The sequence below is a fragment of the Rissa tridactyla genome, chromosome 1 (assembly GCF_028500815.1).
Source record: "Rissa tridactyla isolate bRisTri1 chromosome 1, bRisTri1.patW.cur.20221130, whole genome shotgun sequence".
Classification (NCBI taxonomy): Eukaryota; Metazoa; Chordata; class Aves; order Charadriiformes; family Laridae; genus Rissa; species Rissa tridactyla.
Genome location: NC_071466.1, coordinates 45,567,690 through 45,856,047, shown reverse-complemented (window position 1 = coordinate 45,856,047; position 288,358 = coordinate 45,567,690). Strand labels below are relative to the sequence as shown.

General features: G+C 35.9%; 1 protein-coding gene across 2 annotated transcripts; it reads left to right on the top strand.

Annotated features, from left to right (window-relative positions):
• Positions 1–49,517: 49,517 nt before the first annotated feature.
• On the top strand, positions 49,518–286,278 carry KLHL1 (kelch like family member 1). Of its 2 annotated transcripts, XM_054215750.1 has the most exons (11): positions 49,518–50,032; positions 112,599–112,775; positions 128,478–128,614; positions 142,369–142,565; positions 187,382–187,594; positions 211,896–212,082; positions 240,016–240,240; positions 263,488–263,650; positions 279,471–279,683; positions 284,224–284,395; positions 286,219–286,278. In XM_054215750.1, exons 1-11 carry the CDS (start codon positions 49,518–49,520, stop codon positions 286,276–286,278), a joined length of 2,259 nt encoding a protein of 752 aa, XP_054071725.1. The 2 variants fall into 2 exon arrangements, with proteins under 2 accessions (XP_054071725.1, XP_054071734.1); XM_054215759.1 differs by lacking the exon at positions 112,599–112,775.
• The last annotated feature ends 2,080 nt before the right edge of the window (positions 286,279–288,358 follow it).

Below are 288,358 nucleotides of genomic sequence, written 5' to 3'. Positions count from 1 at the left end.
TTTACCATTTTAAAAACTTGCCTTTCAGTGGGGAAATTCTGGCTATACTTAAACTTGTTAGGAATTCATTGTGAGGGTTACTTCTTCAGCAATATATTTTAAAAATTATTGACAAAAGATAGTAGAGAAATCTAAGAATAGTAAAAGTCCCTAACAAATTAATAGAAACTGGCTTGGCTTTTTTTTTAGTAAGACAATCTGCAGCTGCATTGCATATTACCATAGAATATTTTTTTTTTTTTTAAATAAAGTGTACACCTCTGATTGTACAATAGACCATTCACTGTGAGATAGAATGTTTATGTTCTAAGTAAAAAATAGTTAAGTCTTGCTTTCCCGCAACCATCTAGTGCTAAGAGAAAAAGAGGAACAAATAACAGTAAGTCTGAGTCAGGATTGTGATTTTTCTGTGTATTTGGAAAGCACATTAAATCTACATAACTAAAAATGTTTACTAAGATTTTCATTTTAAAGCTACAGCATCATGTTGCCTATCTATTCAGCCTAAATGCTGCAACTGAAAGCTGCAATCTGAGGTATTTAAGGCTGTGTTATTTAAAAAAAAAATTGTCATAAGAATATAAAAATAAGTAAACTTGTATACCATTGATTCTAATGTCCAAATTTGTTCTGATTTGTACAACGGTGTATACACATAAACACACACATATATACATACATGCATATATACATTTTATTCCTGTAACCAAACCATGTTACACAATTTAATTTGGTTTAAACTGTAGAAATATTAGGATAAGTAATATTTTCAATTACAATTCATAGAACCATCACTACCACTTATCTAGTACAGAAAATCATGTTAGTAACAATGTTTTTGTTTTTTTAGAAGCAATATTGTTTCAAACAAACTTTAATACTTTCTTCTCCTTAAACTGCTAAGAACTACCCTTATGTTGTGGAAGATGAATGAAAAAGTTGCAACTGCATGAACTGTTTCTTTCATTTGTTTGTAGGTATTTGGTTTGGTTTGGTTTGGTTTGGTTTGATTTTTTTGTTTGTTTTGTTGGGGATTTATTGATTGATTGTTTGTTTGTTTTGAACACGACATATATTCTTGATTTATAATATTAAATAAGCCTATCAGATGTTTGGAAAGTATGTAAAATTTAAAACAGTTCTCATAGAAATTAGTGGCTACCATGCAACACAGAACAACTATCTGGAAACACATTTTTAATGTCAGATTTTCAAAAATAAACTATTTCACAGCAAGACATGTCTCAACCTTGGAATACAGGTACAAATTGCTTAGTTGGGCATTTTCGTTTCCACAGCTCTAAGGATGTTTTGATTTGGAGGAAACCCTGTAAAGGGGAACCATGTTTCAGAATCTTTGGTTTAAGTAGAACAGTATCATCTAGATCACTAGAGTATAACTCACTGAAATGAAATTTCTCACCTTTTTCAGATGTCATTAAGTAATCGTTGAATCCCTTTGTTTCTAGATACTTGGGACTAAACATTTATTTACAGTAGAATTCTTTACATTGCTTTGGAAATGTGGCAATTTTTTTTGCAAATTGTATTTTGTAAATACTTTGGCTTTTTTAAAAGATTAATGGAAACAAATATCTATAGCAATCATTGTCAGAACATTACGAATGAATGCATCAGGAAAAAAAAGTAGACAGTGGATGAACTGATGCACTTATTTTTTCAAGAACTAGATTCTACTATGTGTGTGGGAGCTGCCCTTTCAGCAAGATGGTGGAAATAAATGTATTAGCACGTTGTTGTCAAAAGTCTGGATGAGAAACTCTGCCTTGATAAAGTGTGTTCTGGGATGCTGGAAATAATTTAAAATGGTCTTTGATCAGTGGATGGAGAAACAGTCTGAGCATAGTGGGAATACTGACTATTTTATCTTATGGTTTTGCCTTCGATACACAATAATAGAAATTATTTCTAATTATCTACAAATGATTAGAGCAGGCAATTGAATCATTTCTGGAAATCTGTGCCAGTGTTAACAAAAGCTTATGCAATTATTAACAACAAAAAAAATCCCCACGTTTATAAAAAAAATAAAAAAATTAAATTATAGATTGTAAAGGCAATTAAAAATTCAAATGGAAAGTTAATAGGTGGCTAGACATGCATCCACAGGGTACCTGCCTCTAAATAAATCCTCTAACACTAAATACCATTAATTCTTTATATCGTATTTCTCATCTGATTCTTTGGCTAGACTTCACCTTGACAAAACTTTTTTCTGCTACGATTCAACTCAAGGACTGAAATAATTATGCCAAGATGACTAGTAGGCACTGGAGCATAGACAGCCCTTCAGCCTCTGTGGATATATACTATCAAATAAAATCATCAGCTCTCTAAACTTCATTGACTGTAGTGAACAGAACTCTTAACTATAATCCACTTCACATGTAGATACCTATGTTAAAGACACATGGCAAGATGAATCTGACCTCCTGTTCTTTGCAGATGTTTGTATTTCTATTGACTATTTAGGAAACCTGGATGGCTTTCAGATGTTTAAAGTTAGGCGAGATGAAGCCCATTCTCAACATTTAGAAAAGCTTACCTATAAACCATAAAGCTTAAAATGCAGCACTTCTGGAAAATTTGCCAAAGCAATGACTACAGCATTTACTGAGGTGGCAAGATACCCTCACACAAATATTCTTCAAGATACAAGAGATTCTTCTCAAGATATTCTTCACATAGGAAGAATTGAAGGCACATCTTTTGTCTCTTCAATGCATAACAAAACAAAATATATTACATTTTGGAATTTCTCACTCCTTCCTGTTACAATTATTTAACTTTGCATGGTTTAATTAAACACACTTCAGAACAGAAAAAAATGGTGTGGAGGTGGAGAACTCAGACAGCAGATCAGAAGGAGATACTTAGAAAGGAGTAGAAAGATACTCAGAAAGAATCAGAAAGGAGATACTCAGAGCGTGAGTAGGAGGACAGGGAGAGAATTAAAGAGGAAGGAATCTTGACAGAAGCAGTGACAATGAGAGACATCCTCTGAGTTTCCGACTGGAATTATGTATTATTTAATCAATGACAACATTGTAAGAGCTTGCACATTTGATGTCTCACCACAGAAACACAATAGCCATTGTGAATGCTCATAATTGTCAAGGCAACATTGCAAATAAAATGAAATATACAGAATAAAAGAACAGAGTAATAAAACCTTCTAAATAATTGAAATTAATGTAGTGAATTATTCAAATAACCATTTTTATACTATAAAGCAGCAGCTATAGACAATCTGGTAAACTGCATATACGTATCACTCAGAAAATGATTTGTAGAAAAATACAGACTTTAATTGTGATCAAAAGTTTCTGAATGGCATAAAGATAGTATAAAAATGCAAATCAGAACATATATTTGGATAGAATACCAGGATCTAGGGATCAAGAAAGCTGTCAAGACTGAAAACACTGCTGAATCCTCGCAAGTTAAGCCCATACTAGTATATTAAATGCAATTCAAGACTTTTGTCTGTCACTGAGGGCAACTCTGTGGAACAACCTGCATTCGTACTGCTAAACTGTTAAACTCCCGTATGCTCCAGAACATCATGAATTAATCCACAGTGTTTTTTGAGGGTCATCGGTAGTCAGTGTTAATTCCCAGGCTGTCACAAGAAATGCTTTAGGAAACTGTTACTGGCACAAGCCAAAAGCTTTTTGGGGACTGTTCTAGTGGTCTGACAGAATACACAACACAGTGTCCAGGAGCACTTCCAGAAATTGTTTTATTTACTAATATAGACATAACCAGAGGCTACACTACTGATATTGTTTATTGTTCCATTTACTTTTTAACTATTTACTTCAACCTTAGGTAACTACATAATTTACGCTACATAGTATTGCCTAACTCTCCAACTGGGCATTTCTGAGTCCTGTACCCTTGAATATTAAATATGCATCTTGCATTCATTAATAACTTTCATCTTGGCGTGCTACTTCTCTGTACATTGGGGTATACTAATTGGAGACCACTGCCTATCTGTTACACCAGCCCATAATCCCAGAATTACTTGTGAGGTGTGAAGACTAGGGTATGGTTCAAGAAGCCTACATCAGTAATGCCTACTAGTCCACTACATGATTTCCATTTTATGTTGCCTAGCAACGTTTCTCTGGCATCAATCCCAGCACACAGAATGGCAAAAGGCTCTACAAAGGGAAAACAGATAATCAAGAGAAGGGCGAGTTATCTGAAAAAAATCTGCATACAAAGGGATCCATTTATTACACTTATTTTCATTAATTTTTGCATGCATGTTCATTTGTGCACTGATTATTAGTAAAAGAGCAAAGATGTCATTGTGGTATATGTACCTTATAATGTCACAATAGAGCTGATTTGAAAAATAAATTAAAAATAAAGAAAAGGACTTGTGTCATGACCGCTTCAGACCGAAGGATCTAAATGTAAAAATCCATCCACTCTTCCCTTAAACTTTCTGAATTACTATCTAGTTATTACTGCATGCTTTTCAGAAAGAAGATTTCTGGGAATTAATAATAAGCCCATTTTAAATGCCGTCCAGCTTTTTCACATTGGTACAAGCACCCTAAATTAAAAGTTGTGAAGTTCTGGAAACATCAGCCGCTGGAACTATTCTACAGCATAGACTCAGGTATATACCATAGTCTTGATATTTAAGACATTTTAACTTGTTTCAGTTTGAATAGTTACATCAAAGACTGATTTTTGTGGAAAATCTTGCGTATTTTTCTGCAACCGTATGTATCTGGATTTAGATCCTGCATTGTGCCCTAGAATATTTTCAAAATTATCTCTTTATGGTGATGTCTACTTACGTCTGGAGTCTAGCAACAACACCAAAAGAAATACCATACTCAAGACAGCATATGATTATCAGATGTTTCCAAATAAAGATCAAATGTCATACCTCTGTTTGACGGCCTTTTGATAAAGGCCATGTGTAGTTCCCTTATGCATTCAGCGACAGCCTTAATGCTTTTAAGTACTCTTTGCACAGGCATGGGAATGGATCATCTGAATGAACAGTTCTAAGGAACAGAGAGCTTCTATTGGCTTCAGACACTTCCCTCTCACTACATGACTTCTATGGATCTCCATCTCAGATGTCCATTCAGTGCCCTCATCAACAGTGTGAGGGCCAGTGTCCATATGCCCCTATAGCAAGAAACTAAACATGTAAATCATCAACCGCACCACACTGCAGGCAGAAACTACTATTTATTGGCTGAACATATACGATATCTGCATGATCTACCTGCTTTGGTTTTGGCTGTCACAAATAGAAACCATTGTGTCCAAGTATGCCAGCTTTTGCAAGCTTGGTGCTTCAGTAAGACTTGAAGCTGTGACTCTTCTTTCAGAACTGTCTTACAGAGGTTACATCTTTTTGTCCATGAAAACTGACCCTTCTATTTTCTAGATAGTTCAACATCTGGGGTAACGGAAATAGGTCATGCTAGCAGAGAATGGAAAATAAACCTCCAAGGTTTGGGGTTTTTTTGCAAACAGAATAATGACAGATTTGAAGAAGGAGTAAGGCTGAGTAGAAATATGGAGGGAAAGAGTGGGAGGAGGGTGTTGTAGTGTGATGCCCTGCAGCACTTTTCCTTCACGTTGCTGTACTGTCATCTTGATAAAGCTGAGTCACCTGAATCACTCCAGTTGAAGGCTGTCTATCCATAATCTCTTCCATTGTGTAAATAGGGGAATAGGATGTCTGCCTTTAGGCAGATATCTCATGATTAAATGCAGTTTGGAAGAAGCACTAGCTTAAATTTAGATCTCTATTTTTAGGCATCTGAATCACATCCCAACAGAAAGAATTCTGGAAGTACAGTGAGTGGTCATTGTGAGCCAAAGGATCACCCTGCAGACCCTCTCAAATTTCCTACAAATAATATGAGAATAATTTATCAGATCACAAAAATATACTATGGTTGATCTGCTATTGAACCTCCAAGGAAAAGAATCATGGGAAAAAAACAATGGAGAAAATAATCATTAGCACTTTAACAATTAGGAACTGATGGAGGAACTACCTAGATATTGCATGTAAGAAATGTTAGAAGGCAATGTCAATTAATGCATTACAGATACTGCACAGCTGTCACATCTCTTATTATCACATTTTCATTTGCTGCATTTGGATGGAGTCTGGAACACTGACATTTAAAACTAATCTATTGGGAGAGGTGCTTCCAAGACTGAAATTAAAATTGTGTGCATATCTTTCAGGAGTACAGTTGGGAAGCAAGATATTTTCTAGCGTCTAAATATGTGATTAAACAAAGGCTCCTTAATTAAACTATACTCATTAACTCATACCTATAATAAATGTCCAACTTTAATTATTTATATAATTGAATTCATGTTGCTGAATATTGCACTTCAAATGATTTCTTTTTGAAGCAAAACTATTTTTGTGCATATTGCCATTGCAAATGTAGTGATGTGGTGATAACGGATTGCAGGGCTGAGTTTGTTTTAAGACGGACCACTACAAGTTATATTAGTACATTATATAAAGTTTTATATTAATGGGAATGACCAAAAATTCCCTGCAACAGGCAACCATGGGATTTATTTGAGGGGTACTGTTCTCATAAAAAAGTCATTTCAGCTTTTGGTCAGTGCAAGCCTTGTCTTTACAGACCTGGAAACTTCTAGGCAGGTAGGTGTTTCTCCTGTCTTATTTTTCAGTATAGCCAGTCTTGTTTTCGGCTTCAGTGAGGAGGTATATTCATTACGATACATTAACAGATACATTATGATATGATAACATTATTTATGTCAGGGTCATTTATGCAGTCATTTATGTCAGGGAACAGCAAAAAGAGGGCTGCTCCCTGAGACAAGATGAGCTGGGAGCTGAGGGTGACCCCAGCACGGGCCCTGGACAATACACTCATCAACAGGGTGCAGTCCCACAGCCCCTGAACTAGGCAAGCAAAGCAGGGGTGGTGGTAGGGTGGGTGCATTGCTGGAGGATGCAGGTGAGGCTGTTAGGGCAGTTAATGCACACTGCTACACTCGTGACCCTGACAACATAGGAACACAGGCCAGCTGGATTATAAGATTTTATCAGAGGAACAGTTTGGGGCGTTTTAGCTGAAAACCCTGTTACAAGCACCCATCATAGTCTAAACAGTGATGGACCATCCTGTCTGAGATGTTTGATTCCCCTTGTGAGTGTTACTCTATGCAAAGACCCCAATAACGTCTTTTTTTCTTTCTTTTTTCTTTTTTCTCTTTTCTTTTTTCTTTTTTCTTTTTTCTTTTTTCTTTTTTCTATTTTTCTTTTTCTTTTTTTTCTTTTTTTTCCTATTTTTCTTTTTATCTTTCTTTTTCTTCTTTCTTTCTCTGTTTTTTTGTTTTCTTTTTCACAAATGCTCGATCTATGACTGTGGAACACTTAATCGCTGTTGAAAAAGGTGTTCTCTGATAAAGTGCATTATTGGAGACAGCAGTGGTTATTAAGGAAAACCCACTGGAGAAAGCCTGATATGCAATCAGTAAGATGCTAACTAGCTGTAGGTATAAAGAAGGAACCTGTCTTTTGTTTAAGATATGTATAGTTTTTCAGATCTGCTTCTAGGCAAAACAAAAATCTTTTCTGAGTAGCTTAAGGTATTTTTGTTCTTTCTTTTGGTTAGGTTTATTTGTTATAAAGTCATATTTATTTCCTTATGTTTGTATTTGCTGATTGTTTTTTATACCTGATAGGTAATATTCAATGATTTTTTCCTTATTTTTGCCATCCTTTCTGAAAATTAGGGATTCTTTATTTCTGCTAGGATTTTAGCCTTCTATTTTATTTTTTACTGGACAGATTTTTTCCATCTTAAGATAAAAAAATTAAATATTTTTTATTCTAAATTCTGTGAAGCATTAAGTTAACAAATAAAAGATCCTATGAATGTGTTACACACACACAAAAAAAAAGTTATTTCACCTTCTGAAACATAAATTGCTGGTATTATAATTAATGATATTCCTAATTCATATTCTGAAATAAGTATACTGTGATGAGCTTGCTACAGTCAATATTTTAGGGCAAGATTTCAATAATGTCTAAATTATGTAAGGTTACTGGTATGCTGTATTACTAAGCCTGTTATAAAGTTGTGCAAATAGAGCCCATATGGAAGTAGAAAACTGCATAATAATCACGTAGCACACCCAGATTTCCTTCCAAACTTATTCACTAAAGTTGCATGCAGGTACCAAAGACTAGAATGTATATTGCCTTCCAAGTCTACTGATTTTTTCTTTTTTTTTTTAAATCCATAGAGTAAGAATAGAGTTGAACTTGTCAAATAATACATTTGACTACCACAAACTCTGTCTTTGTCATGATGTAAACCTATCTTCTTTTCTCCTTTGTCAGTATGGTACCGTATATCCATAACAGATTTCATACTTACATCTCTATTATTAGCAATCTTGCCTCACCATTCAGATATAAATACAAGCAAAACACAAAGCCAAACTGTATCCTGTCTGGTTTGGGGGTTTTTTTGATTTTTTTTTTTTTGTGGTTTAGGTTTTTTGAGGTGTTTGGGTTTTGGTTTGTGGTTTGTTTTGTTTGGGTTTGGCTTTTTTCTATCAGTGAAACAAAATACCGAGCTCTTATCAGGAACAAATTGTTATCAGCAGCTAGCTTTAGGTCTGTACTTCAATACAGTGTTTCCCCATGAAGGAAAAGGAAACTATCCAAACGTAATCCAAAAGTAATTAAAAAACAGATAACCCATGAGAAAGTATTGATATCAAAGTAGCTCATGTCCCAAGAGAGAGCGTGCTGTACCACAACCAGAGTGCAGGACTGGGAAGAATCTCTTCCCTCCTCAGCCCCTCTTCCTGCAGACGCTGGAAGCTCCTGACTCCCAGCAGCCCATCTCTTCACACTGAAGCAAGTCCCTATATGGCCTATATAAAACAGGCCATTTTTTCATGTTTTGTCTCACTAATTCTGCTATTAAAAGAAAGTTAAAACTTAGATGTTAACTTTATTCATAGTCACTTTTTGCCCATTTGTTCTTGCACCAACATTTATCCTTTAGCTTTAATCACTCTTATTTTTATCCTCTACTTTTTACTACCATCTTTTCAAGCTTCATTTTATCTGGCGTAACAGTGCTAGATCTTTTAGCTGCTATCCCTAACGTAAGTTTTATGGTCTCCTAATCTTTTTTCTCTGAATGTCTTATGAATTTATCTCTTCTTACATGGAATAACAGAGTTACCAGTATTATTCTAGACTATGACTCATAAACTGGGAGGTGCAAGGGACAAGCGGCCTTGCAGAGGGATCTAGGTAGATTAGCACATGGGGCAGTCATGAATGGGATGAAATTTAACAAAAATAAATGCCAGAATCTGTACCTAAGGTGGCACAAGTATAAATTAGGTGAGGAATGGCTGGAGAGCAGCCCTGCAGAAAGGGATCTGGGGGTTCTGGCTGACAGCAGGCTCAACAGGAGTCAGCAGTGTGTCCTGGCAGCCAAGAGGGCAAATCGCATCCTGAGGTGCATCAAACACAGCATAACCAGCCAGTCAAAAGAGGTGATTATCCTGTTGTATTCAGCATTGGTGCAGCCTCACCTTGAGTACTGTGTGCAGTTCTGGGCCCCAAAATTTAAAAAGGATGTGAAGGTACTCAAATGCATCCAGAGGAGGGCAACAAAGCTGGTGAAAGGGCTGGAAGGAATGTCCTATGAGAAGTGGCTAAGGACTTTGGCTTTGTCTAGTTTGTAGAAAAGGAGGCTGAGAAGCAACCTCATTGATCTCTACAGCTTCCTGAGGAGGGGAAGTGCAGACAGAGGTTCCGATCTCTTCTCCCTGGGATCCAATGATAGGATGTGTGGCAACGGTCCAAAGCTGTATCAGGGGAGGTTTAGACTGGACATTAAGAAGCATTGCTTTACAGAGAGGGTGGTCAAACACTGGAACAGGCTTCCTAGAGAGCTGGTTGATGCCCCAAGCCCATCAGTGTTTAAGATGCATTTGGAAAATGCCCTTAATAATATGCTTTAACTTCTGGTCATCCCTGAATTGGTCAGGCAGTTGAACTAGATGATCATTGTAGGTCCCTTCCAACTGAAAATATTCTATTCTATTCTATTCTATTCTATTCTATTCTATTCTATTCTATTCTATTCTATTCTATTCTATTCCATTCCATTCCATTCCATTCCATTCCATTCCCTTCCAATACTTTGTATAATAATTCTAATACCTTCCTATCACTACTAGGAATATATTTCATGGCAATTTTTAGACTTTCCCTTCACTTTTTCCATTTTGCATTAATTTTTTAGCGTACAGTCATGGTCACTGAAGTAATTTTCTACTGAAAAGTTTTTAGTTAATCTAGTAGAAACTCATTCTACAAGTCCCTATGCAACATGACCCTACTAAATTTTGTCCCATTTGTATTACTTTATCCTGGAAGATCATCTCATTATTCCCTTATGATATTCAGGTCTGGCTGTGTATTAATGATGTCTCCCAACTCTGTGTCACGAGAAAATTTACTTAGACTATTCCTATTTTTAGATTAGAATTAGTCATAAAAATATTAAATAAGCTTGTTCTCAAGACTGAATCTTAAGAAAATCCAACAGGAGTTTCTTTTAGATGCCTTTCACTCCTTGTGTTTTATTGTCTCTTTTTTCTAATCAAGTTCTTTATCTACCTTATAACTTGTAATTAGCCTCAGTTCAAGTAATATTTTTTTTTTAAGTTTCAATAGAAGTTTAAGTAGACTAGATCCAAAAAAAAAGTATGTTTATATTTTGAGGTTAGCTTGACATGATCAACTTTATTAACTGGTACCAAAACTGCTGCAAATGTGCAGCATATGTTCTCGTTTTCCATATCAAATATGCAATGTGTGAGTGCCTACATCCAAGAATAATCCTCCCAGAGGACTGAATTGTCCATCGTTCCTAGAATTACAAAGCATGCTGAGAAGTCACTCAGAGGCCACAAAGAAGAGGCAGCCAAGCTCTTCACAGTGATATGTGGACAAGGGACCATGGATATTTGTTGAAAGTTCACATTCTTTTTCACTTTTCAGCAGTAAAGCATTAGATTGTCTAGGAACTTTTTTTCACCATAAGGACAGTCAGTCAGAGATACAAGATGCCCTAAGAGGTTGTGCAGTCTCCATTCTTTGAGATTTTCAAGAACATGAATGGATAAATCCACGAGTAACTTCATAGACTCTGCTTGGAACAGGAGGCTGGATTAGAGATCTCCTGAAGACGCTTCCCATCTGAACCACTATAGGATACTATGATCCTATGACCTTTACTGGATTATTTTTTTTAATGTTATTTAAAAAATAAAGTGAAGAATAGGAAACTGATTATGGAGCTATACACAGAAAAAAATGAAAATTACTTCTAGAAGTGGGAATTTCTTGGAGTACTTCAAGTAAAGAATCTTTTGTGGTAGAGGCTGAAACAAATAAGATATGTCTGTTTTAAACATATAAAACAAAAAAGGGAAAGTATATAGATTTATGTAGTTTCCATGTGTGGCACGGAATAGTATCAGGAGAATACGGATGTCCAGCAGGTGCTGATAAAAAAATAGGAGAAGGTAGTGGGCTAGATAACAAAAAAATGAAAGCGTTAATATTAATGAGGTAAACGTGCATATAGGCAATGCAACTAAGAGAAATACTGCATCTACTTCAGCCAGGAAATTGGATGTGGTCAGTAAGAAGCATCTAGTGTTGTAAATTCCCTTTTCCATTAGGGGATCAGAAACTGATCACAACCAGTATTTATGAGAACTCCCTTTATTAATTAAGCTGGTGCAATTAACAGAATGAAGCTGTTATTCACAGCAGATAACTATTTGCACAGTGTACTCAATCATTCTCTCACAAAGTTCCGTCTCCCTTTCTCTCATGCACACGCATGCTCCTAGTTGCTCAGTTCAGCTCAGAGCAACAGCTGGGAGGCCAACGCCAGCTCAGGAGTGGAGAGTCATACTGATGCTCCAGTGGCTTCCAGGTAGGTTTTCAGAAAGCCCCTCAAGGATTTCCTTGTTTCTTCTGATGTATATAAGCATAATTCTGTCATCTTTGCCTGTATAGAGCAGCCACTGCCCTCTTGGATGTGGTCTGAGTTATCCAGCCCTTTGTTGATACCAGTATGTGCTGGTGGCCTTGAAAAGGCATGGCTGATTCATGGTGTCCTGAGTTTTCCAGTTCTCGCAGATTCCATAGGCCTGCTACTCTTGGGAGACTTTCACATGATACCCCTCATCACGTACGTCTTCTCCATTGAATCAGCTGTTTTCTGGTATCTATGTACCCATAGGTACTTATACAACGCTTTGACAAAAATAAAAAAGGAGGAGCTTTTATGAAAATGTAAGTCTTAGATGTGTTAGTTTGCTAAAGCAAATAGCCTGGGCTACTTGAATAAAACAGGCACACAGGTAGAGGATCTGAAATTTAATATTGTTTTACACCAGAAGAACTGTAGAAATAGAGAGTTCAGAAAAGACAGAAGCACTGACTGATATCTTTCGATGTTAATAATGTGATAAACAATAGAGAAATAATAACATTTAGTAATATAGAACAAAAAGTCTAATGTTATTAGAAAGAGCATCTATCCTTAATTTTTCCTTAATCTATTGTTAACACGCTCTCTCTCTCACAGTGTTAGGTCTGTTACACAGCATTTCTAAGAAGCGTATGGCTTGCATTCATCAGTTTCAGTGCTCTGTCTGAAAATATAGAACGATGATGCTTAGCCTCTTCCTCCATTACTTTTAAAATGATTACTTACAGAGCATGAGTTGAAAATTCACATCTGAAATAATCTCTGTTCTTACAAATGCAAACTTGGGAGACTCTGCAGGGTAGATTCTGTGTAATCCTTCCTAATGGATTTGATAAATACAAGATTGAGCAGAAAACCCCTTAAAGAAATAACCCTGCTAGGATAAGCAGACTTCAATGTGTTTAATGTACACAGTATCTTGATTGGTGCTTTGACATCCACCCCACTTCCTTTCCTTATGGGGCAAAGCAGCAGTCCATGATAGAGTGCGGGATATGGAATAGCCAAGAGCTGGCAAATAAATTCTGTTTGGCAAGCAGACTTCTTTAGCGCACGACTAATAAACAAGACACATCCTTATGCAGTGTTGTTCAGTCCTCGGGCCTGTGTTAAAAAATTGTTTAGGAAAGGTCAAGATATTAAAGTCTGAAAAATGTCTGGGTGGACATCCATTTGCTACTCCTCATAATTTTTCTATCTAATTTCCAAAAGCATTTTACGAGTGTTGGTAAACCCATACCCCTAACATTTGCTAAAATGCATCTAAAATGTTATGAATGATCTATAACAGGACTTTTCATGGAAATAACTGAGACTTAACGAGGTTTTTCAATTTTATTTTTGTAAATCTTTATAAACCTTTCACCAAATATTTATATAAGCTCAAAAGGAATATGAGTTCTCTTAAACAAAATATTTTTGGTGAAATCTAAGTTGGTAAATGCTTTCTGCTGTCTTCGAACAAAACTGGCAAAGGGATTTACATTACTTCAAATTTTATAGCATAGAACCAAAGGAGTGGTTCTTCCATAGTATATGATGAACTGATTTCATTATTATTCAGAAAAAATGTAGCTATCATGTTTTCATATATAACTAAATTTTTTAAAAAAAATTCTATTTAAGAATAATTTTTTTCCAATAATATTAGGTAAGGTACGTTGGTTTTAGCTCCTATTCTGTTACCACTGAAGTCAAGCAAAGGTTCTGTAAAAATTATGTAACACAAAGGGGCCCATAAAATCAAGTATTTCAGATACACAGGAACACTAATAAACTAAAGAAGACATGTAATTTTTCCTTTTTCATGGGTTACGCTGGCATGCCTTTAGCTACAGACTAATGTCAAAAGAAATATAAATCAATTCCCCTGTAATGCCTCATATTAAAATACTGCAGTTGAATGGGATATGTTATTATTTTGCTTTTTGTTATCCTAAGAGTAATTGTGAACGCATTTTCAAGATGTATTTTGTTCAATATGCATCTTGGAGAGAAATAAATTTGTGACTTGTTATGGTTTATCAGTTCTGTTTTGTTCTGTTTTTACCTCAAACCAGGACAACTTTGTTTTACCAGACATTCAAGACAGAATGTTCTTTGGTTTCTAAAGCTAAACGGACAGAATTGCATGCTGAAAATAGGTTTGCTCCAGAAAATATTTTTTTTTAAATAATGACAGAATTATTGAATCTGTTTTTTGTTGTTGTTTTTGTATTTATTTTGGGGTTTAAATCTGTTGTCTGTGATAGTGCCTGTGAAACACAAAGGTATTGATAACTAGATACTATCTGTCAATAAAGAGCAATAATGCCAACAGAGTGATATAATCAAATTTCTGGAATGTCACAGTTTTAAATTGCATTGGCAGATACAAAACACTTTAATCACAGACACATATGCAATTTCAGAAACTCCATGACCTTTCTGTCTCATGGGGTAGACAGTGCAGTCCAGGAGGAAGGTCGGATGGGTCAGCACAGCAGTCACAGCTGTGTGGTATCAGGGGGCTGGGCTGTTGGTTCCCCTGCGTGTCACTTCAGTGCCTTCTTCTGCAGTGCCATTGGTCCTGCCTCTGGTCTTCTCCCATGTGCCCCTGGAGTCTCTCTTCTGTCTCCTCTATCTTTCTGCTTGTCTCCAACAGCACCTTGCACAGTATCTACACGTCTCCCCAAGTGCCTATCCCCACATATCCCTCCAAGAGTCTATCCCCATGTGTGTCCCCAGGTGACTCTCCTCAACATGTTTCCCCAAGTACCTCTCCTCATGGGTCTCCCAAAGTGCCTTTCCTTGATGTGTGTCCTGTGCCACACAATACCCCTACTTCCTAAATTAATGTGAGACAGATCAGCTGAGACTCCATGTCTGGCTGCAGTTTGGGTGGGATGTTTACAGCAATGTCAGAGCCAATCGGGCCCCCAGAGCCTCCTCCACCAATGGCACCCTGCAGCTCCCAGCTACCCAAACCTGTCACTTAGGTCTGATACATGGACATTTAGCATCAGATCTTCCTTTCTTTTCTCATTCCCTCCTCACTTTTTCAGAGTTCACTCTCATACTTCAAGGCTTTCTTAATGGACAATCTTTTCATTGTTTCTACTATATGTGAAATATATACTTTTTCCTTCCAGAAGGCAGGTTTACTGTTTTTATTGACTTGTAAAGCAGTTACTTTCTGATCCGAAAGGGAAGGGTTGGTTTTTTGTTGTTTTTTCTTTTTCCAAACACATAACTTGACTTAAAAGCACGTAGTTTTCACTTTCTGAGGAGTATAAAGAAGTGCTTTAGAGTAAAATATCAGCAGACAGAGCTAAAGCCAGGACTGGAGTTTGTGTATTGTTACGGTTTCTAGTTTCATTAACTATTTTGCAAATACTTGAGTGTGATATCTTGGGGTTTTTTCAGCGTTAAGATTGACCTGGACATATGCGGTGCTAAATTGCATTTTTTAATTTTTTAAGCGTATCAGACAGTTTTTACATATATATAGTTCATGTGTAAGATTTATTAAAAAAAAAAAATAAGGGGAAAGATCTCGTTAGAATTTGATTGGAGTATGATGTAATTACTAGATAGACTTTTGGTATAACATGTCTATCAATGTAAATAACCATCATATTTATGTATTTCTTGTTTATAATTTTATGAAAAACAAACTAAAAGAAAATGAAAATAAAACAAGCAGGGTAGTATGTGCATTTCTCAAAAGTGTCCTTTCTTGCTCCTGATGGTTGTTTTTGTTCTGTTTCTATCATGGCATCTGTTTTTCTTTTCTTTCTTTTTATGTTCAGCTTATAGAAACTGTAAATGGCTGACAGGTTCTTTTTACATGTATTTAAGTTCCAGTTGGGACTTTCTCCATGAATTAGCTCAAGGCCACGATAGCAAATAAACCCATGAAATATAAAGTGTTTTCTTAACATCGGAGGCCGCCTTCTACACAGCTTATGCATAAAGCCAGTTAAATGGTCAACAAATATTCTATACCTGTCCCAAAGTTTAAGAAACACTGTATGGAGATGTCTGAGTCCATCTGTTAAAGAAAAACTGAATTGTTCTGTTTGAAGTAGTTTAGCAATGCTCGTCCCTCTGTTTCCTGTCTTTCTGACTCAGCCAAGTTTCCTACAGAGGCTTAAGACACATAAGCACGTAGACTTTCCTTCACCTTTGTGTAAAATTCTTATTTATATCATGAGAATTTAAGCTGTGGATTGAAGATGTTAACTTTACATATCCAGAATCTCATCAATCTTAAAGAAAAGAGATTTGACAAATCCTCCCTACAGAATGACTGTGACATTCTACTTCTGAGGTTTTACTCTAAGTGAAAAAGTCAGGAAGACATCTAATTTTTAATTAGTTCTCCTCATTTGGGAGATCATCTGATTTTACTGGCAGAATTAGCAAGTGAAATCACTTAGGAGCTGCCATGTAAATGTCCTCTACCCCTAGGGCCTCAGTATATTTAATGAGTACAGTGTTAACCTGGAAACATTATCATTGATTTTAAATGAGAGCAACTGTGAAATTTGGAGGAAATCATTAAATTGAAATAATTATTTTGATTCCTTTCTTGATCACTGATAATGGAAATTAGACACGTAAATCTCTTTTATGCATAAAAGAGGACAATTTCTGTACCTTTCCCCCATTTTACTAGTTATAATAAATAATTTAAATTCATTCCAGACATATTTTATAGTGTTTTCTGACAAACAAGGTGAACAACTTGCAGGATGTATCAAAGAACAAACAAGGTTGCAAGTCTTTTCCTCCTTTATTTTTATTTTATAACTTCTTTTGTTAACTTATACATAGTATGACATTTTACTGAAACAATTTAGAAAAATATTCTGAGATTGTGTGGTAAACTTTCAAGTACCATTTTTTTGGTACTATGATACTATGGTACATCAACCATATTTCTGTGGCCAATTTGTGACATTCAATTTGATTACTAATAAAGACCATTTATGGGCTCATTGACAGGGCTCATTGACAGGGCTTTAAACTAGATATGAGGGGGGAAGGGGACATAACTGGGCCTGTCAGGACTAAACCCAAGGGAAGCATGTCAGGGCTTGAAGGATGGTGGACTAGTGAGGACTCTTGCTCTGCCATTTCATTTGAGAGAAGGGGTAGATGTTTAGAAATCATGGAAGCACCTGAGAAGGGTCTGGTAGGAAATGGGGCCCACACTCAGAAAAAGGTGTTGGAATCTAGCTCATCTGAAGTGCATCTATACCAATGCACGCAGTACAAGCAACAAACAGGGGGAGCTTGAAGCCATGATGCACCAGGAAAACTATGACATAGTGGCTATCACAGAAACGTGGTGGGATGCCTCACACGACTGGAGTGCCACAATCGATGGTTACAAGCTCTTCAGGAGGGACAGACAGGAGAGGAGAGGTGGTGGAGTGGCCCTGTATATTAGAGAATGCTATGAGAGCTCGGAAATCAAGTATAGTGATGATGGGGTGGAGAGTGCTTGGATTAGGTTAAGGGCCAATAAAGCTGATATCGCTGTGGGAGTCTGCTATAGACCTCCCAACCAAAGCAGTGAGGCAGACGAAGCTTTCTATAAGCAGCTGGGGGAAATCTCACAGTCACTTGCCATTGTTCTTGTGGGGGACTTTAACCTCCCGGATATCTGCTGGGAATACAACACAGCAGAGAGGGAACAATCCAGGAGGTTCCTGGAATGTGTGGAGGATAAATTCCTCACACAGCTGGTAAGTTAGCCGACCAGGGAAGGTGCCCTGCTGGACCTGCTTCTTGTGAACAGGGAAGAACTTGTAGGGGAAGTAAAGGTTGGTGGCTGTCTAGGGCACAGTGATCATGAGGTGATTGAGTTTTTGATTCTTGGAGAAACAAGGAGAGGGGTTAGTAAAACTGCCACCTTAGAGTTCCAGAGGGCAAACTTTGACCTATTCGGAAGACTGCTGGACAAAATCCCTTGGGAGGCTGCCCTGAAGGATATAGGAGCCCAGGAAAGCTGGACATACTTCAACAGAGAAGTCTTAAAGGCACAGGAGGAGGCTGTCCCTGTGTGCCAAAAAACAAGTAGGCGGGGAAGGAGACCAGCCTGGCTAAATAGGGACCTTCGGCTGGACCTCAAGAACAAAAGGAGAGTCTATGACCTCTGGAAGAGGGGACAGGTCTCTCATGAAGACTATAAGGATATAGCGAAGCTATGCAGGGAGAAAATTAGGAGATTCAAAGCACAGCTAGAACTCAACCTAGCTACAGCCGTTAAGGATAAGAAAAAATGTTTCTATAAATTCATTAACAACAAAAGGAGGATTAGGGAAAATCTCCCTCCCTTACTGGATGCAGAGGGAAACAAACATAGTCACAAAGGATGAGGAAAAGGCTGAGGTGCTCAATGCCTACTTTGCCTCAGTCTTTAGCAGTGGAACTAGCTGTTCCCTGGGCACCCAGCCTCATGAGCTAGGAGACAGGGAGGGGAAGCTGAATGAGGTCATCACAATTAAAGAGGAAGTGATCTACGACCTGCTACGCCGCTTGGATGCGCACAAGTCTATGGGACCAGATGGGTTACATCCAAGAATGCTGAAAGAGTTGGCAGACGTGCTCGCCAAGCCACTTTCCATTATCTACCTGAAGTCATGGCTAACTGGGGAGGTCCCAATGGACTGGAGAGTAGCAAATGTAGCACCCATCTACAAGAAAGGCAGAAAGGAGGCTCCGGGAAACTAAAGGCCTGTCAGTCTGACCTCGGTAGCAGGGAAAATCATGGAGCAGATCATCTTGAGTGCCATTACAAGTCATATAATGGACAAGCAGGGGATCAGGCCTAGTCAGCATGGGTTTATGAAAGGCAAGTCCTGCCTGACAAACCTGATCTCCTTCTATGACAAGATGACACGATTATTCGACAAGGGAAAGGCTGTGGGCATTGTCTACCTAGACTTCTGAAAAGCATTTGACACTGTCCCCCATAGAATTCTCATGGAAAAACTGGCTGCTCATGGCCTGGATGACACCAAACTAAGTGTGAGTGTTGATCTGCATGAGGATAGGGAGGCTCTACAGAGAGACTTGGATAGATTGGACTGATGGGCCAACGCTAACGGTATGAGCTTCAACAAGGCCAAGTGCCAGGTCCTGCACTTGGGCCACAACAACCCCATGCATCGCTACAGGCTTGGGGAAGTGTGGCTGGAGAGCTGCCTGGCAGAAAAGGACCTGGGGGTTCTAATTGACAAGTGGCTGAATATGAACCAGCAGTGTGCCCAGGTGGCCAAGAAAGACAATGGCATCCTGGCTTGTGTTAGAAATAGTGTGACCTGCAGAAGGAGGGAGGTGATTGTCCCCCTGTACTCAGCACTGGTGAGGCCACACCTTGAGTATTGTGTCCAGTTCTGGGCACCTCAATACGAGAGAGATATCGAGGTGCTGGAGCGAGTGCAGAGGAGGGCAATGAAGCTGGTGAAGGGCCTGCAGAATAAATCTTATAAGGAGCGACTGAAGGAGCTGGGACTGTTTAGTTTGAGGAAGAGCAGGCTGAGGGGAGACCTCATCGCTCTCTACAACTACTCGAAAGGCCATTGTAGAGAGGTTGGTGCTGGTCTCTTCTCAGAGGTAACTAGCGATAGAACAAGAGGGAATGGGTTCAAGCGGCAACAGGGTAGGTTTAGGCTGGACATTAGGAAAAAATTCTTCACAGAAAGAGTGGTCAGCCACTGGAATAGGCTGCCCAGGGAGGTGGTGGAGTCACCATCCCTGAACGTGTTTAAGAGTCGTTTAGAAGTGGTGTTGGGGGATATGGTGTAGGGGAGAACTTTGTAGAGAGGGGTCGATGGTTGGACTCGATGATCCCAAGGGTCTTTTCCAACATAAATGATTCTATGATTCTGTTGTATCAGTATGGAAACTCATTTACTGCAAAATTTACAATGCCTGTCTAAATTGTGAATGACTGCTCCCTGGAGCCGTACAGACAGCTATCAAAGATCAGCCCTGCAAAAGTTCTTGAATAGGCCTATAGAACTGTTGCTCTTATCACACATCCTTTTACTACTGGAAAACAAACAATGTCTAGAATTAAGCAGAGATTTGAGTACCTATGCCTCTCAGTTCCTGTTACTGCTAATACAAAAGTCTCATGTTAAAAAAAAAAAGCACTTCCAGTTAAATATTAGGACTGAAATCTAGTTAGTAGTCAGTAGTACTACTGACTACTAACTAGTAGTCAGTTATCAGCAGTAAAAATCAGCAGTAATAAAATTAAATTTTTATGTGTGAGTATATATATATATGCACATATACATGCATATGGTTTCAAACATAATAAGTTTTAGCAAGTACGCCTGACAGAATAATAAAAAATACATTCAGGCATAATATAAAAGTATAGCTTTCCAAATTGTCTTCCATATTTTCCTGCAAAGAAAAAGATGATATCTGACATCTTAAAATAATTACATGTTCTTAAATTTTAAACACAAATTCCTGGAAAAACACTAGCAAAAAAGAGGTCTTGATTTCACAAATCCATTCATAATCAATGGGGACTGCACCTTTTAAAATCAGAAGTGGTGTACAAATCTATCTCAATAATGGAGAAGACTAGTTCAAAATGTAATTTAAAGCAGTCTGAAAGGGTAAATAACATCATAGAAAAAAATTAAATATTATATTTATTGAAATAAAGAAAAATATAAGAAACACATCAAAACTTCAGGAAACTGTGCAGTCTTCAGAAGGACAGAAAACTAGATAATTTTCACCAAGAAGAAGCTCATCCATTTTTGACTACCTCAGAGATATATTCCTTTCTTAGTCACTAGTGATTTTTAGAAGTAATGTATAGGAGTAACAAAGTTAAAAAATTATAATAAAATGGAAAAAAACCCACACCCAAACCCATTCATTTTTACTTAACATAAAGATACACTAAAAAATTCAGATTCAGTTAGAAACTGCATCACTTTCTTAGACAGCTTCACTGGATATAGTCTTACCAAATTCAGGGAACTGTGCCAATTTGCATTGCAATAGATTTGGCCTTCCCTTATTAATACATTATTAACACTATTAATATTAATAAAGCAAAACACTTGAGGCTATTCTATCACGAGAACTTTTTATTATTATTTTCAGTAATAACTGCATCTGCTCTCGATGATCAAAATCAACACTTGTCATTATATAAAACATTATATCTAAAAATGTAAATTTGCTTCTAAGAACTGTCAAGTAGGATATGAGAATTCATTAAGAGTTGAAAGACTTCTGTTAAACAAAAGCAGAGTACTTAAAAAATGCTTAGAAATCAGCCTAACTAAATGGAGCCTGGAAAAATATATTAGTCAAACAGAAAGAGATCCAATTCTACAGTGCTCTTGATCATGTAGTTATTTGCAGCTGCAGAATACGGGTGTAAATCATTACCATTTTGATATTTCTAAGAAAGTAAATGTGTATGTATACTCAAGAACAAAATCATTGTAATCTGTGAATTTTGACTTCTGAGACTTCCTATAATTTATTTCTATTGTTGGAAAAAGGAGTATAAAAGCAGCTCCGTTATCGAATTGCCAGATAATTTTGATTTGCAAAGAAGGCCCAAAACTGTGCAATATTTGGATGGCCCACAGTAAATGTGTACTTTCTGCATATTTCTCTGTCAACATAGTCCCTTTTGCTGCTACTTTCATATTCTTCTTTATGGTTCTGTTAGATATGGAGCTTAAAGAAAGAAACCATTCTGGCAACTGCTTTGCCAGTAAATTTCTGTGAATTATATCTTGGTGAATAATATCTTGGAAAAGATATAAAGAACTGATACTTGTTATATATACCACCCAAGAATATTCATTCCAGTACTGACAGCCACAATCTGCCTGATTTATAAGCCAGTCAATATGGTTTTGTACAGAGATGAGTGATGATTAAAAGTCAAGATTTTCCTTTTAACACTCTTCATTTCGAACTTTTCTTGTCTTTATTTTCTGTTATTATTTTTCACAATAACTTATATGTCCTTAGAAAAGAACAAATAATAAAGTATTACCCTAGTAGAAGGAGACATTCAGCTATGAAAGAAAAAAAAATAATCTCCAAGTAGTAGGAACTCGTCAAGATATAATTAAAGAAATATCTTGAACTGAAGCTGTTTCAAACGCTTGAAACATGTGGTACAGTTTGTCACTGTATGCCCCGCACCTTGCTGCTCACTTGTTCCTTTGATTTTTTGGTTACTGATTTTCATTCATTTACATCAAGTTCCAGCAGAAGTATGCTTTATGAACCATGGCTGTGTTGAAGGACACAAATTGCTATAAGAAGGCATACTGAACTCACATGTAGTGAATCTTGCTTTTTGACCATGTACAAACCTTATGTTTCACAAATACTGTGAATAAATCATTTAAACTCACTATGTGCCTCTCTAGCTCTGAATTTCCCTAGAACTACCTTGGTGTGAGCTCCTGGGGAATCTATTGGTAGATCAGTATATAAGGTCCCACAGACCTTATAAAAAAGTATGGTTATTTCCAAGCTATTGGCAAGACTTGTGACTTTTTTAATTTTAAAGAACAACTGCTGGGAGACAAACTGGTGTCTTGTTTCTATTTTACGTGATTTCCTTACAGTCAGAGGACTGGTCCAAGCTGTCAAAGACCTTTATTTAATCCACATCTTACACCAACAGGGTGAAATAAACATTCTGGACTTCCCAGGAAAAAGCCTTAGACATTACACTAACAGATACTGTGTTGGAGCAGATAAATTCTCTTGGTTCCTCCTTTTAAAGCGGTGCTGTTATGCAATAAGAAAAAACAATTTTTAATGTGTCAGAGGAGATATCACAAGTGTAAAAATAACTCCTATATCCTCTGAAAGCTGGATTATATGAATTTGGCACCTTCAGAATAGGAGGGAAAAATTAATCCTAAATTTTCAGTTTCTCTCAGCTTTTCAACTATTGCGCTATTATTGAAGACTAATTAACTAATATTCTATTGATGATATTTTTTGGATGGAGTGATTATTATTGCCATTTATGAGGGGAAAATATGCTGATAAAGTTTGTTCGTTGTGTCTTGAGATTTCTGTAGGCCATTCAGAAGATGTTGGCAGAGTCACTGGATTCAGTATGCAGCATCAAGGATCAAGATCTTGGTCATGCAAACAGATCAAAATAAAACTCCCTACATGCATGCACATAAACAAAGAACAGTGATACTAGTGATTTTTAAAGTCAAAAGGGTTGGGCTTTATATATTTATTTTGTCATTACTTGCCAAATACAAATTTTGGGCTTCGGCAAAGCCAAATTTCCCAAACCTAAATTAGGATTCCAAAGGTGTCTTTTGGGTCTTGCCTGTAATCACATTTCAGGGGTAGCATTTGCTTTAGGTTCGGTCTATCAATTTCTCTTGCAGCTATTATTATTTTGAAAAGGCCTTTGCAAAACGTCAGTACTTTCCAGCCTGGACACATGGGCCTGTGTATCAGCTTGGAATAGTCAAATCTCTATGCCAGCAAAATATCTGAGTGCTCACTGTAGCTAATTCCCACAGTAGATTTTGAGAAACATGATTAAATTGTGTTCAGTGTCACAAAATGTGAATGGGTGAGAACAGAACAAGAGTCTTACTTCTGCCATTGTAATGCATAGAAAATATATCTACTTAATTAAAATGATCTAACTATAATCTGATGCAGACATTCGTTTATCAAGGATTAATTATAATACACAAATGCTGTTCATAGTTACAAGTACACTATTACCCACAACACAGTTTAAAATCCAATGAACATATGGCATTTGCAGAACCAGCAGTGTCATAAAAAAACCCAAGCAGTTGTCATATTTTATTAATTTTATGATAAACTATCACTGCATTGTAATTATATGAGCAAGACAGTCAGCCAACATCATTATCTGAGCTCCTGTTTTCTTTGAATCCCTTGTAACTTAGAAGTCCTATTATTTATGAATACTACATTGTTTTACTGAATGTGAATTATTGAAGGGATAGAGGGTTGAGTTATTCTCCAGTATTATTCCAATATAGCAATGATTTATGCTAGGTATTAATTTTGTCATGTTTCATGTTGTACCTATTTATATATAGTTCTTGGCAAGAGTAACTATCCCAATACTCCTTAGGTAATGAGCTATTAAGTTCAACAAGTGAACTTACAGTGCCCTTAGAAATAAAGCATTCACTTTTACCTCTCATTCATGTCAGAGGTTAATAATTTCACAAGTTAATAACTTCCATCTAACACAGGTAATCAATATATTCTGTTTCATAAGATGGAATGAATAAAAAAATTATTTTAGTAACAGATACCAGTAGACTCCAAAATCAGAGAAAAAAAAATACTTTTGGTAACTGAGAAACAAGTAACTTTGTAATTAAATTACCACAAACAAAGAACTAAAAACTTGCACATTTTAAATAGATAGCTGTAATTATTTTCATTACATAAATAAAGCCATGAGATATAACCCAACAGCCAGTGCTATATCTTAAATGAACTTCATGTTGCAGTACTGACCACTATTTCGAAAAAATAATGATTAAAATAATAATATCTCATTCCTATATTACCAATTTCTTCTAAGCAAGAGTAAAAATTCAAGAACCTTAAATCTGTCAGGTTCATGTACACACCTTGACAGTGCTCATCTTGCATCAAGGTGCACCAGATAAATGACATTTTGCCTCAGAATGCCTTTGTTGTTACTATTTAGACATAACTTAAGAAATTATCTGTCTATTCTGATTTTAAAAGTCAGCAATAGAATCATAGAATCACAGAATTGCCTAGGTTGGAATGGATCTTTCAGATTATTGATCCCAACCATTAACCTAACACTGACAAAACCACCACTAAACCATGTCTCCAAGCACCACGTCTACCCATCTTTTAAATACCTCCAACATGATGATTCCACCACTTCCTTGGGCAGCCTGTTCCAATGCTTGATAACCCTTTAGTTGCAGAACGTTTTCCTAATACCCAATCTAAACCTTCCCTGGAGCAATTTCAGGCTATTTCCTCTTCTCCTAATAGGTCAAGTAGACACCACAAATACTTCACTCATTAAAAAAAAAAAAAAAAAAAAAAAATTACATTAAACAGAAAACTTATAATACTTGCAAGAACAATTTACTAGTAGTTCCTGGGAGAAGCGGAGGACAAACAAGAGAAAAACAATAGGTGAAATAAAGAACATATTACATCGAAGTGGAAGCCAAGCAGAATTTTTAGCATAGACAATAGTCCTATATGTTCTTCTTGTTCTCTGTTAATATATCAGTATAGGCCAGATGATCAGAGGGCTGGAGCACCTCTCCTATAAGGACAGGCTGAGAGAGTTGGGGTTGTTCAGCCTGGAAAAGAGAAGGCTCCAGGGACACATTATAGCAGCCTTCCAGTACTTAACAGGGGGCCTACAGGAAAGATGGGGAGGACCTTTTAGCAGGGCTTGTTGTGATAGGACAAGGGGTAATGGTTTTAAACTAAAAGAGGGCAGATTTAGACTAGATATAAGGATGAATTTTTACGATGAGCGTGGTGAAACACTGGAAGAGGTTGCCCAGAGAGGCAACCCTGAAAACATTCAAGGTCAGGTCGGACAGAGCTGAGCAACCTGATCCGTTGAAGATGTCCCTGCTTATTGCAGGGGGTTTGGACAAGATGACCTGTAAAGGTCCCTTCCAACCCAAACTATTCTATGAAAACTAAACTTAAAAATTAAGTACTGCAATAATATGGTGCAGTGCCTAAATTCCTTTCCGTATCTAATCCCATATTAATTTCAGACACTGTTTCTTTCTATCTATTAATGGAGTATGTTAATCATACTAGAAACACGTTTATTATAGCAATACTTTGTGAATAGTATTTTTTATTGTCTCAAAAAGAGCTATTTATAAACAAATTATATCTGAAGTAATTATGTCAAACAACAAATTTTGAAACTGCAATAGAAGAGATTTTGTTTTTAACATAATCATGTCATGAAATTGGCTTGATGTATTTTAAAGCCTTATTTTCTTCTGTAAAAGCAAGCAAACAAACACAAAATGAAACAAACAATCAAGCAAAAATAATTCCTAATCTACCCAAGTAGTCTAGCCAAAGAGAGAAGAGAAGAGAGACACAACACATATGACTTATCCAGGTGAGTGCATCCGGATTTGAATGGAAAAGGGATTTGAGTTCTTTGAGAACTCAGGAGGCAGTCCTGAGTTCTTCTTTGGACTATACAACTCTGGATAAATTATCTTTGATGGTCTCAATGAGAAACATTTCTATGATAGAAAAATATATTAATTATAATATATGTTGTATTATTAATTTAAAATTTGTATACAGGAAGAGTAAATCTTCAGGCAGCTCAAACAAGGATTTAAAAAAAAAATAGAATTGGCTACATTTTTATGATTCTAGGTCATCTTATTAAATGCCAGGCTAACATATTGCAAATGATTATCCTGTGTTTTTAATTAAAAAGAAATCCTGAAAAACACTTCTTAAACCTTCTGGCTAGAAATTTTTGCAGGTTAAACTATACTCTTTAAATTAAATTAAAATAGCAGGAAGGAACAGCATTCTATAAATCTTCTTCAGTGAACTCACAACCAGCTCTAACAGAAGACATGCATTTTGTGAAAAGGTTCCTTCTCTCTCTCGTCTGTTCTTTTCTTCTAGTTTCTTCCATTGCTTTGCCAGCGTACCATTACTAAAAGTCCATGAAGATCAAAAAGAATCTTTAGAATAACAGAAGGAACAATAGCATTGCGAAATGCTAAATCAAGTGCCAGTTTGTTTTTTTGTTTTTGTTTTTAATTTTACTTCTTAACCGTTCTCCATCTCATTGTTTATATTACCATTTCTGTAGCATCACTGGCTTTCAAACTTACAGGGCTTTTACTTCTCAGTTTCACTTGGCCAAAATTAGTCTGTACAAGGTGCTCTACAGGGCACACTAACAAGTTAGATTTCTATCCACCCAGCTAGATTTCTGTCAAGGAGGAATGATATGACATGGCAGTCTAAGGACATTAGGCTTTGCTTCAACAATTTATGCTGGACATGAACTTCATTGAATTTTAAAGTAAGGTTATCTGACTTGTTTGTCTAGGTATTCTTGCTAGCACCTATATAAATCTAAACATGCAGATTAGTTACATTACAGGTAAAGAAGTACTGCCAAGGGAACTTAGTGACTGCGGTGCCATTCAATTTTCAAGTGCATAAAGGGCTCCGACATTACATTTCTATCTGTCCATAGACTACACTCAGCTCAGCTATGAGAGCTAGCACATTTAAGAATTTATGTTGTATAAACCCACCAACAGAATACACAGGCAAATCATTGACTTCTACAGGATTCGAATACACTATAGCAAGAATAACCTAAAACAGTACATAAAAAATTCCTAACAAATAGGCAATAGCTAATGAAATATGTCAAATATCAAGACAATAGTCGTTATTAAAAGACAGGCATCTTTAGGTATCTTATGCAGCTGTCACTTGGGAAGGGCACAGGGACTGTGTCTATTTGTCATATCTGTCATATCTCTTTGAATGTCAAGGCAACTGGATGGTGCCTGATCTTACCATTGGCTATAATGTAAACCACAGTTTTTAGCTTTCAAAATCATATGTAATATGTAAGTGCATGCAAATTTTAGTGTGTGCAGCCTGGAGTTAATTCCTACCTTGTGTGACAGTATACCTACTTTATCCCATGTTCTTAGCAAATTCATTCTTCCGGCCACAGAACTATCCTTAAAAATCTGTCTTAATACCTAGACTACATTTGAAAAGGGACATGAAGACAGTACGCAGGAACCAGAGAACATAGTCTGTGCATTTGCTCTATACATGAGCAGCAAGCCCAAAGACTTTTAACTGTGAGGCACATTCACAGGAGGATCAAGTTCTGGACAATATGTGTACAGAAAAACAGATCCACTGATGTGCTACTTCCACACTTTTAAGACATACAAATATGTTTTGGAGTTTAGTGAACAAATCTATAGTAATTAAATTATCAAGCATGTTTCAGCTATGTTTTCTTTCAGAAATAAATTATAAAATGTAATACGAAGCTAAAATAGAGATACTAATGTATCTCTATTCTCAAAGTTCTCAAAGTATAGCAATTTGTGGTAATTTTCTGTATAGTTAAAATGGAGAGCACAGAAGGAATAATCAATACCTCTGGAACCGTAATTGACTTCGAGTGCACTTTTTAATTAATTTTTTAAATCACAGTTTGCTCTTAATAACATTTTAACATAATGAAATCTTTTATTCTGCTTGTGTTCACAAATGTACACTTATTTTTTATTTAGCTAAAATCTTTCATTCTCCTACTTAATGGCAAATCTTCAGACAGAAAATGCAAATATAATGGACTGCAAAATTGTCAGCCACAGCTTTGTAATTAACTTTTTTTTCTTACTCAAACTTTATAAGGATCATTTAAATGAAATGTAAAAGTCTACAACATCTGAAAACAGGAGTTAATTTTTTCTAATAAGAGAGATTTTAAAGTTCCTAAAGAAACAACCAACAACAACCAAGTAAAGCATGACAGATTATAATGATGATGAGCTAGGTATGACAACAACATAGAAGTAAACTTTTTACTTAGGACTAGAGCATTTTAGAAAAGGAATCACAGCATCACAGCATTGTAGGGGTTGGAAGGGACCTTCAGAGATCATCTAGTCCAACCCTTCTGCCAGAGCAGGGTCACCTAGAGCAGGTTGGACAGGAACGCATCCAGGCAGGTTTTGAATATCTTCAGAGAAGGAGACTCCACAACCCCTCTGGGCAGCCTGTTCCAGTGCTCTATCAGCCTCAAAATAACGAATTTTTCCTCATGTTGAGATGGAATTTCCTGTGTTCCAGTTTTTTCCCATTGCCCCTTGTCATGTCACCGGGCACCACTGAAATGAGTTTGGCCCCATCCTCTAGACACCCACCCTTTAGATATTCAGAAGCAAAACCACAAGGTTATTACAGATTTTTGACATCTCTCAAAATGCCAAATACTATTAGCATTGTTACTGGAAAATTTAGCTGACTACAGCTATGTTAGGAAGAGGGGCACAAAAGTGATGGGCACTTGTCACTATTTCTGCTATAATCAACCTTTTAGTATTGGTATTTTGGTCCTCCTAGTTACCTATGTTAAAAGTGCAATAAAAAGTCTGTACTTAAAAGGCGTCCTTAGGCATGAAGATTGGCTTTAAATAGCTGTGAAGTTACGTAAAAGGTGGAATCTTGTTAGGGCTGCAAGACCATGACCAGGCTGCTGGCTGGACCCTGCCCCGAGATTACGTTAACTGAGCAGGACGTGACATGACATGGGAAACTGCTAGATGTAATAGATAACAGTGTGAGAAGCTGACATAAATTAGAGAGAGCACCATGAGGCACGGCAGGGGTGCACAGGTGCTTAATGCAGAGCTATCTGAGAAATGACTGAACTTCACAGGTAATTGGAGGGAATACTGGGGACCTTCATGATGGTAGTATCTTGCAGGCCAGCAGTGCCAAGGTAATGACATCAGCAATACCCTACAAGGCTGAGGTTCCCTAAGTGATGGTAACAGAAATATCTGATTTGGATAAAGATGTAGCAAAACTGGGACCAATAGGGAAAAGCCAATTGAGGACGGCTGGGAGGAGATTGGGGGCATAGAAAGGGAGGCAGAAAGATAAAGGAAGACAAGTAATAAGGTATGCTAATATTGAAATTCCTGCTGTCTGGGTGTATCTGCTGGGCAGCCCCGCACTTGATCGCTGTAGCCTAAATCTGGACAGTAGACAAAGCCTGTTGCTCTGAGCATTAACAGAGGAGTGAACCCTGCAGGCAGGACAGACTGGGCAGGGTTGTCTCCCTGGCTAACAGGAGCACACTGGGACAGGAAAATAAATAGTATCTCCAGGTCAGGTCTTGTTCCTGACAGCATCCACATCTGCCCATCACTTCTAACAAGTATAATATTTTGACACAAACCTTGCCATGCAATTCATGCAACTGAGATTCCAGTTTTTTAGCCGATGATGCAATTCTGAATAAGAAAAAGGCACTCGCTGGAAAAGTAGTATCAATGTTTATTGATCCTGAGAGGTCAAAGCAAGACTTTTCTTAAATTATTTTTTAAAAATCACTATGATTCATGGTTTAGTATTTCTCCAAGCACAATTAACAATTTGTACATCTAATAGTACCAGAATGCTTCTTTCTTTGACTTCCAAGCAGATGGAGATGTGAAACAGGCAAAAGGATATCAACAAAGACTATGCATGCACATGGGATAGATTAAACTACTAGAAAAATTTTGCCTGATATCTGAGACAATTCATTTCCAGTACTTGAGGAAGAATACCATCTTGAATTTATTGTGCTTAAATGGCACTTAGTCACTTTAACATTTGGTAATGCATGCATACACATGTACAACATTGCTGGACTGCAACTCTCTTAAATGATATCAGCAAAAAGGCTATAATACATAAATACATAAAATATACTGTAGTAAGAAGACAGAAAATTCTGTTCAAAAGTATTCATTAAGTTTCTTATTCTGTTTTTTTTTTTCATGGTGTCTTTATGATCTACATGGAGAACTTTCAATATTCAATGCCTATGTTGAAAAAAATACAGAATAAACTGCAAAAAATGCAATTTATTGAGCTGAGAATCAAATGCTTCACCTGTTGTAGAATCTATTGCTTCAAGACTAAATATTTATTACCTTCATCTTTATTATCAAGCAAACTTCAACAAGCCTAAAAATATTCTGCATACCTTATTCTCCCTCCTCCTCTAAATCATCTACTTTCTGTACAAAATGCTTGGGTCATATGTTTTTACTAATCGAAAACATTTTCACCTCATTTACCTTTGAATCCTACATCTAGCTCCAAAGAAGACATTAAATTTTAGGGAGCAACATATGATGAATGCAAAGAAGGAAGAACATAAATTTTCAGGAGGAAGCAATAGAAGTCCACCCCATTAATGATAATTTCTTTTCTTGATTAGAAACAATTAAACATGGATTGAAGAAAATGAAAGTTCCCCCCACCTTCTCTTCTATAGATTTACCCTCCATTTTTAATATTATGAAATTCCATCAAGAATTTGGTCCTGCAGCACTTTAGTATATTCAATAAAGAAATAAAATTTATCAAAATATAGAACACAGAATATTTCAAATTTCATACAGTACAGGACAACAGAGGAAAAAAATCTACTGCATGATCAAATTATAGGATAATATAAAATTATTTTAAGAGATGAAGAAGGAAGGGGTAATATGTAGGCAGATTTAAAAAAAAAAAATTGGTTAAGACATACAAAGTCCCCCCCAACAAAAAGAAATAAATAATTGTATAATCTGATATATTTTTAGTATAATGAATATCAGTTTTAAATGTATAGGAAAGCATTCAGCTATCCGTTACTGGCTTCTTTTTCCTCATGAACATGAATCACATTCTTTGAAATAGTCATATTTCAGCAACTCTGACATTGAAACATCATTTTCAAAGGTATCTTTGAAATGGTCCCTTGTCTTTTCAAGGTGCCATGAAAGTTGCAGCCTCAATGGCACTTTACTGTCCACTGCTGAATGCGTGAATGGTGGCAGTGACTTAGGAACTCCTAAGTATACAATGCTTCCCAAATTAACTCATTGCCTTGCACAAGTGCCTTGTTCAACACTCTTGCTTACATTTGTTCAAAGAAAAGAAAAAAAAAAAAGAAAAAAAAATTGAATTATGTGCGAAAATCCAGAAATCAACTAGAAAAAGACCTAGACTTACATGTAAATAATGACTTTTTATGTTTTTCAGCATATTTCATCAAATTGAGTTCTGCATTTGTGTTCTTATCAACAGAAATGTTCCAGATACTTTATGACCAGTTACAAAAAAAAAAGGGGGGGATAAAAGAAAGGTCATACAATAAACTCCACTGTAATTTGGTCAAAACCTCATGAGGGGGCTTTCAGCTCTGAAAGTGTCTTTAATGAAGACACCTAACTGATGTCTGTTTTGATCTCGACTCCTGTAGGTGGCACTTTCAGAGAAATCCTTTTCTTCTTAGTTGTGATTTTATATTTCTATTGTCTTCAGGTTTTCTGCCCATCAGTAGGTGGGAGTCCTTATTTTCAACCATGTGATACACTATAAATGTAACTAAGATCCTAATTTAACCTTAAAAATCAAATGTTCAACCTGGATACCTAACATAGATGTTGCGGCACTAAGGCTTATAAATTTTTTTTCTGGGTCTCCACTACCTGGCTTTTCAGTCGTTTGAAATGGAAAATGTAAAGTAAATACAACATATTATTACTTTCCATGCCACCTATGTGAATAAAAATGCATTCTATATTGGGGTGTTTTCCAATAAATGTTTACTGCCAAATGTTAATGAATACTAATTTACATTTAATCAGGACGGTTTTCACATAAATTCCAATTAATGAGAATACATTTTTCTATTGCCAAGAGATAAGTGGTGTTCAACAAAGTTTAAAGTATATCTGAAATTCAAATGTGATTTTGATGCACATTTTACTAAATAGATATTAAAAGGTATATGAGCTAGTTTATTCAACAGTGACATACAGCCTACTTAACAAAGAGGTCTAATTTATGATTAAATGTCAGGTGCTTTGTGAGCCAGAGCACCTGTAGTTCTTAAGTTCTCTGGCAGTCTCTTGAGAAAATCAGCGGGCAGCTATCTTTAAAAGTACTAAGATAAATATTCACAAATCAAAAAACTATATTTGACATTGAAGAAGTTTCTTTTTTTTTTTTTTTGGAAAATGTGTTATTTCTCCCTAAAAATTAGAAATTATACAAATGTTAAGAAATCAAGCTTTCAAAAATTTGTGAAGACACGTTTAATACTGATCTTGAAATCCATGTTTTATTACACTTGAGCGTGTTATCTCTAAATGTTCTAATTATTTTCATTGACAATTATTACAAATTTTAATACAATAAAACCGATACTTCATATGCAAATGTACACCACAAAAATTACAGTACACTAGTGTCACCCTTGACCAATGGGTTCAGCTATTTGTGATCTAAGGCTTAGTTTTCTGCAGCACAGCTGTGTGACTTTGGCAGAGTTTTGCTGACAAAATTATTTTAAGTGTGAGAAAGTAAGTGGTCTAAGGCCATGGAAGATTCAAAAAAAAGAGGGTATAAGGGAAAGGAAGAAGTGTAGGTGTTGAGACAATGATAATCAGCAGTTTGGAGACTCAGTATGAAAAATGCTGACATGAAAAGGTATAAAATCCTGAAAAAAAATCAGCAACAGCAAGGATCAGCCTCTTCGAAGAAGGCTCTTCCCCACCTGCGTATTGGGTAAGGATTACTTCTGTGGTATTTTTGCGATATAAGGTCAATATGAGGGTGTTGCTGGATGCTCCCTTTGTCAAATGATTTCAGTCCTTTGTGTCCCAGTTTTTCCATCTGTAAAGTAGTTGTACAGATTCTGATTGCTTTCATTAAGTGTTTTGATATATGTCAATGTCATTAAGAGCTACGTATAATTAGTACTCTATTAGTATAACATTCATGAATAGACATCTTTTTATAAAAAAAAGAAATAATGTAACATTTTACCCACCTCATATTTCACGACATGTCCCACGACTGATTTACCAAGACACGCTCCCCCCACCCCATCTTGGTCCTGTTCTACAAATCAAAACCAAGCTCCTGGATTAATCTGATTACTCAGCATTTAAGCCGTATTTAATATATTTTAAAATAAGTATTGCCTTTCGTAGGTTACAAAGAAAAGACTGACAGGTACACCTCAGTAGGATGAAAAAAAAAGAAGTCAAATCCTATTATTTTCTTCCTGTCAAGGCATTAAAGCCAATGTTATGAGTATAGACTTACCTTTTGAATTTAGATGCTTGGAATGCGAAGTCTAATACTTCACTGAGAGGATGGTTGGTCACAGGAACAGACTCCCTAGGGACACGGTCGTGGCATCATGCCTGTCAGAGTTCAAGGTGCATCTGGACAACACTCTCAGTCATATGGTTTAGTTTGAAGTAGTCCTGCAAGAAGCAGGGATTTGGACTTCATGATCCTTATGTGTCCCTTTGAACTTGAGATATTCTATGATCCTATGCTTCTATGACTATTAACAGCCCAGCCAGGTGAGACTCATCAGGGATCCGTATTAAGGATGACAAGCATATTAATGCTTTGCACATGGTAGCTTATTGGTTGCAGCTATCTACCACATATATTAGCCAACAAATAACTGCTTTCCACTCCTAAGCTGTCCATATCCTACTGTCTCTTGCTTTCTGACAGAAGCAGCCCAAATGAAGTGACCCGGAAAGAGGGTTACCCCTGGAACAGTAAGGCTAACCTAGCCTTCACAATCATTATCCTAAGGAAATTTGAACTACTGGAAATCTACAACTTGAAATCTACAAACAAGGATTAAAACTAGTTAAGGTTTTCTACTTTTAAAATTTATTAACATAACTAATATTTCAAGAACTGCAGTTTAAGATAATTTCCATTATAGAAAATAGCTTGTTTGAGGCATTACTATGATGTGACTTAGAATTTAAAAGAGCTTTAAGTTCTTGAATATAGGCTATTGTCATGGTGATTTTAAATTGGAACAATTTTGAGTATGCTTCTATTTTGTTTTGGGCCTACAGTTTCTTCAAATGTATCCTAAATAATATGAAAATTAAATTGTACTAGTATAATTGATTTTCTTTGAACTATGGTTTTATACCTCATTAAACAACATTTCATAAATGTATTTGCTACTACACTATGAAGAAAAGACAAAACAAATTTGTTTTAATACCACTCAGTAACACTTTTTGAAAGAATACCATGTATCTTGCTGCAGTTTTTATACTTGTGAAGGTCAAAAATGTTTTGGTTTTTTTTTATTCTTTAGATTGCTTGGAACGTCAACAGTATACTTGATGTCAGCCATAATACTGTTAAAACAGGGATATCTGAATGTTGTTACTTTTCTTTCACTTTCCCTTTCTACATTCATGTATGTCAGCATTACATATTGACATTCATATATTTGCAAAAATACATACTAATAGCATAGGCAAAGTCTGCACAGTAACCCCCTTAACATTTTCCACTTCTGCACATAAATTCATATACTCAACTGGTTTAAAAGGAGAGTGTCTCACCGAATAGATAAAATAGCAATTTCTTTGCCAGTAAAATTTATCCTTTTTCGTCTGTGTGCTATTCATAAAATTGTGATTGTAGAACATATTTTTCTTTGAAGGCAAAGCAGTAGTAAAAATAATGTTGAGAAAAAGACAAGAGCACCCTGACTTCCAGGACAAAGAAATGAGACATGAGCTACCACAATATAACTTCAAATGCCTATTCTCCAAATGTATACTTTTGTTCATATTTTGTGCACTGTAAACTTAAACTCAGAATATTACCTAAAATAATACATCTCTTGAACACCATCAGAGACTCATGTTTAGCATTAAACCTAAATGAATGATGAACCAATATGAACAAAATAATTGAGTTGTTTTCATATTTAGCAAAACAGTAGAGGAATGTAAATTTAAAAATGGCATTTCCAGAAAAGTTTTGACCACAGTTAAGAATTTCAGCTCTAAGAAAACAATATCATTATTCTTTTGAAAATTATTGTGTTGATCTGAAATGATTGCAAAAAAAAAAAAAACCAAAGAAAAAAACAAAGAAAGAAAACTCTGAAATACACAAACAAAACATGATTGCTTTTATTAAAGACGGCAGTAGTGGTTAAGTAAAGACATTTATCTGTCCATTTTCAGACTTCTAAGATCAAGTACAATGGATTAGAACTACATTCTGTTTCTTCTCCACAATTACCTTCTATGTACAGCTGAACAAAAGCATTAACTTTCAATTAAATGAAATTTAAAAAAAAATAAAAATCATAAAATTGAAACTTTGGATACAATTAATTTTCTTTAACTCTGACATACATTGTAGATGTTTAAATAACAGCTCCTCACCTTAGTCTAGTATTGCAGTTAACAGTGATAACTTCCAGAGATCACTTCATATCACCCTTGACAGATGTTTGAGACAGCTACTATGAACCACCCTTTGGAGATGTTGTCTTCTTCCCACTGATTATGAAGAAAACTCATAGTGACCAGTTCAGACACAATCAGAAAATATTGTAACCTGGGTTGCGTAGCTGAACAACAGTATCGAAAAAGCACCTTAGGGAAAAGTCAAAGGGCTCAATTATACTCGAGGATGAAAAAGAACAAGGGAAAGGTTTTTACTCTTGATTTTCTACAATGCTTAACTGATAATTTACTACTGGCTCTTTTTTGCACATCTGTCGTAAGTTATTTTCAAGACTTACCAGTCATTAAAATGCCGAAGTGTAAGCAGTCTTTTTCCATTTGACTACTGGGCTAATATTCATTCCCTTGCTTCAGTAAATTAACAGCAGCCAGGACAGCCAAGGCACAGGAATGGAAAACATCCTGTCAGTTTATCGGAAGCAAAAGGATAGGCAAGAAAGAGTTGAGTCATTACTTAAGGAGCACCAAACAGTATTGATGCTGGGAAGGATGAAGCTTTTACATTTACAGTTTTCATTAAGGAGGTTATGCATGAATGGACATCACACCAACACAGGTTAAGGAAAAAAAGTTACTTATCTAAGTCAGATGAAATTTCATCAGGTTGATGAAATTTTCTGCAGAGTACTTAGAAAAATGGCCAAGGGAATCTCATGTTAGCATTAGCTTTGAGAACAGAAAGAGAATAAATGATCTTCCAGAAGATTAGAAAAGGGCAAACATAATTATTTTTTTTTAAAGGAGGAAAAAGGCCACAGTTACCTAGCTCCAGTCGATGAAAAATATGTTAGCACAAAGATACGGAAAATCAAAAGTGTTTATTGTCAGCCAATAAATCATACTGTAACAAACAAATTCCCTTCAACACGATATTTCATCTCATTAGTATGTTAAAAATAATAGGTATTTCAAATAGTGCCTGGTACTATTTTCTTAAATGACCTAGAAAATTACAGTGAAGAAAAATCTGCTGCAAGGTAAGTGTATAAATGGCTGGAAAACTGTACGCAGATGTTATTCATTGCTCACAGTAGAACAAGAAAAAATGTTGAGTGCGTTTACATATGCATTTGTCTTTACTTCAGTGCTGTTTAATACATTTATCATTTTATAATAGAAAACAAAGTACACCATTCAATTTGCAGATCACTTCAGACTGGACTAGGCTTTGGAGACCACATTAAAATTCAAATGATCTTGAGAAAAACCCCAAACAGAATGTTTGCTGACAGTAATGCACTTTTAGCTTAAAAGAATATGAAAGATTGTTGTTAGCTTCCCTTAAAAACTACAGCCTGATCGTCCACGTGAATGTTTGGGGCAAATAAGAAAATCACCCAAAAGGTTACCAGAATGATTCTATCAATTAGGATTTTCTTCAGTCCTTTACTTTAGATCATCAGAAATAATAAGTTTTCTTTTTTGTACATTTTTTCTTACTAAAGTTCAAGCATATCTAAAGATATTACTTCAAGCTGCTCATACAACTCCTATTGGAAAGGTAATACATGTTCTGGCCACCACAGAGGCCTAAATACTCATCATCTTTGTTAATTATGCCTCCTTATTAGTTATATGTTGTAGCAATCCAACTGCCAAACTCAAGTTATACCAAAATAAAGAAAATTATGTCAGTCCTTATTTCATATACTTACAGCTATGAACAACATATCACAGCTCAACTTTGCATCTATATTTACTTTTTTGAAGAATCATAGAATAGTTAGAGTTGGAAGCAACCGTAAAGATTATCTTGTTCCAACCCCCCTGCCATGGGCAGGGACACCTTCCACTAGACCAGGTTGCCCAAAGCCCCATCCAGTCTGGTCTTGAACACTTCCAGGGACACAGCATCCATAACTTCTCTGGGCAACCTCTTCCAGTGTTTCACCACCTTGATAATAAAAAATTTCTTCCAAATATCCAATCTAAAGCTACCCTCTTTCAGTTTAAAGTCAATACTCCTTATCCTATCGCTATACTCCTTCATAAAAAGTCCCTCCCCATCTCTCCTGTAGGCCCCCTTGAAGTACTGGAAGGCTGATATAAGGTCTCACGGGAGCCTTCTCCTATCTAGGCTGAGCAACACCAACTCTTGCAGCTAGTCGTCATAGAAGAGGTGTTCCATCCCTCTGATCATTTTTGTGGTCCTCCTGTGGACTCACTCCAACAGGTCCATGTCCTTCTTATGTTGAGAGCCCCAGAGTTAGACGCAGTACTCCAGGTGGGGTCTCACAAAAGCGGCATAGAGGGCCAGAAACACCTCCCTTGACCTGCTAGCCATGCTTCTCTTCATGCAGTCCAGGATATGGTTGGCCCTCGGGGCTCTGAGTGTATATTGCCAGCTTATGTTGAGCTTCTCATCCATGAACACCTCCAAGTCCTTCTGCTTTGGGCTGCTCTCAATCCATTCTCCACCCAGCCTATATTTGTACTTGGGATTGCCCCAACCCACATGCAGGACATTGCACTTGGCCTTGTTGAACTTCATGAGGTTTGCACAGGCCCACTTCTTAATCCTGTCAAGGTCCCTCTGGATGGTATCCCATTTCTCTAGCACGTCAACTGCTCCACACATCTTGGTGTCGTCAGCAAACTTGCTGAGACTGCACTCAATCCCACTGTCCACGTCACTGACAAAGATGTTAAACAGCAGCAGTCCCAATACTGACCCCTGAGGAATACCACTTGTCACTGATTGCTGCTTGGACATCGAGGTGTTGACCACAACTCTTTGAGTGCAATCACCCAGCCAATTCCTTATCCACCGAGTGGTCCATCTGTCAAATGCATGTCTTTCCAATTTAGAGATCAGGATGTTGTGCAGGACAGTGTCAAATGCTCTGCACAAGTCCAGGTGGATGATGTCAGTTTCTCTTCCCTTATCCACCAACACTGTAACCCTGTCATAGAAGGCCACCAGATTTGTCAGGGATGATTTGCTTTTAGTGAAACCATGTTGTCTGTCACCAATCACCTCCTTATTTTCCATGTGCCTTAGCCTGTAGTTCCCTGGGTCTTCCTTTTTTCCCTTTTTTAAAAAAGGAATGTTATGTTTTCCCTTTTTCAGTCGGTGGGAACCTTAACGGACTGCCATAGCTTCTCAAAAATGATGGATAGTGGCTCGGCAACTTCATCCACCAGTTTGCTCAGGACCCATGGATGTACCTCATCATGGACTTGTGCACCTTCAAGTTCCTTAGATGGTCTCATACTTGATCTTCACCTACAGTGGACGGTTCTTCATTCTCACAGACCCTTCCTTTGCCTTCTGCAACTTGAGCAGTGTGGCTCGAGCACTTGCCAGTGAAGACCAAGGTAAAAGAGTTGTTCAGTACCTCAGCCTTCTCCATATACTCGGTGACCAGATCTCCCGTCTCCTTCTGGAGAGGGCGCATATTTTCCCTAGTCTTCCTTTTATCTACTGATGGAACTGTAGAAGCCTTCCTTATTGCCCTTGATGTCCCTGGCCAGATTTAATCCTATCTGGGCTTTAACCCGATCCCTGGCTGCTTGGACAATTTGTCTGTATTCCTCCCAGGCTACCTATCCTTGCTTTCACCCTCTGTGGGCTACATTATATGTAACTGCATAATTACATTTTATATTATATAAAATTGTAATTGTACATTATGTGGTTTTATATATGTAAAATTACATACTACATTACCTAACATGATGTAATATTTTACATTATATTCAACATTATGTAACTGCTAAAAAGTACTGGAATAAATTAGAAGAAAAGTGGATTTTCTACCATGAGTGTTTTTTTAAAAACGGAAAAATATCTGTGAGAAATAGTTATAGTTCACTCAGCTTTGAGGAGAAAAGATTAAAATTTTTTTCAGGTTCATCTCTATTCTCTAATTCTACAGTGTAATTTATGTCTACACTTTTCTTGAAAAAGTGACTATGTCGAAACATGAAATTAGAACATACTTGTCATGTCAGAAGTTACAGTCTCGTAACATTGAAATCTCTGACTTTCTGACAGTATGAAAAACTGTTTCCAATGGATTAAAAGTACACTGCAGTTCATTAGTTAAAATCAGAGAAAACACAGTAGGAAAACAATTCTGCATACAAGAACAACTAGCAATATGTGAAATGTCAACTGTATAATAATACACAACATGAAAAAACCGAAAAGTATCCTATCTGCTTTTGTATTATGTCATTAAAAAGAGGAAATTTCAACCAGCCTGTGATCTTAAATTGTAATGTTAACACTTATCACTATAAGTGTCATGGCATTTGGATGGAAAACTGTCCTCTCAAATTGTTAAAGCAATTACAATAATCTCATCTGAATCACAAAACGTTTTTCAAGGAAAAAAAAAAAACAAACAAACAACCCATTATATTCTCTGGGCCACGCAGTTCAACTGAAAGTGTGAATAAGCAGATTAAAAAAAAAATAATTCTCAAATATCTATTTTTTTAAATTTGGTCAGACACTGGATGTAAACAAATGAAAGATTATATGTACACATAATGATAAACAAAGCCCCATCTCTCCTTTTCAAAAGGAAAGACAATAGAAGCATACAATAGCTTATTTTATTGCCCTATACTAAGTGCTGAAGGGTTCTTTTAAAGAAATAGCACATTTCTGCAAAAAATACTGTAACTTCTTGCTGAAGTTTAGAATTCATTGTTTGATTGTGGTACAAGACACAAAACAATAATATGCTCAGTAAATACAGATTTCAGTGTCACTAATAGTTACTTAAAAATTAAAATGGCATTCAGAGATCCCCACCAGCATTACGACATGTATATTTCCTTGTTAGGTTTCCCAGAAAGGAAGACTGTTGTATTTAACCATGAATTCAGAAGCTGCCCAAATATCCACCATTTCTTGAGAATAACTGAAGGAATGTCTACGTCTCTGCAATGTAAAATTTTCAACTAATCTTACTAACATGATGATAAGGCACTCAGTACAAGCAACATGTACAACCAGAAAGTTTAATTTTTGTGGTAAAAGAATGTAACTTCCTAAACTGGAAGTATACAATTTTTTAGTCTAGGAATCCGTCTACTGAGACCAGAAAATATGGGAAGTATAAGGCAGTAGAATTTTGATGTTAAAAAAACAACTCAAGCGACAGAATACAACTCTGTGAGGACAAGGGTCCTGACACACCTGAAAACAGGGAAATGCTTGTAAGTGCATGCATTCGTGAGAAATTAAAGCAGTACGGACAGGAAGCTACACCCAAAGGACAATGAGATTGTGAGCTGGAGAAAAAGTGAGGAGACATCGTGATCATCACATGTTGCTCATTTTAATACTCAGTCTCAGTAACAGGCATTTAAAGAGCAACATGATTTACTGCTTAAGCAATTCTGCGTGAATAAGACATAGAGAAATTTCTAGATTATTTGGTTTTACCTTGATGCAGCTTTATTACAGAACTTTTGCTTATATTTTTCAATAGCAAAGAAAAAAACACAAGTTAGTTTTTAACATTAATAAAAGTTAATTGCTGTTCTATACTTCAAAATATTTTACTTTAATTGTAGGCTGCAGGAGGAAAATATTCATTTGGAAATGCATACAAGAATAACACTGTTAGATGGCAGCATTTTGTTCTTCACTTTATTTCTGAAATAGTGAAACTTCAATATAAAATTATAAGATTATTACACTTGTTACTACAAAAGTTAATCTGAGCAATTACACGCTATTCATCTATGTATATCTCAAAATAAAACTGTCTATATATAATGTAGTACAGTTGATATTTTCTACTTTCTACTTACCTATTTTTCTACTCTGATTACAAAGATTGTAGTTTAGAAGATAAATAATATTATCAGACAAAATTTTCAAAAAGAATCCAATATCCCATTACTTAGATAAAGCATTTTGATTATTTTAAGTGAAATTCGATAGGGATAGTAAGCTTTCCTATAAAATAAAGCAATAAATAAAATTATAAATCAGATTTATGAAAAAAACCCCACAAACTTTCCTTTTAAAACAACCTATCCACAGAGGAATGTTACAAAATACCTCATATCGGTTGTGAGTGAATACTAAAAACATGCTTATTGTTCACCTTAACTAGCCAAGTTCTTTCCTTCATACTCAGTGACACACCTGTATTCACATTACTACATCCCAGTGTCTTCTGATATTGGTTAACATTGCTACTTATTCGGATGCTGGAGAAAGACACACCAGCTTTGAAAGAAAGTTACTGAGAAGATAACTTCTCCAAAGATGTGACATTACAAATCTGCCGTTACCCGAACTGATCTGTGTTCTTAAGAGTAGTCTAAAAGCCTTTTGTTTTCTGTCAAATACTAAAAGGTTTTCAAGGGTCAAAACCCCCTGAAATATATTTTTTTTTTAACTTCAAAAGAACCTGTAAGCTGAAATAGAAGTATCGTAAGGTCATGCCTAGAACAGTAAACACAATTGCCCAGTGCCTGTTCTCTGCTCCGTTCAGGCTCTGGGACTCAGGCCAACTGGCATGGCACAATTTACCTCCATATGGCTAAATGCTCTCATCCTCTAAAACACTGGCTATATCCAAATATCCAAAGTGCCTATTGAGTATTTTTCATGACTTATGCTAACTCCTGAACTACTTTGCCAGATACTAGTTTGTACAACCCAAAACCATTTTAATGACTGTGGTAACACCTTATCAGTACTGACCATCTTATGCCAGTTCCATTGTCTCTGTTTAATTTAATTAAGTCTAATTAAATTTATTAGTATATGTGCAGTGGTAAAATCCTAGATTTTTTTTTATATAGCCTGTTCTGCAAACTATGGGTGTCTCCATTGCTGTGATTTGCTAATATATAATATTTGACAGAAGTTTTTACTTCAGATTGCAAAATAAACGTTAAATAAAAGATCACCAGGAAACTGCATATTTTTTGAACAGAACATGAAAGCAAACCTGTTCTAAGAAGGTTCTGAGTCACAGAAAAAATGACAGCAACTATTATTGAATCTCGCTAAGAAAAAATATCCCATTTTCTTTGCATCACCAGAATTTCCACAGAGAGGAGAGACTGATATCATTCATAGAAGCACTGCTAAAAGTGTTAGATTTAAATCAAAACAAAACGACATAATGGTTTTAATAAGAAATTCTATCACCTAAACCAGATAGGAACAGCTTCCATGTGAATCAGCAAATGGGACAGATGAGCAGCTCCCAAATGGTACGGTCTAAGGTTATCATGTGGAGTAGGGCACAGGAGCACACAGGTGTGTGCTCTGCCAAACCTGTATGCGATGGAATTCAGCTGTCTCTCTTGACCGTAATTTGGGAAAGAAGGCATGACGTGTTTTTCAAATAAGGGTAGTCCATAGCCAGCTTGGAAACTGCAGGTAAAACCCATGTATTTCTCAAGAGAAGTGACAACCATTGCAAACAGAGAAACTGTGGGAACTGATTTTGGAATTGAAGAATCTTAATATTTAATTTGCCTACTTTTCTACATTTTGTAATTATTTCTCTGATTTCATAATTTTATGTTCTCTAGCCTTAGTTTACTTGTGAATCTTCATTCATGACAAATCATGTAGCATTTACTCTTCTTAAGTGAAATTCTCTGACCATTTAAAAACTGCTTTAGGGTGTGTTTATACAACTGCTTGTGATCATAATGAAGTGGTTTAAGAAGTGACTGTCCCTCAAGCTAACATAAGATAACTGACTGTGCTCTTCTAGGCTCCTGCAATGCAGAATAAAACGTATCTGTTCAAATCACCACTGGGGGCAATTCATATATCATTATCCAGCATTACTAAGGAGGCAGTAAAGAACAACTATGGAGAAGTAATTTTTGTTACCCCCTGAAATAAATGTAGCTTGTCATGTCTCCACGCTTACAGAAATCTATCCTGTGCTGTGCTAACTCACTGTTAATTTTGAGAAATAACATCATTTGACCTAATCAGAGGGCAAACTCACCCTCAAAATTCAACCTCAGTTGAAAACTCACTACAAAAAAACCATACACAAGAGCTGACAAGTGTATCAGTTCTGGTTTACTGTTTGTCTAGTTTTGTTATTCCTTTCTTGCATTAGAAAACAATCATAGTTAATAGCACAGACATATTTATAGTCTTTTAAATATGTCAACAAATACTATTATGGGAGGAAAATCAGCTCAACAACTTGAAACTCCCTGACTCACAGCAATGCCTCAGCATTATATGTGTACATTACATACAAAATAACAGTTTACTTTCCCACTACTACCATCTTTTCCCACCATTTCACAGTTTACTTATCTAAACTGATCCAGAATATATCTACATTTCATAAAGCTTGTTCAAAGGCTTTGTACACAACAAAAGTTTAAAGAATAAGTCTAATACATTATTTCTTTTTTTATCACTTAGCACACTGCCACTTTCTTCAGCAAATTTTGATCTCTCAGTGGATGTCCAGTTCCATCAATTTCTTTCGCTGTCTTGAGTATTCTACAGATCTGTTTCACAGTGTCTTTTTAACACCCTCGGATTCTTGCTTCTGAATGTATAATTAACCACCTACAAAATCAGCATCTTTATAGCTGAAGTACATGTTCATTCATTCATGTGAGAATTCCCACATTCAAGTGAGAATTGCTTTAAAGCCATTCATTCTAGTAACATCCACATTCAAAGCACAGTAATGCCTCTTGGGGTTTTTTTCTGATTCTTTTCATCAAGATTTAGTGTCTTCTGGATTAAAAATACCTGATAGGTTAAAATTCAATAATAAAATTACCCCTTATCCTTTTAATTTGTTGAGAATTATATCCCTTCTCTGATTAATAACTATCGTTCCAGAGTAACACATACACTCATCACCTTCAGACTCACTTGCTATATGTCTTTCACCTACGTAAATGTAATGTGGAGACTCACATATGTTAGGACTATTCATAACCCTAAGGGTACTGTTAGCAAATTACCTTGCATGATGCTTCTTCTGTTGCTTGTTTCAGCAATCAATAACCGCAACTACAACTTAACTTTATTCCTGATCCACCAGTTCTCCCCGGGGTACAGAGTACAAGCTGTAAACAGCTTAATGTAAAACATTCGAAACCCCAAAATAAGTAACATGAAAGCTTTGCAATGGGAAAAAGGAAAAAAGAGGGTTAATAAAATTTGACCAGTTTGGATGCCTCCTTCAAGGTCTTTCTCTTTGGAAGCGCTTTTTTCTACATGGAGGATTTATTAAAAGAATATATATCCCTAGGCCATTTTTCCTATAAAACATGAGCATAAGACTTCCTTAGGGACATGACTATGTGAATTTAATTCATTTGAAGAATATCAGAAAGCCAAAAAACACGGTGAGAAAAGTGTCAGGAATCTGACTCATAGCAGGGACATTAAGATTAACCACTTTCATCTGTTTGCCTAACTAACAGATAAAGAAAAAAGAGTCATGAGCACTTTCAAGCAAGGTCTGTACATTTATTCAAGATTTGTGGGGTTATGAATAATCTGGAGAACTACAACAGGTGAGGAAGCTCAGAAACGTCCTGTTAATACGCAAAAATACAATGCCATACACTATGTTCCACTGTGCAACCAACAGACACGTGACAGATTACCCATGTTTATTATTATCTTGGCTACACTTCATGGGATGTGTAAGGTAAGGATGGAAAGCCGCTAGGCATCAAAATGTTTCCCTTCAACAACTTAGAGACACATGCGTTTACACAATTCTGTTCACATGTTTATGCCTAATTACAAAACAGAAAGTTGGTTTTGTTTTACCTCAAACCAGGACAACCCCATATAAGTAGATAAAGACATATTTGACTAGTAAACTAATTATTTTATTGTAATTCCTATAAGCAAGGTCCCCAGAACTCCAGTAGAGGACCATTTTTTCTTCTCCTGGATGGAGAAGCAAGTCTAGACAACCTATAGAGTTAAGCTTTTTATGTACCAGAAGTTTCAACTGAAATTCAAGACATTTTGTGTTCATCTTGTCATGCGATAATCTAGAATATGTTCTTTCCCTCTCTGGCACATGTCAAAAGTGTTCGCAGGGGAACATGAAGATAAGAAACTATGAAAACATAAGTAAATCAAACTGTTTCATTCTTTTACTTCACACTAGAGAAACCAATTTATTCATTAACTATATGTAGTAGTGACAATGGCTACTTCTCCAGTGTAGCTTTTTTGGGGGTAATTCTTGTTTACATTGACAAAATAATTGTGAAAGTCATATGAGCTACGACAGTTTTCTAGATTTCATTATATGATAGAGAAGTGTTCACACATCTTCATGAAAAATCAGGTTTACATACCAAATTAACGCATCTCCTACTTGCAAAAAATGTTTATGTAGTAAAATATGAAAGAATCAAGTAATGTTAAAAAGCATATCAAATCCTATACACAATATATTGAAGAGTTGATATTTTAATTATAAAAAAAAAAAAACCAAGACTATTTATTTCAGTTATTGGCATGACTGAAATAAAAGAAAGTATAAATAACAAATAACCTAAAATATTTTTTACTTTTTTTCCTTATAATTGCTTGCTAGTTTGTACTGGAAATGTGATAAAAAACTTAATCACTTTCTTGGGTGATGTTGTAATATATTCATTGAGTGACCTCCAAAGTATATTTAGAAAAAGAATTTTGTTGGAATATATTTATCTATGTAACAGAAGTCAAGCTAGAAAATCTAACCTATCAACTGTTCACATCAAATGATCAAATAAAATATTAATGCAGATTTTGAAACATCTAAGATTTATAATACGGTAATGAAATTATGTAATTCTCCTCAAATCAGAGTATCTCCGAATTTTCCTAATCAGTTAAGAGGTATTAAATACAGAGCAGATAGCATCTGTCTATCTATGTATGCATTGACTAAAGCCATTTTATATGTACATATCCACATCTTTTAGGGCTTGCAACTAGATATTAGGTAAGCAGGATTCACTATAGATGGCTTCACATATATTGTCAGTAGACATGCATTTTTAAAGTCTCTGAAATGATGAAAGTTTCATCTGTCCTGTTCTAGATGAAGATTTTCAGACTTTTCTTCCCGCTGCTCGCCGAAGCAGCACATAGTCACTCAGATCAGCTCCTGGATAAAAACGAACTGTCTCTTACGTTTGCTTTAGAATGGTTTTTGTCTTTTTTTATCACTGAATACTGAGAGGAAAATTGAGGCACTAGAGAGTTTGCAGTCCAGCTGTTGTGGCATAAATCAATATTTAAAATTCACAGTGGCAATTCTTCTTCCCTTGAAAGTAGGACTTTGTGCCCTGAATTTCTTGTTCTGTTAAATCCAGAACTTTATCAACATTAAAACACAAAATCTAATATCGGTTTGTACCCAGAAGCACTACTTCAGTGACAAACTAAATAAAACAGCAATATACTTCAGTGATAAAGCAAATAAAACAGTAATAAAATTGTTAATTAATGTTTGACTTCTGTGCTTCTCTGGAGGAATTTTCAAGCTATAGGGTTTTACGAATGAGGAGTTAAAAAATTCCAGCTTGAGGGAAAGAATTTCTTCAACTTTACTTCTTGAATTCACAAAGAAAGAGTTAGTATAACAAACTTTTGATAGCTCACGAGTGCATGGGTGAAGCTGGTGAATGCGGAGTACCTGGAGGAAAATACAATATTTTTCATCATTCTCCTAGGGATAAATCTTCTTCTAAAATACTACTTTCTAAGGTACAGGTGGATTACAGGCATTCTGTATATCATCTTATTGCCGCCAATTTTTCATGCATGGGGATTTAAGAGCTGGCAGGTGATGATATGCAGTGTAGTTTTGGCCCTGTATCCTTCTCCTACATTACTCCATGAAGCTTTTAATTCTGTAATTATGTCCCAGATGCACGGTGTACTTTGTGACACCCTTCCCAAGTGGGCAGATGTTCCTAAGCAGATCACTACGTTGTGAAGCAACCTCCCTTGGGTTTAGCACTGTCAGCCTGCATTAAGAGCAGATATAAAAGGTAAGAAGCAGATGTGTAGTGCTATTTCTGTTTGACACATGGTCCCTCTAGCTAATGTTTTCTACCGGTATGGCAACACTGAGCCAACAGACTAATGAATGGAGCCTGCAGAATAAACCGTTAACCTGTAACCTCATCCAGTCTGCATGCAGTCTATTAAGTTTGTACTCCTATGATTCACGCTCCTGTGTTTACTGCAGCAGCTGCATTTGTTGTTTTGCCTTATTTTGCTCCCAGTATTGCATAGTGGCCTCAGAAAATACCAAGGTGAGGAGACCTGCACGGGTGAGAGGGGAGGAGGAGGCTATGAGGGACAGTTAGTGACCTGCCGACTTACTTGCATGAGGAAGACTGAAGCATCTCTTTTTTCCCTCTGTCTCTTCCCACTGACGGCCCCAGAGCACATCTGCGTCACATGCAGGGGAGGGGGCGGCTTAGTGAGAGGCACTGAGATAGATAGAAAATTGTACAGTGAGGACCTTGACAGCCTCACGGGCGTGATTTTTTATTTATTTTTTTTTTCCCTCCTACGTACAGTGTATAAAAAGGAGCCCCGGTTTCTCTCCGTGCCAGCTCTCAGGCTTTGCCATCCCAGATAACTGCAGGCATGGGACTCCCCTGAGAAATGAGATGGGAAGGCGGGAGGTGGAGATAGGCTTCCAGGTGACTTTTACCTCTCTGGCTGCGCACGGTCACGGAGCTCTGAGACACTGAGGAAGGGCCACCTGTCTCGCAGTGCGGCTGCTGCCGCCGCCGGTCCTCTCCGGGCTGTAGCTCCGCTCGCTCCCCCGTTAATCAGATTAGCGCCTCTTCGCAGCCTCCCTCAACCCGCTCTTCCCTCGCAAGTGCCTGTCTCCCCTGAGAGGTGTCTCTCATTTCTGCCTCTCTCTCCTCCCCTTTCCCGCTGATCACCGTGCAATTCTCGTCAGCTCCGGGCATCTCTCCCTCTCTCTCTTTCTCCTTTCCCTTTTGCTGGGGGTGCCTCTACCTCCTCTCGGCTCTGTGCATCACTCCATCCATCCTCCCTCTCTCTCTCTCTCTCTCTCTGCACTGGTGTGTGCGCGCATCTCTCCTGGCGGCTACCACCCCTCGCCCTGCAGGCGCAGCGCTGCCCGGAGGAGCCGCCGCCGCCGCCGCTGCCGGGAGCGGGGCCGCCCCGCACTGCCACCGCCGCCGCCGCCGCCCGGCCCTGCCTGGCCGCCGTGAGTCCCGCCTCAGCCCGCGCTCGTCCCCCGCCCGCCGCGGCACCATGTCCGGCTCCGGCAGGAAAGACTTCGACGTGAAGCACATCCTGCGCCTCCGCTGGAAACTGTTCAGCCACCCCTCGCCGGCGGGCGGCCCGGCGGGGGGCGGCTGCTTGCCGCCCGACAGCAGCTTCGAGCACTGGGGCCCCAGCCAGAGCCGCCTGCTGAAGAGCCAGGAGAGAGGCAACAGCGTCTTCTGGAAGAAATCCGCCTCCTCCGCCTCCTCCTCGGCCGCCACCACCGCCAGCCCGCCCAACGGGACGCTGCTGCCCGCCGGCGGCCGGCCGGCCGGGGGACACGGGCTGGGGCACGGGCACGGGCCGGGGCCGCCGCCGCCCCGCACCGTCTTCTACGTGGAGTCCCTGGAGGAGGAGGAGGAGGAGGAGGCGGAGGCGGTGCCCGGCGGGATGGAGGTGGCCCGGGAGCCCGAGAAGCCCCTGGCTGCGCCGGAGCGGGAGGAGGCGCCGGGGGGCTGCGCGGATGGAGGCAACCGGGCAACAGGTGACGGAGACGGGCACAGGTAGGGGAAGCGCGGCGGCCCTGGCGCAACCTGCGCGGCGTCTGCGGGTCGGGGGGGGCCCGCCGGCGGGGGGTCATTGCCCCCCGGCTCGTGGGGGCGGGCTGCCGGCCGCGGGGGGTGCGAGGGACGGACGTGGGGGGCGCAGATGGGCAAGTGTGCGGGCGTTGTTGCGGGAGGGCGGTGGGGCCTGGGGGCGGGAGGGCTCCTCAGTTGGAAATGGCAGGGGTTGGGGGCGGAGGGGCGCGGGGTGGGCGGCGGGGGGGCTGCCCCGAGGGTCCCGGGAGGGACCGGCCGACCTCAGGGTTCGGGGTACCGCGGGCAGGGGATGCTGCCCCTGTCCTGCCCCTGCCTTGCCGCTGCCCCTGACCCTCGCCTGACCCTGCCCCTGTCCTGCTCCTGCTCCTGCCCCTCTCCTGTCCTGCCCCTGTCCTGCTCTGTCCCTGTCCTTGTCCCTGTCCCTGTCCCTGTCCCTGACCGCGGGGGTGGCCCGGGCACACACGCCTCTCAAAGCCGGCGCTCCGCGCTGGGCATCGTCGCCACCCAACTTTCTCCGAAGTTCATTAAAATGCTAGCGGGAGGTGACGTTGTTCTGAGTGCTGGGATGCCAGGTGAAAGCTCAAAAGTTAAAAGTCTAAAAAAAAAAAAAAAAAGTCTGCTTCCCTGGATCTCGGTGACTAAATCGTGTCACAGCCTACCTCAGAAAAATAAGAATTTGTTTTATGAGTCACGACCTGAGTGACACCTGAGAAAGTGTAAGAACCAGAAAGACACATCCAGGTGCTTGTGTTTCGTGTGAAACTTCTGTTGATGTTGAATTACTTTTCTTTCTCAATCCTTGCCCCTTCCCCCCCTCCCCTCCCAGCCCAAGCAGAAATTAAAATCATTAGAAGGAAATGTAGCTAACATAGAGCTTTCAGAAATTCTATGGTACAGATAATCCTCACGATAAAACACTCCATTGGTTTAACTCTGCTAGCCCCCACCTCCCCATGGTTAAAATAATTTCATTTTCCTTTCCCTTGTAATTTATTACTTTTTCTATGGAAAGAAATGTATAGTTCTGTTTCTAAACGGAAAAAAATAATTTTTGGTCTTCATATTGAAAGTAAAGCATATGGTGTTAAATATTTTATTAGATAAAGAGACAGCACAGTGCAATTGTTTGGATTGATATGGCTGTAGATAAGCATACATGTGCATTTAACTTTTGCGTATGTTAATCTTTTTCATAGACCTAAAGCATATATTCTCTACTTGAAACTCTTCATTGTTTTGTCAGCTAGCATAGTTCATTTCATAGGAGCTACATCGTTTAAACACATGTGGATTAGCTGTTGAATGACTTAAGGTACATTTTTAAAGCAAAAGTGATGCTGAAGTTTTCATGAACATTGGAAGTTTTTCTGAACAACAGAGAGATGCTTACTGTAGGATTCAATACAAAATGTTACTGAAATACACTATAAAGACAGGTAAAATAGAACAAAATAATCTCTTCAAGGTTTCTGAACTAAATAAAAGAGGTTAAAAACTGGTACAAAAATAATCTCATTCTATAGATTTTGTATTAGGTGTGTCACTGACCTGAGAATCGTCAGAGATCTGCATACTGACAGAAGCTTACTGAATTTTAATGGCACTATTTGGTTTGTCCATAAGAATTGATTTGCTAGAATGAACTTCCACATCACATATGTACTCTGCAATAATATAGATCTGATTTATTCTTCTTGCTCTTGGGTTTTTATAATCCATTTATTCTATGTTGTTCATTGATTGCTACTGAAACAACACATCTAGTCATCAGTAGCTCCTAGTCTTGTTGAAGGAATATGCTAGAATTTGTTCAGATATAGAAGAACTAAGGCGGGGAGATACCATTTTATTATTAATGATAATGCTACTTTTTGAGACATGGAATGTTTAAGATTTTTAAGATTTAAGACTCTAAAACTGAGTCTGACACTTTCCTTTCTCCTTTTCCATCTAAGAAACTTTCATCTGCCTGTAAGAATTTTGAATGCTATGGCAAGAGGTGGTCAAGTGATGCAAAAAAAGGCAATGCAGTGCTTGAAAGCTCTGTGATCCAACAATCTTCTTATGCCAAGTCTCACTGCTTCTGTAGAAATTAGTATTTTCGTAAACGGTGCCAACTTCTTTACTTCACCATAGGATATGTAAACTACCATTCAGTCCTGAATGATAGATACTAACAAATACATAAACAGACAAATATGTGGAACTTCCATTAAGCCTTTAGGTGTAGACCTGGATGTTTGCTATAGTGAGTGTAAAGTTCTTAACTTCTGTCTCTCATTAGTATTTTCTCCTCTACATATTTAGCAACTGCTTTAATACTTTAGGACTGTTTGGAAAACAATATTTTTGTTTTGTGAAAACGGTGGGAGTTCAACATTTGGGTGTTCAGATATAGATCATATCCACAGTATTTCAAATGTTGTGAACAGGAGGTCTCTGGGCAGTATTAGCTAGGAACCCAGTGGTAGGATGTAATGTGAGGAGCAGGTAGACAAGGCGGCTTTGGGTTTGTGCTTGGAATTAATAAATTTCTTGTTATTTCTACTATTAATATGTATGTACAAGTGAAAATTACACTTTTTTCCCCTGTGGCTTCTACTTGGGATCCTTGTATCCCTAAAAGAGTTTGTTCGTTTGTTTGTTTGTTAGTTTTTCTGGTTGCTCCCCTTTGTTTGATACATGAATTCTTTACTAGAATCCTTTTTCAGCCCATCTCATGTGCGGAATTCCTGATTTTGGCTATTTGTGGATTTGTAGTTACTCTGTTTTCACATCTAAGTTAAACGCTTAACTGAATGATGTTGAATTCTCAATTTTACTTTTAGTATTCTGTTAGATATCATGGAATTTATTTAATGAGAGAGCATGGTTGGGTAATAACAAGTACATTCTACTTTATTAATTTGTTTTTCTATGCTTCTAAAGAACATCCTGTCATGTTAATTGTACAGGTACTTATTTGCATAATTAAGGTTATGTGGATAGTCCCATTGTCATTAAGAAGACTGAAGAGTTAGACTTCATGCATGATATAAAGTACTGACATAATTGTTCTACATTCCAATTTGTATTTGTAAAAACAAAAAAAAAAGTTTTACAGTCAATAATTACTGTTAAAACACTATTTGATTGCTTGAAAACTTGCATATCAAATTATTTTAGATCTTGCATGACAAATATGGCAATAGATGCAGTAGATATTTAAACATAGGTTCTATTTGGATCTTAGTTTTGTAGGAAAAAGCTGTTAGAAAAAAAATATAATGGATTTACAATTAAGATTTATAAATCAACCACAAAACGCCCACAAAGATTTTCTATATAGCTATCAGCTCCTATGAGTTTATAATGGAGTTTTTGCATGATCATGATAACTTTTTTCACATGGCATATTAATCAACCCTCAACATGGATGGTATTCACTTACTAAGCAGAAAGTCAGTATTTTCTTTCCTCCTTCCTGAGCGAATGGTAGCATGCTTTGCTTGCTTTACAGTGCCCAAATCCTATGAAGATGTAATTACTCATGAGCCCTCAGCTCTGTTCACCGCTACACTCAGTACGTGCCTCACAAACTATTCATGGGCTTATCTTTACAACAGCACTATTTTGCAGTGGAAGCGTAAAACAGAGAGAGAGAGATAAAAGTGAAGAGAGTTGAATTGCTGGTTTCAGAGCACATAGCATTTTTCTTCTACTACTGTCTGTGTTCTCAGTTGCACCCATAAATGATGAGCCCTTCTGTAAACCAGACCCAGACTCCTCTGGCTGTGTGCAAGAGGAATGAAGAACACAGGATTCAATTAACATTTTGCTTGAGAGACAGCTCCAAGAAGGATATGCTAGATATGCCTAACCCACATAAAGCAAGCCCTGACAGTGCAGAAGTCTTTCATAAAACATAGAAGTAGTTGAAAATACAGCTTCTGAAAGAAGATGGCAAGTCCTCACACAATTAGGTACTGTATAATAGTGTACTATAAAGCAAGAAGGGAAAGGACTGAGTACTGTGCCCTCCTCCCACAGTAGAGTTTCACACTCATATCTTGTTTCACTAGAAAAAGTCATGAGGAAAGAGCATTTTCTGCTGCTTCTGTCAAATTTGTCACTGGGATGTAAAAACATCAGTACTAAGGGCAATCCAAAAGGTTAAAAAGTGAGAGCATAACTTTGTAATTCAAACATTAACTGAGCAATTTAATTTACAACTCTCTGTGCTCAGAACTACTTATATAAATTAAATCATTATTTAATAAGAAACAATAATAATGATCATACCAGAATCAGGAACATAAAAATGTGTATTTTTAAACTGTAGAAGGAAAACTGTTGGATAAGCATTTCTTTTGTATTTTTCTCTTCTGATCCCACAAATTTGCAATTTGATGGTTGGACTTTGCCTGCCTTAGCCTACCGGTAGCCTAGCTGTGTCTTAGTCTACCCTGTGAGCTCTCACACCTTTAAGTATTTTCTTAGCTGAACGTGACTATGGCCTTTCTAAGGTGCTACCCTCTTGGTGCTATTTAGATATCAAAATATGAACTGTGGATACTACTGTGATAGCCAGATCCTAAAATTACATGCTATGGACCTCAAATTTATAGCTGTTTATGTTTTCCATTGACTTGGCTATCTCATATAGACCGCTCTGTTAGGAATGTAATTTAATGCTAGGAGTGGAATATAGATCACACAACTCTGCATTTCTAGGTTATAGAATCAGAAGAGAATAATTCATTTGTCTTTACCATGAGCCAGCTTTTCAACTCAATTACGAAACTTCTTAAAATGGTTATATAACTTTTGTGCTTTTATATTTGTACTTTTGACTTTCATAACAAAAGAGGCAGGGTTTATACAATACACGGAGCACAGACCTTTCTTCTCCAAAGTTCTGATTCATTCTCAGAGGACGTATGTTCTATGCATGTGATGCAAAAGAGTCTGGTGATAAAAGTAGTGCATGATCGTATAGCTAAAAACTGTAGATGGAATTAAAGTTATAAGGAAAATCTAGTTCTAGAATTTCCTAACTCTGAAGTCTTTGGCTTTGGTACTTCTAGAACAGCATTTCTGATGTGAGTTGTTTAGCAGTCTTGAAGGAAGACTGTTTAGCAGTCTTAATGAAGGAAGCAGAAGGCCACACAAGTCACTTCATGTGCTGTCATTTCATCTGTCTACTGCTTGGATGCAGGACAGAAACTTGAGGGTTCCCTGTCTATCCTACTATGTCTGTCCCTACTGTCTATCCTATGTCTTCTGCATTTGCCATCCTACTGGCAAGCACAGACTCATACACTTTTCTTCTTGGTGCTCCCAAACTTACTTTCTTTTGTTCCACCCTCTTTAAGCTCTTTTTGTCTTAATTATATGTTCTCCTTCTGGGTTTTATTCTATCTTTTTCCCTCCTTTCCATAGTCTCAAACTATTCCTGACTGCCTTATTCAAATTCTAGGTTCCTTATGCAGACAGTGTTACTTGATTTTACTGGCTTCTCTTAATGATCTGCCTCCTTGGTTTACTCACCAGATTACTTACTCTAATGCAGAACTGTCCATTCTTTTCTGTATATTGTCCTAGATACTTTCAAGAATCAAGTGCAATTGTCCCCTAGTTCCTTAACAACTTGTCAGACCTCTCATTTTTCTGTTTCTCTGCCCCTATTTCCTAATATTTGGATTTCAGTATCCTTTGCACCTTCCTCCAGCTCCTATGTCAGTTTTAATGGAATCCTAAGAGAATTCCCATTCCTATATTTTCTCCCCAGCTCCCAGTTTTACTGTGTTTCTTTGACCTCTTCCCTCAAGTGCTGCCAAGTTGATGGTACCATTTGCTATGTTTAATGGGTCAGTAAGACACTTAAGTTTGAGTAATACGTTCTGCCAGTGGTGGGGATTTATGTTATCTCTTTCTTAGATGCACATTTTAGGATAAGAGGAATTGTCTTCCAGACATTCCTATTTCTCTTCGTTGAGTCTAACAGTAATCTAAAGTGGCTAGTTCAGATTTAAGTGTTCAATTTAAATGTTTAATGTTCAATTAAATTTGAGAAAATGAACATCATTTGAAGTCTACATTGCCAATTCAAACTGTTCTAAAAGGATAGAATTAATTAAATCTTGGTAGATTTTCGTAGCATTGGTAAAGCGCGTATCTCTCATCCCAATAAATGTAAGGGTGCTGCTCTGAAACATGGGCCCACTAAACCCACTAGAAAGCAAGACTTGACAATTATTTTTGTTGTTGTAATCCATGTACTTTAAACATTGGCTAAAACAACATTTTTTTCCTCCTGACTTATTTTCAGAAATGCTTGCACTGTTTTGCCGAAATATTTCCAAAAGATTCAACGCGAAGAAAAAATTTGGCAAGGAAAATATCAGCTGCACAGAGAGTGGCTAAATCAGTAAAATACCTCTGCAACTATGGTTGTCTTAAGGGTAACATCAAACAACCTTAGAAAAGGGAAATGCTGTTCAGCCTTTCCATAGTAAAAGTGAAAGCAGGTACAGAGAAGAACAGCTCTCTCTGGAAAATCTAATTAATGCTGAATCTTTATAGGTAAGCCTCCAGAAATACTGTTGGCTTGAATATCTGTCGTCTTTTTTCTTTTTTTTTTTTTTTTTGTCCTGATAAAAACGGTTTTGTAATAATAGTACTATGGACATATATAGGTGCACCCAAACATCTAAATCTGTATTACCTGCATTTCTGTATATAAACATCATAGTACATACATACATAAAAAATTGCATATATGTGTATATATTTTATGTATTTATGCGTGTACACATAATTTTAATGTTTAGATTCCTAGACAGTTGTCAATAAGTAAATCATTATTGATTCCTCTACGCTATTTTTGTGAGCAGTGAAGTTCACTTAAATAGTATACATGGAAAAAAAAAAACAGAGCATATTATTGGAATCTGTGCTATATTCATAAGGATGGTGCTGCTACCTATAGGTTAATATATTCTTAACACGTGATCATTGGTTTCTAACAGCTACTTCTTATCCTTGTGACACACTTTTTTGTACCCTGTTGCAAGCAGCTTAAGAGATTGCTCTTTCCTTTTATACCGCACACTTGCATTTTTTAGGTGAAAACTGCTCCTTAAGTATTACATTATGACGTTTTGGCAGAATTTCCTAGTATACAAATTTCCTGGTGTTGTTTGAACAATTTTTAGAATATAGGATTGATGACGTAAAATAAACTGTTTGCACTAGGGAAATTGTTAGATGTGTGCCATTAAAAGTTTCAGAAAGGAAATCTGTCCTGTAAAAAGTTAAGAACTGCTGCAACTTACACAGAAAGATAAGTAACGGTCTAGTTATCCCTAATGATACTGAAAAAAAAAAACCAAACAACCCAAATCCCCACACATAAACTATGAAACACATAAAATAGATCTGGTTGAAAATAGAAGAGATTTTATCTTTTGGCCTTTGGCATTGTTTCAGCATTTGCCATTATCTCAAAAAGAGTTTGAAAGATGGAATTGTCTTTCTCAAAAAATTAAAAATTATTTCTTGAATCTAACCCAATAATCTTTATCACACTGAACTGATTGAGTTTAAGGCACTTACTTTGTTATTGTCTAGTAAGTGGCGGGGCTCACTGTGTGGAATGCATGGCCTGCCATTCATTCATTTTTAAACTACATCAGTCGGATTTTCTGTTTTACTGTGTCTTTTAGACATTAAAATGTTTGATCTTTTATAACACTTGAATTTGCCTGTCATCTGTTTTTATCCTTCCTCCCACTCTAACCATATGGAAAAAGCAACATTGTTTTGACCTTACGGTATCTTTTTGCTGCTGTTGTAGTATTGCTTTGTGCAACACTCAAAGAGGAACGCAGAAACAAATAAAATAAAAAAAAATATAAAAAGTCCTTTCATCTGAGCAGGTATAGTTGCACACATATCCTCTTTGCTGAATGTAGTCCTAGGATTGAGTCCTATTTGGGCCCCTGATTCTTTCTAGTGATTCTTCCACTGTGTAAGTGATTCATATCTATAAATAGGGTGTAGAAATATTTAAAGAGAGAAAATACAGGATGCATACCTAATGTGTAGTTTTGTTGTGCTGTGTGGTTTTGTTGAAACTGTCTCCTCCTGGAATATCTTATAGTTCAGCAAAGAAGAAGTTCTTTCAGTGCATGTAAGTTGTCTTATGTTTCTTGGGCAAGTGTCGTAAGTACGGAGAAAACATGCAAAAAGAGTAGTGCATCTGTATTTGCATGAATGTGTGGCACTTCAGATACTCAACTTTCTGTTCTTAGGTAGACTTCTGGCTGCCTGTAAGTTCTTTCTGTGGTTTAGACAGGTTAAGCGTGTCACTGATTCAGGCCTTCAGGCTGACCTGGTTCACCACTTTTTCTCAAATTCATTGTTATTTCTCTACGTATAAATTGGAATCTGGAATAGTATTAGTATACATCCATTCGTTATTAATCTCCGTATACACTGTTATATTTTTATGCGTGCAATTGAACTATGATCATTTGTGAAGATCTGAAAGACTATTTTTATAAAATCACAGAATTTTGTAGCACTTAATACTAAAGTATTCATCATAGTAAATGTACGCCTTCTGTGTGTAATGTGTGGTGACTCTTTTTATGCAAGTGGAATTTTTTTTTGTCAGTTGTTTCGTCTTAATTTTTATTATTAATTTATCCACAATGATAACCTGCTTTTTATATCAACTATCTGAAGTTCAGAACAAAAATGCCCCCAAATAAATAAAAAAAGCCAACCCTAAAGTGGCATTAATAACAACTTCAAAATATATAAGATTCAAATCAAGGAAGGAGAGAGGAGAAAGAAGGGGAGAGAGAAGAAAAGAATATGAAATAAATGATTAGTAATATTTCCATTTAGTGGGAACGATTTTTTAAAATCTTTTTAGTCATCTATTGACAGACAAAAAGACTTCAAATTACTGCCATATTTCAGAAGATTTTTTTAATAGAAAAAGCTTCAATAAATAATTGTTTGTTAATCATCAGTGCCAACATATTTGATTATAATTAATCCTCCTAAACTGAGTTTTGCATATCTTGACTCTTGTTATTTTAATTTAAAAGATTAATGACTTTTGCTTGAAAATATAATAGCTTTGAGAGGATTGAAATTTAGATGAAAGTGAATGCTTCTGTACACTGTTCATCTGGGGTGGAAATGTATTTTATAAAAACTGCTGTAAAAAGGATGGAAGAGGAAAGCCTTGTTCACATGCAAAATTAGAAACAATAGTTGTATCAGGTGGGATTCTTCATATGTTTCTTTTGGGCCCAGTACTTCCATTGTAGTCACTAGTGACTAAATAATGAAATAAAGCATATGCTTCTTAAAAATAAAGATTAAAAGAGTCTTAGAGGATTCATTAGTATGTTACAGGAGAGAATAAGAATGCAAAATAATCTTGAAAAAAACAGAGACATCCTCTGAAAAAATGAATATGGAATATTTCAACTTGCCATCCTGTCACAAGAATAATCAACAGAGATACACAGTGGGATCAAATGTCTAGATAGCATTTCTGCAGAAGTTTTGCCATTAGTAAACAGCAAGTAAAATATGAGTCAACAATACCATGCTGCTTCTAAAATATAGTCATAGGGATATATAAACAGATACAACTTAATAATTCCTCTTCTCTGATCAGTTTTGGCAGACCCTCAGCTCTACTATATTGTCCAGGACAGTCAAGAAATGTATGGATTGTTTGGAGAAATTCCAGGTAAAAATCATTAGAATTTTAGGAAACATGTTGTACCACAAAAAAATACCATAGGAAAGAACATATTAGGGTTTTTTTAAGAGTTGATAACAATATTTATCTACTCTTTCTATGAAAGGAGTGTTGGAAAAGACTTAAAGGATTTAAATCATACATGAGATGATCAGCAAGAAGCTGTTTCTACAGATACTGACACACAGGAACAGATTTCCTGGGAGTGGTGTGGACTGTTTGAAATCTGGGATTAGAAGAATAGGTTAGACAAATGTCATGCCATGACATGTTTAAGCATGACAGCCCTTTTGCCTTGAAGAAGGAATCGCATTAAATAATCTCTCACAAACTATCAGTCGGTGTCTTTCTATGAGAAGGTTGGCTACAGATGCTCACAAAGAGTTTAAAAAAAACTCTACCCTTTCATATGGGGATTAAAAGTTTTTTGTTATCATCCCGTTTTTACAACATTATTTGAGTAAATCATTATAATTTAAGTAAATTCTCTGTTTACATTTGATGGCTTCCTCATTTGATTTGCTCTTCCCCTGGAGATTTGGTGTGCCAAATCTCATAACTGTGCATAATCAATATCAGTCCCCATCATGTTAGGCATTTAACATACACACATACTCATATCTTAAAGATCTTAGAGTTTAAAGGAATTATACTAATTTGAAGTAAATGCCAGTACAATTATCTCTTTTTTTTTAAGACAGAACACTGAAGCAGAAATAACTGAATTAAACTGGGAAAAATAAACTGAATCTATCCATTTTGAGTCTAGGTCCTTAAAGGCAAAACTCTACATCTTCCTCAAATAAATGTTGTAGTTAAATAAATTAATCCACAGTACTCATAAAATTGAAGTTAAAGTTTGTATTGGGTTTACGTGGCAAGGTTTTGATAGCAGGGGGGCTACAGGGGTGGCTGCTGTGAGAAGCTGCTAGAAGCTTCCCCTATGTCCAATAGAGACAATTCCAGTCGTCTCCAAGATGGACTCACTGCTGGCCAAGGCCAATTCCATCAGTATTGGTGGTAGCACCTCTGGGATAACATATTTAAGAGGGAAAAAAAAACCTGCATGGCAGCAGCCAGGATAGAGGGGTGAGAGAAACGGCTATGTAGAAACCAAGGTCAGTGAAGAAGGAGGGAGAGGAGGTGCTCCTGGCTCCAGAGCAGAGATTCCCCTGCAGCCCATGGTGAAGACCATGGTGATGCAGACTGTGCCCCTGCAGACTGTGCCTCTGCAGCCCATGCAGGTTAACACTAGAGCAGATATCTACCCGCAGCCCATGGAGGACTCCACACCACAGCAGGTGGATGCCGAAAGGAAGCTGTGACCCCATGGAGAGCTCATGCTGGAGCAGGCTCCTGGTAGGACCTGTGGACCTATGGAGAGAGGAGCCCACGCTGGAGGAGGTTTGCTGGGAGGACTTGAGACCACATGGGGGACCCACAGCGGAACAGTCTGTTCCTGAAGGACTGCACCCTGTTGAAGGGACCCATGCTGGATCAGTTTATGAAGAACTGCACCCCATGGAAGGATGGACATTGGAGAAGTTGACGGAGAACTGTCTCTTGTGGGAGGGACCCCACAATGGAGCAAGGGAAGAATGTGAGGACTCTTCCTCCTGAGGAGGAAGGAGCGGCAGAGACAATTTGTGATGAACTGACCACAACCCCCCATTCCTCATCCCACTGTGCTGCTTGGGGAAAGAGAAAGAGAAAATTGGGAGTGAAGTTTAGCCCCAGAGTAAGGGAGGGCGGGGGGGAAGGCTTTTTAAGATTTAGTTTTTATTTCTCATTAGCCTACTCTAATTGGATTGGTAATAAATTAACTTATTTTATCCAAGTTGAGTCTGTTTTGACCATGATGGTAATTGCTATCCCTGCCCTTGTCTCAACCCATGATCCTTTTTTCATATTTCTTCTCCCTCTGTCCAGCTGAGGAGGGAGACTGATAGCGCAGGTTTGGTGGGCACCTGGTGTCCAGCTAGGGTCAACTGACCACAAAGTGTATAATCAAAACTTGTGTGTTTAATTCCTCAAACACTAAAATTTTAATTATGTGAAATTTAGTGTGTTCCTTTTTGTGCACCATCTTCATTGATATCCCCCCAATGAGCCCATACAGTGTCATATTTCTCATTATGTCATCTTAAAAAGATTGTGGAAAATATCATTAAGTTTTTTTGCTTTTAGAACTAAATAGTGAATTATATAGAAAATAAAGACTTAAAAGTAGTTTTGTATAGTTTCCTAATGGCACTAAGTATTCTCTAGTACCATCTCTCTTACCACCATCTAAGTTTTTCGGTTGATTTCTCTTCAGGTGACACTATTTTCATGCCAGGCTTCAAGCATTTCTAAAGCTCGGAGGTGAAATAAGATCTTTTTATGTGCTAGGCTCTTAATCCTCTTATAATAAGAGTGTACAAGGCATTAAGAGTGTAACTTACAGAATCAAACATGGTTGTCTAATCAAGGAGACTGCTGTCTGAAGTGTTCTGTTTCCTGATTCCCTGATTCCCTGAATGGGAATTACGTAGCAAAAAAAAAAAGCAGAGAGTAATTAAGAAAGGAAGGAATTTGCCTTGTCTTATGAACCCTGTTCTAAGAGGCTTCCTTCTGAAGGAGAAATCCTTTGGAAGTTTTCTTTCCAAATTTCAGTGGTTAAGAACTGATACAAATGTTTCTTAAATCTTTTGTCTGGTATTGAAATTATTTCCCTTGTGCATGACAGAAGAATATTTTGAAAAGATCAGTGAAAAATTCAAGATATAGACAACTAAAAAATAGTAGGATGAATTAATCTCAGGAACGAATCTTGGAAAGAATTTTCTTTTGGTGTTTGTTTTTTTTTTTCCTGCAGACTAATTGTGATATTACACCACACCAGAGGCGTATCTAGGCATATGTTATTTTGCAAGGTGAAGTCAAATAACTTCACTCTTCAGGTGCTTGTTTTTCTCTCTTGCCTGCTTGTGTAGTCTAAACAGAGCCGCCCATGATCACTGCACTGTAAGAAAAGCTCAAATATACTTCAGGATTTTTAGTTTGTTTTGCTTTTTATGTTAGCATATGAAAACAGCAGTTGAAAAAAAACCCACCCAACAGATGGCTTGTGCATTCTGTTACAAGCAGATGATAGGTGCTCTGATTAGTGTTATGCAGATAAGATTGTCTGCTAAAAGTTTTGAAGAAAGTATGATTGTGGCCTAAATTAAGCAGAAAAATGTCAATATGTCTTCTTTATTTTATGTTAAAAGGTGAAGAAGCGACTTATTTCCACATATACATGTTTGTATGTTTCTTTGTCTATAAATATAGATAGACAAGATGGGAAACCAGGAACAATACTAATTTCAGAAGTATTACTGCCTCTCTATTCAAATATCATGTTTTGCTTATAAGTCCCAAACTTTGCTGTCAGGGCCACAACACTGTAATAAAACCAATATCTCGGCACGTTTGAGCATATTGAAATGCTGAGTAGATGGGTCCCTGTTCCCTCACTAATTTATATTTCTTTTTGGTTTTTATATTTCTTCATTACTTATTCAGTTTTTTCCTTTAAAAAAAATGCAGATAATCATATTGCCTTTTTGTCTTTTCATAAAAACACTACATTAGAGGAGACTCTCGTGGATTTCAGAAAAGTACGTGTCCCTTTTGCATGCAGGTGAAACTTAATTTATCTAAGATTCCTTACCATTATGTAACAGGCAATCTTTCTATCAGAGAATGTATACCAGCATCCTTTCAGAGTAAGCACCAGTTGTGATGACTCCTTTTCCGCTTTTGTAGATGTTTTTTCTCTTCAGAAGCAGAACACTGACTAAAAATGTAAGTTAAAAAATGAACCAAACAGACACAAACCTCGTGTCATGTACAGTTGACAAGTTTCAGAATATCAAAACTCAGTCTAAAGCTGATCTAATGTAAAGATAATTGATCTCTCAAAACCAGGTATTCCTAATGACCATTTCTGTAATTTATATTATGCGCCTTGTCTTTGCTGTGCGTATTTTCAGAAAATCTTACAACGTTATGTGCATTTTTGTGACTTTTTCTGGAGCTTATTCCCCTGTAACATTAGTGTTCTTTTTTAAACTTCTGGGCAGAGTTAAGTCTGGAAAATTTCCACGCTGCACTGTGGAAGTTTCAGAACATTATTAGGAATTGGAAACATGAATGTAATTGGAAAACCAAAACACAACATACCAGAAATCTGAAGCAAGAGCTTCAGAAATAAAACTTTGACAGCTTCCAGTAACTGTATTCTTGACAACTGATTTAAATATTTGGAAGTTTTTTTTATTGGGGCCAACCACGTTATTAAGTTTAAAAGCATATCTCCTGTCAAAATTTAAAACTTACTGTTCATGTTGTAATAAATGATAACAGAAGATAAAAAACTTAAAAAATTATTTTGGTTTTTTTTTCAGTCCCTGATTTGCTTTATCTTTCAAATTCCTTCTCGCGCTAATTTGTATAAAAATGTCTGATTTTTAAGCTTGCTTTTTAAATAAGTCCGTCTTATAGAGAGTTCCTTCAGGCTTGTTTGAAAATTAATGGAGACCAAATTGTGTTATAAAATAACCCCTGTGTGTCCAACGTGATCATTCTATTCTAATTCAGTTCACTGTGGAAGGGTCAGTCAAAAAAGATTTGATGCTGCTTTTCTGTACACAAAAGCAGAGATAAACATGAATTTTCCGTGAAAACATTTTTGTAAGAAAATATTGTCTTATAAAAAAATAGTGGGAAGGAGTGATTCCACTGCATGATATATTGATTTAAAATAAATAATTAAGAAAATTTTCGTAAGTACTGAAGCATCCTGTATGGCATAGGAACAAAAAAGGCTACAGTCTCACTTTAAAAAATATTTTTGCTTCAAAGGTCATAATTAGATAGTTAAAAAGCCTGAGGAGTGTTTCAAGAACTGATACTAAATTATTCCAATGAATGTGTTGAATTGCTGTCTTTTGAATTCTGGTTCATGAAATCATCAAGGTTCTGACTGCATTGTCAGAACATTGGAAAATTCTTAATCTCAAAATCCCATCAAGGGTTACAAGTTTAACAGAAGATGGAAAATATATTTTGTTATTAATTCTGAGATCACAGATCCTATTTTGGGGAATTTTGCCACCACATCAATGTTTTTAAAATGTGTGGGGCTTTTGTTGCTGTAAGTTCTCTCTGTGTATAGTTATCTCACTTCAGTAATCTTTTATTTTTTAGTCTCTTGTGTTTAAACATTCTTGTTATATCACTGAAAACAGCCAAGGATTTAAGTAACAATAATCAGCCTTAGAAGGATAAACTTTACAGTATTCCTTGCCTTTTTAACAAATATACTCAATTAGTCTTATATTAAAGTTTATAGTTTACTATCAACATAATTTATATTTCAACCTTATTTTCCATTACTGCTAAGTACTCAGTAAGATGTAGTGTCAAAGGGGAATGAGCATGTGGTACGTCAGAAGTACCATTTTTGTTAAAAGCTTAATAGGGGCAAAAAGGCAGTATTGTTCTTCTGCTAAGCTTTGATGTCACATGCTGTGTATTGTCCCTGCTGTATGACCTTTCAAAATGGCATTTCGTTTTAAATCCCTACATTGCATTAGAAATTAATTTTTGGAAATAAAAGAACAATTCTTAGGTGTTATAATTAGAAAAATCAGAAGAAATGGCATGAAAGCAAGAGGAAGAGTACTACATTTTTAGTAACCCTCTTCAGACTACCATAATTTATCTTAGTATTATTTTTGTGTATTGGATTATCAGGTCCAAAACAACTGAACAACTTTGCCAAATTTTGTTTGCTAAAACTGCAGGCAGTCAGCATTGATTAAGCTATTTTAGCCTTGTTTTTACAGTGATGTATTAGTTTACTAATAGGAGCTTGTCTAATTTAATTTTACTCATTTAAAAGGAAGACATCTAGTCCAGTAGTCATCTAGCCAACCTAACGGACTCAACAGTTCAATGTAACTTAACTAAACAAAGATGTGGCATATGCTGCACAAAGTGAGTCCTCTATCTGCGTGATGAAAGTACATGCATTAGTTAAACAAGTGAAAGCAGAAATTCATTATACAGTCCAAAGATAGCTTCAGATGGTTATGCAAGTGCCAAATGACGATATTCAGCTATTTGGATGAACCTTGGTTGCTAAAACTCAAACAGTACTGCTCTTAACCTGATGTAGATGCACCACAGAATTAATGGTGGCAAATAAGGTTATGAAATAAAAGTATATGAGCATAATATTTTAACTGCTGAACATATTTGTGTGCATGTTTTAAGTTTGATTTCCCTTCAGATCAGATTTTATACCATCTCAATATAATTTTGTGTTGTACCTCTTGCATCCCAATGTTTTCTAATTATCACATCAGAAAAAAACCGATGTATTAGGATAAGTACCCAAAATAATTATGTTCCTACAAGTTTTTTAAAACACTATCATTTGAACATCACAGCCTACATACCACCACCAAAGTACTTTGTGAAAGGATAGGGTATATCTCTGAAGAGATTACAGAAAATCTTTTTCTAATTCAACCCAAAGAACAAATATGCATAAGAAATCAAGCTTCACTAGTTCTGATGCTCATAGAATTATTTTTTTTATTTAATTAATCAGTGTGATCTTTCCTGTATGTAGAAGAGTTTTAACTTTAAATTAAAACATTAACAGCCAAGTCGTGGATAAAAACCAACCTCCCACTGGTGATTGTTAGGACTCTAATCTTTTAATTGTAATTAACTGTAAACCACTGTAATGATTTTTAACTGAAAAAATAGATCTGAGGAAGTATAAAACAAAACAACTGAAAACAATGTTATAAGGAGAATATGAACTGCTACTGTTGTCATGGCACTTTAATTTATTTTACTTTATAACTACATCAATTTAGTAGCATTTGCAGGAAGAGTTATTGTATGTTATCTGAGAAACAGTAATATCTTAAGATAGGTCAACTTGTTCTCCTGGTACCGTCTGCCCATATCCTAAGACTGAACATTTTAAATGTTAAGAGTTTCACTTTATTCAATAAAATAGAAGAATGAAAGATGTGAGTTGTCTTGTATTATCCAATATTCTTGATTTACATCTAGGTTGTCTGGAAGGAGTTGGGCTTGGAAGGGATGGGTGATTCGCTTTGCTCCAAAACTTGTTGTGAAGGTCTCCACATTATTAGTCTAGACTGAAACGAGGATTGTCTACAGATGTTTATTATTTCATTGCTTAGAAGGTTCTCAGGTCTGAAGCAGAATATTCATTTTGGTAAGAGAAACTGAAACTTTAGTAGTGTGGTAGAAAGACGTATATTACAATAGAAGCAAGATCACAATTCTTGAGTGAGAAGATAATCATTGAGGTAGAGTATCTCAATTCATTTTAGCCATTTACATTTAGATTTGTTACTTTGGTGTGTTTTTCTATGTTCTATAGCGAATGGAGAGAAATATGTACTTCAAGCCATGGTTCAGCTGACATATATCAGATGTCCAGAGTAATATGGAGTGGATCATGCTTCAGAATGCTTAGATTTCTGTAGTGTCCATCCTATGTTTCCATAAAGGTTCTCTAGGTATAGAATAATGTGGAGTAGACTAGGGTAAGGCAGAATCTGCATTTTACCCTTCTAATGTGCTTTCATTGCTGGGAAGGCAGCCCAAGCCTCATCATCTTAACCTAAAATGATAGAATTAATTAAAAGAGAATAAACATGATTTAACAGTAGAAGTAAAGATTAATTTTTAACTGCTGTTTTTCATATCATAGAATCATAGAATGTGTTGCATTGTAAGGGACCTTTAAAGGCCATGTAGTCCAACCCCCCTGAAATAAGCAGGGACATCTTTAACTAGATCACGTTGCTCAGAACCTCATCAAGCCTGGCCTTGAATGTCTCCAGGGATGGGGCCTCCACCACCTCTCTGGGCAACCTGTTCCAGTGTTTTCACCACCCTCATTGTAAAGAACTTCTTCCTAATGTCTAATCTAAACCTAACCTGCTCTAGTTTAAAAACATTGCCCCTCATCCTATCACTACGTGCCCCTGCAAACAGCCCCTCCCCAGCTTTCTTATGGGCCCCCTTCAGATACTGGAAGGCTGCAATAAGGTCTCCCCAGAGCCTTCTCTTCTCCAGGCTGAAGGTGTAGTTACTTGAAATTACAAGTACTACTACAAAAAAGACATCAGACTAGAAATGTAACTCCATTTGCAGAAAGCTCTAAGCAAAAGATGATAGAGAACAAGAATTCCCCAATACAGATATACAGATCTTTATCAGATCTCTATTAACTACAAAAAATTGCCATACAGAATGAAAATTCCTGAAGGTAAATACAATTTTTAAAGCTGGTCTTCCAATTTAAAGTGATATTTGCAATCCAATGCACATATTTATTTACCTCTGGAAAGGTTTAATTTTTAACATGACTGAAACATCTGCATTCAATTAAATTATTTTTAAATGTGTGTAAGAGCTGCATCTAAGAATTTCATATAGAGCCACTGTTTGGAGATACTGGATGAACATTTCTGAATTCAAACAGAATGCATTCAAATGGAGGTCCAGTCTTACAGAGTCCCATAGCTATTGACAATTCTGCTGCTAATTTTGACTATAATATGTTTGACCTCTAGTGACCAGAAGTGCTTGATCAAATTTTGGGATTGGTCCAGACCAACTAATTGAAAGGTTTGAAAGAAAGTTTGTAATAATTTCATTTCATTGGAACTCAAATGTTATTTTCATTTTATTTCTGTAAGCATTTACCAAAAATAAATTTACCATGAGGAAAAAAAAAAGAAAAAAATCAGAAAAGCATCTCTGTAAACCAGCAATGTGATAAAATGTGCATTTCTTTACTTTTCAGTAGATATACTTACTCTCTTTTGAACAGAACTTATCACAAGCTCAATCCTTGTCTTAGTATTTTATAACCCTAAACCTTATAAAACTTTAACTCTGTTATAAAAGCTTAATACATCAGCAGAAGATAGTTGCTGAATAAGAATGTTTTGAAAGGAGTTCTTTAGCACAAAGAAAAAAGCACCGAAGTCATTTGTGAATATTTCATGTTACAAGAACCAGCTGCAGTGTCAACCTTCAGGTTATTTTTGACAAAAAAGACCATCAAAAGGTTAGTTATAACCTTTAGAGAAGGTTACTTTAGTAATACCAAGCATAGAGCATATGAAATGTTTGCAAGGCTTTGTGTTTTTAATATGCATGTTTCTGATGTCAATTAAAAATATCGTCACTCAGGGATAAGTACATTTTGAAATCAGCATTGGTAAAATGCTTTGCCTTACATAAAGTATTATAAAGGAAAATGAATAAGGGGGAAATTATTGAAATATATTTCAAATTGAAGTCTTTGCAAACTCCGTTTTATTGTGGGAATTAAATAGTATCAGTTGAATGAGTTTTCAGTTAATTCCATTAATTCCAACTGACTATACTATTTTGCTTGGCTGTAGTGGTCCCACTAAAATTAAAAACCAAAACCACAAATGACAACAATAACAAAAAACCTAAGAGAGTCCACCTAAAGAATCACCCCTGAGACCAACAGTATTTGGTCACAGTTGGATGGGGTAAATCCAGTTACCCCAAGTTCTGCCAGCTGCAAGTAGGCTGCTTAAAGCTATGCTTGGTTGCCCTATATTAATAAAATCTTGCCTAACTGCTATGATTGATGGCTGTCCAATGTTTTTGTGTCCAACCCTCAACTCAGAAATAGCTTCAAGGACTGAAATGAGGGACATGTTGTTTGAATCCGTCATGTCTTTGCTTCCTCTCTGTCACCCAGTCGCTCTGTAGTTTACAGCAGGTCACCTTACCATTTAAATACAGGTCACCTTACCATTGACTACGCAAGTCATGGCAAGCATTAATGTGAAGGAAAATTGTACTCAGAACAAAGGAAACAACTTCCAAAATGATCTTTCCTTCTTTCTTCCTTTCTCTTGCCCTTTTTCTCCTTTTTTTTTCTCATTACACAGTATTGAGCTATATTGCTGTTGTTCCCTCATGAAAATACTTTATAAACTGCAAACATAATAAAATCACTAGTCATGACAAATGACCCAAGTCGTTCTTTCCTATTAAGTCTGCGTAATGGCTGCAGTATGTACTGTGCTGTACTGAAGAATAAAAGAGTATAGCCTCTGCACGAACTATACTACCAGTTTTTCCCACAAGTAATTCAGGCAGCCACAAATTGTCTTCCTCTTTAAGAGCACTCATAATGTCTCTACTGTGATTTTTCTGTGGAAGGAAAAGTTGCCCAGATTGCTGGAACCCTGCACAGCTTCTGTGTACTAGTTCTTATTTTATAAAGGTCTGGTTCTAATTTCATTGCATACAAATTTTTGTGGGGACTTTCAGAAGATTTGATTCAATAAAATGATATAAAATTGACTCTTCATTTTACGTCTGGAAGGAGTGGACTTGAAAGAAATTACCAATTAATGACTTACTGAAGGAATACACAATGCAGGAAAGCCAGAACGAGGCATAAGATGCTCGCCAAGGCATCTGCTCCCATCATGTTAAATCTATGGCATGTGATTCCAGAGATGACTATAAGAAATCTTTCTTTTAAGTACAATCAGTGTGGTGATATGTTATGCCTTATAGAGTACACAGACACATACACAAAAAGATTAATTTTCCATTCTCATAGAATAAAGATACTAAAAAACTCTCAGAAAGAAGCTGTGCCTGTATTTTAAGTTTTTAAGAGAAGAATGATCTTTATTAAGAAAGTAAAATGTGAATGCTAAAACAAATAAGATTAAAATTAAATCACATCACCTTTTTTGAGAAATTAAAGACAAAAACCTAATGCCAGATCAAAGATCCCAGTGTCTGACTTAGTAAGTGGCCGCTAACATATATTAACATAAGGTAGAGTATCAAATGCTTTACTGTATTTCTTAAGAAAAATAAAATTATCCACAATGAATCCAGAGCTTTCTTCCAAGTGGTAATAGCCAATTTAGAGCCTATTGTTTTTCATGTGTGGGAATTCATTTCCAGTCTCTTTGAATCTGCAATAATCAACTGAATTTAATCTACTTTTGTTAACACTCAAATGTATTACTCAGTCATTCAGAAATGTGAGATCTTTCTTATAACTCTAAGATCAGGTTAGATTTTATTATCCTTAATAATTTGAATAAAAGATTTGACATTCTCACTTTTCTTGGGTAAATAATTAACAACAAACCCAGCAACACAGATTATTCAGGGATGCCTCTGTAGAGGTCTCTTCATTATGAAAAATGACCATTCATTCCAATCCTTTTTCTGTCTTTTAGCTATTTATTAATTAATTAAAGATGTTCCTCTATCTTTAAAACAGGATAGGTTCTTTCAGAGACTTTGACGGGAGAATTTAACAAAATTTTAACTGGAAAACAGAACACATATTGCTTATATTATATTCACATACTTGAAGATTCCTTCACGTGACTCAACTGAAACCTGTAAAGGCAGCATTTCTTCCATGGAAGCCACTTTGAGACTTCCAAATCTATCTTATGTTTTCATGTGTGTATGAAGGATGTTCCTTATTTTATTTTTATACCAATTTCCCTGTAATAGAATCCAGACAATGGCCAGAGCTATTTTTAAAGTTGGTGTCAAAACAATAGCTTCTGTCCATTTTTCTAATATCAAATCTGTTTTAAGTAATAGTTTATACTACAGAACTAGCAGTTCAGCAGTTTTCTATGTATTTTTTTTTTTAATTTTATAAATCTGTTCCAGAACTTTTTCTTCTAGCAATCTCATTTTGTGACTACTTGACAGATTTCGTTTCCAGTGAAAAGAAGACATCTGGTCAGAGAACCTATATGTGTTCATCTGTGGCTGAACTCTGTTGTAAATAGAAAATGATATAGGATACATAAAAACAAAACAAAACAAAACTGGGTGAAGCATAGGATTTTTCATATTTTTAAAACCTTGATAAATGCATATTTTTGTGCAGTTTCTTTTCAGATACAATTCATTCTTTCAGTGTATAGTATTACAATATTTCTGCTATCAATTTCTTGTTCTTTGCTAGAATTATTGTCTTTATTTCAAATGAGTCTCAAAAAAAATGTAACAGGCATGCAAGCACATAAACTGAAAGGTTGTTCAGTTCTTACCTTCGTTCTATCAAGCTTTTTTAAAAGCATCAAAAAATACCAGTCCATAATAAGGAAAAAAAAAGAGAACGGGAAGGACAATTTTTAAAAATTATTATTTTTCTATCATAATCAGTATACAAAGCAAAGTGAGAGATGATAAAAATAAAAATTTGACTTCTAGTAAGTAAATCCAAATATTCTTTTTTTTTGTAGAAACACATAATTATAAAATTAACTATATTTAATTTCATTTATCAAATGTTTAGTAATGACTCTTAAAAGCTCAGCAAATAGCCTTCTGCCTTCATTAGTACAAGGAGATACTGTGACATCTCACATATAGATCATTTGATGCTTAGTGAAGCTCGTTTGAGCTAATGAAGTTTTACCATTTATTTACAAAAGGAAAGGATTAGCTTCCTCATGATTTTACATTACTCATACATAATAAAGCATCTTTTGGAAAGGAAGAGCAGAAGGGAAGAAAACAGGAGTAATTTAAATGCCATTTAAATGTTCTCAGCATTTGGTTGTTCTCCGCATGAAAGGTCTCCTGAAGTATACTGTCTCCTAAGATACATGCCAAAGTTCAGGAGACAGTCCAAGCCCGGGACATGCAATCAGAACATATGTGTGCCTGTTACTGACTAGGTTGGGTGTCTAAATTCTCTGGGATTTGGGATTTTTGTTTGGTTGGTTGGTTTTGTTTGGTTTTTATTTATTTAACTTCTAAGTTACTTAGCAGAAAGAAATCTGCTTTAATGTCAAAATTCTGATAGATACTACTACTTAACAATGTTGTCTGAGTCTTCTAGAAGCTTCTAATTTTTCTTACCAATGCAGGAAAATAGTATGAGAAAGAGATTCTCCCTTTGGAAGACAGCGGTTCAACTACTTTGATTATTAATATTTCAATGTCTATGTATAATACGGTAAATGATAAACAATTGCAGAATTATAAGAACTTGTAATATGATGGTAAGTTAAGCTGCTAATCAATTCTGTGACCAAGATTTTGCTGTGTTAATTTTGACCAAATTGAACTTTAAAAACAATCTTAAATAAAAAGCAAGTCTCTACATTTTAATTTAATTTCTTATTTTTGGAAAGTTTGAAGGAATCTCTGAATTATTTGTGAAAACTTGCCTTTATTATTTATAGGAGTTTTTTAATACTATTTCTGCTGACTAAGGGATAGTAAAGGTCTTCAAAAATGTAATAAACCAGATTAAAAGCGTAATTAGGCAATTATATAATCACACCTCATTTCCTGCTCACTTTTAAATGCATCTACTAGGAAAAATTCAGACTAATTTACAGCAGACAACTTATATGAAGCATGTATTCAGGCAAAGGCAATCTCATTAATATAAATATTTTTTCTAGGTTACTTATATACGTATATGTATATATGTACGTCCATATGTGTATATATGATCAGATCATGCCTTTTCACTCTATGTGTGGAAACTCTGGATGGGAAATAGGTTTGGATGCTGCTACAGTAAACGTTCACTTCTGTCCACTAGTGATCCTTCCTCCAGTGAAGGGGAATAGAGGCCTGCAAGGCTGATGAAGAGGAGACTGAATAGCCCTGTCTGGTCCTGTGGAGAATACCTGAAAGTTCAAATACATCCCGTAACCCATAACTTGAAAAAAATAATCAATTATAGTCAAAACTATTTTTGAAAACTATGCAATGCAATGATACTGTAAATTCTTTCTATATTTGATAAAAAGACTTGTAAAGCTTTGAATTAAAAATTCATCTCTACAAAGCCTTACTTCAAAATGGAGCATATGCGATGTTATTTCAAAATGGATGTCATGTTTTAAAATATTTGTGTTTTAAAAGAGTGAGATATATACGTAAAATATTGGAAAATGTTATTTTTCTTTTTTTGTTCTGCAGTACTTGATATCAACATCTTTTACTGTACATATGAAAATACATTTATGACATTTTGAATATTTATAGTTTAAATTAAATAATAAGTTAGAATGTTTGGAAATAACATGTCTGGAATAACATGTCGTGTTTGACTTTCAGAAAGATAGTATTTTATGAATTTTTGCCAGCCAAGCAGTGCTATTAAAAATACCGTTTTGATTTCAATCTGATAAACATTATGTTACCTCTACAATAGTTCTGGTTTTTATTATTTTACTTTTATTTTTATTTTATTTTTTTAAATTTTAATTATGTTATTTCTACTATATTAATTTGAGAAATCTACTGCAATTTTAAAGAATACGATGGGAGAATGGAGACGTGCAGGTGTACCCAGGAGAGCAGTGACCATAGATCTGTGGGAAACTGATGTAAATCTCCAGTTCAAAGATATATTTATTCCTACCCAAATACTCAGTGATTTCTCAGCCTGCCCAATGTTTCTTAGTTTAAAAGCATATGAATTGTTAGTAACAATGTGAACAATAACTCGGATAAGTCTGCACCACACTGTTCTGCAGTGCATGAACAAACATACTTTGGATCGCTGAAGTGAAGATAACCCGATTTTGTTTCTTAACTTCAAATTTTAAAAAAAAAAAAGAAAGTAATTTTTATAATTGTGTGTAGTCTGTAGATGTTCTTGTGTTTTGGACAGACTCAGATGATGTTAATTCCAATACGTAAAACCTGCTTTTCTTCTCTTTCCCAAAGAATATTTGCTTGGTATTAATATTAACTACATATACTTTTCAAATCCATCACTGAAAATAAATCAGAAAACAGAAAAGTGCTGTGTTTGCCCTCTTCCAAAGTCTGAGGCTTCATTCAGGAAGTGTCTTCCTGAAAACTTAATGTTTAAGTGCCACCAACTTAAATGAGAATGTATTTGCTTTCTTTTATAAGAGCCTTCATTAATAATATCTTAATTTCAGTTGCTCTTCACCATTACACAAGGAAAAACCAACACCTATCTGTTATTCTTTCTAAATGAGATTCTTACAAAGCAGCAGTAATGCTTTTATTTTTGCCACAAAAATAGCAAGTAAATTTTTACTTGGAACTTCTGACCGCTGAACCAAACAGAATTGAAAAAGCCAGTCCTCTTCCTTCATGAAAGCTCTACAGAACAGTAGTGTTAAAAAGTGAACAAATTATCAATTGCTGAACTTTTTCAATAGGTACTAAAGTTCAGTGTGCTCTGTAAACAAAACCAAAATAAGGCTTTACCAGAGAGAGCTCATGAGTCTGCAACTTGAAGCCGTTATCCTAAAAAGGTCTAGAAGCTGTTAAAAGTTACCAGTAGTTTTCAGTGTTGTCAGTAACTAAGATAAAATATGTAAGTTTGGGGGCCAAAAGCAGCATTGGCATTCCTCATTCTGCTAAATAGGGAGGTGAGGGCAAAGGATGTTTCTCTCCTATGTGCCTCCCCTCTTAGCCTTGGCTAGCACACCTAGCTTTAGACATCTAGTTGAGGCATAAAGATGAGGAACATGAGAACTTGCCGTAATGGTATTAGGAAAAGAAAAGTATTTCCAGGTAATCTAGCTCATATTAGGTCTATTACATGCCACTAATCCAGTGTAACGAGTTGAGCCTTTCCTCATTAGCACCTTCGCCATTCTGACTCCTTCAAAGGCAGGCAAGAGAAAAATGCGGTACTGTTGTTAAAGGTACGCAGTCAGCCTTCATGTATGGAGATACGGGACATCACTCCCAGCACTCACTCCCAGCAGACATTTACAAGTCTGTTCCACTCGAAGCCATTATTCTCAGGTCACTATTAGGCCATGAGATGGGGCACCATGTGGAATCCTACTGAAAGGAAGCATATGGGTTCAATGCTGCAAAGCTGTCATCCATTATGACGTTCATTCTTAGCATAAGACTAGAATAAAATGAGTCGATGTGCCTAATGTTAAAGGAAAAGGTAAATAAAAGCAAACTGATGTCCTTACACATGAGCGCGTGCAAAGCATTCCGAAGAATGACACTCCAAAAAAAGCTCTCTTTGGAGATGTACTGAAACGTTGCATGGTTCATTCTTATATAAACATGGTCTGACAAACAATTAAGTATTTTTAAACCAGAAAACAGGTTTATGTAGACTTAAATATTACTGAGTTAATACATATTAACCAAGTAAAAATAAATTGTGTCATATTGGAAATCCTTGAATAAAGGTAGTCCATCCATTTCTTAAAATTTGCCATTCATGGATTGAGGCAAATGGACTCTACCTTCCTTCCTACTATTTTTTTTGCCTTAAGGATTGATACCTTCTTACAATAAAATTTGTAACTAAGCTCCTTATACTTGAGCATTAAGAAAGAATTGCACGGTGTGGTACTTAGCCAGCTAAATGTCAACATGATTTGGTAGGCAGGCATTGATACATCTAAGTCTCTTCAAACATCTATACCAGGAGGCTTTAAAAATAACATCACTGATATTTCATTCAGCAGAATAAAATACATAAACTTTCATTGCTGTTCTTTTTTTTTTTAATGAGAGAATCAGCTTTGTGATTCTGATACGGGGGTTACCCTTGAAAAATATTCATTTATTTATCACTCCCACGAACTGAGGCATGGGAAATCATAATATTGCCATTTGCTTGTTATGTGAGACAGCTGATGGTTTGTGTGCCACCGTCTACCAACTATATGCAAATAACTGTTGAGGATGACAGTTGTACTGCTCCCACTTAGCAGCTTTGGTGGGACCCTTTCAGCTCCAGCAGAGAAGACATCACATGTCTTAAAGAACATTCCTGAGATGTGGGCCGTTAAGAGAATGTTTATCCATTGATTACCCTGCATGTGGCTACTATAAACCCTATACTCAACAGTTTCCTTACTTGAAAGGATGAAATGTGGAATACCTTTTTGCAGGCTTTACACAAATCCAAAGTTCTGAGCTTGTATTTCATTATTTATAATCCCTATTGCATAGCTGGATGCAAGTATTGACCCACTTCAATGCTGTTCTTGTTTGTTAATTTTATTAAATATATAATAAAGGGTAAGCTGTAGCAACTTAACTGTTAAATTCAAGGAATAAAAAACCAAAACAAAATAAAACCCCCCAAAATATCTATTTTGCATTTAATGGTCAAAAGAATACCTACTCCCATTGTTTCTTTATGTATTTTTAAATATTTCTACAGGCTTTCCAGAAGCAGACTTTAAACTGGGATTCATTTTCCCTGCCTTCAGTGCCTATAATGTAGATAATTTGAATGTGGTCTAGCAATTGAAGCACATGTTGTTGTCAGAAGAAAAAACAGTTAAGGCATCCAGAGCGCCAGTCATCTCATTGCTAAAGTACGTTCCTGTAAATGTCCAGATTAACAGTTTTCTAGGCTCCAGTAATAACTTAGTTCAGTTCCCCAGTATCATTTGACATGCCCTAAGATGTCTAAGATATGTCCATGGGCTTGATAGATACCACATTGGATCCAGAGGATACCATGCTTTATGTGTTGCCATCTGAAGACCAGAAAAGATACACGAGAGCATCTTAAAATGCTTCAAGTTGCCTGTATGTGGGCAGCTGAAATGATACCTTATAGCATAAAGAATGCCATAAAGTGACATCTTTATGTTCAAGGTATAAAGGCTTTTGTCAGTGAGGGCTAATTTTAAATGTACAGATGTATCTTGTGTTTACTTAGTGAACAGAGAGTTCATAAGTGTACTGTAGAAAAGATAATTTTATAATCTTGAGTGTAACGTTACATGTTTTAATAATTTCTCTATTTTAAAATAGCGTGATAATAGAGTGACATAATTGCCCATGATACAAAATCCTCATTCATTAGTTAATACATACATACAGCAGACTGTTGCTAATAAAAAAAAAATAAACATATCAAAGAGAAGATGGACTGTACTGTAATTTGGTTTTGACTATTGTAGTTTTTTGGGGGAAAAAAAATAAAAAAGTTATGGAGCATGTTATATTCTGATTCATGCCCACATAGTACAACTATAGTAATGAAAATCCATGCTAACTACCAGAATTAGGTACAATGAGTCAGTAGAGAAAGACAAGTTGTTATTTGTGATGCTGAGAAGAAAAAAAAATATTCCTGAAAGTATTTAATATTCAAATTTCACGCATAATTCTATTTCCTATGTTTTTACCTGTATTCTGAAGTCTTTTATGAAGTTTTGTGGCCAGAGAGCAGACATTAATTAATTTTTGCTATGTATTTCTTTAAATATTCTAAGTTCCTAATCATAAATTGGTTGCTCCAACCTGAATGAAAGAATTTTCTTTCAATATTTGAGGAAGAATATATTGTACATTATTCATGCTTTATATTTACACTTAAGATGCCTTAAGATTGAAAATATAAGAAACACAATTTCGGTGGGATCCTTTCACTTTCAAGACACAGTGGACTACAAAGGTTTATTTAATGGGGCATTCATTGAATTTGTTGCTTGAAAGGACTGCTGTCCCTTTCAAGGTGTTTGAAAGCAGTGAAGAAGTGATGGATTTATAACAATTAAATTCAGAAGGGACCATTACATTGACTGAAATCACATACTTAGCTGTCACTTGACTTAAGAGCACATACACTGAGGTACCTCTATACTGAATAAATAAACACCAATCTTAAAAGATTGGGATCAGAGATAAAACCTATCATCAATAGGTGAGGAATAATCATGTCTAATCAATCTCTTAGTTAGACTGACTGTCCCAATTAATTAAAATCTAGGAAAGATTTTGGTACTTAAGCACACTTATAAATGAACTAATGACATATGGTAGAGGTATAATCAGCCTCTGGTGAGTGCTCAACTGCTTAAAAATCTCTCATATAATAGTTATTAAAGGCTTGTTGTTAAGCTGGAAGGACCTTTAATACAGTTATGTCCTGAAGCCAGTTTCATTCACTATTTTAATTGCTTGAATAATATAATAAAATTCATATGCATACAATCTGCAGGTGAAACACAAAAGTCTTCCAAAAATGTTTGCAAACTTAGATCTGAGCTCACATTGACCTTGGACCATTTGGGAGGAAAAAGAAAAAAAAATAATTGAAATCTAGATGTTAAAACACAAGGCTCAGGCACACAAGCAAATTACCCATGGGTATACTGCTTTAATGGGGGATATACACATATGTGTATATCCCACAGCAAACACAAGGTAATTTGAATTAACTTATTCATCTTGAAACAAAGCATAAACTATTTTGGATTTGTAGCATCTGTGGATAAGAACAGAAATTTTGACCAGCTGATGTGTACTGCCTTTTGGGAACATTTTTGCTAGACACAAAGTTAAACACTGCAAAAGATTACCATAGATATCTGTGAATCTCATTCACGGAAAAGTTTTGAGTTTTGAGAATTAGGCAGACATCTTTCAGTAATTGTCTAGGTGCGCTTAATTCTAACTAGGCAGATGGTTAAATAATTTTTCAAGATTTATTCCATTTTAATATTTACATCCTTCTCTGGTTAGTTCTTCCAGTTCTCTTGAATTTCCTTTGTGAAATTCCAGAGGAAAAGGAAACACAAAAAGGCCTAGAAAACTGGAGTCTCTCCCTTATTATTCAGAAATTTTTCTTTGTGGCTCCAAGCAGGTCATCACCTAAAGCTGTAGCTCAACAGGTCCTCTTGGGCTTTTCCCCTGGGAACAATCTCCGTTTCTGGAATAACTGGTGTAGACTGGCTTTACAGAATCACAGAATCTTGAGGTTGGAGGGGACCTCTGGAGGTCATCTGGTCCAATCCCCCTGATCAAGCACAGGCACCTAGAGCAGGCTGCCCAGGACCGCGTCCGGATGGCTTTTGAATATCTCCAAGGATGAAGACTCCACAACCTCCTGGGCAACCTGTGCCAGTGCTTAGACATCCTCACATTAGCAAATGTGTTTCTTGATGTTAGGAGGAACGTCGCGTGTTTCAGTTTGTGGCCCCTGCTTTCCGGTTCTGACACTGGGCACGGCTGTCACCTTTACAGCCTCCCTTCAGGTATATCATCAGCACAGGCTTGCCCTTGCTGACAATGGCTAGCTCCTTCTGCAACAAAACAGCTAAATTCACACTGTAGAAATAATTTATCAGTGTTACTCAGTGACCCACAGGTATCTTCAGAGATAATTCTAAATACATCCTAGTCATTACACATGTTTTGATATACAGCACATGTATAACACCAAGATATTTCTCATCATGGGCTTTATTGTAAATTATTTTTAGCAGTTTTGTGTTTTTTTTTTTAGTTTTTCATCCTCAGGGTTATGTTTGAAACCCTTAGCACGCAGCTGTGCTGTCAAGTTCCTGTCAATTGTCAAGCCAGATTTTTTGCAGCCATAAATTGAGCTTGGTTTAAGACAGAACTATATTATAGCACTTTGACAATAAGCTCAGGTTAAAAATTGAATGTATAGCATTTTCTATGTGCTTTCTATGTGCATTTTCTAAGTGCTTAACTCTGTAATTTTGTATGCCTTTAGTATGGAATGCAATCTGATCAGGCAAAAATATTTCCTTTTGGTTTCTCCTCATGGAAACCTAAAGCCCCCCAGAATAATCCAGTCCTCCAGTTCAGTTTTCAGTTAGAAATCACTTGAACATTACTAAAGTCCATGGGTGGAAAAAAAAATAAAATTTAGAAAGTTGTCTCAGTCTCACACTTGCAATAGTTGTGGTAACTTCTGAGTTTTGCTATTGTTTTGTCATTTTGGCTCTCTCAAAAGAGTAGCAGGTCACCAAGCTGTACACTGCTCAGGAAGTTGTGACAGCATATGTTTCTGTATTTTCTCCCTTGCATCATTTTTGGTAACTAGCATCTGAATAATCAAGGAACAGGTTGAATGTGGAGGTGGCAGCAGGAATTAGAACAGCTCTTTGTTAATATTCAGTTCTGTTTTCAGTAAGATGGCACTGAAGGGTTGTAGTCAGCTTTTCTGGCTCAAGATGCTTTTCAGCTTTGTTAACATTTGTATCTTGTGTATTCACATCTTTCAAACACTAATAGGAGGTAATATTCAAGCAATCCTTTAATAAGTATAATTTCTCCCTTCTAAGTTACAATTAGATACTGTTGTAGCTAGACTGACTATACCTTTCAGTTATTAGCATGGGGATTTGGGGAAATAAGAAGCATAAAGAAAAAAAGCTAGTATATCTTCATAAAATCTTACATGAGCAATGGCAAATAGAAGAATTATGTACAGTACAATTTAGTTCCTCATTCCCTGTATCAGAATCATATATCTTCCCACCACGGTTAATATACTGAGCATATTTTACGTCCCTTGCTTGTCCAAATGCATCTGAAGGATTAGCACTTAGCACCAGAACCCCTCTGACTCACCCCTGAGGAATGCTCCCTCCCACCCCTATGTAGTGTACAGTCACAGGGTGCACCAGGAATGGGAGTGTCACCCCTGTTACCCCTGTTCTGAATTTGTCAGACTATTTAGTGTGCAGTTAAACTAATCTTCTGTGTGCTTATAAATGACGTCTGTGTACAAATACTGTCTTGATACCAATGTTATTTGAAAGATACCAAGTCCTCTGCTCCCCCCAGCAAGCTGATGCCAAATCTCCTAAGCAACCTGCTATGACTCGTTTATTCTACCCGCGCCTTCCATTAGCCTTCACGACCCGCTGTCCAAGGACATTGTGAGCGGTGTACTTCTAAAGCGGTACCTCCTGGTGCACAGCTAATGTGCTTGTATGTCTCCATAGTAATCCCAGGTCAATTTAGAATTGTTCTGTTTACTGATAGTGTCATTACACAAAGAAATGGTCTGCAGCAATAGCACGTGTGAGAAAACAAGGAAATGGGACTGGCAAAACAAATTCGTATCTTACTAGCTTGTTTTTTGAGATTGCAATAGCAGCCTCCCTCTGCTCCATGTCTTTTCTCATCTCCACATTCCAACTAGCATTACATGCTAGTTTGGTTAGTTGGTGCTGGCAACATTTCACAAGAACTGACCACAGGTGCCAAACTCACAGCTATCATTATTTTTATTAGCCACCTTCCATTATGAAAACTCAGCATCTGTCTTGCAGGCTCACCTTGCTCCCTGCCTGACTGTCTGCTTCTCAGGATTGCAAGCTGCTACTCAGTTGTCCTCTTCAGTAACACTGGGTTATATGCAGTTGCCATTAAATGCATGAAATACTCAACTTACTGAGTAGGACCCAGACACTGGAACCATCTGGAATGGAAAAAAGTGGCAGAAAAATATTTAGTATTGCTATTGTCAGGCTAAGATATTTCCACATAGAAGCTCAAAAACAAAAAAATGCATTCTCCCTCAAGACTTTTACAGTCCTCAGATCATCCTTAAAATTGTACCATCCCCCCCAATGTAATGTGCAGTTCAGCACAAATGGATGTGAATGTATGTACATATGTACACACATGATACAGAGATAGCCTTGCAGTGTAACTGTAACTAGCTACAAACCATCTTTTGCTTTCTACATCTGGAGGAAGTCTGTATTTCTATGGATTATTTTTAAAGAAGGGGGAAAAAACCCTGGAATTAGATTTTTCCTTTAGGAGTTCAGAGCACTCTATGTAACTAAGCTGTTTACCATAAAGTGAAATACTTCTACGGCAATTTTGAAAGTAAATTTATTCTTCTGCTCATCTGCTCTCTCATTCTATAAAGTGAGGGATGATGCAACATATTTATCAAGAGGATACCGAATTTTTGTAGTTAGCTTTTCTTATTTATTGACATTTTCCAGCTTTATTAACATCAGAGGGGTGGTTTTATTTGAACCCACATCTCTCAAATCTTTGCAAGAAGCAACCCTTCATAAACATATAGGTTTCTCCTTTTTTAAGGTGCAGCTAGATAGCTAAGTAAACAATCAACCTCTCTGGATCAGCTGTTTCTCAGTTCACCGTATTTTCTCAGGAATTAGTATGACTCCTGCCATAACTGTAGTTAATGAACCAGTACTTCAGAGTTCTCCTATTTTGGCCACTGCTAAGTTGGCCACTGCAACTAAAGCTTAACCTACGCCAAATCTATCAGAAGAAAAAAAAGTCTATATAGATGTATGTAGCCAGCAATGAACTTTACAGCAGCTTAAATTTTTTTTCTGAAAAAATCAATGGCAGTTGAGCAAACCTGTATTTTTGCTGTTGCTGCTGTTGTTCGATCTATGTTGAATGTTGGTCACCAGTTAAAAATACAGATCCCAACCAGAAATTTAGTTTCTTGTAGCATAAATGCAGTTCTGTTTTAAAATAGGTTATCATTTTATAACTAGATCATATTAGCAACTGTAGATAGTCATAAGTAATTTATGGTACTGCTTGTCCTCATCTAACTCATTACTTGCAAAGTCTTTCATCCCTCTCCCTAACCACAAATACAAAAAACTCTCCCAAAAGGAGCTCCTCATATCTAATTCCTTCCCAACCCCCACCACTGAAATTTTCCTATGGAAAGGTAATAAGTACAAGCTCACAGGATGTGATGAGAACAAACACTGGAGAACAAGCTCCAGCTTTGCGTTGCCATTTCATCCAGAGTAGTTACTTTCTCATCATCAGGACATAATTGTTGAATGAAGTTCCCTGTGAAATAACAACAGAGAACAGGAGAGAATAGAATGAGAAGAAGAAAATAAAAAAATAACCTTTACACAACATTTTTATAGAACTATCTTTCAATTCAAATAGAAAATAACCAGTGGATTATCTTAAAATTCTCACCTTACTTAACTTCATGAATGGGTGGATCTTATTGTGAAGGTATATCTCATATTTTTGGGACAAGGGAGATCAGGGACTGCTCCCTGTAGGAAGGTGGACAGGAGCCAAGGGTGACCACAGCACAGACAGTGTCCCCAGTGATGGGGTACAACCCTACAGTATCTGAGCACATCAGGCAGAGCCCAGGGCTTGTAACCGGGACTATTGACATTCCCAACACGGCAAGCAAAGAGCCAGGGCCAGGGTTCTTCCATGGGATCAGGAGCAAAAGGAGATGAGGCCACAGACAGGACTGGAGACAATATGGATAGCAGTGGAGTTTTCCTTTTAAACCAATAAAATTTCCTCTTTAACTATTTTAAAATATGGACTATATTCCTGCATTCCTGCAAAATCAGCAGTATCTTAGGAAATGCTAATCAAGCCTATTTGACCACCAGTCTCCATAGACATTAGACGGAAGAATGCTGCTTTCCCAGTTTTCATTCCCTCATGGAAATGGTCTTGAAAGGTGCTTGTGCGTCCATCAATTTAGCCAGAGTCAGAGACACTGTAAAACTGCAGTCGGGAACTGTAGATGTATAAAGGAGATTAAAGATATCCATGAAAAATTCTGAGCAATATTAAGAAAAAAAGGAGACATTCTTCTAAAAATTAGGAAGAAATTTAGTTTGCTAACAGTAGAACTTGGTATTGCATACTGCAAACACAACAATCTTATGCCTCATACGATATGGTGCACTTCTAAGTTTTTTTAACAGAAATGTTTTCTGATGTCTTTAATTTGTGATGGTGTTAATCATGAACTATTAAAAGTAAATATTTAGAAAGAAGATATGTTAGCAATATACACATTTATTAGAAGTGCTAGCTGCATGAGAAGTTCCTTGAACAAATCTTAGAGTTAGTCTAACAAAAAGATCAGAATGTTGGGGAAGATCCAGGGGTCTAAGGAAAAGTTTGTTTCTTCTAATATTTAAAAAGGATGCTACAGACTAAATAGCCTCACATTAATCCTAAGAAAATAATAGAAAAGTTGATATGGTAAGCACTATAAATGAATTAATGCAAAACAAAAGACCGTCATGGAAGATAAATCTTATCAAATCAATTAATTATCTTTGTTAAAAGCAAGATATGGGTACAATTTAGAACACACTAATACATATTGACACCTGTTAAGGTTTTTTATTAGTCTTTCATAAGATTATAATTAAAAAGAAAATATTTTTTACCAGATAAATGAAGCATGAGTTACATTATTTCATGAATTTTAGCTGCTCTAGACTTTATGCTGTCAACATGCATAAATATATAATTGATCTTAAAGAAAATATACAAATAATTTCTTGATGTGATCTGCAAATGGTTTGGAAATTATGGAATCTTGCGTAATAATTACCCACTGGTGCAGTTACGTCGGCATCACTGCCAGTAACAGGATAATGCAAAGAGACAAAACAAAAAACAGAGAGAGGAAAATTCGTACTTATCTCTGATTCTTGTTATTCATTTACTGGGACACCATGATTCTAATGAGAAGCATGGGTCTGAAGCCACTGTACTTTACAGGGCTTTACTTCTGTGACTGTAGAAAAACATTTAGGTAGGCTTATTTATTCCTAATTGGCTTTAATTAGCTTTGTGAAACACAAGATTTAGGTGAAAAGAAAGGACAGTTCTGACAGTGAAACATTGTATTAATACACAGGAGATTTAAGTCCACTTTTTGGCTTTACCTTAGGCTTTCAGCATAATTTCTTGGGCAACTCTCTTAATCTCAAAGCTTCCACATGATCTGTAATATAAAGATATTCTCATTTTCTTTGTATTATGTTTCAAGGAAGGTATTATTCTAACAGTAAGTGATACTTGGGTCTTTGAGAATAGTTTTTGGTGTACCAATTACAGCAAAAAAGGCCATTTTACATCTTTGTAAACTCTTTACATTTTGGTAAGCTCTACTATTACTAAAAAAAAATGTGAAAAATTACTAGGAAAGGATAGTTGTGTCAGTATCAGACGGAAACTGATAGATCCTTCTTTTCATATCAGAGGATTACTTTAAGATACAGCTATGAATACTGATGTGTAAAGGCAGTTAGGCATTCTTGTTTCTTCTGCAGCTGATCTGTTAAAATTTATTTTAAAGAGAGAGAGCATCCGTAGGATGATGACATCATGGTTTCTGTGAAGTACTGGTGAAAGTGTTAATTATTCTGCCAAAGGACTTAATACTGAGGAAGTTTATTAAGTCATTATGCATCCAAAACCAATTTCTCACCATGAAGTTATCAGTTTAAATTGCATTTGGTCATCTTTACTTAATGTGTAATTAATCTTTATAATTTATAAATAGATTACCAAAAAATAGTAATTTTCAAATGTCACAGAGAATGAAGGTCTGGTATCAGTGGAACTGAGGACGGTGATTAAACATAACTGGTTGATACTCCATCATAATTTTTAAGTGCTGTATGCTGACCTGCTTTTTGTCTGTGTATTGTATAAATTTGTCTAATTAACATTTGCCCCAAAGAAAAACAAGCAAGGAAAGGAAAAACTAGTGTAACATAGACTGCATCCTTGCTTATACTGGAGGAACAAGACAGAGAAATTCAAGACCCACCAAAAGGCATTAGAAGGATATTGGGGAGAGGAGGGGATACTATCAAGGAGGAATAAAGTCATCTGCTTGGATTGAGAGAGAGATATACTTGCAAGTGTTTATAAATAATTTTCTTCATCTAAATTACTGTTTCCTTTGTTCAAGTTTTTTGGTTTGTCTGTTTAAAAAAAGCCCTAGGTTTTGTTTGGGTGTTTGTTTTATTGTTTTGGTTTACAAAACTATTTTTTTTCTTGAAAAAAACACATTGCAGTCAGTGGGGAACACTGCTCAAACCACCTCCTCCAAAGAGCAGTGTTTAGCTCAATCTGGTTTGTTGAACAAGAGCACTTCATAAAGGCATGAAGTCAGATGCTCTGAGGGTGCACCTGAAGAGGTCATGAAGATCTCTTCCATTAAGCCATGTCATTCAACTTTTATGCCAAAACATCATTGTCTATTTTGTTTTTTCTAGAGTATCCGCTAACATATTAAAGCACACCTTTGAATTATTTGCATTCTACCAAGGAATCTTATGATTTTGAAACAGTTAATTCTACAGTTGTAAGCAAGTAACATAAGGTAGTTTAAAGAAAAGAAAAGGGGAAAAAAAAAAAGAAAGAGACGTATGTGTAATGTGGCAGCTGTGCTGAAAAGTAAATACTAAAGCCATATCTCCTGAAGGGCAGATAGCTTTGAAGAAAAGTAATGGGAAAAAAAAAATTGTCTTTGGTTAAAGGGATTAAAATACATTTAAATACATGCAGTGCATTAAACAATAAATGTGTCTTTCCAACATTTGTAAGAGGAGTTGGATTAATTGTTTCTGTCAAAGATATGTTTGCTATTGACAAGATGGTATGGAACAGCTTAAAGAGCTTTCAGAGATTAATTGTGAATACAAGCTTGAATCCTTTAGAACATACAGCTCATCAATATACATAAAATGAATGCCCAAAACAAACATCTGTTAAAAACACATAAAAAGCTTTGGGAAAATTAACCCAGTCAACTGATGGCTAAGGCTTTATTTCTACACAGCTTAAAACTAGTGCATGGGGGGAAAAGAAAAAAGGCACACTGTTTCATGTCCTTGGTCTTGAAATGAAGCATCCAAAAAATATTTTATTGCCATTATTTTTTATTTTCTGCTGTCAATGAGCTTGACATTATATACTTTAAAATCTCAAGACAAAATGTAAAGGTAGAGTTGGAGAAAATGCACTGTAGTGATAGTTTAATTTAAAAACCTTCAACAATAGGATTAGGAAAGAGAATTTATGTTGACTCAAGACCGTCTTTTGAGTGATTATGGTTTGGAAGTGTATAGTTAGGAAACGTGGGGTGAAATACACTGAAATAAGCTTTGTGTCCTTTGACCATTTATAAAGGAGAATTATGAATGGACAGCAGTATAAGATTGTTCCACAGAACAGGTGCTGTGGTATTTTTATTCAGAGAGATACAATATCACATATGCATAATACTAAGTTTTTAGTTTAAGACTGTATCAAGCCATTAACAGAAATTCTTCCTTCTACCTGATCTTCTCTAAAGCCGACACTGACACATTTCAGTTACGTGGTAAGGCATAGTCAGTGATATGTAGAGAGGGCTTCTGTCTCAGAATGTGTGTAATCAAATGAATAAAATGCATTTCTGGGTCGAACATCTATAGGTACAGAACCCAAGGTTCTGTGTTCAGGACCCAAATGTCCTGTTGTCTGAAATGATTCCTCTTACCTTGAGCCATTAAGGACTGTTACTCTTCTTAAAGGCAAGTAAGTAGATGAATAACTCCAGAATGGTATGTCTCTCATCATCTCTGCTTTATATTTGTGCTAATCTGCAGCTGTGAGGGAGGCTTCTCCAGTCATACAGTATAAGGAAATTCAGTCTCATTCCTTTCACTGGTATTCCCTGCTGACTTGGTTAGACGTTCCAGCCTCCAATAATTTAGCTGTTATGAAATAAAAAATATTTTTTGTCTTTTACCACTCCAGCTATTGGAAAATTAGGTGCACTGTATTAATTTCATTTCTGGCATTAATAGGCATTCTATTAGGCATCTAGTAATATCTATGATTGTACTGAACTCTAACTTAGGCTCATATCCCTTGGATTCTGATCCCTGAGGCAGATTTTACCTGGCATTATTTTTTTCCCAACTATAGCTCTGTTCACCCAATCGAGGATGAACTGATAAAGTTATCTGCTGTCTTGGTTCTTAAAATCTGCTAGATCTGTAGTTTTACAGGTCAATCGGCCTGCCTTCTTGTGCACATTTGCACAATTTAAATAAGACGTAAGTCGCTGCTGAGATGGTATTTCCAGGAGTAAAGAGAAAGGGTAAATTTACGTTTGTTTTGGCGGTTGCCAGGGCATGGCAACAAACAGCTGTTAAGATCATTAGGGGTCATTTCGTATACCATGTTTCATCTGTGAATTACTATCCATTTGGACAGCATAATAGAGCTTGATGAGAAGGCTGTATTGGCTATTTTTCTGTGTATTTTAGGTTTAAAGGGTTTAAAGCTCTAAACTAGAGAGTATTCTAATTTGGGGCTAGGAATTTATCAATGTGAACTGGAATTGAATTAAGGTGCAAACCTAATCTTAAAATACAACATAAATGTACTTTTCTGTTGTATTTGGTTCCAACAGCACAATAGCTGGTATAAGTACTACACCATGATTAATGTGTGTATATATTCAAAACATTGTTAAGACCATAAGCACCTTTTCATGGTAGGCAGGTTTGGGTTTTTTTTAATTGAAAAACACAGGGATTTTGTTTTAATAGGTTTTATTTTTTCCTTAAAAACAATATATTGTATTTCCAAGCATACTTTTTATTATAGAAGCAACAAGCAATTGAATGCACATCCATTTTGTCTGAGAGTAGAAATGTTGTGTGTATAATTGTTTTTTCATGCCAAAACCTTTAAATAGATTAAGTAACTCTACCATCCTTTAAAAATGAAGTCAAATCCTTTCCCAAGGATACAAAATGAATAATTTTTAAAAGTAGAAGGTACTTCACATTTACAAAACTGTATATACCCCACAAGTTATCCTGCTGGATTTGCAACTCTGACACATTGGAATTTTGTTTGTGTGTTGGTCTTGCAGTTATGCAAAAACCTATTCTGAGTATGCCCTTTTTAAGTTATTCCATGAATCTATGTGTAAAATATACCTGTGCTAATGAGTAAGGACTGACAGTGAAAAGTACATATTAAATTGTAAAGGAAAACCTTGCTAGAAGGATTAATGTTATGGGCTCTGAGAAGATGGCAGTCCTTCCTTCTCCCTTGCTAATAACGAGCATTCTCTTTTTCCCTTGCCTTCTTGGAGAGGCTCCCTGGGTGAAGAATGACAGTGTGCCTGTAAAGTATGAAAATGCAAGTATCAGGCTATTTCTATTTAGGACAGAGTAAATAAGCTAATGTAAGTCTCTTAATATGATTTAAATGCTTTGATTTTTTTAAATGTTATTTTCCATACATTGTTTGTATTATTGTTCTTTAAACTAGCTCCTCGGCTTAAGGTACTTATGCTGTTAAAACTTTGCTTGTAGGCATTGAAGGTGGTTTGTCTGTAACTTAGAATAATCTGCCAGTATGTTTGAACACATGGACTTTCAAGAATACACAACATGACAGTTCAGACAAATTCTTTTTCTTTCACTAAAACACCCTCAAAGACCTTTCAAAATACAATCCATCCTGCTGTCAAAAAACTAAACTCTATTGCTTCTCACCTCGAGCCATGCTGAAACATGTAGGACTCAATGTTTTAACTATTACAAGGCACTGCAAGACAAGACAAATATATTGTTCCAAATACAATTAACTCATGTAAAAGTTTAATACTATAATTATTAAATTTGTTCGTCAAAATTATGGTAAGAAAAAGAGGGTGTCATTAAAAGAAATACCACTCATCTTATGTAAATCTTTTTTTTCAAAAGCATCACATGCTAATAAGTTAATTGCTTCTGGGATCTTTCATTTAACATGTTATTTGAAAATCACATTAATATATGAAGTCCAATTCAGTAGATGCCTTCTTAATTTCTGTGTGACCTGTGATGAATTTGGGATTTAGTACAGAGTAATAGGGTCTCACTAAGTTTGTGCTGTAAACAGCACAGACCAAGACACAAGCTCGAGCAGCCTTCTATCACCTACGCCATTTAGTTGCTAACAAATTTCATGATGTAGGTTTGTCCCAGTGTCTGGGCACGATTTCAGAAATGGCACACCCCAGGGATGGTTCCTGATAATGAAAATCACCGTGCTTAGGGGCGGGGAGATTTTAGCACAGTGGGTATCAGATATGCCAAGGATGGGTTCTGATACTGCTAAGCACCAGTATAGGTTAGGGACGGACATGCTGGGAAGCAGCTCTGAGGAGAAGGACCTGGGGGTCCTAGTAGACAGCAAATTATCCATGAGCCAGCAGTGTGCCCTTGTCGCCAAGAAGGCCAATGGCATCCTGGGCTGCATAGGAAAGACTGTGGCCAGTAGGTCGAGGGAGGTCATTCTCCCCCTCTACTCTGCACTGGTGAGGCCACAACTGGAGTACTGTGTCCAGTTTTGGGCTCCCGAGTTCAAGAGGGACAGGGAACTACTGGAGAGAGTCCAGCGACGGGCAACCAAGATGATTATGGGACTGGAGCACCTCCCTTATGAGGAAAGGCTGAAAGAGCTGGGACTCTTTAGCCTGGAGAAGAGAAGGTTGAGGGGGGACCTGATTAATGTTTACAAGTATCTAAACGGTGGGTTTAAGGAGGACGGAGCCAGGCTCTTTTCAATGGTTCCCAGTGACAGGACAAGGGGCAATGGGCACAAGCTAGAACATAGGAAGTTCCGTTCAAATGCACAAAAAAACTTCTTTACGGTGAGGGTGACAGAGCACTGGAACAGGCTGCCCAGGGAGGTTGTGGAGTCCCCTTCTCTGGAGATTTTCAAGACCCACCTGGATGCAGCCCTGAGGGATGTGCTTTAGGCAATCCTGCTCTAGCAGGGGAGTTGGACTAGATGATCTCTAGAGGTCCCTTCCAACTCTGAAGATTCCGTGGTTCCGTTATATATGTCGTTTACTAGTACTGATGAAGCTGTTGTAATTTATTACATTTGGTTACCTAAATTAGATTTTTTACAGAAAAGAGGGCATTGTGTTAAACTCCAAACACCAACTGGTTCATTCTGTCATTTATTACTTCATCTTTTATTGGCCAGGTAGTGGATTTTTGGAAATACCGCTTCATATGTTGATGACGCAGTTTCTCCATTACTAAAATGCAGTTAATAATGACAGCATCCTTTTAAGAGCAGTGATGCTAAATGTGCAAAATATATCTGGATAATATTTGAATTTAATGGAAATATTAGATTGGTAAGAGTAAATTAGTAAGAAGGGTCATATAAAGTCATGATGTGCTACACTAGTGTTAACCTTTTCATCTGTTTCAGTTTCAAGTGTAAGAAAATTAAACCAGTCAATTGCTTGCATATTTATGTCCTTTCTAAATGAAATTATATGCATTTTTTTTTTCATTTTTTTCACTAATAGGTGAGCAAAAATCTCTGGTTGAGAAGAGCTTGACATAAAAACCAATCTCAATAATGCTACTGTGAGTTCATTAGCTGAACTTGGCTGAACTGATGTACCATGGATTCCTGGTATCTTCTGAGGATTAATGTCCTAACCATGCAATCCTTGAGATCCATAATAGCATCTTGAACTGTACCACAAAATCAATATGCAGATGATGCAGTTCACAATGCAGTTGGGTCACAATGTACTGTGCATCCATGGAAAGTTTTGCTTTCCTTTTAAAGCATTGTTAAGAATAACTTTTCATGGCTGTCCAGTCCAGATGAGGTCACAAATCCATGTTCTAATCTGAAAGCTATGGTTATGGTTATTGTGTAAAATGCATGTGACATAGGTGAATTTAGCCATGAATCACTTGAAACTTCACAGATGATCACTGGTCTTATTGAATTCCTCCTGCATGTGTAACTCAGCAGTACTACTAGCACTATTAAGAGCGCTTGATAAAAATTTGCTTTCATTCCTTCTTTTTAATTACACTGATCTTATGATTGCACTGACCTTATGGTTAAAAAAATATGATTTCCCCTTCCGTCAAATAAAAATATGCCCATTTACTTTCTATTTTTGTGTTCTGTGTGGTAGGAATTTTCTTCTTTCAGTTTAAAATTTAAAACATATTGTAATATTAGAACCAAAGTATTTTCAGGTATTGCAGTTGTATCCTAAATGTAACAACACAGCATTAGAATTGAGAAGCACTTAATTGAAAGCATGTAATTATCAAGGTAAACTTGTGGCGTGTGATTTGTAACATAAGAAGATGGAGTAGTTGCACTTTTGAGTTCATTCTTTTTTTTAAACTTAATCTGCTTTTCAGCAACATTGCGGTAGGTTTACCACAATTAAAATTTCTATCATGTATAAGGGTGAGTTCTTGCTAAATAAGTTAGTGGATTGAATATTGTCTGAAATGCTTGTGAAATTATGCACTATATTGGTTTTTCTTAGTTTCTATTATTTCAACTGTTTTCTAAATCATCAGAAAAGGTATTCTCAGGGAAACAAGTGAACAAATACCCGCCCCCCGCAACAAATACCCTTTTAGTCCTTTTTATTGTAAATAGAATGATACCGTGCATGCAAGTTTTTTAGTTATGCACTTATACATAGACATACACATATATGACATAATAATAAATTTACATTAAATTAAACACATAATGGTAAAGATATCACTAACTGTTTAAGGAAGGTCACCATAATATTTTAAAAGTAAGGAAAGTGCCGATGAAATGTTGTGGTTTAACCCCAGCTGGCAATTAAGCACCACAGAGCTGCTTGCTTACTCCCCTCTGGTGGGATGGAGGAGAAAATCGGAAGGGTAAAAGTGAGAAAACTTGTGGGTTGAGATAAAGACAATTTATTAAGTAAAGCAGAAGCTGCATACACAAGCAATGCAAAAAAAAGGAATTCATTCACTACTTCCCATCGGCAGGCAGGTGTTCAGCCATCTCCAGGGAAGCAGGGCTCCATCACGTATAATGGTTACTGGGGAAGACAAAATGCCATAACTGCAAACAACCTCCCTTCCTTCTTCTTCCCCCAGCTTTATATACTGTGCATGCCATCATACGGTACGGAATATCCCTTTGGTCAGTTGGGGTCAGCTGTCCCAGCCGGGTGCCCCCTGCCTTGGTGGCAGGCCAGTATGAGAAGCCAAAAAGTCCTTGACTGCTTAGCAACAAGTAAAATATTAGTGTGTTATCAACATTATTCTCATCCGAAATTGAAAACACAGCACTGTACCAGCTGCTAGTAAGAAAATTAACTCTATCCCAGCTGAAACCAGGACACTTTTTAAGAAAATTACATTTGATGCAGAGAGAGTATATAACGGCAAGCATAGCCATTGTAAGTCAGGCTTTTTTAGAGTTTTGGTGTTCTGATGGTGTTTTTGGGATGAGATTCTTTCAGACAAGCACAGCTAGAATAAGCTTGAATAAGCACAAGTGACTGGCCTAGGTATTTTGTTTGTTGTTTTTTTTTTTTCCCCAGCATAACATGTACCTTTGAAATAACCTGTGTTGATTTGTTGTCCATTGTTGTGTTTTAAATAAGAAAGGTCTTTCCCGAGGAATGAGTCGTGTTTTGCAGTCAGTTGCAATTACATGTTATGATTGGGAGATTTCATGTCATTGTAGGATAAATGAATCCCTCTTTTTGACAGTGAGAAAAAAGATTATGTCAAGCACAATGGAAAAGATTCAATAAAATATGATTTCTTGGAAATCTGTGGCCTATCAATAGCATAACGCATACTTGACAGATGTCAAAATACAACAGCCAAGAAACAGAAATTAGCATGCATGCACATTTTAACATTTTTTTATGTTAATTATTAGCGTGCATGCACAATTTAGCATATTAACATTTTAAATTTAATACTCCATCATAGCAAAACTTGGCAGAAATCAAAATCATCATCAGGTGTAGTTCATTAAGAAGAGTCAGCTCATACATAACTATACTTAATTTTGTGGTATATATTAAGTAACAATTGCAATTATCCAGCAAAAATTTACTAATGCTTTATTTTGGTCACACACAGTCTACAGGGAAGATATACAGGTTCATTGCCATGTTTACTCATAGCTCTTGTTTTAGTTTCTGGCTACTAAAGTGTAAAGATAATTAATATTATGATTGTCAAAGTAATTTGGAAATAGAGATATTCTACTCCACTGTAACGCAAATCAAAAAGTACAGGTGTGCTGCCTTAATCTTTCATTAGCGAGAAGTTAAAGATCTTCATCAACTAAGAAACATCTCCATCTCGTCTGGAATTTACTGATGTGGGGTAAAGATTATTGAATTTTCACTGAAAGAGCCAGTGTTTTATTGAGAAGCCATGAAAGAAATGCATAATCAAGTAATTATTGTTAACATGGCTTCTTGTTAAAAAAAAATATTGCATGGTGTAAAGGTGCAGACAATTTATCTTCACTTTGGAATAAGAAGATTGGAGGAAACCTTTGTGTCTGTTTTGCAGCATTCCTAATGAAACCTGAGGCATGCTCATACCTATTGATTTATCTGCTAAGTTTGTGTATGTTAAGTTGCTCAGGTATAGGAAAAAAGCTGACAATAAAACTCTCTTAGCCTACAGATACCTTTATGCAAGAGACTAAGCTATAACATTGCCTAATTGTCACAAGTGTCGGAGCATGAGTAGGATAGTTTGACTTATTTCAGTTGTAAAGCCTTTTTATGCAAGTTGGATTTTTAAGTGACAACTAAATGAAATTAATTCCACAATTAAGGTCTCTGTGACTGCACATTGTGTAAACTACTCATCTCAGGCAGCAATTTCACCAGTGAAAAAATGTCACAGCTATATCATTCATAGAGGCAGATTAGTAATTATGGCATTAATGCCTTCTCTTTCTCTTATAGCTGCCAAAAATATGGAAACATTCAATCATGACTGGAGATGTAATCTCAACCAAATAAAGATATATGACAGCAGATAATGCTTGTGATAGCTAATGAATATTAGCTGTTGAATTAAATAAATAATGAACCTACCAAGGCAGTGCACAGGACTAAAAAGGCATCTATACCACTTATAGAGCTATTTAAACTATTTCAGACTGGAGCAGTTAAATATAGTTTGGGTTGTGGGTTTTTTCTTTTCGTTTCTCCCGCTTTTTACAAATTTTTTAAAACTAATGGCAAGATTTCCTTTTACATATAATTTTTTTTCTTCCTCTCCTCCCCCACCCACCAACTCCTCCCAACTTCTAATATGGAAGAGTACTCTGGTGGCAAAAATTGTGCCACACACCAACAAACACTGAAGAGCTAAATCCACCATTTCGTATTTGCTGAAATCAGATTGCCCTAGAGCAATACAAATTTAAGTCCAGAAGTGAATAGACCCAATGACTTTACAGATTAAGAGATTTCTCAATGATAGCCTAGGCTGACACACTCATTTGGGCCCTGTATGAATCATGGTGAGTCCAGGCATGAAATTATGACTGGTTTTGTTGCTCAGACATTGTAATAAATGCAGTTTTATAAAAGTTATGTCTGTGGCTCGACTAGACTTACAGTGATTGAAGAAAAATCTTACTTGAGCCTCAGTATTGCTGTTCTATTGATTACCATGCTTGGTTTGTTGAAAAAGCAATTTTTATGTAATTCTGTGTATCTTGTATATTTAGAACAACTGTTTTTCATCACCACTTCGACGATTGTGAAGGTGTACTAGAAAACACAGGTGAAGCCAGTATATATGCATAATTTCTAGTGGGAGGTGTCCCTGCCCATGGCAGGGGGGTTGGAACTAGATGATCTTTAAGGTCCCTTCCAACCCGAACAGTTCTATGATCCTATGATAACTTCCATGTAAACTAATGGAGTATGAATCTAAAAGACTATAGTACCTAATTGTTTTAATTCTTCCTGATTTTTGGCTGTTTAAGCCCAGAAGGAAGTTGGGAGTAGCTTCCTCAAGAAAGTCATAGAAGACATGGTCTTTGCAGTAGGCAAGGTTTTCTCTACCTTCGGGTTCACGTGGAGTAACAGTGCCACTATATTCCTAGAACTTCGCTTATCTAAGTAACATTACTTTCATCTAAATAGGCTTTAAAATGTCATTTTCCATTAAATTCAGGTAACTTCTACATTATTTTTTAGTTTATAAGATAATTTAAGTTGCCTCTATACATTTTATTTTTTTTTTTTAATGCACTCAGAAGTTTGCGGCTGTATTTGCATTTTATCCAAAGAATGGCAAAAAATTGTTGAAAATCTTTGTTTTTTTTCTAATCTGGTGGTGCAGTTGTAGGCAGTGTTACAGATATTTTTAAAGAAGCTTTATTAGAAGTACATATTGCTATTCTCTATATTAATTTTCACCTTTCCAATGAATATTAGATAGATCAAGAAAGACTAAGTTAGAATATTCAAATGTAATATATTTTAATATCTGGTATTGTGATGAGAGTAACATTCCTGACTAACAATTGTCTAAGATATTATTGCACTTTTTCAGATCTTTTTCTTTTAATAAGTTGTATAACCAGAGAAGTAATTAAAGATATATTCTACAATCAGTGGTAATTTTTAAGTATGTTTCCACATGTGTTGATTTTGATGGATATCACATTAATTATGTTGAATGAATAACCCTTGATAAAACTATGTAATTGATTCCTGAATTATCTGAAGAGGTTGAGAAATTATTCGGAATTTGGCTTTAGTAATCGTATCTTGATGCTATTTGATAGCTTTATAAAGGTCGCAGGGGTTCTTGGAGATGTAATCTTTTCAATCCATTTTTTAATAACTGATATGAACTTTAAATTTTTGTCTTTTCAAATATAGCTGAACTAGAATTTTGGTTTTATCCCAAAGTTAAAGAAATATATGAGTAGGAAAAGAAATCTGCCAAATCACAGGTCTTAACTACTATTTGAATAATAATATAATTCACAGCTACACTATTCTGTATAGACTGAGATTGATTCAGATAATCAGGGAATGGAAGGCTCAGCAAATTAGTCTGTATGCACTGAAATTAGCTTGGCATTTGAAGGCACACACTCAGAAAGCAAAAGCAAGCACATTTAATAACAAAAAAATCAAGTAGACTTTATGGTTGAGTAGGCAGGCACTTTTTGAGATGCAAACAGTGACAGTATAGATTAGCCTGGTTTATAACAAGCCTGGATAAAATAAATCTTATTCTAGCCATTACTTCTTAATTTTGAAGTGGTATGGGCTTCACTGAAACTAGTTGTAAGTACATGCTTAAAATTCTATAGACCTGAAAAACTGAAGGATTACACATTTTATTACAGAAATAGGGATTTTTAAAACTTTTTAAAAGTTCATGAATATTCCATATGGAGTAAAAGTAAAAGATAGCCAGGAAATCATTGCTGGCATTCTTTAAAGATGGCCTGAGACAGTAAGGCAATTTGTGCAATTTCTTTTATGTCCTCACTCATCAAAGATATGCAAAAGATGTAGATGATAGTTTTTATTTCTATATGTATGACCTGCAGTTTGTTTCGCTTGTCTTCTGTCTAAATAAAAAGTGGGAAAGAAAACAATGAGAACAGCCTCAAAGAAATTGATGTGATATGATAGCCTAAGAAAAACATCAGAAACATAAGCAGGAATCTTAGTGTTGTCAAAAAATACCACTGAAGACCCCTCTTCACATACACCAGCGTTGCATTAAATTGAATATAGATATAAACATAGTTCAGAAGTATAGAAATTCCTTTTTTCATCTCTGGTGCTCAGTTGCCAAAGGAGACTTTGATGCTGCAATGTGAAGTACCAGAATGCCTAAATATTGGGTATCTACAATTAAAAAAATAGCTGTGTTCCTTAAATGTTTAATGAAAAAGGCGAAGTACCACAAAGTGAGAGTTCTCATAAACTGGTCAATGTAGGGCAGGTGAGGAAAAGAAATGCTTTTCTTTAAATCTTGCATTTCTCCACATGTACTCCTGTAAGTACCTTCATGTGTGTGGCAGTCACAGGCAAGAGTGTTTCACCCCTATATCTCTTTAAAGAAGTTAAACATTCATGTCTGTTGTAATACCTTTGCATATGCCCTGTGCAAAATGCCTGATTACAAGGGTCTGGCTTCTCTGTGCTTTTTGCAGTTGCCTCTGTGGTCAGAGCACTCATGCTCTGGACTTGACTCCTCCTCTGCCTGTGGAGGGGAAAGTCTTTGGGGTCTACAGACTCATCTGTAGAGGAGAAAGAGAGTGAAAGTGTCTCAGCTACTTCATCTTTCAAGAGCAATTAAGCCAAAGGAAGAGGGGTACAAAGAATTAACTTGCCTTTAATGGAACAAAAATCTGAATTCTGGGTTTTGCTTTTAAATTTGTGTCACGCTTTGGATAAAATATGTAAAAAAAAATCTTTAAATCACAAACAGTAATGTGGAAAAAAAAATCATGTTTTTTCTGTTCTGTAAGATAAGCACAAATTATGTCACAGGTTCTTTAGCTTTCTCTGCTTGATTTCAGCTTCTATAGATAGTAATTTCACAAATACTGTGGTATTAATATACACAGTATATTATATAATAACAGTATTAATGGCTATGTTTTTGTGCTACCATGCATGTGTATGAAAAATTTATTAGACCTCTTTCATATTGAAGACACTATGAAGAACATAGCTTGGGTACATGAAGGGTTAATGAGTGGTAGCTGTTATGGAATACGTAGTCCCTAACTGCTTGCCAGGATTGTAGTGATCCTGTAGTGTAAAAGCTGAATCTGTCAAATTCATCTTAGACAGGATTCACGAAATTGCCAATCTTAATTGCTGTTTTCGAGATCAGCAAAAAATGTATTGACACTTCAAAACAGTGTGGCAAAACGGCCTATGATTTATTCCTTTATTTGAGACGTGTCTTTCCCACTGGTTTACAGATGCAGGCAGGCATGTCAGGACCATGATGTTCGTGAGCATCACCGAAAGATATGTGACACTCAACAGGTCTGTTACAAGCAGCAGGAAAACATTGTATTCTGCTTGATACTGAATACCGTGCAAGCTTCCTGAAAGCTTGTCTTGCAACAGGGCATGGGTTGAAGCCTCATGCATACAGCTTACTGAATGGGGGGTGAGGGTGCCTGCATGTGTGTTGTGATCTCCCACCTCACCAAGTGCAGTATTTAATTGAACTGGTATTTTAAACTGGGATTTTTAAAGATTCAGCTTGCCGTGGTCTTTGGCATGATTTCCATTGCAGTCACTCCACAGCATTCTACCTATGCTGTGGAATATCAGCGCATAATACAGTAACAAAGTGAAATTTTATTGAAAAGTATGCTAAATACAATAGCAGTAGACTTGCTTGTCCTTTTTTGTATGCCACTACCATCATTCACATATATGATTTCTGTTTGCATAAAGTGACTATATCATAAATTAAATGCTGGAAGAAAATGTCTCAATAAAAGAGAGATCTGCATCCTTGTATATATTTGTGCACACCGTCCGAATGAGTAACTGTGTCAGCTAATTTACTTAGTTTATCCGTACACATATGGCCATTTCTCATGACAAGATAGCTAACACATGACACCCGCATCTTGCAGGCATAATGCAAGCCATCCATTCAGAAAATACAGCACTGTTGTAAGCACTGCAAGCACAGTTCTGGAGCCCCTACTACAAGAGAGGCGTGGACGTGCTGGAACGTGTCCAGAGAAGGGCCATGAGGATGATCATAGGGCTGGAGCACCTCTCTTATGAGGACGGACTGAGAGAGCTGGGGTTGTTCAGTCTGGAGAAAAGAAGGCTCCGAGGAGACCTTATAGTGGCCTACCAGTATCTTAAGGGGGCCGACAAGAAAGCTGGTGAGGGACTTTTTAGGATGTCGGGTAATGGTAGGACTGGAGGGAATGGATTAAAACTTGAGATGGGTCGATTCAGACGGGACGTTAGGAGGAAGTTCTTCGCCATGAGGGTGGTGAGACACTGGAACAGGTTGCCCAGAGAGGTGTTGGAAGCCCCATCACTGGAAGTTTTTAAGGCCAGGCTGGATGGGGCTCTGAGCAACCTGATCTAGTGGGAGGTGTCCCTGCCCATGGCAGGGGGGTTGGAACTAGATGATCTTTGAAGTCCCTTCCAACCCTGACAATTCTATGATTCTATGGTTCTAAGAAAGGAAATGAAAGCTGTAAAGGGATTGGCTGGGGCTGGGGTGGAGAGCCTGTCTCCTGTCACATAGCACGGAGTGCGTCCTGCACCTCTTCTCTTTTTTTCTCTATTTTTTCTTTTTTTTTTCTTTTTTTTTTTCCTTTTTTTTCTCCTCCTTCTCTTTTTTAGCCATCCCACTAGTAAATCCAGCACTACTCTTATAATCTGAAGTTGCATTATTCCTGCAGTAGTTATGGGACTAACATAGAAGAGGGCTGCTATGTTAGTGGCACTGGCATTGGTTTTATGAAGTTTATGAAGTGGCAGTTGTTGGAGAATTACACACCACTGATAGCAGCAACGAGCGGATTTACAGGCAGAGACGCCTGAAAGATATGGGAGTTTCCCCTCCATTACATTAGAGGAGTCTTCTGTCTGTTGTTTGCTTCAGCAGTTTCTGAATGTACAGTCTTCAGTGCCTGTATTTGTAAAATTCTCATTTTGTATGGAAGTATGTACATAAATGATGGGCAGTGATAAAATCACAAGTTATTTTATGTACATTACTTCTGAATTAAAATGCAAGCTGATGTCAGCTCCTTGTTTTACTTAAGTCCAAAACCATCTTCTTTATTTGCTCTGCCTAAGTTAAAGTGAGTTCAAAATTCTACTCATTTATGTTTTTATCATGTATCTATAGGGATTCTGTATAGGGAAGTAAACTATTTAATATTTATTATGTTAATGATAAAAATCAGAAAAGCAAGTCAATACAATACAGTTGCATTTATCATAATATTTTTTATGATGTGAAATAATAGAACTATCAGTGAATGTTATTTTGTATGGCCAGTTAACAATATTTTGTTAAGGTCCTATTATCAAAGACAGTTAATGTCTTTTAATTTCTAGCCTTTCACCTTGGTATTTTTTTGTATTCTCTCTCTTCACTTACTTGACTTAAAGTCACAGAGTGAAAGTCTGTTATCTATGACTAAGTAAATCTGAATAATAAAATAATAAAAAAGTTGCAATGAATAAAGATTATGTTTTAAGAATTATTCTGAAATGCTCAGCATAATTTCTCATTTATTAAATGAACCAAAGTTAGCTCATCCACATTAATTTTAATACTGCTGGTTTTTCTCTGCAAAAGTTTTTACCACCCACCAAAATATCAATTCCTAAAAAAAAATAACCTTTCAATTGTAACTTAACCTCACCAGAAGCTTTTTTTTTTTTTGTGAGAAACACAGCTGGTACCTGGCATATGACCTGTGTCTGTAGACCTGGAAGGATAGTGTCTCCAGCTGCTCACGTTTTTTTTCCCTTCTACAAAGGGTACTAAGACAGACTGTGCATAAAAATATCCGTTCACACTTATCTTCAGGCTCAAACTCAGTCCATTTTTTTATAGCTGAGTTATAAAGTGCCAACACGTTTGGCATTTGCCATCTGGTGAAAGGTGGTATTGGGGAATTATTGTCATGATATAGGCAAACCATTTTGGTATATTGTGTTTGACTACTTAAGTAATTCAAAAAGGCTCAGTACATATCATCATCTGGAATAAGCCATCATAACAACTGAACATCAAGGAGACTGTGAAAGTCTGTGCTTCGTGAGAACGCGGAGTCTGTGTCTTTGCTAGTGCTGCTCAGCTGATAGTGTGTGGTGGTACACAATATGGTGTCATAAATTTCTTGAACTATCAAGAAAGGAAAGGGAATCACCTCTCTCTCATTTCCAGTATGGCATCTGCTTTTTGGTTTTCTTCCTGCCCCTATCTGCTTATTGCTGCTTCTCAGACAGAGGAATGAGTAGTTGCCATGAGCGCTTCGCATGTACAAGAAGGCAGGAAAATACATCTCCAACCTGTCACATTTAACTACTCAGGCCAGTAGCATTAGCCTCCTTTACAACAGTCTTTACCCTTTGTCTCAGACTTCTCAGCTAATAACTCCCACTACAAATGCCACAGCAGACACAAAGTCCTTTCTCCTGCAGCTTAAACCTTGCTGGTGGCTTTGTCTGCCATGAACAGCTACTTCATGAACTTTGGTTATTTGCCTACACTTATTAATGCATAGGATCAAAGAATGTGGAGAATCTATTTTAAAGGAATTAATGTAAATTATTTATGAAAAAAAAGAATAAAAATAAACTACAGAAAATTACATGTACGACACAAACAATGCAGAAAGGATATAATTCTGGTTTTACATTTTAGAAATGGGAGGGCCAGCTTTTACAGGGAAGTAGAGGTTAGGTTAAAACAGCAGTTTCGAACTTCTGACTCATAATAATCTTTTTCATTCAACTTTTGGTTGTTAGAAATGTGGAATCATATCTTCTAGAAAATATTTAACCAACGTATTAAAAAAGTTTTATGATGAAAATCTGTCTTCATAATGGAGACAGTGTTTCCCTATTGCATTACCGATTGGGTAATTAAAGTATGAATGTACTGTGAATCCATTACAAATGCTTGATGCCTGTGATGAACGCAGGATGCTTTCCTGTTTAATGTATTTATCTGACATAAGAGGCTTAGAAGACCATAAATCAAATTTATTCTATTTTGAATAACAGGAAGTAAGTAGTCTCACTAATATAAGGGATTTAATTTGTGCAGTGGCACTTATTTACTATTCCTATGTGGAGTCAAAATCTTCATTAGCTGAAAATGCATGGTGAATGAGTGCAATGATTTTGGTGGGGCTGGGGAAGGAAAGACAGCCTGTCTGAAGAAGTAGTAACCGTACTCCTGGTCTGAGGCTAAGCTGGTTCCTTGCAGTAGGAATTTTGTCTGCTTCTCCAATAGTAAAAGGAAAGAGGGAAGGAAAGCAGAGCAGCTGGGTTGTGGTTTAATGAACTAGGGTCCCTTGAGTCTTGAGCTAGAAACAGAGAAGAACTACTGACAATGACTTAAGGAAAGCTGGTTGTGCTTCTCAGTTGTTCTCCACTGGCATATGTATTTAAAAATTGAGGTCTCCTGTGACATCTTTCCTCGTTTCTGTTTTCAAGAAGAACGGCTTGCCTCCCTTCAGGAGCCTGATTCATTTTGTAGATTTATATGCACCTAGCATCTGCTTGCGGGGCTTTATACTCGTCTGTTTCCTCTATCCTCCAAGACACAAAAAAAAAAATTCAGATAGCAAGATCTGCATATGACAAAAAGCTCTGTTAGCAACATGAATGTGGAAAATACACTAGTAAGTTTCTGAGTCATTAAAATATGACTATGTGTAGTTAGGAGAAATGTATGTTCATTTAAGTTAATCATTGGCTTTCCAAGAAGAGCTGGAACAAACTGCTCCCTCTATGTGGGCATGCAAAGCTGAAAAAGCAGTGGATGAACAATTAGCTGTGGGTGGGAGAGAGCGGTCCAGCAGATAGTCGGCATCGTTTCTCTGTTGTTGCATAGCAAGACTGTTTAGAGGCAGAATAGGTCAAAGATATGGAAAAAAAGTGTAATTTGTCAAGGAAGTATGAAGGCTGTTAACTCATGACAATAGTTTGTAGCAGTACAATTAGTAGTATAGCTGTCAGGTGCCTGGTGTGACTGGGATGATGAACGTTAAAAAGTCAGATCTTCAAAAGTTTGCTCTGGATTTGAGAAAATGGTGGGAACTTGAAATAAGGTTTATAAAAGGGTCATCTGTATGTTGAATGAGTTTCAGAAAGGATAATGAGACTGATTTGAGATATGAAAGAGTTTTCCAGTGTATTATATTGCAAGAAATTCTCAGCTACATTTCAAAGACATCTTAAAAATCAATGTACAAATTTGGAAAATAAATGCATGCTTTTTTTTTTTTTTTTTTACCCTATGAAAATTAATAAAGTAGATTTAAAAAAAAAAGAAAAAGGTACTGTCTTGCTATAATTGATGGAGGGTATGCAAAACACAGATCCTGTGAGGCACCTCAGCTATCAGGAGAAAGGAAAAAAGTTTTATTTTCTGGTATCTATTATTTGTTAGTCATGATTTGGAGATTTTGGATTTGCTAGGGAAAATAGAAACAGTACAAAATGTTTTACTGTTGTATGGTGCAGGGTGCATGGTCTCTTTCTGCCTTTTGCCATTGCAAAGGCTCTCAGCCACCAGACCTTTCTTTCTTTCTTTACTCTTCCCCTGTTCCAGTCAGGCCTTTTGCAATGGACCAAGGAATCAGACTTTCCAGTCTGCACTTACCTGAGTGATTTGACATTTTTTACATATATTACCTGATAAATTTCCATTGTAATGGAACCACTGTTTCCTTTCAATAGTTTTATTACTATGTTGTCTCTTCTTGTGGTTTTGGTTTATTTTTTTTTCTGAATGGCATCTCATTTGAAGCAAAATCATTAACCTTCTAACTGACATCACATATATACATGGACATTATTGAAAGTGAATATCAAGGTCACTTACAAATACTTGTAATTAATACTTACAATAAATAAAAAATTATAATTACAATTGTTAAGATAAACATACAGTTATTCTTTCCAGTCAGAGAGGATTTGAAGAAAGATAACTTTTAAAATACCATTTGTTTGTTAAAATCTGAAAGAATATATGAACCAGTCATCTCCTTATACGAATAAAATCAGGTGTCTCAAGAGATGTTAAAATGAGATCTGACATTCTTAAATTAAAAAAGAAACACACCAAAAAACTTTAAGAGCAATGTGAATAAATTAACATATGCGAGAAGCGAAGTCAGTTTTGCAAACTTGCTATTTAATGAAAGCATGCTTGTTTGGGAATTTTGCATAACTCGAGCAAAACCAGTTGTAACATGTTGGTTTTTTTTACTCAAAGGGGTATACAAAATGGGTATTTTGTCAGTAATGGCACCATCTCTGTCTGGACTACCTTTCATTTTATACCTCTCAGAATAGCTACTTGGGAAAGTAATCGCACCCAGTAGTAGCACGGCTCTGGCGTTTTTCATTGGGGAACATCGATATCAGAATACTTTAATGTGTTACATCTTCACAAAAATGTAATATATAAAGTTTTTCATACATGGATAAAACTGAAAACAAAGCTTTTCTTAAGAGAGAAATATTTATGTACACCTTTTCAGACAGTTTATAGGTATAATGTAAAACAATGATATCAAAATGAAACTTCCTAACCTTGTCAAACAAGAGCATTACAATGTTGCAATTTTCTGTCTATGGGGGAAAAAAAAAACACTATCCCATAACCCCTCCCACTTTTTTCTTAATTTTTTAAAAAAAGTTTACATATATTTACTTTTTCTGCAAATAATATTTTATGTATTTTATGCTATTTTATAATTTTTTTCCAAAGTTTAATGACAGTCTATTCATATCTGTGGATCCTCAAACTCAAACTTTATTTGGAAATTCCATTTTTTGACTATCAGTCAAGACTGCATTAGACTGCTGAGTCCATTTGGTTGTTCATCTGTGGAAGAGCATCTAAATTTCTGTGAGCTCTAAGTATTGGAGAGAGAAGCTGGAAGTAAAATTGCCAGAAGGTAGAGAACAGTATTGGTAGGCAGCTACTGGAAGTACTACTGATGGGTAAGCAAAAACGTAGGTAGCTTTTAAGAATGGACATAAATGTCTGTGGATAAAGAAGAGAAGAAATAGGAAAAGTCTGAAGTAATTGTTTAGAAGACTGTAGAGGATAAAAGGTGAGAAAGTGAGAAGAGATAAAGGATCAATTTAACACAATACTTAAACAAACAAACTCCCTAACAGTTTAAGTGGTTCCAAGGGCATAGAGCATAGGACAAACTCATGTCATTAATAACAATACATTCTGGAAAAATGGGGGAGGACTGAAGGGAAGATAGAGCATTTGTCAATAATTTAACTGAATTCAGTAAATAGTTTCTTGCTAAATCATGAGATTTTTCACTAACTGTTCATTAATTTAATTAGTTTTCTTTAACTTTTTATTTAAAAAAAAAGGCAAAAATAATAAATTTTTAAAATAGCTAAAACCCAAGTATTTCAGGAGCCTACAGAATCCTTACATATGTTGATTTCTCGCCACTGCCATTAAAGAGGTCTATGCTTGTAGCTTAGGTTAGATAATTAACTGGTGAAGGGCTATAGATAAGAAAAAATCCAACTGAGAGTATTTTGAACTGAAGCAAAACAAGAGTCTTGCTTTGTATGTTTTATTAGTAACCTGGAAAAATCACGGTTTGAGCAAACCCTTCTGCCATCTTCTGCTTTTTTTTCTGTCAGCTAATAAACAAGGAAAATATTTCTTCTCTATAGAAGCAGTTTAATATAGCACAGTGGTCCCTTCTTATTGTTCTTCTGTTTCTGAAGGGCTGCTCTATTTGTCTGAGGTCACGCGATAAACTGGTAGCTAATATTTTGTTTATTGAGGCTGGTAATATTCTTAAGGTGCACAGACACACAGAACAACAATGGAATCATGCCTATTTTCGCTAGGCACACAGAGGTCCTATTGACAGAATTTTGCCTTATAGTGTCCAAAGAATAAATTACATTACAAGTAGTTTGATCCCCAAATTACCTTTGGGAGGATATACCATTGTAAATTATACAGATTTATCTGTATAATTATGCAAATTATGCAGATTTATCTATAGAACAAGAACAACATGTTTATAATATGCACTGGACTCCATTTAAAAAGATTTGTTTTTTTACATAGAAAATGAATCTCTGAGACAGCAATAATATATCTCCAAGCTGCACTGATGTGACTAAAAATTCCTATTTGATATTCAGATTATTTTTTTGTCTGGCACTTCTACCTAACTTTGTCTTTATAAAACAAATTTATAACAACCCGCTGAAACTCTGGGGAGAGCCTTCAGTTGCAGATATAATTGCTGGTAGTGGTGTGAAAAGCATACCTTTTGATCACAAGTAGAACTGCCGCCCTGCTGTTCCTGTAAGAAAATGGTTTAAAGTCTCTATAAAACTCTCTCGCATTTTTGTGAGTGATCACTAATGAGAGCCATGACTTTTGACAGTCCATCTTTATAAGTGTAGTTGTGCAGGTTATTGATTTCTAAGCGTTCAATGAGCAACTTTTAGAGAACGAATTGTGTTAAGACTTTTTTCAGTCTTACATATGGAATATTTCTTATATGCTTTTGCAAGCTATAAATAGAAAAAAATAGTTTTTTCACTGAAAAGCTGGACATACTTTGTTTCTTGATTATATACTTCAGCTATGTACCCAGTAATATACACTGTTACATTGACATTGTTTTGGATAAGTTTGCATGATCAATCCTGCATAAGTGAAGAGTGAAAAAAAGTTAAATCCAGCAGGATTTTCTATTCCAGCAACAATGAAGTTACATGACATTTTCTGATTAAAAAGCTCTTTATTTTAGGGCAGGGCTTCAGTAGAAGGTATGAGAAATATATTCCTATTGAGTATGTAAAATACCTCAGTACTCTATAAAATACTCTGCTGCTGTTTTCTGTACCTCTATGACTATAATTTCCAGAATGGAAACCGTTTCTAAATCTAAGCTTCTCTTTATTCTGAGAAATGCACTACAGTTTCAAGTCACATGAATTCTCTCACCTCTATTTCAGAGTACCTTTTTTCTTTTCCTTTTGAAATTTTTTCAGGGTATGGTTTTAAGTACTGACGTTTGCTATTGCTGTTTTCAAACCTTTCCAGCTCAGGAGTGGCAGTTTTACTAATTACTTTCCCGTTTCCTGAGAAGAAGGACACAGGTAGCTAAAACTGTATGTGAGGTCCCTTTTTTCCTAGCATTTTCTCTTTAACTGCCGACAGCATTACTGTAAACTAAGAGTTTTCATTTCTCTATTCTTTATGCTGTAGCTCATTTCTGTGTAAAGTCAGTGAGCAAAAATCATGTCTGTTCATAAGAATGAGCAAGTGTACAAGGTACAGGGGATGGCCTACCCTACCTGTAGTTGTAGGGTACTAACTAGTCTGTCCACAATGTCTTCTGAGGATTAATCTGTGTTTGTCTTGACACACAAACCCAATACATAGTTGAATAAATCTAATCTTGAATAAAAAGGCCAAAATTGTCCCTAGGAGACCTTTGGCTGGAGTGCCTTTTCCTTCTTACTTACAGTGGGCTACCATAAGGACTTATTTAAAGGCTTGTTAAATTGAGGGGAGAGTCTGTACCCAACTTCACGGGGTTTTTACTGCTGTTTTACCTGTTTTTTCAAAGAAGTTAGGAGCAGGTAAAAGGTGATAAGAGAGTAGCACCCTTGTTCAAATCAAAGTGCTTTTTCTAGGAAAAGAGGAGCACTGTGGAGTCAGATATTGTATATCCTCAGAGTTAAGCTTTTATTTCTATTTAGACTGTTTTAAGATCCGTAAGGTCTCAAAGGCCTAATTTTCTCATCAACACTTTTGGACTCTTCTTAAAGCATTTCTCTTTTGAGGACAGCATGGTATTCTTAACACTGAAAACTGAAAGTTGCTTGGGTGGATTTTTTCCTTTTTCTTTGTTTGGTTCGGTTTGTTTGGTTTTTTTGTTTTGTTTTGTGTTTTGTTTTTTTTTTCCCCGTATGCAAAATGCATCCTGGTTTGCCATTTCATAGAGAAATATTTGAGATTTTTGGTTTTTTGCAATATTGATAATTTTTGTGAGCCTTCTAGTTTTCTTATCTACCTTCAGTATCATTATAATAATCTTGTGAGAGGCTTGATTTCCCTATTTCTGTACTATTAACTGCACCGTTTAAAGATAAAGAGTGTTCTAGACTAAACAACACCTGAATGTTTGAAATTCCCACACTATTATCAGGTTTTGCACTTGCTGACTGAGAAAGATTATGGAAAAAGCCTATCTGGAGTCTGTCCTGTTCACTGATTACAGGGTTTTGAGGTACAGAAGTGCTAAAAAGGATTTTGAAAGGTTCAGGGAATCTTCAGGTGAATTTGTACTGGAGTTCCTGCAGAATTCACCCGACAGGCATCTCACTGCAATATGTGGTTCAGGTTGCCTGCACCTAAGCAAAAACAATATATGCAAGCAGAAAGTGTTATTTTCACTTTGCTAATTTGTCATAAGTACCTATACATGCCTTTCATGAGCTGGTAGAAAATAGCTGGTATTTGCTGGCTGAAGCTCTTTTAACTAATTTCTATTTTAACAAGCTGCTGACTGAATTTAAAGCATCGATTATGCAGACAAGGCATTTGTAATCAAACTGAGGTAACTCCTGAATAGGATAAGTAGCAGACTTTTTATCTGGGCTTTTTTTAGAAAATAAATAAAAGATTAGCTTATTGTCTTCTACTAAGCTTTTTACTTGCCAGTTTTCAGGATAATAGTTTATCCTGGGCCTTCAGGGCTTGTGTTTGAGTAGTGATTTAATGACTTGCTAAGTGACAGATAATGCTGATGATTTGAAGGTAGAAAGCATTGATAAAAAGGGTAAGCAGCAAAGAGGGCAAAATTTGTGGCAAACACTGTCTAGTCATTCAAGAAAAAGATAGACTAAGCTCATTTCAGCCCAATCTAACTTTATAAATTCATAAATTCATGAATTTAAACTCATAAATTCATAAATTCAGTCAAGGTATTTCTTTTTTTCTGACCGGAAAAGTGCAGCATGTTTTCAATAGTTAAGAAGAGGCAGGACTAGTACCATATCTGTTCAAATGTAAACTGATTTAGACCTAAGTTCTGAATTAACAAACAATATGAATCCATTCAGAATTGTTGTTGTTGTCACTTCTGAATTCCCCTGAGAAGGGAAGAAATGTGCCGGTTTAACCCTAGCAACCTCGTTTATTAGGCACTGATTTATTTCTTGTGAATTACTTGTCATTCTAATTCTTCAGCAATAAAACTGAAGAAGTCTGTGTAGGGCTACAATCAAACTGAGGGGGGGAAAAAAAAAGAAATAAAAAAGCTGAAATATCTATCCACTATCCATACCAATGAGCTTAGCTCCATCATTACAATTTTATGTGAAAGTATTTGTTGATCATCCAAAGACAGGAAAATAGACTTGGATTTCTGATCGACATGGTTGGCAGTCCAGGTTGGATCAGAACACACAAACAGATTATGTCACTCACAGAATTAATATGTTTGTTTTATCCTTTATGAGGAGTTTGCAAGAGGTAGCTAGCATAAACTACTCAACTGTATAACAAGATTGAATATAACAGAATTAAGGAAATTTGCCTTTCTAAATCACCAATTCATAACTGTTTCTGTTGAGAAATTATGGTTAATAAAATTTTGCTAGCTCAATTTCCTGTAGACAGGCTCACACATATTGTAACCTTACCAGCATACAAACAGCAATATTGATTAATTTAAACCAGTTGATGATTTCTCGGGATCCAATTTAATGCTGCACAAGTGATGTTACTGTGGGTAATAATTTTAAAAGGTTACTCATTCTAGTAAGTTACTACCTGAATATAGCACAGAACAGATGGCAGAGTGCAATACAAAGGTAACTGAGTTGGTTCTCTGTAAAATTATCTGCAGGCCACCTTCAATTATGCAAGCTTCCAGCTACTTTAAAGGAATGGCTGAATCCTAGCAACTACTGTGACAGAAAGATGGACCAGCTTCTCCTCCTTTCCCCTGTGGACCTTGTAAAATGACTGTAGGAGAGTGTGTGGAACACTTTTGGACAAAAACTAATTCAAAAGTAAATCACTAGAATATGTTAGAAGGAAATACTATTTTTCTGAAGCATATTATAGTCTACCAAGAGTCAGTAAAAATACTAAAGTATTTTTCTTTTTTTTTTTAAGATAACTGTCTTTCATTTTAATAACTGATTTTTTTTATTAGTGTCTTTATGTGCTTTTCAATTTTTTCCAGCACCAGGAGTGCAGACTATGTTATCTTAATTAATATCGTTCTTAGAATATAGTACCTACCAAGTTCAAACCTCATATAATGAAACCGTTGCATTATTACTGTGAATTATCAAATTACTTATGTGTTCCTTAATATTTATCTTTCAACAGAACATGCATAAAATGAGATTGGTTTGAATTAATTGATAATATCGTTTGATACTCTGGACTAAATTATATTCTCTGATGCTCTTCTATTGATTATGTAAGCTGTTTTGTATAGATCTAGTTGAAGTAAAAACAATATCAGCTTCATCTATGAAATCCTTTGTTTTCAGCACCACAAGATATATAAGATCTTATAGCTTTCATTTGAAACAATCTCATTACATATTTGTAACAGAAGAGGGTATCATCTGTGTTGTGAATTATTTGGAACCACTAACATTAGTTTCCTCGAGGGCTAATACATTTTCTTTTTTTCAGTAAAGGTCTGAACCAGTAATACTGAACAGAGTAAATCTGAAATAGGAATATATGGCTATATATATTGAAAATATATTTGCATTTTTCTCCTGTTTCTTTTTTTTTTTTTTACCCCTGATATTTTGATTACAGACATCATTATGTTTGTAGGGTAAATTCACTTTGTATTCATGAGCCTTTTGGCTCCTGAAGAGTAGGTATGCAATTTATCATTGTGGAAATATTCCCAATTCATTACAAATCAAGTCAATTAGAGTTTTATTTTCCTTTCACAGGTGGTGTAAAATGAATGGGAATTTAAAGAAGTGAATTAGAATAGGCACTCTTAGAATCAGTGGAAAGATGGGATTGCTTTTTCCATTATTTCTTTATTTTGTGTGTTCATATTACTATTTAAGAAAAGTAGTTTGTTTAATTCTGTAAAATACTTTTGCTCTAAAATGCTAAAATTAAAGAGTGTAATCATAGTTTAATAAAGAAGACATAGCTATACTATTAACCTTAACATGAATATACTGAATTTCTATTTTTTGTTCATATTTATATTTTTGATAACTTTATCAAAGAAGAAAGGAATGGATTACTTTCGCATCTGCGCTAAAGAAAATAATTTCCATGTTAAAAGATTTACAACTTTAGTTGTCCCTCCCAGTGCAGTAAGATTTTTCCATCTTGTACTTCTAGTGATGAGAACTGGGAAGGATGCAGGGATTACTTATATCAGGTTCTAGAAGCCTGTGATGAAGTCTAGACAACTGGTCACATCTTATCAACGCAGAGTTTCTCTTGTGGTTTACAGACTGTCGGGAGCCAGCCTGCCACCCCATTGTGACATGGATTCCTGCAGCTCCGAGGAATTCTACCAGGCTGTTCACCATGCAGAGCAAACCTTCAGAAAGATGGAAAGCTACCTGAAGCAACAGCAGCTCTGTGACGTTATCCTGATTGCTGGGAATCGCAAGATACCTGCACATAGGTAGGACATAAGCATAAGATATTGAAACTACAAAAGTAAATGGTTTTGGGTATGCTTATTTCTTAGAAGAGTAATTTCTGTGGCCCCTTATGCCTGCTTCCCTCTTGCTTTAAACATCACGAATGTGAGTAGCTGCAGAAGGTGATATTAGAAGGTTGAGCCCTCGAAGGTAGGGCTTTTTTAAACAGATTTCAAAAGTTCAAGTAGCACTCAACCAGCAAGCTTTTCATCGTGAGGGTGCCAGACATTCCTCCCTGCTGTGATGCTGTTCATATGTGAGGAGAATGGAAATTTCTGAAGTGAGATGTAGTACAGCTACACTGGACACAGCGTCATTTTTGGCTTAAATTCATGATATTCTGATGTCTGTCATACAGATTCTCTCAGACTCTTATAGTGGAATAATGAACACTGACTTCTCATGAACTGTTTCTTTGAATGAACTGAAAAATATCTTACTTACTTTTAAAAGTTATAATGGCATTATAATTTTTACATTTCTATAAGATTATCTGGTATTAAAGCAGCCAGTATATATGAAACTATGCTTGGTTTTGGATTGTAATTAGAGCTTAAAATAGTTATTATTCATTGAGATTTTGGTTTTAGCTATAGCATTTTATTTAGGGTATGCAAATAAAAATCCAGTCCTAGGTTTTAGATTACAATACAGGGAATACTTTTGAGCTTCCATGTTAGCAAGTTCCTTTGCACTTGAACTCTATATAAGGCTGCAAACTAAGGGTGACCTATTCCCTGCTTGTGCCCTGGTTTCTCTTCTGAGGTACTAAATCCAGAACAGGACTATGGCTCCCCAGCAGGAAAACCAAAAAACAGGCAATGTATTTCTGAATTCACAAATTAACTTTCTGGTGTAGAGGAATACTATAAGGTCATCTTGGCAACTTGGACCTTACCAAGTTCCTTCTGCCCTAAGTGAAGACGGACACAGAGACTATTTTGTCTTTTTAGACTATTTTTGTCTAACTTTTTTTTCTACTCTCCTGTCTTCTAAGAGCTGCCATCTTTAGTGTTGCTCCCTTGTCTTGATATACTCGGGTTCCCACATGCCAGCGAAGTCCCCAGCAATTTTTACTCACTGACTTGGCAACTGACACAACTTCTGTGTTCCAGGCTTTTTGCTACTATTTGCCACTGATGTATTCTGCATCTGACATTATATACATCCCTCGTAGTTGTGGTCTGATGCCATTTTTATCTAAATCACCAAGATCTTTCCTGTATGGGTATGTCCTTCTGTCCATCTGCATTTACAGTGTTCCAGAGCTGCAAGATTTGCCTTAAGGTGCCTTCCATCAAAAAGAAAACTGGAGGGATAATAACCTAAGGCCTTCTAACTTGTGTCCAATTTTACATCCCTATACATTACTGAAATCAAATAAAAAGAATTTTTCAGAAATAATGAGAATTTTGTTGTTCTTTCTTGACAGTTAATTGGCCTAGTTTTGCTTTTCCCATTTTTCAACATAGATGAGGTTAAAAAAAAAAAAAAGCAAAGTCTTAATCTACATTCTTAAACTGACAGAAAAAAATATGTATTAGATACATAGAAATATTCCACAACTGGAATCATTGCCCTGTTTAATATGGATCATATAAAATATACCACTACATTTTTTTACCAGTATATTTTTTGCCTATTTTGAATATTTTGGCAAACTGCATAGTTTACCAAAATAGAGAGGGAGACAGAGGAAACTGTAAGGTTTTTTATTAGTTTAGTTCATTTTCCCCACTATTTTTAAGACAACTGTTCATATTTGTATGCCCACCTTCAGTAGTAAATTTAATTTCACATTTGTCATTTCAATTCTACAGCATATCTAAATCCTTCTAGAGCTGCAAAAATACCTTAATAAGAAGATTGATCATGAAATAATAGCCAAAATCTTATTTAAATTTTTTAGTAAAACTTCAGACAACTTTACATTTGGTTTTCTACTTCCCTGTTGTCTGAAGTCAAAGACCAGATCTCAAAGACCTGGCAAAAAGAACTGTTATTATGAAGAATTGAAAAGCGTAAGTTCTGAATAAACTAGAATTTTGTCTAATAAGATAAAATGAAGGGTGCTCTGAATGTTATGGGTTTTGTTTTTGTTTTTGCTCGGTGTTGTTTCAGACAGTTGTGGCTGGACAAGCACAGAAAAAAAGTCTGTTTACTTTTAGTGTGGCTGTTACAATCCTAGAGTATGATTTGATTTGGAAGAAACCCAGACCTTGCTCAAAGCAGGGTCAAGTCCAAGGTTAGATTAGGCCATTGAGGGTCATACCCAGTTAGTTTTTAAATATCATCACTTGTTGAGGTTCCTCTCTTGGCAGCCTGTTTTTGATTACCCTCACTTTCTTTAGTAATCCAGAGCGTGGCTTCTAGGAAAATTTGCTCCATGATCTTCTTGGTGAGGCAAGCCAGTCTATAGTTACCCACATCTTCCTTCTGGAGGATGGACATGGAAATTGTCTTTTCCAGTCTTCAGAAACCTCCTTCAAATTATCATGATCTGGTAAAGATAAAAAAGAGTAACTTTTCAGTGATATTGTTGAGCTCCATCAGTCATTGCTGCTTGAGCATATCCTCTCTGTCCCATGGACTCCTGTAAGTCCAATTCATTTCACTGAACCCTAAGTATGTCTTCCTCTAGAAGGGAGATCATAAAACGTAATCACTGAGCTGTAGTTCCCCACTTGGACGAACCATGCCAATCTCTCAATCTTATTATAGCTGCTTTTCACTGTTTGGGTAACTCAAACAGCTTTAAAGTTGTAATGTGCTTAAGATTTTTGTTGGCTTCTAAGCATCGTGTTTGTGTAATCTAATCTTTCAATCTAATCAATTTTCAAATGAAGGAAGAGCAAAAGAAGTAGAAACCAACCATGTGTTGTAATGATGAACAAGCAACCAAAAAGGGTACTGAAAAAGTAGGAAGACCTCTGTAGCAGGCATTTCAGAGCGTTAAAGTAACTGACATTTAAATAAATTTGAAAAATTAAGTAAACCTCTTTTTTTTTGTTACATTGCTGTAACATGTATAGATAACAATCAAATGCAAAAATGTAAAATACCTTAAAGAGAGAAAAATCCTAAAATAATAATTTCCCTTCAGTTAAGCTGCTGTACTATTAACAGTCCACCCTAATTTTAAAATATTATGAACATGGACTTTGTAGTTTCTCTGCTCTGGAGGTCATGCTGTATATATGTTTCTGATTTTCTGTACCTCTCATGTAGAATATAACCTTTTTAAGACAAGAAACATATTGTAACTTTAAAGTGTCTAGGATAGAAGGAACTCAGGCGTTGCTGTTACAAAACAAATGAATAAAACCAACACTGTAATTGACACTTCTTCCATCCAGGTTACAATCAACCAAATGCAGTTGCGTCTAGAAACGTAACTAGACTGCAGCTAGTAAATGTCATCTGAAACACAAAAACACTGGGAAGTAAATGTTATTCAGAATCATAACGACATGATCAAAGCACCAATTATTTCCCAGGTAAAAGAAAATTCTTAATCAAGCAAGAATCCCATGGGTCAACATGAAATTATAAATACATATTTGCCACAAATAATTTGGTTGAGTGACAGCAACTCACTTGAATTGCACTGTTTTTAAATACTATACATGAAATACTGTATTCTACAGCTACTGAATAAACATCAAAAATGCTGCAAAGAAAACATCCAAAGTCAATGCAAATGATAGATAGACCTTTACTGCACTGGAGAGTTCATTAAAACTTCCAGCCAAGACTGTGTAGAAGTTATAGGCAGCTCTAAACTGAGACTAAGGTTTAAACCATAAGTTAGATTTTGACTAGGAATAGTGCACAAAGCAATACAGGACCTCAATGCAGAAGGAAAAAAAAAAAAAAGAAAAGTGATATAAGCATAGGATTTACCCATGCGTATTCCATTAAGACAAAACACTCCCATAAAACAAAGACTGAATTACAATAAAACAGAAAATTCAATAAAACCAGAAAATGGAAAAAAATATAGGAGGAGAATTGCATCCTCAACTTGCAATTATGACTTTCATTGCATTTGGTGAGAACCCAAGATAGTGAATGAAAAGAAACCAAGAAATCTACTTCTGTTGTTGTTTTAATATTGTCAAATATGGTTGAGTTTATAATGAGAAATATGAGTTCTTTATTTTCTGATTTCACTTAATATCAAAGAAATATAGGCATTTGTGTTCTTTCCTGTACTGAAGGTAAGGGTCAGGGGAGACTTTTAGCGTGGTGGAAAAAAGGTAGCACAGAATGAGTAGAAATTTACCACATATATAAAACAAAAAAGTGCTTTAGCATGGCTACTCAAATCTTTCTACAAGTGTTTGTATGAAAAGCAAAAAGCTTTCTTTCAACACAAAATTTAAATTTTTCATTGTAAATACTGAAATAAACTCAACTGAAACGTTTTTTGGATGATGAACTCTGAAGTAGGACAGCTTTTATTCGTTATCATCCTAATAAATTTAATAAACTTTTTTCAACAAACTGTAATTTATGTTCTCTCTTTTGGTTCTCTAAGGAGCTGGGCCATGTTTTTCAATGGATTTTGGTTGGTATTTTAAAGACGTGAAATTTGACATAAAGAAATAGTATTAATAAAATGAACAAATTGAATGTAGAAAGTTAAACTGAAAGGAGAGATGAAAGGATAAAGAACCAGGCAGAGAAGGAAAGGCAGTTTCAAGGTAGGGGGTGAAAGAAGCAGACTGCACAATATACGGTCCTATGACTCAGCTTGTTTTCTTGCACTGATGACAGATGCTCATGGAAAGCACACGGTATAATGAGTACAGCTGCACTATGTTCACTCCCGGATATCTGTAAATACGGTTTGAGGAACTTCCCGAGTCAAACATTGCATCAAAATTGTGGACCTACTGTCCATGAGTTTAAAAACAAATTATTCAAGTAATATGATTGGAGCAGAACAACAACAACAACAACAATAGAAAGTCCTGCTCTCAGAGAGAAAACAGCAAGGCAATTTAGATAAGCTTTCAATATGAACCTCGATTGATAATTTTTTTTTTTTTTAAGAAGAAGGAATAGTGGATAAAGAATATTTCCTAATACTGACAATGGAATTAGTATTTTCAAATTAATTTCTGTAATCTCCGCAAGAAATTATTCTGATTTTATCTGGACCTTTTTCAGACGTAAAAGATCTTAAGTTCACACAATTGAGTATGTACCAGCTAAAGATTTAGCATGTGCAGAAATGGGCCTTGAGTTTTGAAGACAATTTCTGAGAATTTGAAGTTTATTATCCAGTTGAGTTTTAGTTTTTATATGGCCATGTATCAAATGTCATTGTGATCAATGGAAATCTATAGCTTAAGTTACCTAAACACTCTTGTCTGATTGCGGTGTGTTGACCTTGGCTGGTTGCCAGGTGTCCACCAAGCCACTCTGTCAATACTCCTCTTCCTCAGCAGGACAGGGAGAGAAAATAAGATGGAAAAGTTCATGGGTCAAGATAAGGACAGGGAAATTACTCACCAATTACTGTCACAGGCAAAACAGATGCACCTTGGGGGAAATTAATTTATTACGAGTTAATAACAGAGTAGGATGGTGAGAAATAAAAACAAAACTAAAACCATCTTCCCCCCAGCCTCAGCTTCACTCGTGACTCTTCCGCCTCCTCCCCATGAGTGACGCAGGGGGACTGGGAATGAGGCTTGCAGTCAGTTCATCACGCGTTGTCTCTGCTGCTCCTTCCTCCTCACACTCTTTCCCTGCTCCAGTGTAGGGTTCCACCCATGGGAGACAGTCCTCCATGAAATCCTCCAATGTGGGTCTTCCCCAAGGCTGCAGTTCTGAAGTACAGGCCTGTCCTCGGTACCAGGAAAGATCATGGAGAGGATCATCTTGAGTGAACTCTCACGGCAAGTGCAGGGCGGCCAAGGGATCAGGGCCAGCCAGCATGGGTTTAGGAAAGGGAGGTCCTGCTTAACCAACCTGATCTCTTTCTATGACCATGTGACCCAACTTCTGGATGCGGGGAAGGCTGTGGACATTGTCTGTCTGGACTTTGGTAAGGGCTTTGACACCGTCCCCCACACCATTCTCCTGGAGAAGCTGGCGAATCATGGCATAGACAAGTGTACTCTTCTCTGGGTTAAAAACTGGCTGGATGGCCGTGCCCAGAGAGTTGTGATCAATGGGGTGAAATCCTCTTGGCGGCCGGTCACCAGTGGTGTCCCTCAGGGCTCAGTTTAGGGGACACTTTTGTTTAATATCTTTATCAATGATCTGGATGAGGGGATTGAGTGCACCCTCAGTAAGTTTGCAGACGACACCAAACTAGGTGGGAGTGTTGATCTGCTTGAGGGTAGGAAGGCTCTACAGAGGGACCTGGACAGGCTGGATCGATGGGCCAAGGCCAACTGTATGAGGTTTAATAAGGCCAAGTGCCGGGTCCTGCATTTCGGTCACAACAACCCCAAGCAACGCTACAGGCTTGGGGAAGAGTGGCTGGAAAGCTGCCCAGCAGAAAAGGACCTGGGGGTGCTGGTGGGTGGCCAGCTTAACATGAGCCAGCAGTGTGCCCAGGTGGCCAAGAAGGCCAACAGCATTCTGGCTTGTATCAGGAATAGCGTGGCCAGCAGGAGCAGGGAAGTGATGGTGCCTCTGTACTCGGCACTGGTGAGGCCTCACCTTGAGTGCTGTGTTCAGTTCTGGGCCCCTCTGTACAAGAGGGACATTGAAGTGCTGGTGCGTGTCCAGAGGAGAGCTACCAGGCTGGTGAGGGGTCTGGAGACCAGGTCATATGAGGAGAGGCTGAGGGAGCTGGGCGTGTTTAATTTGGAGAAGAGGAGGCTGAGGGGAGACCTCATTGCCCTCTACAACTACCTGAAAGGATGTTGGAGAGAGGTGGGTGTTGGCCTCTTCTCCCAAGTGAATAATGACAGGACCAGAGGAAATGGTCTGAAGTTGTGGCAGGGGAGGTTTAGATTAGATATTAGGAGGAATTACTTTACTGAAAGAGTGGTGAGGCACTGGAACAGCCTGCCCAGGGAGGTTGTTGAGTCACCATCCCTAGAGGTATTTAAGAAACGTCTAGATTTGGCACTTCAGGGCATGCTCTAGTGGCAGAGATTTTAGGTTGTTTGTTTGTGGGGTTTTTCTTTTTTTGGTGTGTGTATGGTTGGACTCGATGATCTCAAAGGTCCTTTCCAAGCATGAAGATTCTATGATTCTATGATTCTATGATTCAAGAACTGCTCCAGTCCTTTCCATGGGGTGCAGTCCTTCAGGAAAGGACCACTCCAGTGCGGATGTCCCATAAGGCCACAGGTCCTTCCAGAAGACCTGCTCCAGCATAGGCTCTCCACAGGCTGCAGCTTTCTTCAAGGAACATCCATCTGCTCCAGCGTGGTACTCCAAAGGCCGCAGGGGAGCAACCTGCTTCAGCATGGTCCTCTCCAGGGGCTGCAGGTGAATGTCTGCTCTGGTACCTGGAGCACCTCCTCCATCTTCTCACACCTTGGTGTCTGCAGGGCTCTTTCTCTCACATTTTTTTATTCTTCTCTCACAGCTGCTGTTGCGCAGCATTTTTTTACTCTTTATTAAACATATTATCACAGAGCTGCTGCCAGTGTTGCTGAGTAGCTCATCTTTGGCAAGCCGCGGGTCCCTTTTGAAGCCAGCTAAAGCTGGCTCTGTCCAACATGGGGACAGCTTCTGGTGTCTTCTCACAGAAGCCACTCCTGCAGCCCTCCTACTACCAAAACCTTGCCATGTACACCTAATACAATGTTCTAGCTGTTTAAAGGTAAATTTAAAAGGGATGTGCTGAAAAAGAACTGCAGAGATGTTTTCAAGGGCTAAATGGGATTGTTTATTACTAAGATGTGAAGTTATTGAACCAAAGTGCTAATGCTATTGCTTTATGGAGTGGAAATAGATGCAGTAACTGAAATGGACTTTGAAGGGTTGGAGAAACAAGGATGAGATGTTTTAGGAAGAAAGTAAAAAGCAACATTCAGCCACCTAGTCTCTCCTGAGATGCCTTGAGTTATGTTGCCTGACTTTCACCATGTGATCCAGAAGGGTTTCAAGGCTTTCATAGGTCTGTGCCAGGTCTATCCTGAATGACTCAGTCTATGATATCTGAAATTGGCACTTGACACCTGTGTTTAGGGGACTGAGTCCCATTTCAAATTGAATGGTTAGGCTAGATCACATAGAATATAAAAATAAAACAAATAAACAAAACCAGGTAGATGACAGAATCACAAAGGAGGCCATACAAGAATAACCTGGGTCATCAAGGCCTGACAGCCTGCCATCAAAAAAGTCTGAGATCAATGGAAGAATGAGTATTGAAGATAAATTAATAATGATGCTCTATTGTATCATTCTGTAAAAAGGAGTAGAATAAAAGAAAAGGATGACAAATAGACCTTAAAAAAAATCTAAATATTAAGCAGTCACTTATTCTGATGACTTCACAAATCTATCTCTACACTTTCATCAAACCTAATCTCCATGTTTCTGTCATTTGTCCCAATAGTTCAAAGGAGCAAAAATTGAACTTTTCCTTCTCCTGCAAGCTTCTTTCCCCTTTTCCTTTTGAAATTACAATGAATAAATAAAATCATTAAGCTCACAAACAGAGGATCACAGTTGAATGTGTTATATTTCTACATTCAAATATGTGGACTGTGTCTGAAGATGTGTTTTTTCTTCTGGAGAAAAATACTGAGCTCAGCTTTGTATTTGCATCATAATGGATCTTCACCAGCTCTTATCTTCACCATTGTGACAATTTGCCTCTCCTGCCCATTCCCAAATGTTGAGAAGCTGCTTGGATTCATATTTCTGTCATTTCTGTCTTTTCTCTCTCTCTTTTTTTTTTTTTTCCCTCCCCTCATCTTTCCACTGGTTCCAAGCAGCATAGAGTTCAAAATACTGGCTGCAATAGCAGATATCTTCAAAACTGACACAAGGACAAAAATTGACACGTTATCAAGTCTGGCAGCTGTGATATGTGCATTACTTGTGGTCTCTGGAAAAAACTAATGCTATGGTAGACATTGTGTGTTTGCTGGAAATTATGATGTCAGATTTGTGTAACATTCCTAAAAACATTGTGGCAATTTAAGAAATGTAATGAGATGTAAAACTGTTTCAGTTTGTAGTATAGAAGAGATAAAGAGCCACTTACTTATTTACACTTAAGTGTCTGGGAGACAGTGAAAGAATTAAAAGAAGATTAAAAGAAGAGAATGTAAATTCAAAAGGCATGGTCCTGAGGGCAAAAAGGGAACATCACTTAATGTAGATTGCTGGTATCATTCTTGTAGCTGTGTGTTGCATAAGAGATCAAAATGGAAGAAAACTATGTTTGAGTAAAGACAGAAAGGAAACTTTCTTGTTTCAGGCTTAACTGATTCTCTTCAAAATTCCATCTGCCTGTCTGTTGGTTTGGGGAGGATTTTTGGTTTCTTGTTCAGGGATTTTTTACTATTATTATTCTGTAGTTGTTCTGGATGAAATTGCCTTTACAGATTAGTTAGTTATAGGTTAGTTTATAAATATTACTTAGATGGTCAGGAAACAAAAAAGCTTATCATGTAGTTCTGTTCCATTTTTCTCCAAAATGAGATAAGCACACAGGACAGACTGTCAATATTAACAGTTACAATAGGAGGTATGAGACAATTCTCATTAATTTAACTGTTATATCCTCACTGACCACTCCTTTACCCAATAAATATGAATTTCTGACATGTTAATGAACTAATCCGATGCTGCTGAATTATTAGCAAGCTGATTGCTCTATGATAATTGTTCTGAATGGATGCTGAATCCCAAATTAACTCTCAGATTATCTCCTGTTTCTTAACTACACAGAAACAGTTTTCATTTACAAAAACTGTGGAAAATATATGCAGTGTTTAGAATTTTGCCAGGTGACTTTTGGCAGATTTTTATTTCCATTTTTCTCTGTAAAATATCTTTTTTTTTTCAATTTGACATATACAAATGTCAAAGTGTGCATATGTATGCATTCATAAATAGGAATTTAAAAAAAAATCTGCAATTTTAAGATCTGAATTCTAAAAGAAATAAAAATTCATTTTCGATGAACAGTGGAATCATTCACACAAAGCGTGTTTTTGAGAAGTCAGTTGAATGCATGTTAATATTAAAACTTAGTTGGTTTTGTGAACTGTTCAGATGACTGATACATAAACTGAGCTTTTTGTCACTACTAATTGGGATCTGTTAGCCACTTAGAGCCTACAGATATATAGTTTCATCAACTAAAGTCGTTCTGGAAAGTTAGAAGTGACAGTTCATCAGTTTTTCTTTCTAATTGTTCAACCTTCAACACTCTCAAGGCTTGCAATGAGCTAGCATATATTAGATATACCATGTTTTCTTTCTTGCCCTAAAATAGCACATATTTCCTTTGCCTGTTGACTGAAAATGTAAAAGATTTCTACTTTGAAGGAACAAGTAATGACAATGTAGAAAATCCAAGTAGCTGACGGTTTGTTGGCAAGCAAGTCTGAGATAAGAAAAACTCAGATTCAAGAAGGAAAGGAGTTGTTCATGAGCAAACCAGAGACAATGGGCAGAATAGACAATGATTAGCTGTACATGCTCTTCACAGGCAAAAAAAAAGAGTAGCAAATGCTTTATGCATTACCAATATTCTTTACCAAAAGTAGCATTTGAGTTTCACATCTTGAAACATAGCCACCATAAACTCTTTCACACTCACTAGTGAATTGTTTCTCAGGGTTTTTCCAAACCGGAGGTAGTACCTCCCTACTACGGAATATATTGTACAATGAACAATGAGTACCATTTTGGTTTTGAGAGGAGGATAAGCAAAATGTGAACTGTGGAGAGACTGCAAAAAGGAACACGGACACTGTTTTAACCTAATGGTTATTGTGTTGTCACTTTGGAAATACTTGAAAATGCCTCTTATCATCAAGTTAGTCAACAGAATGAAAACTGGCTGTTCTAATCCACAAGAGAAGGAGAGAAAACAGTCTCTGAACAATGTCTGTTGGTACAAATTAAAGGACACATTTGCAATATATAAATGGTCGATGGAATTTTTTTGTTTTCTTCCTAGAGACAAGATACACAACATGAATAGAGGATCTTGCTAGAATTTTATGGACGAGAATAATTTATAATATATGTCATGGCTTTCTTTACATACTTATAAAGTATGTAAAGATGGAGGCACTCAGAAGATGGAGGCAGTTATACCAGTAACAAGCCAAAATTAACCTTTCAGTGTCCTGAGTGCAAAGGAAGAAAGGTAGATGGCAAAGAATTCCAGATTTGAAATGCTGACTAGGTGACAAGTGGAGGTAGAAGGTACATATAGTGGCAAATTCTTTGATAGAGAATAGATATTACACTTTAATGTTGATCTTAAGTAGAATGACATAGAGTCTAAAGAACAAAATTAAGAGATTTAGAAAAATAAAATGAAAATGTTGTAAAACAAATAAATTACCATTGATAAAACATAAAATGGAGGTTGTGACAAGCAAAATTCCTCAAGTTACCGATACCAAACACTCTTTGCTCACTTTTGCATGGTCCATTAGGGAGTGAAGAGCAAGAAGATTTGTGTTTGTGCTGTATTGCTGAAGCTGAGTTGAAAATAACACCATTTTATATTTCATGTGTATTAAAGCCAATTGTAGTAGCGTGCATGGGAAAGATTGAGGGAAAAAAAAGGGAAAGACAAGGCATATCTAATTCTGAATTATGGACAACATGGAAGTAGGTAGTCCCGATTAGCTACAGATCAGAATTTTGAGATAGGAGATGCCAGTTTAAAGTTTCCAGGCAATATTTGGTCTCAAAAAAATGGTATTGGCATCTGGACATAATTTTTTCTAAGGATATTTGGTACTAAGCAGGAAATAGTCTGTGTGCTAGATTAAATTTATTTTAGCTATATTTTTTCCAAGGCTCTTTTAGTCTTTTTTGTATTTGGTGAGTCGGTGAGGGAGAGTGCCAGAGTCATCAGGAAAGGTAATCACTATCCAGTGTAATCCAAAACAGTTGATCTGTTCCACAGTTTGCTCCTTTGTTGTGCTTTACTCAGAAAACGTGGCAGTTGTGATTGTACTGCCAAAATGGTCCTGGAGGTGACAGCCAGCATTTGCTTCCTTTTTTTCCTGATTTTTTTTTCAAGTGCATGCATGAATATACCTTAGTATATGTTCTGCAAGCCTTAAAACTTAGGAAATCATGAAGCCTTCTCTCTATATATAGTAAATGTTTGCCTGCTGTAAGACGATCTGTAGAGCACCACTATCAGTATAGACACCCAGTGTCAGCTGGTGTCCTCTACAGAGCAGCAAATCACACTTAAAAGCAATTAATGTTCAGCACCTATATGAACTAGCTTAATATGTGTGGAAAAAAGTTGTGTCATGCCTACGAGTTTTCAGTCCAAGTAACATCTGAGATTCTATTCCAGTTGGCAGTAAAATATCGTTAGAGCATGCTTAAAGAATATAAGTGATCAAGGTTTGTTTCTTCTGTTTGTTTGCTTCTTTTAATCAATAAATGCACCAACCCAGTTGAGGGAATTCTGCATCAAAGATGTATGTGAAAACAGTTGTTAAAATTGCAAGGAAATATTCGATAGTAAAAGAAAATAAAATCTCATGTCACGGGACAAAAAGCCTCAACAGGAATCAGTTATATTCTGTATTACAAAAAAAACCCAAACCAAAACAAAACCCAGAAATATATCAGGGTGAATTTAGTTGTAGTAAAGGTAGAGAAGTCCCTTAATATGGAGAAAATCTTTCTGGGTCCACAAACTCATTTTTAGCCATGAGTTACCTGTTATGATTCTCAAAGATGAAAGAGTTTGTTATGTATTCTCACTGCCAGATCACTAGTTGAAAAAAGGGGACATCCTGAGACATCTGACCTTTCTTGATGAGTAGATCAACATGCCTTTAAACCAAGATTTAGAGAGCAGTTTGGAGCCTTCTGAGCTACAAAAAGCAGCAGATCATTACAAATTAATTGATCCCTTTGATTTCAGACTTTTCATTTTCTATCTCAACGCTGGAACACAATTAAGATTTACAAAACATGTCACCTTTCAGAATCAAGTATAATTAGCAAGTTCCTTTCACTTCAGTTCAACCTGTGAAGTACTTTCCAAGAAAAAGTTTGTGTCTTGAAATCAGTTAACTTTTTGGTTGTATTCAGTTAATGAAATAGCTGATTTATATTAACTATTGATTAACATAAGGGACTTTTTTAAAAAAAGAATCCTCTTTTCTTATCACTGTGTTGAAAAACTTGTCTTGCTTGTTTAGGTAAGCTGCTGCTTCACAGAACCTTTTTGCTCATTTAAGCCCTCTTCTTTATCAGGTGGTGCAAATGAGGTGCAAACCTGTAAAATGGTCACTACCATTTTAGTACCCATACTACTGAGGACATGACGTCTGTATTATATATTTTTCAGGGGTTTTCACTTTGGACTGGATCTCGCCTGGTCCTTAGACTGAATGCTCATTTGCAGCTGGAATCCATTAGATAGCTTCTTTCAATTTCTTTACGCCAGATAAATCCATGAGACAAACTGTGGAAAACCACAGATTTTTGTAGAAGTTTGTGAGAGTTGTAATGATTCTGTTATTTATTTTCTGTTCTCACTCTGTTTTCTTATCTTTGAGTTGAGAATACATATACAAGAAGTTTCTGTAATAAATAATGTCTGTACATAAATCATATAAATTTTAAGTTTTAAAAAAGTATACTGTTTAAAAATATTTCAACTGATCGTCAACTGGTGTATTAAAATTTCTGTTCATTATTTTTGCCATTGGTTTTGATGTAGCAAAGTGGTTTGGCTTTGCTTTTCGCAAGTGATTAAGTTGAAGACTGATAGTTGAATATAAATGGTGGTTAAGAAATCTGAAGGAACAGCTGATGCCAAATGCTGTCAAATGGAAATCTCAATCACAGCCCTAAATGACAGCCCTGCTAGTTGTGAGAGATTGTAACTCATAGAAAATCATCAATTTATCATGTTCGTTGTTTTTTGCTATGATTTATTTTTTTTAAAATCAAACATCAAATAACAGTGAATCAAGTCACTTGTAAATGAGCGGTGAGAAAAAATATTTGAAGAAAGGTTGTAAGATTTTTAGTTATCCAGAATTGTATAGTTGACTTGACTATCTTGGCTGACTAAATACACACTTGTGATACTCAATTGAGATAATAAATAAACAAACATAGAAGTAAATGTTCCTCAGTGGTTAAAAAATAAATAAACAATTAGTCAATTAGGAGTCTCTGGAGGTAGCAACAAAGTATATTTCTAATTCAATCTTTTTGTAGCCATCTATTGTTTGTATTAATGATATGAATACAAATGTGAGCTGTTTGTGAATTAGGATCTTTACTTCTAAAGTTCATGACTGCTAGAGTTGAACACACCACCAGAAGTGATTAAGCTATTGCACCTAATTAGTCGTTGATTATCATTTTAGCCAGCGTAAAGTTCATATATATGTTCTCAAGGTGCTCTACTTGCACGTAAAATATAGTAGCTTAAAGCACTGTAAAATTATGAAGCCAATTCAAACTGTCATATTTTATTTTGTTATTGGAGTGAGCTAAGAGAGCAAAAGCAATCAATTACCACACTAGTTGATAAGCAGGGACTTGTTATTCTTCAGTATTATTTTTTTTTTCTTGGATAAAATAGTTAACTATATACAAATGGTGAAATATTTTCTCTTGGTTTCCAAGTCCTCCAGTTGTGATTCTTATGTCTTTTATCAATGTGCTTATGTATTATGTTTTCAAATTAAGCCAGAAATGTGACCATCTTTTTATGGAAGCATGTGGTACACTATTTATAGCTGTACCACATTTTTAGCTCAAGAACGTCTGTGAATATTCAGTCCTAACAAAATCGTAATATCACTGTAGATGATATTTAGAAGAATGCCTTAGCTTAGGGCGCCAGTAATGACAATCATACCTGGTACTTGCTGTGCTTTTGATTTAGCTAAATCAGATCCCCAAACAAGCCATGCACATTTTGTAAGAATTTTGAATTTATATTCCTTTGGAAATGTTTCTTAACAGAAACATGAATTACACAATGATTTTTTTATTATTTTTTTTTTAGTGAATAGCATGTTAAGCTACTAACAGTTTTACTGGAGGCTGAAGGATTGTGTAAAGTTACATGCTGTTAGCAAATTCTATAAAAAATAGGTCTTTTAAGAACAACGAAGAGTACCTCTGGAGTATGAAATGTGTTTCACTAATAAGTTATCTTTGATACTGAGAGTTTGTCTTGTTAACGAGTGGGACATCTGCATGATTGGAAAACTTATCAGAAAGACTGAGTGCTAATTTCTGTGTCTGTTTTATAGTCATATGCTAATGTGCCACTTTGTTCATATCACAGGGAACAAAACAAAATTAGAATTAAATGTCATGCTGTATTTTGCTACCTACATGCATTAATAATATATTGCTCCTGTTATTTTATAATTACTATGCTAATATGTTTTTTAAGAAGTTTGGTTTGTTGTGTATTTGTTTGTTTGGTTGGTTTTTTTAATATATGAAATTTCTAATACAGACAGCAATGTAAATTACACCAATTTCTAACTTTTTTGCAGACTTGTCCTCAGTTCTGTCTCTGACTACTTTGCTGCCATGTTTACAAGTGATGTCTGTGAAGCCAAGCAAGAAGAGATCAAAATGGAAGGCATAGATCCCAATGCACTCTGGGATCTTGTTCAGTTTGCATATACAGGTATTCTACTGCATACATTATACTTCCTGTAGAGAAAGATGTTGATAGTTTTATTTGCTACATGCCAATGAATTATATTTATTTTCTAAAGATTTTTTCTTTTTAATTTCAATTAATTGAAACACTTACTTATTCACCATTTCTAGGGATGAATTCAGATTGATATCTATTATCTCCAAACTGTTAAATGTGTCAGGCTTGATAAGTACAAGAGGACAGTCCAGAAAAATACATATTTTTCTCAGTTTTCAAATACTTAAAAAGACTGCCTCATATGCACATGATTCAGATTACATGAGGTCATGGAAGGAAAAGCTGTATTTTTTTTTTAATAGCCCCATATATTTGTCCTAGTACAATTTCATTTTAAATAATTACATAAATCTTTTAAAATTTTAACGAATAAAACATTTGAAAAATGTTTTCTTATGAGCTGGATGTTGTCACTTTCATTTCCTGTTATAGGCTGGTACTTTATTGTGTAATGTAAATTTATGAATAACTCATAACTCAGAGTTATTAAGTCAGAACTTCCTTCTGAATAGTTATTATATTTTAATGCATAATAGATTTGGATTTTATCCTCCTTAAACAAGCTGTTATGCACAATGTATCTCAAGTACATTAATATGAAAGAATGCTAAGGTTACAAAATAAAGTAATTAAAAGAGAGGAAATGCCAATAATATGAATTGTAGTCTGAATTTGTCTCCCCTTGCCTATGAATCATGTAAATATAAAATTTATGCTGTTTTCTATTTCTGATGCCTAAAATACATCCTCATATTGTTTAAATTAAAATATTTTATTATGATATTTCTATTGAATATTTGATTTTAGCTTCAATTTTAAATGGATTTCCCATACCCTGCAGTTTTAATCCGCTCTAAATAAAAATGTATTAATTTAATCATAAGTTGCCTTCTGCTTTGATATATTTAATTAGGATATGTGCTGTTTATTTTATGACATAATAACTTTACCATCTTAATAAGAAACAGAAACTGCATATAATCATAACTTAAGTTAAAAACGCTCTTTTTGAGAATCATGTTTGAGAAACTCATGTTTTAGGAGTATCAGACTATATAATACTCTACATGTTCAAAGGATTGTGCCTACTGCCTTCAGTTGTTTCGCCATTCAGGACTGTGTATCATCCAGAGGGCTTCGAGCTAGGGATCCATGAAATTAAGGACATGTTAGTAGTTTTTATCAAGGATAAGAAGGAAATGATTTGATTACTAGGTATGAGTGTAAAATGAATGGCACAGGAATACCGGGGTCTTTTCTAACCTAAATGATTCTATGATTCTATGAAAAACTATTGATTTCTAAATGATTCTATGATTCTATGAAAATCTATTGATTTCTAAATGATTCTATGATAACATTAAATCGTTCTGTAAGAGGAAGAGGAGGTAAGAAGAAAGTAAGGGACAGCATTCCCCCGGGAAAAAAAACTATGGAAATACTGAAGTACTGCATGTTCTTTTGCCTCAGTTTTCACTCAAAGAATACATGCAAGCACACAGCACAGTTAATACTGCCAAAAAAGAAGATAGCATGTAAATGTACATTAAGAAAAGAAAGGGATAACAGAAGGAAGCAAAAAATACTTAAATATTTTAAATATGAATTAAGCTATCTCAGAACTTTATTGGTTATCTCTGAAAACTTTGGAGACTGAAGTAATAAAAAACTAGAAAAAGCAAACTCCTTCCACTTTCTGCAAAAGATTAAGATTTTCAGCTACTTTACTCTCCTTGATTTGTCTATGCCATGTGATGTACTTTATTGTATGAGGTAGAAAACTTCGAGGTTTCTTCTTGTGGTTAGGTAATTAAGAACCAGCCTTCACAAATGGATGAAAAGAGAACTCCAGTAGTAGTATAATTCCAGTGTTTTCTAATTTGCCTCATGTGAATTTGCATTTGTAACGTTCTTTCATTTAAACTGTCACATAATGCCCAAACTACCTTAAAAATCGCAATATTATGTGCCATCATAAAGTTACCTTGAAGAATTAGAAACTTAAGGTAATAACAAAGGTCCCTAATTTCTTTCACTTGTAGTGGCAATACACGATTGTCATTTTAGATCTAAGATTCAAGAAAAATGAGTTCATTTTGTTTGCTAAAAGAGAACACGTATCGGATGCCATGGACCATTTTGGTTTTCATTACTCTGTCTTGCATTTCTGTTCCATCACGTTCTTTGTCCTGACTTATTCTGATTGTGGTGGGTTGACCAGGTTACCAGGTGCCTACCAAGCCTCTCTATCACTCCCCCTCCTCGGCTGGACACAGGAGAACAATACAACGAAAAGCTTGTGGCTTGAGATAAGGACAGAGAGAGATCACTCACCAATTACCATCACAGGCAACACAGACGCAACTTGGGGAAATTAGTTTTATTTATTATGAATCAGAGTAGGATAATGAGAAATAAACCCAAATCTTAAAAACACCTTCCCCCTACCCATCCCTTTTTCCTGAGCTTAACTTCACTCCTGAATTCTCTACCTCTTCCCCCCAGGTAGCACAGGGTGATGGGGAACAGGGGTTGTGGTCAGTTCATCACATGTTTTCTTTGCCACTCCTTCCTCTGCAGGGGGAAGACTCCTCACACTCTTCCCCTGCTCCATGGGGGAGAGTGGGGTCCCTCCCATGGGATACAGTTCTCCATGAACTTCTTCAATGTGAGTCCTTCCCACGGGATACAGTTCTTCACAAACTGCTTCAGCGTGGGTCCCCTCCACAACAAGCAGTCCTTCAGAATCAGATTGCTCCAGCATGGGTCCCCCATGGGGTCACAAGTCCTGCCTGCAAACCTCCTCTAGTGTGGGCTCCTTTCTCCATGGAGCCACAGGTCCTGCCAAGAGCCTGCTCTAGTGTGGGCTTCCCGCAGGGTCACAGCCTACTTAGGGCATCCACCTGCTCTGGCATGGGATTCTCCATGGATTTCAGGTGGATGTCTGCTCCACCATTAACGTCTGTGGACTGCAGGGGGACAGCATACCTCATCATGGTCTTCACCATGGCCTGCAGGGAATCTCCGCTGTGGCACCTGGAACACATCCTTCCCCTTCTTCACTGACTTTGGTGTCTGAAGTGTTGTTTCTCTCACCTATTCTCACTCCTCTCTCCTGTCTGCAATTGCTGTTGCACATGTTTTGGGTTTTTTTTCCCCATTCTTAAATATGTTATCCCAGAGGCGCTACCACCATCACTGACTGGCTTGGCCTTTGCCAGCCATTGGTCCATCTTGGAGCTGGCTGGCATTGGCTCTGTTGGACACAGGAGAAGCTTCTAGCAACTTCTCCCAGAAGCCACCCTTGTAGTCCCCCCACTACCAAAACCTTGCCATGCAAACCCAATTCACGGATTTATCCTGTTTTATTCTCAGCTTGTGTCCCTTTCTCCTGAAATTCCCGTTAGATTATTTCTTTCTCAATTCCTTTTCTGTGCACCATATGTCCTATAAAACTCCAAAATTTCCTAGCTACCATTATGCTAGTAAATTAAACAGTACTAGGGAACACTTGCAGGCATTGGAACACAGTTATCTGTATTGATCCTGGAAGTTTTAGCCAAATCCAGCTATCAGTCTCTCTAACAAACCTTGGGTATAGCATGGATATGTAGGTTTGTCATCAATGTGGCCATCCTTTCACAGAGGGCAAAAGTGCTATGGATAATTCAGTGATAACTCACAGGTGATCAGAGAATTCCTAGAACATGGTTCCATACTTACTCAGTTTATTGAAATTGAACACAGTCAAAAAAACCTTTCTTTTTCTTCTTTTAAAATAGGAAATACTTTTGGACCTTTTTCTTCTTAAAGAAAATAGTACTCTCTTAAATAAAGGAGTCACAGTTCTTAATTATGTTTAGAAAGGCTTTATACAATGGTAAAGTGTCCACTCTGTGTCTCCTAAATAGGTAGATGACAGAGTCATGACACACTGTGACGCTGGACTGTGTTTAGTCATGTATAAGCAAATAGAGTTCTAAATAATTGGCAAGGTAGAATTACACGGCGACCAGCAGAGCATCAAGTCCTGTACAGCCTTGATAAAAGCTGCTCCTAAGTGGGGGCAGCTGTCTGTCTAAGAGTAGTAACAGGAAGAGAAAAAATTAGACTGCCAAAAATACTGATTTAAAGATAGTAAAAGGTGTTTAAAGTTTCTGTGAAGATTCAGCATGACTAATTATAAGGATTATAAATGAATGACTTAATTTTGTAAATAAATTAATAAGGTAGTGGCTGGATACTGTTTTATCTGAAATAAGCACAAAACTTTCTAATTACATAAACTAAATTACAATGTAATTGCAAATTGTATAATTCGAATTATATATATATATATGATGTAGATTTATTAGTAAAACGCTGCATCAACATTATGTGCTTCTTTTAGTTTGCATATATTCACAAGGGTAAACCACAAAGGTTTTCCCACTCTTTTTTTGGAATCGGGCTATCTAATTAGTACGTGTTTCCAGCAGTGATCAGATTAGGTTGGTGCTTTCATACTGTTAATGCAACTGAAAAAGCAAAAAATATTTGACCGGTAAAAAATACGCAACTTCAATAAAAAGTACAGGTTTAATCTGTCCACTCTTTGCTGCCTTTCATTGGTTTATTCAAATAAACAAAGTATGTTTCATCTGTGATATAACAGAGCTGTAACTTGAGAGGAAACAAAGCTTCCTCTTCCGCATGTCTGTTAAATGTTTCGTGCGGGCCAGCTGAGGAACTCTGAAGCCAAAACCTAGGTGCAATGGCTATGAGGAAAGTATGTGTCATTTTTCAAGCAGCAAGACGATTAATAGCAGAAAATCTAAGGTTGAGATCCTAGCGCCCTGGGACACATGGATATGTATTCTTTGATCTTTTTAGAGTTCGAGGTAAGGAGAAATACAGAAGAATGTTTCTTTACCTCATTTTCTTAGGTAATGCTTCTTTCTTGATCTTAAAACTTGAGTTTTTATTATTTGCAATTATTCTTAAATGTTTTAGATAGGACTGGAACTAGACATTGAGCTTCTGGTATTTTGCAGCCATTGATGACTCTGGGAGCCTTCCTTTGAAGTTACAACAGAGCTGTGAAGTTACTATAGATTTCCTCATGCTGCATCGGGCTATCTAATTAGTACGCGTTCCCAACAGTGATCAGAAGAATAGGTTGGTGCTTTCATACTGTTAATGAAACTGAAAAAGCAAAAATCATCTAACTAATAGAAAACAAAAATTCCTCCAACTTATTTATGCACATCTGAAAAAAAAAAAAAATAGAGCGTGGATCATACATGGAAGAGGTTCAAGCCCCACTGTATAGCTTTTAATTATATTTCATTTGGAAGATTCTTTAATTAAAGTACTGTCAAGTGTCTTCTCTGTCAGTGTTATATCTAATAACACACACGTGGCAGACAGCAGGGATGTAGCAAGAAAGAAAACGCGTTTAAGCACAAGGACCCTTAGGTTCCTTCAGAACAAAAGCTTTATTAGTTAAATATGCCAGGGAGGATTGTTTTTTGTGTTTGTCTTTGGGATTTTTTTGGAGGGGGTTGGGTGGGGTTTTTTTGTTTGTTTGTGGTTTTGGTGTTTTGTTTTGTTTTGTTTTTTTTTCCCTTTCTAAAACTCACTTGTCTATATGAATAAACAAGGAGAATGATTCTTAGCCAATTTATAGTGTTCGTACTGTCCAGGGGTTATCGCAGCCCCAGCATCATTCTTTAACATGCAGTTTGAATGTGACTGCCATGGTTTGGAGGGTGACAGAGTTTAGTGTATAACTGAGGCTGTTTCATTCCAGTTAACCTTAGTGCAAGAGGGAATTCCCAGACAAGCTTAACTTAATCGATAGAATGTAAGGCTGTATGTATATTGCTAAAAGCATCTGCAGAGATAAACAGTCCCTGGATCTTCAGTGATTGTAACCTATTTACAGTGTTTCAGGCTATTCCTACTGATGCCTAAACAGCATCAGTAATCAGAGAGGCTGCTGTAGCATGGGCTACCTGTTTAATGTGCTTCTTTCTGTAGTTCCTGCAGTGGAGACGCGTGCCCATATCCACTCTGCTGAGCGCAGCTGCCTAGCTGTGTACCCACAGTTCCAAAAGAAAGCACAGAATTCAGGAAAATTACAATGGCAGTTTGTGAAAGAGGTCCTCACCTTTCATGCATTTCTCTGCTGCTGTCCCTGCATTGTAAAACGTAGCTTCATTCGCTGTCTATTCTGTGCCGGTCACACAGTGACTGTGCTGAAATGTACTCACAGAACCGGGTGCGACTGTAGTATTCACTTCTCCCAGCAGTGGAATCCAGCCCAGAGCAAAGCACATTTCATTAGGCTGTAAGGTGGACTCATAAGCAAAAATCTTTTGTTGGCAGTTGATGCCTCCATCTCTGTAACCTTTTGTTCTTTAAGCGTGGGTTTGAACTGCTCTGTGCTACCATAGCACAAGCTGCCAAATCATCACCTGAGAAGCTGAGAAGCTTATTCTGGCAGAGGTGAGTGTTCCTGCTTCTGAGCTAGCTTCAGACATTTGGAGAATAAATTACTGCTTCTTCAAACCTGAAAGCTGAGCTTCTTTGTCCTTGGAACATTCTTTCTTTTTTTTTTTTTTCTTTTATCCCCCCCCCCCTCCTCCTCCAAGACGTCAGGGCTTGATTGTGTTCAGTGTAATAGAAAGGCTATATCTTGCTGATAGATAGATACTGAGAGTGTGTAGTGCGTGGTTTTGGTTGTAGCAAAAGGACCTGTGTGAGGCAGGTCGTTTGGGATAGTTCTGTAAGCCTGGGCAGCGCGCTGGAAGCCAAAGGTGGTGTACTCCCCTTCATACCATTCATAGAAAGCGACCATTGGAATAAAATCTCCCTAAAATGTACCTAATATTTGGTACAAATCTTTTGGAATAAGATTTCCCCCTCCTCCTCACTATGAAGTTTGCTTTTGTTTACAAAAGTAAATTCCAGAGTGGTTTTCAATGTGTGCAGCATGATGAGCGGGACCTACAGTCTGGAAACACACCTAAGTATTGAAGTCCATTGAATTAAGGGAAACTAAGGCCTTATATCTGAAATGAGCTTTTGGGACTAATTCTTGTTGGTTTACGCTCTATTTAGTGTATGAGTGGAAGATTTGTGCTGTTGGAAATTTAGTTAGTAAACCTTGTTTATATTTGTGTATTTTTGATGTAACCTTTATTTTGGGATTTTTTCCTTTGTTTGTTTTAACCTGTGAGTTTGTATTCCACTATTTATATATAAAACTAAGCTTAAAATTTCCAAATATAATGACTGTATAATGAGTTATTGGTGATATAATTATTAGTAGAGTGATCACTATTCAAGTACAAACTAGTAATCTTTAGCAAATAATCCCGATAATGAAATTCATATTTTAACAATTTTTCTATACCCAATGGAAAAACATATCTTCAGGCATGTTTCAGAGCACTAACATATCTTACTTTGCAGTTTATAAAAAGGTTTTATGAAGATTAGACTCGCAGCTAGAAGTTTTTATTGTTTTTACTCCTGTTCTTTGTATGTATATCTTACAGGTGACTAAATTCAAGTATCTAAGGTGGGCTAAGGCGTATGAATGTCAGTTGCTTCATAAGGAGAAAGTAGCATCTTAATGTCTCTCTCTAAAAAGCTGATATTTGTAAATCATCAGGCAAATTTTCTTTAAAAACATGACATTTCAGTTATACTACAGAAGCGTTTTGGGGTTTTTTTTTCAGACCAGGAAACTAAAAGGTACCCCATCGTGGCACATTTTGGCTAGTATACTTTTCTGATCTTTAGCCAGACATTTGCAAGAAGGTTCCTGCTTGGGGGGAATTTTAATTTGTTAATAGGATTTCCTTATTGCTCTGCAGTGTTGTATATTCTGCACCATTGAAATACAGTGAGCTTTGGCAGTACTCACGAATGACCATGTGATTAGGCCAGTTTAGTCCACTTGCTCAACAAAGATGTAGCAATATTAGGTGTAAATAATTGTACAGTTTTTTAAAAGCGTGAAGCTATTTAATTTACAAGGATTCTCATATTACTGTGATGGAGGCAGTTTCATTTTTGGCAAACTACATATTTTTATGACTGCAGAGTCATTTATGAAATGATTTATTATATATAATAATACTTACATATAAATTTAGTATAAAAATTGTTATTTGGAATTACAAATTTGACATCACGTTTGGTAATGAAAAACTAGCACCATAACTGACAATGTAATAGAGTATCTAATCGTAGTCAAAAGTTACATATCTGAATCAAGTGAATGTTTTCCTGATTTGAACTTTAAATGTGGGGGTTTTTTTGAGATTATTTCATAGAAATGTAAAAGTAAGTACTTTAAAAAAATCATTTTAAGTCCCCTGGGTGAAGAGGAGTTAAAATAAGTTGTCCTTTTCAAGAGATGAATTTTATCCACAGGGATTAAGAAGAGATGTTGTATGAACAGAAAATAGATCTGTTCCAGTCAGATGACTTGGTTTACTTCAGAGTTGAGGACAGGACAGGAAAAATTTGTTTGGAAAATTATTCAGGATAAATTTCTGTTAGGAAAATTTGTTCAGGACAGGAAAAATTTTCTGTAAGGCGTTTTTTTTTTCCACTGGGGAAAAAATAATTTTCCTAGTTAAGTCATATGTTTAACTTGTCTTTTATTTTTGGTGGTTGATACCAAAATGGCTGCCAAAATCTCAGGTCATTCATCAGCACCCTCAAGTAACTACATCTTTGGGTCATACATAATTTTGGGGTTAGTTTGTATTTGGTTTAGGTTTTGGCTGCTAGTATGTAAGATGAATAGTCTGATAACAGGGAATGGGCAGATCCTAAGTTTTTTCCCCAATTTAAATAGCACTGTTTGTGTAGGAAGCTACTACCTTTTGGGGTAGTATTTATTTGTTTATTTTAATATCTACAGAAAAAAAATGAGCTGCCTTTCTGAATTTTCACTGATGCTAAATGCCAAACTGTAAGGAAATAAAAGCAATCAGCCATAGAATGCCTCTCTTCCTCACTTGCACCTGATGACCATGGTCTGCAGCAAATAATTAATAGACAATAAAGAAGATTTTGATCAGGAGAAACCTCTGAAGAGTGAATATACCATCTGACATGTTTTCTTCTCTGAAAACAACTTCACCTTTGTGAAAAGTGTGGGAGATGATACAACGTAGAATTTATCTTTTAAGGCATGGGTCAAAATCAAAACCTTAACGTTCACTTCAGAAATCAGCTGGAGACTAAAAGGTGTTCTGCTACACGGAAAATACTTTCATTGCTTTCTTCATTGGATGCTATTCATGGATGGACATAAGAGGTGATGACTACACATTATGTCGTTACTGTGAGTTGACAGTAACGGAGAGAATGATCATCAGAATTGGACCTAAAGAGTGTTTAAAGCGTGTAAAGCATTTCCACACACTTCATCACCTGATACTTGATGATTCTGATGATTCCAGTACCGTATGTTTGGGAGCAGATGAACTGAGTTCATATCAGCAAATACAAATATCAACAGTGTCTCAGTAAGTCAAATGAAGGTGTTCCTTCTATAGTTAAAAGCAAGAAACAGCCACTCTTAGGGAGTGATTCATCTCATTCTAAAGTAGATGACTAAAATGGGGCAGATGAAAACTGCTCTAACACCTCATATTTCTCTCCATTGACTGTAAAAGGAGATATCAGATGATTAGCCCAGATGGCTACCTGGCGGATACCTAAGTTTTGGTAAGATTACTGATAAACTAAGCCAAAAAAATCTGTTGCTGTGGTATAAAGCATAACACCTTTCTTTTAAGCTTCTTCTAGTCTTCAGTGGAATTTGATGCTCTTTCAAAAGAGCAATTTCTTCTTGTAATTTCTTCTTGCTATTCATCTACTATACAAATCTGAATAAATATTGTCTTGATACCATTTACTGCCTTTATTTTAAAAAATGGAGACTTGATAGAGAAGCTACATTCCTACAACCAATTAGCCTATGAAAAATAATTCCATTCAGAAACTCTTCAAAACTGCTGCACAACTGATCAAGACACATGAAATAGAAAGGTTAGAAAGATAAATACCTGATTAAAAGGAATTAGTTCTAGCCTGTGTTTCTAATTTCTTGACACTTCCTATAACTTTACTGGTGCACCCTTACAGCTCTCTTAAGAATGTAGAAGAGTCTTGCTATGAATAGATAAATGCGTAACTACAAGAGAGAAAATATTTACTGTGCACATGAGGTAAAATGATATTACCATGTGTTATGGATCTGGGTTAAAACTTGTTGCTTATGCACAGAGCAAGTGAGCAGTACCTACTGAGTGGTCCCACCATATTTGTATTGACACCTTTTGGTCAATAGCTGTGGGAGGCTGATTCCTGTGACACACACTAACCTAATTAACATCATGCAAAGATGCAGCGATTCCCTATACACAAAATTGGTTGTAACAGTGTAACCTAATGAGTAGAAGTAAAATAAAAGCAAAAGATAAGATAAAAAAAAAAAATAATCCCAAAAGTGTCCCTTAACTTGAAAATAGATTTAGCAAAAGAATAAAGATATCTGGGATTTATTTATATTATCTCTGCTTCACATTTTGTAATGAGGCAATAAAATCTATGTGTTCATTATAAAGATGCATCCTAAGGACAGGCATTTTAATTTCTGCATAAGCAAAGCACATAAAATTTGTCACACATAGAATTATAATTTAGAATAACAATTAGAATCCATTAAAGTTCTTTTGATTGTTTTTTCTCATATATTTTTTTCATCCTAATTCATGTAACACAGAATGAGATTTTAAGCTTTAGTTAATTTGTTTTGCTCAGACTGAAGTACTTGTGCAAGCTCCTTATTGCATAAAAATGTGAGGGGGAGGTGAATTGAAGAAGCAGTAATATTAATGCCCTCTTGAATATCCTATTAAACGTTTTAAAATGGATGCTTGGATTTTCTAATTGTCAGTATGAAACTGTCTGAAGAGTTGACATTGTATATACTGAGCCTCTTAACAGTTTTTTTTTCAAACTCTGTCTATGATAAACACTTGATGTCTCAGAGGAATTTGCATAAAACTGTCATAGCACCCTTCTGAAAAAATGAATATAGCCCTTGTGACTAAATTTTTGAAGGGGTCTTGATGTTTAAAAATGAAGTTACGTAAGACTTGGAAACCTTTTAGATGGATTAGATACTTACATCCCATTGAAACTAATGCTTTGTAAAAACAGGATCCTGGAGAGTCCTATCTTACTTCTTATTGTAATGTTGCATTAAAAAAAAAACCCACAAAAAACTAAAAAGGCAAGATAAGACAGTACTGAAAGAAAGATGCACAATAAACTCCTCTTTAACTCAGGCTGAATGTAGTTTTTGATTTCTCATTTTAGGTATATTGAGTAATAAATTGGTGTTTCTGAATTTAGTTAAAAATAAGTCAGGCTGTAATATATTCATATCTCCAGATATTCCAGAAGCCATTGTATGCTTACTCCCTTGATTAATATGTACGCCAGAAACTGGTACGCATTCTTCCATAAAAATATGAAGGATCTCCTTCTAAATGGTCACGGTGATTACATAAAGAAATATATGATTTATGAAACAGATAATAATTTTTATTGACTTAAACTTACTTTAATCCTACTAGTTCCCAACTAGCACCCTACTAGTACTAGTTTTCCTTCAAGTTAACAGAAAATATCTTCAATTTGGAAATAGATTGATGTGGCTTCAACTGTTTCCTTTGGGTTCTTCTCCTAAGGCCACATTTAGTGCTAAAAAGCCAAACTGGGACACTTTTCTTTGTAAAGGGTGATGATTCTTTCAGTCCTTATGTCATTCTGCAAATGTTATCTGGATCAGCTTTGTAGGGCCAGAGACCACTTTGGGCTCATAAAATAGCATACAAGCATATAAATAGCATATAAGAAAGGAGTTTAAAAAATCTGTTTTTCTACTTTTGTTTCCACCAGCACGTTTCTCGGTCCACCTACTTTTCACAGCTGTTCTGCACATTTTTATTTTAATTCCTTCTGGTACTGGGATGATCAGTTTTAAGCTGAAAACAAGTATCTTTTGATATCTTCCACATGACACAGTGGAACTATATTTTAGATAACGAATAGTGTGTTGAGCCAGTCGTTACCTGCAAGCATGGAGCAAATATGCGAGAGTCATTGATAAATATATGGGTCAGCCAAGAATCAGCTGCTGAGTGTGCCTTCTGACCACATTGCATAAACGCATGCTGGACAGAAATGATGAGAAAAAGTCAGATAACATAAAGATAAACTCATGTGACATTAATAGAAGCTTAAAAATAAGCAGAGGAAAACCACTGAAATTACGCTATGTACTTGATCTGATGCTCTGACCTTTTCAAAAGGATGTGTTATAACTAAATCTAGTAAACTATAACTTCTCAGTTTCCATCTTATATTAAAAGCTCCGGATATAGTGAAAGAAGGAGAAAAGGTCAGATCTTCAGGGTTATGGTTATTGTATTTTGGGTTTGGTATTGCAATATAAAGCAGCTTTTCTTTTCAATTTTATTCTGTTGTGAAAGCTGAGGATTTCAGAACTCCTCAGTGCCATGTGATAGAACTATTAAGATTTGTAGATTTCTCTTTATGTGACAACAAATACAAAAAATCGTGTGGGGAAAAGAGTGAGTTTATCTAACTGTTGAACTATATTACTTTGAACAGAAAGATCAATATACACTTAATCCTCTTATAGTTTGAAATGAAGTGTTAGTTTCTTGCCGTTTATACTACTTTTGGACATTTTAATTTCCTGTTTTTTCCAGTTCTCCAAGACATCCTTGTGATCTCTAATTTATAGTTCCATAAGTTAACTATGTAACAGATTTCTAAGAGATACTAGTGTAAAAAAATTAATTTAAAAATGATGGTTGGGTAGGTGCATGATGACAAGAATGACACTTATTCCTCACTAAAATAAATTATTTTTTAAGTTTATTTTATTCTATTTTACCTTTTATTTATTAAAAAGTGTATCAGTCTGCAAGATAAAGATAATGACTTGTGAAATTGCAAAATTAAGTGCAGTATAAGTATTAATTAGTGGAAGATAAATATTATGCATCTATATATGTTCTTTTAGCTAATATAAAGTCTTTTAAAAGACCTATATGCTGAGGCCTGCCATCATTAATCCCAAAGTCACATTACAAATAACCAACATGAAGTTCCAATATTTTACACCCTATTTTGAAGATATTTTTATGGTTTTAGTCATACTGTGTTAGGCATTTATTTCATTCTTTGCAGGGAGGTAAATGGCTGTGAGTTTTGCTCTGTACCGCTGAAGCTAATGTAAGTTTTATCAACAATTTCAATGCACACACACAAAAAAAGTAAAAATCACAGCTCAGCTGCTATCCAGATACTTACTCAGCTTTTAGTCTCATTATAGAAACAAAACCAGTATTCCTAAGTCTTCTCTTCCTTTCCACACTTCACAGTCTCTCTTTGTATCCCTATGTAGTTGAATTAATAGTAGTTTAAAAAGAAATGTTTCTAATACTGTCATGTTCAGGTCACTGTCCAGTCAGAGAGACTAATCCTCCTTCTCTTCACTTTTTCTGTAAAGTTATTTATATAGAGCTAGAATTATTTATAAAAAATCTTTTGATACTGCATGTTTTGTAAATACCAAGTAAATAAGTTTGTGTTATCAATCCTTTTTTTAGGCTGCCTGGAATTGAAAGAAGACACCATTGAAAATCTTCTAGCAGCTGCCTGCCTCCTCCAGCTCCCACAAGTCGTAGAGGTTTGCTGCCATTTTCTAATGAAGCTTTTGCACCCATCCAACTGTTTGGGAATACGAGCATTTGCAGATGCGCAAGGATGCACAGAGCTTATGAAGGTGGCTCACAACTACACCATGGTAAGGCAGTTTTACAACATCTTAATTATGATCTTGTGAATCATCTATATTTTCTATAAGTAAAAATATCTTGTTAGTTTTTGGCTTGAAATCATTCTGTATTTGTATGGAACTTTATTTCGTAAGTTGCCCTTTTGAAACCGTAGGAGTGGTAATTCCTCTTAACTTCAGTGAAATTAGGAGCATTGGCCTGCTATGATGAAAGCACTGTCTGCTGAATTAGAACAGTATATGCCTTAATTAGATGCATGTTCACATACAGGTGATAATAGTAAAAAGTATCTTTTAGTCCTTAGATTGCTTTTTAATCACTGTTCCTTTTTGTTTAGCTTTAGGGAAGCTTTGTAATTGTCATTGTTCTGCATGGGAACAATATCAAGGGAAGTTTTAGTTTTGTGGTTTTGTTTTGGTTTGGTTTTTTTGGTCAAGAATTATCCCTCCTTTTATTCATTGATGAAGTAGATTAAGTTCAGAAGTTGAAGACATAAAGAATTTTATCTGTTTAATTTTTTCCAGTTACATCTTACAGAACAGGTATGGCATTAATATTAAAAATCAGAATCAGTGAAGCAAAAATATGCTACTTATTCAGAAACTAAATCATATTGGTAGCCATTTGATTCTTCTTAGTTTGAGAAAATTAAACACATCTGGCTCATTAAATTAAACTTGCATAAAGAGTAGATTACATATAATTTCTGAGAAATAATGGTCCCTTAAGATCCATACTGAAATTATTGCTGAAGTAATAGACCATGTTTCAATGAATCTGCTTTGCTTGTCCATCAGTTATGTCCTTTATTTATTTATGCTTTTCTGAAACTAATACCATTTTGTAATTCACAGGGTTGACTGTATTTTTCTTACCACTATAGCTCAGCTAGTTATAACCATTTTACACTTATGGAGCTATTTCTGTGGCTGGTTTTAATTTTCTCTGCATTTAGACATCTAAACTGTAGTTTTCCAGGTCCAAACTAGTCAGTTTAACCTTCATTTGTTAGTGGAGAGAAATAAGCTGTCAGAGCAGAAATCATCTGCTGAGATTGAATTAGAATTAAACACGTATGGGTTGAAAAAAATCAACCTTTTATAGATGTATTTTTTAGATTTATGTATTACTTTGATATTTTCACTTTTTTGAGTGAAAAACAATATCGTGAACAATGAAAAAAAACTAATAAAGGAAAACCTTGATTTTAAAAAAAATCTCATGATTCTTTAAAACAATGTATTGAAATAGTTTTTGAGGTGAATGAAATTACTCATTATAGTACATTTGAAGACTTGTGACTGATACATGTCTGATGTATCACAAAGTGCACAAAGATCTGTGCCTATTTCTAAGATTTAATTAAGTATATTATATGACCTATTTTTGTTTTTAATGCTGAGGTCTAAAATCTGAATTATGTGTAACGGGCAAATCACCAACAAAAGATGGTAGATCAAAAAGGAAGTCAATTATAATTAATAAGCAAGCTCTTGATGTAACTACATGTACAAGCATGCATGATAGTCACACTCTCTCTTTGCAAGACAGACAAATAATCACATCTATTATGTTTGCAATTACAATTTTTCCGTATGTGGTTAAACTTCCAGCCCAGTGAAAACACAATCCTAAAAGTTAAGCTTCATAATGCATGATATTTTAATAGGTATTGTGTTATTGCATTTAGATGTGAGGCATCTCACATATATTTGATTTACTGTTTTGTGTTAAAAGGTGTGGATGACCAGCTGTGAGTGGGGGAGGGGTGCCTATAACCTGTCTTTACTACAACACTCTCTATCAGAGAGAATCTACATAAGGGAAAAGTGATTATTTCTTCTACATGCATGCATAACCAGGAAAAACTTCTTCAGTGCAGGGAAGATACCCTGGAGGGTGGGATAGAGGAACAGCAAACAGAAACTTGTAATGTGAAGAAAGGGTAGGAAAGTGATGAGCAGAGCAAAGAGTAGATGCATAGTCTCTGAGGCAATGGAAAACACTACTTTTTCCTTCATAGTCCAGGGAATTAGTATGAACTGTGATGAGAGCAACCATAAAGTAAGGCAAGGGGGTTTGTTGATGAACTCCTCCTGTCTTATGCAGAGGACTTGAGGTGAAGCCTTCTTTAAAAAAAGGATGGGGAAATCCTTGTTTTTAAAAATTCCTCATGCTTTCAAGAGAACTTCAAGGCCCTTTCTTTAAAACTTTTCAGCGTGCTTTCTTTAAGACCTGCAAGTGATGTATCTCAAATTCTGGCTCTGTGAATCCTCTTCCAAGGTGTCGTTAGAAAAGTTCATTTGTTGTGAATAGGAAACAATAGTATTCCCATAAATCTGGCATATTTTGTGGTCGTTTGCTTGTAAAAATTTATCATGCTTTGAAAGCTATAGAAAATAAGTAACTTAGGAAGTTTCTGATATGAATGCCGAATAAAGGATTAGCGAATGCAGCTTTCAAAGTTTGTGTGTTTCCGGTGTCTAAAGAAAAATAACTTTTCTCCATGAAAATGTGAAACCTAAAGCAGCTGAACTGAATTTTCCGTGGCTAATTGTCTTAAATATTTACTTAAATTATTTATCGTATAAATAGTTGAATTGTTAGAAAATTAATCTCTCTGATATATGAAAAGCACTTATTGGGAGAAAGCTTGTGGGGGAGGGGGAAGCTTTGACAGCATTTGAGAACTCTAATGGATTTTGAAGAGTGAAATAATATGTTTTCCTTCTCCACTTTTTCAAATCTTTAGAAATAACCGAGTTTCTTCCTGGATATTTAGCGCTATAGTGCCAGAGTATTTTAATAATATATCAGTTCAGTGAATAGAGAATTATAGCTGACTATCTGAACAAAAAGTTCTATAATGCTAATCATGATTGATAACATTTTTTAACAGACTACAAATAACAAAGCTAAATGCTAAATGGAGTAGATACACATGTCCCCAAAGTAAGGAAAAAGTGAGGGTAATGACTGAAATTATACGCCTTTCATCTTGTTCTTTGCATCTGCAAAAATATCTACTCTACATTAAGCACAATAAATTATTTTTGACCCCATTGTATATCTCTTAAATACTGTAGCCAAGAATTATCAAAACCAAAAATAATAATTTTTATTCTACTAACCATAATGCTACGGAGGAATACAGCTAGGCCTGATCAGAAATAATAGTGCTGCACCATAAAGTTTTTTGAGATAAGAAACCTAAAAAAACCCAGTAATTCTACACTGGTTGTGGGAATAGGGAACAAGACAAAGTTTTTCAAATAAACTTGCAAAAAAAGATTGATAGACATGGCATATACTATAGAATGTGTAATAATTTTGAGATATGACAGAATTTTGAGATATGATGTAATTTTGCTTGTTTTGCATCTAAGCAAAAAATTGCATAGATTAAATTAAATATTAATTGATTCCTAAGAAAAACCAAACAAAAAACCAAAATTAGTCTTGTTTTTTTTGTATATGGCACAAAATTAGTCTTGTTTTTTTGTATATGCCAATCAATAAGTATTCTGTGTAGCCCTTAGTTGAGGTACTCAGTATTCATTTAAACTGCTGGAACCTTAGGATAACTCCCTGACTACACTGAACCTGGCAAATGTTTTACAGCTTTCCTCCATCAAGTAGTTTTAATTAGAAAGTCATTCAGTTGTCTTCACTATCACATTTCAATGAAAATCAATATATTTTCATGAAAATGGTTCACTTCATTGCATCTCCATAAATGTTTTAATCTTCTTTGTTTCAAAAGCAGTTTTCTTGTGTAGTGTCAGACTCGGTATTTTACAAGTTCTAAATTGCACTGTTTTTCATTTAAAATAATAAAAATTATATATATATATATATAAATCAGCTTGCTTTGATCTTTCACATAATGTGTTATGAAGACAAGACATTTGAACTTGGAAATGTCTTTATATTGAGGAAGAAATAACTGATAAAGAGCAGACCAGTGAATTTAAGAATCCTGTTGACTTAAGGAGATATGTCGTTTCCAACACATGTTTTCTGTCACGTTAGATAACTTCAGTTTCCCTTAACCATGAAGTCTGTGGAAGCCATGAATACAAATTTTTATTAGCATAGTTGAAACAGGTATGTCCAGACTTAATTCAAATGTGACAAACGTTTTTCAAAATGCAGAGTCATTGCTGAGCATGGAGAAAGCTCCTAATGGAAGTAAAATTCATTAACTGTACAATTATATATCCCTTTCCGTGACAGAGGTATAATATCCCTGGTATTTATCAAGAAATTTAGTCTTCAGTGTCAAATACCAAATTGTTCTTTCAAAATATAAAATCTAAGCGAGGAAAAGAAAATGTGTGGAGGGAAGAGGGAAGGCAGTGAAGAAACAAAGATAAGAAAACAGTGAAGGAAAACCGGAGAACATTTGAAAAATCTTTAGAAAATACACTTGCCAAATAGGAATTTGTGAGGTTGATGGGGGAAGAGAGGAAGGTAGACTTCATAAAAAGTTAGTGAACAATGAAAGTTGTGATTTTCTATGTTTGCATTCCCTGTACTTCTTATAAAGGCAACTTGCATAGCAACATTTTAAATTGAAGCATTAGAAGCAAGAAGTTAAAAATAAGATAAAAATTGCAAAGTCTCATTGGTTTCTTTTTTAGGTATATCAGATTTAATGTGGGTTGTTTTATTTCTGAGGTATGAAATTTCCCTGCCTCTGTTTATAGTGTGGGGCTTTTTTGTCTTTGTTTGGTTTGGGGTTTTGTGGTTTGTTTTTTTTTTCTGTTTTTTTGTTTTTAATGAATCTGCTAATTTAAATGGCAGCACAAATATCCTTGTCTCTCTTGATTTAAGACTTCTATACTTCTTAATTACCATCTGGGTTCTTACTAGCTTGTCAATTTTTGTAAATTTTCAATCTGAAAAGCCATATGCCTGAAAACTTTAAATTCCTAATTCATTTTCAGTTATATGATGATACAGTGAAATTCATATGTGATGTCTTTTTAAAAAAACAAAAGCATCAGAATGGAAAATATCAATAAGCCAAAGCAAATGTATTCTTCTAACATGCATATTCAATGACAGTTCTTTATTCTTGTAGTTATCATGGAAGCTAACCTCTGTAGTCAGCATTTTATCAGCTTGTCATACTTGTCAGAAATTAGAGTCATAGTGTATGGTCTTATCTGTCTCTTCATAAAACAGAATAAAGTCTAATTCAAAATTGTGATGGCAACCCTGTTGGGATGCAATTCTTTTTAGAATATATGACTTTTTATGATATACTTTATTTTTAACCATTATATGTTTATTGCTGAAAGTTTGTAATAGACCATGCTAGTTTAATGAACTCTCTGGCCTTGATGTACCATTAGCCTTTCTCATAACAACTACTTTTCTACATTAGTAAATATTGAGAGAGGAAAAGTATGTCATACGTTTCCTTAAAAAGCTAATTGCAGTTTGGTTTTAAAGTATAGGAACTTTTTAAAAAAATTATTCATACTTGGTGAAGATTTTGAATACAACTGTAGTTTACTTTCTCTCTCCCAGTGAAGAACATGGTTCTGCCTGTGTTATAACATATAGATAATGCTTAGAAATTTAGAGTGACATTCCAAGTAATGTTACCAGTTTCTTCATCTCAATATTGTGCCATTAGACTATAGCCTGATTGTTTCAAGTGGAAAATTTAAACGCCTCATAGATACAACTATTCAATCTGTCAGTGCTTTACCTCTCTGGAAACTTCTCTTAAAGCTCAGTGATCATTTTGCATCTTGAAACTGCAGTTTGACTATTGAGATGATAGAGCTTTTCCCGCATTTTTATTTCACCATATCCCAGAAAGAATTGCTAAACGTAAACTTGGAAAATCTTCAGCTTACTTTGACACACTGAGTAGGAGGATGGCCATAAGTAAATTTTCCATGACCAGAAGAACCTATATGAGTAAAGTGATTGATGTGTCTGTAACCCAGTCAAAATGTTAGCAGTATAAAGGACTCTTAACATATGTTACAATTCCAAGCCTGGGAGATGCAGAATGTTTGCAGGTGCCTTTGAATGAACTGGTAGAAGGTGTTTACTCTCTCATAGATGCAGTTCTGTGCTTCAGACTGCAAGGGTCATTAGTCCCAGCACTGCAAAACATTATTCAAACTTAATTATAAGCCCGTAAGTACTCTCAGTGACATGTACTGACTCTATATAGACCCTTTAACTTACTGAGAATTCTGATTATTCTGCAGATGGAGCAACCATTTCATTTATGTAAATTGTGTGCCTTATGCAAATTTTTTAATGATCTTTTATGGTGAAGAGCTTCAGTGACCATGTTATTAGTTATGTTTATTCTCTAAGCCACAGAATTTCATGGTTAAAACTTGGTGGAGTGGAGTGGAGTAAGGAGTGATACATAAAACCTTTCCTATCCAGTTCCATTTACAACAGCTCAACCTGTAGCATATTGAAATGTTTTAAAAATACTCCATATGAAATTTAGAAAAATATGATTGAGATATTGATAGATGGTGATGACAGTCATTAATGAGTTTTGGTTGTACGTTGAGACATCAAAGTTTTATTTCAGTGTTAATATGGCTTTAACTAAGGTCAGATAATGAGTGAGGCAAGCAAACTCTCTAGTACTGTAATTTAACAGTTCTTTATCATATGCTGTTTAAAATGATTTATAAAGAGAGCCATCAGTTGGCTTTCTGCTATTTAAAATAGCTGACCAGATACTGGACAATAGATACTTACCAGATAACAGCTTTGTTAACTCCATATCATACTTTGTTTTGGCCACTTTGGCCTCCTTATCACCACACTGGGGACATATGGATAAATAGCCAATAAGATGGGTGGAAAGCTGACTGGACAAACAGGCTCAAGGAGTTGTGATGCGTAATGAAAAGTCCAGCTGGTGATCAGTAAGTTGTGATATTCCTTGGGGATCACTTCTGGGTCCAATACTGTTTAACAACTTTACTACTGATATAGATGACAGGATGTAGTTCTTTCACATCAAGTTTGCAGATATCACCAAACTGGCAGGGGGAGATGATCAATATGTTTAAGGACAGGGCTGCTATTTAGAGGGTAGGCTAGACATGGGCATGGGTTTTCAGGAAGTCACAAAGTTCAACAAAGGGAAATGCAAGGTTCTGCAATCTGGGGACAAATAACCCCATGCACCTGTACAGGCTGGGGAGCAAATAACTAGGAAGCAGCTTTGCAGAAAAGGACCTGGGGATTCTGATGGACACCAAGTTGAACATAAGCCAGCAATGTACCCTGGCAGAAGAGAAAGCCAACAACATCCTGGGACATAATAGTGAGAGTAAGCAAGTGTAAGAAGGTGATGCTTCCCTGTTTGGTACCCATGGGACCACATATGAAGTGCTGTGTCTGCTTTTGGGATTGTCAGTACAAAAAAGACATGGATATACTGGACTGAGTCCAGCGGAGGTCAGCAAGGTGGCTGAATGCTGGAGTACACGGCATATGAGGAAAGTCTGGAGGAGCTGGACCTTTTGATTTTAGGTAAGAAAGGGCTAAGGGAGACCTTACTGCTCTCTGCATCTAACTGATTGGAAGATACAGAGAAGATGGTGCCAGACTGTTGTTGGGGGTGGAGAGTGATAGACAACAGACAAATTGGAACATAGGAAATCCCGACTGGATATCGGGATTTTTTCTTTTTCCTTTTTCCTTTTTCCTTCTTTCTTTTTTCTTTTTCCTTCTTTCTTTTTTCTTTTTCCTTTTTTCTTTTTTCTTTTTTCTTTTAAAAACCATGGGGGTAGTCAAATACTAGAAAAGCATCAACCAGTAGAGTTTTTGACATATGTCCTTGGAAGTATTCGAGACTTGACTGAAAATGTTGCTGAATAACCTGAACTAGTTAGACATGTGCTGAGCAGGGAGTTTGACTAGATGACCTCCGGAGGTCACTTTAAACAAAAATCATTCTATGAGGCTATTAAATGTATCTCTTGTACATTTTCAGTGGTCTTAAATATGAGCTGTGTATCCAGGGACAATATGAAGAAAAGTTCAGATATTTTATATTTTATTAACTTTATTTTTTAAGCAATGTGCAACAGATGGGATTGCCAGAGCTAACATTTAATTGACTTTTATTAGCAACAGGCTATTGGTAACATGTTAGCAACAAGTTAGTAGTAACACACTGAAATGTTAAAGCATTCTGCAATTTTTCTGCTTCTTATGCTCCGTCAGGCATACATTTCCAAAATATATTATTGTACAAAATGTCCTACTTGCGCTGTGAATAGCAAATATAAATCTGCAAGAAGATCTGTGAAGGCTGTGTTCAGATTTTTTGGCATCCTCCAGTTAATGGATGATCTATAAAATGTTTTTTCTTAGGATAGATAGTGTTCATAGAAAACAAGAGCGACTCCAGACAACAACAGAACTTTTTTTCATTTGTTTTATTTTGTGTTTTATTGTTGCTTCTTCAAGAGCCCTATTTAAACGTTTGTCCAGCCACCAGAGGATATTTGTGGTAGATTACAGTACTCAAGTGACTATGGAAGAGACTACGTCACACACTGGAAAGTGACATTGTTACTCATATTGCTGCACACTTATTTGTCTAAAAATGCAAAATATAATGTTTTTAACACTTGGAGAAAAAAAAAAGTAATAGCTTTGAGGAAAGTACTTTAAGAAAAAACCAGGACACTTAAAATATGACATTTCCATCCCTAGCAGTATTTATTTGGTTTTTAACTTGGAACAATTTATTGCTTACTCAACTGGAAATGTTGCATCTACTGGAGTGTAATGAGAACATTGGTTTTAATGCACATTGCATACACTTTTAAAAGGGAATTGGTGTTCTAAAAACTGTTTACATTTTTGAGATTTTTGATTCAAGTTTAATGTAAATTAAGTATGTGCAAGAAATTATCTTGGGACATGCTGGGGAAAAAAAATCAGTGTAATTTAATTGGAAAATAAAATGACTCCATCCTCATATACCTTTGAGTAAAATGGACATACTAATGCATTAAATGTATTTTTCAAGGGGATAGAGGATTGGAACCAAACTATAGAAAACTTTAATTGTTCTGGTTTATGCTTTTTACCTTGTGGATTCTAATCACAGATTTGGAATATTCAGTATTAAAAAGATCATGTACTGTAAAAAGTTACACATATTCTTTAAAAATTACATAGTTGTACACATATACAACTCACTATTTATTCCTGCTCCACTGACAACAGAAATCAGAAGATGCTGTGTCAAAACCTTTCAGAAATGTCACTGATCATTGAGAGTCTGTGACTCTTTCTAAATTAGTAATTCTCGTTCTTCTCTTACACATGGCAAGGTGTCCATAGAAAAAAAAATGTTATGCATCTTGTACATTTTGGCATATGGGCATGGAAAAGTATGGCTTCCTATAATCAAATTGCATATATATTTTCCTTTCAAAGGAATTAATTTTAAATACAATAGATAGAAGTATAAAGTTTAATTATGTCTCTACTTCTTAGGTCTACACAGGATGATAATTAATAAAGGGGATCCCTTCACTTTTCTAGTTAAATTCTGACCGTTAAAGTTGTTATTTTGACACTCCAATTGTTTGGATTTTTTAAAGCTACTTTCTATCTCTAACATCCTTTGGACTAGTAAAATAAAATTGAAAGTATTCTAAAGAAACCAGAATAATTGAAATAAATAATGAAAACAGGGATGCAGAGATGAAAAAGAAAAACATTTTGGAACTCACTTATGCCTTACCTAGAAGTATATTTTTTGAGGTTTAGAATTTTCTCCATTTTCCCACTTTAAAGCCATATTAGCAATACACAGAAGTGAAAAAGACTGAAGCAGTGTAAACACAGATGAGAGTCCCAAAAGGCTTGTGATGATCTTACTTTCAACCAAAACACAAAATCTGATCTTTATATACAAAACTAAGCTTAGACTAGTTTATTTCTCTTGATAGAGAGAAAATATTTCTTAAAATATTACATTTTTTCTTTTTTTTTTAATTCATGACTTCAAACTTTTATTATGACTATTATTATGATTCTTGCTTCCAATTTCTTTTTTCTTCCTTTCTTCTTTGAGAAGAAATTGTGCTCCATGATCACTTTTCACACTTCTGATATTTTTAAGATGCTTGTTTGAAAGTAATAATCAGCACTTAGCACAGTGTGCTGCTTTTTTATAAGTTCTCCTTAATACAGCTGTGACATGGCATGTTACACTGCCACTCCATCAAGACACAGTAGGAGAACAGGAAAGTAAGAGCATTTCAAGAACTAGCATATGGACAACAAGATAATTAATAGGAAATAAAGAAGACAACTGCTGGTAGTAAAATGCTGTGAAATCTACAGGAAAATAGTTAAGCAAATAGTCTGTAGTGCATTAATCACAATTTGATGGCAGCTTTGTCATCAGGAACTTCCATTTTACTGCCTAAATGCCACATTAAAAAAGGTTAGTATGGCAGAATGCTGTATTATTCCTAGAGAGTGCTGCTACGAAAAGTAGCACACTCATCTGAATGATCTTTTTACATTATACACAGGACTCAACAATTCCTATGGTTTTAATTTGTTTTTCAAGTTTATTCTAGTTCCAGAAACCTGAATATTCAACAGCAGAGTTAGTATCCCATTGAACCAATACTTACTATGCTTCAGAGTGCTAGCAGATATATAATTTCATATTAAGGGCACTCTGATAGATCTCTTCTTTCTTCAGTGGGTCTGGTGATGGTTTGCCTGTCAGGTCAGCAGATTTACATCTCAATCTCTCAAGTGAAGAATACATCAATTTATAAAACCTGATTCACCTCACTGAACTGTAGGCATAAATAAATTACTGTCCATAGAGGTAGCTCAGGGCAAGAAGACTCTTAACCTAAAAAGCATTGATGGGTGCCTAAAATCAGTTAGCATGAGTCTGTATTAGCACATACATAACTGCAACTATCACACTAGAAAAGCACTTCAAAGACAGTGATTTTTGGGGGATTTTCTTGTCATTCATGGAAAACAGTGAAGATGGGAATTAAGACAGCTGAATTTTGTAGCTGTAAATTCAAAGCCTTTGAATCTGCAAACTAGTGTAAAATCTAATACGTGACGTTTATACATGTCTTTGGCAAGATTGAAGGATATGTCCCAGTTCTGGGGATAAATGTTCTTTGTTTTCGTGAAAAGGTACCCATGAGTGGTTAAATACAAAAAGCGTCTAGAATACTTAGATTGTGTGCATAGAAGAAAATTAGAAGTTGAAGGCTAAATTCTCTGAAAATGCTGTATGTATTGAAGTTTCAATTCAGGACTACCAAGAAAACATGACATAACCTGGAAATGCATTTTGTGTCTGCTATTCCCAATACTTTAGGACTGAGAACAGGTCCTTTAGGGTAGAAAGAAGACCCCCTAGGGCTTTCTGTGGGCTTCTCAGATAAAAGAGAAGAGGAGGTAGCCTAGCTAGAATGCATAGCTAGTGGGAAGGGACAAGGAAATGACATTGGACAGGATGATTGAACTGGAACTAACATGGGGAGCTTCGGTAGGAAAAACAGAGGAAGGGGAGATACAAGAGTGAGACACAATAGAAAAGTCAATCTTAGGCATTAAAAAGAACAGTATATGACCAGTAGAAATCATACTTTGTAGAAACCCATCACCAGGATTCTTGTCTGTAGTCATTGCTCTTCTTTTTCCAGTCATCAGTGACTCTCATTCTTAAAATGGTGCATCCTGAGAGCTTGCAATTTAGCTTTAATATGATTTTCAATAAGCTTTAATATACATCACATACCCTTTACAAGATTATCTCTTAAGCACAGGATCATATACTAAGGAGTATTTGTTGTCAGTCAGGATGAAACTGTGTGATTTGTCTTTCTAAAGTAAAAAGATGTCTTCAGTTACTGATTCGGAGATGGTGCTCCTCACTTCCAAGGGTAAGAGGGAGAGCTGATTTTTGGTGACAATAATGAAGACTTGAGAGTGATAGAGTACTCATTCTGATCTTGTCTGGCAATAATGTTTTCAGTATAATGCAGGGCAGATAGCTTGTTTCTCTGTTGACTAAATTGGGAAGAATTTGTGGTCATACAAAAATAAAGACAATAAAATCTCAAAGAATGATACCTCTTTTGATGCTTTCAGTACTGGGGGAAAAAAAAAAAAAGAGAACAGTTTAGAGTAAAGGCTAGCTCTGCTCTTCCCTGAAGCAGTATCGGAAAGTGAAGCTTTACAGTGTTCTGCCAGTGTACAGGTGCCCTTCAATACAATAGTGACAGATGTTAGAGAATCATAACACAGAGATACTGGGAAAAAACATCATCTGTAAGTATTTATTCCTAACTGGAGCCAGGGAAACAGAAAGACGTGTGTTTTCACTTAATCTATATAAAAAAAATTTTCATTATTAATAGACAAGATTTGGGTCTTGCCATCTCATTGGCATGTTACTCCGTCCTGAGCCTTAAAATGCCTGTGGTGAATGCTGGTTCATAAAAATATTTTATTTTGTTCACATTTAGAACATTTCTTGTGGCGTTGCAAACTTTCAGAGTTTTAACTTTGTCATGGGGGCATGACAACCTTGCCTTAATAAGGAGCTGTGTGACTGAATATAATGAGCCATGGCTGACAATACAATGCAAACAAAGACATAGTATGATAAGCCTTGGTACAGGCTATGGGTCAGCAAGGAAGAGGAGAAAAAAACCTGAAAGTGCTGAAAAGATGGTTCATGATATCATCATGGACTGATTTTATTGGTGGTCTGTGTGACACCTCCCCAGTAACAGACTGGGACCAAAAGGCCAAGGGATGGGGAATATTGTGCAGATATCCAAAACAGTGCTCGAGCAAGTGTTGCATTTCCCCAGGCTCCACTGTGCCAAGTCTCATTTAGGTACAGCTTCAGTAACTAGAACTGTGTGTGGGTTGTATGTGTGGGAGTGTGAAGTTTTTCCTGACACAGCTTATCTGCTGCTTTGGTTCAGTTATTAAATTGAACTTTGCAGCATCACACTGTCTGGTGCTCTTTCTCCCTGCCCCCTCCCCCTTGACAACTGTCACCATGCTTTTTTCCTTGGCACTAAGAAATACCATATTGTCTTATTTTGACTGGAAATGTTCCTTACCAGAAATAAATCCTTTTTTTTTTTTTCCTCATTTTTAATTTGTGGAAATATATCATGTAGAAACTGTTACATTTTTGTAAATCGTTTAGACTTAAAGGTGTTAAATATGTTGTAATAGAAAATACCTTTGACAAAGAGGGCCATATAAACAAAAAAGTATTTTGAAATATTATGAACCATGTACTTTTATTTAAAAATCAGAAAGGTGCAATTACATCTTTATTAAAAATCTCATCAGCTGCATTGGATCTGCTTTCTTCATGCAACCTGTTCTGAAAAGGAAACAATGAATGTATACAGCACCAATAAGATCAACATATAATTTTTATATGATCAACATATAAAATACATGAGACCAAGAATTGTAGCTATATCTATTTAATTACATAATTTCAGGTTTTGCCTCTGTCTTTCACAGTATCATGAACTTCTTCCACTTTTCCTTCCTCCTTCCTCCCCCCTTCCTTCCTCTATACCTTCCTCACCCCCTCCCTCATTTTCACCTTCCCTCTGTCCCTTTGTCTTCCCTCCTTCTCTCTCTTCCTGCCTTCCTGCCCTCTCCTTTTCCTGCTTGCTTTCTTCTTTCCTTCCCTTCTTCCCTCCTTTTTGGTTTCCACTCTTTACTGTCTTTCCATACATCCTGTATGGGTGTTTCACCTTTTGGTTACTTGAAGTAGTAACACACTTTAATAATTGTGTGTAGTAATTGTGTGTTACACAGAGAAAACGTAACTGAAATTTTAAAAATTAAGCTGGAAAGGCAGAAAATACAGAGAAATCAATAAGGATTACCAGAAATGACAACATGCGTTAGCTTCACGGTTCTGTTATGTTGTTCATTCGTTGTCTCCTCTCCTTTTCTTCTGCTCTTTATGGTATGTTTTCATGGCTTCCGTCAATTTCATTGAGACTGCAAATGTAATCAATCAGTGGGATTTTTGAAATATCTCTCAATAGCAATGATGGTTTATTTGGAGATTTCTGGGTAAGTATTCATCTTTATCACTGTTTGCAAGTTGTACGCTTAAAAAAAATAGTACTATAAGCAGGTGTTAAATTATTGCGTAACTGAACTCTATTACCTTATGCCTGTAATAGTACTTAGTAAAAATCCCAATAAGTTCATCTAAATTCAAGTGGGTATTTTTATCTCCAACTTAGTGAAGATGAAACCAAGACATAAGTAATTAAAATTACTTGACCTAATCCCATCAAATGCTAAAAAATTCAAATCTTCTTTCTATTGAAGTCCCACACACTTTATCAGATATATGTCTGTCTTTATGAAAATCCTCTAATTCTACTGTGACTATGTTCACCCGTTGCGGTTTAACTCTGGTAAGCAGCACAGCCCCACACAGCTGCTCGCTCACTTTCCCCCTGTGGGATGGGAGAGAGAATCAGAATATTAAAAGTGAGAACTTATGGGTTCAGGTAAAGACAGTTTAGTAGATAAAGCAAAAGCCATGCAAAGCAAAGCAAGGAATTCATTCACTACTTCTCATCAGTGGGTAGGTACTCGGCCATCTCCAGGAAAGCAGGGCTCCATCACACGTAATATTTACTTGGGAAGACAAAATGCTGTAACTCTGAACATCCCTCACTTTTACCTTCTTCCCCCAGCTTTATATGCTGAGCATGATGTCATATAATATGAGATATCCCTTTGGTCGGTTCGGTCTGCTGCCCCAGCTGTATCCCGTCACAATTTTGTGCAACCCCAGCATACACACTGGTGGGCGGTATGAGGAGCAGAAAAGGCCTTGAAGCTGTGTAAGCACTGCTCAGTAATAACTAAAACATCAGTGTATTATCAACGCTGTTTTCAGCACAAGTTCAAGACATAGCCCCATACTATGAAGAAAATTAACTCTATCCCTGCCAAAACCAGTTCAACCAAGAATATGGTTAGTTTCTAAATGCATGTGAGAAACTGGTTAATCCCATCACTTAAAATGCTCATAGAGATGTTTCTCAAATTTTCTGAAAATATGGTACATGCTGACAGGGGTTGAAAGCAGTAATTATTTCTGTCGCAAGGGTTTACATTTTCTAGGGAATGGTTAAATTCTGTCAGTTAGGGATAGTTGGTATTCCCCTAGGTAAAGAAAACACTTTTCAAGTAATAATTATAGCTAATCCCCACTATTTTGTCTGAAGATTCTTTATCTTTCTTCATGATCAGGCTTGTCTTATCACTTTATGATCCCCTTTATATGTGACCCCACTTTGTGACACCCAGTGGACTTGCAGCCTAGCAGTAATGAGAAACTGTTCTATAGCATAAAAGGAGGGACTCAAAAAATGAAAGGGAAAGAAAAGAAGGAAGGAAAGAAGAAAAAAAAACTTTTTGTTTGAGGGATTCCTTTAAATAATTTCTAATCTTTCAGAATTGCATTTCCAAAAGCCTGTTTGAAGATGACTGCTTCTGAATTACTTCGGAAATTTAAAACATGTTTCAAAAGAAGAAGGATCAGTTGCTTCTTAGAAGGAAATAGCCTTACTTGAATTTAAGATCATTATTGCATTGACTAGTAAAAAAGTAGTTAGAGTAGCAAAAAATTATCTAATTTAAACTGACATAATTTAATTAACGTTGTTAAAGCTATGCTGGTCTATACCAGCTGACAATCAAAGGTGTACTTCTAGAATCGTTCTGTTGTAGTTTCAACTTTTTTGTGTATTATATATTCCTTCATATCTCTTTGTATATTTTATCTTCATTTGTAACCCCTCTATTATTTGTTCAAAATGGTGCCATATTAACATCATACTTAGTGTTAACCTGTTTAGCCAATGTTTTACAGTGTTGAAGGTATTGGTGTAATCTGAGTGTCTTCCATAAGGAAAACATTACCAAAAGCAAGATGTAGAGAATTGAGGGGATATTTCTTGGGGCTTTTCTGTCATACAAAAATGTTTGGGAAATCTGCCACTTAGCACTGATGGTGCTAAAACCAGAATTTGTGAGGATATTCTGTAACACTGCAGTGCCCATAATAAAAGACTGGCAGTTCATTCTTATGGTTAAATTTAATTTACTTCAGTAATTACTCAAAAATACTCATGCCACCAAAGATTAGAGTCAGTATCACACAGTTGCATTTCATTCTCCCCTATACCAGTGTTTTGGAACACTGGAAATTTGAACTTTGAATTGTGAAATTTGAAAGTTGAATCCATAGTTACTGAACTCTCATTTTCTTGACATAAGCTTGACTAAAAATTTTAGTGCTCAATAAAAAGTGTAAATTGTGGCAGTTGCATATTTAAACTCTTATTCCAAGGGTTCATTTTTGTTGTCAATATTTCTATTTTATTCAGAGAACTCCCTCTGGTGGATTATTTTAAATATGAACATACTTAGTTTATTGTTTAACCCCCCAAAAAATCTCTAAAGAATATGACTCTAGAGGCTAATTTTGTGACTTTAAGTACTAAAAAGATTTCAGTTAGCTTTTTATATATATAATTTATCTTGACAGTTTATATAATTTATTTTATATAAATTATTTTCCTTAATAGTAATTCTCAGAGTACATCTGGAGTATTTTGCATGTGTGTAATGTTGAAATCCTCTACCACGCAAAAGAGAGTTTATTTAAAAAACAAAACAAAACAAAACCAAACAAAACCCGGTTCTAATAAATTGCATAGTCTGACTTTAGTAACTTGAAAGTAAACTGAAGTACTCTTGACTATGGTTAATACCTGATGAAAGTTGACCTCATGTTGATGTTAGTGATTTGTTCTAGTTAAGGAAAACAAATGTTATGCTTACCCTTTATGCCAAACTGCTGTTTCTCTCTACCCTTTTCCCATCATACAAGTTTTGTCTCCATTCTCACCTGATTTGACAGATAGCAGAGTATCGATAGAAAGACGATTTCCATCCATGAAATTTTTAAGTGATTCTAAGGCCAATAGAGATCTAAATTCCTTGAGAGAAAGTCCGTCTAATTGTTGTATGGTATTATGATATTATTATATTGGTTTTGGTTCTAGTCAATGTTTTCATCATCTGTAATTTGGAAGAAAATTAAAATCACTGCTGATAAAGTCTATGGATTATATGAGAATGGCAGGGCAATAAATAATCATGAGGAACAGCAACTATGGAGAACTGCTGGGATTGATTACTTAACAGTAAAAAACTATTTATTTTTTAATTTGCCCAAAAGTGAGTTATATAGCCTAGAGCAGAAAGATGAAGAAGGAAGGGTCTGAATTTGAAATGAAACCGTAGCTAAGAAGGACCAAGAGAAGAAAGCTAGAACACAGGGAACTGTAATGCGCCAGCTCAAATTGTGGTGCTATGTAAATTTTTATGTACTGATGTTAAGACAGAACAGCTAACTAGAAAAGCTTTTATTAGTTCATGTGTGAAACTAGATTTTATACAGGTAACAACAATTTGATTGCTGTGCACATCTTCCACAGGTGTAAGAGGATATGTCTTACTCATTAAAGAAAGGAAATGAGAAGTAAAAGTGGTGAACGGAGTGACAGCCAAGGTCATAATAAGGGAAAGCACATATAAAAAAGGTTCTCATAAACTGAAAAAGGAAGAATATTAAAATAGAGAAAAGTGTCTGTTAGATACTATCAGAATTAGATTTTTAAATGGATGTCATTGTCTGTTAAGTTGTAAAAGTGAGAAAGATTGTTAGGTGATGTCATTATGAAAGATTTGAACTTCACTAATGCACAAAATGTAGGAAATAAATATTGCTAATAAAAGTAGGGGCCAGTCATTTCTGGATGTAGTAGCTACCAGGTTTCTTTACCAAATAGTTACTAAGCCAAAGTAAATTCTTGACTTCATAATATGAGAGCATCATTGAAACACCGGTTGTTGAAGATAGAATTGATTCATGTGATGATGAGCAAATTTACTTAGAATGAAGGGAAAAAAAATAGTTATTATAATAAACTAGTCAACTGGACCCATCAGATTAAGGAGATCTTGAGGAGATTTAGATCGTTAAACCGAAGGTTTAAAATAAACTTAGATATAAAACTACCAGGATTTTCTACTTACAGGAAGAGGAAAATAGCTTGCAGAGGGGCTTCTAACAAAAAGAAAAAAAATAATTGCCTCAAAAACAAACTCACCTGTAGACCAAGGAAGGTTATCACAATGAAGATGAAGGTAAAACACAGAATTCAAAATATATGCTAGTAATACATGCGTATGTATATGTCTTTGTGTATATATATATATGCACGTACCGTATACATATATTGATGTGCATTTGTACTTGTGTACATATCTACATGTATATATACATTACATGTACAAACACATGGGGTTTACTAAAGTGAAATCATGTAAGACTTATCCAGCATCTTTCTTTAATAAGAGGATTGAGATTTCTTAGAAAAAGAAAAATAATGGAGCTAATACATTTACATTTCAGTAAGATGTGATGTGTGCAATCTGGACATTTTAGCTGCATAAAATCGATATCAGAATAGATAAAGAACCCTCTTCTCCTTCCCTGTAGTACTGTGGCAAAAAAAAAAAAAAAAAGAAAGGGGCTTATCTGTGGATGTGACAGTGGATTTTGGAATACTTTGTGTGGTTCTTATGTCACCATTTTTAAAGAGCGCTTGACATTTGGAGAGTGTGAAGGAAAGAGACACACAGGATTACAGGACAAGAGAAAATGTCTTGCAATGAATGTGTTAGAGTGCTCGGGCTATTTCAGCTTATTAAAAAGAAGAGAAGACACTGTACTTGATTACAGTGTATCTCCACAGGGAGAAACTACTGTGAACTAAAGAGCTCCTTAACCTATTTGAGAAATCTTAGCAAGGGCCAATTCATTTTAGACAGATTGGAAATAAAGTACACTTTTCCATCAGGAAGAATGCAAAAACACTGGAATAAACTGTGATAGTTGCAGAGAAAAGTGCTGAATTCTACATCTCTGGATATTGTCATCTCAAGATTGAATGCTTTTGATTAAAATTCATGTGAAGCAGAAATTATGCTTAGTTCCAGGGCAATTGATGAACTGTATGTGCAGAATATATTTTATATACAAGAAATTAGACTAATAATCTAACCAGTCTTCCTGGCTTTAATTCTAAATATCTGTAACATGCTAATCTATTTGTTTCCTTGTTAGTGCTTGATATACCTTATGTCTTGTTAAAAAGGCACAAAAGAAAAGCAGGCTGCATTTTTTAGTTATGAATACAGAAAACTTAGGAAAGTGGAATTGCGTGGGAGGAAGGTCAAATTATCTTTGACAGGTAGCTAAAAAGAGGGAATACTTTGGAGTTTAGGGTGTCATTAGAGAGATTTTGCTAAAGAAGGAATCCATAGTATCAGAGAGGATAGAAACTTCCTTACCTGAGTATAAAGCAGATAGTCAGCAAAAACATAGGCAATGGTTAAAAGGCTTTTTTCTCACAGGACATATGCAGAATTTGTTGCAGCACAGGAGTATGTTACAGTTCAGTAAGGCAGATAGTTCATTTTGGTGTGTTTACTAAGGGAAAGATGCAAGGAAATTAACTCAATAGTCAATGCATTAACTCAATGCAGTTGATTCTGTAGCCTTTCTTAGTGTATAACCAGCCTTTTGAAGCTCTGATCGTAAAGCTTCCAGTACCATGAAGATATGACACTCACGTGTATCTTATGTAGCCTTAAATAAACTAAATATCTTATTTAGTTTAAAGAATGATTTAATATGTCAGATAAAAAACTTCTGTACAGAAGTATATAAATTCATATAAATCCACATAAGGATACTAGCCCTCCAGAGAATAAAGGATTGATTTATATAAATAAAGTATCAGTATTTCTGGTACCGGAGAAAAGAACTTCTTAGATGTTACATATTAAAAACCATCCAAGTTTAAATTCAGATTTTTACTAGTTTACCTGAGATGCAATACTTTTAACTGTTTCCCCTATATCAAGGTGATAATAAAGAACAGTTTCCTTTTTACTGAAGAAAGAGTTGCAAGGTTCATTTACAGCTAAAATGTTTCTAAGGTATAATTATATAAGAAAGTGCTACTGGGCAGTTTGGTCTAAGAATGGCAAAGCAGAAACTTCCTTTTTTCATACATTTATCTTTCCATCTACAAATACAGAACCATGTAAAATGTGTACAATATGCAGCATCATTTATACAGAATTTCAATCCTGTTGCAGAATTCACATGGTAAATTTAGCTTATTATTATACTATAAAGCAATGATGATTCTTTTCTGTGTTCTGCTTTTATTAACGGCTTTAGAATAGTGTATCTGGAGATGAAAACCACTGTAGAAAATGATACAACATTAGACCAGCAAAATTTACTGATGTTTCTAATATATTTAAACAAATGATTTAGCATTAAAAAGATCCATACAGCCTAATTTTCAGTTTTCATTGCAAACATAATTGTCAGTAATGAGTAAGTTTCTCCTAATAAAATATTAGGTCATCCATGAATTCATACTTAAACCAGTGTAAATTTCATATTCACTTTTTAAAATTCAGAATATAAATTAAGAGTGAGAGTTCGCTTGCGTGACTTGGTCACAATAATGTTAGTTGCCTAGTTTAAGCTTGGTGTCCAAGCTTCCTCTGTCATCAGTGGAGAAACAGAAGCTTCTCCAAAGGATGTTTAAATGCCATCTGTCTTCAACTTTAATCTCAAAACGGCAACAGCTACTCAGAGATTAAATATGAAAAATTATTTTTCGTGTTTAAGAAACAAAGTGAAATTTCTCAATCATTGATTCACATTTTAAATTAACATTACCCCAAATTCATCTAGCTGGTTGGGGTTTTTTTTTCTCATATACTAATGTTTTAAAACATTCTTCTAGTCATAATACCTTTCAAGCCAGGTATCTGTCTCATGCACCTTTTTTTCTCCCCCAGAAACAAGTAAATAAAATATAGTTCAGGTATTTCTGAGAATAAATATAGGGAATTTCTTCTCGCTGATTTTTTCGAAAAGACAATTATATGTAAAATAATATGCTCAAAAATATTATAGTACAGAATCAAATATTCACATGCCAGAATCAATGCCGCATGTGCAGCCTTAATTTGGAGTACTTGCATATATACATTATGATGGAATCTTTAATTACAGAGTCATATATCATACTTTCTATGAAATCTCTTCTTTTTCTTTCAACACACAAGACAAATAGAAGCAATTTTGTGTAGCAAAGGACTCTAATCCCATTCTTAATAAGCAATTTGTAGGTATGCGGTGCTTATGGAAGCTGACTTGCCTTTATTTAGTTAGATACAGAACTTTTTAATCACATTTATTTCTGTGTAATATCAAATAATTTAAACTACATTTTTTCTGCAAAAGTTCACTAAAATAATATTTCTGTCTTTATAGTTACCTTGAGACCTTGGATGAGAAATCATTATATGGTAAATGCAAAAACCTTTATTTTGGGATACTTGAAGTATTAGTAGTGCTTTAAGCAATGTAGTCCCAAACTTTTCAAACTGGACTTTTTGGAAGGTTATAGCCCTTTTTTCCACTGTAATTTCTCCATTGTATCCCCCCTGATGAGCAAGACTGGCAAACTGGTAACAAGCAACGTTTTTGCCTCAGTTTTCACTGGCTACTTCTCTTCCCACACCTCTTGAGTGGATGGACTGCAAAATGGGTACTGGGGGAGCAAAATCTCTTGCATTGTAAGAGAAGATCAGGTTCTTAACTACCTAAGTAGCCTGAACATGCAGAAGACTATGGACCTGACGAGAGTCGGGAGTGGAATTGGCTGATGTAGTTGACAAGCCACTCTCCATGATATTTGAAAAGTCATGGCAGACAGGTGAAGTCCCCAGTGACTGGAAAAAGGGAAACATTGCACCCATTTATAAAAAGGGTAGGAAGGAAGATCCTGGAAACTGCTGACCTGTAAGCCTTACCACTGTGCTTGGGAAGATCATGGAACAGATCCTCCTTGAAGCTATGCTAAGGCACATGGAGGACAGGGAGGTGATTCAAGACAGCAAGCATGGCTTCACCAAGGTCAAGTCCTGCCTGACCAACCTAGTGGCCTCCTATATCATTGGACAAGGGAAGAGCTATGGATGTTGTCTGTCTGGACTTCTTGTAAGGCCTTTGACCCAGTCCCCCACAACATCCTTCTCTTCAAATTGGAGAGATATGGATTTGCTGGGTAGACTGTTTGGTGGATGGGGAATTGGTTGGATGGTTGCATTCAGAGGGTAGCTGGCAACAGCTTGATGTCCAGATGGAGATCAGTGACAAGTTGTGTCCCTCAGGGGTTCGTATTGGGACCAGTACTGTTCAGTATCTTCATTAAAGACACAGACAGTAGGATCAAGTGCACCCTCAGCAAGTTTGCGGACAATACCAAGCTGAGTGGTGTGGATGGCACGCTGGAGGGATGGGATTGCCATCCAAAGGGACCTGGACAAGCTCAAGAAGTAGGCCTGTGTGAACATCATGAGGTTCAATAAGGCCAAGCACAAGGTCCTGCACATGGGTCAGGGCAACACCCAGTGTCATACAGGCTTGGGGAATGAAGGGGTTGTGAGCAGCCCTGCTGAGAAAGACTTGGCAGTACTAGTGGATGAAGCTGAACATGAGCCGTTAATGTGCGTTCACAGCCCAGAAGTGAACCATATCCTGGGCTGTACTTATCTTTTTTGTTTCAGTTCAACAATGATTTACTTAATTAAATCTATACATTTTTGCATTATCTTTATATCTTTTATATAAATATATATCTATATGTCATCCATATTGGAACCAGTACTGTTCAATATCTTCATTAAAGACACAGACAGTGGGATTGAGTGCACCCTCAGCAAGTTTGACGATGACACCAAGCTGTGTGGCGTGGTCAACATGCTGGAGGGAAGGGCTGCCATCCAGAGGGACCTGGACAGGCTTGAGAGCTGACCCATCCCTGGAATCGTTCAAGGCCAGGCTGGATGGGGCTTTGAGCAACCTGGTCTAGTGGGAGGTGTCCCTGCCCATGGCAGGGGGGTTGGAGCTAGATGATCTTTAAGATCCCTTCCAACCCAAACCATTCTATGATTCTATATTATGTATATATATAAAATATATATGCATCTATATACGTATATATGCATATATGTATCTATCTATATATATTGCATATATTAATCATGAAAATGTGTATCAAACTCAGCTCATCTTTCTGCAACTTCTCTGAGCAGTGTGTTTCCATCAATGTCTGCTGTGTTTTGTTTTTTTACATCTGCAGTGGAATTGTGTAGTCTTCCACGCTTACAATGAGTTGCCTAGACAAGGCTGCTCAAGAAATTAATCTGACATGATTTATAAAATAGATTCTACTGTGAAGAATCAAACATTAAAATCAAAAGATTTTTTGTCTATTTTAATTCCTTCAATTTGAGGTCTTGTTAATTATGACGTCATTTTATATTTCTGATAATTTGAATTGGTCTTCCTAAATGCACGAGATTTCACTAGTATAGTCTAACTTCTGGCATACATACTGGTGTTCTAGTACTTACGTAGAAACCTGCATTTTGGAGAGTATCAGGAAATTCCTTTTACCCGCTCTGGGAGGGAGCATCAAGGGAGGGACCTGTTCCAAAGTGTTTTCAGAACTGGATAGATTAATAGAAGTGCAGAAACTCTTTGTGAAGTTAAGGTATATGTGGCCCATTTATTTATCATTTCCTATTGCAATTAAGGAGTTGATGTGCAATTTCTGTTTATGTTAGCCAACTGGCAAAAGAAATCGAAGTGAAATCAAAGAATGTGTTTGTTTAGATTTGCAGTTTCACAAAAACGAATTGTGCCAGTGGTGGTGAAGGATTAGTATAGCCTACTGCAAAGTCTTCAGTAGTTCTAGACCTGTCAGTTGTTTTTTTTATTGTTATAAGAACAATGTTTTGTGCTTGACAGCAATATAATTGTTCAGAAGGTGAAGTGCTGTGCACTGCTAACATTAATAAAAAAAATATCCTACACTTCAACCCCTTTCAGCAGAATTATGTCTAGTAAGTGTAGCTCCTGTTTGCAGTAGGGTTAAACAACGCAGAGCAAAACCTTATGATGCTGCTATCAGTCAGACGGATAAGAAAATTGCTTTTCCCAAAAATACAAAGGTTAAAGAGAATTAATAGTTTCAATTGTGTTTCATTAAAGATTTACCTACAGGTAATAGAGTCCAGTCCCCTTTTTTTGTATCTTACCCAGAAGTGTTTTTTTAAGGCTTTTAGTTAAAAGTTCAAAACAGCAGAATTGATTGAAGGGCATATTCAATTGTTTGGATACTATATTTAATATTTTTAATGTACAGAAAACGTTGGGGACTGCTTCCCAGGTTGTATGTAATAATCCCAAAACAGGCCATGTATTAGTTGCTGATATGGATCTTTTTACAAGCATGCCTTTCTGAAAGTATTCTAACTCCACTATTAGTCTGAAATACTACAAACAGCAATAAGTGATTGGAAAATGTATTAACTTATCACAATAAGCTTGATAAGCTCTCTTTACACAGCACATCAGAATTTCTTTAAAAGGAGTGAGGGAATAATGAAAAAAGACAATGAAAGAAAATTGTAAGGGTGCTGTCAACGGCAAGCCGTCTTTTAAGCAGCCCTATGCATGTTTTAGGTTGGGGTGGCTCTGAGATGACTCTAATGGCCCAGAGTTAATTTGGCATTTGAAACCTGCCAGGTACAGTTTCTTTAACTTCGCTCATTTTGAAGGAAGGTTATTCTTTTAAAGTTTTTGGTGTTTGTTTCCTTATGCGAATGCGAAGATTGAAGAAGTTAGGAAAAAAAATCAGAATAGAACAAAAAAATAAATACTTCGGAAAATCACAAGAAACTTTTTCTGACGATGCTTGCTGCTTTATCTGAAATTTGCTGTTTTATGTTTTGTTTTAAAGATATTTCTTTTCATGTGGATAGCAGAAAGGCCAAAAGACAATTTAGTGATATTCTTCACATTATTGAAATAGAAAAAAAGGGAAAATAAAACACAAGAATATTGTATGGTATAAGTAAATTAATAATTTAATGCTTTAATCTTGGATTGGTTTAATTTCTTTCTGCATACACAGAAAAATATTTACATAAATATGTGAGATATGTATAATCTCTCCTGTTATTCAGACAGTTGTATCCTTTTTATTTTAGCATCTTTAAACATTTTCAGTGTGTGTCAAGAAGGTGCTGATGGATCACATCCCTCCCAAACACTTAATTCACTCAGCAGGGCTGTTAATCAGCATGCAGTAATGTAGTTTACTATGAATAAATTCGGGCTGAGTCGAGGCTGTTTTTCTTTTATTATATCTCAGGTATTTTTATCTTGTTTTTTGTTGTTGTTGTTTTTGGTTTTGTTGTTTGGGTTTTTTGTTTGTTTGTTTATTTGTTTGTTTTTTTACCTAGGGTGCTCTGCCTTTTATGGAATAATTCTAAAGGTATTCCCACTGCCATGTTGGTGAAACATACTAGAATTTCTTTTTTGGGTTTATCTTAACTTATTACATGAACTATTTTACTATAACTTTTGATTTACCATAAAGATATGTCCACTTCCCTGGGCCGCCTGTTCCAATGTTTGATAACCCTTTCAGTGTAAACGTTTTTCCTAATATCCATCCTAAACCTCCCCTGGCACAACCTGAGGCCATTGCTTCTTGTCCTATCACTTGTTACTTGGGAGAAGAGACTGACATCCCCCTTTCTACTACCTCCTTTCAGGTAGTTGTAGAGAGCGATGTGGTCTCCCCTCAGTCTCCTTTTCTCCAGCTAAACAGCCCCAGTTCCTTCAGCTGCTCCTCATAAGACTTATGCTTTAGACCCCTCACTGGCTTTGTTGCCCTTCTCTGGACCCGCTCCAGCACCTCAGTGTCTTTCTTGTAGTGAGGGGCCCAAAACACAGTAGTCGAGGTGTGGCCTCATCAGTGCTGAGTACAGGGGGAAAATCACCTCCCTAGCTCACCACACTATTCCTGATACAAACCAGGATGCTGTTGGCCTTCTTGGCCACCTGGGCACACTGCTGGCTCATATTCAGCTGCTGTCGACCAATACCCTCAGGTCCTTTTCTGCCAGGCAGCTCTCCAGCCACTCCTCCCCAAGCCTGTAGCGCTGCATGGGGTTGTTGTGACCCAAGTGCAGGACCTGGTGCTTGGCCTTGTTGAACCTCATACAATTGGCCTCATCCCATCAATCCAGACTGTCCAGATCCCTCTGTAGAGCCATTCTACCCTCAAGCAGATAAACAGTGGTGCCCAGCTTGGTGTCATCTGCAAACTTACAGAGGGTACACTCAATCCCCTTGTCCTGGTCGTTGATAAAGATATTAAAGAGAACCGGCCCCAATACTGAGCCAAATGAAGCCAAATGGAGAGCAACACAGTGTGCAGGCCATCTGAATGACATCTAACTCTAGTCAACAATATCAATTTTTAACTCTGTAGGTTCACTATTGAAGCTATTCAGACTTTTTCTTCTGGTGAAATTTTTTACTGCATCTCTATGAAGACTAACCATATACTTAGTTGCGTTAGCCAGTGGGTTGAAAGATTTCCTTCTTTCATTCAAATTATTCCCTTCTACCCAGGACTCAATACCTTAACTGGAATGCATTTTTCAGCTGGTGGCGTTTCAATTCAAGAGCAAATTGAACCAGCTGTGAAGCTGAAGCAGGAGTTACATAATGTATGAAGAGAACCTGCAGAGACATTCATGAAGAAAAGAAAGCTAAGGGGGACTCAGTATTTTCAGCTACCTATCAGTGGTTATGGCAAAGATAATTCACTTCTTGAAGGTGCACAATGTGAGGAACTTAGGCAACAGTCCCAAATTGCAATTTCCAAGTGAAAAACACTTATTCACAGTATTCAAAGTTATATTCATTGTAGCAGTTTTCTAAGAGAGGCTGTAGAATCTCTGTGCTTGGGAATATTCAAAGCTAGACTCAACAAGGCCCTGAAAATCCTGATCTATGTTTGAAATTAGCCTTGATTTGAGCAAGGGCTGGACTAGATGACCTCCAGAGGTTCCTTTCTACCTGAATTATTTTATGATTCTGATTTGTAAGTCAACCGTATGCATTAAGTCTAAATTTACTACATTTCATTGGTGTCCAGTCAAGGGAAAATGTAATATTCACAAAATAATCAGATGTAATTCCTTGTGACATTCCTTAATTTTCAATTTTCATTAGAATTTATTCCATCAGTAGTGATTCTTTTTTTGTTGTTTATTTTCATGAGATTAGAGTTATGATTCAGATCAGATTCAAAACCCTACAGTGGAATGTCTTCAGTGGGGACATATGTGTATGCATACATATATACACACACGTAGACACATCCATTTGCATATTTATATATACATTTGTGGTCTTACTGTCCAAGCTCCCATTACAAAAAACACAGATTAATCAATATTATCCATAATTTTGGACATGCTGTTCATGTCATTGACAAGAAGATATTTTCAAAACAATTCAGTAATTCTTGTAAATTATGATGAAATAGTAGCTGCTAGAGAGGTGACTTTGTAAACTAAGCACATTCCACAAGTGAATTTATATTCTGGCTAAAAAGCCGCTCTCAACATAGGATTGTAACTGTAAATTTTACTGCATTACTATAGTGAAGTTCTGTAATGGGTATACTGGACTTAATAAGCAGTGAAACACAAGAAAATTAAACTACATATTTAGAAGATAACAACTTGTACATCTCTCCATATAAGGGAAAGCTGTCAAAACTATGGAAATCACTATTACGAAACATTTATTTCTACTCAGAATTGGACCTCTGACAAGATTGGATCTAAAACCAATTAATCTTCCATCAGTCTAGTGCTTTTCATAAACACTGAACGCACTGATTGTCTTGATTGTAAAGACATGAGCCATGTATCGACACACAGAGCAAGCACTTAAAGTAATTCTAAACTTCTCTGCTATGGTTCTGAGGATCAGTATTTTAGAGACATCCAAACTTTTTCTTTAATCCAAATTAATTCAGCTGTAAAACCTGCTCAGGGTTCATTCTGATGATTGTTATTACTTTGTTAAGGTTTAGACAAAATCTGTGATAGAGTTGTAAAATTGCTAGGGGTGGTAAAAACTTTACATTCATTAGGATTTGATTATAATTTTCAAAAGGTATATTCTAAGAAGTTATTCAGAATTACACCTAGTTGTTTTCCTATTTGCTGTAAAACAGAAATTTATTGTCATGACTTCCTCATAAAAGTTGGTATCACAATGTGCTTCCACAGATAGGATTTTGCAAGCAAGTTTTTAAATGCTTGTGTTTTCCTTATTACAAATTTCAAACATATCAGCGTAGATTAATGAATTCTGCAGAATAAATTCCCAAATTAACATCCACAGGTTGTTTTTTTGTTAGTTACATTGAATTTGAATAACATATGTTAAAACAATCTTAGTTCTTAACATTCTTAATCTGTCATATCCATCAGAGCCTGCTGAGATGTATTGCAACTGAGTTATTTATCATACAATTGGTAAAAACCTCTTCCATTATAGAAGTGATTGGACATATCTTGAATATATTTTGGAAATGCATTACTTAAATCAGTACCTCTTAAAGATTTTTGCAAAGTATATGCTGTAAAAAGTAAATACATGAAAATATAGATAATTTGATTCTATTTCATTCAGGATGTTTGTAGAATCATAGAATGGTTTGGGTTGGAAAGGACCTTAAAGACCATCTAGTTCCAATCCCCCCGCCATGGGCAAGGACACCTTCCACTTGACCAGGTTACTCAAAGCCCCATTTAACCTGGCCTTGTGAATGTGCTCCTGTCTGTCTATAGAGGGCCTCATGCACTCGGTCTTCCTGGTTGCGTGGCCTGTAGCAGACCCACACTGTAATGTCACCTGTCCCTGCCCTCCCTTTAATCCTGACCCATAAACTCTTGGTCTGCTCCTCCGTCCATCCCCAGGTAGAACTCCATGCACTCCACTGGTCATTGACATAAGGGGGGACACCCCCTCCTTCTCCTCTGCCGGTCCTTTCTGAAAAGCCTGTGTCCTTCCACTGCAACGCTCCAGTCATAGGAGCCATCTCACCATGTCTCCGTGATGCCAGTAAGATCATAGCCCTGCAGGCGTGTGCACATCTCTAACTCCTTTTCTTTATTCTCCATGCTACACATTTGCATAGAGGCATTTACGTTGGGCCCCCGATGGAACTGACTTACGGGCTGGAGTGTCTGTAATTCCTTTGTGCTGCCAGGTGCTCTCCTGCTGACCTGTGATCGTTATTTCTGTACAATGGAGTAGAAATGCAGAATGGTATCTATGGCTGTCTGGTTTTATGTTTAATTAAAATTGAGAAGGGACAAGAGCAGCCAGAGTTTATCATCAGCTTCAGCTTTTCAGTAAAATTGAATGTTAGCTGAAGATTTGCTTATCTTAAATAAGGTTGTATTTATTATGTACTATCTTTCCTAGTAAGAAGAAAAAAATTGTGCTTGGCAGAAAGTGACAGGTATGAAATATCAAAATTTTTTATTCTTACTCCTTATCCTTGCCTTATTTTTGCTCCTATTTCTGCTCTTACTCTTACTGTATTTCCTTTGTAAATGAAGCAGTGTGCAGAAAGAATCAAGATAGGGTATGTTGCAATGCATGTTTTGTCCAAGCCTGAGCTTTGTGTCCTGGCTCAGGGAGGTTTTTTCTTGGTGTTCACAGGATAAAAATATGCAGTTAGGTTATACTATGTGTTTATCCTGTTTTCCTGTGCTGAGACAAATTAGCAAATTTAAGTGGAAAAGCAAATACCCCAAAGTTATTTGGAGGAGGGATTAGACTGCAATGCAAAGATGGGGAAGCACAGAACTGAAAGCCATATAGCATGAGTGCACCATATTTATTTCATTGAATGGATGCAGTTTAGTCCACTTATTACCCTGTTATCCATTGTTTATGCCACCATTTTCTGTTCATACAGAATTAAAGCAATTAAACCTTTTTTGGTATTTTTTTTTTCTTTTTCTCCTGACTTTGTAAAGTTGGAATGATGATTAGGAACTCCTCCTAAGAAACTGTATACTAAAGACCTAGTATTAGGTAGGGTTCTAAATCCAATTAAGATAACTGATTTTACGATTTGAAAATTTTAATATCCCATCAGTTGTCTTGTTTGAGTAGTCAGTCCAATATCTATGGCAAAAATGTTGATGCACAGAAATACGTTAAAATCAGCTTCAGTGGGAGTGTACTGAATAATTTCTTGTTCATGAACACTTAGAATATTTTCTTGGGAGCTGATGAAATGGATTCTCTCACAGTGAGGCTTAATTTATGCCCTAAAATTTCTCAGATAGGTATTCAAATTATTTAACTGTCTGAAACATAGACATCCTACTGCTTTACCACGTATTTTGTGATGATTTTGTGGCTTCCCTTCCAGAGAGGATTTGTACTCCATAATCTGAGTGTCTTCACTGCAGAAAGGAGGTGGGATTAAAAAAATGTCACTAGAAGCTGTGTTTCCTTTGGGCAGGTTCATAGTAGCATCCTCTTTACCGTACAGGATTTTGGCTTGCTGCTTAGTGACTGACTTTGCTCATGCACTAAGTAGGGAGCCTTAGCAACCAGTTTGGCTTTTGCATTCTATTCTTCTCAAAAACATTAAAAATAAAAATCTTGACAGATAATCTGTAAAACTGAAATGTGACAGATTTAATATGAATGGTCAAGGTAGATAAGGCAAGAGACAAAAATTTAAATGAGTTGTTTACTTTCATATTTGCTACCAAGGGTCTTAGGTCATAATTTATTTATTTATTTATTTATTTTTAAAGTCGCTAAATCAGAATAATTATCTCAAAATGATATGAATGCTGACAGATCTCTAAGACCATTTGGTACTGACCCAAGTATTCTGAAGGAAGTGTTAGCTGTGATATGTAACCTAACGTCTATGTTGTCGTTAGTAACAGAAAAATGGAAGCTGATAAATGTGACAGCAGCGAGCGTTAGCATATCAGGAGATTCAATCCTAAAAATTTAGCAAATCCCTGTGTTGTTTTAAATTCTTTGTCTTAAAGAATATTTATAACTTTGCTCTGCTTTAAAGTCATCTGTGTTAGGCAGCATAATTTCAGGTGTAAATCTCACCTAGTAGTGTTCTGTTTATTTCCAGAAGAAATTATCTGTTTATTTGTGTTGATAAATAAAAAAGACAAGAAAGAAATGAGAAGATTTTAGATGAGTGATACGTAGCTCAGAAATCTTTTTTTTTTTTTTTTTGTATTTTATAGGGGAGGTTTAATCATGTAAAGAACCACTGATTTTGTACTAAATAGCTTGGGAAGTTGAATCTGGGTGCAGTTAGCTCAGATTGGTCTTTTAAAAAATACAGATGATTTTTTTAAGTGGTGGATTTTAAAAAGCGTAGAATGGTAATGAATTATGTGAGAACTTGAACACAAGCTAGTAAAAAAACAACCCCTAAAGAACCAACAGCAAGACAGCCTCCTCCCCTTCCCAATAAAGAACTGACGCTAAGGAATTACTGCATATTATAGTTAGTTGACAGCATGAGATTATTTGATGGTAACATGCAGTCTTGGAGAGAGTGAAACATAATGTCTGTTCCTTCCAAATTTGTAATTTCCAAAGCACCAATAAAACAAGAGTAACTGCCAGTTTAATCAATATTATGTGCAGGATGACAAATGTTTTACAATTTCACTTCAGTCTGAAATTTCTCTTTTGGGATTCACGGAGTAAGTTAATATATTTTCAGCATTCATTTAACATGTTTTTTAAGTGTTCTATCAAAGACAACCACTTAATGTGACATGTTTGCAGAAGCCTTGTATCTTGACAAACCACTTAAGATCTAAATAGAGTGGTTATTTTACATTATAATATATACCATTATTTTGTTGGGAGGAGTATGGAAATCACCATTGTTAATGATCAGACATCTCTGTGTGAATTATTCTATTTTCTGAAATACTGTGGAGTACAAAAAGTTTCTGTTATCTATGAGAGGAGTATGTGTGTCTATTTTAATTAACTCTGTACCATAACACTGTGTCTTTAGAATTAATCTGCATTTAATAAAGTGCTTGAAGGCTTTAAATGCTGTCAGAAAGAAATTACCATATGACTTACTTCAAACCTGCTTATGGAGTTGAAGCCTTTGTAAGTCCCCTTTACGTAGAGAGGTGGTTGTCTCTCAGAATCCTTTTTGTGTTCCAATGTTTTTCTAATTTGGAATATATTCTCTTCTTTTGTACTAATTAAGACTCTCAGGAATGCTGCAAATTATGCTGGATGTTAGTGGAAAGGTAGGTTAGGGTCCAACAATGAAAAACAAAGTGTGTGAGAGAATGATTCAGTCACATGATTCAGGCATTTCCTGAACTTTATATTTTCTGTGTGATGGGCTATTTGTTTTCTAGAATGCTCTTTGAAGGTATACACGTTTTCAATACAGTGATTTGCTGTAAATTAATCAGAGATGCTAAAGTGTTCATGTTTCTGCTGTATTTTCTAAAATAATTGGTTTCAGTTAAAATGACTACTGAAGTATGAACATAAACTACCATTTTTAAATCTTCCCCACCTCAAGCAAAACTGTAACTAAAACATTCTCCAGCAATAACATGTATCACATGTGACACAGAACACATATGCTTTGAGATAAGTAATGAAGACAGAAGAAACACTGTTGCAAATCTTTATAGTGTGGAAAGGAGAGTAATAGAACAAGGCATTTTTCCTCTATGATCATACAATTCCCCATGGTTCGTTAGATACATTTTCTTTTTAATGGCTACTTATTTTTAATTCAAGTTTGGAGTACAGGAATATGAGAAAAGATTTCACTCTAATGCTCTGACTGAGATTTCAATTGCCTTTTGGAATATTATCTTAATTACAGTATTTATTAATCATTTATGAAAGCTGAAACTTTTTTTATAGACGTGATCTTGCACATGCCTTCAGCATTTGCTTTGTGCTGTATTCCATCAAATTTCACAGGCTAAGTAGGGTCAGGATAGGTCAGTGAATGATTATGAGATTACCAGTGAATTTGTAGGTGCTACCACAAGAAACAGTGTTAATGATTAAGTATCTTGTTTTCACTCCTGAATATTACAACATGGTGTTACAGGACACAGAACTGTGAATGACTTGTAAAAGAAAGGCCATAACCACTCAACTCCTTTGAGTTGTTAAAGACTCAAGAGAATATTTTGAGATTTTTAAGTTTTCGTGCTAATGATCTCATTAATCAGAGAGAGAAATTCATAATAAGAACCGGTATGTATGAGTGGAAGACAGACAAGTTCAAATGGGAAATTAGACACACATTTTAACGTTGAGGATGATTACTTATGAAAGCTACTGCAAAAGCGGCAAATTATCCATCTCCAGATATCTATGAGATGATGCCTTTATAGGAAGCAATCTTCAGTGGATCAGATGTTATTAGATTCAACAGAAGGGTAACCATGTTAAAACAAAACTGAAAGAGATTCCAAGGCAGTTCCCTGCTGTCCAGGGAAACCACCTCATGCAATCCCTTTTGTAAACTGCATCCTAAGTTATTACACTGGTTCTAACAGGCCTGTTCCCTTGCCCACCCACTGGAAATCGGTTCTAGAGCTTGACAATTTAACAGGAAGAATTTTTTTTTTCTGATTTCCAGCTTTCTTTTAATCAGATTTGATTTAGGTGAGCTTCCTGTTAGGCTTGTTACTCTCCATTTCCCTTGTTTTCCTTTTCTATGCCTGTAATCAGAGTAAACAAGACAGGGAGTCCTTTAGGACATAATAAGGTGTGTTTACATTGACATAAATATTGAAAGGTTATACTTGTGTTTTTCTGCTTGCAAACTTGGTTTGCGATATGGTTCAAAGGCCAGATTACGCACCTCTGTGACTGAATACCAACATGCCCCCTAGCTGTGGATTCTGCATAGTGAGTGGAGTAAACTATGGCACAGTGGCTGAAATAATTCCTTATTGCTTTTAACAACCCACAGGCCTCGGCTCTAGCATACACCACAGTCATGCACAGCAAGTTACATTAAATCTTGAGACACACTTGTAACATTCACTGAACAATCCAACACCTAACAGTGCTGCTTCTAAGACTTCTCTAACACTAATTTTGTCTTTACTCATATTGCTTAAGATGCCATAAGCTGCAATTTCAACTCTTGGCTGCAGTCATGAGTGCTTCAACACGGTGTGCTACCAGGGCTAATTTGATCAATATGGGCTAGCACTTGCTGTACCTGCTACAGAATGTGTATGCGTGTATGTTCCCATCCTGAGGGAGTTTTAATCTATCCCTGGATAGAGTATTCCAGCAATGACCAGAAGATGTGTGGAGTGTTGATGGGGCTTTTAGTGGAAGACATCCCTCTTCCCTAAGCTGATTATTTTCCCCTGTTATTATGCTGCCCTTCATGATGTTGTAAGTGATGGTCCTTATGTCCTTCTGTCCTACAAAATGGTTCTGTTCCTCCTCCCTTGGGGTACCAGTTATGAAGTGGTTTATCTCCAGTGATTGCTCCAGTGGTTGCTTGAGCTTTTTTCATATAAGGAGAGACTGAGAGAGCTGTGACTCTTCAGCCTGGAGAAGAGAAAGCTCAAGGGGAATCTTGTCAATCTGTATAAATGCCTGATGGAAGGGACTGAAGATAAGGGTGGCAAACTCTTGTCAGTAGTGCCCAGTGATGGGACAAGAGGGAATGAACACAAACCCATGAAATTCTCTCAGAACATGAGAAAACACTTTTTTACTGTGAGGGTAGTCAAACAGTAGAATACACTGTGAAGAGAGGTTGTGGAGTGACCTTCTGTGGAGATATACAAAACCTAACTAGACATGGTCTTAGACAACCTGCCGTATCCGACCCTGCTTGAACAAGGGCATTGGAGTAGGTGATCTCAAGAGCTCCTTTCCAATCTAAATGATTCTGTGATTCTGTGACCTACACATTAGGGAGGCCACTGTAGCCAGACTGTAAATTGGATGATAGTGCTGGATTGAGACAGAAAATTTGTCCCAAAGCATAATTACAGGAGTGGGGTAGGGAAGAAAGAAAAGTCATGCTAGGAGAGTAAAAAAATGAGAGTGCCATGATGACTACTTCCCTGTAGTGTTACAATATAAGCACAGAAAATTGTCATTCTGTTATCCAGGTGAGAAGGGTTGCATTCCTGCTGTGCAAGCAGCACAATTTAAAAAGTTGGACAGCTTGTATTTTCCATATTTGGGGAGTGCTAAAGGTACATCTTATACAAGTAAAAGCAAAACAAGACAGTCGCCAGAGTCAGTACAAGTGTGTATCCACACTGTACGGTACTAGAGCAATGTGACAGTTTGTACTGTGCATCTCTATTTTTGCCACTTTTAGCCTTTTGAGTCCAAAATACCACCTCTGGATGATTCATAGTGCTGAGCTCTTTTGTTATTTTCTTGAAATCATGCTGAGAACCCTTCCAATGACAAATATATCAATCTGTGCCAATTCAAGTCAGGGAACACAAACATTCCAGTTTTTTAGGTCCCCAAATTGTGCTCCCTGTTTCTGTTAACTTTATTTTGGGAGCATAAACTAACATGAAAAAAGATCAAAAAAAAGGGAAAAAAATAACAGAAACGGAATAATAAATAATAAGAGAACTGGTTTACAGGCTACTAGAGTTCTGTTTTTCGCAGCTACCATGCTAGGAAGAGCATATTATGCATGCAATGGGACTTCGCACCCAGAAGTTCCAGGGTTTATGGGATACAGGATGTTCCAGAATAGTGTTGGAAGACTATTTCAGTCAGGGAGAGCAAGATGTGTAGATGTCCATTTAGCAAGTTTTGTCTGTTTTGTGGACAGGTTTAGGCTTCTTGGATCTTCTTGGATGTGAAGAAGAATATGTGCAGCATGTGTGAGCTGAGATCCTGCAGCAAAACAGGAAACAAACATTAACCATTCTGACACAGTTAAGGAAACATGCAAGGTTAAGGCCCTCTAGCTTAAAAGTTTTAGACAGTTTATTGTGATGAACTGGCATATCAGGAAACATCTATGATCAACTGGTTATAAACTACATTTAGATTGTGAAATCACAGAATGCTGAATGATATTGATGATGAATTAGACTATGATCTGGCTAATTCTGCAGAGTAATATCCTAAAAGCCAAAAATTTGGAAAAAAAATTAAAAATTAAAAGTTGCAAGTAAAAAAGGAAATATTTAGATTGTGGTAGTATAATTTTGTCATCTAGAAGTCTCTATTAGGATTTCCTTTTATGCTGTGTAAGCTGGTATGCATAGTCACAGTCTCTTCTATCCTCAACTTGCTGCCTGCTCCCCAAAAAGCAGCATCTGCTGATATCTCTTCCCACTGACCAAGGTCAGAGGAGCATACACCTACACAAACTCTTTCCACCAGCTGCCTATCCTTTGAACACCCTAGCCTTTATATCCCTTTTGTAATGGTGACATCAGGCTGGCATCTGGTACTGGAAGAAACATGTAGGTCTTTGCACTACATAGGACAGATGGAGCTCACTCTCAAATAAAATCTGGGATTTGGCTGGAGAACCAGACCATAAGAATATTAATAAGGGCTGTCCCTTTGTCTAACAGGAGTTCAGGAATTTGAAAAGCCCATTCTCCTTAGCAAAGAAGACATATGATAGGACAGTTTAGGAAAGGGGTTGTATGATAGATAGAGATAGAGAAAACTGGGTGTACAAAGCAAGAGGACTGAATTCCATGTAGCACAGCAGCAATAGAATCATGGAATCATAGAATGTGTTGGGTTGGAAGGGACCTTTAAAGGCCATCTAGTCCAACCCCCCTGCACTAAGCAGGGACATTTTTAACTAGATCAAATTGCTCAGAACCTCATCAAGCCTGGCCTTGCATGTCTCCAGGGCTGGGGCCTCCACCACCTCTGGGGGCAACCTGTTCCAGTGTCTCACCAGCCTCATTGTAAAGAACTTCTTCCTAATGTCTAATCTAAACCTACCCTGCTCTAATTTAACACCATTGCCCCTTGTCCTATCGCTACATGCCCTTGCAAACAGCCCCTCCTCAGCTTTCTTGTAGGCCCCCTTCAGGTACTGGAAGGCCTCCCTGGAGCCTTCTCTTCTCCAGGCTGAACAACCCCACCTCTCTCAGCCTGTCTTCACAGGAGAGGTGCTCCAGCCCTCGGATCATCTTCGTGGCCCTCCTCTGGACCCGCTCCAATAGGTCGATGTCCTTCTTGTGCTGAGGGTTCCAGAGCTAGACACAGTACTCCAGACTAATTACTCCAATAATTCCAGACTTATATAGTTTGGGGCTTCACCAAAATCAAAATTGGTTTTCAGGTCTTTAGCACTTCAGAAAGCATACTATATGATTTAATATGGAAAGCCGATGCACTATTCATTTATGTAAATATTCTCGTGAAAAAATGGGTTATAAACTAAAAGCATTGTGGGCTTAAAATATTCATTGACACTAGTCATTTACTATTTAAGTGAAAGGATAGTGTATGGATACCTTTTTTTCAGCATTATTTTATGTGTTTCTCCTTTTCATACTGGAAAGTCCACAGCATCAAAATCAGTAAAACGTAAAAGTTCTTAAATAAGACCCCTACATCCAAAACCAAAAAAACCTGCTAAACATTTTACTGCTACAGCAACACTGATGTAACAGGTTCTAAACAGCACTCTCGGAACATGATGTTCTTTGTCAATGTATGAAATTATTTCATATTTTTTATAATACTGAAGATATTATTCTCAGATTCTTCCTCACTACTGATGCATGCTGATTTGTGAAATCAATGACATAAACATGAATGAGAACTAACTTTTGCAAGATAATTTGATTTCATGTGAAATAATGATCATTACAGGTCTTAATTTAAAAAAAAAAACCTCAAATTAATTTGTATTGATAACATCATTATAAGGATATATGTAGTAGAATTCATTTTTGTTACATTCCGTTTGCTAATAGTTGAATTTCATTAGAGCATTTATGTTCCTATGATGCACAATCTGCTAGACTCAGATACTCAGGTGCTTGCTTATCTACCTTTAAATACAGATAGGTTTTGTTTACATAACTCTACTGTGCTAGTACTTTGTGGTCATTTAATTCTAATCCTGTGTGCTGCTGAAAAGGTTTAAAAGTGAAACAGCTCTGCCATGGAAATGCTATGACCCCACAGCAATGGTTATTGCACGATCATTTTGGGAAAGCGGAAGGGCAACCAAGTGAGACATAGCTTTCTCCAAGTAGGTTCAAAGACTTTCATACTTTCTGCTGTAAGTTACCTTTTCTAATTTAAAAGCAAAACCCCACTACTCTACTTAATTAAAACACTACAATTCTTGCTGAAGGGAAAGGCTAAGTGAATGACCCATGCAGGAGAGGCATTAGTCACAGCCCAGCTGATCTTATGAAACTTATGAGATAGTGAAGACCAGATCTGCAAAGCTTCTTAAGTATCAGAGTCAAAAGTTACAGGTCCTGAAAACTCATAGACCTCTGTCACATAACCCTGGACATGCTTAAACGCTGAGTACCCTTATTCTTGAAATCATGGTTTCTCAGCCCGTGAGGACCTAAGCATTCCTGAAAGCACTTCGCTAGACCAAAACTGACTAACTCAGTTCCTATCTTGAACCTTAATTTCAGGAGAATTTAAAATTTATTTCATTTATGTAGAAAATTTTAACCAGTAGATAGCAGACATCTTTTGTATCCTGTTCCCTAAAGTGAAAAAATGAAGAACAATTATATTTTAAAAGAAAGGCAGATTTATTCCACAATAAGCGTATAATAAATTATTTCTTGTATGATAAAAAAGAAAGCCTACAGAGGGTGGAAGCAAGTAAGGGGAGGAATACAGAGAAATTGTTTGAGCAGCAAGGGATCAGGTTAGGAGAGCTGAAGGCCAGATAGAGTTAAATCTGGCCAGGGACATGAAGGGGAACAAGGAAAGCTTCTGCAGGTATGGCAGTGATAAAAAGGAGACTAGAGAAAGTGTGGTCACTCTCAGGAAGGAAATGGGAGACCTGGTTATCTGGGATATGGACAAGGCTGAGGTACTCAATGACATTTTTGCCTCAGTCTTCAGCAGCAAGTGCACTAGCCACACTGTCCAAGTTGCAGAAGGCAAAGGCAGGGACTGGGAGAATGAGGTACGACCCACTGTAGGAGAAGACCAGGTTCGAGACCATCTGAGGAACCTGAAGGTGCACAAGTCCATGGTACCTGATAAGATACATTTGTGGGTCCTGAAGGAACTGGCAGATGAAGCTGCCAAGCCACTATCCATCATATTTGAGAAGTCATAGCAGTTCGGTAAAGTTTCCACTGACTGGAAAAGGGTAAGCATAACCCCCATTATTAAAAAGGAAAAAAAGGAAGACCTGGGGAACTACAGGCCGGTCAGTCTCACCTCTGTTCCTGGAGATATCACGTAGCAGATCCACCTAGAAAATATGCTAAGGCACATAGAAAATAGAGAGGTTATTGGTAATGGCCAACACGGCTCCACTAAAAGCAAATCGTGCCTGACAAATTTGGTGGCCTTCTTTGATAGGGTTACAGCATTGGTGAATAAGGGAAGAGCAACTGACATCATATACCTAGACTTGTGCAAAGCATTTGACACTGTCCCACACAACATCCTTGTCTGTAAATTGGAGAGACATGGATTTGATGGATGGATAAGGAATTGGCTGGGTGGTTGCCCTCAAAGAGTTGTGGTCAATGGCTCGATGTCCAAGTGGCAATCAGTGACATTCCTCAAGGGTCAGTACTGGGACCAGTGCCGATTAACATCTTTGTGGGCAACATGGACATAGAGGGATTGAGTGCACCCTCAGCAAGTTTGCTGATGACACAAGCTGTGTGGTGTGGTCAACACACTGGAGGGGAGGGATGGCATCCAGAGGAACCTGGACAGGCTTGAGAGGTGGGCCCGTGGAAATCACATGAAGTTCAACAATGCCAAGTGCAGCGTCCTGCACCTGAGTTGGGGCAATCCCAAACTCAAATACAGGCTGGGTGGAGAATGGAATGAGAGCAGCCGTGAGGAGAAGGACTTGGGGGTGTTGGTGGATTAGAAACTCAACATGATGCAGCAATGTGTGCTTGCTGTCCAGAAAGCCAACCATATCCTGGACTGCATCAAAAGAAGCGTGGCCAGCAGGTCGAAGGACATGATTCTTCCCATCTAGTCCACTCTTGTGAGACCCCACCTGAAGTACGGTGTCCAGCTCTGAAGCCCCCAGCATAAGAAGGACATGGACCTGCTGGATTGAGTCCAGAGGAGGACCACGAAGATGATCAGAGGGCTGGAGCACCTCTTCTGAGGCTGAACGAGTTGGGGTTGTTCAGTCTGGAGACCTTATAGCAGCCTTCCAGTACCTCAAGTAGGCCTACAGGAGAGATGAGTGGGACTATTTATCAGGGAGTGTAGTGATAGGACAAAAGGTAACGATTTTCAACTGAAAGAGGATAGATTTAGATTAGATATTAGGAAGAAATTCTTTACTGTGAGGATGGAGAGACACTGGAACAGGTTGCCTGGAGAAGTTGTAGACACCCCATCCCTGGAAGTGTTCAAGGACAGATTGTATGGGGCTTTGAGTAACCTGGTCTAGTGGGAGGTGTCCCTGCACATGGCAGTGGAGTTGGAACGAGATGGTCTTTAAGGTCCATTCCAATCCAAACCATTCTATGATTCTGTGATAAAACAGCAAGCCTTTGAAATACGCTTTACTGCTCCAAATGAAATGAATCTCAAGAAATTAAAATGTGATCTAGGAATTTCTAAACTCTCAATAGTCAAATTTGGAAATGCTAAATAATTGAAGGAGAAAGTTTTTATGTCTGAAGATCAAGAACGTGGATTTTATTGCTGTTTTATGTATATAAAATATATAAAAATATGCCATTTAAATGGGTGTATATATACAGGAGTTACAGTTATATAAAGAGTTTTCATTAAATAGCATTTTCTACAATACTCATCCCTGAGTAAAATGAAACTAATGTAAGTCCGTATGTTTATAATAACAGGTTTGAGCTCGTATATTTTGTCTGAAAACCTACATTCACTCAGTAGTAAATCAGGACAGAGGCTAAATCAGGACAGAGGATAAGTTCTCCTTAAGTTTATATCCAAATGAAAAGACAATTAAAAATTTTAAAAAATCTTAATCAAACCTAAAATTATTATTCTGAATTTAGACCCCCTGCTCTGCATGTTATTCAAAATTAATTAAGTTCTGTGAGTTCATAAAACGCATTCCACCATCGCAATGTTCTCAATAACATTAGGTCTTTGGATTAATTTTCTATTGCAAAGTTTGATGCTAGTTCCTATTAAGAAGCAGAATTATTTTATTTTTTTTCATAATGGGATTTAATGTCATTTTAACCAACTTTAATTAAACTTTGGCTTATAAATCATTTTATTGAGAAGCGCAATGAAATTTTCTGAGATTTATGGCTTTTTAATTAAAATGAATTAAGCCGACTTGTAGTTAAGTGCCTGCAAACTGCTTCCCTTACATTTCTAAGCTGTTGTATAGCTTTTAAACTTTATCAGGAGTCAATGGAATAAAACCTTAGGCCATAAAAATCTATTTTCTTAATGTACCTATTGGCAGCTAATAAAGCTATTTAAACAAAGAACTGAGTCATGTTTTGATCTACTTATCGGTTACGTAAAGATAACTTAACAGTATGGTTAATACAGACCAAGGCCATATATGTACCTTGGATTGTCTGTTGTGTCAGCATCCCATTTTGGATCTGTTGTGGTTTAGGCCAGATTGGCCAATGACAAGATGTCGGATACTCTCACTCCAAGGAGAGGAGGAAGAGGGATAAAGAAATCTATGAGTTTAGAAGGAACTAAACAACTTTAATGAAATATTAATAATAAAATAAAAAGAAAATAATGAAATAAATACAATATATACAAAACCGTACCAAGTTCCCAGGATGATGTCACTGTCAGGCACTGGGGAAGTCCCAGATTGGACTCAGTGGTGGATGAGAACTGGATTCCGGATCTGGAGTCAGGAATGCACAGTATTGGGATCAAAGGCAGATGAACAGACAGGGTCCTCCTTGGCCATTCAGCCATTGAAGAAAGAGGGTTGACTCCTTTGATCTCTCAGCTTTTATACTGAGCATGAGGCAGATGGGGTGGATTACCCTGTTGGTCAGTTTTGAGTCACCTATCCTGTCTGCTCCTCCTGTAGGTGGGACCCCTCTATGTTTTTTTTTCTCTGACCCTCCAATGGGGCAAATAATGAAGTGAGGTGACCTTGGTTGTTATAGCAATAAGTATAAACAAGATCCTCTTTGCATACCGTTCCTTGGCATTAACTATAAACATAGGTCTTATTATTCTGAGAATGAACCGTTTTCAGAGTGATAACAGAGTTAGAAGAGGCTTAGCTAAGAAGTAAAATTACTGAACAGAAAGTTGGTTCTGTTCTACCTCAAACTAGGACAGGGTGTATATGTAGAGTTTAAAAGTTAAAAGTAAAAGTATTAACATTCATAATGTGAATATTTTATGGACTGCATCCAGCTCTGCGGCCCTCAGCATAAGAAGGACATGGACCTGTTGGAGAGAGTCCACAGGAGGGCCATGAAGATGATCAGAGGGCTGGAGCACCTCTCCTGTGAGGACAGGCTGAGAGAGTTAGGGTTGTTCAACCTGGAGAAGAGAAGACTCCGGTGAGACGTTATAGCAGCCTTGCAGTATTTAAAGGGGGCCTACAGGAAAGATGGGGAGGGACTCTAGTGATAGGACGAGAGGTAATGGTTTTAAACTGAAAGAGGGTAGATTTAGATTGGATATTTGGAAGAAATTCTTTACTGACAAGGTGGTGAGGTGCTGGAACGTGTTGCCCAGAGAAGCTGTGGATGACCCATCCCTCAAAGTGTTCAAGGACAGGTTGGATGGGGCTTTGAGCAGCCTGGTCTAGTGGGAGGTGTCCCTGCCCATGGCAGGGGGGTTGGAATTAAATGATCTTCCAACTTTATCCGTTGTATGATTCTATGATTCATAATAATAAGCATCACTTTCAGCTTTAGCTAATTTATTCTATTTGCACGTATGTATTTGATGGGTAATTACATTACACATTTCAATGAACTTCTGTCTGTCATGATTTTGTCCCTCCTATGTCTGCCTTGTTCATCTCTCCTACCTTACATAAAATTCTATGCAGTTAGTTTTTAACAGATTCTTTTAATCAGTAACTTTCAAAAAATACGATGTTGGGGAATTAAAATAATAATATCTTTGTGCTGCATGGAGCTGGGGGAGGAAAACATGTGAGTTATTACTCATTATATATGAGCATAACTCTGATGTTTTAAGTCTTCCACCATTTTTTCCTGTATCAGTTATATTGTCTCAGTAATACTGTGTTCCCTTCAGATCTTGATGAGCATTTAGTCTTTCCCCTTACCCAGACTCAAACAAACAATTACAGACAGCATTAATTTGAATTTTGATACACTAAGAATTGAACTGAGTGGGTGTAGCAGTGGAATTATCCACTTCCTTCAATTTTTATGTTCTTACACTTAAGTCCTTGACTAATGTTTTGTCATTCTTTCCGTGCTTCTCATCTTACTCTCACGAAGTCTATCCAAAATATCATTATTATCTTTTATGTATCAGATATTTTAACTTCTCCCTCCAACAGTTTTTACGTTTTTTAGTGTCAAAAATTAGATTTTTTCCAGGAGGAGGGTCTTCTGCCTCCCGTCTATACCTACTTCATTTTCTTCTTACAGTTGTCTATGAATCAAGAATATAAGAACACATTTGCAATTTCTCTAGAGAGATCAAGCACCCTAAAAGAAATATTTGGAGAAAGATATCCTGCAAAACAGTGCTTCTGTTGTGTCTTGTTAATGTAGGATAGGTAGTTCGGAGAGCGGTTAAGTCAGTTCTTAGCAGTTAGTCAACTAAATGAAACATTTTTCTTCAGTTTATATAGTTTATATGTTTTTATATAGCTCATATAGATTTTGTTTAGTTTTTATAATGATCCCTATATATATTATAAATTTCAATACTGTGAGATTTTAATTGCTGTGTACATTTTGCATATTAGCTAGATATTAACAATCTGTTCTAAACAAGTTCAAGAAATAACGCTAAGTTCATGGTGTTGATCTTCCTTTCAGCCTTTTCATATGTATGGACAGCCATTATCTGTATATTGATAATTAACTGTATATGACTGACAAGTTATTTAAGAAAGGATCGAATAGTGAAAAAATACAGGAAAATGTAGTATGTGCATATGAATATTTACAATGTTTGGAATGTGCTCAATTACAACTGAGTTTATAAAAATTTCAAACATTACGCAGACCTGCCCTAGCCTTTACTAATTCTGTCAATTTTTAATTACAATAATCTTCATATTGTTTTCTGAATATATTCGTATGTGAATTGCAGCTATAACTGTTTAGTTTTAGTTATCTTTGGTTTGTTTTTCTCATGAGCTGTAAGAGGGCTGGGTATGGCAGATATTGACTAATCCTATGGGTTTATTAGCTTTAACAGCTGCTTTTATTTTCTTCCAGTATTACTGAATCTGAAATGCTTTCTTCTTCTCAGGAGAATATAATGGAAGTTATAAGAAATCAAGAATTTTTACTTCTACCGGCTGAAGAACTCCATAAACTTCTTGCCAGTGATGATGTGAATGTTCCTGATGAAGAGACTATTTTCCATGCCTTAATGATGTGGGTGAAGTATGATATGCAGAGGCGATGCAGTGACTTAAGTATGCTACTTGCTTATATCAGATTACCACTGCTTCCACCGCAGGTATTTTTAAAATTATTATTTTATTTGTAATGCTACTACTACTACTAATAATGTCACTGTTACTGTGAAAACTCTCATCAGTTTATAATCTGCAACTGCTGAATACTCTGGGTGCTAAAAAGCAAAACTGTTCAGAATTAGAAAAAATCAATGGCAGCCCTTCATCCAGAGTGACCTCAATAAGCTTGAGGATTGGGTAAACAGATACCCAAGAAGTGCAGAGTTGTGAAACTGAAAAGGAGTAACCGCAGATATCATAACATGTCCTTAGGGACAAGCACAATAGTAAATATTCTCAGAAAAAACCCTGGGGTTCATGACAGAGCCAAGAGCATGAATGAGGAAAACTGCATATTGGTCTACATAAGGAAAAATTCTGTCAGCAGGCCACGTGAAGTTATTATTCCCATAATACCTGGTGCTGCTAAGGCTAATTGGAAGCAATCTTCCAATTTTGCGCTCCACAATTCAAAAGGCATAGGTAGAAATTGGAGAAGGTCCAGTGATGGGCTACCAAGATGGTGTATCAGCTAGGAGAGAAGAGACTGAGAAAGTGGACTTATTTAGTCTGGTGAAGAGGATGCTAAATGATGACCTAATAGCAACCTAAGATTTCTTAAAGGGAAGACCATGGAACCAAATTCTTCCTGGGAGCACCACAAAATGTAAGAAGGGGCAAGCACCGCAAGGTGTAGCACGGGCAGTTCAGGTTGGACATTGGCAGGGGTGGTGAGGGGAAACGCTTGGAAAGCAGTGAACAACTTCAGCAAGTTTTTCAGAGGCTAAGTAATCTTCTTCATTGAAGGTTTTCCTGAATTAGGTAGACCAGGTGATCACCAAATCCAGTGTTGGCATTAGCCCTGATTTGAGTGAGAGACTGAACTAGTTGACCGCTGGAGGTCCTTTGAAGCTGGCTTCCTATGAATGCTTCTATGATTCTGTGATTCAGGCTTCAGTTCCACCTTTTTTCCAGAGAAGTAAATAGTAATTTTCTTCTGTTTAGTACCTCCAGATAATAATGCTTCTTTCAGCTAGCGTACTGGGTCTGGCTGGGGTGGAGTTAACTTTCTTCATGACAGCCTGTATGATGCTGTGCTTTGGACTTGTGACTAAAACAGTGTTGGTGACACATAGATGTTTTGGCTATTGCTCAGCAGTGCTTACACAGCATCAAGGCTTCCCCTCTTCCCTATTCAAAAGCCAGTAGGTCGGCAGTGGGCAAGAGGTTGGGAGGAGACACAGCTGACCCCAGCTGACTAAAGGTATATTCCATACTGTATGACTGTGCTAAGCAATAAAAAGATCAGGAAAAAGAGGAGGAAGTGGGAGGACAATTGTGGTTTTGGTTATAGTTTGTCTTCCCAAGCAACTGTTATATGTACTGAGGCCCTGTTTACCAGGACATGGCTGGACATCTGTCTGACAATGGAATTAGTGAATTCATTCCTCTTTTTGCTTTGCTTGTGCACGCAGCTTTTTTTCCCCCTATTAAACTGCCTTTATCTCGATCCATGAATCTTCTCACCTTCTTTTTATTTTATCCCCATCCCACAGGAGAGGGGAGTGAGTGAGAGGCAGGTTGGATGTTCGGCTGCTGGCCAGGGTCAACCCATCACAGTCCTTTTTGCCACCCAACGCTGGGCACCAAAAAGGACTGTTTATGGGGAAGGTCACAACACTGAGAATTGGGCAGTGATGAGTAAGGTCACAATCAGCTTCCACTTCAGTCTTTTTTTTTTTTTTGATGGTAAGTTTTAGATAATTCCATAATTGTACTAGCAATAATATTAGATGATATCAACAACTACAGGAGTTTCAACATAGGAAGCCAGAAACAGTGTTCTCACATATCTAAATCTCTTCATGTTCATTTGAGCATATTTACTGTTCCTTAAGGAATCCTCAAATCCTGAGCTGAGGGTCCAATGAATAAACAAGGGAGTCACTGATACAGCAAAAGATATCGTTAAGCTATTTGTTCTCTGTCTGAGTCTGCAAATTTATTTCCTTCAAACCATGAAAGAAAAGAGACAAAAATTATATGACAATGGCAAATACTTTTGGTTTTGAATTCCAGTTGCTATTCTGGATATTAACCTTCCAGAGTGACTCTGGCCTAAATCCAAGTTCGAATCTCCTTAAAAAAATCAAGTAAATACCAATACTGGAATCCTCATACGACATCCTGAGGTTCCTTCATATTGGGTGTATGACACTGCAAACTAAAAAGAAAAACAGGGAGAGATCTCAAACACGAGATCTTGGACACCCTTATTGCTCAGTTGTTAACTCAGTCCCCGGCTCTGGTTTGAACCACTCCAGTTAGCTCTCTGACAGACAAATATGCTGTAGGGGATTGTAGCACTAATCCGACTGGTGCTACTCAGTGGTTTCTTGCCACGTTTTCTTTAACAGTATAAGCGTAGCATATGATTCTCTGACATGCTTAAGTAGTTATGCTGTTTAAGCTAATATTTTGAAGAATATGGGTAGAAAGATGAGGTAGACTAAGAGTGGCAGCCCACTACATGACCAGATACTGGTATTGTAATGTCTATGATGTACAAAGAATATACCTACTCTGAAATGGATCAAGAAAAGAATGCTAGGAAGGAGATGATTAAAACAAGAACTATCATAAATCATGATGCTAAGATTTACAGGCACATTGTGTCATACTGAGATCTCAGAGGGTTGGGTGTTGGTTTTTTTTTTTTGTTTTACTTCCCAAAATAAAATGTGATACAAAGGGAAGAGTAAAATATGACAAAGTTAAAAGTCCTGATGGGATGTAGGGCCCTGATGGGGTGCATCCTCAAGTGCCGAGGGAGCTGGCAGATGTTATTGCGAAGCCACTCTCCATTATCTTTGAAAGGTCATGGAGAACAAGAGAAGTGTCTGAGGACTGGAGAAAAGCTAATGTCATGCCAGAGTTCAAAAAGGGCAAGAAGGAGGACCCAGGAAACTACAGACTGGTCAGCCTCACCTCTGTCCCTGGAAAGTTGATAGAACGGCTGGTTCTGGATGTCATCTCTCAGCATGTAGAAGAAAAAAAGGTCATCAGGAGTGGTCAGCATAGAATCACCAAGGGGAAATCGTGCTTCACCAATCTGACAGCTCTGATGATAGCCTTCTAAGATGGAATGACTGGCTGAGTGGATGAGGGGAGAGCAGTGGTCATTGCCTACCTTGAATTCAGCAGGGCTTTTGACACCGTCTCCCATAACATCTTCATAGGTAAACTTAGGAAGTGTGGGTTAGATAAGCAGACAGTGAAGTGGTTTGGGGACTGGCTGAATGACAAAGCCATTTCCATGAGGAGAGACTTCTTTACTTTGAAGGTGACAGAGCACTGGAACAGGCTGCCCAGAGAGGCTGTGGAGTCTCCTTCTCTGGTGATATTCAAAACCCACCTGGGTGCGTTCCTGTCCAGCCTGCTCTAAGTGAACCTGCTTTGACGGGGGAGTTGGACTAGATGATCTCCAAAGGTCCGTTCAACCCCTACAATTCTGTGATTCTGTGATTCTGTTTCTTTCTCAGAAATGTGAGCTGTTTATTTTTCAACATGTATGCCAGTTCAGAAGCTAGCACCCAATACTGTACATTACTGCAGTCTTTAAAGTGTTTTCTTTAAATCTGCCAAGCACTTAGAAAAGGTAACTTAAACCGTTCACACACCAGCCTCACCTCTAGCTCTTATTGTGCAGAAAGAGATCATGCAGGCTTTGTTGGTTACTGGTCTCTGCCCTAGTTCTTAGTAATAGTTTTCTTTATAATTAACTTGTGCAAGTTCTACCACTACAGAGTTAAATGAAGCTGTTGACATAAGTCAGACAAAAGGAATACAACTTTTTTTTCCTGTGAATTGTTGAAGATGGTGAAAAATAGATGCAAGATTAAAAAGATTACTTTCCTTTACAATAGCCGTATGTAAAATATCAGGTAATGTATGTGTGTGTGTATGGTATGTAACGGTCTCATTCTTATCTAGACTCCCTTTCCCATGAAAGGTTGGACCAGATCTTTCAAAATCACTTCCAACCTGTGCTGTTCTATGATTCTATGGTATATAAAATACCACCTGAAATAATGTAGAGCCAAGATTTCAAACTACTTTTATGTTCGGAAGCTTCTAATCCTGCTACAAATTCTCAATGTATGGCTTATAAATTTAGCTCCATTCCTCCAATCAATAGGGATTTTACTTCATCCAGGTATCACATACTTTGCTTACTTCTGCACTGCTAATTGCATGTAAACCCGTGATCCCAACATGACCAAGCTGAGTGTTGTACCTCTTTATTCATAGTGTTAAAGGCTGTATAGTTGAGTATCTATGTCCGTACTCCACAATACCTGCTTTGGACTTTCCTCTGTGTCTCTGTTGCCCTAACACATAAAGATACCCTGAGACACTGCCACCAGCACTAATGACCCATTTATGCAACTGAATTGTGTCCACTTTGTTATATGCCATCCCCATGAGAATATCCTGGATACCTTAAATTATCTTGAGGTATCACTATGTTTAGCAACCGAATTAAATCATAGATTTAATGCCTATTATAGATAAGCATCGGAAATGTAGACACGTATCACCTGTATCTCACATCATTCACACCTACCTATGAACTCCTAAAACAGTTGTGTTAACCTCAAACTTAATTCCATTGTGTATCTTTCAGAAAGTTTCTCATAAAACTTCTTTCTTCGGATTCAAGTTCAACTTTTAGAGAGAACACATTTCTTTCTGAAGGAAAAGAGGCAGGTGACCACAACAGTTTCAAACCTGTTTGTAAGGAGCTTCATGGCATATACTTCTGGCAATTCTCTGTATTTTTTGGTCAATTTAATCTGAAAATGAACCCTTAGGCACTGGTGCTTGTCTATAATTGAGTACTGCATCATATAAATGTTTGTTATAATGCTAAAAAAGTATTTAAAAATTATTTCCAAATTAAAATTAAGTTTCAACAGAAAATTATTGAGAGCTGGAGGAGAAAATTTACTTTTTATTACAAAAAGGTGAAATTATTCCTGCTACAGTTTATACTTAAGTGTAAATCAAATAAAACAGTCTGTCATTTTCATTACACTGAAAATTAACTGAAGAGCTCTCTGGAGAGAAGCCAGGTCAAAATTAAAACCTAATCATTGGACCTTTGAGAAAAAAAGATTTGGGTTCCTTACTTTTAAATTCACTTAAAAAGATGAAAAGATGAAGTCATAGATTGTAAACACTATTAACAGATTGGAAAGATTGTACTGAGATCCTCTTAAAATGAAGGCTTAAATTTATAGCCTGAGTTTTTACGATACCTCATTTCACTTTCAAGGTGCAGTAATTATATTAGCAGTGTAGTCAGACTTGAGTAATAGGATATCAAACAATGTAATTCAAAATTCAATAGAAGAATTCAGGAGAAGCCAATCTGTATTAACATATTAAAAAGAAAGTATCATGAAGCTGAAAATGAAATAATGGAACCTGCAATGTTGCCATAGAACTTTAGTTTAATTTTGCTCCTTTGTTTTGCCTGAAACCATCTGCTAAACTTAAACAGTTCACATTTCTTCATTCAAGTCAAACTAGAAAGATTGTTGGCTTGACCAATGTAAGAAATTATTTCACATTAGAATAGGTAAGATTTAGTTATGTCCTTTCAATAGGTGTTACAAATATTTTGTGTTGATCTGTACAGAAAAAGTTTTTAATTTATGTCATGCATCTGAAGAAAAACAGTATAGAAGAGTTTATATCACTGGATTCCTCTTATCTTTCTTTCCTCCTTTCCCGAAACAGAATGGTTTCTTCCATGCTTCACCCATTCCCTGACTCAAACTGTACCTGGAAACATTCAATGCAATTCAGCAGCATGTTTGACCCTCTGTCTAACCCTATTTTGATTACTAGTGATAATCACCTTTGCTAAGGTAAAAAGCTTGGTTTTGCTGGTTGTCTGTACACAGTGTAATGTATCTGTTGATGTTGAGGCTACAGTATGAGCCAAGAACCTGTGCAGCTTCTATTGGGCAAAACATTAATTTTATGGTGTTTCTTAAGAGTGTGAGGAGTTGCTAATGACAGTGCTGAAGGAATTTCCAAGCCCAAGTTAGGAGTTAAGACATTATACTAAGTGCCTCAAATAGCATGACTAGTAAAGAATGAGGATGCTATACTTAGGTTTTAATGTTTCTCTGCAAAGATGTGCATGATAAAAAAAGCACAAATATTTACTTGCAGAAATGGTTAAGTTAAAGATAACTTGTACTCCACTGGTGTTCCGTGTTTATGACAGGTTTTTTTATGTCCTGTGTTCTGATGTTCTTGCAGCTGCTTGTAATACTAGATCATTGGTTAACTATGAAAGCTAAAAAAAAGCATAGGGTAAAGGATAGATATTATTGCCTTTCTCTCTGCCACACTTTTAATAATATCACTTTCAGAGGCTTACAAATAACATCAGCAGGATAATGCATAGTCTTTGAGTATTAAATACACTGTGGCTCAGATCTGGTGAAACTAATATAGGCACATAAATTAGATATCTTGTCCAGGGACAGAAACAATCCAGTCCTTATAAAGTGAAGTACTTAAATACCCTGTAAGTCACTGGAGGGAAAGTGAACTGATCCACCTGGGTTCTGTTCTTATTTATGCAGAGATATTGTAGGGTACCTGTAGGAAATACTAAGCCTCTAAATCCCCTCAGAATGCACACGTAACTTCTGTCTGTACATCATTTTAAAAGTGTATGTGAATTTGCATATAATAATCATGTAGAAACCCTTTAAATCCCAGCTTGGATAATTGACGTTGTGAAGCAAACTTGTAAATTCCTTCCACAGCTCAGCTGGCATTTTGGCAGAGCTATTTCTCTGAACTACTAAAACACCAATTAACAAGGCAGTCATCAGGCTGAGGTTCATCAAGTTCTGACCTTTTCAATATATATTGGGCTAGATGAAACAATTGAAGGATCCTTTGCTACGTAAAAATGGAGGGTGTCACTGTATGTCAGCCAATCTCTAACTTTCTCCTTCAAAGCAGTGAGACTGATAATATGAAGTGAAAATGTAGAGTTCTCTAGCCATCTCTAGCATCACTAAAGAAGTGCAGCTGATATGAATTCACACCTGACTAGAGTTCTAGGTTTTGTAGAGTGGTTTTCACCTACTGGTCTGGGGTAAGGGCTAAGTATGTGTGTATATCCAGTCATCCTCCACAACATTTTGTGAATTCTATCAATCATTTCTAAATTAATGGGATACCACAAGTTTATAACTTGCATCTGAAAGGACTAAAGGTATGATTCAGTTTCTTATTCACCTATATGTGTAGGCTTCTCCACATCAGCTAGATTCCTGACCTCCCACTGTAGGCAATGAAGATCCAGTGCAGTTCCCAGCACATAGGAACAAACCTGTGTGCTTTTGAGATTTGAGATGATTTGAGGAGTGTCATGGGTTATCATGCTGCCTGGCTCCCAGCAGATTTTCTGGACGCCTTCCCTCATAAATCCAGTGCCATATTTACTGTCCCTCTGTGGATTCTTAGACACCATGTGGAATCTCAAATGGTGCTAAATGCTTGGGTTTATGCAAATGAAATAAGAAAGCAATTGATTGGAATGTGAACTTGTATCAGAATAATATAAATTTGGGAATGTGAGGAAGTTTGACAATATTTTAATGTCAATGTAACAAAAATGTAATTTTTATGTAACTTCAAGTAAATAAAAATACACTAATTAAATCAAGAACTAATAACTTCTTAGTCCATAAAAAAGGAGGTTTCAGGCAAGCTTCTAGGATGATCTCCATATTATTCTATTAGCTTATCAACGTAGGAGAAATTTGGTCCTGAAATTTCACTTGTCTTTGAAATGGCAATTAGTTGATTATAGTCACTACAGGCAGAATATGCTCATATTTCTCTACTTTTCTTATACAGATCGTGCAGTAAAGCTAACTTTTTCTTTTTTTATAACAATTTGACTGGTTGAGGAGGTATCTTGTCAGCTGATATTTTTTCTGAAGAAAGATGTTATAGTTCAATGCAGTGTGCAGGTACGATCCAAAGGGATCTTTTTTTTGTCTTTTAGCTAATTCGAAAATTGTCCAAAAGTCCTGTAAATATGGCTGGCATTTCTTGCACAAGCAAATGACAATGTGAAAATTTGTAAACGGGGAAAATGATAACCATTCAACACAGTTATGTGAGACATTAATTTCAAAATATGGTTTTCTATCAGTAAAATTTAGCAAATACCAGTAAATATCAGTAAAGTATCAGTAAAGGCTCTGAAGCTGTCATGAGATGCTGTTCAAATAAAACGTTGTTGCAACATAATGGTATAATACTGTTTATCTTACACACAGACAACTTACCTGACTTCTTATTCAGTATCTCATATATATTGAGCATATGGTTTGCTACTAAATGTGTTGGGGTAAATTTATTTAGTGGAAGAGTGGATCTTCACTAGGTAAATCACTTTGGAACATGATAATAAAATTGTTGGGGAATGATGATGAATAGAAAAAAAACAAACCTTGCCTTTCTTTCTATTAATTCTGCATTGCCAAAGGTTCAGAACAATTTTGTGATAAAAATATTCTACTTGTGTTGCTCATTCTATGCAAAACATTTATTCACATAAATGTCCCCATTACAATGTATAGAGTGTGTCCATGTGAAAACATGTATTTTTTTGATAAATTAGATTATATTAACTGTTCAAATCAATGATAAGCTCTGGTCGTATAAATAAGAGCATATCTTTCCTTGACTTTCAAAACAGCACCATTTTCAGCACATACTTAAATGTGTAATACAGTTTTATTTGCATAAAATGATGTCTTCAGTTTTGAGATGTTTTGCCTGTTTTTTGTGTTTTTACAAGGTCATGTTATTTATAGTCATTATTTGGCACCTTTCTATCTTTTTCTGTCTTAGTGACTGTCAGATTGTTGATTATATCAGATTGTAGCAGAAATTGCTCAATGTGTGTGTGGCTATTCAGTCATCCTCTTTGGCAACATATTTTTAAGTTATTTCAATAAATTTTAACTGATTAGGATGCCAGGATATTATAACTCACATCTGAAAATCCTGTATGTTCAATGAAACCAGTGAAAGTAAATGCAGTGGGAGTGGATCAGATAACCGTGGAGTACCCCAGGTCATTTTCCAGTTCAAATTCTGGTTTACACTAATTTTTTTAATCACAGAAGTAAAGTCCATCATAATCGCTTGCATGGATCTCAGCAATGAAAATTAGCATAACTTTCAGCAAAGCTCCACTGTCATTTAGGAATCTACTTGATATGCTGAGATTTGCCAATGCGCTTAACAGCCAGCTGTTCATAGCAATTTTAATGAAAATAGATATGTGCTAAGCACTTTTGAAAGTCTGCTAGTGTAGTTTGCGTTCCTAAAAAGAGCTGCAAGTTGCTGACCGCTTTCAGAAATCTTGTTTTGAAAACATTTTCAGATACCTGTTTCCCTTAGATCAGTCCTGGCTGTGTTTTCATCTATGAGCACACAACATGCCAATTGCCATCAGATTCAAACTGTACTGTGTACAATGAATGCTGTTGTTTCACTCTCCAGTAACACATTTTGCTCATGAGTGGCAATAATAGCAAAAATCCTGTGCTGCTGGATTTTTAAATGATTTTGTGGTGTTTATCATGTAGCAATGGAGTCTGTTTTGATTAATGAGGGCAGTCCAGGTGCGGCCCCACCAGTGCTTAGTAGAGGGGAAGAATCACCTCCCTTGACTGCCCAGGACACTGTTAGCCTTCTTTATGGCAAAGGCACATTGCTGGCTCCTGTTCAACTTAGCGTCCGCCAGGACCCCAGGTTATTTTCTGCCAAGCTGCTTTTCCAGCTAGGTGGCCCCCAGCATATACTGTGTTTGAGGTTCTTCCTCTGTAGGTGCTGGACTTTGCATTTGTCCTTGTTGAACTTCATAAGGTTCCTGTCATCCCCTTTCTCCAGCCTGTTGAGGTTCCTCTGGATGGCAGCACAACCCTGCCAGTCACTATCAGCCACTCCTCCCAGTTTTGTGTCATTAGCAAACTTGCTGAGGGTGAACTCTGCCCCATCATCCAGATCAATAATGATTTCTGTAATTTAGCGTAGACATATCCAATCTAGTTTTAGAGTAACTAGCTTGTCAGGATAGTAACAGGGTGAGAGGTGACCCTTAAAAAAGATTAAACTGTCCTTCTATATGGCAAGTTTTACTCCTAGTTGTTTGTGTTCCATAGATCATGCCTCCAGTGGTCATGCAAACATAACTCATTGAAAGTAGTGAAGGCAAAGATCAATCACTACTTTCATCAATTGTTAACAACAGGTGGTTTTAAAAGCATTTAAAACATTGTTTTAAGAAGGAAGGAAGGAAAAAGGGATTGCAAATGCTTGGCCTGGTACAATGGGATACCTTGAATGGTCTTCCTGGAAAAGAGGTCTAAGAGACGAGTTTGGATTCCCTGCCCTAGTATTAAGTGTCTATTTTTGCCTTCTAGTACTGTTTTCTGGATCCTTCCTTCTCCCTTAAACTGTTTCTGCATAATACAAAAAACACATAATCAGAAACATTTTCTTCTCTAGTTCTAGTTGAACCGTGAACATTTCAGAGATTATGTATGTACTAGAAGAATTATTCATATTAAATTTTTTTATCATTTATCCTTGAAATATACTGTATGGAAAAGATGTTTAAATAGGCAGTTCTCTTTCTATGTGAGGTTTTGTTATTAATCCTTTTTGCCTATTTTTAAGATTTGAAGATCGTATTTGAAACAGGAGAACATTATTCAGGGAAAAGATGCTTCTTTTGTATTCCATTTCTTTGTACTTATTCTCTTACAGGAGTTTTATCAAAATGACATCAATTTTAGTAGACTACAGTTAACTACAGTTAACTGGTAACTACAGTTAAAAATAAAATCCCTAGTAATTTTCAAATGTAAGTTATTACCTGTTATTGACTGAGTAACTTTTGTGTTCCATTTTTTGGCAGCAGTCATGCTTCTACCTAATCTTCTATCAATTTATCACTTTCAGAAGAAAAAAAAATAATAATTTGATTCAGAAGGGCTTCAAATAAAAATATCTGCCTTTGAACCAAAGGAGACCAGACAATAAGAATATTTTGTCATAGCCCAACCTTTTTGTTGCTTCTAGTGTTGGGGTATTTTTTTATGTTCTCTTTTTTTAATTTGATTTTTTTTGTTTGTCTTCCTTATGAATGCAATTTGACCTCTAGAACTTTTCTTATGTAGTATTTTAACACTATTGAGAAGTATGTATGTGTCTCAGAATTATGATACTACTTTTTTCCTCAAGGATTAGAGAAGAAAAAAACTCTAAGGTATTCTAAGGGAGATTCATTTCACCTAACTTCAGATATCTAGAAAGTAAACATCTAACACGTTAGATAGGTATTTATTTAAGGAGGGATTTATCTTGAAATAGTTTTTTTTTCTTCATTTACTGGAGAGAGAGCATAGCATGATGAATTTAAATGAAGATCTCTGCATCCATATAATTGTGTAGAAAGCTTGCGTCTTAAATTTTGCACTCCTTATTTCAACCACTACGTAAAATACATAGATTAATAAAATAGTTGTGAAAAGACATCCCTAGAGTGGAAGTGGGGGCGGGGTGGAGAGAAAAACAATTCCTGTTTTCCTAAACTGACTAACGTTTGAATCACTAACACATCAGTGTGATAAGTAAATTGATCAAATTAGTACCAGTTTCAAAGATAGACCCAGTAGTACTAGTAGTCCAACAAAAGCCAGAGTATGTGCTGAAAAAAGTGTGGGCATATTTACAAATTAAGTTAAAATCAAAGTTTGAACAGTGCCATAAAAGATAACAAGGGACCACTTATAGAAAATAATATTGAAGATTTTAATAAATGGGCTCATTAAATCATAAGCTTTGGGGAAGTGTTAATGTTGTGGAAGTGGTTTCAACGGCACAGTTTAATTACTTACCACAGATGCTGCCAATGAACGTTCCAATCCCATTACTTAGTTTATCCAAGAGGGTGGGGGGAAAAAAAATCGGTTTCTTCATTTTTATATCAAATTTAAAGCCTCAGAGAATGTATGTGTGTGTGTGTGTGATTGTTTGTTTATCTAATATATTCATTTTGGTAACTTAATGACAGGTTAAGGAAAACAACTTCAACTATGCTGTATTTATTTTGTTTTAGTTTGGGTTTGGTACCCTGATGTGGGGGAGGGAGAGGGAGGATTCAGGATTATAACTGAAGGGTGGAAAGTCAGTTTAAAGTTTCTTCTGAATATGGAATTACTTTTAATATGTGAGGAAAAAGTTGAAATTACAAGTCAATTAAACACTGAACATGTTTCCTCTGCCAGTGACTGTGATCACCAAAAATACCAGCTCAGTAGATGTCAGAGTTCAGTTATTAGACAGATAACACAATTAGATTTCTTCCTAAAATTCCAAGACTCTTAACTATTATTGCTGTGTGATTGATCTTTTGCAATATATTGTCACCTGCATGCATACACAGATCACAGAGTTACAGACAGACTAATGAAAGTCTGTTTTGTCTAAGCAGTAAATCTTACTGTAAATTATTTGTAATAGAAGTGATTAGCCATATGTTTCAAGAAAGAACTAGTCTAGAGTTTCTTAAAGAGCCTTAAGTCTGCTGCATCTGACTCCTGAGAAGAAAATAACCTTTCTCTGAGAGTACAGAAATATGACGGATTTAGTATAGTCTCTTTCTTCGTGATTCGGTTGAGCAGCTGGCATGACTAACTGCCACACTATGAATAATTTAGTCCATGACCAACACAAATATTGAATTTCATATACTGAATATTTGTGTTACTACAGAAAAATGTTTGGAAATCATCTCTGAGCTAAAACAGGTTTACTGAAATCATTAATTAAACATGGATCAGAAAGAAAGAATTCCAAACAGATCCGGAATTTTCAATGAGTTGAAAGAACACGGTAGAAAAAAATCCAAAACAAGACATGCTAAATTAGAGAAATTATTAATTACAATTGTACTTCATTATTTTATTTCTAAGACAATATATTGAAACAATTTTTCTAAAAACAGATGAAAACTAGAAAAGATAAGTTAGGTACAAGCTTTTTCTTTTTTTTTTATTTCAATTTAAGGCCTCTAATTACAAAATAGTCAAGTGAGTAAAGCAGATATTATGTTGCATTTAGCTCAATTCATTCAATTTCTAGCAAAACAAAAAGGTTTTTAAGTAATATAGCTAAGGTTCAGTGGATAAAATGAGATTTAGAAATGGAGTTTAAACTTCATCCTGTACGTGATCATTATGACGTTTAGGAGTCTAGAAAAGATAACAACTTTTGTATTTTTTAAAATACTTAAAGGAGAGAGTGAGGGAATGTTTGCATAAAAATTGGGGGGCAATAATTTTATGACTGCAATACATTTTTATTTTCCTATCAAAATATAGTAATTTAAAAGTAAGAGTTAAAAGTCATGATAAAATATGTTTGTAGGAAATATGCAATTATATGATTCCTCAAGATTCTTCTGCTATGCAAAATTAAGCAAATTGCTTATGTACAAAACTGTCCCAATTTTCAAAATAATATATATTTTCTCATGTCTTTTTCTAAGCACTATTTTAAACTATAATGTAAATTTTAAAGGGTTTTTTTACTATATTGTTTTTCTCTGAATATAATTCTTAAGCTTGTAAATAATGCATACTTAATCACAGAATCATAGAATGTGTTGCGTTGGAAGGGACCTTTAAAGGCCATCTAGTCCAACCCCCCTGCAGTAAGCAGGGACATCTTCAACTAGATCAGGTTGCTCAGAGCCTCATCAAGCCTGGCCTTGAATATTTCCAGGGATGGGGCCTCCACCACCTCTGGGGGCAACCTGTTCCAGTGTCTCACCAGCCTCATTGTAAAGAACTTCTTCCTAAAGTCTAATCTAAACATACCCTGCTCTAGTTTAGCACCATTGCCCCTCATCCTATAGCTACATGCCTTTGCAAACAGCTCCTCCCCAGCTTTCTTATAGTCCCCCTTCAGGTACTGGAAGGCTGCTACAAGGTCTTCACAGAGCCTTCTCTTCTCCAGGCTGAACTCTCTCATCCTGTCCTCGCAGGAGATGTGTTCCAGCCCTCTGATCATCTTTGTGGCCCTCTTCTGGACTGGCTTCAACAGGTCCATGTCCTTCTTGTGCTGAGACCTCCAGAGCTGGATACAGTACTCCAATCAATAGCCCAAAATACTTTCAATTTCTCACGTAAACAGTGCAAACATGCTGCTGTTCTCATTCCTCTTGTCTTAGTATTTTGTTCATGAATAATTAATTTGTTATGTAAAAAAATAAAATTTGTTAGGTGTTTTTCCTTATTAGAAAATATTACCGATGACTGAAATATCCTGGTCATTTTACTTGAGAACAGTTAATAATATGATTAGTAGAAACCGTTTAAAGTTCTAATGAAGGCATTTAAATGAATATGTTGCATTGTTAAGAAAGCCATAATTCTTACTTACTCTAAATGTGTTCTTTTCAAGTATAGGTTTTAAGCAGGTAATTCACTTAATGCTGCGAGAGCAAAAATTAAAGTGAGACTGAAAGAGACGAGCCATATTTTAATTCCATTCCCCAGTACCTTTCTGTAATTAATTTAATAATTATCTTTCATTTTTACCTTGGACCTTTAGAACTAACCCATAGTATTGGAGAATTCTTGATTCTGAGATGTTTTTATTCGCTTTTTTCAAGCATGTAAGGACTTCCATACAAAAACTATGCAGTAAAATTGTTTAAGGTTGGAGAAGCTGGTCAGAAAATAGGCTCTAAATTTTCAACCGAAACAGGAGAAGTAAGAAAAATTATAAAGAACTGAGATATATTTTCTGCAGAAAAACCCCAATGTTTTGTAAGAAAAAAAAATAATTCTGAAGGTATCAGTCATAAACTCAAAAGCTGTTAATTTGCAAGTTCTGTTTGTTTTTTCATGCAAAATGCTTTCTATCTTGGAGGAGAAGAAAACTCACTATTAGTTCTCTTTCTGTTTTTAATATATAGGGTATTTCAAGGCTGTGCAGTTTTGTCTATGAAAGTTAAAAAAGGAAAATAACATTTTATTTTGACATACAAGGGAAATGAGGCAGGCAGAGTTTGATAACTTTTGATGTTGTGTCTCTTGTCATTGAAAGCCTATTCATGCATCTTTTTGATTCCCACAAAGAGTGTTTGCATGTACACTTTTGTTCTTGGGTATATGCCAGGGAGTCAAATAATTAAATTGAATGTCTTTGTAATGCCTGGTAGATAATCAGCATAAATTAGAAAAACTTACATGGCCTCTTAAAAAATGCCTGTTTATGAAGACTAATTGGTAACTGGTTAACTCAAAATTACTTGTAACTTCATACTTTCTAGTAGTGAGTACTAAGTCTGACTTTTCTCTGCTCATATTATATTCATTTTCAGAATTTTCAGTATGATTTTCCTACTATATTTTTGTGACACTAAGTAGATAAAATGATTTTGGATAAAACTTAATATAGTGAGGTTTAAGAATCCTCTGGAATGTGTTAATCTAGGTTAAAAATTAGGACTCAGCATTGGAAAATCAAATTGATTTGGGTAAAGCCTATCATGCCTTCCAGAAAAAAAGGTAATCTCTTTGGTATGCTGTTTCATTTCTCAACCTTGTTGGACTTTTAGTAAAAAAAAATAAATTAAACTTCTATCACTTCTAGAAAAGAAAGTTAGTTAAAGTGCTTTATTGCCTCGATCATGAAAAACAGCATTCATTCTTTTATAGCTAGTTTTTAAAAAGATTTATAATAATATAAAATCACAATTTATGTGAAACTCTATTATTCGTGATTTAAACCTTCTTAGTGAGATTAGCATTTAAATTATCTGCCATCAATTTTATTTAAGTTTTTAACAATGGCTTATGTCTATTCAATAACTGTAGACTAAACCAAAGATCTTGTTCATATCAACCATCATTTTAATCCCAGAGATGATATGGATATGTTCGTTTAGGCAGAATCCTGAATTAATTGATGCATGACCAAATGTATTCATACAGAAGTAGATCCATTTGGTACGCTATTAATAATATTAGCTCAGTATACAGTTATTTCTGCCTATAAGCTCTAGTTTAAGTGGAAATAATTAAGTTTGACATCAGGCTATTCTTGGAAAAATAAATACCAAAACTATTTACAATCATTGCAGAATTGTCCTGAAAAACATTTTGTCTCCAAGATCAATGTACCTATGAAAAATGTAAATGACAATTGCTAATCAATTGCCAGTTGCAGAACCTATGTTCAGCTCTCTCATGGAAGTCTGCATAATTTTTTTGAAAATGAAGCATTTCAACAAACTCTTAAGATGAAACAAAAAAAAAAATCAAGTAATTGATTCACTATTTTGTTTATCTCATAGGTTCAAAAGGTTTTAAATAAGGATATGAAATTTAAACATTATTAAACAATTAGTTTTTATAATAAGAGGGTTTGTATCCAACAGAAGTAGCTCAGAGATTATTGGTTTTGTAAAAAAGAAGTAGCACTTTTTGGGGGACTTCTTTTTCATTAATGTTTGCAGTGGAGCACGAATAGCCTAACTGATATTTCCTAAAATGAGTATACACAGTTTTAATCAGAGTAACATTGAATTAAGTTGAAATGTGCAGTTAGGCTGGTATTTAGCAGCATTTCTTACAGTTGTCTTATAGGCAGAAAATACAAAGTGTTAAACAATTTATGCCATTCATCACATTAGGCAACTGAAATACTTCCATTCATATACCAATAAAATGACGTGGGAATAACAACTTCTTTTTCTACCAGCTTTAGAGAGATAAAAAATTCTTCTAATTGGAATTTTTTCCAAAGATGCACAGTGTTTCTTAATAGGTAGGGCAGTGTAAGCACAGTAAGACTTTGAAAGTTGACTGAGAACCTTTTTTAAGAAAAGTTTCAAAACAGGTTTTTTTTATACTTTCCAGGAATTCACACAAACCCTTTATTTGCTTTTCATTTTAATCTGTACAAAGAACAATCATAACCTTACATTTCAGAAGCCTGTATTCTTTCCTGGTATCTGCATTACTGTGATCATCAACAATAACCAGCCATAACAAATCTGTACATGGAAGAAGAAACATAAAAGGACAAGGATGGCTAATCAAATTTATCTCTCTTGAAAACCATTCAATATGCAGGCTTTATGTTATTCCTTCTTCATATATTTGTTTCATATGGTAATGTGTTTCTCTGACTCAAGGTTGTCAAGTGACTTCAGATACATTTTGGATCAAGAAAGAGACTCATGGGCTTTGTTTAAAAAAAAAAAAGTGCCATAAAAATCCACATCTCATTTACTCATAGTTAATTTAAAGGATTTTAAGCTTCATGTTCTTCTGTTATGATTATTAATGTTATTAAGATAAGGCTAACCCTGTGTTGTGCATAACATTGCCTTGTAAGTTGTTGAGGGCACAGCACTCTAGGATTTTTTTAGAGAGAGAATGCATCTAGATATTGGGATAATTTTGAGAGAACTGGAAGTTGCTTTCTGCCTACCATTAAATCGAAGTGTTTGGGTATGAACTTTAATCCTATTCAGTGTATAGAATAATTATGTGTTGTTAAGGACTACTCAAGATTTTAGATCACAGGAAATAGACATGGACAGATAGAGACCACATAAAGCATAGTTTCGAATGATGCTGTGCCCCTTTTGGCAGGAACTAACACTTGGAAAACAAGAAGGTAAATAGTTTTGCATATGCTTAGTATTTTACTTTGGCATGCAGGAAACATTTTCTCACTTTGTTCAGATTTAAAGCCCTGACACCTGTCCTGGAGGAAATATCAAGTCTTTCTTTATAATGGTAGGAAAACTATGATGTTTCCGCATCTTCCCTTTTGGGTAGGCACATACCAAGGTGGTGGAATTTAAGATTTAGTTCACCCTGACTGATGAATACTGTCACATCTCACATTTTTTACAAGCTAGGAAGCCCTGCCTAAACAGTCAGGGCATGTTCTCTGCCTCTTCAGAAGGATGAGGATACTGTGAGTTTTGGTGAGGCAGTTTTCTGGCTTTTCCATTGTCTTGTAATCTCTTCCAAGACTGATGTGCAGGAGAGAAGAGGGTGATTATTTCCTTCCCAGGCAGGTGACACCCTCTATTTCCTCAGTAGTGGATGAATTTCATCCTAGATGGCACACATTCAACAGGGGATAATGGGACTCATCCCATCTCTCAGATGATTATTTATGTAGAATATGTAATATTTATCATTCAAATCAGCTAATACTCTCACCTGGATCATAGCTGCAAATCAATGAGATAAAAGAGGGGCTGGGGGAGATATGTCAGGGAGCAGCAAAAGTAGAGCCTCTCCCGAAGGAAGGAAGGTAGGATCTGAGAGCAACAGCAAGACAGGCAACAATAAGGGTGCAGTTCCATGGCATGGCCACTGTCAGTGACTGCACCAATACCAGACTCCTCCTTTTGTGCTCATTAGACTTGACTTTCCTTTTGGCAGTACTGGAGTACCTTTCACTCATGATCTCAAATTGCATGTGCCTCACTGAGATGAAGCACGTCTGCTCTCTGCAGTGCTGTGTAGAAAGTAATTTAGAAGTACAGCCGAGAAAGGATTTGGTGGGTTTTTAACTGGGAAGAATGAGAAGTGTGATGACACAACGTTACTAAAAATTCTCAGGATATTGCTAGTATGAGAAATTCTATCAATGCTAGAAGTAACTATGCTGAAGTAGCACTGACATGGGTCTTCTAAGAAGTGACAGCTCTGAGTTTCCATGTGTTACAAACCCCAGAAATCTTCATTTAATGTTAGATACAATTCCCTCTTAATGAAGTATGTCATAGCCATGAAATACCAAGCTGAACGTAACATGGTTTCCAGAGAAACTTCCTTATTAAGTGAATTTCCTGATCAAGTGCATCCTGATTTAATAAAAATATATTTATTATTTTGATGTAATAAGGAAGATAACTATGGAGTAGAAAAACATTGAAGCAGATTATTGAAACTTAGAGAACATGAAACAGCTTTATATAACTTTTAGTTTCTTAACAGTAGCTTTAATTTCAACTTTTTTTTTTTTCCCCTCACTCACAAGGTTTAGCCATTAGGACAGTCAGGAATACAGTGTTTATCACGAGTAGGAGGGAGTAATTAATATTTTTCTCAAAATTATTTTTCCCATATCTTCACAGTTGTGAAAAGGCCTATTTTTTACCCCCTAAGATTTTTTTTCTTTTACTTTTACTGCTACTTTTTTAGTTAGTTAATTTTTGTTGTTGTTGTTGACAAAAAAAACCCAAACATTTGTCCATTGAGTAGACATACTTTTTTTTTTTCCAGAGGGAAAAAACACAGGTTTCTGTTTGCTTTTAAAGTTTTAGTTAGAAATTTTTTTTTCATTTCTAGAATGAATTTCTAAGGAGAAAGAAAAAAAGATGCATCCTTTATTTGTGTTTGGTGCATGAAATCTCAGAATTTTATGACAGCACAGTGTTCGCTGGTTATCACTTCTTTATTTGAAACACCTGGCAACTCAGTTAGAAAATCTCATAGCTATAAATATTTGCTTTAAGAGCCTAGGCACAGATTGGACCATCAGAGTAAAGAAGTAGCTGTCTGATAGGAAGTTCCAAATACGATTGTTGGACTTAAATCCTTAGTGATATAATAAGCTTGCCACAAAAAAAACCCTTGTCATTAATTCCATCAAGCATTAGGAAGTGCAGGTAACTTAGTATATTACCAAATTTCTGTGTGGGAAACTGATAATTTGATTTCTCAGTTTTGTTGTGCCTGTATTCTGTTAAATTAATTGTTGACAGAGTACACTGTTTGGTTCAGAATTCCTCAATGTACGTTAAATCATTTTGCAAGAGAAGATGTCGTCCTGCCTAAACTCTGAACATGATCTGTCTTCAGGTCTTTGATTTTTAATCTATTGAATAGTGGGCTGAGAACTTCAAAGGGAAAATAAATCACAAAAAAGATATATTAAAAATCTTAATGTTAAAAAATATAAATTAACTTATTGTTATGAAATACACTTAGAACCACCTTTAATTAGCACATTTAATTATTCTTATTTAGTAACATTAATTGCATAATAACCAACACCAGAACATGCACACACACACACACATAAAAATCCATATCATATCTAACATAAAAAATGCTTGTTTTTAATTTCTTGATAATCTGAAGTTTCTGAGCCCTTACATTGATATCGTGGGTGTCAAGATTCTAAGAATACACTCTTTAGAAAGTTATTAAAAACAGCAGCTTAAATACCTTCCTAAGAATTGTGTGTTCTACACACTAGGAAAGGTAAATACATTTGGAAATAAATCAGACTCTAACCATAGATTCAGTTTTCTTGTTGCTCAACTTAGATTTAGACATACAGTAAAAATTACAGTGATTATTCTGCTGTTCTTGTACTGACCCTAGCTCAATAATATTACATGTAAAAACATATAGAAATGATGTATTTTGCCTAATACCATTACAGTCAATGTGAAAACACTCACCAGGGATGACAGAAGAGAATAGAATCTTGATATTTAAATTCATGAGGTTAGATGTGAAGGTAACATATGTTAGACCATAATACAGTTCAACAAATATGTCAGAGTAGTATACATTTTAATGCACTTCCTGATAAAATTTTAAGGGGCTGCCATCTCGACTGAAAATAGCAGACTTTGGGAGCTGGCTATTTTCCTGTAAAAAAAGAAGTCAATATCAAAGTTTAAGAATATTTTAAAGTATAATTTATTTCATGTGCAATTTATTTACAAACATTTATATCAAGCTATTAATCTCAACCATGTATGACCAAAATAAATATTTCGTGTTTGTTTAGCCTTCTTAATTTTATATTTGCAATATAACATATATTCTTTATAGCATTTACTGTCACATCCTGATAAGAAGAATACATGAATATTAGGATTACTACATTTAAGATGTTGTAAAATTATTATTTATGCAGTCTTTGTGCAAACTAATAAATCCCAAGGTTTTCTTTGTATTACCTGTTCCCTTTGCAAGCTTACTATTTGCTATGAACCTAGGGGCTTTGTGTGTATTGCTAGTTTTCCTATAATAAATTATCACACTTTTAGTCTTATTCCTTCTCCCTGAACTCAGCTCAATTACTTTGTTGTAAGGGATCTTTGTACCTTTCTTTTTAATTTCTCTTACCCTCTTCAATTTTTTATATTCCCCATCTGTTTTCCTCTTTCATGGTATCAATATTATGGATATTTTATGATACCAGATAGCCAGGAAGATGGGCAGAATCAAACAGGATGTGTACTGTCATCTGAAATGTGCCAGAGGTTTTCAATGTACAAAAGACATCATAAAACTATCAATTTTGCTAACTAGAGGCTAATATTTTAATAATGTAAACTGGATTTAATCCATTTTTGCCTAGAGCTTTACTGAACATAAGTGTGACTCAAACTATCTGCAAGTTTTCTTGCTCATGATTAGCCTACAGAGAACACCTCATATCCTTGCTAGTTCAGCTAGATAGCTTTAATTAAATAAAAAAAAAATTAATTGCCACATAGCTGTTGTGCATCTATTAAAGATGATACTTCAATTTTCAGTAGAGAAGATGTGACTAGCATTTAACCCATTCAAAATTCCTAACTGCATTGCTACAACTTTAATGTATAATGCACCTGGTGAACAAACAGTAGTAATAAATAGATAAGCAAATAAAAAAAAAAAAAAGCCAACCCTTAAGTTCAAATATAAAATCTAGGGTTTGGGTTGTCTATTTCCATTCACTCCTGAAATGTTGGGTCTATGAAATATGAATTTCTGGAAAAGTCATTTTGAAGCTCTGTAGTCGTTGAAAACACCAAAACAAAAGTTGCAAGTTATTAGGAAATAAAAAGACAAAAAAGCAGAGCACATCATTATGCCTCTATAGAAGTTCATGTTTTGATGGTATCTTGAATACTGTGTGCAGTTCTGCTTGCTTCACAAAAAAAATCTAACAGGCCTGAAACATACAGAAAAAGCCAACAAGGGAGATAGAAGATATTAATCTTCCTTCATATAAGCAACAATTAATTAAGCTAAGGTTCCTCAGTCTAGAAGACAGTCAAGTAATGGAGAATACGACGTAAGTCTAGAACATTATAAGGAACTTGGTATGGTAGGGCTCACTTATTGATTTTCTCCTTTAATAGAAGAATTAGAGGGCATAATTGAAAGGAATGAATGAAACAAATTGAGTGAAAGTAAATGAAGCAGCAGGAGACAGGTTCAAAAAAACAGAAGGAGGTAAACCTTCATATACAGCTAGTGAGAGACCAAATTTGTTGTGAAAACGTAGTATAGATGCAACAAATTTACATAAATTCAAAGGAAGATTGAACTAGTTCATGAAAGATAAGCTCCCTGAGAATTACGAAATGCGTGGAACAGACATCCACCTCAGAATGTCCCTGATCTGAAAGCTGAATGTTGGGGGAATATTAAGGGGAATTACATTGACTTATGGTCACGGTTGGAGACATATTTTATCAGGCTAGGCGAACCTCCTTATTCACTTTTAATAAGCAGATCTACTGTCTGTTAGGTCATCAGCTATGTAGAAGAGTTCTGGGTCACCAGTGGAGATACTGCAGTGTTTAATGCCTTTCTTTGGACCTGAATAGATTCATTTCATGACTGACACCTAAACTCAGAAGCAGGACTCTGCTGTCTACATGTACAAGCTAGTAATATTTTAGATGTCACAGAACACTTGTGTTATCTACAAAAGGTTAACGGATTGATAAAGGACATTCATGCATTCTTCAGCAGCCATTGAAGTCCAGATGAAATAGCTGAGAGTCCTTAAAAGGAATCTAGCTGCCTGTTTAGGCAACTGCATAGCAGTTTGTGTACATTTGCATATATGTGTCTGTGAGGGATATCTATCTACTTATAGGCTCTGGGAACTAAATTCTTCTGCTTCCTGACCTTCAGTCACTTCCCTGAGAATGATTTGGTCTCCCAGATAGATGCTCTATTGAGATCTAGAAATCCAGCAGACTGTACAGATGTGCTGTCATATGCAATTTAAACCTGCTTTAATTTGATAGCAGAAAATAGAGATCAGCATCTAGAGATAATAATTGCCTAAACACAAACATTGAGAGTTTGATTGATTTCTGATACATTAGGGTATCTGAGATATCTATGTGGGTGGCAGTTGTGGCACAAAATCTGCATAAGCATTGCACTCTTCTGACCTAACATCAGCAAGATCACAGAATCATAGAATCATTCAGGTGGGAGCAGACCTTGGGAGGTCTCTAGTCCAACCTCCTGCTCAAAGCTGGTCAGCTATGAGGTTAGACCAGGTTGCTCAGTCCAATGGGATTTTGGAAACTTATAACGTGATTTACAGCAACTCAAAAGCCAGTAGATATGTCCATACAGGCAAGTGAAGCGAACACTTAACATTTACAACTTGTAGCTTTCTTCCTTGGAAAAGTAGTAGAATATTCTTCCAGCTGTGTGCCCTGAGCATCTGTTTTGGTAACTACTGATTATAGTTTCTATGCCAATTGTAAAGACAGTTACATTGTCTGGATTATTAATCCTTAGTTTTGCCAATAATACAGCAAAACAATGGATTCAAAACTTTGATAAACAAGTTCTTTTTTTGCGGAGGTTTTTTTGGTTTGTTTTGGGTTTTGTCAGGTTTGTTGTTGCTGTTAGAATTTTGTTTTGTTTTGATTTTAAAACTAAGGGATTTTCCTGGAAAGTATTACATAAAATACTGTAGAATGTTGTCATGTTGTATAACTACACATTCAAGATACTTGCTTGCAAATAGATGACTTCTGGATCTTTTCAGCATTATGTTGAAAACCATTAAAAATAAGTCAGGCGGTAGCCTGCAAGGGAATACTTAATTTTCTTCCATGTTTTCAGTAAGACAATAGTAAGATTGTAGTCTTAAGGGATGGTGAAACAGTGATCTAAAACTTGCCTATAGTCTTTTAAAAATCAAGTAAATACTTATTTTCCTGTCCCTCCTCCAAAAAAGGTAGCCTCGCAAACTCCTGTATTCTACAATGAAGTGATATACTTGTGGCATCCGTTTTGTGATCTTCTCCCATTACATGGTATTGCTTTTCTATGAATTTGGAGCATTTTTGATTCACGATCGTGTCATTCACAGATATTGGCTGACCTAGAAAACCATGCGCTTTTTAAGGATGACCTAGAATGCCAGAAGCTTATTCTGGAAGCCATGAAATACCACCTTTTACCAGAGAGAAGAACTCTTATGCAAAGTCCAAGAACTAAACCTAGAAAATCTACAGTTGGGACACTTTATGCTGTTGGAGGAATGGATAACAACAAAGGTATTAGAGGATATTTGTTACTTCATAAAAGTTATTTTTTGCATTTTCTTTATTAGAAAGTAGGGAAATAACTTTCTGTTCCAAGACAGGGGTGGGGGTATCTAAGTCAGTCAAGAAATATTGACAAGAGTTTTAGTCCAATGAAAATCTACTGATATTTAAGGAAAAATATAATACAGAAAAGAAAATGAGTTTTGAGTTCATTCTTTGTTCCAAATTATTATAATTTCCAAAAAGAATTTTAACAAAAAATCTAAAGTGACATTAATTTACCTTAGTTTTAGCTTTCTAGAAATTACATTTCATTTATAAGTAAGTCAAATATGTATGCACCTTTTCTAATCAATGGAAAAAAGGCAGTTAAATAAGCAGTGTATTCTCTCTTTAAGTAGTAGTCTGAAATAGTATGGATTATTCATATTCTTCTGATGCAGACATCTATTGATTAGAAAAAAAGCCTAGACAACTGGCTTAAACTAGATTACTGCGTTGTCAACAGCTAAAGGAAGGTGAAATTATCCCCATTTTACTGTGAAGAAAAATAGGAGGCAGTGGAAATTTTATTAAAGTATTTTGTTGTTATTTGTTGGGAATAAGAATTATGATGATGGGTTTTTATTTCTGCTAAGAAGTCTAATCCACTGATTTCTTGAATGGAATGAAATAAAATATTTGAACTAAAAGCTATTATTATTGTGTTATAAGACTACATACTCATAAATGCTTTTATTATTATTTTTTTCCTGAAATTCACTAACAATCCACAGTATCTGGTGTTTAAATGTCTATATTTAGACTGGAAAATATGCTTTCAGAAACATTCATTCTAATATAAAATCAACTGTACTTAAAAGAAAAATACACAATTAGATCCTCAGTATTTCACAACTCGGTTTCTAGGTATAATTATTGCAGTTGTTTTACTAAATAGCTGCGGCAATATCGTCTGCAAAAAGACATTGCACGTTTTCCCCATAAAGTTGGACCAATAAGAAAAATGCTTGACATCTGTGCTTGTGTGAAAAAGAAATGCTGAAAGAATGGAAAAATGTTGAGGAGAGAACCAATAGGTATATATTCTCTTGTTATAACTGCGGATTATTTTTGTCCTTTTAACATTTATAAGTGGCTGTGTTGCTAAATGTTAGGCATGGGTTTTCATAGAACATTGCCTTTGGATCATGAAATACCTGAAATATAACTTTTGTCTTACTTAGGACAAATGGTAATGAACACTTCAAGTATTCAGGTAGTGGGAGTGACCATAAACCCAATTCAGGTGCAGCTGTATTTGTTCTAGCTTACTATACAGATTGATTCCTTGTTCACATAGCAAATCTAATTCAGAAATATTTAGGAAGATGGCACGGAGTGTAGCACCAGCGCAACGTTGACACGCAGCCTATTTTGCAGACTCAGGTCAGGCAGAAGCGGTTTATTTCAGCCCTCTGTCAATATGAACTCTGACTGAAAACAAAAGCATCAGGTTTTATATACATTTCCAGCAGCTTTGAGAGGGAGCCTGGTATGGCAGAGCAGCATCTATGTAGTAGGGGCCTTTGTTACAGCCAATGTAACGTGTATTCCCAATAACTCAGGATCTGCAGCTGTGTGGCCTCATCTTGCATCTGCTCAGCTCATCCCTTGTGATGCTGCTGTGTCCTTGTCTAGCTTTTAGGACCAGCAAGGTCCTTTTTAGGACCTGCACATCAATTCAGGAGACCTGAGTGCTGTTTGCATGTGTTGAAGAGTCACTGTGAGCTCATAAAGCACATCTCAATATTTGGGCTGTGAGATGATGCTGATACTGTATTATGTCTCCTCAATAATTAATAATATTTTATTCTGCAACTTTCTCCACTGAAATGCTGACATGGATGATTGCGAATCACAATAATGTATTTTTAATGTCTCCTGGTGTTTGCTAACAAATATGAAACACTTACATATAAGAACTAGATGAGCTAAGCAAATTAGCACTTTATTAGCTAGCATATAAAACAGTGGGTAAGTGAAAGTATTTGAAGGTTATGTGGCCCATCACATAAAAAGTAGCCTAGCATGCTAAATCAAGTTTGTTTTGAAATCTCTTCTATAGTTGTTTTTTTTCCTTTCCATAAAAAAAGAGGTGATAATTAAACTCCAGCAGCCAGTGACTGGAATTACGCCTGATATGTGAAAAGTTAATGCAGCATAGTACTAACTGTCTAGAATTAAAAGGAACAGAGTTAGACAATTTCGTAATTTTAATTTCCTAAATGTACAAAACCTGATTTAAATCTGTTTCCACGCATCTTTGTTTATTTATTGATTAAATTTGAAAGACATATCATAAATGGATTCCCTCCATATGTTTACATTAATAGAATGAGATGTATTAATAGATTAGAGGTATATGCTCTGACAGTGTTCCATTCACCTTGCCCATTCATATCATCACACTGACTTCTGTAATTTGGATTAGCAGGATTTAATAATCTAGTAGTATACAAAAGCTAACTAGGTGCGCATATAAAGGAGGATGCTAGACTGAAATAAGTGAATAAATGCAAGAAGTGAACATACACCAATTTGTAAGAATGGTAAAACATTGACTTCTTGCAGCTGTCTTGGAATCCCAAATGCAGAACAAAAAACATGAGATAGAATATGATGTATACGGTCTATGTTAGTGCCATGGAAGATTATGATGAGGAAAATAGACTTGCACAGCAAGAGGAAACTGGTATAAATAATGGAGCAGTGTTATATTGATGGCAGAATACTGACTGATCTCCCATGGGGTGTTCTAACCTCTCTCACTACCTAGGAGGTAGAATAGTAAGGGACAAAGAGAATCTGCAGAAAAATAAACCAAAAGAAAAATGATCCAAATGATCCAAAACCAGTGGTTTATATTACTTTTGGAATAGTCCTAGACAAGTTCATCAAAGTGCTAGATTAGTTCATTATTTACTGGATCACAGACTTTAAGTAAATACAAACAAAAACAAATGAAAAATGACATGAGCAAGAAACTCTTCCATGAGAAATGTGACAGGTCATTAACAAAGAGAGAGAAAAGTTGATTTACTGAAACATTGGTATTAAATATGTGTTTTTCATTAATCTTGAGATTAGATATAAAATTAGATGGTAAATAGGTGAGGTGCATCATTAGTCTGTATCAAGCAATTTTAAAAGTCCTCTCATTATTTAGATATTTTTTAGAAATATCTTTGATATCACCACAGGTATATTAAAAAATTTAGCTTTTGAAATGTGAAATTGTGAGGTCTCCAGTCATTGTTCCTTAAACTCCCATGTTGCATATTTTGCCTTTTCTTTAATGGTTTTCAATCATTTGTAATAATCCTTTTTTCTTTACAAATATGCACTGTCAAATGTTGTTTGTTACTTACGTATCATTGTTACACAGGAATATCATTTAACATGGCTACATGAAGTTACTCTCTTACTCTGGTGAACTTCAAAGATGTCCTTGTTTTTCTGGGCTTGGTTTGTTTTTTTGGTTTTTTTTAGTTTCTAGCAAGGTATTTCTCACAGCATACTTCACTTAAACTTTATTTATTTTCATTTTATATTTTTCATTCTCATAGATGCCTACTTTTTAAACACTGAAAGAAATATTGGCAACCTATTGTAAATACTGTAAATAAAGGCAGAAATAGGGAAAGATCACGTTTTTCCTCTTAGGGAATTCTTCTTCCTTTTTAAGAAATGTCGGAGATGTCTGTAACTTGAAAATCTGCCTATCTATCTATCTATCTATCTATCTATCTATCTATCTATATGTATCTAATCTCCTTCATCTTCAGTTTAGCAGGAATTATTAAAAAAAAAGTGAAAGACATCAGGATTGTTTCATGGCATTTTGCAAGTTGTGGAAATTACTACAAACTACTTTGTTTTCACATACATAAAACATTTGACAGTATTCATTATGTACATAACTATCTTGAGAAAACATATCTTCATCTTACATTTTCATTCAACCTGTGCAATGTACAGTAAATTAGTTTGATTTTCAGAATGTGAGTGCTTGTAGTCCTTTTATTTGTGTAATAGATAAACAGCAAAACCTACTTAAGAAGGCATAGTATTTCCTTTAAAAGAAAAGGGGGGGGAAATGTCCAATATGTTTGTTACAGAGCATTTCTCCCTGGTGTGCCTTTTGAAATATTTTATATAAACATGCCTGCTTTGTAAGTATACATAGATCTATGTGTATATATACTCATAATATGAATAATGAGGTGTACTCATGATATGAATAATGCTAATATGAATTATTGAGATGTTCTCTTTAAAGTTTGAGGCTGTAGTGTGGTAAAATAGTCCACCCTATCTGTTGTACTTAAGCAATTCCTTAATCCGGCATGCAAATGAATTCATGGCTAAGGCTTCCTGCTTGCAATGATAGATTGTCTTCATAATATATTTTTGTTAAGCTTCTTTTTCTTCTTTTTAATAAGAACTTGGTACATCTTCTTATTCCTATTCAGATATTAGAATACAAGTAAATAGTCTCATGCTTACAAACTCTTAAGGAAAGTTGGGAATCGCCACTGACTCCAGCCGCCCCGGCCCAGGACCCTCCTGTCCAGCTGCTGGAGCCCAGCGTGGTGCCCCCAGGGACCTGGGGTCCCTGCCCGGGCTGGGGGATGCATCTGCCATTTTCCATTAACAGGTTCAAGCAGTAGCGAAGTTAAGTGTGTGTCCCAGAGACAGGCACAGACACGCAGAAGACACAGACATGGCCGGTCACACAGACGGTCACAGACAAGGCGATGCCTCGAGCAGCACCCACATTCAGGACTCACACCAGACACAGGCACAGACAGCCATGTCCCCTCCTCCTCTTGGGCTGGCAGAGGCAGAAGGTCCTGCACACACACCAGACTGCCCAGGTTCACAAGCACACGCACATTCCTGGATCCCTGGGTACCAGCACGGCCCCTCTGCCCTCCTCACTCACACTGGTCCCCTCCAGTAAATGGTTTTCTGCACGCAGACCCAGTAGCTGGAGGTTAAAGACCCTGCTGAGACCACAGGCTGGGGGCACCCACACCCCCAGTCTGACTCCAGGATCTGCCCCTGTGAAGGAGGAACATAAATGTGCTGTTATTACTCATGAAATAAGTAGAATTTCACAAAAGATGAACTGAGAAGTGAGAAATGGACTATCCATTCTGCAATCCTACTCTTTTTATTCATAACATCATGTATCTGTCATCACCAGTCCTCTATATGGGTTTCTTCTGCCTTTAGTGCTAGTTTGTTTTCACCTGTATGTTTTCCACGAGGACATTTGTTATGTTAAAGAATCATGTAGTCATAGCCTTAAAATACCTCAGGAGGATGATAAGCCAAAATACGCCTCTGACATTCCAAGCTGCTGTTGCCTACCACTTTTATTCGGGTATCTAAAACTGTCCTCTGAAATCTTGCCTGCTCTATTTAAGTAACAGTTCTGTCTCAGCCACACAATACCAGTGTTTTCAAATATCGTGAGTGAATTTGCTGAGACAGATGATTATAATGTGATGTTTACTCAGTTCCATGTAATAGAATTTAGTGTTCTTTCTTATACTTTCTGGAGTCCATTTTTTAAAAAAAACATTTAGATTTTTTTTTAAACATAAAAACATGTGTTGATATAATCCAGTGTTTTCCCAGTCATTCGCTAGCTAGCAATGGAAAACAATTATAAGATAATTTACCTTAATTGTAAAAAGCACTAATAAACAAGTAATATTCCATTAGCTTTAGGTCAACACTGTGTACCAGTGACCATCTCTGTTTTCCTTTTTTTACCCTTTTTGGAAGATTCAGCAGGAAAAGAAAAATGGAATATATAAATAGGAACAACAACAACAGAATATTTCTCATCAGAGTCATCAACCTAGCATAAAAATGAAGTTTTCATTGTGGTGGTTTTTTTTTAAGAAAACTAAAATACCAAAGTAAGAGGTAAGCAGGCTATGCAGAATGAACAACTGAATTTTTTCAGTGTCTATACTGTAAATGTGCATCATCATTTTAGGTTGTTTACATGGAACAGACAGAAGTTATCTGTCTGTAAAAAAAAAAAAAATAAATTTTCCACTACTTTTTGAAAAAGAAAAGATGGCAACTGATGTTAGGAGCCTTAGTTTATCTATTGCAGAAATTTGTATTTTGAGACATTTTAACATATTCTGAGAGTTCATCATTGTAGATATGTTTCATAAACTGCAAAGGGAGTATGATTTTTTGTTTGATTCATACAGTAATAAACTGAAACTGAAATGAACTGTTTCAATTCCTGAGAAATATATATCTGTTATATTTAGCTGGCAACACAACATTCTGGAGACAGGAATCACAATTAATTAAATAACACTAAGTAACCTCATGAAGTTCAACACAGGGAAATGCAAAGTCCTGCATCTGGGGAGGAACAACTGTAGGCACCAGTACGTGCTGGGGGCCACCCAGCTGGAAAGCAGCTTGGCAGAAAACGACCTGGGGTCCAGGTGGACACCAAGTTGAACATGAGCCAGCAATTTGTCCTTGCCACAAAGATGGCTAATGGAATTCTGGGCTGCATTAGAAAAAGTATTGCCAGCAGGCACTCAGCACTGATGAGGCCACACCTGGAGTGCTGTGTCCGGTTCTGGGCTTCCCAGTACAAGAGAGATAAGGAGCTGCTAGGGACTCCGATGGAGGGTGTCGTGCTTTAACCCCAGCTGGTAGCTAGGATCACACAGCCACTCCCACAGTTTTCTCCCTTTCCCCTAGAAGGGCAGGAAAAAGAGGGAGAAAAGGAGGGGAAAGGAAAAGAAAATAAAAGAACCTTGTGGGTTGAGACAGACAGTCTACAAGAACAATGCCAGAAAAGGAAAATAGCAATAGTAACGATAATAATAATGACAAACAGTAAATTGGCGATTTTGCGCCCTCCAGGGCAGTGATTGTGAATTCCCGCCCTCTGGACAATGCCCATTTATATACTAAGCATGACATCTATGGTATGGAATATTCCATTGGCCATTCCATTGTTCTATGCTCCTTCTCAGTGTCTATGGGAAGCTGAAATGAATCCTTGAAAAGTATGAACATTGCTTAGCAACAACTGAAACAATATGCATTATTGACATTCCTTTCACACCAATCACTAGAAAGAAAATTAACTCTTTCCCAGCTGAAACCAGGACAAAGGGCCACAAAGGTAACAAAGGAACTGGAACATCTCTCTTATGTGGAAAGGCTGAGAGAGGTGGGACTGTTCATCCCAGAGAAGAGAAGGCTAAGGGGGAACTTAATAATGTATATAAATACCCAAAGGGAAGATGCAAAGAGGACAGAGATAGGTTCTTCTTATTGGTGCCCAATGACAGGACCAGATGCAATGGGCCCAAACTGAAACACAGGGGTTTCCCTCTGAACATCAAGAAACACTTTTTTATTGTGAGGGTGACTGAGCACTGACACAGGTTGCCAGAGAAGTTGTGGAGTCTCCATCCTTGAAGGTATTTAAAAACTTTCTAGACAAGATCCTGGGCAACTGGCTGTAGTTGGCTCTGCTTGAGCAGGGAAATTAGACTAGAGGACCTCAACTGTTCTGTGATATTATGATTCTGTAACACGATAGTATAACTGTAGAGTAAAGGTGGAGCTTGGTTAATTGCTTCACCAGAGGAATATGAAATGCACTGGCTAATGACTGATGAGATAATTAAATGTATAAATCATAGTAAAATTCTCTTCTCATCCGGTTCTTATAACTATTAACATTATTATTTGCTTCTTTTCACTCCTGTGAATTTCAGTGTGCTCCAGAACATTCAGCCTCATAGGCTAATTTGCAGTTACAGTACTTTGATTTACATGTGCATTTCTGAATAAAAAAAAAATCCAGATTGTAACACCATCTGGTAGTTTTTCAGTACTTCTTTTGCATCACTTAATTTCTGGCATGTTTTCAGTGTAGTTAACTTCTGAAATTGCTGATTCAATTACGGTTTGAAATAAAGAGAAGAACCTGAAGCAATCTACTCTAAAGCTTGCATGGCTTCAAATATAAGGCAAAAGCTGGAGTTATGACACAGAAGACAAATTTCATCATCCCATAAGCTCCTCGCCTTGCCAGTCTGTTGCCCTGATAGTCACACCTGTTGCTAACAATTTATGGGGTCAGGCAGACAGAGGAAAAGGCCACTGCCTTTGTGGCAGGGGATTATTCTCCCAAGAACACCCCTGTGTCTCCCCTCATTACTCCCCTGCTGCTTACTGACTTTATTTTCTGACATTTCTAGTGCAGATATTTTATCACTGATTAAAGTAAACAGGAAAAAAGGAAAACTTGTATGTGATCTAGAGAAGACACATGCATGGCAGCTTGGTAACTTAGAGGACCTCTATACTGTCAGAAACCTTAACTTTTTCCATACACTAAATTTTTGTTCCCTAATCACCCAAGTTTCGTTAATGGTTGTTACTACTGGGATTGCATCTGGAGTAAACTAAATAGTTTCTTCCAGCACAAATCCTGGTTTTAGTTCTGGAGTCAGTTCACTGCTGGAACCGCCCTCAATAGCCTGTGTGGGTAAGACTTCAAAAATATCGGGACCACCTGCCCTGTGCAGTCCTCCAGCTCTATCTTGCACCTTCAGCCACCTCATAAATCTTCATGCCAAATTCTAGGAAATGCTCAAAAAGGCCATAGTTTCAGGCATAAGAACATCCAGGTAAACTTCAGTACAGTCCTCACCTTATTTTTTACACTCTGAACTGGAAAAGGAAATAAACAAATTCGTCTCTTTGGACTACAGAAGGCACCATATAAAACCCAATGAATACTGAGAATTAGCTGGCTCCTATCCATGCAGGTTAGTAATAGCACCCTTTACAGCAGGTTTACCTTAGGGGGAAGTAGTTGAAGCAAAACAGAATCTCCTAGGAACCAAGCCAACAGCTAAGCAATGTGGATGAGCACCTGTATAGCTATAATGATAAATATTAAAGGCGGCTGAGGTTAATTGGAAATTGGTGCTGTTGCAGTGCCAAACTGCTCAGTTCATATAGTTTAAACCAAATTTGATCAAAGCAGCTTATTGATTTACTTATGATTCATAATTAAGTGGCAATCAGATGAACTATAGGTTTAGGATCAATAGCAGTTGTGCAGTAGATAAAGTGCAATACTAGACACTTACAAAATATGAATTAATGTCTTCAAATTTCTGAACACCCTTCTTAGGCAAATCCCAGAAGTTGTAGCCACAGACACGTGTGTGCACACACGTGCGCACACACATACACACACAGAGATACAGGCAGCCTCTCCGTCATCACCTCCCCAGCAGTGGGAGCTCTTCTGGGTGCATGTCCTTCCTGCAGGAGATTCACTTGCCCCAGCATTTGCTGCTGTCCACATGTGGAACCTTTCATTGTTAACACCTTATTTGCACAGTTCCAGTGGGAGCAGAACTGCTTTTGAAAGGAGTGTTTTGTTGATGAGCAGACGTAGTCTAGCATAATGCGTGATATGAATCATTAATAAAACGGACTTTCGTAAGTCCCAGACTAGATAAAAACATAAAAATAAAACATGAATGTATTATGTTATGAAACATAACACTCTATTATAAAAGAAAACACCCAACACTAAAGGCATTGCCTAAAATGACTGTCTAAAAGCTGTCATTTCAGATACTCTTTAAAATATAAACATTAGTAGAAAAAACTTGTATTACTTTTAGAGAATCCTGATCATATTGAATAAATTAATATTCCCTAAGGTTTTCTGTTATTTGTTCATGTCACTTTAGGGCAAAGCATTATGATATTTTAATTTTTTTTCACTCAAAAAATATAAGAATTATTATATACAAGTTATATATTTTTGAAGTGCTTTAAGGAATTTTTTACAGTCTAACTAAACCAAGTAGTGAACTGCTACCCTATTTTCTGTATAGCTCTTTCTTTACCAAGAAATTCTCCTTGATATTTGCGTCAGTAGCCTATTTAGGTCACATTCATTCCACTTGAGTAACCACCTTTTCAGATCAAAATGTAATGTTGCAGATCACTAGATCAAGGTCATCATTTTGCACCTACTCATAGCAGCATCTCTAAATCTTGAACAAAATGGTCAGAGTACACGTCAGCAGTAGCAGAAAGTTTTACAGGGGAAAAAAAAAGTAGAAATTTTGTGATGATAAATGTAGAACCCCTACCTTCTTCATGGGTATGAATACTGAATCATTCTAGCTATGAGAAAAAAAAAAAAAAGTACCTTTATTTGGAAATGTCTACATTGAATGCAAAGGTGGGGCTTGGGGAGAGGGGAAATGTTTAGGCATTTGTATCTGCTTCTGAAGAAATTTTCACATTGTTTATGCCAAAATCCCTGTGTTTATACATAACCAAAATGAATATATTGCTCACATAGTATCAGACATTCTTCATGGAGTTTATCTGATTTCATGTAGCCTACACCAGGTTGTTCAAAAATACTTACTACCATCTTCAGAAGACAAGCTCTAGATATTGCTGCAAATAACTTAACACATTGAGTTACAAACAATCTTTCAATACATTTATTCTTTTTCATGCAATGACCTTGCTATATGACTAGTCTTCAATCATCAACTATACCAAAAAGATGAGAATAGCAATCAGCTTTATACAAAATTCTTGATCTATAAAACATTAGCAAGGAAATGTAATGTGCTTGACTTCGGAAAAAGAGTAAGTGTAACAGAAAGATAACTTATAAATCACCTGAAAAGGTTTCACCAAAAAAAAATTCACAACTTCACAAGCTTACAAATGATAAGTAAACCAAAAAAATACAGATTTGTATTGTGCAATGGTGTACTGATTTTTAGATGAAGGTAAAATTGTGAGATCTAGTTTATTGTTTCATCAAACGTCAAACAAACTTTACTGTTTCATCAGAAATGTTGCATGGGAGAATCACATACACCCATGCTCTGTGCACATAGGAGTTGCCAGCAGCAGTTGGATATTCATTCAAAACTATCCTGATCATCTACAGTACTTTAATTTCTAAAGTTTTCTTTCTCTGTAGATCTCTCATTAATTAATTAGGTCTTGTAATGCCCATGAAAGTATGCACAATACACAGAGCTAGTCTCATCCAATACACCACTGGATCATAAGTAGAATTTAAATTAAAAAAAAAAAGTTTAAAAGTATCCAGAACATCAAGAAAAATCCTTAACTTCTTATCTGAAATAATTTGTGCTGCCACAGTCATGGTATAGGTTTTAAATTTACCACACACTGCTGTTTATCATGTCTATAGCTATTAAATAAATTCTGTTTCACCTGTTAATGTCTTTTTCATTTATTCTGTCAGTACTTCTCACTGAAATAACTCAGGCTTTTTTAGAGATCCATCCATCTAAAAAATAGGGGGTTCTGCATGTGTTTGTGTACAGGGGAATTGCCTGAATGCATAGTATGCTTCCTATAGGATCCTCAATATTCTATATATTTGCTTTTCATTTATCATTGCAGTTTCATATCCAATACCTTAAAGACAGTCTAATAAGTCATGTTTTTCCTTTTTACCTTTAGATGACAAAAAAACCCCACTAGTGGTACATGAGTGAAATGGACTATCATCAAATACATTTTTAATGCAATTTCACATATTTTTTTATATAGTTAGCAGTATTTTAATTTGGGCCTGCATTTTACTTATACTGTGATATTCCATCTGCTTTATTTTATAGGAAAATATGTCTGTCTCTGCATAATTGGCACATGCACTGCAGCCGAAAAATTAATAATGATTTTTTGCAGTATTTAGCTTATCCATTTCTTCACATTAAACCTGTATTTCCAATTTCCCTAAGAAAATATACCGTAGTGTCTTCCCAAGTCTTTCCTTCCATCCTCCTATTTTTGGGAAATTGGATTTTCTGGTTTTCTGAAATGTTTAATCATAATTACTTTGGTTTGTCCTTGGGGATTAGAAAAAAAGTAGTTTTCTACAGATTCCTAACATTGGTAAGACATCCTATCACAGCCTGTAGAGACTGGGGTAGGGAGCATTAAGCAACTTTGCTCATTTTTTTGAGTTTGCACAGTTTAGAAGTTGCTTTGGCTGGGAGTTGACTCTGCTGACTACCACCTACTAGTAACGGCAGAGAGGAGAAGACTTTCTGATCTTAGCTGGGATGTGATGCTGCTAACTTTTGCTTGTCACTGGAACCAGAACCTCCCTGAGTGACTGTTCCACCACTGTGCAATGCCATGGTGGTTTAAAATAAGTTGTTTAACTTTAGGTACTGATCACACCTTAGAAGTGGTGAATGTGAATGGGGAGGGGGTTCCTTCCTTCTTTCTGCTGTCTGTCCAGGGGATACAGCATAATCCGTCCCGATCTGGTGTCAAAAAGTGACTCACAGCTCAAGGATGCATACTACACCACAAAGCTAGCCTTGTGGCTCCGTAGTGTAATTATTGGTTATGTATGCAGTCAATCAGAGTTAATGAAATAAGGTGAGGCCTGTGTCACAGACAACTAGAATGGTGTTTTTTATATCAGGTTTTGGATGTTTAAAATTGTGTAAAGCTGCTTGAGCTTCAAAAGAAGCCCTTTTCAAAGTTACTGCAGGATGGAAGGAATCAAACATGCCGCGTTCTCATCCAGTCTGCCATTGTGGACTGGACACTGAAGTGAACGCTGCACTCAGGTGTTTCCTCCATTTTTGTATTACTGCTCCCACTGGAATCTAGTAAGGAAAAAATAAGTCTGAAATATAAGCATTCAGGACCAGGGCGTGAGCTGGGGGCCATGCTATTTGGCACTATAGAGGCGCCCTGTTAATTTGGGTACTCTTAGCTCCTAGCTGAAAACTGATTGGATGTAGGCACAAGAGCAATGCAATAGTCTTACCAGCCCCAAATCCAGGAGTTAAGTACAGGTCAGGCACCCAAATTTAAACAAGATTTTTATGTTGTAAAAGGAAATAATACATTGTCTAGCACAATTCTCACATGTACCTCAGTCTTTAACATGTTATTCTTTTGTCTATGAAAATACTGTTATCTCTTTATTTAGAGGGAAACTCATATTGCTTTGATTTACAGGACACAAGGAGTGTAGGCTCAGTGAATAAGAACTGTGAACATAAGTGCATGTATCAAGATGCTGTCTAGAGCTAGTCAGAAGGGAAATGCAGAAGTCAGAGGTGTCTTAAGTTATTTGCACTCTGCAACTTTTGGACTTCACTTGTGGTTCCTATCACCTTCTCCTCCTCCTTCTGCTAAAATTGAAAATAAAATACACAGCTCTTCTGCAGAAAAGATTGTTTGTAAAAAGGATTCATATAGAAACCATAGGACAGACATTCTCCTCAAACTGTTGTCGTTTGTCCCTGCTCCAGAAGAAGTTAAATTCACAAACTTGAACATAGGAAGTTCCACCTAAACATGAGAAGGAACTTCTTTACTTTGAGGGTGGCAGAGCACTGGAACAGGCTGCCCAGAGAGCTGGTGGAGTCTCCAACTCTGGAGACATTCCAAACCCACCTGGACACATTCCTGTGTAACCTGCTGTAGATGACCCTGCTGTGGCAGGGGAGTTGGACTAGATGATCTCCAGAGGTCCCTTCCAACCCTACCATTCTCTGATTCTGTGATTCTGTGAAATGATAAATAAATAAATAAACAAACAAATAAAGGAAAGATTAAAAAGTGACATTTCTAGAATAGACCCTGCAAGGTCAACTCTTCATAGAATCACAGAATCTTCAGCGTTGGAAGGGACCTCTAGAGATCATCTAGTCCAACTCCCCTGCTAAAGCAGGATTGCCTAGAGCACATCCCTCAGGACTGCATCCAGGCGGGTCTTGAAAGTCTCCAGAGAAGGGGACTCCACAACCTCCCTGGGCAGCCTGTTCCAGTGCTCTGTCACCCTCACCGTAAAGAAGTTTTTTCTCATATTTGATAGGAACCTCCTATGTTCCAGCTTGTGCCCGTTACCCCTCGTCCTGTCACTGGGAACCATTGAAAAGAGTCTGGCTCCATCCTCCTTAAACCCACCCTTTAGATACTTATATGCCATAAGGTCTCCCCTCAGCCTTCTTTTCTCCAGGCTAAAGAGTCCCAGCTCTTTCAGCCTTTCCTCATAAGGGAGATGCTCCAGTCCCTCAATCATCTTAGTTGCCCTTCGCTGGACTCGCTCCAGCAGTTCCCTGTCCCTCTTGAACTGGGGAGCCCAAAACTGGGCACAGTATTCCAGTTATGGCCTCACCAGTGCAGAGTAGAGGGGGAGAATGACCTCCTTCGACCCACTGGCCACACTCTTCCCTATGCATCCCAGGATTCCATTGGCCTTTTTGGCAACAAGGGCACATTGTTGGCTCATGGATAATTTACTGTCTACCAGGACCCCCAGATCCTTCTCCTCAGAACTACTTCCCAGCAAGTCCACCCCTAACCTATACTGGTGCTTAGCATTCTTCCTCCCCAGGTGCAGGACCTTGCTTTTGTTGAACCTCATTAGGTTCTTGTCTGCCCAGCTCTTCAGCCTGTCCAGGTCATGCTGGATGGCAGCACTGCCCTCTGGAGTGTCAGCCACCCCACCCAGTTTGGTATCATCAGCGAACTTGCTGAGAATGCACTCTGTCCCATCATCCAAGTCATTAATGAATATACTGAACAAAATTGGACCGAGTATTGACCCCTGGGGGACACCACTGGTTACAGGCCTCCAACTAGGCTCTGTGCCGCTGATCACAACCCTCTGAGTTCTGTCACACAGCCAGCTCTCAATCCACCTCACTGTCACCTCATCTAGCCCATACTTCCTCAGCTTCCTAATGAGGATGTTATGGGAGACAGTGTCAAAAGCCTTGCTAAAGTCAAGGTAGATGACATCTATGGCTCTCCCCTCATCCAGCCAACCAGTTATAACATCATAGAAAGCTATCAGATTGATCAAGCATGATTTACCCTTGGTAAATCCATGTTGACCACTTCCAATAACTTCCTGTTCCTCAACATGTTTGGAGATGACATCTAGACAAGGTGAGGTTCAGACCTCTCCAGCTTCAGAGCAGACAAGAGAAAGACATGCTAAGATAATGGTAAGAACACGGTTATTTTTGTCTTATTCTATTCTTTGCAACATCCTGTCTTTATGTCAGCATAAATTTCCCTGTTAACTCTTCAAATGATGTCAGTTTTAGACTTTACATTAAAATGCATTCTCTTCATGGCCTAAGTACAATCTTTCCTCTCAACCCATGTCTCAGTCTTCTATATATTATCCCACATGTTTGGTCCCTCAGTTACATCCTTGGGTCCATTTCTTTGAATGTTTCTCACTTCTGGCTTCTGTTTTCCCCTCTAAACTGTTCAAAAAAATTACAAGTAGTGTAGGAGTAGCATGAGGTGGTGCTGTTATTTTAGAGACTGTAGATAGAGAACTTCAGAGGAAAAATAATTGTCTGCAAAGTTCCTTCTGTTTTGTTTTTTTTTTTCCCCAAGAGTCTGGGACAGTTGCAAAGGCTTCTATTAGAGGGAAAATATGTAGGGCAGAGTATGTAAAGAAACAGATGGGAAGAGAGGCGAGATAGCCATTTACAACGCATGGTTATATAGTTTTGGGGCCAGGAATTTGTCAAACCACAGGGATTTGCATAATTTAAGAATTATCATACAGCTGTGGGTCAGTAATTTATGAAAAATGTCTATGTGCAGGCTGTGATAATTTTATTTGGAAATAATTTTAAGTAATGTTTAAAACAATGTTAAATCCAAGGCCATATTTACTTTATAGCATGAGCAGAACCATCACTAGGAAGGGTGGTAAGAAGTTGGAAGTAGAAGAATTGTGAAATAGTAAAAAATGTTATGACTCACACTTTGCAAATTGTGTACTTGTTTTAAAAATTAGGGATTATTTTGGTCACCACTCAAAAAGCAGTGTTAAACTTTCAGGAATAACAGCTTTTCAGGACAAAATGTTTATTTTCAAGTTCTTTATAATGCATTTTCCAAATGCTCGGTGAGGTACTGGAAATGAACAGTCCCTGGGCCCCTGGGTACCTTGGTAAATGAATCCGGAGAGGATACTATAACCAATATATACAAAATATAGCCTGGAACATTTCAGTTCTCTAAACTGAATAACAATCCCTCCATAAAAATTGTGTAATTTGAAGATACGTCTTTATGTCTTATTAATATTTCAAAGTGTTAAACTATAGTAGCACAGGACGAGGGAACAGAGTACAATAGCAGGCAGTTACGGAGCTTGACAAAGAAACACTTTATTGTCACTGTATCTGTTTCAAACAAGAAAATGAAAATCTGCAAGAAGTGCTAATAATAAAATTATAATGAGTTATGAATACTGAAATAAAATGTTACATTAGTTACTTCAGGGAACATACAGCAGTCGTACTGCATAAAAATGTTGTCTAATAATTTGCACTTCATGAGCATTTAATCTGATTCTTCACATTAACTAAAATGAGTCCAAATTCTAGAAAAACAAAAGCATTTGGACTACAGTTACTGAAATATATTATGTATGTGAACCAAGTTATGTCTGAAAGATGAAGACAGAAGATAGTTCTTGTCTCCTAAAACTTTTGTATTTAAAGTATCTATTATTTAAAGTTACTTTAAAATGTCAGTGTTGTTTTATCTAAATTTTCATAGAAAACAAACACAATAGAAAACTTGTCTGGGGTCCATTCCCTTGTCTTGAACTGCCGTAACCTGCTTTACCAAAACCTATATGGTCTTTCCTCTTTCACTCTAATATAGGAACTGACACTAGAACTAGAATATGGTTCACCTAAATTTTAGTATTTACCCTATTCATGTCTACACCTAAACTATACACTTAGTGCCCACTGTAGTCAATACAGATGGTATATTGGGTCTGGCTGCGATGGAGCTAATTTTCCCCATAGCAGCCCTCACAGTGCTGTGCTTTGTATTGGTGTCTAGAAAGGTGCTGATAACACACCAGTGGTTCAGCTACTGCTGAGCAGTGCTCGCACAGCATCAAGGCTGTCTCCCTCCAACATTCCCCCCCTCACCAGTAGGCTGGGGGTGGCAAGATCTTGGGAGGGGACATAGCCAGGACAGCTGACCCAAACTGACCAAAGGGTTATGACATCTGTACAGCCATAAAAGCTAACAGAAAGGAGGAGGAAAGGGGGGCATTCATTATTATGGCATTTTTTCTGAAGAAACTGCTACACATACTAAAGCCCTACTTCCTGGGAAGTGACTGGACATCGCCTGCTGATGGGAAGTAGAGAATAAATCTTTTGTTTTCCTTTGCTTCTGTGCACAGACTTGGCTTTTGCTTTTATTAAGCTGCCTTTATCTTGACTCTTGGGTTCTTTCCATCTTTTTTTATCCATTCTGCGCTGTCCTGCTGAGAAGGGGAGTGACAAGAGTGGTTTGGTCGTCGCCTGGCATCCAGCCAAGGTCAATCCACCACATATGGAGATAGTACGGTTGGTCTAGTCGAGCCTGTACAGAATCCATTGGCAGCACTGACTAGGACTACCCTGGGAGCTTATACAAACACCTCAAATTGCAGATACCTATATTTTTGTATTTGAAGCTGTATCCCTCTGATGATAGGATAGGATGAACTGAATCTGTCCTAGTCATCAAACACAACCAGGAAATTGAACAAAGGAAGAAACTGTATCTGTTCAGAGAATATTATAGCACTGTGGCTGTAGTGGAATATCACCACTCTATTCTTATAGTTTAAATTCATCTTCCGCCTATCTCTTTGTATCTTCATTCCTGCTCTGGAAAAATATTTTTCTGTTTCCACCATCATCTTCTTCCCACCATCTCACCTTCATGTTACTATCTGCTTTTATCCTTTTCCTTTCATTTTTTTTTTTCACAATTTATCTCTGTCTAGTTAAACCTAGTAAATAAACATATGGCCATACAATGAACCAATATTTGCTGCTATCACATTATTTATTTTTGTATGTCTTACTACTGTTTCTGCCTACGTCTGGTTTTCAGTCTGTAATATATATAGTTGATTTTTACATTGATTTTTCAAGTGCCTAGGACAATGGGATGTATTTGTGAGTAGTTATTCACATACTACCACAGTAAACATGATTAACAGTGTAGATTTTTCTGGCCCTGAAGTCTACAGACTGTTTAAATCCTACATCTATTTGGGTTTTTTAAACTTAAATCAAAAATAATAAATTCATGACTATTCACAGTACTAAGTGCACCACTGTGTTATTAACACAATAAAATAACATCAACATTACAGTAAATTAAACAATAAGCTCTTCATTGATCATTTTGGTTTCCTGCAGCTTCAATGCAGTTTAGAATCTCTTTTCTTTTAAATGTAGTGTTGAATTTATTTATATCTGTTTCTTCTCCTTTCTGCTCATTCTTTTCCTTTACTTCTGACAATTTTCTATGGCATAGAAAATCATAACTTCCTGAGCCTGTGGAACAGAGGCTTAATCTAACACTAATGAGGCCTCCAACAGATCTATCACTGTTATGCACACCCAAGTTATTTAGCTGTATTATGAAAAGTCTCCTATAAGATCATATGTGTGTGTGTATAAATATATTGATGCATGTTTCTGTGAAAAGCCTAGAAAGAAAAAGACAAATTATAAAGTTGGTTAGACAAATATACACTCTTTATGACCTGTATACATTAGACCATTTATGGTCTCTCAGTTTCAGTAATTTATCCAGTCTCCTGGTCTCTTTCTGATATCATACTAGTTTAATAAGGGACTTGCTTATTTCTCTTTTTTCCAGTCATGTAAGTATTTTGTCAGTTATTAGAGAACAAGTACGGTAGTTGATACGACAGCCAAGACAAGACATGACTTCTGCTAAAAAAAAAAAAAGCAATATATTTAAAGATGAACAAGAGTCTAAAATTACATCAACTTTCTACTGACAAGTAGAGAGATGGAACATTAATAAAAAATTGAAGTACATACAAAGGTTAAGTTTAATGTCACTCGTAATTTACTCTTAATTACTTACTGATTACTTTCTGTAAAGATAGACGTCCATCATAATCACTTTCACCCACATAATCCCGTAATACTTATAATACCACTGAATGCCTAAAGTCAGTGAGTGTCCCTTATTGAGAATACATATGGAAAAATGTCCCTCACAGTAAAATGATGTAACACGTGCCGTATTTAATATTTTTCTGAAGTTCTTACATTGCTTTTATTGACATAAGTACACTTGCAACATGTGGTTACTGCCCCACTACTCTTTAAAGTGAAAAACTGGCCTTTTATAAACACCTATCAGTTTATTATTATCCAAAGTTTTTTTTTTAGGAAAACAAGTTATACTTTCATCCATGATGTCAAAGACTATGACTTGGCATTTTATTATATGTTTATTAGATGTATTTATGACTAGTGTACGTTCTTAAGACTTTGTGCAGTGAGCTTTTGTTGCAGTGTTTTACTGCCATTTAACAGTCAGTTGGGTTGATGAGTCACTCATTTTCTGCCTATTCATCTTGCTTTGATAGCTCTAGTCACTCCAGTGTCTCAGTAATTAGACATCAATGCCCATTATCAATTTTGGAAGAAAAAAATCACAATCAGGGATTGCTCTTATGACATTCTCTTTTAGGAACTCTTATAGTCCCTGTAATTATATTATTTATTTATCTCTAAAATAGAGACTTAAAGATAGACAAATACTCTATTCTACTTTCCCTGTTTTATTTAGAGATGAATAATTGACACGTATGTTTAAAAATACATACATGTATCTATATAAAATGTATGCATTATATATAAATGCATATTTTATATATGCATTTATATAATTCTACAGAATTATAGAATATAGAATATTAACTTGAACTCACGCTTGCATTCAAGTTACAGTTCTCACCTGCCTGCATGTCTAGACCTGATAAGAAAATACAGTGGTGCTAGCCAGTGATGCTAACTGATGGACTGAAATGGCATACCTCTATTTTGATGTTGCATTTCACCTCACCATCACTTTCTTGCTTTCAGGCTCTACCCTGACAAATGTCCAGTGTCCAACTTCAGTGGAGTGCACACTACAATTCACAATGCAGCTCTCATTTCTTTGAAATCTTTTCCTGACAGTATGACAGGACTACTGCAGGATCTCGCTGGGCTCAAGAGCTCTGTCTTTACAGCAGCTGCTTGATGCTGTGGCCATGGTCCAATGGAGCTGGTATTAGAGACTTAGCTGGACAGTCTCATTTCTTTATTCCAGTCTATAACCGAGATCTGTTTCCTTTAGAAAGAAAGGTTTGTGGAAAAGGTTGTGGACAAGGAAGAATCCTGGTGCTTATCCAATTCTTGTCGAAGTAGGGGACTGGACCATGAAGAGAGGTGAGAGATATATCAATATGGATATGACCAAAGAAACAGTCTGGTTAATCAGCATCAGGAAGAAGATTTGCAGGACAGAGTTCCATCTCATGCAGAAAATGAATGCTGCAGTCTGGCAGTTGCCCAAAGTCAATGTTAACAAAAAGGCCAACTAGTACAAAAACAAGATGAAGATGAGAAATAATGTATTCTAAAGCCAGACATGGCCTTCTGCAGCAATGAAGCAAAACCCTTTGTAACAGGATTTTCAAGAGGTCTCTGAAGTACAAGCCAGTGTACTGGGAAAGCTCTGACTGTCATAGTGCACCACAGCAAACCCCACAGCTTTTCTCACTGAAGCAGCCTAATATGTAACCTACTTAGGAGGTGAATCTGGCAGTGAGCCTGGAACCTTTTTGCATCCTAAGGTATCCTCTGCAGCCAAGCATGCCTGTGTCAGGAATCAAAATGCAGACAATATGTTTTTCTGTATACTTTTAAAAGATGACAGTGATCACTGCATAAGTCTCCAACCATCTCCCCACAAATCCTGCCTTTTATTTCCCACCCTGCAGGGGACCGTGTGGTGCCAGGTCCAAACTGATGAGACTGACATGGAGAAGAAGATACAAAATGGAGTTCAGGATCAAAAAGACTGCAGAGTGCTGTGTATTGTGAAATCAAAAGATGCTTGTTGACATACCCTTTTGCTCCCACTACAGTTCTTCTAGGTTTTTGCTAGTCAAGCACTGCTTACTTGTCAAATTCCCAGTCCCTGTAATTTTTGATACCTCATCAGCCTCATCCTCTTCTGCAAGCTTTCTTTACAAAAGATAATCACAGTCCCCAAAGTAAAATAAGCTTTGAAGAGGTTTCTCCATTATAGGGACCTTAGTCCTCTGTATTCTAAAGTCAAGGAACAACCAACCACAAGAAAGGATATGCAAGCGAGTTTTGCAGAAATTTTGGCTAATCATCCTTGATCTGGAGGCAAGTTATCATCAATTGGCAGTTTTGTCATATAGGACAAGTACTAGACAAGGAACCAGGAAAACAGCAGGAAATGGAGACTTTTTTTCACCAAATTTTCTCACAACTCTGCAAATTTCTTAGTCCTCCTAAACCAGTCTTTTCATTACCCTTCAAACATATAGCCCCTTGGAGCGCAAATACTGGCAAATTTCTTACCAGTTAAGTTCTCAAAATAATCTAGACCAAGTTGAATCACCTGTAATGATGGAAACACTCCCATCAGTACAGCCCAGTCCACTTTTAGATGTGTAGGAAGCATTATTGTGTGAGATACGTCTCGTTCAAACTTGGCCCCTGCTCCATTTCTCCATGCCTGCTCCATTTCTCAGTAGGCTACTCAAAATAATAAGTGGGCTCGCTCTGTCTGGCGTTTGTGTCAGAATAGAGACAACGATGGGATATTGGCAGATTGTCTTTCATACAGCAAAGACCATTTAATTCCTCCCCTTCCTTCTCCTATTGCTTTTCTATTACTATGTCATTACTATAGGTCTAATATTCAGGTTTAAGAAAAGCAGAGTCACAACTCCTGACTTGGCGAAGCACATGAGGAGATTTAGGGCCCAGAGGATCAGAAAAGGGGTTTGATCCACTTAGGCTCCTGGCAATGGCAGAGCTATATGAAGTCATAAAACATCATCCGTTTCTCAAATATATGTTAAAAAGGAATTGTAAAATATTTACCAAAAAATTCCTTAACATTTATGAATTATTTAGCTCTAGTAGCCTTACCATAAGACAAGTGTTTGACGTCATTACAGAATCAGCAGAAAAGGCTGTGAGAGAAACTGAGAATGACATTTCTGCCCATCTGGATCAAGGCACTTAAAAATCAGGAAAACAGACATTTTTTCAAGACAGTCTTCACTCAGTGACAAGACCGTTCAGCAAAATTAGCTCAAAACTTGTCATCAAGATGAAGCAATGCCCTTGTTGGTAATGAAATTAATGACATGCTTATCAACAATGCTGCAGAAGATGATACAATCAATAGGTTTTGGGAAATCAACAACAAAGTAGAGAATATGCCTAAACAAAGATCTATAGCTATAAAAGATGAATTAAGCACTGTGTTTAATCTGTGCATTTTTTTTTGAAAGAGGATATGCATTATTAATTTCTCTGTATTAGCATCCTTAAATATTAATATGAAAAAAATAAAATATAAAGACTCCAATCTTTAACAGAAAGTCTTTAAAGTAAGATTTTCATAGACAGATCCTACCTGTTGTCCTGACAGTCCCGTTGTCATTCACTTAGCAGATGAGATCTATAGGTTCTGAGTGATACCTATAGACCTTTTACTTTTATTCTTTTTCAGAACAAGTAAATTAGTTCTCAGCATTTTTGGGATGTTAACATTTGGCAATGTAATAATTCTTTCTGAAGTATATGCAAACCATAAAATATATGATGGATGAAAAACCAATATTCCAATATGTTATTGCTTTCAGACGACCTGACACTTAAGTAGCTAAACTGATTTGTCTAGTAAAATCCTGTTGGACTTACTTAATCAGGATTTTGCCTTTTCTCTCCTAGGGGCAGAAAATCCTTTTACTTTCAAGATCTTATCAGTTGAACTAAAGAAAGGAATCTATTGCTTTGTCAGAAATAATGACCCAATTTCCTTCCTAGGAAAGGTAGAAGGTTGTTCTCTGTTTTAATCTAAGCTGTCCCAGTACTTCTCCATTTGTATGGGAGTGACGAACAGTTGAAACTTTACAAAAAGAAGTAGGTTTAAAATGCAAAAACCCTTAGTATAATTCTCATTGCCTCCATCTAGGGTAAATTTAAGGAATCACAGGCTGTAGAGCTGTAAGAGGAATCTAAATTAATGTATTCGGATCACCCATGTTGCAGGATTAAGTTTAGCATGATTGAACTATGTTTGTTCTCAATAAACTCCAATTAAAGATATCCTAAAATCTCTGTTGATTATAACTTTCAGTGGTTCCACCACCTCTTTGTTGAAAGATTTTCCCAGTTTAAATATTACTTCTGCAGAGCCATTGCAGTCAAAACAGTTTAGAACAGGACAGCACTAGGGCAAGACAGGCTTTTTTCTTTAACTACAGTTTTGTTTTTTTTTTTTTTCCCCGTGACAAATCAGAAACAAAGATCTGTGTGTCATTAAACCAAATGTAATCCCATGACTTGAATTAGGAATGGCTTAATGCTCATTAAAACTATTTTGTTTGTGTTCTTATAACCTATTAAATTTGAGAAAGCACGTAACAAACATTACTAATATCTGATGTGTAGGGTTAATTTTCCTCTCTTCAAGTCAAACAGAAGACTTCATGTAGTTCTGTTGAGAGTGAAAGTTGGCAAGGGATTGTTAAAGTTTTATTCCATGACTATGTATAGTTTTGATAAATAGTTGTTTATGTAAATAATAAATAACAACAAATTCAAATAAATATATACATAGTGAAAGATGTAGGGGATTGCAATGGTCTTTTATTTACACAATATTTCATTTCACAATCTTAAATAAAACTCTATCATATATGAGGCTTTCTCTTACTGAAAGTTTATCATGCTTAGCAAAATAAACTGATGGCCACAATCTCCATCCCAGATCAAGCAACCACAGGGTATTTCAGGTTGGAAGGGACCTCAGGAGCTCTCTTCTCAAAGCAGGTTCAGCTATGAGATCAGGCCATATCCATTTCGGTCCTGGAAACATTCAAGGATGAAGACCATCCAACCTCTGTGGACGAACTGTCCAATTTGCTTGACCATCTTCATGGTGAGGACAAGGCACCATTTTAAAATATTTTTTTAGTTTGTTTGTTTTCTTTTTTGTTTGTTTTCTTTTTTGTTTGTTTAGACAGGCCCATATCCAGCTGTACACTAAGACTGCTCCATCACAGGACTGATGTGTTAACAGAATAGGAGATGTTGCTGCATTTTGTGGTTGGGGCTATAAGCAGAGGTCACAGCTGCTTCACTATTTATTGCAGGAACAGAGAGAGACTGTAGATGTTTTCTACACAGATATTTTCTGGTTAGACTTTGTTGTGTGCAGCTGCAGCTGGTGGTTTGGTTGAGATGTTCTAGTAAGTTTTACTCATTTACAAGTTGCAAGCTGATCATCCATGCTGAGAGTGACTTACGTCAAGGAACAAGATTTTTAACTTGGCTCAGTGTGCTTTGAAAAAAGTCTAGAGAATGCAAGATTGGTATGAAATGATGCAACTGGCTTGAATGCAGTGATGACATGTACTAAAAAAGCCTATAGTGATTAATGATTTCTGAAGAGAAATTCTAGGCCTAGAGCTCTTCCTGTAGGAAGACTGTCATCAAATAGATGTAAAAGACATCACTTCCACATTCTTCTTCATGCGATCTTTGCATCCATGGAGAGTCTATGGGCATTCCAGTGCTGGGAACAGAACTGATGGGTTTATGAAGTAGGATTCAGACAAAAAAAGAGTAAAAGTATGCTTTTCTGCCTATTGACAAGGTATCTATGTAATATTTTAGCTGATTCAGTCATCTCTTCTTCATCAATGAGCTGATTTCATCCAAGGCCTATAGTAACTTGAGGGGTCTTCTGTTCTTGTCTGCATTGCAGTCTGGAATGTATTGCATTCATGTTCCCAGTACTAAAGACCATTTTATAGGACCGGTACCTATTCCACTTTGTATTATTGTTGTATTAGTGTTATTATTATTATTTATTATTATTATTATTGTTATTATTGTCATCGTCGTCATCATCATCGTCATCATCAAGGCACTTTCCTGGATAAACAGAATTCAGACACTCCAGGAACTGCTGGATTAGATGTTCAATATGTAATTTAATAAAACATTGTGGCAAACGCAGACGTAACAAATATTAGAAAATATATAGCTGAGGAAATTCAAAGACTATTTTTTCCTAAGATTTTCTGAAATCAGAATGACAAAGCTTTTAAACTGTACTGTTTACCATGGAAGTAGACAGCATTATAGAACTTGTGTGTTACAGTTCTAGCTTTTAATATGAATAGATTCTACATATAAAAAAATTCAAGCATTATAACGTAACTTTATTAATATGCATCATTATAATATGCCCTGAAGCACCACCAAACAACTGTATCAATTAATCTGTATTTTTGTTCTTTCTAACCTAAAGATTAATGCATTTACACAATTCTCGATTTTAAATTAGGGACAAAAGATAAATAAACATGTCTTTCAATCAAATGCAAAAATTTCTTCATATATCTTATGGCTTCATAAAACTAGCAGGGGATTTAATACATCTGATTCAATTGTATATTATTGCTGCTCTGCTACACTTAGATACAAATTGAATTTAAATTATATCTTTTTTAGTTCAATTAACAAAAGTATTGCTTTCATGATGTTTGTTTCTACTTGGTTCATTGCTTTTCTGTTCCAAAGAATGAATGAACACAAAAAGAATTATTTCCCATGGAATTCTAACCTTTTATTATAATCCAAATAGTTAGTTGGTAAAGCTTAATAATTATGTTGATTCTTTCTGTAGGGATATTTAAACTTTAGAAGCACTGTTATGTGTATATAAAAATAAAACATTGGTTACATTTCAAAAGAATTGTCAAGTGTCTGTCTTAACTCATTTAAATATTTGTGCTTTTGCTTTAAATTAACCTTTCTCACACTCATATTACAGCTAATGGGATGCATTACTCTCTCACTTTCCAGACTCTAGTTCAGTGAGTTATGCTTCCTTTATAGCTCTTTGTGGTGTGTTGGCCCTGGCTGGACACCAGGTGCCAACCAAAGCTACTCTATCCCTCCCCTCCTCAGCTAGACAGGGGAGAGAAAATGTAAAGAAAGGCTTGTGGGTCGAGATAAGGACAGGGAGACATCACTCAGCAATTACCGTCACAGACAAAACAGATTCGACTCAGGAAAATTAATTTAATTTATTAAAAATAAAATCAAAGTATAATAATGAGATATGAAAATCAAATCTTCAAACATCTTCCCCCCACCCCTCCCTTTTTCCCAGGTTCAATTTCACTCACAAATTCTCTACCTCCTCCTCATCTGTGGTGCGGGTGTATGGGGAATGGGGGTTGCTATCAGTTCATCACACGTTGTCTCTGCTGCTCCTTCCTCCTCAGAGGGAGGACTCACACTCTTCCCCTGCTTCAGTGTGGGGGCCCTCCTATGGGAGACTTCAGGAACAGACTGCTCCAGAGTGGGTCCCCCATGGGGTCACAAGTCCTACCAGCAAACCTGCTCCAGTGTGGGCTCCTCTCCCCACGGGTCCACAGGTCCTGCCAGAAACCTGCTCCACTGCAGGCTTCCCATGGGATCACAGCCTCCTTCGGGTGTATCCCCACGGTCCATTGTGGGGTCTTCCACAGGCTGCAGGTTGCTATCCTCTTCACTGTTAACCTCCAAGGGCTGCAGGGGGACAGCCTGCCTCACCATGGTCTTCATCACAGCTGCAGGGAAATCTCTGCTCTGGTACCTGGAGCACCTCCTGCCCCTCCTTCTTCACTGACCGTGGTGTCTACAGAGTTGTTTCTCTCACATATTCTTACTCCTTTCTCTCAGTTGCTGTTTTCCCAGCAGTTTTTTTTCCTCTTCTTAAATATGTTATCACAGAGGTACTACCACCGTTGATGATTGGCTCAGCCTTGCCCAGCAGCTCTATTGGACATAGGGAAAGCTTCTAGCAACTTCTCACAGAAGCCATCCCTGTAGCCACCCTGCTACCAAACCCTTGTCATGCAAACACTCTGTTTTTGTTAATAAACTCTTCATTTTGTATTTTATCTTTAATTAATTAAGTTAATTCTAACAGCAGAAGCTTCTTAATGAATTTTTCATCATTAACTGGTAAGTTATTTTATACATAATGCTCTTCATAGCTTTTGGGTTCATCTCTGAAAATAAATCAAATTACTAAGTTCAGAAAGAAATGGTTTTGACTGTATATGGAAACATGCTTTAAATATTTTGTTTGAGATTTTAAGTACAGCATTCTGTACTTCCATCAGAAATATGTCTGAAAAAAACTACACATGGGTACCTAAAATAAGAAAGAAAATATGAACCCAAATTAAAATACAAGTTCTAATCTTTGATGAAAATATGATGTAATTTCACAGGCTTTTTTTACACTTTATGGAAGACTGGAATCAAGTGTAACAAGATAAGTTATCTTAGATAGTTATGCCACTGAACTGTAAAAAATGATCATAAAGTTAGAGCATACTGTGATTCAGACTTGCAGTACTTTTTAGTAGGAGCCATTTAAGTTTGGGGTTTTTTTCACTTTTATTAGCTGGGGGGGAAAGGTAATATATGTACATGTATATGTACACACACATATTCCAGAGACTACTTTATCTAAAGAAACAGAAAGGGTTTGTCAAGATGTTGGAAGTAATCAGAAAATAATATTAAAGTTTTGACACTTTCAGGAAAAAAAAAAAAAAGAAAAAAAAGGGAGCCAATGCCAATTTTGTATACATTTTTTATACATTATCCTATTATTATGTCTCATCAGGTGCTACAACTATTGAAAAGTATGATCTCAGAACAAATATATGGATCCAGGCTGGAGTGATGAATGGCAGGAGACTTCAGTTTGGTGTTGCTGTCATCGATGACAAGCTGTTTGTCATTGGAGGCCGGGATGGCTTAAAGACATTAAACACTGTTGAATGTTACAATCCAAAGACCAAAGCTTGGACTGTGTTACCCCCAATGTCAACACATAGGCATGGCTTAGGTAAGTAAAAAAAAATGTTTTAAAAAGACACCACATTTTTCAGATATGTAATTTTTAATGGAAAACTCAGTATTTTCAAGCTATCATAGCACTTTAAACAGTAGCAATAACTGACTGCATTGTTCTTGTTAGATCACTAAGAATATATAGAAGGTTTTTATTACTTACCAAAGTAATACTGTGAAAAAGAAAAAAAAAAACCACAAACAACACCATACAGAAAAGGCAGAGGAACAGGGAAAGAAACCCTGAAACTTACACAAGTTAGAGACAAAATTCGGGTTTGTATGCACTGATTTTGAAAAATGACATCTTTATTTATCAAGCAATCAGGTATTATTTATTTTTAGTCAAGTCATTATGTGTTTTCATTTATCCAGTATGATAGGAAATAAAGGGTATAAACACAGTGTCAGTGATAGGCTGATGGACTTTACAAAGTATTTTTAGCAATAGTTTAATCATGACTGAGGGTGTATTTTCCCATAGGCTGTTTTCAGATAAGTTGTTTTTTGTTTTGTTTTGTTAATAGTATTATCCATATCACTGTAAGCATTAATCAAGTCACATTGTATCCCTGTTCTCTGCTCAAAGAAATATACATTTCATGGTTTTTTTAAATTATTTTCTAAATTAAGCAAAAGATAGTTATGTTGTTTCCTTGGGGGAAAAAAAAAAAAAAAAAGAAAAAAGTAGCCTTTCTATTATGTATCTAGAGTAGAAAAAAAGCTCCAATTTATTCAATTACATAAATAATTTTGTGATGTTTCAAAAAATACCCTTTTTTATTCTTAACTGTAGAGTGACAAGATTTTCTTACTTAAAGAAAGGAATGTAGAATCTATGGGACATACTCATCAGACTATAACTTGTATAAGGTATAGAAAACTGAACTGTTCATTATCTGTTCTGCTCAAGTCACCTGGTGTGATAGAATCATTACAACGTCATGAAAAATAGAAATGGAAAAGACATGCTAGGCTATCGTGTCCATTCCCCTGAGTTACAACCAGTAACAACCTAGCGTACAGTATCAATGTCTCACAGAATGAAGTTGGTTTTTTTCCCCCCTGCCATTTTACACATATCATAATTTGCATTTGTACAGTGTCTGGCAGAATGCATTTTTGCTATTAAACATGTCTTACAATAATAAATAGTGATGGGAAACTGTCAAATGGCATCATGACACTAAATAGCTCTGTGATTTGGAATTGTTGCCTAATTTTAAATTTAATTATAATACTGCAGAAATACGTGTAATTTTTTTTTTTTAACCAGTGTTCCAGAATTTTACAGAATCTGTTATTAGTTTCAATACTGTTCCCAAAGGTGGTAAAAATGCAACAACTTCAGCTATAACACAGCATAGTATTAATAAAACATATTAGGGAATGCTTGATAGAGAAAAAACTTTTCCCAGTGACAAGAGAAATGGAGCCATGATTGAAAACCCTTTGTGATTAGTTCAAAAATATATATCATTTTGGACTCATAATTCTACAGATGCTTTTGGTCAATAGATTTAAAAAATACCTTTATAGTTTAAATGAAGCTGTTCAGGAATGTTGAGGCTGTGACTGGAGAAAAACTGGTGTATTTTCTACAGGAGAAAAAAGGGAACACATGAGGCGTTTGACCACTTGAGGTTTTTTCGGGTTGTGTGGACTCACTTTTGAATTTTTATATTGAGGAAATTGGTTTTTTTTGTAAACAACATGTAAAATGAGGTAAGAAGTATAAACTGGGATTTTATTGGTGATGGTGAAAATGATTAAATGAAGTTGTTTGGGAAGCAGTAGAGATGTGCTCTTTTTCTTTATTTGGAATTTTGTAAGAGTCGTGATATATTATTTTCTGAGAAGCTCATTAGCTCAGTAGAATTAAATTGCTTTTTTTTTGTTTGAATATTTTTCCCATTAAAATATTTTAATATTATTTTAGTATTATTTTAGTTATTATCGTTTAGTAATTATACTAAGTTATTGTTTCAGTAAATGCCCTTTGTAATGAGAAATTAATCTGCAGTAAGAAATCTTTTATTTGTTTTCTAAAATATATGTTATTTTATATCCATGTAGTGATAACGCTAGAGTTGTTTGAATTGCGTTTTGTACACAAGATTAGAAATAGGCACCCATCCTTTAGACCGATGTCTTTTTTTTGACATCAGCAAAACAAAATCAGATGTACCTCATTTGTAACTAAAGTCACAAGCAGGTAGTACAATTCAGTTTATTCTTTCTTCGTATAATCTTCAGTAGAAGTATGCGTGTAGAAGTTGATATATGTAGAAATGAGAAATGAGAAAATGAAAACTGACCGGTCTTGTAGTGAAGTGTAGGAAGTCATATGTTAGGCAGTTTCAGTGCTGTCAATGGAAAATGAGTGGAAGCTATGGTAGTGGTAGTGTCTGGAATTAGTGGTGCTAAAGCACAAAAAATAAAGGGTAGACTATGGGATCCAAAACTATTCTTTCAGCCAACGGTGATTCTAATATCCCTGTCAAGTAGGCCATAAAACAGTATGGAATATGAAAGAGTAGTAAGAAGCCAGAAAGGCAGTGGAAAGCACCAATGAAATGTGGGGAAGGTGAAACCAGAGAAAAAGAAAGACCAAATCAAGAACCACAGAGAGAAGGCAGAAAGAGACTGAAAGAACAAAGAAGAAAAAAAATGTAAACCAGGTTGTGGATTATAAATTCAGCAAATAAATGGAAAAAGTGGGTACAGAATTGCTTCATAAAAGGACATGATAGGCTACATAGAGGAGGAGGAGGAAGAGAGAAAATAGATAATGAATGACAGACTAAATTTAAACTTTAAATATAAAATCCAGCAGAACCATTGTTTAAAAAAAATAAAATAAAGGAAGGAACCAAACAAAAAAGTGATACTCAGCTTGTCTTTCCAAAGTGAGAAAATGAGGTTTCCATTATAGTTAAGGGAGAAGGGCACTCTTTTCAGGTTGGTGTCCTAAATTGCCTTGCCCTTTCGATGAACTATGTGAAGAGTGTCTAAGCTCTTATTCTAGGTGAGATTTACACTGTTTGCTAAACCTAGACTTGGGCTTTGGATTTTGTCTTTGTAAATATACTGATATCATTGTCCATAGTCAAACATGTATTTGGTATTTGCAAGATTATCAGTTTGCTAAGAAGGATAACAGGCATGGTATTATCTAACAAATTCCTGTTCAGCTTGGAGTTGAGGGAGGTTACATATTTTTCCTCTTCCTCTCTCCGAAGAGAGAATTTTGCCGGCTGGAATTGTCTGAGTGAAAACACTATAAATGCTATAAAAATATTTGTTGCTTATGGGAAAGCCTCAGATTTATTTATATAGCATATAGGCCTAAGGTAGATAGAATTCACTCTACCCAGAGTGAATGGTCCCAGCGTTATGGCTCTGAACCATTGTTCTGAACCAGCTAAATATGTAATGTAAATGTATTCTTAAGGACCTAAGAGTGGATACCGGCCTATAATATGATCATCATGAAGTTGGTATGTGCAGAAATTAATATCTAATAGAATATGTTCAAGAATCAGAAGTAGAAAGAAAATACAGGATGTAGGGAGTTGTAGGATAAAATATCCCAGAACATCTTTGATACTGATGTCAAAAATGTCAAATGTGTTTGCACAAACTTCTGTTTCTATATTTCACTGAGAGAGGATGCCATCCAGGTTCTTAGACCCAGCTTGATTTCCCACTTCCATGTTTACTGCTCTAGAATCCAACACATGAGGCAGAGGGAAGAAAAAGAAAATATTAGCTGGGAAAAAATAGTGACAACTCAGTAACTTTGAAGTAGTAATAAGAACTGTTAATGGAGGAAAGGATTGTGGAGAAACTGAAGTATCAGTCAAAAAGCTGGTAAATTACATAATAAAGGGAACAGTTAAAATCAGAGCTAACAAATCCAAAATAAGATAGGACTATCTATTGACTTTGGCCCAAATCAAAGACATGATTTCCCTCTTTTTGATCCATAAAAAATAATGGTACATAAATGCATATATATGCATATCAATTCAAATATATATGATACATGTATATATATGTATACGTGTATATATATGTCCGTATGTATCATCTATATCATAATTTTCCTGTGTGTATGTATATATATACACACACATATCTGCTTAGTCTAATCTTATTGCAGTTTTGTTTTTTTTTTTTTTTCCTGTGGACATTGTGATTAGTAACACTATCAGTGCTTTGGTCCATAATATAGAACTAGTTGCATTTTTCAGCTTGTAAATTATAAACTACCTTCAACTTCACCAGAAAGTAAGTTACACCAATTTACCTAAACTAGAAGCATTTATTTATTTCCAGATTTGTGTGCCTTGTAGAAAAGCTGTGTGTCCTTTCCTTGCATTGTCAGCAGTTATAATATATGCAAAGTCCAAGCATGAAGAAGTTTAACTGATAGCTGAATTCCAAATGCAGCTGTGTACTTAAGTCATCACATTCCTGAAACTGATAACAATAGGGAAGTTTGAATGTTTATTGAATACTTCATATCTCTTAGTAATTTTACTTTGCATAGAGGACCCATTTTTTGAAGTAATACAAAAGCTTAAAGTCAATGCTTCTATTCATCTAAATATTTTCCTCTGCACTTTAAGTACAAGATACTGAATAAAGTAATATTTCCTAAATTATGAGGTGCAATTAACTTTTATGGATGTAAATTTGCATTAAATGCTACTGACAAAAATGACAATCGAAAACGCTGACATGAATCAAAGTGGAAATTTGCAATACAGGCATGGACCTATAGATTTACAGAACTATTGTGATTCTTTAAAAGGACTATAAATATTAAAATTTACAGATAATATAAATGCAGTTAAATGTCTTATGAGTTTTAAGAATAATGAATGTTACATAAAATTTAATAAAGTTAATTGCTTAACCAGCAAGATATTTTTGGTTGGTTTTTTTTGAGGGGGGAAAGGAAGCTTATTTTCCTTTGTCTCAATAACCATGAATTATCTAATAATGATAATTAAATTCTGCCTATTCAAAGACCAATTTTTAAGATTTCTTGAACTTTAAAGAAAATAATTTTCTGTTTGTTCTGAAAAAGTTCTAGAAATGCTAGGCCTAATTATCATAATTTCACTCAGATTATTATTTCTAGCAATTTCCTATATTCCATAGAAATTCATGTGCAGACTTGGAAATGGCAGAGTTGAGTCATGAAATCACCGTTAATGAAATAAGAGTGAAAAATCTTCAGATCTTTTGATTATTTATGCCATTTAAAGTTCTTAAGATGGAAACCTACTGTTAATAGAAAAAAATCAATTACTTGGTAGTAGATCATTTTACTGAATCTTTCATATTCATTAAGACAGCGTTTATTATATACTAATTTGAGTCCTTATTAACCATTAAGAATATTCTCACTTTTTCTGTCTTTATTTTAATCACTGTCCATAACTGTCAGATATAAAGTGTGTTAAATCAACATGTCATGGGAACATAGTGTAATATTTTCTTTATCAGAAAATGCTTAAAGAACTCATTCACCAGGATAAATGCATAATCCTTATTGCCGATTTGTCATGACCGTTACTTACTGATGGGTCAACAAAATAAGATTCTGACTATTAATAAAGAAAATCAGGACTGAAGTGCAAATTAATGTAAATTTAACTTTATGTTTTCGTTGATGCAAAATGTCACAAAAGTTTATCTCCTGCATAATTAATTCATCTTGGCTTTGATTTTGTTCTTACTAAATGGCAAATCTCAGAAGGAAAATACACGTATAAATATGAAGACATTAATCAATCTAATCCTATAACTTTTTTAAAAAATTAAATGATAATGTAAAAAATACTTTAACTACTTTTAAAAGTGTTTCATTTTTGTCTGTTTCAATGATTTAAAATTAATAAAAAGCTTTCAAAATAATATTTAGATTTTCAAAAAACTAAATTAAAAAAATTACTCTTTAACAAATATTTTTAACTTCTGTGATGGCTTAAGGCTTATTTACAAACTCTGTCTACAATTTTAGAGAACTAGGAACTCAGGGTAGGATTCATCCTTTGAAGTAGGAATATGTAAAATGGAACAGAACAACTGAGGTGGCATATTCATGTTTCCATTAAAAAAAAAGCAAAAAATAAAAAGTGTGTTTTGGATTAAACAATTTGTGCCTGCCTTGGAAGCAGTTTCTGCTTCTCAAGGGACAATGAAGATTATTGAGAATAAAAAAAGCCTACATCGGTTTTGTCCATATTGGAAGTTGATTGTAAATCTATTGTCATGGTTTTTACTACTGGAAAAAAACCCAAAACATTAAAAGCTAACTATATTTTTTATGTTCTATTTTATTTATATCACTGAATTAATATATAAAAGGAAGGTACTTCTTGTGCAATTAACAAAAAACATCTTGATCTGCTGGACAGTTCGTTCTTATAGTCATTTCAGTAATAGTCTGTCATGTTTGCCATGTAAGGGTAATTATGCTGCTACTGTCCAACTGAAAGATCATTTTGCAATTTACAACATGTTCATGAACTCCTCATTAGGTTAGAGTGAATATGTTGCTGTTTGTTCACTGCTTTTTGAGTGAATATTAGATAATATTATTGCTAGCAATCACAGTTCACTCATTTCATAAAATGACAAGAATGCAACAAATAATAAAAAGGAGTGAATTGTTAAGGAAGTTTAATCTAGAACTGAGATGTTTTCCATGATTTAAAATAATCCTTTAACTTTTAATGTATTTATTTTTTTAAAAATCTCAATGTCACTTCTGAAAATAAAAAAAAATTCCCCTCCAAAATGGGAAATTATCTAGCCGTTATATACATCCTCAATCTTAAAAAACAACATGGGTGATATTATTTTAACTAAATGTATGTATCTGCATCTGAGTAAATTCCCTTTATGGTAAAAGAGGCAAAATAAGTGACTCAGAGATGGATATCATTTTAACCTAATATATGCTAGGGTAAGAGGTCAAAAATTAAAGGACAAGCATAAACAAGGACCCATATATCATATTAAAACTAATAGCTTTAATCAGTTATACAGAAAACAAATGTTGGCCCATGCAAAAGAGGAGAGTTCTTTAAAAAAAAATTCTCCTTTATAGGCATATTTTTATGTTGTTTTATGTGCTATACTATAAGAAAATTTGCAAAATTACAATTAAGTAGAAATAAAAATATGTTTCAGTGTAGGTAGATTAAGTAGATTCTATTTTGGATTTGTTAATTTCACAACTGAATTAACGTAGAATTCTCTATGGAAAAAAATAATAAAAAAGCTAATTGTAACTCTGGTAAAGCCAAGATAATTTAGCTTCCACTAATGAGTTGCACTAGAACTTCTAAAAAGAAATCCAGTGATGAGGTACTGAGTATTTATACATGTGTATATGTATGATTTGAGAGATGTCGAAAATACGTATTCTTGAAAAAACTGTTTAAGACACAAAACTGAATCCAAAACCACAGTAAATTTGTAGGAAAACTTATATGTAAATAAAACAATGTATTGAAGTATGTAGTATCTAAAGGTTAGAGGTAACGTAGTAGATAGTACTAAAGGAAACACCAGTTCAGTACTTCCTGGCAGAATTATTCATTCATAAATTTGGAATAAATAGATAGATAGATAAAATCAATTTATTCTTCATAATAAGAATAAAATATTGTCAAATAAAATGTTGTCATGAAGCAAATTTTTTTAATTCCTTTGTTTTCACTTGATGAAATAAAGAAAAAATTCCTATTTTAAGCAATAAATGTATAAAATTTCAGCAGATTTTAAAAATATATATTCAGTGTGAATACCAGACAAGGTTTCAGATACAAGAGACCTTAACAGATCCATAATAGGAAAACAATATCTGATCACACTGAAACAAGTGAAGGAGAAACCAAAGGTATCAAATAGGTTGATATCACAAATTTATGGTTAACAGGTCATTACAATAAAAATCATGCAAATTAAAGATGCATTTTACGAGGTAAATATGGAGAGTGATCACCTTGCTTCATTTTATGCCAAATAAACTTTGTTTGGAAACAAACCTTTAAAGAATGGGTGTTACTAACACATTTTTAAACACTTTGACTAGGAGAACACAGGCTAGAGGATTCATGAGCAGAGTAGATCAGATACACTGCAATGTAGCAAACCCCATTATTGTATAGGTGTCTGAATTTTCCCTTTTTCATAAAACATTGTGAAACATAGATTACTGCTTGTTCAACACTGAAAATCTAATGATGAATGGTACCACTCCTTAGATCTAGAATGAAGGATAAACTTTCGAGTCACTGAGAGTTTAACTTTCATCTTCTATTTTAAAAATCTTTGCTGTGGCAGTTAGCCAATGATGTTATTTTAGATAGTGCTCAAGCCCCAATAAATACATGTTTGTCTATGGAATTGCAATCTATCAAAACAGCATTCAAGGCAAAACAGAAACTATTAAAGTAGAATAGGAATATAAATAAAATCTTGATACAGCCTTAACTGTTACATCCATGGTAACTGTAAAATAAACTAGAAACGTAGAGAATAAAGAGGATCCTTTTTCTTCTTTCTTTGCTAGATTGCAGGATAGCACCTTCTTTTTATTTACCACCATTTCTGGGCTACAGAGGAGGTAAAAATGGAAAATTCATGTCTTAATTAAGAGACAAATAAAAATAAGTAGGGAAGTGTTTTGTTGTGGGGTGTTTTGGTTGTGGGTTTTTTGGGTTTTTTTAGTTATAGCAAAATAATTCCAAATTTTATGTATATTGTGTGTATGTAGAGGAAACCACTATGAGGCGAGAACAAAGTACAAAGGAGAATAAACAGATGCATGAGAATCTGAGATTCTATTATGGATATGAGAGCAGATACGAACTTCAGGGTCCTTATGGACAGGAGGCTGAGATGAAAGACTGGAAGAAAGAAATGTCAGTAAAATGATAATTAAGTTAGCATTGAAACCAACAAACTGACTGTATAGTAGCTTATACCCTGTTGGTATGATAAACATGTAATTATTTAATTCATTTTCCCAAAAGTGCATAAGCACACCAACTATTTATAAAGAAAAGATTTCTTGAAACACATAGTCATATTTATTGCAGAATGTTTGCTACAGTGTGAAAAGCTACAACACGGGGTAAAGGAGATTTTTCCAGATATTAGTTTGTTAGAACATAATGATATCTGTGATTTGCTCATTGCACGTTGTTTGTTCTAAAACAATCAGCCTGAAAATAATACAGCCCTTCATAGAACCACACATGAATAGCACCCACCAAATTCTACTGCATTAGGAAATGACATACCATATTTCCAGATGTATGCAGCTCAATTTTGCTTATTTAGATGCTCTGAGCAAATGACCATGATGTCTGTTCAAATCAAGCTTAAATCAACATAGATGTGAGTTTAATGCATTCTATACATGTCAAATCTGTGGTATATACTACTCATGAAGGAAATCTGCTATGCTTTTGGACCTTGACATATTGTCATAAACAGTACTTTCAGACATGAAGAACACATTCATGTATTATCCATGTGCTTTATGAGTACAAAGCAAAATGTCCACTACTGCTCTATTTGTGTAACATGAAGAAACACTTTCCTCCTTTAATCTATCCCTTCTTCATTTACATTCTTGTACAAAAGATTATTCACTAGCATTCATATAACAGTGTGACTGAAATGGAAAACAGAACAGCTCAAAGAGAAAGACTCACATCATGTGTCTCAGAAAGTTTCTTGGATTCAATAACTTGTTGGAAATGTCTTGCTTTTCTGCAATGGTAAATCTTTCTGGGTACAACAGTGTCTCACAAGGCAGCACTGTGGCAGAGATCTGTGTTCTCCCTCTCTAGGTGGTGATATCTGTGTGCAGGCACAGACTTAAAAAAACAATGAAAACCAAACACAAAACAAACCAACCAAACAACCAACCAGAAACCTAAAAAAACCCCAAAATAAACAAAACCAAAACTGCCAACCAAACCCCCCAAACTTATAACCACTTAAGCATTAAGGAGAGCGGAATAGTTCTGCAACAGGCTTAGCTACTCCATGTAGTTAAATTATTGTTACTTTTTAATGTTGAAATCTCGGGGGAAATATGTCATTCTAGCTTTCACTCTTTGTTGACAGAAGATCTGAGACTTTTAAAGTATTTTCTCTGCAATGTTAATTTGCATGTATATTAGATTTTTGCTCTGGATTTTTCTCTTAATCATCGGGAGCATTATAGGGATATGTTTTCCTGAATTATTAAGTACCTTGTCATTGTACCTTGTACTCTTACTAAGTAGTAGACCATGACCCAATTCACTAAAGAGCTACAAGTCATAATGGCAACACTTATAATAATTTCTAAGTCAGGTTCTCAGGATAATAGCGTGGCAGAGTTGAGAATCTGGTGTCTTATCTACAAAACCGAATGTAAATAAAGAGGCGGCAGGCAGATCTTTACTTCTGTAAATTTGCATTATATTAACATGTCAGTATAATATCTTCTGGCCCAAGAGGGCAAGGGTATTTTTATAATTCTTTTAATCAGCCTTGATTCCTGCTTGTGAATAAACATAGGAAGAGGTATTTTCAACAATGTGCCACTGAATATTCACTAAAGAAGGTAGGCCAGGTGTAATTCTCCAGTTTATCACACACTAAATTCCCAGCTTGGCCTATGGCAGTCCTACATGCAGCATCCAAAGAACTATACTTGTATTTCACACACAGTTAAGATTATGGTTGTGAACGTTAAATACCAGGTTCAATTAATTGAATCATAATTTAAAACAAATTGGACTTTAGCAGCATTACTTTTCTTTATGTTGACACCAGTAGCATGGCAGAAAAACAGTTTAAGACTTAAAGAGGGTGATAACAGAGTAAGGAAAAGCAGCAATATTACTTACAATTAATACAGAATTGCTTTTGTGGATGTTGGTGAGAAAGGAAATTGTTAGAAATTTACAGCTACCTTCAAACTAAATAAAATCAGAGCTTAAACTGGTGGAGTAAAGTCTGGGTGTTCCTTAATCAAGTTTAATACTTGGATAACAAGTCACTGATTTGTTTGTCTCCTCACCTTCAATGTCATGATACAGTATATGTCTGCCCTCTTCTTAAAACGTAATTAACTTATTTAAAAAATTAATTGTTGGATACAAGTTTATCTTTCTTTTTATCTTCCCCTTATTTGTGCTTCTACAAATATCAAAATGCAGAGACTACAGTAAAGCTAACACCATAGATAATTTTTTCTTTGCCATTTTGTATCCAAAAGTGGCAGTATATATTTCCTGTTATTTTATAAAAACTGTCACTTTTTAAAATTCCACTGTTTGAAATCAGGTCTATCAAGCTGATATGAAAAGCTAGAGTTAGAAATATGATATGCAGTGTTCGATTATTTTGTAACATCACAGAAAAGCAATTTAAAAATCCCATTCCGATCTCAGAGTATAAATAATTGAAACTATACAGATCTCAGCACCTAATTAGACATAATAGGTTTTTTGCTGCATAGCTTTATGAAGGTAATCAAAAGGAAAATGCCTGCCATTGCACACTAGACAATATTCATTTTTAGATCTCATTTAGCTAAAAAATAACACTATTTGCTTTCATAAATCTCCAAGTCTGAATGCTTAGAAGAATTATTTTCCAGGTAGAAAAAGTTGTTCTTCCCAGGATATGGTAACTAACATGGTACTGCAACTTATTGCTTCTTTCTTGTACTTTGGGTTTTTGTGGGGTTTTTTGTTTGTTTGTTTGGGTTTTTTTTCTGTGTGTACAATTTGACTGCAAAAGTAGTTTAGGTTTGGGTTTTTTTTTTAGTTGAGGCATCTGCCAGTTTCAGATTGTACTGATGAACAGCACTACGTTGAGACACAATTTAGCTAGGATACTTTTTAATCAAGACCATAAATACTCTCCAAAAAGTATCTTTATTACAGAGAATAAATTTTAATAGGTACTGACTTCTGTATGGCTGAATAAATAACAAACATCAAGTTATTAAGGTTTTCATCATTTTCAGGGAAATATTAAGATTTTTTTCCACTGTATTTTCTGCACCTAACTGATCATTACATTACTGAAAGCATACCTTCTCGTAAGAAAAAAAAGTAGTTCCTTTTTCTAAAAGAAATCCTCACAGTTGAGTTTCTAGTTTCAGCTGTCCAGTAACTGTATGCAAACTAGCAAAGCCAAACTGTTCAGAATGTCATGAAAATGAAAGTAATTAATCAAAAGATGGATAGGATCAATTAGTCCCTCGATGACAGAACTATTATTTTCTACAAATTAAAAAAAAAAAAAAAGTCTCTTACAATAAAAGCCTCCCTTTCTGGATGTATGATTGCTTTTCTCAGCAAAAAACAGAGCACTAGTATCATGTGGAACATTAGGTCCAAGAGGATTTTTTCTTCTTTTTTTGTGCCTTAAACTGGTTTTGTCAAATTGTTGAAGATGACATGCAGGAAGAAAAGCTAGGAGGACCTTTTGTCCTTTTCTCTTAGCAAACAGTCCCGAAAGAGATGACAATATTATTCTTGTGTGCATTTTGCTTAATGACAATAAGTCTTCAAATGTCAGCTGGAAATTGTTATTTTCTCATTTAGGAACAGGAAAAGCCCATTCTATATAATATATCTTAATAAAAACATTATCTACATTGTGAGTATAAATATGGATGGATGTTTATTATCTAGCAGGCATAGGACACAGAAAACAAAATTATTTACTCTGATGTCACTTTAGTGTAGGACAGATACAGTGGACATGAAAACCTTCTTCATGAAGTCAAAATGAACTCTGATCTTCTAACACACTGTTCAGTATCTTGACTACAAAAAGATGAAAAATCTTATCTCAAGGGACAATGCAGAAATTGGCTGCACCATTTAGAAAAAATAAAATGTGTATAGAGTTCAGTACCTTTGCTCTTTAAGGACAAGGAAATCTACAGTGTGCTAATAGGATTGGAACTCTGACATTTCAACACAGATGACTTAAAATGAATTTCATTTTTTTTCTATTAAAACAAATGACCTGGAACATTCAGAAAAGAGAACAGTCGTTTCATCAATTTTACTGGAAAATATTTTGCTTTGTGATCTTAGTAGAATGTATCCCTTTAGATTTCGATTGTGGTATTGCCATTTATGGTTTTCGTGGACTGCTCAATACAGATTTTGATACAGAGTTGAGATGTACTGCACTCCGTTTCTATCATTCTGTGATTCTATGATTCTGTGATGGGGAAACTAAAGGCAACACGTTTGGAACTACCTTTTAATCCATATGCGTGATACAAAAATCTGGCACCTTTTGCTCTGAGAGCAAACCATAAGAACCAGTAATGCTTGAATATTTAATTCCTCATATATGACACAATCTGCTCTTGAATTCTTCATATATGACACAGTCTGTTGTAATGTAAAGCATGTATTTCTTTATTTACTTGGGGGGGGTACTATCTTGTCACAACTACTCATAATTTTTTGAAACATATGGTGCAAGCGCTGCCTAATGGTGAAAGCAAATACTTCTGCATTGCTTGGAACTCTTCTAACTTGGCTTCTTAGAAAACATTGTGCAAGAATCAGACCGTGGGGTTTCATAGGTAGCTAGGTCTGAGCACAGGTAATAGAGGTAGCCAACAGATGCAACAGTTTGTCCAGCAGCTTCCACAAATGGGGCCAGAAACTACTGAGGGCATTATGTGTGCGTTGCAATAGTGGCGCCAGGGAATATGGCCCTGGAGAAAAGAGGGACCCAGAAGAGCTGATAGATTTTTCAAGGATCACCTCCTTCAAGTTCAAAAAAGTTCCATCTTGATGTACAGGAGATTAAGGAAAGGCAGTAGGAGGCCTGCATGGATGGATTGAGAGCTCCTCATTAAACTCTAAAAGATAAAGAATGCAAGAGGTGGAAAAATGGACGAGTGACCCAGGAGAAATACAGATGCTCTGTCTGAGCTTGTAGCAATCAGGTTAGCAAAGACAAAGCTCATTTTGAGTTGAATCTGATGAATGACTTGAAGGGCAACAAGAAAGGCTTCCTTGGGTCTTTCAACAACAAAAGGAAGACTAGGGAAAATGTGGGCTTGCTGCTGACTGAAGCAGGGGACTTGGTGAGAAAGTCAACAGAAAAGGCTGAGATACTCAATGCCTTCTTTGCCTCAGTCTTTAAGAATGACTTCAGAAGTCTTAGCTCCATGAAACGAGATGGGGGAGTTCTAGAACAAGGAAGACTTGCCCTCAGTGGGGAAGGATCAAGTTAAGGAACATTTAAGCAAGCTGGACATGCACAAGTCATGGAACTTGACAGCATGCACCATGAGTGTGGAGGGAGCTGGCTGACATCATTGGGAGGCTCTCAATTATCTTTGAAAGGTCATGGTGATCAGGAGAGGTTCCTGAGGACTGGAAGAAAGCAAAGGCCACCTGTGTCTTCAAAAAGGGCAAGAAGATGGGTCTGGGAGGATACAGGCCAGTCAGCCTTACCATGATCCCTGAGAAGGTGATGGAGCAAATAATATGATAACTAGTTTCAGTACATATTAAGGAACACCTTGAACACCTTGATTTTCAAGTTTCAATCAGTTTTAAGCCTGAAGCAAGATCAGATGACAACACACACAGAAAAATGTCAAGTTTGGTTTTTTTTTGTTAGTTTTAACACTGTATTTAAATAACTTCAACCATTGCTTGATGAAGACAATTGGTTAACACATTTTATAAATCCTTAGTAGTTGTAACTCATGCTTATCAGTTGTGCTTAAATAACTTCCATTTCTAAGTATGCTATTGAATCTACACTCAGTTGCTGATGATGCAATGAACCAATTTGTTTTCTTAAATGAATGTCATTACTAATACCAGGATTTTCATTTCTACATTGCTTCATTTCACTGTTATGGTTTTATTTAAGCAGTTCTATACTTAGATTAAAAAGGCTCATCTCATTTAGCAGTTTTTAAAATGTATTTATTTATAATTTACATTTTGGTGTACTTACTATGAAGTATTTAACACAAAACCAAAAACATATGTCTCACTAAATCTGTGAAGCTGACTTTGTAAAATTTACGGGGCTTGTTGGTCTCATTTAATCATTTTCAATCAAAACTGTTTCATCAATTTAAACAAAGGTTAGATGTTGGGTTTTTTTCAGTACTACATTTTCATTGTCGCAGAATGAATTTTGGATCTTGTCAAACAATGTATCATTATTCAAAAAATGTGTAGAAAAATCCCATAGCTGATATGGGTGAGAGAAAGATGATAGAAGATAGGTGGAATCAAAGGACTGGAGAGAATGATGGTGGTAACAGAACAAGCAGAGAGATTTAGAGAGAAAATACAGTTTTCTTACAGCAGCCTTTAATGGTCTTTTCATTTTGAACACAAGCTTTCTTTTTAAAACTTAATTGGTATCATCTTAGTGTTCCCATATCATATTTGTATTGAAAAGTAAGCTGAAAGTGGTTGATAGTAAACAAGCTGCTGCTGCATATAGGAGAAAGGAAACTTGGTCTAGTTAGTCCAGGCTTTCAAAATGTAACTGCCTAATCTGGAGGTGTTTTTTCTCCTACTTCCTGTCACCATAATTCCAGGCAAGAGGGTGAATGTCAAATCTGGTCTCTTTCTGGGCATTCTTCCCTTCTGGAGAAATCACCAGCAAAACAGAATCAGCATCATCAACTTCACATTAAGAAAGGGTGAAAGTCAAGGAGACCTTGTGTCCTATAAGACAATATAGAATCCTCTGAATAAAAAGTAGTTGAAGAAATTAACAATGTTTCACAGCATGGCTTACAAAGAATAGAAATTTTTATATTTTACAAATCTAGCCTTCCATATCTCCACTTTCCAATACATGTGTGAATAATGTTTTCATACTATTTTTAATAATTGTAAAAAAAGACACAAACAAAAAGAAAATCTATGGTATGAATACCTAGAAAAAAAGAAGAAAAAAAAAACCAACTTTGCTACTAAAACAAGTTAATGATTGATGGGAATTTGTTTACTTATATTTGCCTTGGATTTTTACTTTGGGCTTGTCCTTTAGCTGCCTTTTTTGTCACACAGACATAGATGTCTCAAATATGTATTAAGTGATTTTTTTTCCCACTATATATACATCATTGTGTATTGTTATTAGAAAATATTGAGTATCAGTTTAGAAGTGAAGAGGGAATGAAAGATTTTATTGGCATTGCATCACAGAAGTAACAGCCTTTATGAATTTGATTTGATTAAAACAATCATCAAGTTATTTCATTAAATTATTATTACTGTGATTGGTGCAATGTATTTTATACATGCTTCATAAAGCACATTATTGGTTGTTTAAAGGAATGAAAACATATATTAGGGAAATAACACTTTTCTTGAACATTCAATTCTACTACCATAAGTTCTAATTATACCTGTATATGCCTATCCCATTAATAACCAAAATCCGCATCCATTCAGCAAACTCTGCAACAGCTCTGCATGCGGCAGTTTCCTGTGAATGCACTATTTTGAGAGTGATCATTCACAGTTTGCATGACCAAAAGGATCTATTCATAAAAAAAGCATCTTAAAAATTAATGGAAAATTTATTGAAAACATTATTTTGTCTGCTACCAGAGTGTTGCAAAGTCTAATCAAGTGTAATTACTCAATTCACCAGTACTGCAAGGTGCATATTTATTTATTTGACTCATATGAAGATGTCTAGGATTTAAGTACAATCTTTTTATAAAGCATTAGAGCTGCTTCTATGAGTCACTAAGTTTTACGCTATTAGTCCACTACCTGTGGACCATTACCTGGACAGCGGGATATCTAGGTTCCAAAGATTAACTTAGTCAGGAAAGGACTACACTGAAAATTTCACCTCCTCCATTTCAGAGTAGCCATGAAGCTCTGGTTCATCCAGTTTTGGATTAACTTTTAAATGGCTTTTTTCTCAGACCAAAGAACGTGAAATAATGTCACATAGTTGTAGAAAGGTGTTTAATGGTGTAGTATTGAAGATAGCTTCTGTAAGTTCTGGTGGGTGATGTGAAGTTATAGAGGCAATGAGAATAGTGATCCTACCAGAATCATCTTTGGAGGACTGACAGAGCAAATCTGGCATAGTCTTATCCATACGTAAAAGAAAACTGTTTCTGGAGCAAACCCTTCTCGAAATAGCATCCTATTTTTTCTGCATAGGAAACTATTTTGTTTGCCATGGCTTTCTGGGAAAGAGGTATGATTGGGGAACCAAAAATGAGTATTGAACCAGTTTGCTCTTATTTGACAGTGCTGTTTAACAGAGTAAATCACCAAAAGGTCTCTGATATATCAGAGGAGAGAGATTTCAGTAGGTGACTTTCTGTTGTCCCTACACAATAAAATCTCAGTTATGAAATCTATGTTAAACAATAGGTAAAGAAGGGATGGAAGATAAGGACACTTACCTGGAGTGAATGAAAAGTAGAAGAGAAATAATGGATTTTGCCTCAGTCTTAACTGGTAACCTCTTTTCCCACACTTCTTGAGTGGATGGACCTCAAGATGGGGACTGGGGGAGAAAAGTTTCTCCCACTGTAAGAGAAGACCAAGTTCATGACCACCTGAGGAACCTGAGCATACACAGGTCTATGGAACCTGGTGAGGTGCATCTCAGAATCCTGAGGGAACTGGTGATGTAGTTGCCAAGCCACTCTCCATGATATTTGAAAAGTCATGGCAGTCAGGTGAAGTCACCGGTGACTGGAAAAAGGGAAACATTGCACCCATTTTTAAACTGGTAGGAAAGAAGATCCTGGGAACTACCGCCCTGTCAGCCTCACCTCTGTGCCTGGGAAGATCACAGAACAGATCCTCCTAGAAGCTATGCTAAGGTATATGGAGGACAGGGAGGTGATTCGAGATAGCCAACATGGCTTCACCAAGGGCAAGCCCTGCCTGACCAGCCTAGTGACCTTCTGTGATGGAGTGACTACATCAGTGGACAAGGGAAGACCTACAGATATCATCTATCTGGATTTCTCTAGGGTCTTTGGTATGGTCCCCCACAAGATCCTTCTCTCCAAGTTGGAGAGATATGGATTTGATGGGTGGACTGTTCGGTGTATAAGGAATTGGTTGGATGGCCACCTCCAAAGGGTGCTGGTCAATGGCTCAATGTCCAGATGGAGATTGGTGAGGAGTGGTGTCCCTCAGGGGTCTGTACTGGGACCAGTACCATTCAATGTTTTCATCAGTGACATAGATAGTGGGATCAAGTGCACCCTCAGCAAGTTTGTGCACGACACCAAGCTGAGTGTTGTGGTTGACACGCTGGAGGGACAGGATGCCATCCAAAGGGACCTGGACAAGCTTGAGAAGTGGGCCTGTGTGAACCTCATGAGGTTCAACACGGCCAAATGCAAGGTCCTGCACCTGTCTCATGGCAGCCCCCCATATCAATACAGTCTGGGGGATGAAGGAATTGGGAGCAGCCCTGCCGAAAAGGACTTGGGAGTACTGGTAGATAAATGACCCGATACGTACTTGCAGCCCAGAAAGCCAACCGTACCCTGGGCAGCATCAAAAACAGTGTGGCCAGCAGGTTGAAGGAGATGATTCTGCCCTTCTATTCCACTCCCAGGAGACCTCACCTGGAGTACTACATCCAGCTCTGGACTTCACAGCATAGGAAAGACACATACCTATTGTAACGGGACCAAAGGAGTGATACAAAAATGATCAGAGGGATTAGACATTAGGAAGAAATTCTTTACAATGAGGGTGGTGAAACACTGGAACAGGTTGCCCGGAGAGGTGGTGGAGGCCCTGTCCCTGGAGACATTCAGGGTCAGGCTTGATGTGTCTCTGAGCAACCTGCTCTAGTTAAAGATGTCCCTGCTTACTGCAGGGGGGTTGGACTAGATGACCTTTAAAGGTCCTTTCCAACACAAACTATTATATTATTCTATGATTCTATGATTTACTGTTAAATAACGGGAAAGAAAAAGAACATACTATGTAATTGGATTCACTATAGAGGCCTAGCTGCCTTTCCCACAGAAAAGTCTGCTCCATAAAGCAGCTCACTGTCTATGTCATAATATGCTATTTGGTAAATCTTACATTTCTGTCATTTCAACGTGTCATCAATAGACCTCCTGCAATTATCAATTTGACAGGTGTGTCTAGCCAAGCCTTCAGAGCTGTTAACCTGGGAAGGAAAGACAGATTCCAACCAGAACAAACACTGAATGAGACAGAGTTTATGCCAAAGACTGTGATATCCATGCCTAAATTTAGCAAATTTCTATAGACTCATAGATTTATGACCTGAAGTTGCTGCTGTCATCATGTAGACTCTGCAAGAGGAACACGGAATTTCTCCCCATCATTTCTTCCTTGAGCACATGCCATTTCAAGGTGTTTGAGCATGTCTGTCTAAAAATGTATCCATGTATATAATGAAAACTTCAAGCAACACAGAAACTGTGATATTCTTAAATTCATAATTTCAATAAATCCATACCATCATCGGTTAAAATACAGAATATTATTTTTAGGCTTATTTTAAAAGGTTACATATTTCAGTCATTAGATCTTATTATTCCTCTAACAGTTAGCCTCCTAATCATACATTCTTTTCTTTATGCAGGTACTTATACACTATTACTGGATTACTTCTTGGAAAAAAATATCTTGGTAAACCCTACATCTCTTATGGAATTTCTAGCAGGTTTTCCAGATTATTAATGGTTCTTTTGTAATTCTTTCTGAAGTTCCTCCATATTATTTACAATTTTTACATGTACAACATCTATATCCATTAGTTCTAATGGATGTACCGTTAGAGGAACTCACTACCAGCGGTGACTACAGGTTTCTCAATCTGTTCCACTTTGCATGTATGCTTCTCAGATATCTGTAAATATCAAAGCAATTTTTTTTATTTTTAAAAAAGAGAAAAAATACTTAAAATAGACGTAATACTACTTTCATGGAATGCAGCACCTTGTTTGGGTTTTTAATTTGCTTATCAGAGAACTGGACTTTGAACAGTAATATAGTCAATTTATGTAGTCCAAAACAATAATGTAAACAGAATGAAATTCAATATTGCACTGTGTATATGACTAGTATTTTTAAACAGTGGTCCGGAACTGGACCAGCTCTTAAGGAACAAATGTACGAATGTCATTGCCTTTGGTATTCTGTATGAAGAGATTTTAAATATGTAAGCCCATAGCAAGTTAGTATGTGCTATAGTCAGCAGCAGGTAAGATTGCTTTTGTACAGAAGCTCTTCTGTTTTTGTCTTGTATGGAAAGAATAACTTTCCTACAGTTTTGCCAGTAAATTTTCCTATTACAGAAGCAATGCAAAGTGGCAAAGTCAACCATGCTATCTTTTATTGAGTTCCTTAAAGTTGTCCAAGCAAAATAAAGTTCCCGATTTTGTCGTTGCTCCAGCTGTAACTAAATTCACACCTTTTGGCAGAGGAGCATGACATGAATCTCACACCAAATCAACATGTTTATTTTGGCAGTTTTCGAACTGTAACATTTCCCTGTGTCAATGTAAGATTAATTTATGTGGAAATGAAATTGAACATTATGATAGCAAAATATTTAGAAGTTATTCAGTAAGATCAGACGAGTTCAGAGAACACTCTGATGAACTTTAAAAGCCAGTTGGATTCACAGCAAAGCAGCAAGCAGTAAATGCAAAGTAAAAGACATTGGGTAAAAAAAATCTGAAGGAATGTGCATCTCACAGGGTTCTACATGTATTGTATAAACCTAATGAAGTTCTCACTGTAAAGAATCAGTGAAGACTATTTTCTGTACAAAGCCAGGTTAAAGAGTACAACAGGAAATGCGGAGAGAAAATCCATTACATTAATGCAATGAGCTTATCAGTTTTCATTGCCATTTAAAAAAAAAAAGGCTAAAAATCCATGAAAATGCAGGAAGAACAGTATATTGATTAAGAGGAAAACAAATTTTCTACAAAAAGTGATGGGAAATAATTAGGATGGCTTAATTTACAGCAGGAAAAAAGATGAGAATAAAACTCAAATATGAAAGGACATGGCAAAAAGTATGAAATAATGAATGAGATAAAAAAAGTAAATTGAGGGAAATTCTTTATGTCCTAATGGAGGATCAAATAAGCTATTCAGGGAAGCAAAAGATGGAAATTTCAAAACTAATGAGATGTGTTTTGACATGCATCATAGTTTCACTATGAAATTCACTGCATAATAATGCAACTCTACTTATGTGTGAAGGTGAGAGAGGGTTCATGTGTTTATCTAGACAATTATTATTTATGCATGTATGTGTATAGAAATATGCACACACCTAAACTTTCTTTGAATACGATTAATTTTTTATCACAACAAGAATTTGATTTTCTATTTAATGTTGCATTAAGTGAAGAGTATATACATGAAAAGCTAGAGTACAGTAACAAATTATAAGAAACAATTTTTTGACAATGTAAACCTGTTTGTTCAGGATTTAAGAATACTTATAGCTATCAGATATTAGGGGGGAAAAAAACAACAAAAAGCCACTAAACAAACAATCCCTCCCCTACAACTATAGCATATTATCTCCTGATTTTCTGTGTGAACACTGACACATCTTCCCACATGTTTGCTACTGGTTGTGTTCTGAGATAAGATATTGAGCTATACAAATCATGAGTTCAATTTAATATCCACTTTAATATTCTAGAAAAATTATAGCTGAAACATGTGCTTGAACAAAAAGCATTTATAAGCAAGAGTCTTCATACCAGAAGAGACTGGAAAATGAGTTCACAGAAAGTTCTACAGAAAAAGATGAGGCTCAGACTTTATAAGAAGGAAAAATTGAATAAGGGTTAGTAGGGTTTTTAAATTCTTTTTTTTTTTAAGTTGTAAAACAACCCACCAATAAAAAACTAAACCAACACCAAAAGTGCAGGAACATTCTGTGAACACTGAGATGAGACTTATTGAAACTCATTGATAAATATAGTTTTTAAATCTCAAATTAAACTTTGAATTAATGATTTTTCTGAAATAGAACAAAACACAGTTCTACACAGGAAGTGGAAACTTTACATTGTTTTAAATGAAAGACTTTTCTGCAAGAAAAAATAAACCCATTTTCTGAAATTTTAATGATCTACTGTTTTCTGACTTTTTGATGGGTTCAATTCATGTGAAATGGAGTGGAAAAAAAGACACTGACTTAAGAGTAGGATTGGAGCTCATTTGGGATCATGGATTCATAGAATGGAATTACTGAGCTCACTGTATTGTAACAAATGGTACTTAGCTATAGCTTGTCTTCCAGAGCCTTCTAAGCTTAACTGAAGTTACTGTGAGAGAGAATTCATCGGTTCCTTTGAATGAGTGATTAAAACCCACCATAGTTAAAACTTTATTTCTTATTTATTTTTTTCCTACTTCAACTTCCATGGTTTACATTTTGTTTTACTTTTACTTCACTAGATAAAACAGTCCTTATATATCCAACATTATTTTCCTGTGAAGGTACCCATTCTCTTTTAATTTCTTTTTTTTTTTTGACAAGGGGAATTGATGAAGCAGCTTAAGTTTCTCACTGTAAGTTACTTTCTCAAGCCTTTTAATATGTTTTTTTGACTCTGTTCCTGTCCTCCAAGCTTCCCACTAGTGAGAAATTCTGTATTTTCTTCTACATAATTGACAAAAATTATTAAAACATCAAACTTCTTTCCCTTCCCTATGGAAACCTGTCATTGCAATTCCATCCCATGAAATCACACTTAGGTTGACAATAATTTGAGACCTAACAGGTACCCAGTCCATAATTTATTTATCATGTGCTTTACTGATATTCTAAAGAGCTAATTCATGATCAGAATGTTATGAGATACTAAGTTAAACAGGATACAGAATTCTAAGACTATCATATCACTGACAGGTTATTCTACGAAGCAAACCGTCTTCTGAAGGAATGAAGTCAGGTTTGTTTGACAAGACCTATTTTTTCATAAAGCCATGTGGAGTGGCATTAATTTTATTCCTGTTTGTTAATCCTTAATTAATCAAATCTCAAATTGGTGTTTCCATTTTCGCTTTGAATATGCCAGTTAATTTGCTAGCTGTGTTTTGAAACACTTTTTTTTTTTTTTTAACTATTGATAAAGCATACTTTTTTTCTTCTCTCACTCTCTCCTCCATTTTAGGAGTTACAGTGCTTGAAGGACCTATTTATGCAGTGGGAGGACATGATGGTTGGAGTTATTTGAATACAGTTGAGAGGTGGGACCCTCAAAGTCAGCAGTGGACATTTGTGGCAAGTATGTCAATTGCCAGAAGCACTGTTGGAGTAGCAGCATTAAATGGCAAGTGAGTAGGGTATTCTTATATGGTTGAAACACGTTTTTTTAGAGGGATGAATAACTGACACGCAGGGGTAAATGACTTTTAACATATTGTAATAGAGGGTTTCTTTTAAAATAAATGTAGACACAATTGGGCATACCCTCCTGTATCTCATGGCCCTTACATTTATTTGAAATAAGTAATTTACATATATTTTCTATATTATTTTTGTTTAATATTTATATCAAATGCTTAAGAATATAGACCTGAAATGTCAGTGTGTATGGTATAAACCAATCTGAGACAAATTGTCAGTTGACTCATCTGATTTTTGTATGTTGTATATGTCAGTTCTAGTTAGCCAACTGAGTTTATAATTCTAATATAGTCATGCACTCAGTGATAAGATTTGTTGTATATGCATTTAATACCTTGCTTCAGCCCAAAATTGACCCATGAAACCTTTGTCTGAAGGCAACTGCATTCACACAAGAAGTAAACAGAAATTTCATTATTGTCAAACGAGTCAGACTGCATTAAACTTGTAATTTTAATTGTGTTCAGGTTCTAAGTTTCTCTTTTATAAATTTCACTTATTAAAATTTTAATGTGGCACTTATTAAAAACTCATTTTACAGTAATGTGATATGTATTACTTGTTGCTTATCACTTTTAAAGTACTTTCTTTTAGATATGTGGCTAAATAGAATATAGTGTGAAGTGTAATAATTCAGAGGTAGGGGAGGAATTAATCACACCTAATTTCAGATAATTTTGTACAGACACCTACAACTGAACCAATCATCCTAAGCTCGCCTTATGTTCAGTGGAAGAAACATGCACTTTTAGGATATAGTCTGTCTTGTTTTAGACATTTATGTTAGGACAGCATGAATTGTGATCTGTAAGTGCCTGTTTTTCTCTACTATACACTCTGTCTCAGATTCTGACTTCTGTGGTTTTGATATCTTAAGTGGGGAAGATGAATCCCAATGCAGACAACTGAACGGGGCAGTCAGTAAAGGGCAGTCAGTAAAGAATCCCTTGGGAATGGTGGGAGCAATGGAGTAAGGCAAATTTCTGGAATAATACTTTCCTCATACTCCATTGCTACTGAACAACAAGGAAGAAAGGATGAGAAACAGCTGCATATGTGGGATGGAATGAGAGAGTAAATGTTGAAGACATTAAAAAAAATAGTTGATAAAATTTAGGATAAAAAGTATATAGGGGAAAAAAGACTTATTAAGCCTACTGGGTTTCATGGTAGACTATGCTATTGCATAATTCAACAATCCACTGAATTTTGCCCACCTCATTTCTTCCAGTTGCAAATCATTTAGTTTTGATTATACAGTTAGATAAACTCTCAAAAATCCTTTATATTAGGTTGTGCTTATCACATCTAAGACACAGGTTTGAGATAAGTAGGCTGAATTGATTTCTGGGATTGCCAGACTCTTTTTATATTCAGTCACCTAACATAAAAGTCAAACAAGGAGCCTAATTTAGCCCACAAACAACAATGTTACAAGACCTATAAGAGACTGTGTACCTTTCTGTAGCAGTAACAGGAGGCCTGACAGAATACCCATAATCCCAAAACTATGACAATATGTAGATATATATTTTTAAAATTGAATTTCAAATTAATTAAAAGCACAGGCTTTACAAGTGTTAACTAATTTTATGAGTTTTTAATATTGCAGTTGTGCCCTATTTGCAGAGTAAGTCTATAAAATAGCCTTTACTGGACAAATTCATTATTAATATTTCGTTATTTAAATAATGGTATCATACAGTAAGATGATCTACTTCTCATCCATGACATTAGGAGTTAGTTTTACGTTGTGAAATCATCTGCAAACCACTGAAACTTAATTGTCATTGCTTACTTTTACTACGTCACAGTGGCATTGAAATGCCACTGTTCCAGAGCAGATCAAACGGACAAAGCTGCTTTAATAACCCTGTTACTCTAAAATAATTTAGTTTCAATAGTGTATGAGCCATGCAGCAAACTAGCAGAGGCAAGATCTAGACAAATAACCCTGCAATTATAGATCTAAAATTATGAAGAGCTGCATATGATTATGTATATGTATTTTGGGTATGTTTCTTTTGCACAGCTGAGCATGTATTTAATGCCTCTCAGTTAATAAATGCCCAACTGAATTTGTGTATGACTTATGTAGAATACCTTTAAATGAAAAGAGATGTTACCTGTGTCTCAGAAAGGTGGAATGGGTGCCACTGGAAACAGAAAAGCAGTAGTTTCACTGAAGCAAATAGCAAATATACTACTGATTTAAATTATTTATTTTTTTTTAATCTGAATAGCCATCTTTAAAAAACATCCCATATGCCAAGAACTGAAACTTGAAAACATGTAAGGACCAAACCTTCCAACTCTCTGGTGCTATTCTTACTACACTGCTGTTCCACACAACTGACATATGCTGCATTCCTCATCTGAGCTTTTTGCTTTGACATAGGCAAACTTTTATGTGTGGGGATTTTTTTTAAAGAAATTCTAGGGATATTGGACATGGATGTCTCAATGAGAAACAAGATGTTGTCTTTAACATTTAACAAAGGAGAAACAATTTTATTATGGAGGTTCTAAGAAGTCTTCCTGGCTATTGTTATGTTTCTTTTCTTCTGCAGTGAATTAAAGAAGTAAATAAGTAAAAAGCAGCCGGGTTAGTCTAATTTGAAGTTTGAGAGTTAGAAACTACCCTATGTGTTTATCTCCCACACTGCGTTGGGTATTTCACATAAAAGGGATACTGTATGCCGAAGAACTCAAATATGAGCTTCTTAAATACTTGAAAAAATGCAGTCTCTTCTTTTGTGTTTTAATTCTGGAAACTATTCCATTTGTGATCTTCCATACCTCTATGGTATGCTCCTTTGGTTTTGCAGTTAAAGACATTTTAAGCAGAAAAAAATGATACATTTTAGCATAAAATTTTATGATTCTGCTCTCCTTAGGCTCTGAGATAATTGACTGGTAAGTAACTTCTTATTAGGTCTTAATTTATTAAACCTTTTTATGCTTACCTTTGTTTTGAAGCTCATTTGTATTGTCTGTGTAAGTCAGTTATCTATTATTTTGCTGCTCAAACAATTGGAGAGCAATACTATCTGAATTTGGCAAAACAGGGCACACAGAAATTAATGTTATTTCACTGTAATACATTTTTAACTGAAAATGCTATATTATATCAAAATCTTTTCTAAGGATTGTGTCAACATGTGCATCATAATCCAGTCTGAAAAAATTTTTAATTAGTGAAGTTATAAAATCCAGCTGAATTTTTCAGAAATTCAGAAAAATAAATATCTGAATAAATATCTTAGTCCAGTTGACAGGGTTCTGTTGTATAATCAGGTTGCATTATTACATTTTGAGGTCATAGTATTGTTTCACCCATGAAGGATTAACAGAAAATCTTCCTCTCCAAGCATGAACATCACCTGCTTGCTACTCTCAGATTTCCTACAGTAAAAGGATATGGTAGTTGCTGTCCTTCAATCGGGAACACAAACAATATTCCTTTTCTTAAATGGCTTCCTGAAACTAAGGAACTAATACTATAACCAATACTATAACTAATAAAAGGGATAGGAGGGTTTCTAGGTAAAAGAAATACACACAGTAGATTTATTCTACCAGAATTTCAGTGAAACAGCTTATCTGGTGTTACACAGGAAATAGTTAAGATGGAAAAAAGATGGATAGTACAGGGAATTGAAGCAGAAAAGAACTGTATATGACAACTAGGACATCACAAAGTCTTTAAAGATGAGCCTTGGGATAAAAGAGCGTAACAGCAGGAGTATGCTAGTTAAATTATCAGACCATTCAAAGTGACACCAAAGGGAACATTATCATACAGGACTTGTTGAACTATACTACAGAAGTATTTGGATGACCCTAAGAAGCAACAAAAATGGGATATTAAGTAGTAAATATGTGAATGAACGAGTCTTATTTTTGAAGAAAACTAATCGTAGAGAATGGCAGAAGAGAGAAAAAAAGCTCTGTACCTTGTTAGTACAGAAAAACTAGTAGAAGAAATCTGTGAAAAAAGGAAATGCAACTGAAGAATACATAATTCATTGGGGAAATATTTATGCTATTTGGATTACTGTGTTCAATTCTGGTCATGCATATTGAAGAAAGTTTAACTGAAAGTCCAAAGTTTGAATAGGGAGTACCATCATTATCAAGAATGCCTGTCATGCCAAAGAAAAGGAACAGAAGTATTACAGTTGGCAAAGGAACAGATGGATACAAATAGATAAAATTCAGATGGGAAAGTAGAGATAGAATAAAAATGACAGGGAGACAACAAGAGGGTGTACGCAAAACTCTCATCATGTTCTAAATGAATGTTTATTGGTTCATAGAAAGGGTAATATTATCTGTTTTCATGGGACACCAAAGATTGGAATCCGAGAATTTTCCTTTTCAGTAACATTCCTTCATTTTCCCAAATCAGCAATTGATGCTGTGTAGCAGTAACAATCTGTATTGAGGCCTTGGAGATTCCATCTCCTTCATCCTCATACCTTTCTTATAGTTAAAGAGTAATGGAAGTTGGTAGGGTGTTAGCCTTAGTATTTTTTTTTTTTTAAACTTGATGCCTTTATCAATTTTTAACGTACTTTGGTAGCTACTGTAGGACTTGCCATGACTGTAGAGTTTCATGGGATGAAACATGGTCAGTAGTTCTTCCTGATCTGAAAACAGCATCATCTTTTCTGCCTTGTTACGATTAAGAACTCTGTTTCACAGACTGGCAGAGAAAGAGTGAATGAACTCTCTCACATCAGCAACAGATGTGGGTGTTAAAACATTAAATATGAAGTGGAGACTTACATTAACTTAGAAGTTTAAAAAAAATCAGAAAGGATTGAGGTCAGAAGTTGGGATGATTTATTTGAATTGTTCTTCGGGGGCTGACATAAGTAACATGTAATTAGTATGTAATATATACTATGTAAGACTGGTATTCTATAGTTTACAGGAGATAATCCTAAAGCTATAGTACCCTTGTATAGTGTAAGTTAGAAGGACCAAGAATCCAAAAGTACCAAAAAAAATCTTGTATTTCCCAGAAACTTTTAAAAATCATCACTTACTGTTACAAGGTTATGTCTTCATTTCTTCATTTTTAAAATCAAGAAGAAAAAAAAGCTCAAAACCTAGTTGACAGTTTCAATCCTATAAATACTAATCTTTTCAGTAACTTAAAATGTAGTTGCCTCGAAGATAACAGTAGCTATTTATTAGCTTTCTATTAACAAGTCTCTAATATATGAAGCATGCATTCCCTAAAGAACACTGAACCTTGACACTAACTTGTTTCATGTAATTTAATTTCAGAGCCGATTTTATTCTAATGGGGAAACTGTAAGTAAAAATGAAATTAAGTTTGCACACTTTCCTCTGGAATATATACCTAAAAGACACTCACTGTATCATACAGATTTAGGTTATTCCAAATAATTGTGTGACAGAACCATAACTGAAAATTGTCTAGATTTTATTATTGTATGGCCATAAATATTACATTACGAAAAAATATTCCTGAATTTTTACTTGTGTGTTGGACATTGTCAACATTCTTTTTATGTAACTATAGCTTTCATGGGAAAAAGACTGGCCCTTTACTTTTCTTCTCTTTAACAGATATCAATAAATCTGTGCTACAAAAGGAAAAAAAATCAGTTTTTAATATAATCTGCAGATTGTCTTTAAATAGTAGAATATCACAGCAGTACATTGAGTTAAGCATCAAATATAATGACTTTGGCATGCACTGTGAAACAGTTGATTCACATGGCAACATCTTGCAGAATCAAGGAGAAGTGAGTTCTGCCTTTTATTGATTGCCACATCCTCAAACCTTTGCTTTAGTGAACTTGATATTTCCACCTGCTGCTGTTGTTTATATCAAATGTCACACACTATTATTGTTCTATGATAGATGATGAAAGTGAAGAATTGGATAATCTTAACTTTTAAAACTATTTTAAGTGCCTTTTCAAATAATCTTTTATTTGAGAAAAAAAGTTTTATAAGTGTCTGTTTTCTCTGAAGAAAAGTAAAAGAGCAACGAGAAATGCTGCAGGATAATATTGTTCCCCATCAATATCTATCTGACTGCTATCTGATTCTTTCAACAGAGAATCAGCAATGTATTTTTTATTAGTAGTAGTATTGGTATTTCTATTACAATTGTTTTTATAGTCTCTGCCTGTGTTTTACAGTCTCCACACTGTACAATGAGGGAAGGAGAAAAGGGATGCTGTGAGCTGGGAGTTAATTATGCGTTACTATAGTGGGTTAGCCTTGGATAACAGTCAAATGCCAGCCTAGCTGCTCACTCACTCTCCATCAGACAGGGGGAGAATAGGATGAGATTGCTTATGAATTGAGATAAAGACAGCAAGATCACTTACCAGTTACCGTCACAGAGGTCGCCCTGCAGCCCCTGCTGCCAGCGCCTGGGTGCCTGCAGCCAGTAAAATTGCAATATTTGCACACTTAATCATGAAATAATTGCCACGTACTGGACATCTTTGTGTTGAGTCACGAGACCAGGTTTTCTATCAAATGTTGTCTAAATGGACACTGGAAAAGAAAGGATTATTAGAAACCACTAAGCCATTTAAATTAGGCAAAGGTGAAAATTGAAGAATAGGGATGGGCTTCAAGTACCCAAGAAGCAAGTCTGTCCTAGGGCTAATGGCCAACTCTTGTTTCATAAATTCGGTACCAAGGGAAGCAGACAAATGCCCAGACACCCTTGAGGACATGATTCACAATTTATAATCTCAAGAAAGACGTCAAAATTATGACTGGTGATATTTTTAAGCAGAAAATACAATACAAATACTAAGGGCAAGATGCCTTAACTCTACCAGATATATTTCTTTTATAGGAGCAAAACCCTAAACATAGATACTCTTAATCCAATCCAACATCTTTAGCATTGGAGTTGTTTGGAAAGCCTCATCTTTCTCCATTATGGTTCATTCATTTTTTCTCTTTATCTTAGTCACTGATATTTGAATGTATTCCCTTTTCATATTTTTATTGAAAGATTGTCCAACATAAAAATGGGATTTTGTGGTTGTGTCCTTTATGAAATTATTTGTTATCAATTGGCAATGTCAGACTTTGTCTGTTGCTTGATTGTAGCAGGTCAGATAGAATTTAGAATGGCTTCCCCATTCTATTAATTCTACTTAAGCATTCATAGAAATAGAGCATACAAATGCTGGTTTTGGGTTTTTTTTTTTAATACATATTTACTATTTTGTCCCTTCACATATGCAAATTCATTTGTTACATTTCAATTTCATTTGTTAGGTGGAGAAGCTCCAATAACATCTAGCTTTATTTAAAAACAAAAAAGCCCAGTTATATTTATTTATATTCAGTTACATTCATTCAGTTCCACCAGTTTTGCAGTAGTTGCATTCATTTAGTAATGGATTTCCATAAATCGGAGGATTGTCTTAGCAGTACTTTTCCAGCTATTCTGTTTTTCATTTTGAATGGGAAACACAGAGAGCTGGCCAATACAGACATTGGCATATGTGCAGGGAAATGTTTTGGTTTCAGGTCATTTAATGAAACAAAGCTGGAATGACACTTGTGTTATTTAGATCAATATTGTGCCTGTGGTAAATAGCCATTGCTTTAGTTTAATATGTCCCTTATGACTATTATGCATTATTACAAAGTGAACACCAGAAAATTTGTGTTGCTGAACCTTATTTTTCAAGAAAATAGCAAAATTAAAACCAAATAAATGTGTGCACAAGAAAGGGTCTCAAAATTGTCTTGTAGTTAGTCACTCACAGGAATATATTCACTGTGTACAGACCTTGGAGAGGCATTGGTTAATAATTCCACAAAGTCCTTAATAGCGGTTCAGTGTTTGACACAAGAGAATTAGCAATGTATTACATTCATATAACCACCTACAAAACTTGATTGCGTAGCTGATTGCAGCCTCCTCCAGGAGTTCTGCTTCTTTGCCTTTCATGCATCATATAATAAACTATCTGTGGCATTTTGTCTTAGCAGAATCATTAAGGCTTATTACTAATTCAGTGCCCTGGTCTGATCTTTCGTACTTTTGCACACAAATTCATATTTCCTACGTGGGGGTCCCATGCAGCTCAGTGAATGTGCAATTCAGTTCAATATGCATCACATTCTCTCTTTTTCAAGCAAGATTTAACTTGGTATTTTACATCGAGCCTGTAAAATTGGACTCCTGGCAGAGGCTTACCTCCTTTTATGTGGCTAGGCTAGTCTTAAAAGGGTCTAGAAAAAATACAATTTAGGTAAATATATTTGACTCTTCGAAGAGGACAATGAAAAATCACAAAGCTTCACAGTAAATCCAACATATTTCCTACAGTCCAAGGCAGAGACACATGCAGTGGGATATATTGCTCTTTAGAACCCATTATTGTTAGGAAACACGGCAGATGCTAGAGACGTTACTAACACTGCAGGGTGGGATCTTGATGAGCTTGTTTTCTCTTGATATGGTATGGTCAGGCTCCAAGATGCTTAGGCCAAGTTCCTATTTTGCATGTGTACTGCACATCTATATCTTTTAGTGTGTACGCCCCACCATGCTTTTCTCTTCATCCATCATCCAACCAGACAAGATTTTTGAACTAGTTGACTATTGACTGGTATATAGCTAGCATAACTCTCATTTGCCATTAAGGTCTGCCATTCAGTTTTTGTAATAAGAAACATTTTGTCTTTACCGCATAGTTCTTTTCTTCTTTAAATTTTGTAATGAACAACAAATTCCACATAGATAATGAATGTAACAAAGTAAGGTATGCAATTATTTGGGCATGTGAGGGTTCTTCAGACGAAGCAGACATGGTGAGTTAATTTACTCAATCCTAATACTTTAAAGGAAAGGTAATCCATTCACTCCATCTAACTCCGTTAAAGATAACATAGGTACCAATCTATACAGTGGAAGACAGTGTGAATAACACCTAGAAAGATTCACAGCCATTTTTTTTTAATTGTGCAGCTTCCACAATTAAGCACAGGCTTAAAAGCATTCAGCAATCACTGTCTTACCTCTTATAGCCAAAACAGCAAAAGATATTAGCATCCCACATTCTGGATTATTCAGAAAGTCTGGCTTTTAATTATTATCTTTAATGGAAGATGAAGTATGAGAATCCCAACATGTCTCAAAGAGTTCTTAGTGCCTAAACGATGGGACCTGAAGGAAGCCCTTGTTCAGTGCAGTCAGAGAATTCTAGAAGTACTCCCCTGACCAAATGTAATCATTTACTTGGATTGTATACATACATGTATGCACACATGTATTCATGTGTGTATATAAATGTGTATACACATACTTTCTTATTTCCACATATGTGTAGATCTGGAAGGAGATTTAAACATCTGAATCTTACTTAAATTAAAGAAAGCTAAATATCTTATTCAATACTCAACTAAATAACTTCATGGGCAACAGCCCTTACAGCAGCTATCCAATATCTGCTATACTCAGCAGAACAGAATATAGTGCCATCTCCAATGTTAACTGATATTTCTATTTTTTCTAATTTGAAACTTGATTAACTTCTTAATAACTATTATTGGGGTAAAATGAAATGTCTTTTGACTCAGTAGACTGATTTCGGCTGAATTTTTTTATTATTGGTTGAATTCACTGAATTGAGAAGGATTTTCTCGTTGTGAAGGTCACAGACTAAATGATCTAAGACTTTTTCAAGTCATCCCTGTAATTGCAATGCACTGATAATTTTCATACTTCAGTAAAGACTAGGGAACTGGCTCAATACTATTAAATAAATGAAGTATTAATATGCTGTAATTGTGATTTTTAAAGCTGAAGTAACACTTCAAAATTTCATGCCAAGCTATCAAGATAAGAAAGTATGTCTGAAACAATTTTATTTCCCATCAGAGCGGGATTTTTTCATGTTTTTTTTTTGCTTGAGGATTTCTTTGCTCTTGTGCCTTATTGATGGTTCAGTTATTCCTTTACTAATCCATTTGAACTAAGAAAAATACTATACTTGGCCTATATAATTACAATCATGTAAAGAGAGAAAATGTTTTGTACTGCATTCTTTCTGTTCACAATGTTCTAACTGGCTACAGATAAATACTTTTAAATCAATATTTTATGAATGACATTAATATTTTGCCTGATACTGAAACACAGTAGTGCCTAACCTTGTCAAAAATTTAATGCTTTCACATGTCTGTGTCCAGATCTTATATTATTTACCCAACTAGACAGTAAACCGGAATTTGATTTAGGATGATATTAATTACTTATTAGGTATTTTATAAATGTAACTAGTTTTACAAAACCCTTTTGCAATGGGAAGAATGACAAATATATTTCAAAGAATAACTCAGAAGTTATTAACCTTAGACTTTTTTGTAGAAACTTTTAAAGTCTTGTCTCTGTTCTTACTATATTTTACTCTACATGTACTTTGACCTATGAATAAATTTATATTTTAATTTAAATGCTGTAGAAGTTATTTCAGGTTCTTTTATGACAGTTTTGACACTGCTGATGTTTTATAAATGTGCTGTTTATTAACTATTGCTTTTGACCAAACTCTTTTCTCAAAATGGTAATTATTCTGCCTCCCGCTATAGGGAAAAAGGGACATACGTTGAAAATATTCTTCCTTAAACGTAGGAACTACAAAAAGTGTAGACATATTTCAGTCAGAATCATGCAATAAATAGATACTGAGACAGAACAAGCTGTATCATCTAAAGCTCACAAAGATGAAACCATAAACATATTAGCTCAGTCTAGCACAAAGTAATTCTGTTAATTCAACAACAATTTCTTATGTAATAACAGATTCACTGTATTTTTTTTTTTAATAAATAAGAGAGCAAATAAAGGGCCTTAAGCTCACATTGTAGTAAATGATTAACTTACAAAGACTTTTGCCTTAACTGTCTATTACACTTACCTGCTATGTTCAAGAAGATTTTTAACTGGTAGAATCTGCATTCAATCATTGGTCTTGCAGAGATAATGTAGCTCATATAACTTTGATTAGAATAAAATTTACTTGAAACAGGTTTTTTCTATTAGGAAACTGTACTTCCTAGTGTAGGAAGTAGAACTGTGCCATAATGATATTATCCATGCAAAGGGTGCTTTTCTTTCAAAGTTTTCTGTCAGCAGTTATTGCAGCCACTCACTCTATGACTTTTTTTTCTTCCCTTTTTTTTTTTTATCAAACTGTATGCATTTTTAATTTACTCCACTGCTGCATTACTGCACCAAATTCATGAAATTATTACTTTATTTATTACTGCTTTCCATTCAGAAAGTTACATTTTTTCGACTTTTGCCAGTGAACTACTGTTCATTGGCATAACCAAGGCAGCATGGATAGCTATCGTTCCTCTCCTACAGTGTCCTACAGGTATGAACTGATTGAGTAATACAGAAGTCCAGCACTGACTTCCCCTCACTTCTACTGGGCAGAAATCCTTTGTGCTAGAGTTATTCTCTATTGCTCTTTAAGGCATGCTGAAAGGGCAGAAAAGGGTACAAAGGGGCCTAAGCAAAAGACTGGATGTGGTCTTTGATATTCACAGTGAAAGAATTTTGAAAGGCAGAAGCTCGTTAAGAAATGCAGCAAAAGCATGATTCAACTGTTTTCACAAGCCATACTACCTCACATCAAAGGCAGTCTGGTCTTTTGAGGTTGCCTTGTCAAACTGAATTTAAAAATGGCTTTTCTGATTAGTTATCAAAGGTTTCTAGTGATAGCACAGAGATACATACTTTTGATCCAGCTGGTCATGATTTCTCCTAATGTCTCCAACTTTGAAACCTGTACTGCATTTTCTAGGTATATATATATATAAAAATATATATAAAAAATATATATATATACACACAAATGTTTAGTAATCTCCATCTCTCTTAATACAAAAAGAAATGACCAAACCCTGGAGAGACCAATTTCCAGCTCAGAGGAGGGTGAGTTTGGTCTAAATTCATAGCTACACACAGTGTCTGAACAAGCTGAAATATAGACTGTTGGGGAATAGAAATCTATAACATCTCCCCAGGCAAAACTTTCACTGTGATCAGTGGAAACAGAAGTACCCAATACTGGATGCTCTCTTTTGCTTGTTGATCTTCTCCTCTAAACAGTGATAATTATAATAGAATGGTAGGTTCTGATGGGATACACAAGGAGGTGCCATTCGGTTAACAAAATATTCAAAAATGAATGAAGCTACGACTATTATGTGACAGTGATTATGCTTGTTTTTCAAGCTTTCTTTTTAATTGTGCAATGTTGAAAATAAAAAATCTTACAATACTGTAGGTACTCAAAAGCTATTAAGAGATATGATATCTACAAAAAGTCTACACACAACAGTAATCTGGGAGAAATAGAAAAAAATTGAGCTATATGTTTGATGCTAGTTGAAGTAGTAAGTGAGGTAAGGTAAAATTACTAAGATAATATTGTAAATTAACAATGTGAAATTAACAAACAAAGTGCAATTTGAGGAACTTGAATTTGCTAAGTTCAGACTCACTGAATTATCTTTCATCTTGGAATTCTGAAAGTACTTGCACGTGGAAATGAAAGTATACTTACAAGTATTTTCAAGAAATCATCCAGAGCACAGATGGCACCTGGTAACTGAAGTAATAGAATTGTCTGTATTTAAAAGGCACAAGAGTAGTGCCTGCAATTGCAGGACCGATATCTGATCTCAGTAATACCAGCTTTTCAGGCTTTTTAGAGAAATACATTATACTTCCCCCTTGCAAAATTTTACTCTGTTACCAAGAAAGACAAAGCTGCAAAAATTGACTCATCCTGTCATCTAATAAAACAGAACTCTGAGCCCTAAAAAGTGTGTAAGACTACTAAATATCTTTGGATGTAAGTATTGCAAAAGTTTCAGTTAGCTGTACATTATCCTGAATATTCAGCAACGGTTGCAGAGTTGTGCTGCAGTCATTTTGGGCCTTTGTGACTATGGATTAGGAAACTTGGCTGAAGAGTGGAATCAATTCCTCACTGAGGTGTTCAGGCTCAGCCACAACTGGAGCTCTAAAACAGTTACTTGATTTCCAACTTTTATTTGTCTGAACTAGACCTTTGTTAAAGAAAATTCTGTTGTTAGTCTTATGAGCTATTTCTTGCTGAGACAGAAACACAATCAAACCCTAAAATGATAGTTCCAAAATCTGATTTTGGAAATGAATTTTGTTTCTGAATAGCATAGAGCATTTTAACCAAAACTAGGTGGTCCTGATCACTGGCTGAAATTTTTATCAGTTACTTATGAACAGCATTTGCTGTCTTTTTACCAGCAACTCAGGAATGCTTTTAGCTATATTTTGCTAGCTGTCTTAATTGAAATAGAGGAATGAAAAAGTGTGCTTCTGTGTGGGAATCTTATAGATTTATTTCAGTTGAAAGAGAATGGAATAGATGACAACTTTTAATGCCAAAAGAAATAAACAAAATGGCAGGTACTCAGACTCAGGGAACACATGATTATTCACACTGAACTCTTCAGAAGTGTTGGTACATTGCATTTTTTAAAATTGTGTGAAGTGATTTGGTGTCCAAATATTTACTTAGAAATCTATTTGGAAATCACAGGCTTATTAACCACGGTCTTCATTTTTAGGGATCAACTCACTTATCTGCATGTAACTGTCTACTGCCATTTTAATTGCCTCAGGATAGCCAACTTGACCTCCAGCAATCATGCATGTTTGTCCTGTGTAGTCTTTGTCATATCTGCCAGCCTGCAGGGAATGTCACTGTACCCTAGATGTCAAAATAACATTTGATCACTGTCTGTGGGCAGCTGAATTAAATCCCATCTTTGAAAATAAAGATAACATCCTTGCAGACACCTACATGTAAATGCTTATATTTACATTTATATTAATGTAAATGGATTGCATGTTTTAAGTTTTTAAGTGCTGTTCTGCAGTTCTTATTCTCTGCTGAAGAAAAAAAAGTACAATTGTGGCTGGTGAACCAAATCATTCTTTAGGCTCGGCTGACTACCCTGAGCACAAAAACAACTTATACACTGCAGACACCCACAGATTAACACTTACATGCAGGTGTCTTACTCTCAAATTGGATCCCACCTGTAGATATCTCATAATCATATAGAAAAGTAAAGGTCTCAGGGCTGAATCTACAGAACCAATTGCAAAAAACGTGTATTTCCTTTAACATCTCATAGAGGAGTATGGATTCTGCTGGCTACTTTAGTCTGAGAAGAAATATAGCTTTCAGGCAGCACGAAAAAGTTCTATGGCTTCAGTGACATATTTAGTGGTAGTACAGTACTTCCTAATTCATCAGCAGCCATGCCAACAAAACATAATGGTAAATGCACATTTAAGTAGCTCTGAATTCATGGAGCGCTTAGGACAGTAAAAGCTTCCAAATGAATAATTGTTTCACACAGACAGCTTTTGCATGGTAAATTGCTCAATGCTTGGGCTTAAAAATAGCCTGTGTTTCTATTAGTTAATCCCCAGGCACTGCAGAAAAGGCAACAGACTGCAAAAGGATTCATGTAAGAAATGAATGCAGCATGGTAATATTAGGAAAGAACAATCAGAACCATTTCCTCCTGGGAACCATTATAAAGGGAGGAAGGAAACAAGTTTCTTGTCTGCAGATAGTTCCAAACACAACATATATTTTGTTAAACCACATTTTTGCCATTTTAAATTTGAAATATTTTCAGAATTTTTCCATGACTCCCCTACAGAACTCAATCCTCATTATATATTCCGATGAAGAAAATCAGCATAAAGTGCCGGGGACTAAAATTTTCTTACTTGCTGAGTAGACATGCTAAGATCAGTGTGGGGAAGACTTTTCTTCAATTTAACCAAGATCCTTGAAACTTTGTAAAAAGTAGTACTTTTTAAAAATCCATGTTTAAAACATAATGCAATATTCTTTTCTGCAATGCACTGCATATTTGATGTCTACTGTGTTGTAAGTGTAAAATTGATTCTGGACATGAGCCTCCCATCAACAGTTTTGTATGTGGAACTGGCTGAATACTAGATCAAAGACTGACTACAGTTCTCCATATGGTTTGTACTTTAGCAAGCAGAGCTTATGCAGTACGTTTTTTCTTTTTCCTTTTTTTTTTTTTTTTGCACAAGGAGAATTAGAACCTTGTGAATCTATTCAGTATTAAAGAATTAAACAAGATAGAATATTAAAATACAGGACAGCAGTTGTCAGACTAATTCCCAATACTTGGAAGCAAAATAAAAACACAGAGAAACTCTGACAAATTGATTGCATATGTTTTGCTTGTCTGGATTACCAATTATAAATTAGCACTTTCATTTCCACCTCACAGATGATGAGCAGTTAGGCAGCAACCCTGCTTACATGTATTATAAAACTATAGGACAAATCTGCATGTCACTTAAAGTACTCTTGGCAGTATATGCTGTAATCGAAATATGAAAACACCCATTACTAGAAAGAAAATATCTTCTTTTCTATTCAAGTGGGCAAAGAACTAAGTAGTATGTGAACTACTGTATTAAAATCATCTATGTTTGCCGACCCTATGAAATTCATGTGATTTTGAGAGATTATAGTTTTTTTTCCTTTTCCTGTTTGCTGACAGCAAATTAAAAAAAAAAAAAACTTAGATGCTTCTTGTTTCTATTTCTACAATTCTGAGCTCTTGTTTTATTAACGTTTTTATTTGTGTGGACTTTCTTAGGTTATATTCAGTTGGAGGTCGTGACGGAAGTTCATGCTTGAGTTCAATGGAATATTATGATCCTCACACAAATAAATGGAATATGTGTGCTCCTATGTGTAAGAGAAGAGGAGGTGTAGGAGTGGCTACATGTGATGGCTTTCTTTATGCAGTTGGAGGCCATGATGCTCCTGCTTCTAACCATTGTTCCCGACTGCTGGACTATGTAGAAAGGTATCCAATTATGCATGCCTTTTTTTTAATACACAGTAATGTCCAGTAGCATCATTTTCTTAGCTGAATGATAGTAAAATTAAAAGATGTTTTTACCCCAAGAAATGCCATCTTATTGTTTACTTGAAAAAATCCATAGAAGTATGTAGAAGACGATATCTTTGAAGGTTATTTTCTTTCTCTTTTTTTTTTTTTCACAGTACTATTATGTATTATCATGGACACAAAACTACAGTCTTCACATCTCATTTAAGAAATCTTTGTTTTTAAGGCATGATATTACACATTGCAGAGTCATAAACTAAACTCTGCAGACATAAAAATTCAGCCTTAAAATAATTTTATAACAATGAATTGTGTTTAGAAGTATTTTGTGACTCTAAAAGCATAGTTGAGCAAAGAAGAAATATAGAACTGCTTAAGCAATGGATATTACCGTACATGACATCGCTTCCTTTAGTAACACTGCCACTTCCTGATGGGTTGATATGAGCCTTACACACTGTATTTACAGTACCCTGAATTTTGCAAGTGGATATTCTGCAAATTCAAGAATATCCAGTAGGGCAGTAGGGTACAGTCGGAGAGATTATTGTCTTCAATTTGAAGGTCCTCTTCAAATATTTCATGAAGGTTTGGCTTTTTTCTGTTTCTGTATGCTTTAAAATAGAATAAGGAAAAATACACTCTCCAAATATATACAGGTTGCAAAGATTGAAGTAGATATGTTTGTGTTGTTTGTTTACCTTAACATACAACATACAAGGTGCTGGGAGAGATTTATCTATTTATTTTCTAAAGGCATTAAACTTTAATTAAATATCAGTTACTTTTTCTGCTGAATGTGGTGTGGCATTTACCAGTTACTCAATATGTAATCCAAAAATTATGTTAAAACTTACACCTTATGTTATCCATGTGATTTTGCTCAGTCTTAGATTCATTCCCTTCACTACTTTAAAACTACATTGTCTCCAACAGATGGAAGGTTCATCAGAGAAACCTCATGATACCTGTACTTACAGGGCCTATCGTCATGGGCTTCCATTTATAAGGAACGATAACCAGCATTTTCAATTAAGTAAATGTATATTAAGACTACTAGTAACAATATTAATAAGTATGAAATAACTCCAACTACTTCTGCTTATTCGTACTTGTAAGGGAGATTTTCTTTAATTTTTTGGTCTCTGGGAAGAAAACCCTTTTGGTGTTGAAGACAAACCACATCCCACAACATTTGTCTTTCTCAGGGGGGATTATAACAACAAACTAGACCACATAACCTTAAACTATTTTATGCACGGGTATCTGAATGACATTATACAGTGTTCCTTGTCTAGGTGTTTTTGCACTGATAGCAAAAAATGTGGATAATGTACTTCATGGGCAGTTAGCTTCCAGGCTAAAAGTTGTGACTAAGAAATCAGAACTTGTAAGGCTATTAACTTGCATAGACTGGATGTAAATTAACCAGTTGAATCCACTAAAACATGAAAAAACTCTTATGCCCACCCTGTGATAGGTAAGTTTATAAGATGACTGGGATGTGATTTAATGTGCCTGTTTTTACATTCAAAACTAACGCATCATCTTCAAAAAATAAAAACATCTCAATAAGTTAGGAAACCAAAGACTAGTAAGTGATAATGAGGTATTTTAAAGTGAGTAATAGGGCATCAATCTTTTTTAACTCTTTTTTTTTTTTTTAGGGAATGAGTCTCTGCTTCAGTCATTTTGTCATTTTGATACAGCCTGATAGGATGTACTTTATTCAAACACCAATTTTATTCTGGAAGATTGTCAAACTAAACATAATGTTTTAAAATTTATTTTTGAGATTATATAAATCTAGTGAGAGCAGATATGTGTTTTTTAAACACTACTGCTAAAATCCTGTTCAATAGTAATTAAGACTCACAGTTTGAACTTTTCTAAGGTTGATGCAATCGTAAAGAATCATAGGAATTCAACCATTCTAAAATAAAATAATAGTTATGTTTTGTCTGCTTTTCACAAAAAAAACTACAATGTTTTATTCCTCTTTAAAGGTAAAATAACTAGTTCCTTTTTAAGACTTATAAAATTTTGGAGATATTTTGGCAGATTTTATAAAGTAGGTTTATTTTCAAAATATTACTCTAAACTTAGAAACTATTAAAAACATAAGCAAGTGATCTACAATTTTTTTTTTCCCCTTCATCTCACCTTGATTTAAAATTGATTTCTTTCCAGATTCAGGAACTTTTATCATAACCCTTCTCACCCTAGGTCATACCTAGTTATTATGAAGATGAAATGTTCAGTTGTTTTTAGGAGAAGAAAAGACATAAGAAATCTCAGACATTTTCCTGGCAATTACAAAAAACAAGTTCTTGTGCAGTTCTATTTTGTTGCCAGAATTGAGTTATAAGAATTTTCTTTAGCCCTTGCTTACCTGTTTATTAAAAAAACAAAAAAGTTCAAAGATGTCAACTGCATTTAATTTACCTGCTTTTGCAGCCCTTCACCTTAGCCCTTGTAACTCAAAAGCAGTGTATCAAAGAGCCTATTAAAATTTATGACCTTTAGGCAGGTGAAGATACAATGCATGCTTGTGTATTTCACTGTTTGTGAAACTCTCAGCTAGAGGCATATGATGCTGCTGTTGAAAAAGTCACAGTCTTTGAAAAAATTCATTCAAAATTGTTTTTTGGGGGCTTGTTACATGTGTATTTCTCTTACACATATTCAAGCATTGTTTTAAAGTATTTTCCTCTGAAGTTTTAAAAGACATTTATCTTAGAACATCACCTATCTAGATATTTAACTCAAAACTTCTTAAGGAAAGATAGAAAATGAATAAATAAAATGAAAAAAACAAAGTAAAACAAACAACGCAATCAGTTTAATGGTATTCTAGACATAAAAAGATTAACACAAAATTTTACCACCTTATTTTCTGAGGAGTTCTAATAAAGCCAGAAGGAATAGCAGCCAGATTAGTAGAACTTTTTCCTAAAATGTATTTAGCTGTCAAGAACAATTTAATCAAGGTTAAAAACAATTCTGTTATTGTACAATTTGAAGATAATATTTATGAATGAAAAGGCAGTTACAAGCAAAGCACCATAACATCGTTGTTTCAATATCTATACTAAAAAGGTTAAAAAAAAATCAATTTTTCAATTATAATGTGGGATTTGTAACAGTATTCCTAGTAGTTGCTTATTGAAAATATGAATGACTGAAAGAGTTGCAGGGGCTCTTATAGCCAGTCTTTGTAGTAAAAGCCTAGAAATTTCCTTTTGGAAAGCGTATGTATATACAACTTTCTGTAGGATTATAAACTACTAGTTAATAAAGTTTAGACCGCAGGAAAATATGTTGAAAGAACTTGACTCCCCCAGAAAATGAACTTGTAGCTAGCACTGTCTCTTGAAGTTGCAGGAGATTATTATATAGGTTTGATGCTTATTTTATGTAACAACATAGTAGTTAGAGGACTTATAAATAAATAAGATTTTTAGCCATTATCGAGTTCCTTTATAATTATTTTAGAGTAATTATCATGCGCAAAGTTTGATCTATCTTACACTTAAGCAGGTGACTAAAGTCATTCAAAGGATTTGTATCCTTAAACTGTTTATTTTTTCCACTGATTTTCAAGTGATTATACTACATAGTAGAGATGGTTAAGGACAGATTAAATTAATTTTATTATACTGTGATACAGTATTCTATTTTAGTAATATTTTTTATCTAAAAATGAGGTATCTAGTTTAACCAGATACTCCAGACTTCCGTAGTAACAAAGGAAGAGGCACTATCAAAAGGCATTTCTTTTCCATTTTAAGGATGTTTAAAATAGTTACAATGGAATGGCTTCTGAAATTAACTAATATTTACATTGTTAGTGAATATCTAAATTTATGGCTTATGCTAAATGTTTAATTTTTAAATGACTATCATTAAACAAAAGAAATTTTGCCCTAAGTTTTAAAAATTCTATTGTGATTAATGTCTTAAAAATGCTACTTCTCTGTTCACTTGAGCAAGTATTGGGAGGAGATTAATGATAGCACTCTAACTATAATGCAGTTAAACATATCCCCTGAATTCTTAGGGAGGTTTTCAGGCTGTGAACATTGTATAGTATAATTTTAGAAATTAAAATATAGTGTAATATAATTTTAGAAATAATATTTTTAATATGCTACAATAAATATCATACTTAAAATATAGACATAAAAATATACATACATCCAGATATTGCTCTTATATCATTCTCAAATCTCTTTTTATGACACCTTATCCCACAAATATATCAGTTTATTCCAAAAGGTTACTGAGCATAAGTTCCTAATCAACATTTAGAGGTTTGTATTGGGAACACAATAAATCTGTATGTTTTCTTTTTGCTGTTAGGAAGCATATTTTGGTCAAGATTCTAAAGGATTTATTTTTTTCCAGAAAAAAAGGACTATGTTTCAAGTGAAGATCATCATGAATTGACACTTATCTTCTCCCTGGACATTCAGTTTCCTTTCTCTTTCCTCAGGTATGATCCAAAAACTGATACATGGACAATGGTGGCTCCGCTGAGTATGCCTCGAGATGCTGTTGGTGTCTGTCTCCTTGGTGACAAATTATATGCAGTAGGTGGCTATGATGGTCAAACATACCTGAACACTATGGAAGCATATGACCCTCAAACTAATGAATGGACACAGGTAATCATAAAGTCTTTTTTTTTTTTTTTTGTCTGTAACATACTTTGTAGTTGTACACAAAACCATTATTTTTCTGAAAAAAATTATAGGTTCCCATAACTGTAAAAACAGTCCTAGTATTTTATCAGCTGTTATGTCAGGAGTTTCCTCTGAAGACAGAAAAGAGAGAATTAGATCTTAAGAAATTGGAAAAAGAATAAGTAGCCCTTAGAAATATAATCTTGTTACCTTTCAGACAAAATTCTTGTTCTGATAAATTTCTATAGCAAATTAATTTTTTTCATCTTTTTTCATGCAGAAGAAATGCCATAAAAATTATCAAAATATATCTGGAATTTTAATTGGTAACCAGCATGTCCTGAAGATCCTTTGGATGAAAATTTGTTTATTTTGTGTGGGGACTCTAGTTTTCATTTCATTCTTCAATTCCTTTTTATTCTGTTTGATAGACATTTTGAAGTGTTGAACTATATGTATGTTCCCAATATATATCTTCTATATATAAGGAAGAAATTTTTTATGCTGAGGGTGGTGAAACACTGGATCAGTTTGCACAGAAAGGTGGTAGATGTGTCATCCCTGGGAACATTCGAGGTCAGGTTGTATGGGGCTTGGAGCAACCTTATCTATGAAGATGTCCCTGCTCATTAAAGGAGGAGTTGGACTAGATGACCTTTAAAGGTCCCTTCCAACCCAAACTGTTCTATGATTCTATGTTGCTATGAAATAGTGGTATAATGCAAGAAGCTGGGGACCAGTGATTTTGTTGTAGAAGGAATGTATTTTATTATGTCACGGTAGTGCTTGGAAAGATTTGGATTCATAGCAAAGCCTTAAAAAGAAATGAAAGTTTTATTAATTCTGTTAATAATTCTGTTATTAATTCTGTTTTAAGACTTTCTGAAAATGTAATTTGTTCCACCAGTGTAGATGTTTGCATCTGAATTAGTCACCCTAAGTTCTCTTTAAAGTTAGTGAAGAAAAGTACATCCTTCGAAGGCGTGATCTTACCCTAAAATAATAATTTAAAATAGGGCAGATGTATAATGTTCAAAAATGTCTGTTTCTTTTTATGATTGCAAAAGGGGGATTCTGTTGTCAAACTTAAATGTAGACATATATAGCGTAAAGTTAATTCAGAAACACATCTTTTTTATCTACTGTTACTTAAATCATGAGACCATTTGCATGACATTCTGTAGGAAATAAAAAATTATTCCACATTAGAAAAAAAAAAAAGAATAAACACACTTGGACAGACAGTTAGGAAATATGTAACACTTCTACTTTGATATGTACAGTACCATTAATTACAGTGTATTATCATTACTATTATTATTATATACCATATAAACTGACTCTGCTGTGTTAGTTTCAGCAACATCCAGTCTCCTAAAGTTATTAATCCTCGTGTTGCCTTGAGCAGTGTCTAAAGTTGCTAAACTTATTCTAAAAAACACATGAACCTGTTAGGAACCATAAAATTTTGGTGTTAGCGGCCTTGATCTTGCCTCAGGGACTAAAATGGAAGCATCAACTACAGTCTACAGAGAAACCCCGTGCATATCAACAGTTCACAAAACTGATGACAGCTTTAAAATCACTTTTTTTTTTCCCCTCTTCTCACACTTTCAAGTGAAAGATGTGAGATGTGAATAAGTAACTTTAAAACTACAATACTAGGATATTGTGGGTTGTATTTCTTTTTAGCGGTTTATACTCCCATTAGTTTTGACCGTTTTAAAATAAAGTTGACACAGCACTTCGGCAATCTCTTGCTTGGATTGTTGCTGTTCAGTTAATTTGTATCTTCTTTTCTGCAGATGGCTTCCCTAAATATTGGAAGAGCTGGTGCCTGTGTTGTAGTCATCAAACAACCATGACTTCATCAGCACTGCTTAGGATTTTATTGACTGTGAAATGATTATTTTTCTATCAGACAACAAGAATGATAACTTCATGAGAACAAGGATTTACACAGTGAATACTCTGTTGATCACAAACTTGAAGAAGTTTGGAAGTGAGAAAGATTAAGTATTTATGCCCAGTAAAATCATAAAAATTGTTCCCAGTCAGTGAAGAGGAAAAAAATCAGGCTGTTGTAGGCATAAATATGTGAACGTGGAGTAATAAGTTCAGGTACTGTTCTCACGAATGTGTCCTGGAGAACTGGATAATCAAGGGCCAGCTCTACACAAGGAGCAGGAGGGAATATGAGAACAGTTTTCATGGCCACAAGAGTTTTAACTGCAGAAACATCGAAGTACATTTAATCACTTTCAAACTGTGTTTTTTAAAAAGAGAAAAGTAGACAGTAATTTTTTTTTTTTTTTTCTGTTCAGGTCTTGTCTGCAAATGGGTTATGGCGTAATTTAAACAGACAGTTTAGTTCTTACTGAAGGGAAAAGGTAGAAAAGTCTCTATATTCAAGTTTCATTCATAATGACTGAGCTGTTACTCTGCAGTAGGAAGAAAAACAAAGCGAAAAGCAAACCTCCAAGATTACTTTTTTTTGGTAACTTCAGATTGTACTTCCTTGCCAGTGTTAATGCATCTTACAAGTGAGTCTTTAGAAGGGGAAGTCCGTGTGTTTAATTTACTTATACACAAAGCAATCCTTTGGCTGCACTGGGGCTTTGTTGCAAATGTGGGAGTCAAAAGAACAGTTTCCTAATTCTCTCTTAGGAAGAGAGTCTCTCCTAACTCTCTCTCACATTTAAGCATGTGGGCTCTGATCTCACTATTTAATGCATCTTCTGCATGTTGGAAGCTAATGAAAAGCTGAAAAATTGATACTGTTCCTTCACTGTGTCATGTAACAGATAAACCATGACCAGAACAGTCTATAGAGTCTCTTCTAACATTTCAAAAGGGATAAACCCACTACATTTTATTTCTTTCGGATGCTCATACATACACCTTGCCTGATTAGAGCTGCCAATTTATGACTTTCCACTTATGACTGAGAATAACTGCAAGTAGGGAATTCAGAATAAATGCAAGTGGAATAAGGAAAATTAGACCATTTGATCTAATAAAGTTCATATGGTAAATGTACTAGTGTCATCTGTGCTTCCCTTTAGGGTTGATCATTTCTGGCAGTAATGATACTTTGAGCTTTTGCCTTGGCAGTAGATTTGATGATGATGCTTTCTATCCGCTCAGCTGAATCAGTAAGAATCTTAAGGACAGTAATGGAATTTGAAATTCTGCTATTCAGGGAGACACAGGCTCTGGGAACAGGACTAACAAGTATACGTCTTCTTTAAAGCTTTTCTGGTCCTTTAGGAAACATTTCATGGTCCAAAAGCAGAAAACTCACAGTCCTCTGTCACTAGCAATTTTGGGAAGGAATTCTGGTTGTAGTTACAAGAGTTTTCCTAGTGGAAACCTTTGAAACCATTTGAGATTAAACGAATACGTGTAGCGTCCTACTTGGGACATTTGATTTGAAGATGTATCTTTCCTTCTAAAAGCATCAACATCCATGGAGATCTTTGTTTCCTGACACAAACTGCACTTCAGTTTTGAAGCCTAAGTATACTGGTTTAAATCTTTTTATGTGCTTCTCTGTCCTAATTAGAAATCAGCTGCAAAATCTTTAATATTAGTTTTCCACAGTTGGTTGGTTTTTGAATTGCAATTAGTCTTTCTTCCACAGACAAGCATGTCCATTTTTCTGCAACTGTAACAACTTGTTGAATAAAAGATGTTACCCCTCTAAAAATTTTGCTTCACATAAACATAAGCTTCTGAGACCCAACCAAGAAGATTCTAGAATTATAACTGCAATTAAATATAGGCATTAGCATTCAGCTCTCCTACAGAGATACCTAATGAACTTAGAAATTGAATTTTAATTCTATTCCCAGAACTTCCTTTTGATTACATTACATTCATACACAATAGAAATGTGATTATGCTACCTATATACTGACCTTCAAAAAAGGATTGCTTCTATTA

Excerpts from the sequence above, each read along its gene's own strand:
- KLHL1 (XM_054215750.1), top strand. The coding sequence starts at position 49,518 with ATGTCCGGCTCCGGCAGGAAAGACTTCGACGTGAAGCACATCCTGCGC. Across the intron at positions 187,595-211,895 it reads TACCACTGCTTCCACCGCAG|ATATTGGCTGACCTAGAAAA; the intron begins GTATTTTTAAAA and ends TGTCATTCACAG. Across the intron at positions 240,241-263,487 it reads AACACATAGGCATGGCTTAG|GAGTTACAGTGCTTGAAGGA; the intron begins GTAAGTAAAAAA and ends CCTCCATTTTAG.